Source organism: Apis mellifera, linkage group LG9 (genome assembly GCF_003254395.2).
Source record: "Apis mellifera strain DH4 linkage group LG9, Amel_HAv3.1, whole genome shotgun sequence".
NCBI lineage: Eukaryota > Metazoa > Arthropoda > Insecta > Hymenoptera > Apidae > Apis > Apis mellifera.
Genome location: NC_037646.1, coordinates 9,700,449 through 9,988,806, shown reverse-complemented (window position 1 = coordinate 9,988,806; position 288,358 = coordinate 9,700,449). Strand labels below are relative to the sequence as shown.

At 40.4% G+C, this 288,358-nt stretch overlaps 12 protein-coding genes and 1 long non-coding RNA gene across 22 annotated transcripts; 8 read left to right on the top strand and 5 right to left on the bottom strand.

Moving 5' to 3' along the window:
- Window positions 1-26,312: 26,312 nt before the first annotated feature.
- On the top strand, window positions 26,313-29,414 carry LOC100579047 (cuticular protein 10). The gene is made up of 3 exons (XM_003249902.3): window positions 26,313-26,408; window positions 27,978-28,326; window positions 28,976-29,414. The coding sequence occupies exons 1-3, from the start codon at window positions 26,343-26,345 to the stop codon at window positions 29,212-29,214; spliced, it is 654 nt and encodes a 217-aa protein (XP_003249950.2). The 5' UTR covers window positions 26,313-26,342; the 3' UTR covers window positions 29,215-29,414.
- A 38,889-nt stretch (window positions 29,415-68,303) lies between these two features.
- On the top strand, window positions 68,304-120,130 carry LOC409000 (cell adhesion molecule 2). Of its 2 annotated transcripts, XM_006561865.3 has the most exons (6): window positions 68,304-68,820; window positions 69,103-69,255; window positions 106,311-106,516; window positions 111,828-112,056; window positions 112,535-112,834; window positions 115,439-120,130. In XM_006561865.3, exons 3-6 carry the CDS (start codon window positions 106,337-106,339, stop codon window positions 115,540-115,542), a joined length of 813 nt encoding a protein of 270 aa, XP_006561928.1. In that variant the 5' UTR covers window positions 68,304-68,820; window positions 69,103-69,255; window positions 106,311-106,336; the 3' UTR covers window positions 115,543-120,130. The 2 variants fall into 2 exon arrangements, with proteins under 2 accessions (XP_006561928.1, XP_392530.3); XM_392530.7 differs by lacking the exons at window positions 68,304-68,820; window positions 69,103-69,255 and adding an exon at window positions 92,828-94,353.
- LOC113218974 lies at window positions 101,278-167,941 on the bottom strand. 2 transcript variants are annotated; one of them, XR_003305279.1, is made up of 2 exons: window positions 162,344-167,941; window positions 101,278-101,837 (listed from the first exon to the last, which is right to left on the bottom strand). It is a non-coding gene; the product is annotated as an uncharacterized LOC113218974 (long non-coding RNA). The 2 variants fall into 2 exon arrangements; XR_003305278.1 differs by lacking the exon at window positions 162,344-167,941 and adding an exon at window positions 107,642-110,962.
- On the top strand, window positions 120,494-198,047 carry LOC725557 (cuticle protein 7). Of its 3 annotated transcripts, XM_016914076.2 has the most exons (4): window positions 120,494-121,734; window positions 122,312-122,563; window positions 195,366-195,606; window positions 197,257-198,047. In XM_016914076.2, exons 2-4 carry the CDS (start codon window positions 122,474-122,476, stop codon window positions 197,397-197,399), a joined length of 474 nt encoding a protein of 157 aa, XP_016769565.2. In that variant the 5' UTR covers window positions 120,494-121,734; window positions 122,312-122,473; the 3' UTR covers window positions 197,400-198,047. The 3 variants fall into 3 exon arrangements, with proteins under 3 accessions (XP_016769565.2, XP_016769566.1, XP_006561931.1); XM_016914077.2 differs by lacking the exons at window positions 120,494-121,734; window positions 122,312-122,563 and adding an exon at window positions 130,730-134,564; XM_006561868.3 differs by lacking the exons at window positions 120,494-121,734; window positions 122,312-122,563 and adding an exon at window positions 187,161-195,050.
- Window positions 198,048-226,501: 28,454 nt separating this feature from the next.
- LOC113218543 lies at window positions 226,502-229,430 on the top strand. 5 transcript variants are annotated; one of them, XM_026442804.1, is made up of 5 exons: window positions 227,764-228,008; window positions 228,220-228,447; window positions 228,554-228,655; window positions 228,818-228,976; window positions 229,066-229,430. In XM_026442804.1, the coding sequence occupies exons 2-5, from the start codon at window positions 228,340-228,342 to the stop codon at window positions 229,120-229,122; spliced, it is 426 nt and encodes a 141-aa protein (XP_026298589.1). In that variant the 5' UTR covers window positions 227,764-228,008; window positions 228,220-228,339; the 3' UTR covers window positions 229,123-229,430. The 5 variants fall into 5 exon arrangements, 3 of the variants coding, with proteins under 3 accessions (XP_026298587.1, XP_026298589.1, XP_026298588.1); XM_026442803.1 differs by having other exon boundaries at window positions 227,917-228,008; window positions 228,273-228,447; window positions 229,066-229,152; XR_003305340.1 differs by lacking the exons at window positions 228,220-228,447; window positions 228,554-228,655 and adding an exon at window positions 226,502-227,528 and having other exon boundaries at window positions 227,602-228,008; window positions 229,066-229,170.
- Window positions 229,431-229,919: 489 nt separating this feature from the next.
- On the top strand, window positions 229,920-232,919 carry LOC100578842. Its single transcript, XM_026442801.1, has 6 exons — window positions 229,920-230,729; window positions 230,827-231,233; window positions 231,700-231,799; window positions 232,093-232,194; window positions 232,365-232,523; window positions 232,623-232,919. Exons 1-6 carry the CDS (start codon window positions 230,433-230,435, stop codon window positions 232,677-232,679), a joined length of 1,122 nt encoding a protein of 373 aa, XP_026298586.1. The 5' UTR covers window positions 229,920-230,432; the 3' UTR covers window positions 232,680-232,919.
- A 523-nt stretch (window positions 232,920-233,442) lies between these two features.
- On the top strand, window positions 233,443-238,943 carry LOC102656567. The gene is made up of 11 exons (XM_026442965.1): window positions 233,443-234,320; window positions 234,410-234,819; window positions 235,283-235,382; window positions 235,682-235,783; window positions 235,955-236,148; window positions 237,076-237,403; window positions 237,488-237,894; window positions 237,971-238,070; window positions 238,382-238,483; window positions 238,558-238,713; window positions 238,790-238,943. The coding sequence occupies exons 1-11, from the start codon at window positions 234,024-234,026 to the stop codon at window positions 238,853-238,855; spliced, it is 2,262 nt and encodes a 753-aa protein (XP_026298750.1). The 5' UTR covers window positions 233,443-234,023; the 3' UTR covers window positions 238,856-238,943.
- A 414-nt stretch (window positions 238,944-239,357) lies between these two features.
- On the top strand, window positions 239,358-241,564 carry LOC107965011. The gene is made up of 6 exons (XM_026442751.1): window positions 239,358-240,158; window positions 240,230-240,636; window positions 240,919-241,018; window positions 241,092-241,193; window positions 241,268-241,423; window positions 241,486-241,564. The coding sequence occupies exons 1-6, from the start codon at window positions 239,865-239,867 to the stop codon at window positions 241,549-241,551; spliced, it is 1,125 nt and encodes a 374-aa protein (XP_026298536.1). The 5' UTR covers window positions 239,358-239,864; the 3' UTR covers window positions 241,552-241,564.
- Window positions 241,565-241,687: 123 nt separating this feature from the next.
- Window positions 241,688-244,707, bottom strand: LOC725335 (probable cytochrome P450 12a5, mitochondrial). Of its 2 annotated transcripts, XM_006561859.3 has the most exons (11): window positions 244,569-244,707; window positions 244,206-244,484; window positions 243,740-243,851; window positions 243,535-243,657; window positions 243,309-243,450; window positions 242,975-243,225; window positions 242,728-242,908; window positions 242,494-242,663; window positions 242,332-242,410; window positions 242,062-242,262; window positions 241,688-241,997 (listed from the first exon to the last, which is right to left on the bottom strand). In XM_006561859.3, exons 1-11 carry the CDS (start codon window positions 244,690-244,692, stop codon window positions 241,887-241,889), a joined length of 1,773 nt encoding a protein of 590 aa, XP_006561922.1. In that variant the 5' UTR covers window positions 244,693-244,707; the 3' UTR covers window positions 241,688-241,886. The 2 variants fall into 2 exon arrangements, with proteins under 2 accessions (XP_006561922.1, XP_001121195.3); XM_001121195.5 differs by having other exon boundaries at window positions 244,206-244,707.
- A 249-nt stretch (window positions 244,708-244,956) lies between these two features.
- LOC725302 (H2.0-like homeobox protein) lies at window positions 244,957-247,537 on the bottom strand. The gene is made up of 4 exons (XM_006561860.3): window positions 246,787-247,537; window positions 246,426-246,632; window positions 245,238-245,431; window positions 244,957-245,161 (listed from the first exon to the last, which is right to left on the bottom strand). The coding sequence occupies exons 1-4, from the start codon at window positions 246,890-246,892 to the stop codon at window positions 244,979-244,981; spliced, it is 690 nt and encodes a 229-aa protein (XP_006561923.1). The 5' UTR covers window positions 246,893-247,537; the 3' UTR covers window positions 244,957-244,978.
- A 152-nt stretch (window positions 247,538-247,689) lies between these two features.
- LOC107964994 lies at window positions 247,690-249,240 on the bottom strand. The gene is made up of 3 exons (XM_016914084.2): window positions 249,047-249,240; window positions 248,668-248,945; window positions 247,690-248,567 (listed from the first exon to the last, which is right to left on the bottom strand). Exons 1-3 carry the CDS (start codon window positions 249,201-249,203, stop codon window positions 248,424-248,426), a joined length of 579 nt encoding a protein of 192 aa, XP_016769573.1. The 5' UTR covers window positions 249,204-249,240; the 3' UTR covers window positions 247,690-248,423.
- A 290-nt stretch (window positions 249,241-249,530) lies between these two features.
- LOC113219014 lies at window positions 249,531-250,835 on the top strand. Its single transcript, XM_026442964.1, has 3 exons — window positions 249,531-249,570; window positions 249,666-249,919; window positions 250,000-250,835. Exons 1-3 carry the CDS (start codon window positions 249,531-249,533, stop codon window positions 250,126-250,128), a joined length of 423 nt encoding a protein of 140 aa, XP_026298749.1. The 3' UTR covers window positions 250,129-250,835.
- Window positions 250,836-253,385: 2,550 nt separating this feature from the next.
- Window positions 253,386-266,265, bottom strand: LOC100578774 (centrosomal protein of 164 kDa). Its single transcript, XM_003249899.4, is given in 12 exon segments — window positions 253,386-253,548; window positions 253,550-253,766; window positions 253,867-254,061; window positions 254,261-254,492; window positions 254,577-254,749; window positions 255,222-255,655; window positions 256,283-256,608; window positions 257,334-257,753; window positions 257,851-258,728; window positions 258,797-259,561; window positions 263,200-263,466; window positions 265,966-266,265. Coding segments are annotated over 12 exon segments (4,011 nt in total). The 5' UTR covers window positions 266,045-266,265; the 3' UTR covers window positions 253,386-253,523.
- Window positions 266,266-288,358: the final 22,093 nt, after the last annotated feature.

Genomic DNA, 288,358 nt, shown 5'->3' with positions numbered 1-288,358 from the left:
AGGAGGATAAATCCGGTCCATTCAACCGCTATCGCAGAGAGGAGGAGGAGGAGGGTCGTAAAACACGGTGGAACGGAGCGAATTGAAGGGAGAGAAGGCACTCGCGAGGAAAAGCGCAAAAATCGAGACAAAGTAGCTGGGAACCCTCCATAATTGCACCCTAAAAACTATACTTACGTTTGTACAGGGTAAAAAAGAAGAAAAGGGGAAAAGATTTTCTCGATGCTCGAGAGATCACTGGGTAAAGTGAAAAAAATAAAAAAAATAAAAAAAATGCGCAATTTTAAGCGTAACACGGGTACACGGTAAATTAGCAGAAGCTCGTCCAAAAGGGGCAAGGGGAGTCGAAGATGTTTCTCTCCGCAAGAAAGGGGAGAAGGATGAGGGATTACGTGTCCGCTTTGCAGGGAAGAGGAGGGGAAGAGGGAGAAAGGGTGATAAAAAGGGGCGAGTAAAAGTTGGACCCGCGGTGGCTGGAATCTCTCTCGTCTCGTCGTCGTTATCCTCGAGTTGCGAGTGGATAACGAAAAGTTTCTTTTAAAAAAGTAGCCAAGTTCAACGCCCCCGTAGTTCCTCGATATCATCCCGCGTGATGCTGTTGTCAGCCGTTCTTAATGACACCCATTCACGATCCCTATTAGCCGACTAGTCTTTTTTTTTTTCCCTCTTCTTCTTCTTCTTCTTGTTCTTCTTCCTCTTCTTCCTCTTCTCCTTCTACTCTTCTTTACATCGCGATGATATAACTTTCGCGCACAGGAGACTCGGTTGATAAATACTGTAAAAGCTTTTCGAGGATGGCCTCGAGGGACTGGGTGGCTACTGGTAAGATGTTAAGCCATGGTTAAGCTGTTTGGACTATTTGCGTTCAAAGTGGAAAATGGAGGAAATCTGGCTGGCTTCCGCGTTTTTAAAATAAATGTTAATAACAAGGTATGTTTCTGTGCGTGGATATTGCGTGGAACGTATGAAAAATTTTAAATGTTATTTAAAATTGTTCGTGATATATCACGCGTGTAAACGTGAAAGCGTAATTATTGCACGCGAAATTTAAATATTGGACGATCATATGGAGCGCAGTTGTTCTGATTAAAAAAAAAGTTTATATTAAGTACCTGTAATCCTATAACGGTGCTTTCACGCAGGCAACCATAATTAATCACTATCACGAGATTCGGGATAGATGGATTACATATTTCGGTAATGATGGACTGCTCGAACTTCACGGACAAACCCTAAACGCTGATACCGTGTCAAATTCGAAAGTTAATGTCCCTTCTAGAATGACTTGTGGAAAAGAATAATAAACAAATAATTAATAATAATTGGTAAACTTCGACGTCATAAGAATACACGTAATGAACAATTACAGATTTCTATCTTTTAAAATTTTTCTTTATTTTTGTATAATATTAAAACAGATTTCAATCAAAGATTTTATTTCTTTACTTTCACAAATTATTTTACAAATACTATATTTCGATTTTGTTATGATAAGAATATACGTAAATACTTACAGATTTCTATCTTTTAAAATTTTTCTTTATTTCTGTATAATATTAAAACAGATTTTAGATCAAAGATTCTATTTCCTTTCACAAATTATTTTACAAATACTATATTTCGATTTTGTTATGATAAATCTACGAGTTGACAAGAACAGAATTCAATATCTAAATTTCAAATATTCAATTTCGAGTTGTCCATTTTGGAATTATCTTTCGCGATTTCTTTTATCTTTTTTTTTTTTTTTTTTTCACAATTTTTCCCTGAACAACTAGAATTCCATATTGGCGAAACGAATATGGACATATTGGTATCGATGGCAGCAGAAGAGTATGCATTGTTCTGAATGTTCGAGATGAAAGAGCTCCGAAATATATATAACAATTGAAACTCAAAACATATCGCGTGTGCAACTGTGCTGACCATATGTCCTATTTTGCAGAGAGGGAAAATCGCGGAGGAGGAGTTTCTTGAATGAGACTCCATCGACTGTGAAATAATTAGGGGGATCAATACACGATGAGAAATCGTCCGGTTCCAAATTGGATTTCGACGAAAGGAGAGAGAGAGAGAGAGAGAGAGAGAGAGAGAGAGAGAGAGAGAGAGAGAGAGAGAGAGAGAGACAGGTATTTTACGTACGCGGTTGATCAAGATATTTACGTTGATCGAACCGTCACAAGGATGGATTAATATGCAAGTGACTGCACAGGTGTGTTGTGCAAGAGTAAATTCGTGCTACGTCGTAAATCGATCGATAAATCAATTAATCGGGATCGATTAATCGGAGAATTCGATGCGTGCTTGTTAAACATCCGAGTTTCTCGTTATCGGTATCGTTAACTCGATAAGATCCTGTAATATGGAAAATTTTCTCGGTTAATTTCATCGATTGGATTTGATTCGAAAAAATTTGTTCGAAGTTTGAAATTGTGTAACAGAAAAAAAAACAGTTTGAAAACAGGTTTGAAAAATTTATAAGTCTTCGGTCAGGAAAGCGAATATACAACTCGGAATTTCGACCAAGTATTCACCATGTGCAAACTTGTTGACAAAATCTGTGGACCGTTATTATTAACTCGATTCCGACTGAAAAAAGTATCGGATTAAAAATGAAACGCCAACGTCGAAATCGCAAAACCGCCTTCTTCTCGAAGCCAATTTCATATAAGTACACCTTCTTCTTCTTCTTTGCTTCGAGATATTTCATTTAAATCGATCACCTTTGAAACTACGTTGAAATTATTCCAAACGTTCGATCGAATGGTTCAACTCGACTAAGGTTTCCTCTCTGACGTAGAGGGTGATCTCGAAACTGTTGCAAAATCGAGTTTCCGGAAACGAGAGATTTTACCTTAAAAAAAAAAAAAGAAAAATTGTTAGAGTTTCGCGAAAATGTAAAAATCAGCGATCTAATTTCGACCTAAAATTTTTATCATCGATAATTTGCTGCCTCGCGGAGCGGATCTCGCTCATAGGGGACGATCCCGGCATAATTTCGCGGGCAAATATCGAAGAGGACTGTCGTCGTCGCCGCTGCGATCGTGAAAAAATATTATTCCTCGTAATATCACTTTTCTAACGAGGGAACAACGAGAAAGGAATACGTAATCGGGAATATTGCAGAGTCGTTAAGCGTAAGTAAAACACGTATCCCCGGCGAAAACGTGGCGAGGAAGAGGGGGGTGGTAATCCCATAAGCGACGCACCAAAATGGAAATGACAAGCACGGCTGTACAAATAGAGGAGTGGAACCGATGGATGCCGGCGTATCCTCGACCCGTGCGTGTGTGTGTGTATGTTCACTTCACATGCATTCGCACGCGTGAACACCGCCAAGTGTGCGGAGAGAGTGAAAGAGAGAGGGAGGGAGGGGCTTTTAGAGTCCCTGTCCGTGTCCCAGGAACACGGTCCAGAGCGGGAGACAAGGCTTTCGGTCTGTATCGTACATTTATAGAAGTACTTGGAAGGCAGCTAGTATCACGGCAGACCACCGTGTTTCCACAGTTGTCGCTACAACGAATCGTTCGACCATCCATGTTCGTTACAAACATGATTCAACCCATTGGACGGAAGAGGTTTCCTTTACTTTATACTGTTCGACTCACGCGCTTTAGTTTCGGAGGATGTTTCCTTTTCCTTCGAACGATATATTTTGAAGAGGATCGAGTTAGTTACGTATATTCACGTATATATATATATATATATATATATATATATATATATATATATATAACACGAGTTATACACGTATATTCGTACATTGGTGGAGAAATTAGGGGATATTTTTTATTGAAAATTTGGTTTCGATGGACTTTGATTTTATGGATTATATATTTCTTATCGATAATTCAAACTTCTCAATTTTATATTTGTTTGGATATAAGAAAGAATCTATCTCACGAATTTATTCTTTATAAATTATTCACATTTGTCAACGAACAACAATGACGACATTTATTAAGAAGCTATATATTGAAAAAGGTGTCGATAGACGACCCTTTTTATCGGGGGCAATAATAATACGTTGATTGTCTTTTGTTCTTCTTTTCCACACAATTCGACGATAACAATGCGCGTCAATTTCTCGTATTACTTTCCAGCAAAACTTCCTTCTACACTTTCCATTTAACAAATAACGATATTTGCCAGACCCTTGTAGAAGAATTGCAAAAATTGTGAAATTGTGAATGAACAAGTAAATGATAAATCGTGCAACGTGCGAAAGAAAGAATATTATAACGAGAAATACGTTCTTTATCGATCCGCTTTTCAAAATGAAGTTAACGAATCAACGAGCCTATCAAGAATAATAATCAAGGATCGAGGAGGAACGAAAATAAAGAATTCTTCGTTTCGTTGATCAATAACAAATATATAGAGAAGATTATCGACTTCTCATTTCCGGGGTTTAAACATTCTAGGACAAAAAAAAAGATCACTTAAAAAAAGGTCACGAATCACGGTGCACGAGTCTAGTCTAGAGGGTTCTTAAGAATTCCGTCAAGGTACGAATCAAAGGGAACGGGAGGGAAAGAGGATGATGAGAGGAGGACGGAGAGAGGAAGGAGGGAGGAAAAAGATTTCACGAAATTGCGTGGGTCATCCTTTTCCCCTTCCCCTATTCTCCGCGCCGTGGAGAATTGTAACGAGGCGGAGACACCTACCCTACCCCTCCCCCTCGTCTTTCTCGCCTAAACGCGAGGAGGGGAGTGGTTAAATTAACCATACAACATCCGCCGTTAATATTCACCGTGACTCGTCCACGCTCGACTCCTTCGATTCTCATTTTCTGTGTTATGCAATTTTTTTTTTTCTTCTTCTTCTTTTCTTCTTTTTAAGAGACCCGGCTTCTTACTCCATCTTAAATTTCTTCCACGTTAAATAAGAGAAACGTGCGAAGAAAACGCGCGGACGGGAGGAATCCAAAGGTTTCTTTGTACCGTTACAGGGACGTGGAAAAACTTGGAGCGAGTTTAAGAATGTGTCTTGTGGAAAAGTCCAGGCAGGGAGGAATAAAGAGATCGTGAAGATTCACGAAAATTGTGTCCAACGTACTTGTACTGTATCGTCCGTAAGTATTTAAATATTTAGTGATGTTATAAACATTTTCTTTTTTCTACAACTTTAAAATTTTAAATGGAACTTTTGAAACATTCGGTAATTTTAATTCTTTGCGCTCGATCAAATCAACAACTCGAGACGATTCTGGTGAATTTCTTACAGCTAGCTCAAAATGATTTCACGCACAAATTATAATAAAACTTTTATATTTTAGTATTTTGTGTATATCTTTACTTATAAAGAAAGAGAATTTGTTGAATAGTTGACTCTCTATTGTTGTTTTTTGTTGTAGTATTTGAGAGCAAACCTATAATTATAGAATATATAAATATATTCTTTCTTAACCCTCGTTAACATAACAATGCTCTCACATTCACCGTCTATTATTCTTATTTTTTGCCTTATATTTACACCTCTTATTTCATCTCTATCTTAATCACTGCTTTCCTTCTCTCTATCATCAATTTCTTTATGAATAGAAATAATTTCGTCAAATTCGATAACATCAAACTCATCTTCACTCGAACTCGAAATCATTCTACAAAAACTCAAAAATTTTGAAAATAATATTCCTATTACACTATCGAACTTGGATTAATCTAATTGGATCTAATTTCAAATAAGAAAATCTATTTTACACTTCATAAAATTATATATAATGAACTTAGGAATCTATTCACGATATTCTTCTAGAAAAACCAATAATAAATAAATATTGTCGCCATTTCGAAACGAAGTGGTGCCTGAGAATCATCGTTCGAATTGAAAGGATTAATATATTCCTTGATCAAATTTTCAGTCGAAAACTGCGAAATTTTTTCTCAGAAATATCAAAGATCCAAAAAATTACACCAAATAGTTACGGATTTCAATGTATCCTAGATAAAAGCGAAGTATATGGCTGTCCAAGAAGCCCGCACAGCGGTCAACTTTACGATTTCCGTCGGTTAACGTATTCGTTACTTCGTGTTATCAACAATATAAGATAACAGGATTAATCTCCTCCCTCAGGGTGAGAATATCCTCCTTTCGTATCGAATTAAAGCCCGGTTTTATCGCGTAGCGATAAGGTGTCATTGTTTCGTGTATTCTTCGAAACTCGATGGAGAATACACTATGTAATTACAAGAAGGAAGAGGATGTCGATAAAAAAGGAATAAATAAATAAATAAAAAAGGAAGGAACGAAGGTGAACGCGAAAGCGGACACGGTCGAGAGAAAATTTCTTCGATAGATCGTTTTACATAGAAGCGAGGAATTTCCATGCAACAAAGACGGTACGAGGAGTGGAAGAATCGATTGGATGGAATTCTCTTCTCTGCTACGAGGCTGGACCCTACCTACCTACCTATCTACCTGTTTCGAACGGTGAATCGATTCAAACTCGCTACTCGAGTTCCTTTAGAACCAATCTTCCGTTCCCCGTTGTCCTCCTTTCGCGCTTTAATCCGGCAAATTCAGATAAACGAAGAGAAGGAACACCGACGCTTGCGAAACCTAATCGATTCGACGTCGCATAGATGGTACGAGCGAGCCAATCGAGAAAATTTCCGTTCCGAGAACACCAATTGGATACTTGCGAGGAAATGAGCGTGAAGAGAGAGAGAGAGAGAGAAAGGAAAGTAAAAAACCTTATGCCTATCACGAAAAGAGGGAAGAGGAGGAGAGAGATTATTAAAATTAATCGATTAGGAAGATTCTTACTAGTTGTTCAACACGTTCATTGCCGCGTCATCCATATTTATTGACAGTAAAATTTATTGACAACGGGCCCGTATTCGGATGACGATTTATTCGATCACTTACGAAGGATCTTCGTAGATATTTGTTTATAGATATTGTCGTAAAAGCGATACAAAAATTTATTTATTAAAAAAATTATTCGAAATGTAGTAAAACTTTAAAGCATTCTGTACAAAGATTGGTCAGGACAATTTGGACGAAAAATTGTTATATTGATTGCTATTCACAACTCTTTCATTTTTCTTTTCGACATTGGAACGAATTAGGACAGAAATTGTACCACTGTTGTTCGACAAACCTTCGAACTGTTCATGTAGAGACAAACGAGAGGAGCTCACCAATGTAACAATGGAAACAAATGATCATTCTTATTAAAATATCGATAGGAATATCTTTCGAAGCGGCGTCAAGCAGAAAGAAGAGGCGAGAGAAAAATTATGGTTTCTTTCTCGAATCCGTGTTTAATCGGCCGTGATTATTAACAAGGGGCGATCCGTGTAACTTAATCAAAGCTATTTTCCCATTATCCCGGGTTAATACCGGGCAAACATTTTGGCATCGGTTGTGAATCGACCGAGAGTTAGCGGTCGCGGTTGTTTAGCATGATGCGCTCTTCTGATGCGATGCGTCATTAGCACGGTTGTACGCGTATCCAAGCGACGACTGCTTTGCGGTCGCATCCGCATCCATTAAGTCGGTGACTTTTGACGCTGAGGTAAACTTCGTTAGATATTTCGGCAAACGCTCCAATTTGTGAACGTTTGCACCGGTTACCAGGAGGGAATACTATAAAGTGCGATGTATCGTTTCGAAGCTCACTTCTTGGAAATCTAGAATTGCGAAATTGCTTCCCTCCGCCTCTTTCTGCGGGTGAAAACAAGTTGGCCACCTCTTTCGAAGCCACGCTTTTTCAAGTTTTCACGCGAGCCAGATTAAAATAGGAGAGCTACGTCGCTTATACGTACAATTTCCACATACGACAATTTTCATCCTCTTTTAATTTTTCCTTTCGATCGATATGTCGACAATTTTTCGAGGAATTCATTTCGGCGAAACCCGAATGAACGTCGCTCGTCCGCCAAGAAGAGTGAGTAACGGAGACAGGAATCCTTGATATCCCGCCTCGTATTTCGTCGGGACGTCGTCGAACGTTGGCGTGACGATCCCTTTTGCCCCGGGGTAATCGATTGGCCGTGCATTCGGCAAGGCTACCTGGAGGGACGCATCGCGCCACCCGGTTTATTGTTCGTAGCGGTGTCCGCATGAATATTTCAATAGGGTTCGCGCACGCCGGATAAATGGACAGTTAGCCAGCTTTATTTTCGTTCGGGCCGCGGTTGAACAAGGGACGCGATAATTTAACAGGAATGGAACAAAGAGGCACGCGAGGAAAAAGGGAAAATGAAGGAAAAAAAAAAATTAGGTTTCCATCCATTGAAATTTCCAGATACGATGCGTCGCCTTTTTTTCGCTTTTCCACCTCCTTTCCTTCCACTTCTCGGATCCCAGCGTCGTGGAAATAAGTCGTGGAAACTCGGCTGATCGATATCGAATATATATATATACATATCCTATAATAACCGATCGGCGCGATAAAAACGGCGGAATAATGAATAATGAAAGAGAGAGAGGGGGTTGACGCATATTCAAAAGGGCGACGTAACGATACACGCTCGTGACAAATACAGGGGGCGAAGTGTAATATGACAACGTAGCTGGCTCGTGGCACGCAAACCCTTCACGTCCCGTGAGCCCGGCAACACGTTGCGAAGAGACATTTGCGGGCGACCACCACTGCGTTTCCGTTCGAGAATACACGAGTCGTTCTTCGCTCGTTTAATTCGATACAATTTTTTTTATATTGAATATTCTGCAGAAAAAGTGTGAAAATATCTTCTGAAAATATTTATGAAAATATAGGTACTTTATATATCGTTTAATTTTTATATTGAATTTAAAAAAAAAAAGAAAAAAAGGAAAAAAGAAAATATTTGAAATATATTAATTTCGGTAGATGTTTCTTTTGCGAAGGATTCGGTGAAAATTTTTATTAGAGGGGAATGTTCGTGCCACGTTGGTGGTGCGAAAACGAAGCAATTTCTCGACCCTCGCTATGAATTTCTTTCGTCCCTCGATGCGAAACTTGATCCAGCACACACCTTAAAATGAACCGTAAAGAAGATATACGATATTGTTATTTTGTTCCGTCGTTGTATAACAACAATTAAATCAATCCAAATTATCATCCTAATTGGAATGTATCATTAATGGAACAATATTTTCAGAAACTCTTCGTCTGATAGAGATTAATCTGAAGAGTGTTAATATTATTGGTCATCGCGGATCAAACGTACGTAGAATCGAAATAAATTGATGGAAAAAAAAAAAGTATAATTGCAAAGGAATATTCTTGGAAAAATTGTGCAGGAATATTCTTTCATTGTCCAGTTATCGCAGTCATCTTTCCAGATATAATTTTCCCTGGAAAATTTATGGAACGAAGTAAAAAGCAAAGAATCACAAAAAACGATGATAACCTCGAATGAAATTTCGAAACAAGAAAGGAACATCAGCGCGGAATATTTAATACAAATAATTCGCGTTATATTCCGCTACGAATGAAATACGTTAAATTTAACGTTAAATATTTGCAGATCTATATGAAAATTAATTAAAAAAAAAAAAAAAAGAAAAATGATCAAAGATATCGAATACGAATTAATAATAATTATACGAATTTAATAAAATTGAAAAATCATCATTTTGTTTGAAACTTGTGGATAATTACGATATATATCTTTTCTACAACCAAGAAGAGAATTATACCGTAACAAAGGTATAAAAATCGCGTAATATTCGTCTGTTAAAGTTACTTTTATATTTTTACGACCACGATTTTACGATTTTGTCTCCGGGATCGTAACGTGGCCGCCAATTTCGTGCACGGTTTCCGGGAACTTTCATCGATCGGTCGAGGAACTCATTAAGATCGAATCTAATTATCGCCTCTGCGATTTACGTGGTTAATGCATGTCTGGTAAGCCTCGTCTGAGTCGACGTTTCCTAGACCGCGAGGATTATTAAAGGATTACTAGCGAGAAACTAGGAGCGAAGAAAAGAGAGACGACGACTTAATAGTTGGTTTGAACGGAGGTGCGAAAGGAGTCGATTATCGATCTTCGAAATCCTATTACAACAAACCAAGAAAACGAGTCATTTATTTTTAACGACCTTTTGATTTGTTCCTGGCTGCAAATGCCAATCAAAAATAAAGAAATCGATTCCAAGTTTCGAGAGATATTTTATTTAAAGTATCGAAATAACTTGTTGGTGTCGTTTTTTTTTATTAATACTAAAATCAATTCTGAAGTTTAAAATTTGGAAAATTGCGAAAAAACTTTCGATATTGCGAAAGAAGAAAAAAAAATGGTGAGAAATAAAGTATAACATAAAATTTTGAAGTGAAATTTTTATGGATATAAAATCCAGATTTTATAGGTGTAATTATAGGATTGAGGATTTGCGTGCTAGATTACTGGATGCAGGATTATCAGTGTTTTACTGGCTTTAAATTAAGCATATTTTAATTGGTTAAGTTGATAAAGAGTAATTATCGGATAAGTAATGGCATGTTTGGCAAACGTGTCACGAAATGGTACGACGATTTTTTTTCGAAGCAAAAAGGTATTATCATCGATTCTTATTATCCTTTAATAAGATCATTGAAGCTCGAGAAGCTCGGTCATTTTTGTAATTGAAAATTAAAATCCACAATCGATCAAATGAAAAAGCTCCAACAATGGGAATCGAGTCGATCCGATTCCTCCTCTCGCCTCGATTCGATTAAAATTCTTCGGAAAGATTTACAAAATTTCACCCATTTTCAATCGACGAAGCGGAAAATGTATAAATTTAGGGTTAGGGGAATTCCATTTGTAGAATCGTTTAATAACACGGTGAAGCCTCACCTCACAGGCACAGGTACGGGGAGGAGGGGATCCTACTAGAGGTTGCGTTTCGCAGTAATGACAATGCAGTAACGTCAGGGACTAGACTATTGTTTCCAACTGTGAAAACGTAACACGAAATTAAGCTGAATACAATTACGGTATAATGAATGGTCGTAATAGCCCAATTGTGTCACATTCTCAGAAATGTACAAGAGTGTGTGGATTGCGCGGTAAGCCAAGAATTGCTCGCACGCTGTTGTAATTCATGAGGCGACAACTTCTAATTACGCCATCACAATACATCATCGTGACAAATTAGTAATCCTGACCGAGTGGATCCACCATCTCGATTCGATTCTACGAGTCTCTGTGTTTCCATTAAACCCGCACCAATAATTGTCCGGAGGATCGATTGAAATCGATATATATATATAAAAAAAAAAAAAAGAAAAAACGGCAATGGTTCGATCGAGTCGAAAGTGGAAAGTGGAACGTCGGGTATTTTCGTTCGACTTTACGCAAACTGCGCGAGACATTGTCGTCGGTGTTTAAATAAATCTTCCTGACCTTTTTTTCCCGGAGAGAAAGAGAAAAAAGAGAGAGAGAGAGAGAGAGGTTTCTCCTCTTCTTCCGAAATAGAAGAAATTTCGGAGACGTTCATTGTCCAACGATATAACGTATCTTCTTCGGTCATCCGAAAGTTTTCCGGATCTTCCTATTCAAGAAACAGGAACAGGGGGAGAGACGAATACCGCTGTAATTTCACGGAATCTTGAAAGGTTATCCGGAAGGAAAAGAGCGACCAACTTGGAGATAACTTCTCGTTTCCATGGTTAAAAATTCTATCGTTTCCTTAACCACACATGCGATTTCCACGCAAAATTTCCTCCAGCGATTCGGGATATTTGCGGTGAAGAGTTGGTTGAAATCGTTGTTGACGAGCGAAATTATTTATTCCGCCACTCGACGGTATACATGTATAATTCATGCGTTTTAATATATATTCGAGAGAATATTTTGAATATTTCAACGAAACGATAAATTAGAGATAATTGTCACGTTTAATCGATACAATTTATATATTTCGTTACTCAATTTTCCACGCAAGGTGGCAGCACAAGACACGTATTAAAATAATCTCTTTTATCGAATATACACATTTTTTTTATCGTATATTCACCGAGTAAAAAAAAAAAATTCAACGATTTGTGCTTTCACTTCAAACTTTCTCGAAAATATCGAGGATATCGTTCGACATCTTAGGCAAAGTTAAGAAACTTCGATACGTTTCCTTTGGTTGATCAAGCGCCAAACCTGAAAAATTTGTTTGTAGTTTGTGGCGCCACAAGTTGAAATAATCTCTTTTATCCTTTATATTTGATATACTCGTACGATTTCGCTTCAAACTTTTTCGAAAATAACAAATAGTCCTCTATCTTATCACGGAATAACCGAGAGATATCCAAGATCAAGAAACGTCGAAATTCGATACGTCAGGCTTGGAAATTTGTTCGTGGCGCCACAAGATCGACGATACCTGTTAAAACAATCTCTTTTATGATATTCGATACACTCGTGGAATAAAAAATTCAACGATTTGTACGGACAATTTTTAAAACGTAACAACTTGCAAACTTTTTCGAAAATAACAAATGATCCGCTATCTTATCACGGAATAACGGGATGTCCAACATGGGGAAAATTAAAAAACTTCGATACGTTTCCTTTTGGTTAATCAAGGCTCCAAGGCTTTGGAAACTTGTTGTTTGTCATTCCCCGGCAAAACATCGCGATCCTCTTCGATGAAAGTTTTTGCGCGGAAGTGGTAGAATAATTAAGGGAAAGGAGAGCGACGTGATGGAACACAGGCGAAGTTTTATTATATTGTGGGAAGGAAGTCGGACGGTGGAGAGCGCGCTCGAAGCGAACAAGCCAGCCAGAAAAATGTAACGAACTCGTAAATTTTTCCTTCCGATGGGGACCGAATAGGAAAGTAATAAACGTAGACCTCGTTGCAGGCTATCCCCCTCGATTTATGATAATGTTTCGTGCCCGTGTGTGGCCAGTGTGTACACTCGATATAAATTTTAAAATGACGGGTACAACGGCGCGGAAACTTTCCCCTCCTCCCCCTCCCCCGTGCTCGCTTACGGTAATTACTTTCTAACTGCAGCTAGTACCAGATCCGAGATCTGGTTGTAATTCTTCGGTGAAGGGGGTTCCTTTTCTTTTGGTTCCATCAATCGTCCGTTTCGAGGGTTTCAATTGCAGCCAAGCGATTGAATGCCGATTATCGATGCCACGATTCGAAGCTTATTGTTGCTGAAGTAAAATATGCTCGAGTATCGACATCTAGTCCAACAGTAAATGTATGATGAGCTCGGACAATAAATCCTAAGAATCCAATTTTCCTAGTATTGCATAAATTATATCTAAATTACCAAAAATTCCTTTTTTACTTTCATTTATAACAATATGAGAAATTAATCCAAATCCAGGTAAAATTGAAATATAAACTTCTGGATGACCAAAAAATCAAAATAAGTGTTGATATAAAATAGAGTCCTATTGGATCAAAAAATGATTAAAATTATGATCAAATAATAATATAGTAATTGCTCCAGCTAGAACTGTAACGATATAATTAATAAAACTTTTTTCTTTATGCGTCTTATGATTTGGCAAAGAATTGGGACCCAATCATTCGATTCTTTCTTTTCTTTTTTTCTTTTCTTTTTAACATAACGACGTATTTCCTCTTTCAAAATATGGAAAAAAGTAAGATGTGATTTTTATCTGGTGAATAAAATATCGGTATAAAATATTGGTTAAGTAATGTATTAGTTATCAGAAGATATTTTTCATATATCTCTGGATGTGAAAAATATCAGAAAAAAAAAAAGATGTTCGAGAGTATATCACAGAAAAATATATACATAATACAGTTGGAAATGTTTTTATATATTCTACATTTTAAAATTTAATATCATATCGATATCCACTCTGCATTTGCATTTGCGTTTGATTTGAAACTAAACTAAATTTATCCGTAGAGATAAAATAACAGAAAGCAGGAAAAATAAAAAAAAACGGCGGTAATGAAAATTATAAATTTGGCAAAGGATATTCGTGTTGATAAATTTTAGAAAAAAAAAAAGTGAAAATAACGAATAGAAAATGTAAGAATTGTAATATTACACGCGAAATGATATAATTAATTGATAAAATTATAATGATTTTACATAAGCCGTGCGTCATAACAATAATCAACTTATGAATACACACACACAAGTATGGGCGAACAATAGGCGAAATGTGTGATGAGAAGGCAGATGGGCACAATGGATATAAAGATAATAACGAATACAATAATAACAAGCACAGACTGTACACGCTATAATGAAAGTGATGATCGCGTATTATCGTTATTATAGATATACTCGAAGCCGATGGTATAATTATGGTAAAGATTATTCTAGTTCCGCAAGTGACCGCCATTACTATCATCATAAAGTAGATCATGATTACGTCCGGCCGGCATCGCGGGTTAGTTTGGCAATAAATAATAATAGAAAATAATAGAATAGCCGCTATACTATATATCCCAATTACATAGAGTTTCAAAATCTCTCGAGACTAGTAATTAATTAAAGCAAGTTTATAAATATGAAACTGAAGCGGAGTGTGCTTTTAGAATTAACGTGTATTTGATTTATAAAAGTGTATCTGTGCACACTGCGTAACGTAACAACCGAAAACTTTTTCACTCATAATTCTATAAAAAACTCTCATTAAACAGAGAGCTGCATACGTTACGTAAAATAGAGAAAAGGAAATTGTGTCGTTCGTTACACGGATATGGCGCGAGCATCGTATTTTCATCGTTTTTCTTCCCTTTTTTTTTATTTGTAATATTCTAATTACACGTATGAAACATTTCAGTATCGGAAAGATACGAATAAAATGATAAAAAATCAAGATAGGGACATATCGGACGTACACGTAGACGGATTACATTTTTTTTTTAAAAATCTTTGATTAATCAGGAAGGAAGATATATCGAATGAATTATAGAAAATCCATGCTTCGAATCTATTTGTAATCCAGATAACAATTTCACGTGAGATCGAGACTTTCCTCGGTTTGCTATCGATCAAGAATAACGAAAAGGTGTATGTTCATCCGCGTAGATATATCCATCTATTCCTTTGAATTTCTCGTCTCGACATAATTTCTGACGACTAACTTTTAACTTGACACGCGTATTTCCGCGTAAATACGGAATCGAAGAGAATCGACGAGAAGCAAGATTGAAGAAGGGATGGATAATCAAAAATTGATGCTATCATCCGCCGCGGTTCGTCCAATATCAGTCAGACAGGATTGATTGATCGGAGCATACGAACCTTTCATAGATAAACCGTCTAAAAATTCGCAAGGTTATGACGTTACGTGGGTGCGGGTGCAAAAAAAAAAAAAAAAAGAGAGAGAATTGGACCATAAAACGCTCTTTTTCTTTCCATCTCTCCTCTCTCTCTAGTTTCACCCGCCTGTTTCTTCCCATTTTTCAAAACGAAAGTTTTTAAAACGATATTTGTCGAAACAAATCGATACGCTCGCTTATTACCTCCCCTCGATAAGAACAGTTATAGAACGTGAAACGAAACCGAAACGCGGGCTGCGTCGCGTCGGTGCATTAAACCAAACGCGTTGATTAATTAAAACGTCGGCTTGGAATAATCGATTTCGCGGGGGAAAAGTGGCAAACATATTCCGCGATAATTAAAATCGAACCGATATCGAGAACGTTATTAACGCTCTTTCTTTCTCTCTCTCTTCCTTTTTCTTTCTTTCTCTCGTTACGATTCCGCGCGATTTTGCATTATTCCAACGCGGTATTTATTTAACGATAAGTCGAAAACAATATTTGAGCCAATTTCAACCGAATCGAGAATTTGCGCGAAAATTCTTTCTTTCTTTCTTTCTTTCTCTTTTTCTCTCTCCTTCTCTCTCTCTCTTTTTTCCCAAGGCAAACTTTTGACACCGAGGGCGCGTTTATATTCCGTAATAAATTAACGATCTCTAACGATGGGCGTGCTCGGCATCTCCATTATATCGTGTCGAGCTGACCGAACCTATCCGAAATTTAATTAGACTCGGAATTTCTGCTCGTATCCGGGACACGGTCGGGTTCCTACGCGGTCCACCTGCTTGCTCGTTCGCAAATTGATTACCTTTTTACCCCGAGTATCGTAATAACGGTCAACAACAATCGTTAATTGGAGGTTTAACGCGATGATCTATGAATCGGTGGCAATTTCGATTGTTCCAAGATTCCCGGTTCCGATTCGCGGGGGAAGATAACGTTGCGCCCCGTCTCGATTATACACCGAATTTTTCGAATATTGCGAATTCGAATTGCACCGTTGGGATCTCGCGCTTTTCTATATATAGATATCGACTATAGAAGGAAACAATTTTCATTTTCGTTCTAATATTCTCTGTCTTTTAAATTCTGAAAATTTTGAACCTTTAGTTATCTTCGTTATATAAAAAAATATTTATACAAATATTTATATATATAAAATTGAGAAAATTAAAAGAGGAGGAAAAAAAAGAAAGAAAACAAAATTGAGAATTCTTATTAAATACAATTTTGATAAACATTATGATCCGATATTCTCTCTTCTCGACGGGGGAAGGGATAGAAATATTTTCGAAATGAACAGAAATGAAAGAGAGGGGGGAAAAAAAAGAAACGATAGAAAAAACTCTCAAGAGATTTAATCAAACATCTCGGCTCGCGGAGAAATATTTTTTCTCTGTGGGAGAATCTTTCCGCTATTGCTGATTATTCCCGGTTCGGCTATTAGATACGTTGGGCTCGGTGGATCGTCACCAATCAGAAGTTTAATTAAATGGGGAACTCGGCGGGTGGCCTTTGGGCGATACATCACGTATAAGAGGGTTGATATCACGAGGAACTAATATTACAACTTGCTTGTAATACTACGTGTACTTTCACGTACGCTCGAGTTGGTCATAATTCCAACCGGTTCGCGTGTACGTCACTGTTCATTTATAACCGTGTCCTTTGCCGTTTAATTCGAGCTACGAGATACATATTATAATGCATATCCGAGAGGGAATGGGAATAATCGCTCCAAGCAACTACTCTTTGATCAATGCTCCTTCCTTTGCGATATTAAACTCCCGGGATATCAACGGGGAAGGACGGTGTTATTTCGAAGATCTTTCGACAAGAATCGAATTGGACACCTACACCAATGAATCGCGGATCTTAAGTAGGACGAGAGTCGTCGAGATCAATATGGATACCGTGGAATATACGGAATTATTTGAATTATCCTTCTCGAATAAATTATAAGAGAAAAAAAGAAATTTCTTCGCTGTTGTTCACGAGAATAAGTTTCTTTTCATCCAAACGAAAAATACGATGATCGTCGAGGAGGCGGAGGCGGCTCGAGTGACGATCGACCCTTCGGTGAAAAATATTTTCAATTATTTAGGATCGTCGATTGAAGAGCTCTAACAAAAAAAAAAAAAAAGAATGCGGAAGAGCAATGCTCGAGAGCAATGGATAGTCCTCGAAAACGCTTTATATTAAAGCGTTATTTATTTCACGAGCACAGGATATACGATAGTAATATCAATTAAAAGGATCGACGAAAGAGAAAATCTTCCTTTTTTTTCCCCCAGTTCAGCCGGATCTGATTGGATGAAATTAGGATCGATTCGATCGAAACCGTTCCGTTTTCGCGGCAACAATTTCACGGGGAGATTTTCAATAGTCGAAATTCATGGGTGTGTAACACGCATCCACTCGCGACCAGATTCGAAGTACTTTCACGATGCGACCTATAGAATTACAAAGGCTTTGATCCCTGACTTCGACAGAGTGCTTACCGTTGCTAGTAGGATTACCGCAACCCCGATGGCCGAGCCGCCGATAGGTAATGCGAGCCACTCGAGTGCATTAAGTCTCGCCGAGATATGCCTCGTGTTTACTCGAAATTTGAACATCCACGATACATCTTTGTCTTCCGACACTAGATGGGTCGGAAAGCCTGGCCAATTTTCCTCGTGAACACACGTTAAATTTAATCCGATCTATACGTTTAATCAACTGGAGAAGAAATTTTGTATCGGACCAGACTTACAAATCAACGATCGATTTTCAACATTTTCCATTTAATTGAACGTGATATCGAAATATCCTTCGCTCGTTATTGATCGGTATAAAAATTCTAATTCATTCATAGATGAATTTCTTTTCTTTTTTTTTTTCTTGCAGCAGTAAAATAAATTCTCACAAGTACTTAATAATCACGTAATTAATTAATTTCATTTTTATCCATTATTTACAATCCATCGATCTTACAAAATTTAAGAACGCATCAAGCGTCCTCTTAATTGCAAATCAACGATCGATTTTCAACATTTTCCATTTAATTGAACGCGACATCGAAAATCTCTTTCGCTCGTTATTGATCGGTATGATCAGTATAAAAATTCTAATTCACTCGTAGATGAATTTCTTTTCTTTCTTTTTTTCTTGTAGCAGCAAAATAAATTCTCACAAATAATATTTAATAATCACGTAATTAATTAACTTCATTATTTACAATCCATCGATCTTACAAAATTTAAGAACGCATCAAGCGTCCTCTTAATTGCAAATCAACGATCGATTTTCAACATTTTTCATTTAATTGAACGCAATGTCGAAAATCTCCTTCGCTCGTTATTGATCGGTATGATCGATATAAAAATTCTAATTCACTCGTAGATGAATTTCTTTTCTTTCTTTTTTTCTTGTAGCAGCAAAATAAATTCTCACAAATAATATTTAATAATCACGTAATTAATTAACTTCATTATTTACAATCCATCGATCTTACAAAATTTAAGAACGCATCAAGCGTCCTTTTAATTGCAAATCAACGATCGATTTTCAATTTTTTCCATTTAATTGAAAAATCTTCTTCGCTCGTTGTTAATCGGTATGATCGGTATAAAAATTCACTCACTAGATGAATTTCTTTTCTTTCTTTTTTTCTTGTAGCAGTAAAATAAATTCTCACAAGTAATATTTAATAATCACATAATTAATTAACTTTATTTTTACCCATTATTTACAATCCATCGATCTTATAAAATTTAAGAACACATCAAGCGTCCTTTTAATTGCAAATCAACGATCGATTTTCAACGTTTTCCATTTAATTGAACGCGATATCGAAAATCTCTTTCGCTCGTTATTGATCGATATGATTGGTATAAAAATTCTAATTCACTCGTAGATGAATTTCTTTTTTTTCTTTTTTTCTTGTAGCAGTAGAATAAATTCTCACAAATAATATTTAATAATCACGTAATTAATTAACTTCATTATTTACAATCCATCGATGTTACAAAATTTAAGAATCAGCATCATTTTATTATTGTCGAAAGGAAAGCTTCTCGTCTCGTTAAGGAAAGAAGAATGAGAGAAACGAGAAGAACGCACGGTTAAAAAGGTTTCACGGTACGAAGAATGGGAAAGAAACGGTTGGACGTTTCGGTTCGTTAACGGCACGTCCGTCCTGAAAACTTGTTCCCCCTTGACGAACGCATAATGGCCAATCCACGTCACACGTGTTATCCAACTGGTAGCACGGGTTCAAGGATTAGTTAAGCGGCAGCAAATTGACATACGTGTGTCCGGGCGCGTGTGCGCCTGGCCACGGAACGCGTGCACGACATTGTCCGGTGACGAGGGGGCGGCCGATTGTGCTCAATCAACAGGTCTTAAGATCGAGAACCGTGGCGAAAGTGTCGCGCTTGGCCAAGCAACCGTGACCAAGTGGGATCTAAATTGGTATCTTGAACTTTGATTCACGGATGCAGGCATCCGTGCACGCGTGCATCTTCCCCCTCCCTCCGTTTGCCATTTGGCAAACGCGTTAATCTTCCATCGTGACGATTCAATATTTGCAAAACCTTGTCCTCTCGTTCTTCGACGCGTCTGAAATCGTGAATTATCGTCCACGGTATATCGGGAATGGAAAAGTTGCTAGGTGGACGGGTTTCACGGATCAACGGAGATTTCTCTTCCGAGTATTCTTCGACGATTGTCCGAAGAAAACCGATTTGCCCCATGTTCCGACTCCATTTACTTGGAAAAATGATTTATGCAACAATACTCGTTCTATCTGCCAACAATTTTTCACCACGTCCCGTTTTATTATTTTATTTATCTCGCCCGGGGAAAACAAGGTTTTCGAGGATGTCGAACGATTTTCTTCCTCGGAAAACTTTCGAACGTTTGAGTTAAGAATAAACGTTGAATCGAGGAAGCGCAACTCGAAACGAAAATATGCCATATATGGGGAAAAGAAAGAAAAAAGCGAGGGAACTTTTTATCTCGGAAGGAGAGATCAAGGATTAAGACAATCGAGAGTTGGAAGGGGGAAATAATCAACGGATACGTCCGGTAACCCCGCGGAAGGAAGGTTTTCGAGGAAGGAAAGATTATCGGAGAAGTGGATGGAGAACGGGGCAATATGAAGCGGGGCATCCATGCCGTAATTGGCATCGACCCGCGACCACGCTCGAATGGAATAGGAAATGATGGTTGGCAGACACCGGCCACTTCCGTATTTTAATAATAGAAATACGTGGAGGGTGGATGCAAATGGATTCCGTATCCGCGCCGCATTGGCCCTTAATAGCCGAGCATTTTTAACGTTTCATTGGCCGGAGAAGTCACGGCACGGCCGACACAACCGCAATAACGCGAGAAGAATGGTCGGAATTGCGTTTCCTTATCGTTTCTACCCGGTTTCTAACCTTTTCTTGGCTAACTGTTTCCCCGGGGGAAAAAATTGCTCGGCGAAATTCCGTTTGTCGCGCGGCCTCGCGGATGGCCGCCAGCCAGTGTTTCGGGGTAAATGAGAAATTTCACTGAGAATTTTAATTGAGCCACCCGACAACCCGAGGGCAATGAGCGTTCAACGTTATTTCGCCCCTCGTCTCACCTTTCTTCCCTCTTATTGTCCTCATTTTTATTTAAGAGGTAAAACCGCGCGCGATCGTCTGAATTTGAAATTGGGTTTATAAATAAATTTATAGAGATATTTCATATTGGATTATCAAATTTTTCTTTTTCTTTCCCTCTCTTTTTTTGAAAATCGTAAGAAGCGAACGAGGGAAGAAAATTTTAATTTTGCTAAATAAAAAATGAAGATGTAGCAGAGGAGTAAGAGTAAAAAAACTTTTCAAAATCGTACATTCGTCCATTATAATATACATTTCCATCTAATTTTTGTAATCCGTTCGTGAAAAATTCAATGTCAATCTTTTCCTCGAGATCGGATATTTTAAACAAACTTGGTATTATTTAACAATCTTCGTTTATTCTCGAAATTAGAAAAACTAGAATATCTCTCTCCGCGACGAAACGAGATTTAACGAAGAAATAACATTTCACGTTATTTTCACGAATCGAGATTGAATCAAAAATGAATTGGCGACGTTGGTAAAAATATATTTTAATGGACATTTAACTTTAAAAATAAATCTTTCTACGATTCGAATGAGTATAATTTTTAATCAAATACATCACAAACCTGATACATTTTTCATCTCTCGAAAGACAAAGTATCGTTACAACCGTGTCGCTTGTTATAAATATATCGTTTCTCTATATCTCTGCAAAATGAAGTTGCAGATTACGCGCATTCTTGTTTCTTTGCGGCTCGTGTATCAACGGGAAACGAAAACGTTTGTAATATCAAACACGGGAAAGAAGCTCGAGGCAATGGAATGGATACACGCTGTCACCGGACCACCACCACCACCACCTTGTCTCCCCCTTCCTCCAACTTGGCGCATTCGTTTAATCGCGGAAAAAAAGTCGACCAGTACCAGTTACCAGTCGGTTTGACCCAGATCACCTGTCCGCCGCACTCGATGCGCGCTTTACCCGAAGCTTGGTACCCGAGCCATTCAAACCGGAAGAAAGTGGCATCGAAGGAATCCGCCCAGTCATCTTTTCCCTCTCCTACTCCCTGCACGACTATGTCAATTACTATGTCCCACGAGAAGGGTCTCTTCGCTCTGGAATCTCGTCCTCTCGTTTCTAAATTCGTCCAACGAAAGAGGAAATATTTTGTTTCGAGGGAAATTGGAAAACGTTTTCTCGTTCGAGAAAATGATAATTGGATAATTTATTACCCGGTTCTATTCCCGCGAGTATAATTTCGAAATTCCGAGATTCCCTAAGAATTATTTAAATCGTCTTTAATTGTACGAAATTCAATACAACCGTTTTGTTTCTCTCGAATTTTACAATGGCATTATTTAATTATACGAGATAAAATTGATTCACACGGAGTATCAATAATTATAATGTTATACGCGCTAATACTACAATCCGTTAAATTATATCGTCGTTATTAATTACGTTCGGATTACTTATCGCATTCATATTACATCACGCTTCCCGCACGTTTCTCGATTTGGGATGGTCTATCCTTTAAGAATATTTAATAAAGAGCGGGCATTTGCCACCAAGGGATCTGTTCCCTATCCCCCTGGTATTACCCTAGCGAAAATCCTGGCGAAACTCGTTCTCCGTGATTAAAGAATTAAATTTCAGCGTGTAGCCGAGAAATCGGGGGGAGTAAAGGATTGAAACAATCAAATCGGTGTTGTACTTATCGCGTTATAAAAAGCGAGATAACGAGCCGCCGTGAAATTTTTAACGACGGGGGAAAATAACTTGGGGGAAATATCGACGAGCCACTTTTCCATTTCCAGGAAATTTATATGTATTCTAAATTTTACGCGATCCGTTATATCTTCATCCTCGTTATATCATTATCCTCTGTTAAAGGATCAGGATAAAAAAGGATACGCGCTTTTAACGATACGGTATTTCAGGACAAAAAACGTGACCGTGGTTTATATCAGTCCATTTTATTTTTTTTTTCTTTTTGCGAGCAGTAAAAGAAACGCTTGATATTCGTTTGCTCGAGAGATAATACAATGTTTCAGATTGTCTGTAACTGTGGAGCATCAATTATTGAAACATCGGTTATCTAAAGATCAAGTTTATTTTAAATTTTAAATGCATAAGAAAGGAGGAGGGGAAGAAAAGAACGAAGAGAAGAGAATTCGATTTTCCCTCAACGAATTTCGTTCTTCCAGATCAATTATTCGAAAAAGTTGGCGGAACAAGTTCATTTCGTTGTTAGTTGGCAAAGTCAACATCTCGCTGTATCTTTCATTCGCGAAAGCTTATGCAAACTTCTCTTTCATCTTCGAATAAAATTTTCAATCGTACTTCCTTTCTCTTTCCCGGCCAATCCTCTTAAAAAAAAAAAGAAAGAAAAGAGAGAGAGAGAAAGAGAGAGGAAATACGTGGATATACGTGTCAAGGATGCGATGCCATACACGTTTGCACGAACGATCGTTGCATTGTTTATCATCGTCGCAGCACGTTCGTGCGGCAATTTCGCGTCAAAGATCCTCCCCGAAACGACTCGAGCGTTAATCCGTCAAAGAGAATTCTTTCTTTGACAAAGAAGGGAAAAAGTTTGGCCGTGTTTTCGTGCATTCTGAATCACTTGATTACCACTTCAATTAGCGCTTTCGATATTTGCCCATCGAACCGCAAGGATATAATTGTCTCGGGAAAAGGTTCAATACCAAGGAAAGACAGGTGTTGTAATTGGTCTCCCAAGAAGATGGAGTCTCTCCATCGCGGTGGATCGCGAGGAATAATTTACGGTGGATGGAGGAAATGCAAATAGTCTTGAGTATACAAACGATCGTTTGATGCGAGTCCTCTCCTGCGATACACGTTCTGGTCTAATTGACTGCGTTAAATCGTCCAGAAAAATCGTTTCGATTCTCCCATATCGTCTGTACGAGATGATCCGTACAAGAGCAAACTTGTATTTTTTTTTTAATATAGTAACTCTTACGTATTTCCTTTGGCTCGATTTTAATTTATTTCGTTAAATTTGAGATCGGTGAGATCGAATTTAAACATTTCTTTTGAGAAGGGATCGAGAAATATCGAGGATCATTCTCAATTAATGCTTTGACTTCGTTATCATTTTCCACGAGTTTCTCAATCAAACTTCTCTCGAGCAATTTGACAAGATAAAATATCTTCCCTTTATCTTCCATTTATCGTTCCAATAATAATTAATTTCCACTTTATCATTTCGAAAATCATTAAACGTCAGGATAAACAATAATCGTTTCGAATCCGAACGTTGCTCTTTGCAAAGTGAATCAATTAACGATAACGAGTAAAAGAGGGAATTTGTACCTTTGTACCTTTGAGAAGTATCGATCCTTTCTTTGTGTTGTTAATTTGCAAAAAAAATTTGGTTATTTAAATTAACGAGATAAAGGAAGAGCAACATCCTTTACCCTTTACCCTGAATCGATGACCATTGCCATATGCAAAAACCGATTCACCGATTTCCAACGAAAAATAATACCATGGAGAGAGTGGAAAGATTTCCATCGAATGGTAGCCAACTTCCGGTTGGCTTCGTTTCTGTGAAAACGGAATCTTTTATGTACTTTACCTGGACTTTATCTCGAACGTTGTGTTCTCCATCGAACACTTGGCGCCGCATCGATCGGCCGTGCGCGCTTTGTCAGTGCAGAATAATTGAAATCAAAGTCAGGGCTTTCGTTAAATGCCACCACCTTATTCTACAAATTAATCTCCAACGACAAGACAATGGAAGGGGAATTCTCTTCCTCGACTTTCCTTCCCACCTTGCCGACGCCCGAGGAACTCTCGAACGCTCCACCAACCTCTCTTCTTCTTCTTCTCGATTTCGATCGAAATTGCAATTCGATTGCTTACCGTCGGCCGCCTTACTCGTCGAGGAAACGCGCACAATGGGAGAGAATGAAAGCGCGGTGGTCAAATTTAAATCGAGATCGTAAATTGCAACGAGACAATGACAAAACCTTGATCGACGATAAATCGTATCGGTAAATATATTTTATCACGATGCAACGGAGGAGAATTTGAATTCGTGAATTGGAGACAAAAACGAGACGTAAAAAAGAGAGAAGAGAATTGAATGCCGATAACGAGTATTTCGGTATTTGTCATCCCTTCAATGTCGCTTGTGTAAATATACAATTCTCTAAATCTGTCGCATTTAGTATCCTCGTTCTACCCTTAAATATTGCTGTTCTACGAAATCAAAGCTTTTGACGTTTCGAAAACAGGTCGCGAAAGGAAAAAGCTCGGCCGAATTATATACCTCCGTAAAATAAAGTTTCAAAAGATTTTCGTTCGGGGCTGGAATAATCGGGATGGCCCTGATTAAGAGGCGCAATCTCGTAGATCGAGGAGAAGCAGAGGAGGATTCGGGAGATTAGCGCAATGGCAGTTTAAAAGACGCGAGCTGGTCGCTCGAGCACGACAAGGTATTCGAAACTGGAACAAACAGCCCAATAAAGGAATTAAACTGCGCTATTAAATGAACGAGAGGCAGAGGGGATTCTCAAGAGGGGAGAGAGAGGCGAGAAAAGAAGAAGAAGAAGAAGAAGAAGAAAAAAAAATTGTCGGAGATCGAGGCATTTAAAGTGGATCCGACACGATTCAATCCAAACGCCCAAGGGTCTCCGGACGGGGTTAAGAATCCAAATAAATCCTGGCACGAACGGAGTAAGCGGATTATTCGACCCTGGTGGTGTCGTCCAGCGACGGCCAGGCTTCTTCGTTTCGAAAGGATGGAAGCCGGTCGATGTCGCCTTCTCTGAAAAGTAAGGAAGCCACCAAGATTGGTCGATGATAACTCGAGGGTACGATCTGCTAATAACTGCTTACGCGCCATTGGAATCGCTCGCGTTAACGGAACGAAGTTGAGATTCAGGAGGATAGAACCTGGCGAAACTTGGATCCCTCTTTGCGCTGTAAGAGTGGAAAAAAATGCGGAAAAAAACCGATGGCGTAACATTCCAATTGCGTACGAATTGTCGCTATCGAATTTTATTGCAAACGGGGTCGACACGCGGTAAATGCTACGGGGTTCACCGAGCTGTCGACACGGATAATTTTTTCGTTTCAATATTTATCTCTTAATGGATCTTGATCAATTTTTAACTAGAGACGAATTTGATCGGCTTTGAAAAATGACGATAATTATTCCCGTTACAAATTTCACGAATTTCAATAATTATATTACTATCTCCAAAGAAATATCTTCTGATATAAGATAGCTTCGAATTTTGTGTTCTAATTCAAATAGGAAAGAAACAATGTCGATACGAGTGAAATCATGAGAAGTTGGCAACGACAATCGGTTCCGTTGTAGCGGTTCCGAACGTGAAAGGTCATTGCATGGAGGTGAAGAGGAGAGGAGAGGAGAGGAGAGGAGAGGAGAGGAGAGGAAAGAGGAGACGAGAGGAGAGGCCCAAGACCGGCCAAGCGAAATTCACCAACTTGCACGCACGCGATGGCCAACTGGCAGATTCACGTGTGTTTACGAGCGGCGTGTTTACAGAGTGCGTCGCGACGGTATAAAAGGCTAGGGACACATGCTGGAAAGTTGCAGTTCTCACTTGGTCGGCTTAAATACCGTGATGGGAAACACGAGGATCAAGGTAGAGTATCGAGGAAGAGATATTATTGGGAGGGGACAAATTTAAGAGAATCGCGAGTCGGAGAAAGGGGGGCGGGAAGAGATGAGGAGAGAAGAAGAGAGGAGCGAGAGAAAGTGGCTGTCGGAATTAATCGCGGTTTATTTTCGAAAGCGTGTTTCGCAAGGAAAAATTGGAGAGAACTGTACGAGAGATGGGAGCCAGCTTCTCCGTAATATCGTTGTAATTCTTGGTAATTTATAAGAATATCCAAACGTATGAGCACGATAAAAAGAAGCGTCATACGATAAAGGGAGTTCGAGATCGATAATCGCAAATTGCTGTTCAATTAAATAATTGGTATAATTATTCTTTCTTTTTTTTTTTTCTTTTACAAGAATACAGAGAAATATAAATTTTACAGTGGATCAAATTGGCCCAATTAGTCTCGTTTAATTCCGATCGATTTATCCCTTTAGGCAAGAGTAATGTACCAATTTGATAAAACGAATTAATCATAAACATGTTGTACACGATGTTACGCGGAACCGTTTCCTTAATGGGATAGAAAAAAAAAAGAAAAATCGTCGTAGAATTTCCACCGATCGAATAAATAACTGTGAAGGGAATCAAAGATGGCGGAGAACACGGTGCAACGATTTCGGAGGAACGTATAACGATGGTCGTGTCGCGTATGGAAACACACCGGAGTGCTTGTTATTCTGGACTTGTGTCGCGTAATTAAAACCAACTGCCATTCTTTTTTTTTAACGTGATTTCTCCGGCTCGTGTTTGACACGTTTCAACAGTTGTTACATCGTTACAAATGAGACGGTAATTGAAACCTGCGAATTACCACGGTTAAATCATGGGCAAAAATTACACGAGATTCGCGCGACCCATTTGTACTCCTCCTCCGTACTCCTTTCATTTTTTTATCTACATTTGTACGGTACTTTGGCTCGATATATTTTACGGCGAAGCCGTATTCAATAATTGCGTTTGCCACGGTAAACGGGCAAACAAAGCGGAACGCGTACAAAAGAAACGATGAGAATCGAATTTCAATCCATGATGAAACGCGAAACTTTTATTGCCTTGTATAATCGACCGGCTAGAGTCTCTGTTTTCGATACGATACGGTAAACGCTTGTGTACGACGCTTGCGACAATTGAAAATGGAACATCTCAGATCGATGTTGTTTTCGTCCCTTCTATCCATCCGCGTCTCAGCTTCGATTTATCGAATATAAGTGCACTTTCCATTGATCGTTATGCAACACATACGCGATTTCACATATCGCGGATTATCACACGTCTATATTTAATTTAATTTTTTGTTCGATAATCCTTTAAAAACACGCGGTGTTAATAAATTATTCGAAAAAAATAGTAGAAACGTCAGAGAAATCACGGACGGGAAACTCGATCCATTTTAAACGTCGCCTTTTTCCACCGGTCGATCGCCACCGGTAAATCTTTGGACGATTGATCTTCCAGATCTGGGCGGAGAAAAACGTCAGGTTACGAGCTAGTTTGAAAGGTGACCTTTTTTTTTTTCTTTTTCCTTCTTTTTTTGCGTACGTGAAACAGGTCGGTATCGCCTTGACCATCGCGCTGGCTCTCGGCCATCGATCACGGGGCGGCGTGATATCCCTGGACGGAGAGGATTTCCACCAACAACAGGATCCTGAGCAACATGATTCACTGGCAACCTCGTACCTCCAGTTTCACGGGCCTGTCGAGGGGCCCGTGTACGAGGTGAAAGTGCCGTATTCGGTGAATCACGGGGACAACTCGAACGATTTGCACGGCCACGAACAACAGGGGGAGGAACACGGCTACTCGTTCGACTACGTGGCGCATCCCAAGTACGAGTTCTCGTACGGCGTGGAGGATCATCAGACGGGCGATTTTCACGGGCAGAAGGAGAGGCGGGACGGTGAGCCGAGATTAAATCTTTTTCTCTCTCTCTAGTTTTATCCTCCACAGAAACGTCCTCCATTTCGCGCTGTAAGGACCTTTCAGCTTCTCCTTTGAGAGCGCTTCGTTTCGTCTCGAATTTTGTCTCTGGTATGGAATTACCGTGGCCAGGAAACGGAGGCAACTCGACCGCAAAGTGTAATTCACGTGGTCGCGTATACGTGGCCGGGGGATAAGCACGGGTGATAAATAATTAAGGATCGTGGATCTTTGATCCACCATTCGCGCGAGTTATATATTCATCGATTGCTCGACGCCGAAACGGAACTTGCCTCGAGAGTCTTATTAATCAAATTTCGTTCGAGCAATTATAAATATTGATCGTTATATACAAATCCATACAGTTCAACTGGCTAAGCGTTTCGAATAAGCAGTGTCCTCGAGCATCCAGATGGCTACTCTTTTACTCGAAATTAAAACTTGATTCGCGCAAAAATCTTCCATGATCAGGATTCTTTTTCATTTTCGAAATTAAATAAGACGAGAAACGCGGAGAATAACACATCTACGACTTTGTCATTCGATTATGATATTATTGAATTGAATATTAAAATTGATGAAGGAATATTCTCATCGTTTCTCCCCATTCTCTTTTGTTTCCCGCGCAGGGAGCAACGTGTCCGGCCAATACAGCGTGAAGGAACCGAACGGCAGCGTTCGGGTGGTCAGTTATCGGGCGGACAAGGATGGATTTCACGCCGTGGTGCACACTTCCGGGAAAAACGAGCACACGGCCGGCATCTCCGGCCCCAGTCAAGGCCAGCCGAGAGTTCACGATCACCAAGATGGGGCGCAACAGGAACAACAAGATTACGTCTCCTTTTACTCGGCCGAGGACGGATATTGATCGTCGTTCACCCGTCGATCGATCGCACATCGTTCCGCTACCCGGTTATAAACACCTTATCGTTTCCCCGTTTCCTCCTCCCCCCCGTACCAAAGGCTTCCGTTATCGCTTATTACCACCACCGGAAATTGCGGTCAAGAACGTTTTATATTGTAAATATAGAATATGTTTTTTCAATAAACTGCAACGGACGAGGCAAATATTTTGATACACATTTTCCTTCCTCCTTTTGGCCTCTCTCTATTTTCTTACCACGTATATCTCTTATCCTATCTCGTAAGATGTCTTTCGCTTAAATATCACGATCTTTCCTACTATTCTCTTTCTCTAGTTTTCATAATACTTACTTTTTATAATTAAATCAATCGGAATTGGAAATCAACGGAAGAGGAAATTCTTACGAGTTCGAAAGGCGGATGATTTCTTCATTCGCAAAACGAGAATAAACAAGTAGGATAATTCTCGCGCGAAATCTTTCCGGTAAGTGAAACTGCAGGGTAGTTGGACGGAGATAAAGCGCCACGTCATAATTACTCGCGATCGAAGCGAGGGAGGAGGGAGGAGATTGGACACGAAAGGAGGTCGATCGTGAATGAAGCGAAGCTTGGCTACACCCCGGGCACAGTCATACGCGGCACGTCGTTAAAGCGCGTCTCGTCTGATCAATTTGATACCAACGGAACGTCGTTATCACGAGTGGATAAAGACAAAAGGAGAAAAGGAGAGGAGAGAGAGATGCCGGGGGAACGGAGCGAATAACAGCGGGGAAGATAAAAGGAAGGCTCGCCCGCGCGCTAACAATGCCTCGAATGCATGCCTCGATAGAAGAAGAGGAAAGTGGAAACAAAAAGAACAACGAGCAGGCCGGCAGAGCAGATAAGGACCGGTATAAGAGGACCCCCCCCTCCCTGTTGTGTCCCTTCCCCTAGCGGCCACGTTACGTCGTTAAATCGTTAACGATCGAATTGAGACTCGAGGTCTTCGAGATGAAATATTCGAAGAGAAAATCGAACGAGTTCGAACAGAATGCCTTGTCTATTCTCATGCGTTATTACACGCGGAGAATTTCACCACGTCGTATCGGTGAGGTGTGCTTGGAGGATTTGTTCGAGAGGGCGAAACGAATATGTATATATATATATTCAGAAGGAAGAGCTGTTTATTAAAGGGATACGTGCTCGTTGTTGAAGAGAGATGTGTTTATTCCACGGAATATTCTATCAGGATCTGACGAAACGTTCGGGATTCGAACGTGTTAATTTGAGAGATTTGAGTTGGAGAAATTGCGACTCCGTTTCCTGCTTATCAACATTTTATGATGAATTATGGATTATGATGAAGACGAAGAAGATCAGATTAGAAGAAAGGAAAGAAGAAACGCTGTATCGAATTATTGCGTGGCTGTGATTGTCCGCTGTTCGAGTTAAACTATTACTCGAGAAACACTTGTAATAACACTTTAACCGAGGCGAAACTTGAATGTAAATATTTTTGTGTTCGTTTTCGCCCGTACGCCTTGCAAAGGTGTATACAGCGTATTGACACGTCGCGTATCGCGCATAATTGTATGCACGTCGTTAAAGTCGCGTTAACTACTGTGCATGCACATCAAGATCCGATGATATTCCGGAAAACGATGTAATTTCCCTAGGAACTAGGCAGGCTACTAATTACCCGCGATATCGCAGCGCAATTACTCGATGATTCGGTGCGCGGGTGATCAAACGTCGTTTCACGATTTCATCTGGCGGCAGCAAAACACCAGCTTTCCTTTGCCTTCTCGTGTTGACAACGCGCTCGCGTGTTGTTTCCCATCGATGGCGGTTAATGAAGTGTCGATGAAGGGGGGCGATCCTTTGACTCGATCCCCGTGTCTCGGCCGAGACAAAGCGCGTCGATTCATAGCCGCGTCGAGCCTCGTCATCTCGTTAAACAACGATGACGATTTTTGTCCTGGAAAGTCGAGGAAATTTCTCGGCATCGAAGCGCGCATAGCTCGAACAAAAGGTTACATCGGCTGATTAACGGTTCAACAATCGATTTCAGTAAAAAGTAAAAGTTTCGAGAAAAGTTTATTTACGAGATTCTCTTGAAATTTTACAACAATCCCTTTTTCGAATATTTTTTTCAACAGCCAATTGTAATTCGATATTCATACTGAACCGGTATCGATATCGAATCGTTTACGTATCGATTAATTATAGAAGTCGACACGCGTTGCACAAAGTTCATTATTCCGTGTCATTGTTCGGGACAAAATTGGCGAGCTGGCAGATCGATAATCGCGCGCGTCGATCGTCCTCCGCTCGCCGCGTATTTGTACAAAGCCTCGATTAACGCTGGGCCTCGTTTCTTTTTCTGAATCTCATCAAAATTTACATTCGACGAACGAGATCGCGTCATAAGGGCGAATTCATCGTGGAAACAGGGCCGACGACGAACTGTGTCGATATCGTTGCGCGCAAATATTCGTCGAAATGCGAAATATCGGTCGCCCCATGTTTCTGTGCGAGAGAGAGAGAGAGAGAAATTTGACAACCGCGTGTTTAATCAAAGAGAGAGATGTGGGTCACCGCGCGCGTTAAAATTGCTCGACGGCATGTGCGACACGTGGAAAAATCGCGCCGCGTAAACACGTTATTCGTAACTATTCATTAACACGGATCGATTTATTAAATTAATAATGGGTGGAGGGAAAAAAAAAAAAAAGGAGAAATCGACGAATCACGCGTTACGTTATCCACACCGGGTATAAACCCCTTTCAGGTATCAGGGAATAATTAGTTGAACGATATTCGATTGCAAATAACGATGATCCTGTAATGATATTCATCACGCATGATCCGATACGCGCGTGCCTCCGCGTCGCGACTCGTTACAATTGCGCGCGATTTGCGATAAATATTTTAACCGGTCAGCACAATAGGCTTTGTGCTTCAGTCCAGTCCCTCGCGATCAACGCGCCAAGATTGAAATTACATTTGGATGGATTCGATCGATTCGGGACTTTGTTGAACTTTGAATCAATCATAGATTTATCGCCGTTTTTAATAATCCATACGGTTAAACAACGATAACTGGGATTGTAAACCGCGCCAAATATTTGCTCGTTTATTTATTTACTTATTCGTAGAAATCGAACGATTAATAATTGGTCAAAACTGGAAGCACCCCTTTTAAAACACCCCTACCGAAATCGACAAATATTTCGGCGATCGGAACCAAATTGGAGAACCAAAAAAAGAAAAAAAAAGAAAGAAAGAGGATTGGATGGAAAGAAAATGACGCGAAACGGGACGATAATAGTTGTAAACCGGTGGCGTTGCTCGAACGAAGCGGAACGTTGCGCGGCGTGAACAACCGGCCGCCCATTTCGTCGCTGCAATTATAATGAATCAGCTAGCAAATGGACAGCGCGGTAGGAACGCGAGCGGATAATCAATAGGTTTGCTATTGGAAGCGTGGAAACGGTCGTACGGGTGAGTGGCGTATTTCAATCGAGCGGAAACGTTAGGAAGCCATGGGCTGCGGCAATTTTGCGTTTTCTCTCCCCCGCTCCCCGCCCACCCGACACTGTTAATTTGTTAACCGTTAATTCGACCCGTTCATCCCCCCAATCGTATTTCGCCCGCGAAAACTTTTTTCCCCCCGCTTCTCTAACACCGCCGTCCCTTTTCTCCTTTTTTCTCTCTCTGTCTCTCTCTTTTTTTCCCCGTTATTTCGGCCGCAATAACGCCAATTATTTTTACACGGCCTCTCGTTTCCCGGACCCCCGCCCCTTCCCCGCTCACGGATGAATTTACCGTTTTTCGGCCGCTCGATCGCCCCCTATTCCCGCTTGCCAGGCAAATAACGCGTTAATTCCTCTGTTATCGCGCGTGCCGCGCTGGCTCGCGTTTAACTTTTCATGCAGTTCGATTCGGACGCCGGTATACCGATTTATTTTATTAAATCTGGAAATATTAAACGGAACGGTGGAAGATCGAGATTATTTTCGAGAAAATTTGATTGTTCGTTTTTTCGCATATTCGTAATAAACAAGATTTGAAAGGAGAGAGGGCGCGAGAAAGAAAGTTCAGTTTGGCGACTCGTTCCAATCCCCGGCCCATGAATGCAAATCGCTATCAGCTTTCAACTTCGTTCGAAAGTTTAAAGTTTTCGGAAGAACACGAGGATCGGGGGGAAATGTAAATTTATAATATTTGGCGAGATACGAAGGGATTAATTCCTCCTGTTCCCATGGGATGCAAATCGCGATGTACTACTCGATTCAGTCATCTCATGACATTCTCAGACAGAAGAACGCAAGGAAGATGAACAAGATGAACAAATTTTACTTCGTTACCGTTTATTTATTTATTTTTTTTTCTTCGATACACGCATATACGAATTTTTGAAGCGAGATGAATGGGAAGAAACAGGGAACCTTGTTTCTTTCCTCGCTTCTTTCGTTCGTTTTGAAATATCGAGAACAGTTTTGGAACAGTTATAATTAAAGGAAAAAACAAGGAGCGGAATGGAGAAGGGGTGGCACGGTGGCGAGCAGATGAAGAGGGAGGAAAACGTCAAAAGAGAATAACGCGAAAAGGAAGAAGTAACGATGAATATTGCCCGGAGTCACGTTCAAAAGAGAATCGCACTTGTGAGACTAATCGCAACTTTCTCCTTCGCGACAAAAGGGACATCGAAAGAGGATGAATTCGGAATGTCAGACGCTGAAAGCATCCCTCCTTTTCCCCTATTACCCGGAGGGCAATACCTTCGTCGATCTTTCTTTACCTTTGTCTACTAAACTCGTTATTGCTACGTGATATATTTTTCTTTTTTTTTAGATCGAGATCAACGTCTCGAGTCACGATATTTAAGAAACATTGGACGGAGAAGGGAGGAAATTGAATCATGTATAAGCGAAGAAAAAAATCAACGTACAACGCGTGATCGATGAGGGAGGAAAGAATGCGTGTACAGGATATATATATATATATATTCTGTTTGTTGGTCCTGAGGGTCGATCCAGTCGTAAAAAAATATGGCTACCAAAAACCGGGCGACTCGGAGCCGTTCCGGTTTATTGCTGTGTGCTGCTAGAAAGCTCTCTCGACAATTTGCTAAAACTCGCGGTGAAATACGTAATTCCAGGGCGTATACAAGCAATCCGATAGGATAGGATCGGGTTTGGAGCATCCGTGGAATTTATTTATGAAAAATGCATATGTGCGGACAACGAGTGTGCGCCGCGACCGAGTGTCGATGCAATAATATACCGTATACCTTCCACTCGTGGAACGGTGAGCGGGGGGAGGAAAGACGATGAGAGGGCGAGCAGAGAGAGAGAGAGAGAGAGAGAAAGGGGATCGTGGTATGACCTATATTTGGCCTACGGGTCGCAGGGTAGAGCTATTGATTCAGTTCGCTCTTAAACACAGCCTCCGTTTCATTTCATTCCCCGACTACTTCCACCATTTCGCGATTACCTTTCTTCTCCCTCCCTCTCGCCACTCTTCCATCCACCCCCTTCGTTTTCGTCGAGTTTATTTATCGAGGAGCCTTGTTTCGACAATGTTGCGCCTCGCCGTTGTCTCTCCCTCCTCCCCCGTGAAACCCTCATCCGCGAAAACTACTCGAGAAAGGTCGATGGTATTAAATAATCCGAAGAAGACGGAGCGTTATTGAAGACAAATTCTCGATGCACGATGCCGCGGAAGAAATTAATTCCCTTAGTTTCGAGTAACTCGCGCCACTTGTTGTAAACAGTTGTGTTGTAAACAATTTGCGTTATCTCGACCAATTAGGATTTAACCGCTGCGAATTCAAGTGAATTAGAAACATGCAACGTAATTCGTGAGAGGAAAAAAAGAGTAAAGGATGAAAAGAAATGTCGATTTCTTCGGAATTTTTTCAAAATTTCTAATTAACGCGATTTATCACGCGATGTGTTGGTTATAAATTTTGTTCGCGCGCGAGCGAATTTTCCTCGCCTTTTTGCACGAGATAAATCACGCTTCCCCCTTTTCTTTATACCCGTATGATTAAGAGCCGTACGAGTCTCAACAGATTAGTCGAAACTTCGCAAACTGGCTTAGCCGCGAGAAATGATAAACAAAATGAATTGCACCTACACTTTACACTTCCTGACGTTACGTTACTCCCCCCCCCCCCCATCTCGCCTCCGGATTGTATCATTTGTATCACTCGGCTAAATTTCGTTCCGTTAAACTTGAGAAACTTCTCCACGCGAGATGTTCTCCCTTCTAATTATCGTTGAAGAGTGTTACGTTTTTTTAACTTGGAGAAGAAATCAAAGTCGCGGTATTAGGTGTAATATCTCTCCACGAGTCAAGTCGTTGAATCGAGAAAGGAAGGGCGATAAATAAAATCCCGGAGACGCGGTCTAACGTGTTCCTGTCTCCCCGTGGTGGAACCGATTCGACGATTTGATAATATAGTCGGCACGTGACTACGCATATTCATCGACAATCCACCCTTCGCTTTTCCACTCCTTTTTCGCCTCTTTCCTCCCCGCCTCATTACCATTTCCTACGTTTCTCCATCGAGAATTTATCTACATAATCTTTGGATACGCGTCGAATCTTACCCTTGTGGACCTTGTTATTTTACGATCGACCGTTTTTCCGTTTGCAGCTCGAAGAAAACTGGAGAAACTTTACGTGTATGTGTGTGTATGTATATATGTATAGTCACCTTTCGAATCGAATAAGACTCGATTCTAAACTTAAACGTAAATCAAAACTCGATACGAACCCAAACCTAATTTGAACTCACCCTAACCCACTGTATCCAAACCACCCTAGCTCAAACCTAATCGAACTGCTTAAATTCAAACAGAAGGTTAAACCCAGACTCTTAACCCGATTTCCGAATCCAATGCGCAAACTTCGATCCAAGTTTAAAACTAAGTTTTCGATTCGGGTTACGTTTTAAAATTCTGGATTTCTGATTTATGTTTACGTTTGCTTCAAATTCGGATCCGTACAAATTTTGTTCGCTCGTTTCTTATTAGATTAAATCTAGCAACAAGACTCGTCTCGACGAGTCATCATCATCATCGTAGGGACGGATAAATTTCCTCCCAATTCTATTAATCGGTAATTAATGTCACGGAACACGCGATAAAATTTATTGAAATTTATATTTACTCCCCAGTTGTTTTTTTTTTTTTTCAATTTTATATATTTTTTATATAAATCGACAGTGGATGATATCGAATTTCAGAGTATACGAGCCCCATCGATTCGGATCAATCTCGTTTATTTACCAACGTCGAGTAAATTAATACCTCACCTTTTCAATCGATAAAATGTACATATATATATATAGGAAAAAAAAAAAGGAGGGGGTGGAGAAAGAAACACGCGCGCTTTATCGTAACGATGCAACGATGCAAAATGCTAATAATACGGATTGAAGCGATTATCATAATAATAATAATAATAATAATAAATCATCGAGGAGAACTGTTTACGCGGGAAACGAAAACAAACGAAGTACGAGGCACGAAATTCGTTGGGAAAATTAATAATAACGAGCCGCAGTTAGCGATCGTCTCGGTTTTCGCGAAATTGGTTGGGGGGGGGGAAAAAAATGAAGAAAAAGAAAAAAAAAAGTCGTGAGAAGAGAAGCAAAATCCTCGTAGCATCCTCCTCCTCTTCGACTTGGAAATCGTCCAACCTCTGCCCGCTCCAGATAGGTGAAACGCCGTTAGGTATTCTCCCTTTTTTTTCCAGAAGCAATTGAATTTTTATATCTGTCGAGTGAGAAGCGGCTTGTAAAAAATGTCGAATGATTCCAGGAGTGGATTGGAGAGGAGAACGGAATAAGACGTAGCCGGTGTCATGCGTCGTGCACGCTTGACGTTTACGATAAAAATTCCTCCCCTTCTCCTCCTCCTTGCCTTGCTCATACTCCGTCCGCGGTCCATCCTCCGCTGGTCTCTGCGCGAAAATGCAGAGGAAAAAAGAAAAGGAGAGAAAAAAAAGGAGGAAGGAAAGAAAGAAAGGAAAAAAAGGAAGGGAACGTAATAAAATCGGGAAGCGTAAAGTAGAAAGAATCGCAGTAGCCGCGAAGAGGTCGGTTTCTCTTGTCCGCGTTTGCTTAATTAATCTCGTCTCCCCCGAGTATTTTTCATCGTAACATAAACAATTCAACAGGGCAGAAGACTATTTACCAAATGGAAAAATGGGTCTTCCGGCGAGGAACTTGAAATATTCAATTGTAACGCGGACGGATAATGAATTTTAAAATGGGAAACGGACACAAAAGCGACATTGTTGGATTACAATTATTAATGGGATGTAAAAGTAACACCTGTCTCATAAACTTGGTCATTTGAAAAAAAAGAAAGGAGAAAGGAGAGAGGGAGAGAGAAAAAAAGGAATTTCGCACACCTTACCCACGTTCCTTTCTCCGCTCCACCTTGTTTACCTTCCTCGTATAGTCGTATATTTTCCGCGAGAAACGAGCGAACAATTATTGCGAAAGGCCATTTATCAAAGCGGACTTGAGGATATTACGGGAAAATTTTCGCTGTTTTAACGATGCGTTACAACCTCATCGTCACCTTTCACCATCGTCCTTTCCTTAATTCCTTTTTTTATTTATTTTCGTCGAAGCCGACACTTCGATAACGCGTCGAATCATAATTGGATTCACGACACGTTCGTCGATTGAGCTGTTTACAGAACAACGATCTAACGAAGGAAAAAGGAAAAGAGAAAATGATAAAAATTTTTCGGGCTAGCTACCGGATTCGAGGTTGCTTCTTTAAAGTAAATATTATTCCCATCTGGGCGAACAAGTTCCGCAAAGGAATTAAATCTCTTTTCCTTCTTTCTTAAACTCGAAGATCAAATTCGAATCCAACGAAACACGATGGATCGAGGCGGCGAATCTTTCCCCGTTACGAATTATTAAGAAAGTACGTTCATCACGGTGTTTACAAAACCGGTTTAATATTTTATATCCTTGAATCAAGTTAATATATGTACATATACATTAAATTATAGAATGTTATTTATATTATTAGTTTCAAGTATTTATCCAATTTCATTTGTTGAATTTCAAATTGTAATTACGCAATTACAAGTTCAATACGATTTAGTATCGTAATTATAATTCCATTTGAAATTAATTTTTAATATTATTAATTGAAGGATTTATTCTCTTTTTTCAAAAATTCAATAAAATATCAAAATAATATACATATCGAGTTTAAGTAATTTTAGTTTATTCATACTTTATACTTAATTCGATAGATAATCATTCAAACACCGATTCGATCGAAAGTGAATCAGAATTAGTTTCTGGATGTTTAACGTCAAGAAAGAATATCTTTATCCTTTACGTGCCGTAAAGCGGCGAATCTTCAACCCCGGCCGAACTCCGCCCTTCGAGTAAATAAATTAGAAACTCGCGGCCAACAGATGCTTAACTCGTTCAGTGTTTAAATAGGCGGTGGGGCGGTTGATGATAGCTCTAAACCCGATCTTATCCCGCTCGCAAATGAATTGTATGCCTGTACCTCGCGAGTACCTCGATCGATCGCCACGGTTGATAGCCGATCGTCGAGTTACGGTCATCGTTCTTCGTCGAGGCGGTGTGCACGATTAATCGACGGAAACAACGAACCAGATTTCGTGCCGCGATATTGTTTATTGCTCGAAATGGAAATATGGGTTTGTTGATCGACCTATGTATTATACCGTTGTTATAAATTGGATCCCGTCCGTGATCCAAACTCGAATCGCCGATTCTCTTCTTCTTCTTCTCGATATAACTTTCTCTCTCTCGAAGATTCGAAGAGGGTAACGATTTTAACGATAAACTCGTTACGAAACTCGATCTCGCGGTAAACATTGGATAAGTTTCTAAGAAATCGTTCGACGCTCAATCCGGGGAGGGGAGAATTTCTCCCGACATTGACCTTCGCCCCTCTTCCTTTCTTTCATTTCTCCGTATCCGACGGAAAACACCCTCGACGCGAACACTTGGAAACTATTTTGAAACGATTCGCATCGAGATTAAATTTCCAATTCGATTCCATAAATACGCGGCTCGAATCCCGATTTTGGAAATATCCGATGGAAATTTACATTCTACAGCTTCTACGCGCAAAGGCTCGCGAGCACAAAGATCGTTTACAATCGCGCCACGTCTCGAAACATTGTATCGCGATACAATTTCGACAACCGAGAATTCGAATCATTATCGTATTCGCATGGCAGAACAGCGTCTACGCGATTCTACCGCATCACGTTTCCCGAGTTACAGAGAGGGGAGAGGGGGTTCTCGGGAAGCGAGCCCGTCCCACGGAGATCCAGACCCGCGGAGGAAGGTCGAATAAAGGCGAGGAAGATGAAAAAGACGATATCTCGAATACAGACGCGAGACGAAGAAGACAACGCACGTATTCGAGGAGAGATTCGAGGAATTCCTAATCCAGTAACGAGTTGGACGGATATGGTTGACGATAGTCTCACCGATCCAAGCGGATTCAATCATTAGGAGACGAATACACGCCACCGTACACCAGGGCCAGGTTGAAGGGAGGGAGAGAAAATCAACGCAGACAGGCGCAAATTTGCCGGTCCCGTATTGGGAATTGAAACGTAGCCGGTGTGTAACGAGGCTAATTTCGTCGCCTTTCCTAGCCGAGGAGGGACGAGTAAAAGGGACGAAGTGGAAGGGCCTAGCTCGCATAATTTATATTCTCAGGCGTAGGAGAAAGAGGAGGAGGAGGATGAAAGAGATGGACGACGCGTTGTTTCCGTCGGAATCAACGTCTATCTAGATAGAGGGAAATCGAGGAAAAAATTTAAGCGTTCAATTTCAAGCGAGTGAAAAAATGATCATCCTTTCGTTGTTTCATCGTTAATGGGATTTTTATTCCGAATAATTTTGACGAAACGAAGAAATCCTCTTTTTTCTTTCCTTTTTCGAAAATTGCGCGCGACTCATTGGTAAAATTTCCCACGGGAGATATCGCTTACCGGAACGATTATTTTACGACTTTCTATCCCTATCTCTAATTTGACCGGCCGCGATTAATTATCCCCGCGGCTGTATCTATCTCGCGATCTGCCCGTGCAAAGTGCTCGCTATCTTCGTTCCCCTGCTTCGAATTCTGTTTCGCGTGGCCGAGGCCGGGATATATAACCTCCGTGTCGGTCAGTGAAGCCAAGTTAAATATTTCTTTCCCAGCGCCGGGCTTTTGCATCTCGTTGCGGGTTATATTATGAGATAGCGATCGGGCGCCGTTCATTACGCGGCCGTTTATACGGTGGCGTTGCAAAATATCAGATCACGTGAAATATGGCACGCAATTGTTGTCCTTCCCGATAAGCAGGAATTAATTTGTAACGAAATGCACACTCTCGACGTAAGTACGAGAAGAATTTGTCGAATCGATAAATCGCGCTCGTGTGTTGATTCTCGCTCCATTTGTTCCTCACATTGTCCATATTTTTCTCCTCGTCTTATTCTCATTATCGTTCAATCTTTCGATGTTACGTTACGTACTAGCGTAACTAATATTATATATATTGGGTTGGCAATTAAGTAATTGCGGATTTCAGTTGAAGTTGATGACGACCTAATCAAAGCAATAATCGATTCGGATCGTCACAGTACAACTCGTGAGATTGCAGAGAAGCTTCATGTATCACATACATGCATTGAAAACCACTTAAAATAACTTGGCTATGTTCAAAAACTCGATACATGGGTTCCTCACGAACTGAAAGAAAAGCATTTAACGCAACGCATTAACAGCTGCGATTTGCTAAAGAAACGTAATGAAAATGATCCATTTTTAAAACCGATAACTGGCGATGAAAAATGGGTTGTTTATAACAATATCAAGCGGAAAAGATGGTGGAGCAGGCCATGTGAACCAGCTCAAACAACATCAAAAACTGATATTCATCAAAAGAAGGTTTTGTTATCAGTTTGGTGGGATTACAAAGGAATTGTCTATTTTGAACTCTTACCACCCAACCGAACGATCAATTCTGTTGTCTACATTGAACAACTAACGAAATTAAACAATGCAGTTGAAGAAAAGCGGCCCGAATTGACAAATCGAAAAGGTGTTGTATTCCATCATAACGATGCAAGGCCACACACATCTTTGGCAAAAATTATTGGATCTTGGTTGGGATGTTTTGCCACATCCACCATATAGTCTTGATCTTGCACCATCCGATTACTTTTTGTTTCGATCTTTACAAAACTCCTTGAATGGTAAAAATTTCAATAATGATGATGATATCAAATCGTACCTGATTCAGTTTTTTGCTAATAAAAACCACAAGTTTTATGAACGTGGGATTATGATGCTGCCTGAAAGATGGCAAAAGGTCATTGATCAAAATGGGCAACACATTACAGAATAAAGTTATTTAGTTCCGTGAAAAAATTGTCTTTGATTTTCTAAAAAAAATCCGCAATTACTTACTAGTTGCCAACCCAATATATACGTTTCGATTTTCTTTCGAACAATCTTATTTATTTTTAGAAAAAAATTGACATTTTCTTCTCGATTGACGAAAGCTGTGCATCACCGTGATTGACACTTGAATTTTGTAAACAACGAATTTCCCTCTAAACTAAAAAATGCGCGCGATAAGCCAGGATCGAGATAAATTTGAAATTCGAAGGACCTCGAATGCCAGAATGTGCGAAAATGCTTCAAGTTTCTCGGCGTTCGATGGAGGAGGCGCCCGCCCAAGGTTTTTCCAAGGTGAAATTGCAGCGATTCGAAAATTTACGTAACCCCTTTTGTACTCGGTTGGAGAGGGAGAACGAGGTTACAGAAAGCAACCCGATCGGGGGCACAATGTAAAGCACACTGGACGATAATAATTTGGCGCGGTACCAAAGTTTCGGGATTCTGTTAGCGGGCCGCCACTGTCATCGTGGAAAAAATACGGTCGCCAAACATACGAGGAAATCCGAACGTCGCGCCGCCCGCTATTCACTGCAACATTCCACCCCCTTCTCTCGTGTTTTCGTACAGGAGGCTGGATTTTTCTCCCTCACTCTTCCCTTTCTTCCAAGTTTTTCGGCGTGTCCCGAATAGAGAGGAAGCTTCGAGTGAGAACGAGTTCTTTTTGGATCGATCCTTAAATCTTCTCTCTTAAGTCGTATATTTAGAATTTGTCGATTGTTGGCGATGATCCGTTCGTAACGCGACAACACGATCGAAACATCTTCTTTTCCTGTTTCTCGACAAACGTTACCTTTGACATCAACCAAGTCCAAGTCGATCTTGTTGTCGTCGGATGTTCACAAATTCACGTAACATCAAAGGAATTTAGCCGAGTTATTTACTACTACCTTAGTTTACATCAAAGAAGAGAGAGAGTGTATACGAGGAGAGACACGTGCACACAAAAGGAGAAACGGAATACCGTCTACTAAATCTATCCAATAAAGTGTATCTGCACGCGTATACGTGCCACGAATCGGGATAAAAACGGAATATTTTTAAAGTCAGCGAGATATCTGATAACATCTAGTAACCTCCTCGATTCTTCGTCGAATATGAAAAATATTTAACGTATCGACGTGTAGAAAGTCGAAATGGAGATGGATAGTGAGCTTTACCGGTGGAGAGCACAAATCCGTGTAATCCCCCCGTAAGGATTGAAATGTAGTATGCATAGCTATCCCCCTTAGGGGATGGCTGGAGGGGGGAGGAAGAGGACATTGGTTTACGGAAACGGATTTTCGTTATCGGCATAACGGGTTCGACCCTGTAGGGTTATCTTATCCCCCGTGGTCGCCCAAACTTCCCACCGACTCTTGCGTTTTCCATATCGCGAACGAATTGCTCGAATCACGAAATCACGGTTAAGGCGCGATCATGAAAATTGGTGATGGAGAAATTAACGATTGTCGGCGAAATATGTATATATGGAATTTGTACCAAACCGGATATGGTACTAATAATATTTTCTTCGCAACTGTCATTTCGTAAATGTAACCCTCTCCCTCCCTCTCTCCCTCGATATTTTGGAAAAACGTTCGATGTATATTTAAAAAAATAATCGGTCTCCATCCGATTTGCCAGCCAGAAAAATTCGTTGGAAAATTCATGGGAATGTTTCATCTTTATACGATATTATTGCCTGCGCTGGAGAGGGGGGAAAAAAACGCGCGTCGATCGCGTGTTATAACGTAAACAAACGTTGGAAAACATTGCCGATCAATGAAGTATTAATCACGAACGATGTAAAATGATGGTTCGAGGGAGGGGTTATTTTTTTTTATTTCTCTCCCTCTTTATTTTAACACACGATCAATTTCTATACGAGTCGCGTCGTTCGATTTGTCGCGTTATGTTTCCCCCCGCAAGGGGTTCTCTAATTCTTTTTTTCCTTTTTTTTTACCCCCCTCGCGCGTAGAATACCAGATGCACACACGGGAAGGAAGAGAGGGGAGGGAGTTTAAACTGTTATAAAAAGCCGCGCTTGTCATGGCAGCGCGCATGCATATCTCGTGGCCGCGAATGGGAACATGCGAACATGCAAATACGGTTCACAAATATCACAGAGAGAGAGAGAGAGAGAGACACCGTGGCCGGGTACGGTAACCGAGACCGAGTATTTAAATCTCGACCCGACAATATTCGATATACGAGTTTGCCTAACATTTTGTATCGGGTTACAATATACGCATTTGAAATTACCTGGGTGTCTATCGGTGCTAACGTTCGGGCTTAGTAGCCGTAAAAGTTTGCGAATAAAACGCGAATGTACGCGTATACGTGCGCGACTAACAAAGAAGAGAATATCGGAAGGAAAATTATGATCGCTCTGGCCAACCTCCGTGAAACGCGTGCACCAGCCTTTACCCGAGCCTGTGCGACACGCTTATTCATGACGATGCATAAACCGGTAATACGTCCCTCTCTCGTAAAGAATGCGTCTACCTCTGCCGTAATATACGAACCCCCTGTAGCGGGCCAACTTTTCTACCCGCCGGAAATGAAATCATACCCCATTATGCGCGCGGATAAAATATACGCTCTCCCCCATTTGAAACTATTTCCTCCGCTTTCGATTATTCCTCGTCTTTGCCATTCGAAAACGACGTAGAGCATAAATTGCGCCATCATGTGTATAAATATATATCCACGGTTATCCTTATATTAGTGTTTATTAATAAAAAAAAAAGAAAAGGAAAAGAAGGAAAAAGAAGAGGGGGTTGTTGAAAGACACAGTTCATCTCTGGATGGCGCGAAATTGGGAGGTGGAAGAAGGAAGTGGAAACGGTAAGTTGATCTAATGTAGAGTATAAATTGCATCATCATGTGTATAAATATATATCCTACTGGTTATCCTACTGATGTTTATTAATAAAAAAAAAAAGAAAAGAAAAAGAAGGAAGAAGAAGAGTCGGGGGTTATTGAAAGACACAGTTCGTCTCTGGATGGCGCGAAATTGGGAGATGGAAGAAGAAGGTGGAAGTTCGAAACGGTTGGTTAATCTAATGTAGAATATAAATTGCACCATCATGTGTATAAATATACATTCATGATTATCCTACTGTGTTTATTAATAAAAGAAAAAAAGAAATAGAAAAAAAAGAAAGAAGAAGAGTCGGGGGTTGTTGAAAGACAGTTCGTTTCTGGATGGCGCGAAATTAGGAGGTGGAAGAAGGAGATGGAAACGGTAGATTGATTTAAAGTAGAATATAAATCGCATCATCATGTGTATAAATATACATCCACGGTTATTCTACTGATGTTTATTAATAAAAAAAAAAAGAAAAGGAAAAGAAAAAGAAGGAAGAAGAAGAGTCAGGAGTTGTTGAAAGACACAGTTCGTCTCTGGATGGCGCGAAATTGAGAGATGGAAGAAAGGAAGTTGAAAATGGGTTGATCTAAAGTAGAGTATAAATTGCACTATCATGTGTATAAATATACATCCACGGTTATTCTACTGGTGTTTATTAATAAAAAAAAAAGGAAAAGGAAAAGAAAAAGAAGGAAGAAGAAGAGTCAGGAGTTGTTGAAAGACACAGTTCGTCTCTGGATGGCGCGAAATTGGGAGGTGGAAGAAGGAAGTGGAAACGGTAGGTTGATCTAAAGTGAGGGATAATATCGGTCGGAGGTTGAAGGTGGAATTGGAGTTGCCGAGTATGCCGGAGCGGATTCCAACGAACCGTCGCGGCATGACGGCACGCCCGCAATGTCTAATCAGTGCCAACTCAATTTCCAGCCGCGTCTATTGTCACTTGATTCCACGCGCGTCTCATTGCCCTTTGTGTGAGTGCGTGTGTGTCGCCCATCCCCCATTGTCAACGATGGACCCAAAACGCCTCGAATCGTTCGTCGCATTACTCGTCGAAAATCCATCGAATTCGAACTTTCCAAACTTCGGTTTTTCGAAGTCGAGCCGACGTAAAGTAAAGCATCGCGATTCTTTCGATTTTCTTAAAAGATCTCTGAAACGAGATTTAGAGAAATTTCACCAACCCTCGTAACGCAAGTTTGTCGAAATTTAAGCGTTTAAGTATGCTCGAATCGGTATAATACGCGTTCAAACTTGGGGGGGAATCGAAGTAGATCTAGTGTTTATTAATACCGCGCGTCTGTCTGCGTTACTACTACTTCCAACCAAGTTTTCCGAGCCATCCAGGTCTTCCAGGGTCCCGGAGATTGCGGCAACTTCGAAAGCAAATGCATTCGAAGTTGCGTCAAGTACCGTATTCATTTATACCGTTAAGCTGATGGATTCACGGATGGTCGAGATTCTTGAACACGCGTGCTTCGTAACGTATTCGTCCTACGTATTACTCGACGAGTTCGAGCTACGTATCGAAAGATTATTCATCCGTGCCGATTCGGTTGGAAATCGATTTATGATTGTTGATACGACGAGTGAATTTTTATGGAGAAAATTCGCGCGTTTGTCACCATGTATTTTCTCCTTATTATCCGTTTCATTTTCAATTCGTTAACAGAAGCTTTATAGATTAATTAAAATACGAAGGTAAAACGAACCGTTTTCTTTTCAAACTTTATACGAATTACGATTATAATCTTCTCGTAATTAGATCGAAGATGTTTGTGCATTTATGAAAGATTTAAATGTAAAGGGGAAAAAATGTTTAATTCGTGATTCGTAAGTTGTTTTCTACATCGACTCTTCTCATCTCGTTCCATTTTTAAAGATCATTAAACATCGCTCATACGTATATAGGTAAAAGAAATCGTGTAAAATTCGATACTGCGAAATAACTAATTGGACAGTGAAAATTGGGGGAACGTTTCACGTTCAGTTCGTCGTCCCTCTTTATAACTGTAACGTTTCATTACTTGTGATTCAATTTCACGCCAAGACGCGCATAACCTTTAATCAGTTCAGACTCAATTTCACCGGTATGCGTCTATTGGCCGATTTTCCACGCGGAAGTTTCCACATCGTGCGTGTGGAGGAGTTTGCGCCTCCACGCCTGGAGCGAAAGGATATCGAAGGACTATCCGGGGTAACTCGGTCGTTTCTAGCCAGCTACGCTCTTGAATCGTGTAACGACGCCATCTAATATCTTTGAAAAGCTATCTGGGAAAAGGTTCACTGGATTACGCGTGCCATCAGTTATTTACGATTCCAAGAGGAATGCTCGTGGTTTGTCCCTTCCGCTCTCTTTCTCTCTCTCTCTCTCTTCACAAGATTTCCAGAACTCGTTTTTGGTTGGTCCCTCCTTTACGACGAGTTATATGAAATTTCAAATCTCCTGCGAGCCACCTAATCTCGGGGATGACAATAAAAGTCCCATTTCTTTCACTAAATCATGGAATAAAATTCGAGATTTTTCCGAACTCAAGAGAAAAGATCTCCGCACGGTTCTTGGTAACATTGAAATTCTCGAATTGAAATTTCTCCCGATCATCTCGAAGATTCCACGTAACGTAGGAAATTTCCCCTGATAAAAATTTCCATCTCTTTGATAATTCTCCCGATCCTCCCAAACATTCCAGAAGAAATCGAAATTCTTTACGATTTTCCCCTTTAACCATCTTGTTGCCGTCGTTCGAAAAATTATATCCAAACTTTTATTCCATAGCTCGGGGAAATAATGATGCGTTATTCGAAGACGTTAAACGTTACACGAGAGGGACGAATTTCCGGCTTCTCGAAGCGCCGGCTTCTCTCGTTGCACGTCATCTTCTCTCTTCGTTCTCCATCGCGTGGGAACGGATTGATAAAAAATACGCAAACATGGTAATTTTAAACGAAGAGGGAGGATTAAGGTCAAGGGTCGGCGGTGGAAAGCCGATACGAGAGGGAGAGAAACGAGATTGCCGAGATTACTTTTGCGCTCGTTTGACCACTCGTCCTCGCATTCTATCAAAGCTACATCAACCTCTGTAATATCGCATCGAATATAATGCGCCCGATATCCGCGCATTATAAACAGAGTGGAGTGTACTTTTTCGCGAGCGAGGAATTACGTACTAGTTTTATCGATAATGCTCTTGTTCCTTTTTTTTTTTTTTTTTTTTTTTTTTTTTTTTTTATCGATAATATAGAAAAATTTCTTCTCGTTTACGACGCGAAAAGGAAAGTTAATAACCGCGACAGCTTACGTCGCTCCACACGAGCATGCTCGACAAACTTAATCGGGTGTGCGTCCCCCATACGGCGTCGACCATAAATTCCAACGGCAGTAGCTCGTAGCGCGTCGTGGCGGCTGATCCACATCGTTAAATCGATACGCGACTACCATGCTCGTGATGCGGAACTCGCGTATCCTCGTATCGTCGTCGACAGCGACACACGAGCAGGCTAGTCACCTGCCTCGAGACCTGCCCCCGTATAAAAGTTCGACGAGGCGCTTACAATTTTCGTTATCTCGCATCTACGCCGGATGGATTATTGATCGGGTAGGTCGTTACGCGATGTACCACCGTTACGCACTCGACTCGTGAACAACGTCGTCGAGCAGAGAAGATGTAATGCGAATGTTTTCTTTTTTCTTTTTTTTTTTTTTCCTTCGAGAAATGATTAGCCCTTTGCACTCCAAGCCTTTTTCGCTCGTTCGAACCAACAAGTCTGGACGATTCGAACGCGTTCGGTGAAATTTTTTACAGCTGATTTACGATTCCGCACAAATTGACGCATAAAAGTTTTATATTTTAATATTTTATCTTTACGTATAAAGAAGAAAGATTTATTGAATATTAAAGTCTGTATTGTTGTTTCGTGAGATATTTTATGAAGCAATTACCGAGATGCATCCTAGGTTTGTCAGAGCGAATAGTATTTTTCGTTCTATTTCATTAATAAGTTTATTAGTGAAAGATAGTTTAAAAAAAATGTAATGATTCATTTATATTCGAAGATATTGTGGTTGTGCTGGGTACAAATTGTATTCTTTGCTGTATTTTCCAATTTTTATCCATTTTGGAATTTTCTGTGTCTTCTGTTATTGCTTTCACATTCGCTATCTATTATTTTTCTTATGCCTCTTATTTCATCTCCATGTTTATCATTGCTTTCTCGATCGTTAATTTCTTTACGAATAGAAGTAATTTCGTCATTCAATAACGAAAAATCAAACTCACCTTCTTCTCACTTGAACTAATTTCATTATCGTATTCCATGCTTACAAAACGCAAAAGCTTTGAAAATAATATTTCTATTCCTACGATTGTCAAACTCGGACTAACGCTGAAGATGTCCAACTGGCGATCAGATCACAATCTAATTTGAGATAAAAATCTAGCTATTTAACAATATATTATTCCATATCTCATAAGATTACATATATAAAGAGCTTAGGAACCCATTTATGAAGCGATGATTCTAAAAAAATCAAACATAAATAAAAGTTGCAGCATCAATTCAACTGGTGCCATTACTTTCCACGTATGCATTTACATAACAATTATCTCATCTTTCCTTTAAATTCTCTTTACTCTTCTGAGAGAATCTTTCTTGCGATTCCACGGATCAGTAACTTCATTTCCAGAAGAACAAAAAGAGATCAACGAAAAAATTCATTCCAGGTATAATATATCCATAAAAAAAAACAACTTCCGAGGAGGAAGAAGAATGGAAAATTGCTCGTAAAAAAAAATACGAGAAAGGTAATCGTACCGAGTTGGTTCGAGAATAACGAAATAACATGGCCGTTGTTGAAGACGTCAGAAAACGGGAGGAAAAATAGATGATGACAAACAAATGCGTCCTGCGTTTCGACGAAGGAGGCGCAGGAAATTACGGCAAATTACCCAATATTACCGAGGAACACGCCACACAACCACCCACCCTCCTCGCATACCACCTGCCAGGCGTGTGCCTAACACCCAAGTGTTTTCCTACGCGCGTGGTCGGAAGCGCGCGGTCTTAAATCAGCGCGATTATCTCGTGTATGGCCGATATCTCGTGTGGTAGGCGTTATACGTACTCGTTACTCGTCCTTAAAGAAAGATCACGGTGGAAGCCGGTCATTATCGTTATCGGTTCGCGGGGAGGAAGAAGTTGGCTCGATTCTTTTTCTCGCCGTCAGATTGTTGCCCGATATCGGGCGATCGGGCTTCGTTATCGATTATTACACCGGTCATTCGTTACACTCGCTATCCCTCATCCCTTGGATCTCTATCCATCCCAACTTCTCGCTTGGAAACGTGGGACACGGTTTGAATGGAAGTTAATCGGTAGCATCGGTCTTTTCTTTCCAATTGTCACGATCGCTTTTCTCGCGTTGGGTTGGAAATATCACTTGTCCGTCGAGCGGTAATATATCAAAGAAGCAGCGGGAGGGGGAGGAGGTTGGAAGGGAGACGGTAATCGCTACGATTGATGAAATATGTCCCGCAGCGGATAATTGTTCCGCGGCGGAGATTCGATTGTCGGGGTTTAATTGAGATTCCGCTTTCTTCCGTTTCCGTCGATTAAGATCTTCTTCGGGGGGAAACGATGAAATCCCTTTGGACAAGATTCGTGGTCCTAGATTGGAAAAATGTCGGGAGGGAGAGGGAGGGGATGGATTTTTGTTAACAACAAACTCGATCTCGATTCTTTCTCGCGTGTATCCAGTTGTGTTCGATATCGATATTTTCGAGTGAAAAGGGAAGGGAGACGGTACGGTTGTCCGTCGAGGCGAGTAAACTTCCGTTTTCTCTGACGAGCATTGCTCGAACGAAACGTGTTTGGTTTGTCCTTCGGTTGAAGAACTTGTCAAGATTGTCGCAAGGATACAAATCTTGTAGGACAACACGATATCAATTCTCGTTTATTTACAGATCGTTGCGTTACGATTGTTTGGAAACTGGGAACTGGAAAATAAAGCGGAAGGTGTTGCCTTTGTTACAATCGGACGACGATTTGCCAATTTCGTAACGAAGATGGTTTCTATGGTTTTTGCGAGGAGGAGTGCAAAAAAGTGATAGTTTAAACTTTTATCCAAACGTACGTGGTCATCTTAAGATCGTCGAATATATTGTTGTTGAAACGTACGAGATTTTATAAAAAAAAAAAAAAAAGAAAATTTAGCCAAATCGGTTCACTTGTCGATGAATAACGCAAACTCGAAACGCATCCGATGAATACGATGAGGTTTGTCTTTTATTAACACCGGTTCAATTATTCATCATTCAGATGTTCATGCATTTATGGAGAATTCGAGTGCGCAAAAATATACAGGATGCAAATGGTATGCAAATATAGCAGAAAATATCCAAAAGTAAAGTACACGCTCGTTATGAAATTTAGGAGGATAAAAACAAATTCTCTCTCATTTTAGACTCTTTTCTCCTCCTCGCCTGTATTTATATTTATAAAAAATACAAAATTCCATAGCAGCGCTACTCCAACGGTCATAAATTATACATTCCTCTTGACAACAAGTATTCTTACCGTTCCAAATTTAGCACAATTAGCATTTCAAACAATCTTAGAAACATAATATTATTCACAAGCGTAACGAGTTAATAACAAGTCTCAACAGTCTGAAGGCATACGTAACACGTAATCCTTCGAGTAACAGTAATTAGATGCAATTCAAACTTGTATAGCCCGTAGATTAGTTGCCAGCCTGAAGTTTAAATGAATCCTTCCTCTAATGTTTAATTTATTTCTGCCCTCGCGCTATCACGCTTCCCGGACGAAATTCTTCTCTCCCCGCGATACTTAACAACGTATAAAATACGTTAAATACCTTTATAAAATCTTGATAATTTATATATCCCAAACGGTTTTTAAACGATAATTATTAAATCCTTACTTTGGAAACGACGACACACTGATGAAGAAACGCTACAATTCTGGAAAAATCCTAATTTACGCTCGGTGCTACGGTGTCGAGATAAAAATTGAAAAAAAACTCGAAAAAAAATAAAAAAGAGAAAAAAGAAAAAAGGATTTCGATATATACGGCAGTGTTTCACTCCGGGTGTATTTAAATCCCGGTGTCGAAACTCTGGAACATGTTGCACTCGTTGTAAAAATATTTAACGGCTTTCTTTTATCTCCCGATAAAGCTTTTTCTTGCAATCCAGCCAGAACTTTTGGGACAACCGGAATATATACGTGTATGCACGGGCTAATTTCAGGATTCGCGGACACTTTTCAACAGGGAGGAAGCATCCCTGTGTGTAGTTAACGGTTGCAGCTTGGACTGCTCGTTGAATCGCGGTTCTCGTCCAACGCGGAGTTCGAAAAACACGAAATTCTCGAGCTTCCCGCAGGAGCTCGTTTTACGTATCAGCCAGGTGTGTATCAACAGACATTCGAAATTCTTTCGACAGCCACGAGACGGCTATGGCGGCGGGAATCGAGCGCATCCATGTTTCATTTTCATCCACGCTCGGGGAAAATCTGAAATTTCAACCTGCTGCAAAAATTAAATTTTTCGACAGTCTTTTTTGCACGCGATTGCCGCGAAAGAACACAGCTTCCCGAATTAAAAACTTCTCGCGAATATAACTTTTTTTTATAAAGTTGTGTGTGCAAATTGAATTACAACTATTTAAGATCGTCGTTCTTTTGATTTACAATATTCTTCTTTGATTTCAAATTTCCATCGATAGGATGAAATCTCTTTCTTTCATTCTCCTTTTCCTCTTTTTCTTTTTTACATTATGGATGTAAAAGCTAATTAATATTTTCGTTCCAATCGTTTTATCCAATTTAGCCATATTTAGCATAATTTCATAGCGTAAAGGGCGAAATTACGCAAGGGTATGAAATTCTTACCTCTACCCAATATATAACAACAAACCTTCACGGTATTCGAAGTCATAACCTCTGACCGGAAGCCAAAATTCTTCGGCCCCCCTTCTCCGCCAACGACCACTCCTTTCTCCTCCTTTTTATCACGGTAGAACGAAAGCTCCAACACCGCATCTCGCTATTTCATTTTACGAACGAGAGATAAACGTCGATGAACGAGGAGGGGAAATCAATTAAACTTCACCCCTTCGTTCTTGCTTCGTTCGCAACAGCTAACGTTCACGGTAAGAAAGGTTACAAGATTCTCGACGATCAGACGCCTTCTTCTTTCCACCTCATCCCCGTTGATCGTTTCGCACCTCCTCGAGCGGTGTTTAAACAACGTTAATGCGGCGAATTTGATGCAACACAACGGGTGGCGCTTTTGTTAATCGTAGTTGCCGAACTGACGTCTAGTGGCTAGGCATACGGCAGATGTTGTGTTGCTACGTCGTTGCGAAACGTCCACGCTGATTAATCGCGAACGACGAGGGCCCTTCGCGTCCGTAACTGTCGGCTGCAATCGGTTCTACATGCTCGTTGCCACGGACGCGGTGGCGCCGATAAATTGAACGATGATCGCACTTTGCTTCGTCTTTCGAATCTTCGACTCTTTCCAAGTTTTTAACACATCGTGAATCGATAAACGCGAACGCGTAACACTTTTTCGTAACGATTTCAGTATTCTTGGAATTTTTAAGAAATTTTTTTCTTCCTTCTTCTCCTCTTCTTTTTTTCCTTGGAATTTTAAAATTGATATTAACGAGCTCGCGATATCAGATTAGCGAGAAATTAATGAAACTCGTGAACGATAATCGGAGAGTAATTCGAGTCGATTTAATATTTCAAAAACTGTATACCTTCCGCAAACAAGCCCGTAAACCCGATGAATTTTAATTTACATGAAAAAGGATAGCGAGAACCTGGAGGTTCTTCTCTCTTTATGCTAATGCCGATGAATGCACAAAAGAATTATTCATACCAAGAGCAAGTGTTATCGTCTATCGAGATGTACCGACTAAGTCAGTTTCGTATAGTTTATTAACTTTGGAGGGAAAGAGAGAGATGCAAATAAGGATAAAGAGATACACGTGGATAGCAAATTCAGAGAACAACGCTACAATCTCACCTATTCCATTCTCCGAGTATTTATCCATTGTTTGCTCGTCGATATATTTCATCCCGAACTACTCTCGAAAGATATAAACGCCATAGAGAAATTGTTTCAAATTGCCATCGCTGTATTTCTCTTAATCAATTTTTACAATTTCACAACAATCTTGAACGCATCTCGAACGTTTCTCGATTTCTACACCATTTCCATCGTCCAATATTTCTTTCTATTTTTTTTTATTCCTTATTCCCTTTCTATATTTTTTTATTCTATTATTTTATTATATTTTGATTTGTCAGAAGAGTCAAATAGACGGATAGAATTCGTAAACGCGTTTTCGAGAAAAGATAACGCTTCTGGTGAATACGTTTCGCCAAAGGAAACTTGAATTCGCTCGATCCTCCCTTCGTTTTCAACGTTAAACGAATAAACGAAGCGTATAAATCATTGACTTTAATCGTTCCCCTCCCCGAAACGAAAATACTTGAGAAAAAGAACCGAGGCGTGTAACTGCGGATGTACCGGGGGGAGGAGGGAAGGAACGGATGGATGGGAGCCGGTATCGCAAGACGGTAAAGTTGATATACTGGCCGAGGTCCGACCGTGGCTCGCGTTACAAAGGATAACACGAAGCCGGACAAAAGTTTGGAAAAATGCTCGGGGAGAAAAATTATAGCTCTGTTTGTTCTCCAGACGCGTGCTGCCGCTTTCCTCGCGAGATGATAATTCAAGCGGAAGGAAACAAGAAAAAAAGGAGAAAGGGGGGGAAGGGAAAAAAATTCTCCCTTAAAAAACTTTGCCCGACACAAATGAGCGGAATGAAGTTGCTATCGCGGCGAACACTTTCCTGTTGTAACGCGCAAAAGTACATCGTGCAACGGCTACCGGTTCGTTCAAAAATGGCCGCGAATACGTCCATAGGCGGATGATTTATACTAACGACCGCTCTCCCGAGACGATTATTCTCTCGAGATCCCGGCTGTGGATGGTAAAAGGGTGGAAGGGGAGGAGGGTGTTCTCGGTTTAAAACGCCACGTAAACACGGCCCAATCAAAGGTTATGGGCCATTAGGCAAGAGAGAAAATTGCGCTGCGTGTGCAAGCGCGTGCGTCCGTTTGCTAATCGGTCGCGCGAGCCCGCTCGCTCGCCCGACCGTGTAATCTTTTCGCGTCATTGGTCGCTGAACGCGTATAAATCACCGGTGTTGGCCGTCGACAGCGCTTTCCACTAAGTTACCTGGGAATTACACGGATCGTTTCCACGGTGTATCGCGACGGCGATGGCGCCGTAGCCCCGTAGTCGGAAAAAATGCCAAGCACCCTGGAAAATGTAGCGGATAGGCGGAAGAAGAACGAAAGGGTTCCACTCGTCCCTGTATATATCACCTCGAGAAGGATACTTTCCTCGATGCTTCCCTTTTTCCTTCTTTTCAAAACGTTCCCCAAGAATTTTGTTACGTTGCCGTCGACGAAAGTATTTTGCCAACTAGCATTATGACGTTTCTGGCATATGGAAAACTTGTTGCTAGGAACTGGATCTAGAAATTGTAGCTATTATATTGTATAGAATATGTTGCTTCTACGAAATAGTTTTTACGGTTCGTGAGAAGGTGGACGAGCGAAGCTTAGAGAGAAGTTTTCGTGCCAACGATGATACTTTTAGAAAATAGAATAGAGATTCGGTGTTAGAAAGAGATAGAGTTATCCAGGCCGTTCAAAACGCCTATTCGAATCTATAATAATTCTCCCTATTCGTTACCATCGGACAAACTTTCAAATTGTGTCACGGCTGTTTAACAACGCTCTCATTAACTAACATGGAAAAAGTTTCCTTTTCTCACGAAGCTACACTACTCGCCTCCAACCAATTCTCCTTCCATTCTCTTGTGTAACGATATACCCGAAGCGAAGGAGATTGGTAGCCGGTAATAATAAAGATAAAAAAAAAAGAAGAAAGGAAGGAAGGAAAAAAAGAGAGAAGAAAGAGAAAAGAGGAAAAAATTGCAAAGAAATCCTCTCCTCCGGACAATCTCCATGAGGAAGGAAGGCTGGCGAAAAAATAGACTCGGAATCAGAGAAACTTTGTTACCTCCTAGTTCGCTTCCTTTTCTTTCTTCTCCCTCCTCCCCCTTCCCACTCCTCCTCTCCGGTTAAACAACGGCCCGCCATCTCCTCCGTTCCATCTTCCCGTTCGTCTCCCCCCCTCCCCCGTTAACGGCGACCCCCGTCCCCGTCGCCATCGCGGGAACTTGTTAGCCGTGCATTCTCCTGCTCGGAACTTTGCACTTGGTGGCAACGTGCACGACCTATATGCACCCGCGAAAACTTTTCGCGATGAATCGATAAACAACGGACAATGGGGAAGTTTCCGCCGAGTTGAAGATCAACTTTCAATTATCGCAGCCTGCTGGAAAATTTCGGAAACACGGGTTGGCGAATCGGCAAAAATTCTACTCGAGCAAACTCGTGAAAGTTGAAGTGACTCTTGGAGGAATACTTCGCGAAGAAGGTGGGGGAAGGGGAAGAGAGAAGTTTCGAGGGATGAAAGGCCTACGTCGTCAAATTTCTCTCCCGAAGTTTTATCGCGACAAAACGGATTTCGAGGTTTCACGAATCGTCTCGAACGGACGCGAATTATCCACGAAACGTTCCAACGTTCTAAATAACAATATGCTTGCAGAAACGGAAACGCTAAACGGATACGCTAAAAGCAAGGACGAAGCAAGACAAAGGGAAGGGTTTGCGCGGTTGGTAACGAGGAAATTGTCACGGCCATTATCTCGGACCTCGACAGATGATCGAAAAGCGGGATCCGATTAAACCGTGAGTCCAATTAAGGATCGGGTGGACGAGCGTCGTGGACGGGCAAGATAAATAAACGGGGGGATCGAAGGCGGGGGAAGAGGGTCGAGGAGAGGGTTGGAAGGACGAGGATCGTGTATTTACAGGATTTCATACGGCCATTAAATTCCCATTATAACCATCGATCGCGGTACTTTCTGCCGCGGGGCCATAATTTGCGCGCTCCAACCTTGCACCTCCGCCCAACCCAATATATCCGTGTCGACAACGGCGCCGACAATCCTTCGAATCGCGTTAATTGAATTATCACCGGCAAGATTGCATTTCTCGAGACTATCTCCCACTATTACCCGCATCATCAGAAAGGATTTCCGTTATCTCTCTCTCTCGCTCTATTACCCGCCGACGAATGTCCTCGAAAATTGACGAGGATCAATCAGAAAGGGAATTTTTCCCCGCGAAAACTCGTGGCCGTTAACGCTTTTCAAACAGCTGGATCGTATTATAACTTGATAAAAGATAAGTGCTGGCCCTTTACGCTCGCATTTCGTGCCAACCGACTTAACCGAGTTGACTGCTAAGTTTTAAGTTCCTATAAGTGGCGCAGCTAGGACAAAGCTCGAACTCGTTCACGAGAAGATGGCAAGCAGAAAGATCGTATCATTGCTGCTCCATCTCCTGCTCTCCATCCTACGTACGTGTTTTTACGTAATTGATCGTATTTATAATCGAATCAACAATTGCTTCGTGTTCAACTCGTAACCAGAGTGTTAATTATTTAATGTATCCTCGTAGTTTACAAGGAATTCTTGTGCGTATGCATGTCGTGCTAATAACACGCCACCTCGTTTCGAACAAGATATATATATATACTTTTTACTCTAATTACGTAGATTAGAAATAAAACGACACGATTCCGCGATATTCTCACGTTTTTTAATCTGTTCTGTCGTGGCAGAAAATACAGTAATGATACTTACGTTTCAACGATGGCCCCCGATCGTCGATATACGCGTAATTATTGCAACGTCAAGATCGTTGATAAACGTGACGCGTTATTTTCATGATCGACGACCCTTGCCGCGGTAATAGCGAGAAATAATCAAATTTCATTTATAGCAGATCGCCGCGAAATCGTCCATCATAACGGTACCGGTTGCGCCCCGCTATTAAATCGAAATTCTCTGCGCCCGGGTTATAATCGTAAATACTTGCCGCGTACAGGTCACGGATGTGAAATCGTGTTTACCAGCCGGATTGGAATTTCCTTCGGCCGATGTTATTCGAGGGGGGGCAAAGAGCGCGGCGAGCGGAATTTTCCTTCGTTTGTTTACCTATGAATTTCTACGCGCGTGTTAATCGAGCCGAATAAAGCGATCCGCCCGATAAACATAGAACTGTCCTCGTTTCGAACGCGTATTCAAATCTTCTTCGTTCAAATTTTATCGATAATTGGTCGCACGAATTGTAGACAATAATGGCGGACATATTAAAATGATATTAGAGAGAGAAACGAAAAATGAATAAAATTTAAAACGAAACGATAATTATTTCAAATTAATTCGAATAATATTTATTTATGCTATATATACGCTTCATGAATAATTATATTTTCAAAATTATATACCGAATCTGAATAATATCGTACGAGCGATGATACCGCAGCAATCATTCGATCCGGGTGGGAGAAGGAAACGAGAAGAAGGGAGGAGGGGAAAAAAAAAGAGATAATTCATTTCGTGCAAACAACGTTCGTGCCGTGCAAACAGAAATTCAAACCAATTCGAATTGTCCAATCAATTTCCAACTACGAATGAAATACGCGGATGATAGTTGGGCTGGAGGTGTATTGGTACGATTAGATGGCCGGCGTGTGTACGGCGAAAAGGGTCGAAACGGTTGGAAAACACGAGCGATAGTGGTGGATACGGAGTGGGTGGGCATCGTGTAAAATATGGTCGGAGGGGTTTGTAAGTGGAGGGGGAGGAAGGTTTGGGGGTGGGGCGGAGGGTCAGGCTCGCGGAGTTACGCCGTTTTGACAGCTGCCACTCCGCAGTTAATCGAGTTTTCATGTTAATGGTTGGGTTGGCGAACGGTAACGAAACGAGGCCGATTTTCAACGGTGAAAATACCGATACAATGGGAAGCAAAAGGCTATGTAAGCAGATAGATATGCATCGTAGCGGGGCAAAAACCGTTCACCCGGATGGAATATCAAGTATTTTATATATATATAGATTTTGTGAATGAATAATGACGGATTTGCAAATGCGATCTTACCCATTCAGGCCTCGCGTCAGCGCTCGAAACGACGACTTCAATTAAGGACTGGATGGATTCGAGAATCTTTATACAAGGACGTCGGAACCAACCCCTCGAGCACGTAGGAGGAGGGTCATCCCCGGTATTAGGATGCGCGTAATCCTTGTGTGTCGGGCCAAGAGTTGCGAGATTCTACTATCGCGTTCCGATTCGGTGGATCGATCGTTCGTTTCGATATCCTTGGCGGGAGGATACGATAACGCGACAACGCACAATGGATATTACGCGCGACGACGTAATCACCGTCTATCGCTAATGAATTAATCGGATTATCGGCGAGGTGGAGACGCCTGGTGGGAGACAACCGGCGCGCTGAGATGTCGTCTACGTCGGACGGACGTAGAGCCTCATCCCTGATTACAATCACGGCGCGGGATCGACTCCGATCGCCAAATGGCTCGTGTTCCCGGAATAATTTCTCTCTACGACATATTAGTCGCGAATGGGATTTTGCTTATCGCAATGCGTCATTCCTGCTTCGTCGTCGTCCAGGAATATCGGTAATGACGAAGAGGGTGGGACGGATTCGAGAAGTATCACGATCAATCACGAGCAGGGTGGTTTAATAATCGTTATTAACTCGACTCTCGACGAACCGTGCATCTCGAATTAAAAAAAAATTGCGGAATCTCGCGAGGAGATCTCGCGCGAATTATATTTTTCACGCGGTTGTTCGAAACGGCACGGCCCGCGCGACCTTTACCACGGTTTCTATTCATCATAATTATTAGCAGCGGGGTAAAACGGAGTTATGTCTGTAATTAGGGGTAAAAAAAAAAATATCGCCGACGCGATACCGCGCGGTTACAAAAGCAAGCGCGGACGTGCATACTTGTTTCGCGCTATCGATTCGCGCCTAGGCCGGAGCGCAATTTATAAATATCCTCGCAAAGCCCGTGTGCACGTGGCGCGCGTTAGCATGCGACCAACCCCGCGTAACCCCTTGTTTCCACGCTGCACGGGAATCTGCAATGTAAAAATAACCTCTCTCCACCTTCCGCCTTTCGTCGTTCTTTGCTTCCCGCCTCGGCCACTTTAACAGTGCTAACGTTTCGGAATATGCAAACGAACACGTTGCGATCGGACTTTGTCGTATAATTTCCTCGCGTTTCGAAATAAGCAAGGAAATATATAAGTCGATAGTCTTAAACTGTCCGCGTTAATGTTTCCATGTATATAATATTCGAAAGAAAACGAGATTGTTGGAAACTTGATAGCTTTTTATTAATTACTTCACTTTTATTTTCCGTTCTTTATTAATCGCGTATTATTGTTCTCCAGGAATTGCACAAATACGAAACGGAGATACTATTATGCTCAGCAAGCGATTTTTCCTTTAAACTTCTTTAAAAATTAAAAAAAAAAAGGATTTAGAAATCCGTTTCCGCGAGGAATCTCTGAAAAATTCTGCAAGGAGAAGAGAAATTAAGAAAATTAACTCACTTGTCGAACTCTCCAATTCTAACTCACTTTTCTAAAAATCGGAACGAAAGAAAGAACGAGCTTGCTCGAAATAAAATTTCGAATTCTCGAAACTGTGACGAGAAACGATGTACGTGTTTCACCGTCAAAGAGACGGAGAGAGAGAGAGAGAGAGAGAGAGCTCATACGTGACTGATCGTCACAGTCTCCCCTGATACGCGCACCTGCACATGTCAGACCAGCTTCGAACAGGAGTGTATCAATTCGATGCAGTGACCAGATGCCACTTAGCGTTTACGCGGTCAGTCGCCTATGCGCCGCCACACCAAGTTACCGTTTCCCATGTTCGATGCAGTGCGGCGCGAGCGAACCCGGCCCGAAATTAGCTGGCTAAACGCGATAATTGCCCGCGTATCTATTAATTATGTCGCGGTCTTTAAATGACCCGTTCCCGACCGACCGTGCACGGTCAGAAACTTATCTCGGCGAGTTCCCTTCCCCACACACGAGGACCGCCATATTGCCACGGCGTTGCTCGTTGTCCGACGAAACGGAGATTGGTCATCGACCTCGTTTTCGTTACAACTTTTATCATTTTTCATCGTAGCGTTTTATGGAGACGCGTTAAAAGGGTAGAAATAGAGATGGAGCGAAGGGAGCTCGAATCGATTTTTCGCGAATTTTTTTTCTTCTTTTTGCATGCAACATTCCTCGACGAGCGTATGTGATTTCTCTTCTTTTTTCCCCAAGTAAAGTAAAAAAAAGAAAAAGATTTACTTGGAATTCGTGTACTCATTCACGTTGTTTCTTCGCTGTTAAATTCTCGCTCGAATGTCTGGCACACGTCAGGGCTTATCGCGACCGAGTCAGAAGCAGAGCGATGGAAAATCCACAGATGTACCTCTTTTTATTTTTTTTTTTTATTATTTTCTTTCTTCCTTTTTTTTTTTTTGCCCCGGTTGTGAGAGCAATAGCCTGCAAGGCTGCGATTAGGGCTTTTAATTTACACGCTTTGTTCTTGCTGACAAATGGCTAGTAAACAAAGTACGTTGCTCGCCCCGTGTATTGATAAAAGTTCAGCGCGCCGCGCTGGATCCGGAACTTCGTTCTTCATGGTTCGCGTATTTAATCTGCAGCGAATTCGCGCGGCGAATCGTCGCTTCGAAATCAAATACAAATCTGTACTTCGCAAGATTGACCAGAGTGTCGAATTAATATCGTGAAATTAACGTTAAATCTGTGTTTCCGTTTCTGTGATCGCCTAATATATCGATGAAAATTTAATCCAAAAAAAAAAAAAAGAAAAAAATTATAACGCCAACGTTAATAGTTTGAATATTCGATTTATTTAGAGAGAAAAAATTTGATTTCTATTTTTAAAAGAATCAAAAATGAATTAAATCTTCGTTTTGTTTTACAAAAAAAAAAAAAAAAGAAAATCTTTCGATTAAATTCTACTTGTATAAATACTTTTAATGCCAATATAATAATTACGAGGTGGAGAAGAAAATTTCCATGGCAAGAGTGTAATTCATTGGACGCATCGCCGGTTCGATAGCGGTATGGATGTCGTGCGTCTGGCTGATCCGAGCCAAATTCACCGAGGCGAATTCGTCTCGAAGCGTGATCCCGGCCGATTCGTCTCGCCGATCGTGACTATTATCTATTCCGCGGCTGTGTTCCGTGCAAACGACGGAATCGCTCGAATTCACCCATCCACGTGAAGCGCGCGAGCATGCTACGCGGAAGCCAGCTATTACTTTCGAACGAAACCGTATAAATAGACGGCGGCCGGACGCATAAATAGTTTCGCCTCTTCGCCCACTCCTCTCTCTCTCTCTCTCTCTGTGTATGGTGTTGGCGAAATTGCGCGAATCACGATTCGAATCGGGACGTAATCTCGATTTCGTTTCCTTCCTTCCCCAATACGTATGTCGCGTCGCATCTGATATTCGCATAATTCATCGCTGGAGAACAATAACAATCCGTCGAGGACCAAGGGAGGAAGTGGCTCTTAAATAATCCGACAAATTTGCCCTTCCAATCCTCCGAGATTGGACCTCTCTTGAGGGGGATGGACGCGGTAAAGATACGACACGGTATATACGATGTTACGTGTGTGTGTTAACTGTTGAAAAGAAGTCTCGCGGGACGGCAGAGGGATAAAAGGGATCGTTCGCTGGGACCGTCTATCTTCATTTTCGACAAGCTTTGTTGACAAGGTTGACACCACAGAGGTATAATTTGAATATTCAAAAATCGTAAGAATTGTTTTTATTTGCGAAGTTATGGTAGGATTAATAGGTTCAAGGAACTATTAATTGTTTTGATACGATATTAGTATATCTATAGTATGTTATATTCGTATATATAAATATATACAATTATTGTCTTGACTATTCGAATTAGAAAATTATATGTATAAATTAAACTATCTTTACCAATATATAAACAAATATTTATATTATCATTGATACATTTAGAATTCTCTGGATTCTATTCCTACGTTAATCCATTCAGGTTTAGATACAAATCGTTTTGGATTGGTATATGTGACAAGTATCGTGGTGGAAACAAAAAAAAAACGCGTGTGAAAATAGGCGTTTTCGAATCAGAACCACATTTTTTCCGCGAGATTTATCCGTGCAGCTCTTCTCTTTAATATTTATGAATATATCTTAAATTTAAATGAACCTTTTTTTCTTTTTTTTTTTTTTTCGAGAATCAATACAAATTTATTTCGGTTAAAAAAAAGTTTAAAAGGAAACGATTCTTTGAATCCATATTTATCGTAAAAGGATAAGGGAAAAACTAAGAATCATCAAAATCCATTCAAAGAAATAGAGGAAACTCTAATGCCATTTGAAAATGCTTTTTCATTCATCCCGATATCTCAACCGGGATTCAAAGTTTGTATAATGCTAAGACGGTGAGAAGATTATGAATGGGATCGTGACACAGTGGCCTACATTACCTTTTTTCCCCTGAAATCCCGTCTGCCACTTGTCTGGGATAGGTCAGTGAGACGAGAAGGGAAAAGCTCGAATAAACGACGAAGATAGTAAACGAAAATTACCCCCTCCCTTTTTTCCCTAGAATTTACGCGACGATATCTGTGGAAGCGAAAGTCGTATTAAATCGTGAAGCATTTTAAAGAGTAAGATTTCGCCGTTCCAATGAATTCGTTATCGAAGTTGTAGCGAATTAAAAATTTTTTCTAATTTTTAATATTCGACGAGTTCGATGGGATTTTTACATTAAATTAAATTACGTTCATTTCTCGAAAAATATCGTTTGTATTAATCTTATTAACGTTAAAGGTTTTAAGTCGATTTAAAAAATCTCTTGGTTGAAGTAAATCGGATCTTTTGATCGATCAATTGATTCGATAAGAGAATTTTCCCAGAATTTTTCCCGGCGAACCCCCTTTCCTTCCTCAGAATTTGTAAGCTTAACCCTCACGGCAAAGATCGCGAGTTGGAGAAGAGGAGGAGGAGGGAAGAAAGAAAGAGAGAGAGAAAAAAGAAGAACTTTCGCCAGAGGCGAGTGTACGATATCGTGCCGTTTATTGAAACTTGGTAAAAAAAAGGAGGGGGAAAAAAAAAAGAAAATACCAAAGTTTGTTCCCTTCCCTCGAAGCGGAAGTTACGTAAATGGATTCGCATTTATTTCAACGACGTCAAGTTGATAATTACCCCAGATAATCGTTACCGTTTCCAGATCGTATCGAACCGTTATCGCGACCGCTAGTAAAATCGATTTTACACGCATGCGAACCCATACCTATTTTTGAGACTAGCAACGATCCTGTCCCCAAAAAGTTAAAAGTTTGCTAGCTAGTTTTTCGTAAATGATAAATTCACCCGAATATTTAATTTCCTCGCTAATTATTAATTATTAATTAGTTTTTAGCGACACAACATTGATTTATATTCCCGCATAAATTTCCATATCGAAGCGACGCCAACGTTTCGAATTATATGGATATTTCGTGACACCCTTCCATAAATATCGTAGGGTTAATATTCATATAGGATCTCTAGGAGATAATAATTTATGAAAGAATTCATTCGATGAACGTTCCCTTTATTCATGCACGCTCTGATCGATATACTGTCCTTATTTTATTTCTCCTTCTACTATTGGCTCCCTTTCTATTCTCCCTTCCTCTCTCTCTCTCTCTCTCTCTCTCTCTATTCAACGATTCAACGATTGTCTGGCGCATAATTCACCGATACGAATCGTTAATAAAACATATAGACGATCGAAAATGATGGTCGCAATGATCCCATACGAAATCGAATGAATATCGCGCGTTTAATGGAAACGATTAATACGCGAGCATCTCGATTCGCAGAAATGTTATCAATGGTCCGTGGCATAAAGTCCCTAGCTAAAATTCAATGTTTGATACCGGCCGAGGCTCGACACGGCCAGCACCGACACGCTGGGTGTAATTTGGTTTTTATGCAAATTCACTTGACGTGTACAAGTTAATGGGATATGGAACATTATTGGTCGCCGGGACGGTAAAAATACGCGACAACCGCGGGATCTCTAATAATGCGAAGAGCCATTTTCATGGTCATGCGAGGGGAGCTATATTAACGCCCCGTTTTCATCGTATTATTCAACCGAATATAATAATAATAATATTGAGATAATCTCGCCGCTATTCAACAGAGATTATTTTAAAACGTAATATCGGTAAAAAAAAAAGAGCAATTTTTTTAATATTAAAATCCTTTATCATTTTCGAATCCTATAGGAATCTATTAAAGAATTTCTCTTTTCATTTTCATTCCATTCCATTTTTTTTTTTCCGCTCTTTAACTCTTCTCATATTTATTCAGACTTTTAATATCCCATTTCTTTTTTTCACTTCCAATTAGGAAAACTTAATATTAATTTAATTCGTATTATTATTAATTTAAATATTAATTTCCCCCAAAATTTTTTACTCTAAAATTCATCGTTACCTCTAATTCGTTTAACAAAATTTTTTTTAAATTTAATTCGTATTCCTTCATTCCCTTCATTTCTCTCCTTTCTCGATCTTAATATCGCTACGAGATGTTTGATCAAAACGTCGAGGAAGAAGTTTATTTTACAACTTGAAGATGCGCGAGTGTAACTTGAAAGTTACGAGTACAATCAATGATAATAACCCAGATTCCTTTTAAACCCATCTATATTGACGCATTCAAAGCATTCGTCAAATTTAAAATTCTTGTTCTCTTATCGAATTAAATTATCCAAGTATCCTTTCCGAATCCTTTATAAGATCCACCGTCGATACTGATCTCCAACAAACAAAATACATATATATCATTTTAATTTTCATATTTTATATATATATATCAATCATTTTAATTGGCACGTAGATAGGAATGTTTAATCAACGATCCCCAAACTTTCTATATCGAAGATCAATATTATTTTTAATAATGCTTCGAAGAATGTTTTAATTTCGCCTGTTCATCGAATGGAATTTGATTAATTCGAATGATAATCGATAAATTCGATTTTATCCCTCTTCACCCCTCCCCCTATTAAATCCATAAATAAATTCCACCGATTCGGAAAAAGAAAAGAGAGACAAAAAGAAAAACATCCTCGTCTCGATTCGAAGTTTCTAATCTCCCTTCCATTCGCAGTGTATAACGAACGATTGGCAAACAACAGAGAAGCAAGGAATCTTATCCCCGGAACAGGTTGAAAGCTCGGCAGCCGACGTCCGTGGAAACGAATTCGAACGTGGGACGAGGCACGAATTCAAGGAAATTTGCCTAATACGCGGAAAAGAAGGAAAAGTGGTTGTAGGAGGGAGCGATGTGGCAGAGATAGAGACGAGTAGGGAGGCAGACGGACAGGCAGACGTAGCTGAGGGCGAGGAGGAGGAGGAAGGGAGAGAGGGAAAAGCGGGAAAAGCCGCGGTGGCTGTGCCATTCCTCCTCCCTCCTCCCCAGTGGAGATTTGCAATGCTAACCAGGGACTGCATTAAACGGGAATTAATTTCTTGCTAACCGTCTGGAGTAGCTGCAGGCCGCTCCCTCCTCCTCTTCCCTTTTCTCCTTTCTTCTCGTCCGAACAGCTCATCGCGACCACTGCCGTCCTCGCGTTTACCGAACTCCCTCGGGTTGACCATCGTTGGATAACCGAGCAACGGATTCGTGCGGCTACTTCCGCCCGCCAGAATCATCCGGATATCCCTAGGGAGATACGACACATTCGCGCGCGATTTTATTCTACTTCTTCCCTTCGAGAACTCTCCCTCGTAAATTTATACCGTATATATGGCTATTACTCGTCTTGGCGTATTCTCGTGGTGTGGAGGGAGAAGAAGAAACGATAAATCTTAGATTTAGAGATTAATCGAGAACGTGGCTTTCTCGAGAAATTGGTATGCAACCGTTGCCTTTCAAGATACGTGTTAGTTGTTTTTATATTTTAAAGAGTTTCGAGCGTTTCTCAAAGTTTGTTGCGTTCGAAGCGTGAATTCACGAATCATGCGAATTAAATCGAAGTTTGCAAGTTGATTAACTTGGTTAACTTGATTTAACATGGTTCGTTTCTTATACGAATTATTTATGGATATCCAATCGATGCCGGGGAAAAAGGAAATATCAGTTGGAGATGAAAATCAATGTCGAATTAACGGACGGAAAGGATTGGAAAGGAGTTAAGCGTTCGTTCCGCGGATGGACGAGAATTCTACAACGATCGTCTGGCGGACGCGCAATTACAGCAGCGATGGAGACAAATTGAAGACTGATTAACGCTCGACTGCCGCTGACAATCGTTTCGCGTGCGAGGGTTGGCTCGCAGCGACGAGCTAGCTGCAATTCATTCACGTATCGAACTTCGATACTTCGCGTCAAGGAGTTGATTCACCGAAGAAAGAGAGACTTTTGTTACGCTTACGTTACGTCCAATAACTTTTGCACGCTCGTTTATCTCTCTGTCTGTTTCATCGTGTCTCTGAAATTCACGCGCGAGGAAGGAAGGAAATATTACTCGTTATTACTTTCCATGATTGGTCCTCTTCTCATCTTAAATATCATCCTTTCAGGTGCGAAATTTCGTAATGCGCGATGATGCTGACGAATAAAACCGGATGCGCAACAAGTAAATAGGGTTAGTCGAAAAGTTTTCTTTAAAAAGTCGTTTAAAATCGACTTTTGTATCAGAGATATCATATCGGATCGAGGATTTTTCAAAGATCGAAAAAGTAATAAAATTAGATGGGAGGAAGTGTACTTTGATTTTACAGAGCTCTCAAAGCGGAAGATTACGTTAATGCGTAAAATATTTTAATCGGTCTCGTTACCTCGTGATGAAAAGCGTTCATTAATTCCGGGGAATTCGTTTAATTAACGCAAATTAGTCGAGGCACCGCGATACGAAAGCCAATCGATGAAACAATCAATTGATTCGATCGAATTGCCAATTAAACGGCTGTTTAACATGAATTAATTAAAAGTATCGCGCGCGAAATTAACAAGGATGCGTGGGCCAGCGCCAACACCGATTACTATATAACGCGTTGTTAAATCACGATCTTAAACCGGTACAGAAATTACATAATAATCCCGCTTTATCTCCAGTTCTATTTCCCTCTCGAAAATCTACCTAGGTCAGGGAACGTTTTATTTCGAGATCTGGCAGAAAGTTTGCGCTTCGAGATTTATGCTACGTTTGCCCCTATGCTACATCCGTAAGGTAAAGCTTGACAGTAACGGATCTCAGAGAATCGTAGCGTGCAAGACTTCATCGTGGCGAGATACCGAGACTGTAAAATTTGTTTAAACCGACTCCCCCTCGCCTATCCCCTCTATCCTTCCACGTATCCTCGAAACAAAAGTATTCGGCAAAAGAAGCTTTTATGCCGGGGATATCGTACAGATTTGTACCGTGAAATTGTCGGACAGTTTTATTTAGAAATAATTTTCAAACTTTTCGCTGGTTAAAATTAATCGATATTATTATTCGTTCATAATATCATTTCACGCGAACAATATACGACGTACACCAGTGTTATTGTACGTAACCAAACACCAGTGTTATGGATATATTGCTATGGAACAACAACGAAAGGAGAGGAAAAAATTATTGACAAAGGCACAGAGGAAGCAAGGGGGACGGGCGTTCGTTCGGGGCTACGCGTAGACGGATGCGTAGTATCGTCGCGGCGGTGTCGGGAGAAGTACGATGTAAACACGCGGTGAACGAGCAAGGAATATCGGTGTGGAGAATCGGGCGAGGGGTGGGGCGAGGGGTGTGCAGTGCGTCTTGTGCAGAAATCCACCCTCGTTGGGTGGTGGGTGAAGCCCCTGGTGGTCGATACGTGGGTCAGCAACATGCTTCACTGACAGTGCCAATGAGCCAGTTTGCGAAATCCTCCAACGGTACAATCCGACTACGAAGTATCAGTGGTATCAAGACCTGGAAACCGATCGTAATTAACAACGGTTATCAATTTTCGTGGAGAAGATGATCGAGTGGCCGGTCGTCGACATTCCTCGAATTATATTAACCGATATGAAATTGGGAAGCGACGTCGAACGATCTCGAAGAAAGGACCTTGATGGACGCCTTTTTCTTGCGTTTTTCTTCGAGGAAGGAAGGAAGGAGAGGTCGATGATGAAAATTACGATTTATACGAGTTTGCGATATACGGAGGGGGAAAGGAGAAAGAAATATCAAGGTGATTTTTCTTGATGTAATTCGGTTCTATACTTACGGTGTGAAAATTTCCGTTATTTATACACATTCGTTCGAATCAAATGTTGAATAACCCGTTGTATATCCCGCTCCCGGTGAAAAATGTGCGAGTGATTTTTTTTTTTTTTTTTTTTAACTGGAAGAATTTCCCCGAATAAACAACGCGACATTTATTATCGAGAAAAAAATTGAACCGTGGAAATATTTCCAAATATAACAAGATTGCGATTAATTAATCCGCGAAATCAATCGGCTTGTGTTACAGATTTATAACGACGACGTAAATGCTTTTGCCCGAAACGGTACCATTCCACGCTGCTTGCCTCCGTAATCCACAATCGGATCTTAGGATTCATCCGACTTTACCGTTCGACAACATCGATCCATCGAAGCCATCCCCGGGATGAAACGTGATACGGTTTGTCATTATTAATAACCGCTACGTCGCTTCCCTATTATTCAAGGCATGATCGTAATTCACCCAAGTGTTTGCCTGTCCGTTTTAATAGCCGCTGTACCAATCTCGACGTTTCGGGATCTCTGTTCGAAACAATGGCGGCCACGGTAAATCTTCTTAAAATGGAATCTCGATTTCAGAAGGGAGGTCGGAAAGGAAGGGTATGGTATATATACTTTCGAAAAATTGCGGTTCTAGGCAATTTCGAAATCCCGTTGGAAAATTCTTCTCGATTCCTTCGTCTTCTTCCCTTCGTATTCTTTAACCCGGAACTCATCTCTCTCGTCCATTTTCTTCCGGTTTGAAAACCAGACACAGCTACCATTCCTCTTCTTATCGTTTGTTCGATTAGCCAACAGGGATCCCGATCTATTCATCGGGAAGTGTATTACATCAATTTCGAGGTTAAATAGAAGCTTGCTTTGAAAACAGACATTTTTTTCCCTCCATTCTCTCTCCCTTTCTCTCTCTCTCTCTCTCTCGTACGCGATATTTGCACGAACGAGTGTACGATCGAGCCATCGAATCCATTAGACAGATTGCAGTTCTGCATTTTTAAAAAATCTCGCGCTGCTTGTTCCAATCTATTCCTCGCGCCCCTTTCGTTTCGTTGTTTCACGTATCTATCTGTTTTGAAACTCGACGCGTATCGTTTATTTGCGTTTCATTCTGTAACTATTTTTCTTTCCACTTATTTCCCTTTCCTTTTTTTTCTTTGTTTTTTTTTATTTTACTTTTTTTTTTATAATTGAACGGTGTGCGTGTCTGTATATCTGTAATCTGTTAGAGAAAGTTCAAAAAAAAAAAGATATTTAGACTTAAGACTTTCGCCTCATCGATTGATTAACTTTTCCCTCGAATACAGTGAAATATTTCGAACGAGAAAATGTTGATGTTAACTTTAAATAAATAAAATTATCGATAATTCGACACGATTTTGATTTTATTCGGGGGAAAGAAAAAATTCGTACGAACGAATAAGCGGCGTCAATCAGAAAGATTCGAATCCAAGATTTTTTTTATCGCCGAATGTAAATATTTGCGTTAATTGGTTGCTTTAAAGCTATATTTTTTTTTCTTTTTTTTTTCTTTTTGCGACACGGAAAAGTCAGCCGCTTCCCCGCTACTTTAACCGTTTCGTTTTGTTTGCAATACACTCGGACGCGGAATTGGCCTCTGTTAAAACTGTAGCCAATCTCGGTTAATTCGAAAGATACTCGAAACGGTATTCCCATCGAATATGTTTGACCGATCTCGACGATAATAAATCGACGATCCCTTCGTTTCTTTATCTTCGTGACTTTGAAAACAGAAGTGAAGAATTTCGAGGTGACAACTCTGTTTTCGCGCTGCGATAATTGTTAAGAAAGTTAGCCGTTAGTCCATTAGAAAGATTGAAACTCGCGTCACCAAGCAGGCAGAGCAAAGGCAGTTCCACGGAGATCCACTTTTGTCGAATTCTTTAAGCGCGATGTTACTTTCCCCATTTTTCACTTTGCCACTTCGTCAAAGCTTCTTATCTTCTTTCTACGTTTCTTTTTCTTTTTCTTTCCACCTCCTCCATCCACGCTCCCCTTCCGTCTTATCTTTCCTTCGCCTCGAATCTACGCGCCCCGCTCCTCCTCCTCCTCATCGAATCGAAGCTGAGGAATGATGAAAAGAATCCCAACCACGGAATCGACTTTCCCGATACATAAAATTGCAATGGATACCTATCCTATACAGTTTATCGATGTCCTCGGGAAAAATATACAATCTTTGTATCTTTGAGATATCCACCCTATTGCGATGATAGGTCTCTGCAGTTCGAAATATTTCGAGCCCGATTCTTCCGAAATACAAAGGGTATATTACGAGATATATCGATTCATTCGCATCTTTATCGAGATGCGAGATTTCGAATCTCGTATGTCTACGATCTTCATTCAAAAATGATCTTTCGTGATTTGAAAACGAGTTCGGTTCCCATGCTGATTCGTTAATCGATAAAGTAAACAGTACGTATTTTTCCCCCTATATTTTCCCGTTTCGCGACGAAGGAGAGAGTTGAAAATTGTGGAAAATTGTGATTCATAGCGTTTGGGATCTTCCCAACGTCATGTCCCGTTTATTTAGTTACTCGAATAATTCTGTAAAAAGGAGAAAATACGGCGAGGATCTGTTGGATTTATTACCACCTATAGAGAAAGGAATAGAGAGAGAGAGAGAGAGAGAGAGAGAGAGAGAGAGAGAGAGAGAGAGAGAGAGAGAGAGAGAGAGAGAGAGAGAGAGAGACTCGTTAATCTTAATTAATTCTACTTTTCGAGAATTAAATTCACTTGGCGCATGTCATCTAACAACACGGAGATTGATGCGCTCCAACCACTTTTACCGTTCTTCCATTCGAAAGCAAACGCGATTCTCCACCTCCGCTCACGAAACTTTCCCCACCTTTATACTCTTCCCCCCATATCCCCAGTTCCCCTTTCATTCAGGCGGGCTCGTTCCGCCTCGATGAATTTACATTTTGCCCGTATTTCCGAAAAACTTTTATCGTCGCGATTCGAGCCGTCCGGAATTAGGAACAATGGAGCGGGAGAGGGGAGGGAGAGAGAGAGAAGGGCTATCGCGTTTCACGATGCCACGCCATCGTGTATACAAAATTCTCAAATTTTCGGTTGGAAAACACGAGCATATGCTCGTCTCGGATAGCCGAGGATCTTGGAATATTTAAGAGAGAAGAGGGAAGGAAGCCCGAGGCCGGCCCGTCCATTTTCCCGCTTTTCGACTCGGCAAATCCTCTCCTCTTCCTCCTCCTCCTCCTCGTCCTCCTCCTCTTCCTTATCCTCGTTGCTTGCTGTCCCATCTTATCTGGTTCGTGCCGAGTCAACAGCGGGGATTCTGGCCGCGGGCGATCGGAAATCGATTCTCGACGCGAAAGTAATTCGTAAGGAGACACCCAGTTCCGATTCCGGGCGAATAAACGTCCCTTTGTCTCGTTACAAACGGTCTCGTTGAAAGCCCACTTCCACTTTTCCCTCACTTATTCTGAAATGGAAACTGTTGCCGCACTCCTGGGACCGACCGGATGTGTGTTCCAATGCGCCCGAATAAAGATCGGTTTTCCGCTGAAAGCTCCCGCTTATTTTCCAGTTTCGCATTCGCTTCTTGAGAAAGGAGGGAGGGGGAAAAAGAGAAAAAACAGAGAGAGAGAGAGAGAGAGAGAGAGAAAAGGTTTAGAAAAGGTAGCAACGTTTTCCACGTTACTCCGAACGATTTCGAGGATTAGCAATTCGGCCGAGCGAAGGAAGGATTTTTTTCCCCCTCCCTCCCTCTCCCGCCTTCCCGTCTATTTCGGTATTTAATTTTACTCGATCTCAAAGTAGAGTTTATTTCGCGGGGTTAAACCCCGGCGCGTTTAAAAAGGAAAATTCAGAGGAATCTTTACCGAGATAAGGAATTTCACGAGTGAAAATCTTTATTTTCTCCCTGTTCCTCCTCGCCCTTCTCTCCTCCCCCCACTCTCTCTACTCCGTTTCCGAAAGAGTCTTCATCTAGCTCGATGTAATTTCATAAGAAGGGTTGTCGTTTCGCTGGAAAGCTAATGCCAGATTGCGGGGTTGGTTGTGCAGTCTGCTCCGACTATTCGCCGTCTTACTCGATTCCCTTGTATAAATTATTTTTATGCCTCGCCGGTTTTTTCGTTGGAAAAAACCCGTGAAACGAAACTCGTTCCTCGTTTTCTTTCTTTCTTTCTTTCTTTTTTTCCTTCCAATTCTCTTGGAAGAGACGAAGACTGATCTTTCGAAGAAGGTTGCACATCTCACGAAAGAGAGAAAGGGAGATGGTTAATCAGAGAAGTTAGCATCGATAATACGTTTGATCGATCGCGAATCTTGTTTCCCTTCCGCGCGCCATTCTCCCCACGCACGATACAGTTCATTGTGGCTGTAAGCGTTGGGACTACTGCGCTAGTTTCAACATCGGTCGCAACCTAACCCGCGCTCAGGGGTTGGAGCGGATAGACCGGTGCCTAGAAACCATTGTACGTGTTTCTGATACAGCTGCGAATACAATGGGGTTTCACGGCGAATGAACGTCGCTGCCCTTCGTACACGGAAGATGTACACGGTAAATAAAGATAGATCCGCGCGCGGTGTGGCTTTCACTATGGGAAACGAACGGAACGGCGATGCTTTTTTTTTTTTTTTTTTTTTTCGTATTTTGAAAATACGACGATAAGTGTAGTTCAGTCACGAGAAATTGAACACGGTGGTTGCGTAAATAGAAAGGTATTTTTTTGGAAATTTTATAGTATACGGTCGCGGGAACAAGAACCGAGGCAGCCTATTTATGTTGCATTATAAAAATAAATTGCTTTTCTTTATTTAAGGTCTTTTAACAAAATATTTTCTTTTTTTTGTTTGTTTGACTTTTGAAAGATAAATTTTCAAAAGTTTCCATTCGCTTTCGTAAATCCTCATTCCTATAAATCCTTAAAAAAAGAAAAGGAAAGAAGAAAAAAAAATACTGTAACCTTTATTCAAATGGTGGAAAATTTAAATAGAAGAGACGATTCTAAAGATCCTTCTTTTTTTACGCATATCTTTTTTCGAGTTACGGGTTCGAAGGTTGAGAATAATTAAGAGAAATTAAGGTTAATTCGAAAGCATGGAATTTTGTTTCCCTTTTCATACGAAATGGCTCGGAGCGTGGATATATTATTTCACTGTTCGCGTGTCTGATTACACACGCGCCCATTCCACTTTCGAGCGCGCCATTATTCCTACCCTCTAAACGTTACGATTCTCCACGTTTCACCGACATCTCCAAATGGTTGAACAACAGTTCCCTCTTAAAAATTGATCCTTTTTTTTTTTCGATTAAACGTCAAATGTTTCTCGCGCTCGAAAAAATTCTCTTGAAATACTACCGTTTAATATTAAATCTTATTCCCTTCTTCTCCACTCTTTCCATCTTCTTGCACGTGCACCACCATCTTGAAACGCCATTGTACATAATACGATGGACCTTAATGCAAGTTTCTAATCTAAATTCGATTAAAGCTGGATAATAGCTGTTGATTACCGCTCACTTAAACGAAGTACAAATAGAATTAATTCTCGCTTAAGCGACGCGCGAAATCTCGCGAGCGACGAATCTGTTCTCGGTTAAAAAAAAAAAAAGAAAGAGAGAAAAAAAAAGAAAAAACAATTTCGTGAGAAAATAATTAAAACTGTCTCTGTGGGTCGTGGACGAAGCCATCCGTTCCCCGATGTTAGAATTTTTCGTTACAATAAACGTTTACAAGATTCATTAAAATCCGTTTATCGCGTTAATAACAGGCGGATAATTTGGAAGCGAGCAGTTTTATACGATTTTAGAGAGAGAGAGAGAGAGAGAGTAACCGCTGCCGCTTCTTTTCAACCCACCTTCTTTTAAACTTTTTCTCTTAAACCTCTGTTTACTTTGAGTCCCGCTGTTAATAGCAACTTTGAAAAACAACCCGAGGGCAACGCGCGCGCAACCTTGTTCCATGAATAAATTTATGTACACGTTAACGTTTCATAATTATTAAAAGGAAGGAATGTGAAAAATGAATTCGGAATTATCATTTAAATTATTATGCATATTTTATCGTAATTATTAAAGCGTTTTTTTAAAGCGAATTGCAATTAAAGAATTCGCAATTAAAAAGTAAAGAAAACTCGAGTAGCATCGAATAAAATCTTTGAGCATAAATAACGTGATATTAGAATTAATAGAATTATATTTAATAATTTTTATCACGGGTAAAATTAATAGATTCTTTACGATCCTAAATTTCTAATAATTATACCTTTGTAATCTTTTACGTTACAATTTTTTTTTTCACAAATATTCCAATATCCATAAACGTATCTACGCGCTCTCATCTTCATCTTCTCCCTCGCATTATGCACTTCCGTTTCACGATTCCCAAGTTAAAAAACTTTCCTTCGTCGCAAAGTGTACTTTCTCTCTCTCTCTCTCTCCCCTATTCGTCCACAAACGTTCGCACGCATCCATTTTCGATTCTTCGGCTAATTCGAACGAAATTAGGGCGTCGTCTATTAACCGCGTTGCTAAATCGTGTCAAGATGCAGCCTGGTGGAACGGTACACGGTATCTCGGTCCCATGGAACGCGGCGTGTCACCAGTGCGCACAATGCCATTGTAAAACACGAGATTCGTCAACCTAAATATCAAAATGCATCGTTGTCAACCGTGCATTAATTTCGAGCAACCCGTATTATTAAAATTGCTTATATAATGTTATCGAATGAGAAACCAAGAGAGTTTAACTGATGGTAGATGCATGGAGTCCTCCTTCCCCTATTTTTTTTTCTTTTTTTTTTTTCGCAGATCGCGAGATTCGACGAAAAGTATGGACTGTGTTTTCGTCGAATTCTCGCGTTCGGCCCGCGCCTAAATCCCCTTTTACAGCCGCGGCTATAAATTTTATTAGCATTCAATTAGCGACGGTTAATAGACTAGAGCGTGCAAATTGCGTGTGTATATATATATATAAATCTATATGCATATATACAAGGGGAGAGGAGACCTTGACTGCGCGGTTTATCGATAATTAGCGATAAATTTATCCGTAACAGAGGATGGCCAATATGTTTCAATTCGGTTATCAACCATTGGACGACGCTCGTTCCCTATCTACGCCATTCATCGCCTAACGGGTGATTCGCCTCGGTCATAATTCCGTCCCAAATACAAATTATAAAAGTGAAATAGAATTGTCTCCGTTTCAGCGGAAAGAAATGATATCCCTATTGAAGTTGGCACCGTAACGATACCGATCAACCGAGGGGGAGGAAGGTGGTGGAGGAGAGCAGAGAGACGAGGAGACTGATGAAAATTTCAACGTCGACCGTGCCGAAAGGGTGGTACTCGCACCGAATATGGGGCAAACATCGAAACGCGATCAAAGACTAATGGCTCGTTTCGAGGCGACATCCTTCGGGCTGAATTTTTATTCGGAGTAACGACGCGGAATATTCAGCCGCGATGATCCGTATATCAGCCGGTGTGGTATATATCCGGAGCCGGGGAGAGCCCCTAAAGGGATTAAACCGTGATAAAGATTTTACGATCGACGATCCACGATCGCCGTGGATGATGTCGGTTGACGTGGAATTTTTTACCTCGAGGAGGAGAATTGCCAGGTAAGGAATGGAGCTCGCGAGGAAAGTAGTCGAGGAAATAACCGGATGGGACAAAGATGTCTCGATAACCGAAATATGCCTTTTGGAATATTGCCTTCCGAATATTCTTTCCTCGAGTTACAAGAAAAGAACACGGGGCAAATTTTCCCAATTTTCTTCAAGATTCTGAGATCCATCTCTCCACAACTCATCACCCTTCCGCGAGAATTTTTGAAATTATCGAGCGTGGAAAGTGGCCGCGAAACGTATTTCCCAAGACACCGCAGTTAAACGAGAATTATAAAGCGGTGATCGAGTTAGGCAAGTTTCAGTCGGACGCGAGGCAAAGGGATTCGGTCCATTATAAGTTGCGGTAAATTGAGATTCGAAGAGGGAGCGGGGCGAGGTATGCGGGCAGCTAGAATTAATCCACTCTCCCGGTAATCTCGCAATCAGCATTGCCGTGTTTCGAATCCTCCTCCTCCCCTTTCTCTTCATAGGAGCCCTTGGTCCTCGAAGATTCTCGAAAATTTACGGACACGCAAGGAGGATCGATGACAAATTAGACTGGGAAATAAAGATAAAAATTCCACTCGAATCCGACTCCAGATTCGTTAATTCTTCTTAAGGAGGAAGAAGCTCGAGAGATCGAAACGGAAACGTCTTCCGTGTTGCGGAGAACAATAAGGTTTCGCGCACCTTGGAACGAGTTAGCACCGGTTTACAAGCGAGGGCATAGCTTTAACTTTCGGCTGTAAAACCGTTTATGGGAGTATATATGTATATGTATATATATATATATAAATAGTTGGGTGTATCGCGATCCTTGTTCCTTCCCGGAAGGGAAGGAAATATGAATACGCGTTTTATATAGGATCCTTAAACGATCCGCTCGAATAATGCCTATAGAAGATCGGCGGCCGCGATATCCGTCTTCGTCTTTTACAACCCTGATTCCACGCAATGGCATCTCTATATTACGCTTTTATTTCGCCGGCGCAGCGCCGATCGAGAATCGACCGATAATCGACGCTCCAGGAATTTTCTATCCGGCTATCCGTGGGAACCGGATCTATCCAACCCTGTGAGGAAAATATTCTTGCCGCAATCTTTCCTCCCTCTTCTTTCTTCCTTCTCGAATTATTTCGCGACGCGTTTAATATTTCGCGGCCGAGATAAGCGTTAACCGGCGATATTGAATTAGCGATCTTACGATCGCGTTTGACGGCTACGATAAACGGTTTCGCCTTCTTCGCGATCGTTTCTTAAATCGTTTATAAATTGTTCTGCAAGATAAATACATGGTGGGGATTGACAAAGCTCGTTATAGAGGTCGATGTAGGATTAGGGGGTAGATATGCTCGAGAAAGGAGGGGAACGAAGAAGAGGGGAGCGTTCTTTTTTTCTTTTTTTTTTTCCGGCTATAAAGTTATAATCGTTTCTTAATCCTCGTATAGTCGGTACGCTCGAGATCTTTTAATTTGTAAATTGGAAAATATTCGAAAATAACGAGGAGCTTGAAAATTTTTTATCGGGAGGACGATAAAAAAGTTTCAAGCTTTAAGGATACCACCCATCCTAGTGGTGTTATATCGACGCTGAGGATTATAATCGAGCCTCGAAACTCGCGATATCTTAAAGTTAAACCAAATTATCGCGAATATTTTCCAGCCGAGATGGTAGTTAAAAAATTAGCCCTCGACGAGAGAGAAACGATTCTTTCAAACGCCTCCAAATTTATTCATTCCTTTTGCCCCCTCGCGGCGTTTTTTAAAACAGAATAGTCCAACCGTATGTTATAGCGCGGACTCATCCCCTCTGGGAAATCTCAATTTAGGTCAGTCTCCTCCCCCCCCCTTCCCCTCTCCGGAACAAGCACCGGTGTCGATTCAACCAACGCCGAAACAACTTGATCTCGTAATCGTATTCCGCTTCTTTGACGTATACGATTATTCGATTATTCCCCTCTCCTCCCCTCTCCTCGCTCGATATCTTCGCGTTCGCCATTTTTAGACTTGGTCTAAAAATGGTCAGATATCCGCGTGGACACGGATTACGCGAGACAAAAGAGAAGGCAATAATAGGGGGAAGAAGAATTATTGATGAAATTCGCGAGGTTTAAGGCCGCGAGACACGTCGAAGAGCCGATCGTTTCGTCCGATCTCGATTCGAAACTCGATTCTGTCTGGATAAATAGGAATGGTACGAAGAGAACGGAGAGATAAAACGCGGGCAAGGAAGAGGAAAAGCGGAACGAGTGTTAACTTTCAACTGCAGCTAACCCATCCCTCTCTTTCTCTCCCTCTCTTTGTTCCTCTCATTCTCTCGGTCAACGAGATTTATATGTTTACGCGCTACCATGGCAACTTTCTATTTTCTCCGAGTCGCAACTACCCTCGTTTTATTCTATCCACCCCCACACCACCGCTTCCGTCCGCGCGCGTCTTCCGCGATCCGGGGATCGTTCGCCGTTTTCGGCCTGGTTTGCACGCGGCGCGAGAGAGGTTCTTCGATTGGCGGATGGCCAACGCCGGTCGAAACTGTTTTCGACAGAACCACCTAAACGATATTTTCCCGTTTCTAACGTTACTATACCGCGCGTTATCGTTCCTCCACACGTTCTCGTTTTCGAGTGCGTGTCTCCGTTCCAATATTTTTTTCTTCTCTTTCTTTCTTCCCTCCTCATCGCTCGTTCCAGAAATTTTCAATCGAGTTCACGACTCCTGAAATACGGGCGAATTAGTAGCAGTTCGGAGTCGAGCTCGAGAATTTTGCAAAGGCAATGAAAAAGTTACATGGAATAATCTATACTTACTTTCCAAGTATTGGATCTCGAACTAATTTTCAGATCATCAAATAATTCTATTTTTTCCACAAACAGGCAATGCTGTCGATTATCGATGCACGCAAGAAAGAAAATCGAAAAGTTTTGAACAGAGAAAACGATACGTGGTAACATTATGCTCTGAATATGCTCGCGGAACGAGGGAAAGGGGAACGAAGGAGGGTAGGGAAAGAAGGATGGAAAAAAAGAAATCAACGTGTGTAAACTAAACCGCGCTGACTGCACAACTCATTCAAGTCCCTCCTCTCTTCGAAGTTGAAGCACCCACTGAGACTCCTCGTTTCTCCCGCGAGCGAGCGAGCGAGCGAGAACCTATCCCCTTTCTCCGCCATCCTCGAAAGCGTCTTAAACCGTCTCGAAGAGGTCTGAATCTGCCGTTATATCCCCCCCTTCTCTCCCTTCTAATCGAAACGCAATAAATTCCAGGCCGACCTGCGCCCTACAATCCACGGGAGAAGAACCGTTTAGACGCGCCATTTAGACCGATCTCCCCGCGACGACGACGACGATGAGCCAGCCGGCATTGCACCCTCGAGCGGTATTTAGCGCGAACCCGGTTCCCATTTTCCACTCGTTCGGCCGAGTTAACGTGCCAGCTTAATAATCGTCCCGCGATTTCGCTGACATCCGAGAACACGAAGGGCGGCGAGCCACGATTTAATACCGGATTCGATGGGGTAACCTCCGCCCGATCCTCTCCTCCGAGTTGGAAGAGCGAACGTTAGGGGGGAAGTTTAGGGGGTTTCGTGGTGGACGAGCGTTAATTCGCGCGTCGATAACAGCGCTCGAGATCGAAAGCTCGCGCGGATTGCGGGCGAAAATCGATCGTCCACCGTTCTTAAGTTAAGTTAGGTTAGGTTAGGTTAGTTTCTCGATTTACATTTATAGGATATATATACTTATGGATGATTCTCTCCATAATGTCATTTTGAATTTCGATGGATGACTCTTCGTGGACAGTTTACTTATTTTTTTAAGTAATCGGTTAAGCGTAAAAGAGTTGATTCTTCGAAGAAGAAGAATTCGAGATTCGAGATTGGGGAGAGGATGCGATAGGGAAGGGTGGTCGTAAATCTCGAAAAGCGAAAAATAAAGGAAGGGAGAAAACTCGACTTATGAAGGTTACTAACCAAGTTCTCGTCCGATACTTTCCAACAGTTCGCATTAGGAAACGATGTAACAAGTGTAACGTTACATCGGTGTTTCCAACTACCAACCCTCGCAGGTAGTTGGCGAGTGCCATTGATAAATCGTATTGCCGCGATGAAACCAATCGTTCGAAAGGGGGGAAGCTTCATCGATTCCCTTTTGATACTTGAACGAAGGGGAAAAAAGGAATCGATCGACGAATCCCCGACGAGCCTATATATATACGTTCCATTATATTTTTACAAAGAATCTGCGTTCGAATCCCGCTTTTTTTTATATATTCCGAACTGCCCCCCCTTCTCCGTTCTTCTATTATATTTTCCAAAACACTAGAGAGGAGACGAGCTCGCGTTCCATTTGATTTGATAGAATTTGATCGAGATAGAAAAACCGCGCGTATAATCCTATCTACGAGGATCGAGGACGCATAACCTGCGGTTTTCTGTCGCGTCTCATGCGCGTGTACGCGCCTCGCACGCCTGTGCGTGCGGGGAACACGTGCATTGAAATTTCGGTCGCGCGATTCTCCCTTTGAACGCGAACTGGGTGGGAATTCGTCGCGTTTCAAAGCGTACTTGCGCACGCAAATTTTCGAGACTGTTTTGTTCGCAGGACTGTGGCGGGGCAACGGCACCCGTGTCGAGAGGGGAGAAAAAAAAAGAAAGGAACGGTTGAAAGGAGAGAGAAAGAGAGAGGGAAGGAGGAGGAGGAGGAGGAAAGAAGGACCGGTCTCTGTTTTGTTCCGTGTAATTGCGACACGTACGGAAGCGTCAAAGGGTTTTGTACTCCGGTTCCACAGTTGGGTAGCGTTACGTGGATTGCTCTCCTCTGCTCTTTTCTGCGCGAGCTTTTTCTTAATTGATGGCCGCGTGAATCGATCCTGCTCGCCTCGAAAACGCGTGTCGCCTCCAGTTTCCGCTCCTCCGCTTCCGCCGTGGCGCGACACGCGGCCAATTTAACGTTACCGGCGTTAACATCGATGAGAAGCGTCGTTTTTCTGTCCTCCTTCTTTTTCTCTTCTTTTCTTTCTTTCTTTCCTCCCCTCTCTTTAGACCCTCTCTACTCTGTCATCTCCAGTGACTCGTGGATGTTGTAAGGGGGAGAAGAGGGCATTTAGCAAGCGAGGAATATTCCCATCGCGGTGGAGCCGCGTGTAACCCGTGTATCGTCGCTTCTTGTCGAGTTATGCTAAACATCGCGGGCCACTGTTCCGTGGAATTTCCCGTGGTACTTCTCGTTGCTTAGAGCCCCACGCGTCGTATTTTTGCGCCAGCTTGCATACAATTCCGCGTAATTTTGCCCCTCTGTATATGTATTTCGTTCGACGCGGGGAAAACGTTGATGCGCGCCTCTCTTTTTCGCGGAATAATTGAGAAGGGAAGAGGAAAAAGTTAATTGCATAAATTGCGCGGGAAATTTTAATTCCCCTCCCCTTCCCGAACGTTATTATAACGAAATAAAGGAAAATTCGCACGAATCGCGACAGCGAGGATTCGCGTAAGCGAAACTCTCGTCGCCTCAGGCGATGGCGAAATTTTCCGAGATAATAAAAGCGAATAAACAAGAAACGAGGGGATAAAATTTTCGAGCGAGATGGATTCACGATTTTCATCGCGTCAATCCTTCACGGATGATTTGTAGCGGAAATCGTTCAGCTTTGGATTTAATAATTTTTAGTTGGAAATTGTCGAAACACCTCGCCCATTTCCCGCAACGATACAATTGGGCGCGATATTAAACATCGGCCCAACGAGCGACCCAGTTGTTCGATCATTAGTTCGATTCGTCGCTGGTTAAACGATGTTTGGTTTATTCCTTATTAATTATCAACTCCTACGCGTCGATCGAGGAATTTTTTTAATTGTTTGCACGATGCTTGCGCCTACCTCGCTCGTTGGTCAATCGATTTATCGCGACAGAGCAAACAACGTCAACGTTTCGTTACTTTACACCGCAATTGTGGTGTTTGCGGAAAATTTCATCCCTTCCCCTCTTCTGAACGAGGGAGAGAGCGATTAAGGGAATTAAGCAACTTCATCCTATATACACTGTCCTCGATATAAAATATATAATTTACCCTTCGTCGAATCTAACGATTAAAGGAACGAGGAACGGAGGAAGAGATTGAAGGGTGTGGTTGGTCGCGGATACGTTATACGGGAAGAGAAAAGCGGAGGGGAGGAGCGAAACAATCCGTGGAACGGAGCGGAATTGCAATATTCCGCGATGGAGCGTGGAGAGACGAGCGAGATAAAGTCGGTGGGGAAGAGGGGAGGAGGAAGAAAAGTGGGGAGCACATGGAGTGTAAACGCACATATCATGGAGAGAGTGGAACTCTTTCGAACACGTTGCGCAGATTCTTTTATGTCGGTGCATTTCGCGTCCCTCTCCGTTGCCGAATAATAACGGAATTACGGTTGTAAAAATCTCTACCCAAGAAAGGTATAGCCGTGGAAATTTCACGATGACGAAACGAGAATTTAGGAAAATACCCTCCCCTCGTCTCGGTGGCGAATCAATTCTCTGCTGTACAAGATTTGGCAAATGTTTCGAAATTATTAAATATCCGTATCGCGAATCGATTGCCGCGCTCGTTGACAATCGGTGTTTATCGGCGGTTAATCGATCCTCGAAACGAACTTGGGGTGAAATTGCATCCTCGGTTACTTTGGAGTATCGTGTTCTAATTACTCGCTTCCCCGTAATTGCATTTTCGGTATTTCCAGGATCAAGCGAATGCATCACTGATTACATCTCGTGTATCGTGAGGGAACAATTAGCGATTAGGCTTGTTTCGGGTAAACTTTATCGAATATCCTTCTATTACCAGACACCAGAATTCCAATTTCGACGCTCAAGGCTCAAAGGCTTGCTTCGAATCCCCGTCCTGTTGCCTCGTCTTCATTAATCGCGCCGGAATATATGCGTTTTGATTGCCTTTCGTCCTCGTTTCTACAAAACCACGACGCGATAATCATCATTTTTCGCCGAAGTATCCCGAAAGTATCCTGAAAGAAAGTTTTTTATCATTAAAAATTATATCGTTCCTTTAAAAGAGAAGAAAACCTTTCAAAAATTTTCCTCCACTGGTTGACATTACGTGTCCTTGTAACTTAACAAAACGGATAGACGCAAGACACGAAACGGTGTCGCATATTATAATCCCTTAGCGGCGTTACAAATCTCGAGATTAAACCTCGACGAGTGCAAAGAGACGAACGAGACCGGATTCAAGTCTCCACCACCACCCTTCTCGTTATGCGATCCGCATTCGTTCACAATCCCCGCTTCTCCCCGTTTCTTTCTTTCTTTCTTTTCTCTCCAACGTATCGCGCCACTTCCGGAAATTCCAGCGGCGAGGATCGACAAAACCAACAACGAGAGAAGGCTGGAAAGGTGATTTTAAGCAATGGAAAATCGGATTATTCAACCAGGGGGCGAAGGAGTCGAAGCGCGAGGACAAGGATTTGTTTCCCCTCCCCTTCCCTGTTTGCGACGCGTTCCCCTCCCCTTTTGTTTCCCTCGTTGTTACTTCCCTCTCGTTTCCGGCATCGCGCGTAATTCTGTCATTAAGCGTCGAGGGCCGCTGAGTGCCGTCCCTTGGACCAGACGGCATATTAATTCAATTTTGCTTACGTAAGGCAGCCCGGCCTTCCTTCCTTCCTTCCCTTCCCTCGGCCAAGACACTAATTGCGATTTTTAATTAAGGCACTGATTCAATTACCGTCCCTTTATCCGCTCTAATTATTAATACCGGCACATGGTAAGCGAGCCTATCCCCTCCCACCACCTCCTCTCTCCCTCCCCTCGGATGACGACTGATGAATGGGCCACAGTTTTCAGACGTCGAAGGGGTGGTCGCCCTTCGTGTAATCTCGTTCACGCGAGATTAATTGATCTTTCTTTAGAATGAAATTTTGTTATCGTCTATTTATCGACTATTTTATTTTAAGCGAGTTTCTCCCCTTCGTATTTCGATAGAAAATAAACGAGTATTCCTCAGAGTGATTCGATGCAACGGATTTAAATGAAAGAAATTCTCCAATTTTTCCCTTTTTTCTTTTTTCTTACAAATTAATGATTAGATGTTTTAATCGAACGGGAATAATTCTTCCTAATTTTCTTTCGCGTGAAGTACGGGTAATGAAATAAATTCTCGTTGGGGGTGGAAAGTTTAATTGGAAAATAATTCGGAAGGGAAACGTGTCTTTCTTGTCTTCTCGGGATCTAAGAGGTTAAGGGGAAGGTAAGATGGATTGGAGAGGGAGGGAAGAGAAGGAAGAAACTTCCCGTGGAAATATCGAGGCGGAAGCTATGGAGGGCGAGAAACTATCGCGACCTAAATAGTGTTCGTCGGAGGGACAAGAGCGAAACGAGAAGAGACGGATAAAGGGACGAATAAATTTGTCTTTCGTCGAAATCGTCTTGAAAGGTAATCACCGAGAATTTGACTCGATTCATGCTTTTCTTACGCGCAAGTGTAATTTATTTTTCGAAAGAGAAAGAAAAAAAGGAATCTTTGCCCCAATCAATGGTTAAATCAAAGTTGAAGGATATGGTTGTCCGAGTTTTATATATCAATCGAATGAAAAATCATCACAGAGGATAATCCTCTCTCAGAGGAAAGGGAAGATGAGATTAAAAGGAGGGGGGACGGGGAGTAAATTCGTAAAATGATAAATTCACGAGAAGGGGTGAAAGAAGAGGAGGAGGAAGAAAAATGCGGCCGCGGTCGAGGGAGTGGAGGGTGACGGATATATTTGTCGTGTTCCAGTGGATCCAGATGCCTGTAGAAAATTAATCAAAGGTTGCGCGACTTTAGGCAAAGGAAGAAAGGAATGTTGTACATCTCTGACTGGAGATTTTTCAACGAGGTCGCGAGAAGATAAGGAAACGTTTCCATTTACGAGAAAAATTGCACAAACGTTCCTTAGAGAAACGAATGCAGTACCTGCTTGCTGATCATTGTACCGTTTAAAGAGATTCTTTCGTTCCGCCGATGCCTCTTAAAGCGTATTGTTTCAAGTATGGACCGTTTCGCGAATCAAAAGAGGGAGGGAAAAAAAAGAAAAGAAAAGAGAAGAGGAGATTTTTAACAACGTACCCGCAACTAACGATTCTTCCGCGTTGATTTCATATTAATAAAACACTTGTCTCGATTCGAGGGGAAAAATTGGTGCAACGATGGAAATTTCTGAGTGTATAACATAGGGAATGGATAACATAGGAAATGAAGCACTTGAGCACTTGAGCTGCAATAAACACAAAGAGAAAGAGATCGAGACGAGGGAATGATCGAAGAAGAAAGAGGGATTTCGTTTATATAATTTATTCTATGCTGCGAACTTGGAGCACTCGTGGTTAATTCTAAACGGTTTTCATTCGTTGGGAACAAGAGCGCCGTTCCTGGAATACCTCGTATTAGCTCGAATCGCGTGTAGAAATTGCGACGAATTAATATAGACGCGAGTTCATTAGCACCGTGGATTATATTGACATTCGAAACAATATACACGGTCGTCCTGTGACAACTTTATGATTAATAGTTTACACGAACACGGTGTTTCGGTGGCGAATGTCGATACGCCGCATTGTACGAGTGTATGGAATACTTTGCACCACGTCCAATGAGAATCGATCAACATGTAGCCCGCGTTACATGTTTGTGGATTCCCGTAAATTTGCACGGCGTCATCGCGTTACGCGATCGAATAAACGACCCGGGATTCGTGGGACGAACGATCCAAAAAAGAAGAAAAAAAAAAAAAAAGAAAAACCGTTTCAAAATAATTACTCGTTGTAATGATTTTACGATATTAGAACGAAAAAGAAAAAATAACAGAACGTAATTTAAATTTCGCCGATACTTATCCAATGTAGCAACATTTTTTACATCGACGAGAAAAGAAAAGTGTTCTCACGAATGCAGAGATGCACGCGTCTCGATACGGCACGAGCACATTCGGTACATATCCGAAGGTCCGTTTCGAAATATCTGTCGTTCGCGAGATTCGCGACACGAAGGGAAAGTCTTTTTCCGGGTTGGCGAAGACGATTTATGCGGGTATTCGAGAAATATCGGCTCGCGATTCGTCAGAGTTTCGAAAGCTCGTTACGTTTCCCGAACGAAACGATAAGCTCGTTCGCTCGCTCGCTCGCCCGCCCCGTCATAGCTCGGGATGAGCTATTCGCCGTGAACTTCGGGCAAACTTTATCTTCGCGAGGCGGTTATCACGAATCCGGTGGAAATTGTTCGAGAACTTGAAACCTGAAACAATTTCACTGCGTTTAAACCGGGTTCAACTTTGCGCTGTGCGGAGCCAACAGGTGTGATGATAATTCGTTAATTCTCGAAAACTCCCATTCAACCGGGAGAGGAAATTATTTCTCGTTTATTCATCCCTCTTTGTCGCGTCAAACTTTAAGTAAAGCCGTGTCTCTCTCTCTCTCTCTCTTTCTCCCTTTCTCACCCTTTGTCCCATCGCCTTCGATTATTCTCGCGAGAATTCTCGTGTAAAGCGTAACCGTCGAAGATACTGCACTTCGTTTTTCGTGATTTCGATCTCGAAGAGAACTCTCCGTGGAGAGAAGAGAAAGAGAGAGAGAACGGTTGAACGCCGGCAAGAGTGAAAAGGGATTGAATTTCATGAAAGAAATATCGCAGGACTGCAGAAATCGAGATAGAATGTTATCCGGGCAATTGGAATGGGCCGACCAACGCCACCGCTCCAAATCTATGCGTAACGATCCTTCTCCCTTCCCCTCCTTACGTAAATTAAAGATTTGCTACGTTAATTTTCAATTAGCAGCCGCCTCGAGTGCTCGACGAGCATCACCGCCTCATCCAACAGCCAAGTACCATCCATGTCGGAATGCAACAGCACAGGGTTGTTAAAAACTTGAATCTCAAACTTTAACCCAAGTGCATTACCTTTTTAGAGGAGCGCGAACATAATAAATGATAACTTTTTCTTACCGCGACTACACCCTTTGGAATCTTTTTTCTCTCTCCTTCTTTTTTTTTGCGGATAATTTACCAGCATCCTCCACTTCGGTCGGGACGTGATATCGGCGAGCCCTATCCAAACGCTTATCCAAACTCTCGATGTATTATTAACTCCGTGGAAACTAGAGTGCGATTGGATCGGGAAAGAGAGCCGAGGGGGTGCCGAGTTTGCCGAGAAGTTTCGTATCGAAACGTTTTCCGTTTGCACTTCCTGTCAGTGCGGCCGGATGAAAATCTTTCTTCGGGAGGGAGAAGCCCCGCTCTTCGAAACCTATCGGGGCAACTTTGGATACTTAAAAGTTGGCCGACTCTTGGTTAATAGAATTCCCGTGTTTAATGCAAACGACGGAACGGGCCACGTTACAACCAAGTAACGGGGCAGATAAACTTTTCGATTTCGGGGGAGACGTCGGATTAATTCGATATGGCGGCGACCGAATCCTTTTGGACAATGTCCAAAAACTTGTGGGAAGGGAAACCTTCGATGCGTGTAACCCGAAAATTTCCATCTATGTTTTGCAAACGTGGAATCTACATTTTGAGCAAGATGCATCTTCTTGTGCAAAGATTCATAGAAAAGTGAATAATAGAACAGGGGGAGTAATGGAAGGGTGAAGAAACTGATCCCGAGAAAAAACACGGAAGCCGAATTCCAATTTCTCGATGAAATTTTTAAAAAATAGCAGATTTCTTCGTACACATGTACAAAACTGTATTCTTTTTCCTCTTCTCGTCCCGAAGACAAATTCGACGTTTACGGGCTTTATTTTCACGCGTGGATAATAATTCGATTGAACATGGCATTAAGGAATATTACTTTTGCCGGGAATAAATTTAAAACTTAAAGGGGTTGAAAAACACACAAGTTCATTTACAAGTCACGCGAGATCATGAATTTTGTATGAGAATATTTGTTGCGACTTACTTAAGATAAATATACAATTTCCCCGACAGCTTTTTAAGCTCGAGAATTAATAAAAAAAAATAAATAAATAAATAAATAAAATCTACCACCGACGAATTCGTATCGAGCTCCATAAAACACACGGAAAAAGAATAATTCGGAAACGCGGATGAAATCGCGCGGAGGGGAAGAGCGGGAGGAGGAGGAGGAGGAGGGTCAATGATCCGGATAGAACGAATTTAGGTTGACTGTTTGCAAAGTTCTCCGCTCGGTTAACAAACTGAATACCGCAGGCAGCCTTTTCGAATCTGGGATCCGATCCCAGTCGAGGGAGAGAAAAATCGGGAGGAAAGGGACGAAACGACTAGTAGCCCGCCACTTGCACCGCCGATATCGGCCGATCCTTACAACCTGCGTGCTTCACCACGGATATATCACCGGACGTTATCTATCGGAATGCAAGTTTCCCATCAATCGAGGCTCGCTGCGAGCAGCCGGTTTCATTTCGAGTCGCCCGGTTGATTAACAAGAACTCGGCTCGGACGCGACCGACCCCGTTTCCCCGCGAGATACGCTCCGTTTAGCGGCAGGATTAGAGAGAAACTGCAGAGTTTCGGGCGGGACGCGAGTCGCAAGACGCTTGTAGACGAAAAGTTGCGATTGCTTTCGTCCACTGCAAGTGATGAAGTTTTGCGGAATATAACGGATATCGATGAAAATTATAAGGTGAGTCTTGCAGAAGGAATAAAAATATTTATAATAATTATTGGAAGTTTCAGAGAACTGTTTAAATAGAAAGTATCGTTTCGATGCGACAATGTGACGATGATACTTTGACTACAAATTTTCAAATGTATTCTCGCGATAAAATACTCTGGTTATTTTCTTCATTATTATCCACGAGTTAAGGAGATGAAGTAAGTAGAGCTTTAGAGTTGCAAGAAGTAACGATGAATCGAATTTATAGTTAATGTAACTGTTTAACTGACTGTAAATTTATCTTCCACGATAGATTATTACAAGAATTATATTCCATTGGTCAAAGAAAGACAGGAGCACAAGTTTACTCTCGTTCCCTTCTATCGTTTTCAATTTCCTGAAGTCTCGAAGGACCGTCTCAACTCTCTCAACTAGCTCGAGAAATCGGCTTGACCGCGCCCTTAAAATCATTTAAAAGCAGCTCGAGACGTATTCCCGAATGAATTTCAATTCGGAGACTTGGAAAAAGTTCGATGCGAGGGTGAATGTGAACCATCGTTGCGAATTCACGCGGGTGACGGGAATCCAGCTGCGCCAGCCAGTCCGGTGTTTTTCAATTTCGTGCGGAAATGTTCGTGCGTCGCGCCGATAAAATAATACAAGAGAACTCTCGTGAGGAGAGAGAGAGAGAGAGAGCTCGTTATCAATTTCGAAATATCGAAAATCTTGGCGTGTCGCGTCGAAAAAAAGAAGGTCGAAGACTTTTTTTACCGCGGAGACAAACGTTTGCCTCGACAGGCCGCTAATCCGCCTTCTCCTCCGGATTTCGTGTGCACACACGAAAGGCACACACACACACACATACACGTATTATTATCGCTCGGTTTATCGAGGCTCGTTCTCGAGAAAACTTATGCACGGACTCCGCAAGTTTTACTCTAACTTAATCGTCGGTCGCAACGGCGCACGCGCATTCGAGATTCGAGAAATTAGAGCTGGTGTCTTCCCGCGAAGAAAGCGATTACGATACACGAGGATAATTTCTCTTTGAGATCGTCGTCTACTTTCACGAATAAACGTAATTCTTTCTCTCTTTCTCTCTCAGCTGAATTTTATCGGCGGCGAATTTTATCGTATCGTTAATTTGCGCGGCTCGGTCCGGTGACCGACCGCTCGCTGCGAAATGTCCCCCGGAATGGGATTGGGTGGAAACGGGTCGAGGTTTACACCCATGTTTATGGACGTTGGACCGATTCGTGGAAAATGCGATAAAGTGGCGGGAAGATATATGGGGAAATTTGCGAAAATCTTTGACGAAGAAGAAATAGAGGACGATTAAATCGATCGGGTCGTTCGTGATTCGCGATGTTTAATCACGAGAGGATAGAGATAGAAATGAAGTTACACGCGGTGTTTGTCGATGAACGTCGAGGAAAAAATTGGAGGGAGATTGGATGGAGAGAAAGGAGAAAGAGAGAGAGAAGGGTGGGTTTTTTTGTACGACAATTAAGAACGTAAAAGGGATCGATCGACCAAGCTTCGTTTCGTTTTGTTTACTTTCCATTTATTTCCCGTAACTGGCAACTGGTAGGCCTCTCCCGAAACTGTTGGCCGATGGAACGGATCGAATCGACGAGATTCGGCGATGAGGCGACTGATTCGCGGTTACGTTCGTCAGGCATCCCCTTTCATCGACCGATCGAGTCTGCCGGTAGGGCGTCGTTATCGGCGAGAGTTCACGTGCGAGGCGTTGCTGATGAATGGTCCCGCGTCTGCAAAGGCACGCTCGTCACGCAAAACGTTATTTATAACTTTGGCTTGGAAGCTTGTACGTCGCTAAGATTTCCTTCCCCCTTTTTTTTTTTTATTTTTTGAATGAACGTGATACGAATTTTATTAATCTCAAATTATATTACGTAGATTTGAAACGAGGAAATTTATATATGCGTCCGAGATGATATCCTTTCTTTTTTCTTTTTTTTTCAATATTTAACGATCTGTTCCAAAAATCTTGCCTCGACCGATTTACTTCGCTCGAAAAATTGAATTTAAATTCGATCGAAAGGAACGAGCCTTCGCCATTATGTAGAAACGTCGATGAAATTTCAATCAACATTTTTCGAATCGCCGAGATTTACGAATTTGTCCGAATGGATTAAATCGACATCGGCCCACAATTTTCCTCCTTTAACTCGCGCAAACGAACGCGAGTATTGAACGCGCGTATTCATCGTGTGGAAAGCAAAAGTTATTACGTCCCATTTTGCGTATGCGCAAAATTTCCGTGGAAATATTATTCACAAAGCGGCGGATTGCGGAGTAGATTCCATCAAACTTTGCCATATGGTTGTTAAGCTCGAGATAATGTCATTTGTTTCCCTTTCCATACCGATCTCTGTCACACTCGCCAAGATGTAATAAATACAATATTTACACCTTTCAGCGTTCCTACAATGTCGAATAAACCGCGACTCAATCGATATCCGATCGCGCGTCGATCGAATTAAAAAATGGCGAACAGATTTCTTTTCTTTTTTTTTTCACCTATCACGAATGACAACCTTTCCCGTTTTATTCAACGCGATACCGAGAATACTATTTCCTATTGTTACCTCGTTGAAAAATCGGCCAAGTAAAAGAGAAGCTCGAAATCCCCGCTCATAGATGAGATTTTGCGACATCTAACCGACACATCGCGATACTCATCGATCTTGCGACGATCGATTACGACGAGCGCAAATTGGATTCGACAATAAAGCGTACACCGTCCGCTTTATCTATCCGTGAAATTATTTTTTTACGACAAATAGATAGTCGAGTGCGGCTAATCACCGGTATCGCGTGTAATTCCTATCGTTATCCACTCGCGTGTTCCGAGTTCGTATACCCCGCCCTAATGACATGCATTAATAACATGCTCGATGATCGCCACGGAAGATTTATGCGATCGAAAAACGGGAAAACACCCCGTGCCACCGTTGAAAAATATCGCCGTCCCTGGTTCCTTCCTTCCTTCCTCGGCTTCCCGCTGTTTCAACCGTTTTTTTTTTTCCCCCTCCTTCATGTTCCGTCCTTGAAGTAATCAATCTCGATGTCGAGGATGGAAAACTTGGAACGAGTTCGTTAAAAACGCTTCGAGCAGGGCAAGTCTCTCTAAACGAGAGAGCATTTACGGGATTTTCGGTGTTCTCGGCCGCGGCGGAGGTCACTATTCTCGGGCAGGAACGAAAATAAAAGAGCGAAACACCCGGAAGGAAACTGCACGCGTATCCAGATAAAAAAAGAGAGGGCCAACGATCAAACTTATTATCCCTAGCATCATCGTATATTATAAAGCGTATTAAGCAAATCGCGGTAACGATGGTACACGAGAAGAGGAGGGGGTGACTGTCGTTATATCCGCGAGCAATCAAGGAGGTGATCGAGAGAAGAACGCGGGGAAGAATATCTCGTTCCTTTCCTACCCCAAGTATCGTAGATTTCGTAGCTCGATTTTCGTACTCGTTGCACGCCCTGCCACACTTTCTGTCCGTGACACACAGTGCCGTACGTCGCGACGCGTCGTGACCGACGCGAGCTACTACCCTTAACACTACACCCACGTTGACCCAGCCTCGTGTCGGTGAGGCTGGTCCGCGTTCTCTGTGCATGTGCCTCTCCGTGTGTGCCGGAGTGGGTTATACGTGTGCGCGAGGGACCCCTGTCCGTGGACCCTCTGCGCGTTTCCACCATCACAGGAGGTGGATCGGAAGCGCGCATGCTCCCACGGCCAAGAATCACCCCAGTCAGGGTGAATCTGCCACCGAATCAAGACGTGGTGCGTGTCGTGTCGTGTCGTCCTATATAACATGTCGCGCACATAGACGCCAAGGTGTCTCTCTTTTTTTTCCTCTCTCTTTCTCTCCCCTCTTCCTGTCCCCCCGCGAGGAAAATTCGTACTCGAGAAGGAATTTCGAAGGTGCGAAATGAGGCGAAGCGACGAGAGGAGGATCGCGCGAGGAACGTTCCCTCAGACTTGTGAACAGTGAGACTCGCCGTGTCGTGTGTACGCCGGAGGAGGATCGAGGGGAGGAAAAGGGGATCGAAGGATTGTGAACAATCGTGGAGCACGTGTGCGACGATGTCGAGATTGTTGTGTAGGAAAGTGCGCGACGGTCGATTCGTCAGGCCCTGAACGGGGCCAGTTCCGGGGCGAGAAGAATCTTCGCCTCTTTGACCGAGATTTGCCGAGGTGGCAAGTTGCGTTGAACTTTTTTTAACATGCCACGATATCGAGGCGAGGGAGCGCTCGAACCACGGTTAACGACGTTCTTCCTATCCGCATTATCGGTGCGATAAATGGCGCTCTCGTTTAACCGTAACACCTTCGAAAGGAAATACGAGCTCGAAGCTCCAGCGGGAAGCTAAGACTCGCTCCCCAGACATGGAGTGAAAAAACGTTAACGTTCCTTCGCACGACACATCGCGTAAATTTCGCCTGCCTTCGAAAGTGGAGGAAGGAACGATTTTCCAAGGATCGATACGACTCCCGTATTGGAGAAGAGGTTGACCGACGTCCAGTTGCCAGGCGGTAGATCGACGGATCGAAGGATCGTGGGATCGAAGGATCGTGGGATCGAAGGATCGTGGGATCGAAGGATCGTGGGATCGAAGGATCGTGGGATCGAAGGATCGTGGGATCGAAGGATCGTGGGATCGAAGGATCGTGAGATCGAAGGATCGTGGGATCGAAGGATCGTGGGATCGAAGGATCGTGGTGTTGTTTCCGCGAAACCCGCCTTTTCTTTTCACCCGAAAAACTTGGTTCATCGACCGTCGATCCGTCGTCGTGTGCCTCTCCTCCTCCGCTTCTCCTCCGTCTTCGTCTCGATCGCTCCAGTTTCACTGATCTACGGCCGAGCCGAGACCACGACGTTTCCCGTCGGCCAGCCAATTTTATGGGAAACGTAAACGAGGGGCGTTCGACCCGAGTCGGGGCGCGGAAGATCGAAGCGCGGCGCGTGGTGGCGATCGGAACGGAACTCCAATAATCTGCCGGTGCCCGCCTCGGAATCTCGCTCGTGTTCATCGAGCGTGGAGAGTGTCGTGGACCTTTGCGACTTGGACGCGATGTCGACGCGGCCGCGATAAGGATTACCCGTCAAGTGGATGGAGACGTGACGTCGGGTGTCGGCTAACGAAGAGGATGTGAATCGCACACGGTATCGAAGTGAACGCGCTTATCAAACGATCGCGGACATGGCTTTGAGGTGGCAGGCGAGGCTGTCCATTGCTGCCATACTCTTCATGTGCACGGAAGGTAATTATCAATCCAGGGATTCGCGGTGATCGAATGGAAAATGGGAGAGCCAAGGTGGACGAGCAACGCTCTCGTGATCGTCGAGATTGGGCCGAGAGATTAAACCGGCCGATCTAACGGCCGGCTAGAAGTTATTCGATCGAGAGAACGTAACATCAATCGGGCGGCAAAATGGCACGCCTAATGGAATTACCGGCGTGCACGGGTGCGTGCGACTCGAATTCATCGTATGCATTATTCATAAGTCAGCTGTCTGTGTTGGCCCTAGCTTGGAACAGTGGACAGGGAGGGAGGAAGGGGAGGGAGAGAGAGGGAGGTATAAGTTTTGCTTTTCGACGGAAAACGAGACACGGTGGTGGAGGGTCGCATGGTGGTCGGGTCCCCCTCGGTTAATATCGATCACGTAAACTAATTACGCGAAGTGGCGCGACGTGGTGCGCCTCAGATACGTATATGGAAGCCGGCCGCGATCCTCCTCCTCCTCCTCCTCTCCGGAATGAAGCGCGACCGCTATTCCTCTCTCGACGCCCCAACTTGACTTCCCACCAACGCGATTTCTACTCCACGTTTCGCACCCCGTTTACGCTATTGTCGACGCTACACGCGTTCATGGATATTGTTTGTTGAAGTTTGATCTTGGAGGATTCGTGAACTGTGCGGTGTCGTGTTTTCGCGCGTATTTCGAATTTGAAGAAATATTACATTTGAAAAGTATAGATTTCCGTTATATTCACGATTCTCGTGGGACGAAAAGTTGTATTCTTTCTTTCTTTTCTTTCTTTTTTTATTTCGTCGTCGAACGCTTCCGAAATTGTGGACGTCGCGAGAATTCCTGTCTATATACATACAATTTGAAATCGCGGAAAAATCATTAAGGTTTACAACTACTTTCGTAATCATTGAATTGGGATTTGTTCGAAGCTGTTACGTTGTAACCAGCGGAACGAAACGAGCAACGAGTTACTCGGAAATACGCAACTTTCTACCGGCGGCGTTAATCCGCTGGGTATTAATACGTTGAAAATGGTTGAAATTAAGCCGCGCGCATTCCCGGTTATGAAACGGCCCCGTGGAGAGTAACAAGTTTTCTCGATTAGTCCTTTCGTTCGGTTTGTCTTGCCTTGCCTCGAGAACGGGCCCACCTCGTTCCTACCACGCTAATTTCCACCAAATGGAAATTGTTCCTCGACGTGCATCGTTTCGATACGCGCAACGAATATATATATATTTGCGAAAGATCGTTAACGCGGAATAAATATTACAGCGCGAATCTTCTTTATTTAAACGATCAATGGACGAGATCTCGACGAGATCTCGTTGTCATTTTTATCGTAAAAACTCGTTAAACTAATCCCCCCTCGTTTCCGTTAATTCGATTACTTTGCGGGTTCATTGACACGTTCATGATCGCGATTTGATTAAATTCACAGTCGAGTTCGTTTTACACGGCTCGCTTTAATTACAATTAAAGCGAAATATTATAGCGGCAAACTTGCTTGTTAATTACGCCTGGTTATCTAATTTACGTATTTTACCGATTGACCGGGATCAACTATCGGAAAGTTGGCGAAAGCCTTCGCTGAAAGATCGTGTTACGAGACGAGGGGGCGATAGAGTTTAAAGCTAATTAAATCCATACGCTCGGATTCGACTGCGTTTCAACCCCGTCCGGTTATTTTTTACGCGTCGATTTCAAACAATTCGGGCGAAATCCATCCGTAACCCGGATAATGGTATTATATATACGTGGCGCGAAGAAAAAAAAATTTTTTCCATCGAATGTAATGAGACCTGGAGGTGGGGGGAAATGAAAAAAAGGAAAAAGAAGAAAGGAAAAAAAATCCTATTTGCAAAATTATATTTCCGGGCACGAGATAGTGGAAGGAGAAACGCGATTTCGAAAATAGGAGAGAGAAAGAAAGAGAAAAAGGGAACGGATAATAACATTTTTCGCCAGGAGAATCAGTTTGATGTTTTTTCCGGTAAAAACTAAAAGCTGCAAAGTACTAGAGTTTCGCACAATAATTGGAAGCAACACGAGAGCAAATTGAAAACTGAAGTTCGATAAGCAGATTTCCTGGATAATTTTGCGTGGAAAATCATCAGTTTGTATTTGTTGGAGAAGCTTGGCGTTTCGTTCAAATAAAACGATTGGTATTCCGCGCTCCCCTTTGAAAAGTAACGAAAGAGTAAAAGAGGGGAATAAACATACATGTATAGGATCGCGTATACGTTTATATATATATCTCAACAAAAAAATTTTTAATTCACTTTTCTAAAAGGTTTCGCTGTCAACGTTTGTATTTACTCGCCAACTCTCATCTCCATTCGACTCTGTCCATTTCCTTTCATACGGATATCTCGGCCAAAACGTATATAACTTTTGGAAATCTTATCTTATTGTCTCGCTTCGTCGCCGCCCGAGTTTTCCAGGTTTCGAAGCAGCACACACTATCGAACTTGGGTCGACGAACAGGGACCCATTGTGATTTCTTTATCTGGATGATAAATTGGCCTATCCCTCCGCTCTTTGCCCGAGTTTAAGGACACCGATCGTTGCAACCGTTTCGCCAATTTCTCGATTCGATTTTTTCGAGGGAAAATTCGAATCGTCTCGCGCGTTCGCTCGACAAAATTCGACGAAGAGAATCCAGAAGATTCTCATTCGAAAATCTTTCTTGGAAATGTTAAGAAGAGAAATCAACGCAACGTATCGTGTATTAAACACTCGACGAAACTTTCCCTCCCGACTTTCTACGTAGAGAAACGTAGAGAGTCTGTTTCTTCTTCCCTACCTTTCCTCGCTCGATGGAATAAACATTTTTTCAACGAGTAAAAAGTAGGGAAACTGAGAAACGGAACGTCGAGAGGGAATTACACGAAACGCTCGACACTGTGGACTCGTGACACGTGAAATTATATACGCGGTTCGCTTTTCCACCGACAAAATTATAAATTCGTTAGCGGAAAAGTTGGACGTGTCGAACATCGAGAGAGAGAGAGAACGAAAAATGGTCGCTACAGGAACTTTCCTCTTTCGACGTTCATTCTCGACGCGTGTGCTCCGGCTACTTCTCATTATCGGCATAATTTCACTATCCAACGATGGCTAAACTTTTCAACCGAGGCCACTCGGTATTATTATTTTAAAATAACCTCTCCTCACCAGTTTCTATCCAACAGGCTTGTCTATTCCACTACCCGAATCTCGGCGGTAAAGGGAAACTTCGTTTCCTTGGGATCCTTCCTCCCTTTCTTTTCTTTCCCCCTTTTTTTTTTTTTTTATCTCGCCACTGCTACGAAACCCGGAAACTACGACGAACCTTGAAATAACTTTTCGCAATAATAAAACGCCGCTTCCTCGAACGGGAGTTTGGGGAGCCTCGAGATTCTCTCCTAGCTCGGGGCGGTGCTCGTTACTCTTACCGGATCTACTTCCATCCCTTCCCAAAGGAACGTGACCGACCAATAAGGGAATAAAGTAGCTGGTAATTATTTTCACGCCTCGAGAGAGTTTTCGTTTGACCCTCGTAATTCCGGAACCCCGCCATCACCATTTCTCTTCCTTCGAATCGTTTCCCTCTTTCCTCTCCTTGTACGCGGCGTATATAAGAAGATAAACGTCCCGTATTTAGTTGAGAGCTGCGAAATTTGTCAAAATTTGAAGGAACTCCCCCTCGACAGGGGAGGGGGTTATGGCTATAGGCGCGCGCGCGCGGCACCTTCGAGCGGGGGGGCTTGTTAATTCAAAGCCCTCGTAGAGTAGGAAACATTAAGTTCCGGCGTGTTTTAATTACGAGCCTAAGCGCGAGCACCCTCGACCCGTTTAAGCGTGGGATTCTGGGTACCCGGGTGCTGCATTTCCGCGTCACGTGACGAGCGACGATAAACTCACAAAATCATGGCCGTTCCATTATTCCGCGACGTGGCCCACTTGTCCCATAATGGATACGTCGCGTCGTGTCGTCGCGTCGCGTCGGCTTCGTTTTCGACGGAAGAGGATGGACCTAGAATCGACCTTTAAGCACCTTTCGATTTATTACCTGGTTGGAAGGAGAGAAAAGGAAGGAAGGGAAAGGAGAAACGAATGAATAGAGTGAAGGCCTCTCTCTTTCGAAAGGAGGGTGGATGCGAAGGGAAAAAAGGCAGAAGAGGGGGGACGTTTCGAGTCTTAATTAATTGCCTTTATCATCGGCTACTCAGTTCGAACCTTCTTTCTTTTATTTTCTATCCCTTCTTCATCCTCCTCTTGTATTTTATTCTACGCTTGCCCCCCCTTTTTTTGTCTTGGAGCGAGAAGTATGGGAGTATAGGCGTGGAAGAGCAAGGGGTCGCAACTCGTTCCGACGGAATGAAGTAATGAAATCTGATCCGACATCGTTAACAGGTCTAATAGGGCTGATATGGCGAAGCTTATACGTCGATAAATTGCGAGGGTGTGTGCATCGGGACGCTCACCAACTTTTGCCCTGGCTGTATTTGCACCGACGGTGCAATTTATCGTTCCGAGTACTCTTTAAAAAAGAGATTCTTCTCATTGTTTCCTCGTGCCGCGTATTACGCTTTCCGCCAAGAAGAATTTCACTCTTCCTATCCTTCCTATCTGTAACCTTATCGACGAGAATTCGAGATAAGCAAATTTAAACATTAGGATCGTGAATCCATTTTGGGAATAATAATTAAAAAAAAAAAAAGAAAAAGTAAAATTCAAACCAAAACGCGATACATCGTTGCTTCGTGAAATGGGGTATATTTTTTTATATATTTCTCCGATATTTTTTTTTTTTTAAATTAGCCATGCAACAGCATCGTTGTAACGGTGAATTTGTTTATTTGTTGGAATTATAATTGCCCGGCCAACGGAAGTTTAAAAATGTCAACGAAACAAATACCGCGGTTAGAAATTGCGTAGTGATGGTCCACCCATATGAATTAAAAAAAAAAAAAAAAAAAGAAAAAAAAAGTATCGCGTCATTGTTATTTAAATTTTCCAGTTGATTTTTCCTTTCCATTCGCGAAACGGATGGATATTTTTGTATATTGTATATAATTTTTATTACCGCGTAAATATATAAATACGCGATCATCCTTAGAATTGTAAAATTCATTTTCCCTGTTGACAATTTCATATTGTTTTTAATAAAATAAAAATCTTCGTCAACTTTATCAAAGATACATCTCGATCAACGAGTTCGAATGCGTTAAGAATATCAGAATATAGCTTTTCGTTCACCCGAGGCAATTAATTATATAAAGCAAATATACCTATTTTCCATCGAACGTATAATCATTTTAACAATGTAAACCGCACAACTATGATGAACTTCGAGCAACGTTATCCATATATATATATATATATATATATATATATATATATATATATATATATATATATATTTATAATCGACGAAAATGTATTTAAATCATATTCCTTAGCGATTTAAATTTTATTAAATAATAATAATAACAATCTTAACGAGAATTCGCGTTAGACTCATAGGCACGAATCCATTGCCATTTCAAACGAACAAAATTCCCATTCTCTAGATGCCGAAAATATCAAAGTTTACGTATCGAGTTCATGCAATATGCATTTCTAATTTTCTTTTCTTCCTTCCTTCTAGAGATATCTCGATATTCCGTGATAAATATAAAATTTCCAAGGAATTTCGCGCGACGATCTGACATTTCCTTCGACGCGATATATTATTTCTTCTTTACATCTTTCTCTTTACTTTACACTTTCTCTCCTCTATACACGGAGGACATAAAACGTCACGGGCACAATGGAAGGAAGAAACGACGACGACGACGACGACGACGACGACGACGAGCCTGTTAAGAAAGGCCGGGATTGGCATTCAAACGCAATCATTACCCGCAAGATGGCGCTATCGCGAGAGGGAGGGGAAATTACAATCCGTGCCAAAAATCTCGACAACGCGATCAACGTTTAACAACGTTAACAAATCAGCCGGTTGGTAAACGAGTCTCGTTCGAGCTGCCGGCCAAGCGGCTGCAACTTATCGCGTCGCATATATCAATATTCCGCTCGTTTTGCCCGCGTCTTGCTTCCCACCCACAAATCATCCCTGCGACGGTGCACGAAAGTTATGCCGGCGAACCACGTACGGGTACACCGGGCTATTTATTTCTCGCAATCTGTGGCGACCAGAAAAAAAAAGAAGAGGGGGAGGGAGAGAAAGAGGGAGAGGGAGAGAGGGAGAAAATAAAATAAAACACCGCTCGACCGCATACCATCGTTCTTACGGTCGGTCGTAGAGACAAATCCGTGACATGGTCACGCGACCTCTCCCCCTCCTTTCCCCCCCGCCTGATTAAATTACATTGCCTATTTAAAAGATAAGGAGAACTCCGTTATCGAACTTATTTATCGGATCCTGGCCAGGTTTACGACCAGTTTAGTTGGAGCGAGACCGATGTGCCTTGGTTACACCCAACCCCATTTAATTCCCTGATTTACACTAAATACGCACGTAAGCCGCGGGGATAATTAACTGCGCTCTGAAAAGAACAAGTTTGTATTCATTTTTCGCGCGAGAGCGTATCCCGCTCTCCGGTTGATCACGCGGTCGGTTTTTTTTCTTTTCTTCTTTTCTCTTTTTCTTTTTTCTTTTTTTTCTTTTTTTTTCTTTTTTTTTTACCCCTCCCATTGTATAGATTAATTAAATCCGGACAGAGAGAAAACTGTTTCCCCCGTGGAGAATGGAAGAGAGGGATGGAATTCGAAGCGAAATTGCATCGAATTTTTTCCTGGAGATTTTTTTCATGGAAATCAAAGGAAGACTGGATGCGTACAATATATTTCGACAGAGGTCCCTTTGCTTTCGGAGAATGCCACTTTCATAGCCACGGAGGACATTTCTTTTTTTTTTGTTTTTTTTTTTTTTTTTTTTTTTTTTTGTATCCTTTGATAATCAATCGACAAATTTTTGACTAGATTTAAACGGTGTTCGTTGATCTTTGTCGTAAATACTACTTCTACTTGTTTTCGCGAGAAACTTGAAAGAAACTCGTAACCGAAGTTGAAGGAATAGAAAAGCACACCAAAGGCCGTCCAAAGTTTTATGCAATCTCACGGTACAAGATATATACGCCGTTCATTTAATTCCTCGAGGAGCTAGTCGACAACGTATATTCAGAAAGTACAAGTTGCAAGAGGCCGAAATATGATCATAACTCTTCTAGGGAAACGATCTCTCCCTCGAGAGGACAGACCTAAATATTCGGATCGCCGCTCCGACGACGAAACCTGGAAATCCTCTCTTTCCGCTTGGAAATTGCGGCAAAATGCGAACGGTATCGAGCACACCCGGACTCCCTTAAATGCCTTAATCTCGCCAATCCTTTAGAATCGAATCCTTTTGGTGCCAACGACAACGGTTTGCTCGGGAACGAATTTCAACAACGAATCAATCGCATCATACCTTCTTCCAAGTCCGACTGAGTGAAATTTCTTCTTTCTGAAAAAAAAAGAAAAGAAAAGAAATAAACGATAAGTTTCAAAGTTAAATTACCGAAAACTCGGATATCCTACTCGAGAATAGGTTTGCATTTCAATTACGCGTGATTGAAGATCTCGCTCCGGGGAACCAGTTCTAGAGTTCCATACTCCTCACTGTGCATGCACAATGATATTAACATTTTAACCGGCAAACAGGCCACGTTTGAAGTTCACGCCAGGCTATAATAGGTCTTGCAAAGTTAATTCCGTCAAGTTGTGCATGAACTTAATCGAGTCGCGGCGAGGCATACCTTTAAACTCCCCTCACGACAGGTAACGGTACAGCCGTTACGTATTTTTCCAACGACTTTCCGCATTAAGTTATCGCGAATGGTGTATCGAAGATGGATAATAGAAGGAACGATAAAGCCTATTCCTATCCCCGATCGCTTTCAATATCCAGGCGAATACCATTTATACTAGCTCTCTCTCTATCTATCTACATTTTACGATACTGCAATAATCGCAGTATGCAATATCCATCCACATTTTTTCTCATCACCGACCATTTCCAACCGCCCGTTTCCTTTTTCCCTCGAAAACGTAGGAGGAGGAGGAGGATCGTTTCTCTTTGTGACGGATAGCTGAACACTTTTCTTTCTCGACGACGTCTGCGCCGCGCGACTTACTCGACTAATTAGAACGCTCGAATTCCTAGGCATCTTGGCGACGACCGTCGTAATGGCCGTTTTTCGTTTCGCAAGCGTTTCAACTTAGCTTCTCCTTCTCCCTGTGATTGTGACTACGTTGGTCATCCAACGTTGGGCTTCCATTGTGCGACTAAAAAGTGGTTGGTTAAGTGAACAACCTGTTCAGACAATTCCTCCGCTTTCTAGCACGGTGGCACAAATCCTTTCGAGCACACGCACAAAAGAAATGGATCCAGTTCGGCTTGGATCAAAATCGTACGGGCCAGAAAATATCTTACTGTGCTCTTGTCGCCCGATTCCATGAACTACTACGATAGATTACCATGCTGCAATTCGTCCCGTTCAGTGTATCGATTCACGAAGCCGATTGACGATTAAAGGGCGGAAACTTTATCCATCTCCGCGATCCATCGACACACAATTTTCGCGCACAATTATTTTTCATTCTTTGTTATTAACTTTGTCACACGATCGGTGCGACATGCCGGGATAACAGCGTTCGTCATAACGAGAGCCAGCCACATGACCACATGAAACGGCGCGGCGGTTTGTGACGCCGAGCTCCAATTACCAGAAGTTAGGGAAGTGAAAGAGAGAGAGGGGGGGGAGGGTGGGGTCGGGAACAAGCGCGACCGATCGAATCCGGTTTTTTTCTCACCTGGGCGAAAATGAATGGGCCGCAATTTGTCGCACTCGTCCATAAGTCATTGAAAATTGTCATTGCAATTTATCACGAATCCGCCGGGTGTAATTTTATTTTCAACGGATGGAACTTCGCAACGAGATCCGCCGTTATTTTCCATTAGGCGCGATTTACCGGTGATAAGGAATGCTAACCGCGTTCAATCATTCTGGCAATTACGGCCATCCTCCCCTCCCCTCCCCTCGACTCGCCGCGAACTTTCTTTGTCGAATCGAAGGAGAGAAAGAGAGAAAATAACTGATGAACTTTACTCGTCCCTGTGAAATATATCTTTACAAGATATAAATTCCTCTATTATTCGTACGTCGGATATACCGAGTCGCGTGAATCACGAGTACGACAAATCGATTTGAAACAAAGGTGTGCATGTCTGTATTCGTGTCGGTGATTTTTTTCTTCCTTTCTTTTTTTCTTTGATGAATCTTATTTGCCGCGATTTCTCGGCAGATTCGGTTACCAATCGTATTAATTCAAAGGAGAGAAATTTTCTTTCTTTTTCTTTTCTTTTTTGTCCGCTTTCGCGCGAGAAATTTCTATCGTCCATATTGAAATCGATTGCTATCCGATATTATTACGATACTATCCCCATAAAACGTACGGATATTTGTTTGCGTTATGGTCTGAATTTTATAAACAGTTGGATGGAGATAGATAGGGAGAGAGAGAGAAGGGTCATAACATTATATGGCTGTCATACGTCGATAAATATTCATGAGGTTGTGAAATAAAGTCCGGCCATCACGTGTTCATCAAGATAAATGGAAGTATCGGCAGTAAATTGTACGTGTCGTGAAGAAAGTCCGCGGTCCTTTGTCCGCGACCTGAAAACTCTCGAAAACGAGATTCGTGTTATTCCATGAATACTGATCGTTCCATCCGAGAAGCTTGATCGGGTCGACGAAATTTTCATCGTTCTTAATTTATTTTGCTCATCCCTTCCCCCTCCTCCCCGAGAGGGCTTTAACGACGACGGGGAGGGAAACGAAGGGAGGAGGGCGATGGTTAGCCGTGATACGTATTAACGCCACATTGCCAGAAAATTCGATGCGCGAAACGATGGATTCTGGTTCCAAGGTAAAGTGAGAGGCGGAAGAATGATCGTGGAAAGAGAAGAAAAGCCAGAGGGAGAGGGAGAGGGAGAGAGATTGCGCGGGAAAGCTCGTTATAAGCTCTCTATGCAGCTTGCTACAGAATTAATTAAAGCGGAAGCGTGGAAGCAAAGCGCATATAAAATATCAAGAAATGTCGACGGTTATTACCGGGGAAGGATTTTATTATTTTTGTTATTCCATTGATCACGCTCGATGCGCTTAAATTCCCTACCTTGTTTGCCGATAATCCGCTATTTCTCTTGCGTAAAGAGAGTCGTAATTGAAGCTAGCAAAATTGAAAATTAATTATTTGCTTTCTGAGAGAGCGTAACACGTGAAACACGTAACGCTCTCTTTGACGTTAAAATCGGAAATTTTCATAAAGCGACGTTGATCAACTTTGCTTTTGAGCGGCCCAATTAAAGGTTAGATCAACATGCAAATTGCGATAGTTGCTTTGATACGGAGGAGGGAAGGAGCAAGAGTCGCGTTACGTAAGGAACGAGGCAAAAGGGACCCGGGGTGGTCTCCTTCGTATTATTGCTCGATTGAAAAAGTTACCTGCCAAGGGGAATGCACGTCGAGGAATTAGCATAGTTGGAACGATGTGGGTGGACTCCCGTTTTATTCATGTATATTAATAAGCAAGCTTATCGCGTACGCGTTTCAAGCGTCGGACGTCTGTATCGGACGACTTTTCTTTTTCCACCTTTGATGGATTGATGCGAGAAAAACAACGAAACAACCCCTCCTTGCGGGGAAGGGGAGGCAACTTCCATCTCCTCTCGTTCCCCTTCATCTAATTCACTCTTAAGCCGAAACGTAATGAGCTCTCCGATCTAATCTAATTCCATCTAATCTCTTCCCGGCTTCTATATACTTGCAGGCTGGCCTACCTCAGGCTATTATGTTTCTCCGACCTATAGAAAATCTTCTATACCTTTTTCCCATTGAACGTGCACCTAACGTTCCTAAAGCTACCCTTCTCTCTCTCTCTCTCTCTCTCTCTCTCTCTCTCTCTCTCTCTCGGACAATTTATTTTTAACGACTCGAATAAAAGTTATTCCCTGTTATCTCTTTCCAAATATTTCTCGAGGGTAATAACTAGATAAATGCGGATAACAACAATGAATCATATTAATGATAATTATGTATTGAGAATAGGGGAAAAATGGAAATTCTGTCTTTTTTTTTTTTTTCAAGAAAATTAGATTGAATCGAAGGTTGAATCGATCGAAGTTGATTCGCATTCTTCATATCCAATTCCGATCGATTTTCTTCAACTTCGACGAGATCGCACGACTATTTCGAGCTATTCATCACTCGTGAATAATTTTCAATCCATCTTTATTGGTCGAACTTTTAAGGATGCACGCGCGCGCCAGTTTGATACGAGGGTAACGATTACCATGCGAATGAAATAAAGGAGCATTAATATTCGAGGTATGTGAATGATAAAAGAGTTATCATAGGTGATTTTGAATTTTCGGGGAGGGAAAATTTAGGACGCGTTTTCGTATAAACATCCTCGGCCAACGGTATTGAAAGAACAAGCAAATTTAATACGCGAGTCGAATACGAAATCTGATTTCCGACGACCGCGCAATAGCGTGACAATTTAACTCCCGTCACTCCCCCCGTAAAAACAGAAATACACGCGCGTATCCCGAATGTCCGAATGTTTAAAATCAATTAATCGTCGAAACTCGAATTTTCACGCACGCCAAGGGCAAAAATTATTTATTTTCCGTTCCATTTGTTTCACGGCCCCTATTAAAAGAACGTCCATTCGTTCGATTTCGTATGGAATGAAAGAAAAAGGAAAAAGAAAGAAAGAAAAAGGAAAAGGAAAGAAAATTGTATATACTTTTATTATATGAAAAATTATTTTTCTCTTCGATCATCCCCTCGCTCTCGCGGAGGGCGAAAGAAGTAACATTTCTCTGACTAACCAATTTTTCTCTCCCCTTCCCCTCTCGTTGTTGCAGATACGCTGAGCTTAGGAGATCGCACGATGGACAACATGGATCGACACGGTGGTCAGGGTAGACCGCGGAACCAGATGCTCGATCCGCCCAACATGAAACTGAAGGTGGAGCCTACGTTCGACTACTCGCAGAACACGAACGTGACAGCGCTGATAGGGAAGACCGCTTATCTCACGTGTAGGGTTCGCAACTTGGGCGACAAAAGCGTAAGATTCCTTCATTTCCATCGTCCATTTTTCCGCGTACGAATTTTCTCTGCCGAGTTCCCTTTCCCCAACATTTATTTCTTATTCCTGTTTCCGAGTTGGAATACGGGATATTGCTCCGGGGAAATTGTTCAAGACAGGTTAATGTTCCAGAAAAATGGTTACCTCTATATATATTACACATTTCTCTCCATCCCAACGTGGGGTTTCGACAAATTTGTGGCAGGAAGGTAATCACGACAAAGGCCTGGTACATCGTTGAGCGAACAAGAGAGGGGAAGCCGATCTTCGCAAAGACGTTAGGAAAGCGATTTGCAGGAAATAATCGAGTTGCTCGAGCTCGATTGGACGTTAATCGACCTTCGAGGCAACTGGAAACTCAATTTTATAGCAGCTCGCGGTCCCGATGTTAGGTTACAGGTATTGGTCGATCCGAAGTAGTTGGTTGGGTAGTTACTCGGGAGGTATCCGTCGAGTAATGTGGCGAGTCATGCTTCCGCCATATCTTGACACGACCTGTTTTTCCTACTCTCTTGCGAACAATTTTCTCTCGGCTCGCAGCCGACGTTGGAGGATGTGGTAATGTTAAGAGGATTCAAGGGGGTGGCACGTAGGCAGTCCGTTAGCATCTTAGCTTCTTACCGTCTTCGAGAGATGGTATTTTTGGTAGAGCATACGTTGCTAAGCGTCCCGATATTTCTCGAGATGATATCAGAGATGGAATATTAAATATAGCCAAATAATTTAAATATCTTCAACTTTAGAATCCGGAGAAAGATTAGATCGAAAGATCGAGATTTCAAACGGGTCGAAGAAAATCCAGGTAATAGGTGAATCTATTTTTCGACCAGATTGTTTTTCCCTTTGAAATAAAATTAGCACTTTATCGTTAAATCTAAAGTTTCGTGTCGGCGAATATCTTTTTAGAAACACAAAAACACGGGCTTGTTCGATTAATATCTTCGTAGAAATAAAATTGGAGGCGAATGAAGAAGGGGCGAAAGAAAGATCGCGCAAACGAGATTGTTGATCCAGATACGGGAAACAAGGCCGTTCAATTTCAGTATCTCCTAGTGTGTAAACCGTATTAAGTAAATTCATTATTACGGTGGAGGGCCGACGTACCTTAATTTCATTCGTTGTTCCGCGTCAGCCGTGAAATTCCATTTGCGCCACGTCCGAATTGCTAGGTCATACGGATTTCCTCGATACGTGATTCTCGCCCCTTTCCACTCCATCCGGACGGACTTCGTTCGTTCCTCTCGTAATATTCATCAGCCAGCGAAACCTTGTCTCTCTTTCATCAATTTTATAGAAAATCAAAAGATCGATCAATTACCGCGCATCGCAAGAGCGCAAAATACGCTTCGAAGAGTAACTCTTTTCAGAAACTTGCTAGAAAAAAATTACTTTTCGCCTACAATTCGAAGAGAAAAGAAAAGAAAAAGAAATTAAAAAATCGATCAATCGAATCAAAGATCAAAATCAAAAGATCGATCAACTATCGCGCATCGCAACAATGCAAAATACAGAGAGTAACTCTTTTCAGAAACTTGCTTCCCTAAAAAAATTACTTTTCGCGTGCAATTCGAAGAGAAAAGAAAAGAAAGACAAATTAAAAATCGATCATTGATCAATCGAATCAAAGATCAAAATCAAAAGATCGATCAACTATCGCGCATCGCAAGAGTGCAAAATACGTTTTGGAACTCTTTTTAGAAACTTGCTTCTCTAGAAAAAAATTACTTTTCGTCTACAATTCGAAGAGAAAAGAAAAGAAAAGAAAAAGAAATTAAAAATCGATTATCGATCAATCGAATCAAAGATCAAAATCAAAAGATCGATCAACCGCGCATCGCAAGAGTGCAAAATACGTTTTGGAACTCTTTTCAGAAACTTGCTTCTTTAAAAAAAAATTACTTTTTGCGTGCAATTCGAAGAGAAAAGAAAAGAAAAAGAAATTAAAAAATCGATCATCGATCAATCGAATCAAAGATCAAAATCCAAAGATCGATCAATTATCGCGCATCGCAACAATGCAAAATACGGAGAGTAACTCTTTTCAGAAACTTGCTTCTCTAAAAAAATTACTTTTCGCGTGTAATTCGAAGAGAAAAGAAAAGAAAAAGAAATTAAAAATCGATTATCGATCAATCGAATCAAAGATCAAAATCCAAAGATCGATCAACTATCGCACATCGCAACAGTGCAAAATACGGAGAGTAACTCTTTTCAGAAACTTGCTTCCCTAAAAAAATTACTTTTCGCATATAATTCAAAAAGAAAAGAAAAGAAAAACAAATTAAAAATCGATCATTGATCAATCGAATCAAAGATCAAAATCAAAACATCGATCAACTATCGCACATCGCAATAGTGCAAAATACGGAGAGTAACTCTTTTCAGAAACTTGCTTCTTTAAAAAAAAATTACTTTTCGCGTGCAATTCGAAGAGAAAAGAAAAGAAAAAGAAATTAAAAAATCGATCAATAGATATCGATCTTGCGATCGAGAGCGATTGACCAAATTTTCAACGCGATGTATACTTTTCGAATTTTATCCTGAAAGGTATTCGCACGTTTCCAAGACAAGCAAACAACGACTCATTTGCAGTTACGTCCTCGCAAACGTTGCTCAAACGTTCGACATTCGAAGCTCGGCCGACTCCCTCGGCGAGCACCGTCGCCTCGTTTCGATTGCCAAGTTCCTCTTATTCCCTAGAACGAGCTCGTCGCACAGGGCGGAGACGTAAACTTGTTCGAGTAAATACGCTAAGTAGCGCCAACACTCGAGGAGCCGAGTCCCCCCCGGCTTCGCGCGGATTCAAAGTTGGAGGAAACAGCTGCCTTTTCCGGTTTACATCGGGAGATGAATCGCGGAGGAAGATATATATATATATCGGCGGAGAGAAGATTCACAAGCTTTTGGCGAGCTTTCTCGCGCAAATGACCCACCCCCTTTGTGCACCAACTTCCAAACCACCGATTATTAATGTCTCGTCGTTGTTACGACAGCTATTGTACACCCGTTTTGTCGGGAGTCAAGTGCACGGGCGGGTCGACGAACCAATAAAACTCATTGTTTATGCCCCCGCGTGATACCGCTGCTTTTACGACTCCAATTTTATCGCGGACATATACTTTTCAGAAAAACTACAAGCGTCGCGATAAGGCCACTTATTTTTTTGTTCTCTCTCTCCTCTTTTCTTTTTTTTTTTTTTTTTTTTTTTTTGCGTAAAGTTAACCCTTTGCGAGCTCGATTGGCCGAGAAATATATTATATGCGAGTTACCAACACTCTCGCGTAGCTGTGAAAAAAGAAGCAAGTCCGATAACGTTAACGCGATCAGCTACGACTTACAAACTCTTACACATTTTTTCCCTTCTCGTCACGATACAACGTATATTACGTCTAGTACTTTTCACTTATTAAATCTTTCTAAATGATATCAATTTATCTTATTAAAATTTTCCAGATATTTAATATTTATATTTTTAAGAAGAAATCAACCGTCGTTCGATTTAAAAGAATCTAAAAGCGGAGAAAGAAATTTTTATTATTGTTCGATTGGACATTCGAAAATGGAAGCAACGCGACGGCCCGTCACACATTTTTTCCCTTCTCGTCACGATATAATGTATATTACGTCTAGTACTTTTCACTTATTAAATCTTTCAATGATATTAATTTATCTTATTAAAATTTTCCAGATATTTAATATTTATATTTTTAAGAAGAAACCAACCGTTGTTCGATTTAAAAGAATCTAAAAGCAGAGAAATGAATTTTTATTAATGTTCGATTGGACATTCGAAAATGGAAGCAACGCGACGGCCCGTCGCGTTTCGGCCGTTTCAGATTGGCCGAGTCCAGAGCCGGATCAGAGCCTCCGGTCATCCGATTACCCTTCCCCCCTCCTTCGCGGCCCTAATAGCCCTCTCGGCGGGAAACTTCATTTTTCGCGCCAATAGGCTACAAAATAATTTCTCCCTTCGTCCCATCCATCGTCCCGGCTACGATTTATCTAAACGAGGTATCTCTCTGGGCCGGCCCGGTTCAAGATTACCCGGAATTATCCTCGCGAGAAAGACACAATCTCTCGATCTCTCGAAAATGGTACGAGAGAAAAAGGGCGCATGCCTCTTTTCCTCGAATCGTTCCCTCAGTAGCATTACTAGGAGAACGAATCAAATCCCGAGTGGAAAGGAGTCGACCGCTAGTGGATTGAATCGTTCCATTTTCGAAAAAGGGTTCGTACACTTTTGGCGTGCACCTTTTTTGAAAATTGCACTCGCCTTTTTTTTTCCACGGTTCTCTGCCCTCCTGGAAGAGAATGCAAGGGATAAAATTCGGTCGCTTATCGGCGAGACTCGATATCTGGCGATGCGTCTATAAATGGACGAACGAGACGGTTTCGGTTTTTCCGTTTCGAGGATTTCAGCGGAGGAAGTTTGCTCGGGGCAAAGAGATGGACTTTGCTTCGGAGTTTGCTCGGATTACTTTCCCCGCAAGAGGCCGGCACCGTAGAGCACATGTACCCGGCCTGATGAAATTACCGTCGTCCCCGAAGAACGCGAAACTTCACCTCGACTCCCACCCCTCCCGAAAACTTTAAATGTCCCCATCGAATTATGTATTATGCCGTGGCACGTTTACGGATAGCGCGGAAACGCGCTATCTGTTTCTTCCCGAGGCTCTGCTCCTCTTCTTCTTCTTCTTCTTCTTCGCACCTTGAAATATTTATTATATATATTTCGCGCCACGACGAAACGAATCTGAAATATCGATCGGACGTTCATCGTTCCTCTGCGTGATTTTTCGGGAATTTCTTCCATTTGGACAATTTTTAAAAAGTTTTTTGCCAAATATTCATTACACGTGTATCTAGTTTAATTCCTCGGTAGTTTGTCCGACATTTTTAAATTTATAAAGTAAACATCTTGGCGTTTACTCGAGTTTAAGAGTTTCCTCCAGCTTTCATATTTTATATTTCTTCTTCCTTTTTCCTTTTCTCTCTTTTTAGATTATCGAGGAAAAATTGTAGCCGAGATAAAATTGATAAAAATCTTGAGGCACAATGATCACTTTAAATGGATCATCCGTTAAAACTTTCAAACAGAAGCCGATCCCCTTGCCCACTTACCGAATCTGCATAAAAGTCTGGTGGATAAATGGTTTAAAGTTAGGTGGGAATCGTACGTCAACGAAATTCAGTCAATGATCGCGTCTATTCAAACACCCCCTTTCCCCTTCTATTCGATCTCTCTCTCGATTACCATCATTGACCCCACTTTGAAATTCCGTTTGCAAAGGTATCCTGGGTGAGGCACAGGGATATTCACATTTTAACGGCGGGGGCGTATACCTACACGAGCGATCAGCGATTCCAAGCGCTTCACAGACAAAATACAGGCCAAAATAGCGAGTGGTCTGAATGGACTCTTTGCATAAAATGGGCGCAGGAGAGAGACCAGGGACTCTACGAATGTCAGATCTCCACCATCCCCGTCAAGTCGCATCAATTCCGCTTGAACGTTGTCAGTAAGTCTCCACCATCATTTATACACCACAATTTTTAATAAAATTAGCAAAATTAAACTCGAACATATAATAATAAATCCTTCTTGTCGATCAATTCGAAACCGTTTCGTAAATTAACGAATCTGTTAAACCTCGGATCGTTCGATCGATCGCGTTCGTCGGAAGAAAGAGAAAGAGAAAGAGGGAGAGAGAGAGATTCGTGAACCTAATTTTGGAGAGCGCGATACGAAGCTGGGTCTCGTTATTTCAATTGCTATGACCTTGGCTCTCGAATGAAAAGTTTTCGTCTCGTTAGTTGGCGCGAGATCGGTAAAGCGCTCTCTCGTTCTCCTCTCGAGAGTCCCTCTCTTCTCGAACAAAATTTCTCCTTCCCTTCTCTTTACGCGCGCACACGTAGGTGGAAAAAAAAAAACGATACTTTCGGGATGGGAAAGAGAGAGGGAAAGGGAATGAGAGTGGTGTTCCTTTTTCATCGCAGTACCGACAGCGACGATACTCGGTGGGCCGGATCTGTACGTTGGCGCGGGAAGCACGATAAATTTGACGTGCGCCATACACTTCAGCTCGGAGCCACCAGCTTACATCTTTTGGTACTACAACGAGCATGTTTTGAGCTACGACAGTCCCAGGGGCGGTGTCTCGGTGATAACCGAGAAGGGTGGCGACGTCACCACGTCTTGGCTCCTTATCCAGACGGCGCAACCCTCCGACTCCGGGGAGTACAGCTGCAAACCGAGCAACGCCAATACGGCGTCCATCAAAGTTCATGTCCTAAATGGTAAGTGTTTGCAACGGCGCGATATCGCGCCGTGATCTCACATACGATCGTCCATCGTCCTCGACGCAGAACGTAGATGGTGTAAAGAAAAAAAAAAAAAGAATAAAGAGAGAGAGGAAAAAATGGAAATAAACACGCGTAATAAGTGGGGCAAAATATGAAAGCGTATAACATTCGCATCCGCAATAACGAATTTTTCCCTCGATCGAATATTTATACCGATTCTCCGCAAAAAAAAAAAAAAAAAAAAAAAAAAACAGCAACATTTTTCAAACAAACGGGTGGTTCGACTTTTATAACACGCGGGGTTATTTATGGCCTCGCACATAGGTTCGAGCTGTACGAAATTGCGCGCGATTTTTGCAAGCGAGTCACTAAAAAAAAAAAAAAAAAAAAAAAGAAAAAAGTGAAACCAAATAATTTCGCCGTTGAAATCATCGTCGACGTTAAGCAAAATTTGTCGTTGAACGAGTTTTACGATATCGGTTCCAAAAAAAAAAAAAAAAAAAAAAATAGAAAAAAGAAGAAAAAACGCATCGCGTCCGAGTTAAGTTTCGATGACGGTATCCGAAATCCCCCCCGCGAAACGGGGGGAGGGAGGACCGTTTCGTTTTTGCATAAACCGTATGCATCCGCTTTACCTCTTAATTTTCTCGTGGAACCGAATATACTATATTAATTCGCGCGTTTGTTTCGGTTCGGCTGGCAGCTGGGAAATTTGACCTCGTATCTCGCGCACCTGTCTTCTCCCAGATTCGACCCGGCATCTGGCTCCTCTCAGGCAATCAGCCTATCAGAACTTGGCAATTACGCGGCCGCCAAGTTTTGCATGTTTATTCACCGATCCTGCCACGAGGAGGCAAACGAGTTTCAACCGTGTTGGCGAGAATGTTTGCCCTCTCGTGTTCTCTCCCCTCCCCCCACCCTTTCCGATAGGACGCGCGCGGCCACGAGAAAATACTTCGTTCGCCTCGACGACGAACAAGTTGGAAACGAAATTTTTTCGGAATTTTCATCGCAATCCCTAACTATTTTTTTTAACGAAAACTCGGCTTCGATCCGTCCCGAGTTTTTCTTCCTTTCCTTTACCGTTTCGCTCGAAATATTTTATTCCCGCGCGTGTTTAGCTTGGAACGAGATTATTATCGATATTAAAAATTCTTCGTGGGATGGATGTAAGTCGATGTCGATCCTTGCGAACGTGTGCGAGAGGAACGGAAGATAACGAAGGATGTATATCGGGGCGCGTATGCAAATGACGAGAATTTCCAACGTCCGTCCGTCGATCGTTGGAAGAAATTCCGCGGAACGAAATCGAGCGGAAATTGGATTTCGGATTCGAAAGTACGCGACTATATCTTTCCATTAAGTATCGCGCGAAGGTAGCAAGCGAGGAAATTTTTGTTCGGTCTTTCGCGTTGTTGGCGGCAAAGTATCGTTCGCGAAATAGAAATCGCGCAAAAAGAAAAAGAAAAAAGGAAAAAACGAAGCGAAAAGATATTTTTCACGACCTTTAACTTTTGAAACTCGCCCTTACCTTTATTTTCATCTCTGCTCTCCGAACACTTCTCCGAACCACTTTGATTCGAAAACGACGCGATACAATTCTATCGGGTGGAATGAATAATCCGGATTATTCTTTGCCACCTTTCGAATACCTTCCTCTCCACGAGGAACGCAAACAATCTCGCCAAGTTTTATTTCCGAAAGTGACGCCGTACATCGTGAAAATCTTTTTTCCTTCCTTGAAAGCTTCTTTAAAGTCGGCCGACCGAGGCGTATTGAAAATTTCCGTGAATAGAAATTATATCGAGGAGGGAAAAAAAGGAGAAACGATATGATTTATTTATTAGATCGGCGCATGTGAAATGTCAATGTTTTCTCGAACGGTACTTTACTTTAACCGCGTGATACAACTTTGAAATTCCTTTGAAATTCCGTGCAATGATAAGAATAACTTTCTCCTCTCTTAACGAGTTTTATTATACGAAAATAAAGGATCGAGAGGAATAAAATTAAATCTAAATTAAAAAAAAATATATTTTAACCGATTTTGTGTAGTAAATTTGTTTCCTACCGACTTAAAATTTATATTAGAGAATATATTTTATGATAACTCAGGCCGATTGATGCAATATTTCGTTGCAACAAATATCCCGATTATTCGCGACAATTCACCGCCAGGTTAAATCAATAATTCTAAACGAAACACGGGCGCAAATTAGGCGAACGAAATTTCGCGTGCATCGATCTAATATCCAAAGTGATTTAATTTAACGTTACTATAAATGCGAATACCGCGTGATTCTCGGATACGAACCGACTCCTAATCAAAGAACGTTTAACCCTTGATCCCGATTCGCCGCAAGCTGACTCCCAGGAATTCCAGAACTTCCAATATTAATTTAATACAAGGGCGTCGCGCGAGACGATCGAGACAAAGCATTCTACGCGTGACTGCCGTGTTTCAATACACATACATACACACAGATATATATATATATACGTAGCTGAAATAATAATAAGAAGGTAGGGTAGGGGTTTGTGAAAAGAGCGTGGCGAATACGTGGAGCGGATGAGAACGAGATGGCTTGTTTGTTGCAGGCGAGCGACCAGAAGCGATGCAGACCGGAACGGCGGGACCTATTTTATCCTCGAGCTGTCTTTTGGTGTCTCTGATCATTTTGTACATATCCTCCTCGGTGTAAACGTCGAACACGTAACGAGTCGCACGAATCGTCGTCGCGACGCCTTATTTTCTTAGTGACGGGCCACCGACCAAGTCCGTCGAATTTAAGATCGCGCGAACCGAGACGAGAGGAGAGAAAGGAAAAAAAAAAAAAAAAAAAAAACCTCTCACGAGTCGCGACCGATGCGATGTCGAGATCGCATCGAATTACGAATTATATACGCGCAAAACTGCCCAAAAAAATAAAAAAAAAAAAATAAAATAAAACAAAACAGAACAAAAAACTCAGCGGTATTCGTTACTTTCGAGAGAAAGAAGAAACGCGTTCGCGTGTTCGATCGAAATCGAATTATATACATATATTCGTACCTGCCGGTGAGCTCCGATATTCGCGGATCGATCTTGGGTGATTCGAGTACAACCGAAGATGGAACTACGTTGTTTCGTTTCGTGGGAACGAAATGAAAGAGATTCGACGAGATTGGGTGTCAAAAAAATGGAATATATGGTGCGCGCGTTTCGCCTCGTCTTGGATGCCATCGATAGCGAACGATCGAGGAGAAACGAGTCGTAGAGACGAGTCGCTCGATTCGAATCCCAAGAATCGAGATCGATGTGTGTGCGTGTCCCGAGAAGAAGATACCGGAAGGTATCGTACGTGTCTCGGTCGAGAAAAAGGAGAGAGAGAGAGAGAGAAAGAGAGCGAGTGAGCGAGTGAGAGTGAGACTGAGAGTGAATGAATGAGTGAGAGAGAGAGAGAAAGGAAACGTTTAAATTAAGAGAACGTCGACGCTAATACCAAAGATGGAGCCGGGAAGAGAAATTTCTGGTTCTGTTTGTTGGAAGGGAAAAAGGTAGAGGTTCGATAATCCGCAGTGAGAGGAACCGATTTACGAGAGGCGTAAAAGCGAGAAACAACCGTCTCGCGGTACGTTTTACGATCGGTCGAATCTTCGAAACGCGAGGGGGATGCGCGAGACAACATTGGCCGGGAAATAAAACGTGACTCGACTACTCGTGAGATCCCCGAGCTTTCTTCCGGGATCGCAGAGGATACGCAGCCCGTTGGTTAACCCGTGACGAGAAAAGTATCGCGCGAGAGGAAACGAACGAAAGAGAAGAGATCCGGGAAGAGATCTGTTCGATTCTTGTCGATTGATTCGGGGAGGGGGGGAGAAAAATCCTTTCTCTCTCCGGTGAATTTCATCCAGTGATTCGAGAGCCGGTGATTTTCGCGAAAACATTGAAGCGGTTTGACACGGTTTTACGCGACGCGATACCCCGAATGTTAAATATTACGTTGAGGGCGTTGAGCGCATTACGGCGACCACGGGCGGGCATGCATCATTGTCGCCACGGTGGACGAAAAACGGTCGCAGCAAATCCTTTCCACCCGATTAACACTCAGAAATGCAAACGTTTCGCGATTGAAAACGATTACGGGAAATTATTGTTGCCGAGCCGCTCGAAAATAATCGGTCGCCCTTCGGCCGGCCGGAATTTCGCGTTCTCGCGCTCTAATTTTCCGAATGTTTACGATCGTTCCGTTTATCAAGCTTATCGATTCCCGGCGTCCAACCGAGGGGAGAGAGGGAGGAGAGGCAAATATTCGACGAATTCCGTGATTTTTAGCTCGCGGGATTGGTTTCGTGATTGGCTTTTATACAAATTCGTTCGTGATATCGCGATCGACCAATTTATCCGCGGTAAAAGTCGAATTAGTCTAAACGTTGCGAAAATTCGTAAGGGGGTAAGGTGGAAAAAACTGGAGCACGATACCGCGACACAATATTTGATAACAAATTTTAGTTTTTCTTTCGTATCGTTTTACTTTACTCGTTCCACTCCCGTTCTAGCGTGCAGCGTTTCTACTATAATTCATTGTATAAAATCGTACACACACCGAACGCGAAAACGCTTCTTGTAAAGACAATGCACAACGTTCTCCACAACCGCGCGACTATTCGAAAGAGATCGAAAGACAACGACGAGGGAAGAGTAATCGAAGAAAAAAGAGATTTAACGAGGGAAGGAAAAGGACGATTTCGTGATCGAAAGCTAGCACGAATCGGGCGATGAACCGGGGCGAGAAGGGCGATGTTGCGCGCCACAGATCTGTCCGTTTGCCGTCGGTTGAGCGGGTATTAGCGTCGACGGCCAAATACGGCAACCTGTACATAGCGTCTGTATTATAAATTGTGGCCGGGTGATGATAGTTACACGCCGCTTAAATGCGCGGCGCTCCAACTCTCTCTCTCTCTCTCTCTCTCCCTCCCTTCCTCCCTCTCTCTCTGTCTCTCTCACCTGAACACCGATGTGCGCTGGATCTAGTAATCGCGTTTGCCGCGTGGAAATCGAGTTTCGCGGACGGAGTAGCTTCCCTGCCCAACGACCTCCACATCCCAACCACGATCCTTCGATACGGATCGATAATCGAACGCCGGATCATCGCTGATTTCCCTCGTAAACGGATGGAGGCGCACGAATTACTCTCTCCGCGGCTCGTGGAAGGCGATGATCCCGCTTCGAGCAACCCTCGTACAAACTTTATCCTCCCGTTCGATGATCCGCGAACCGTGTACCGCCAAACTTTTGAAATACCGCCCCCTTCCCTTCTTTTTCGAAACGAACCTTTTTACTACCGTGTACATTGCTCCTTGCTTCTCGAATCTCCTCTTCCCGCGATTCTGCGCACCTCGACGCGCGTCATTTCTTTTTTTCTTCTTTTTTTTCAAGCGAGTATATATATATATATAGAGTTCGTCGATCATCGGCCGAGATCCACTACCCCGTCCGCGGATACGAAATTGAAAACGTCGACGAAAGTTTTCACTTTCTATTTGTGTGTGTTTCGATGTGTGATCATCCTCGCATCCGATCCTAACACCCTCCTCCCCTCCCTCCATCCCTCGTCACAACACACTTTCGCGTTCCTATGCCCTACCGATGCCGGTTCTTTCTTCCAACCATTTGGATTACGCGGGCGCGAACAACGATCGAAAGGGATCCAGAGAGTGGTAAGAGTTGCGAGGAAAAGAAAAAGGAGGAGGAGGAGGAGAGAAAAGTATAACCTCGAAACTCGATCCGGGAGCCGGTCAACGTTGGGCGAGTTTTGGTCGAAGGGATTTGGAGTCGATACGCGTGCGCTCGATGAAACGGAACGACGCGAAGGCAACGATTCGCGCCACTCTCGAGAGAGGAGGGGAATAATCGCGCGCGGAGCTGGATCGAGGAATGGAACGGGGAAAAGTTACGGGGATTTTTCCTCGGGTTTCGAAAAGTACGCGAAACTAACGGACAGGTCGTGGTCCATTAACCGGTAACAGATTCGATCCCTCGCCTCGCGAGTCCCGTTTATTGCGCTCGCGTCGATACGATCATTCTTTTTCACCCTACTTTCCTTTTTTTATGCGTCACTGATCGAGTGCTGCCGCCCCTTCGATAAATCTTCTCTACTCGTTTCCAAGAATCCATTGATCCATTGGTGATTCTATTTCATTAGATTTGAGACGAGATCGGTTTGAGAGAAAAAAAAAGAATACATTCCACTGCCGAAACGGAAGTTTAAGATAAGTAAAATGAAATAAATATATATACATAAGACAAAGTTCTCCGCGTGAATAAGATAGAAATCGATCGAGGATTTTTACCGTTTTTCGTACAAATAATTTACGATTAAGTATTATTCAATTTCGTCGATAAATCGTTTTCGAGTATCGTGGCGTTGAAACGAAGATAGAGAGTCGCTTTAAAAGAAAAAAAAAAGGAACGATCAAAGGAATCGGTTTCCCTAGAATCGCGAGCATCGATGAAACGCGGAGGGAAACGGAAAGGAAAAGAGACGCGTCGAGCAAAACTATGGATTTGGTTCGTTCCGGGCGGACACAACAACCTCGTCGCGAATTGAATTCCGAGGCTGCGAATAGAATTCGATTCGGGTCTTGTCACAGTCCGGTGGTCGGCTTCGATGTTGCCTCCACCCCCTCCCTCCCTTCGACTGTGCGCACGAATCGCTTTGCCTTTCGAATCGCGTCCCCGCCAACTTTGTTCCGACGGTCTTTTCTGGTCCTCCCTGAAAGAGAAAGTGACGAGATATATCGATACTGGCGCGAATCCGGTGGGAAAGAAAGGCAAGTAAATAAGAAAAGAAAGAAAGAAAGAAAGAAAGAAAGGAAAAGGCATCGATTCATTTTTCTCCTGGCTCTCTTTCGACGTTAGTTTCGCTCGGTTTCGCGAACGACCAACGACGCCGTGTTTCTCCTGCCGCGTCGTCGACACACAACAGAGCGTAGCTAAATAAACGGAAAGTTGGAATGTGACGGTATAGCGGAAACGGAAACATTGAGCGGTGCGAGCGATTACGAAGAGAACAATGCGCGAAGAAGAGTAGAAAGAGATTAAATACGAAAATGGCTCGTCGTGTACACACATCACATACGCATACACACGCGCGTACATAATACACACACACACATATACACGCACACTCGGCAGCCTGTAAAACCTTCTTTCCAATCGACGAAGGCCGAAGCGAAAAAATGCATTCACGACGCAATCGAACGAATTGACGAGAGGGAGAAGAATAAAAAAAAAAAGGAAAAAAAAAAGAAACGAAAACCATGGAAGAATCTGTAATCGCAGTGATATCGTTAGATTAGATAGGTATATTATTGTACATACTATAATATATTACGATGTTTAATAAATAAAAAAACGTTGAAAGGAAGGGTAGAATGGAGAGTGTGTGTTCCGAGGCTTTTTAACGAAGCTACCAACGCTACCAACCAGCTCTGCCCTCGTGTTCCCTCTCGCTTTCAGACGTATAGATTCTTCGAGGCTCTCCTTCTCTCTCTTTCTCTCACTCTTTCTCTTTCTTTCTCTCTCTCTCTCTTTCTGTGTGTTCCTTTGCCGCAATTTCTATCTTTCAGGTCGTTCCGTGAAAACGAGCGGATCCCGGAAGACAGACGGTAGCTTTTTCAACGCGTTTCCTTCCCGGCCCCTGCCCTTTATTCGTACTTACCTCGAGCCGAGTCTATGATGATCCTTTATCGCGGCCACCCACCCTTTGCCCGATGGATAAGTAACTAACGAGCGTCAAAGGACCTCGTTGCCATCGTTGACACCCTTCCACCCGTTGCCGCCACATTACTGCCACCTCGATGCACTCCCACCCCTCCTCTTCGCCTCCCTTGTCGACGGTGACGGGTCGACAAATATCGAAACGAATCTAACACACACCTCTTCCCTCGAAATTAACGCGTTTCGTCCCAATTATGCCATTATCCCTCCGTTTTTTTTTCTCTCTCTGTCTCTCTCCGCACTCTTTCTTCCGTCTTTCACCCGACGTGTTTGCAACACACGGCCGTGGATCCATCCGATCAAGGGCCAAGTAAATTTTATCGATCGCCTCCCTCGTTAATGGAAAGTTTTTAAAACGGTTGGAAAAACTTGGGACTTTCATTAGCCCGTTGAACGCTAGTTACGTGACTAACTCGTACCTCGCCAATTAACGACTCGAGCGTTTCAAACGCGAAGGAACGCGCGTAACGTTTATAATTACCCCGATTAACCGGTCGACACGATCACGCCACTTTTTTCTTTTCTTTTCTTTTTTTTTTCCTTCTCCCTTTTTTTTTTTCAACGCGGTCTCGCGTTCTTCTTATCGCGAACCGCGAAACGTATCTCTCGAAAACGATATTGACTTTAAACAAAGTTGTACGAATCGAATCGGAATGGAAAATATTTGAAATTTAAATTTCATGTATCCCCTTCCCGTTACGTCATACGAGAAACATTGGTACGAAGATTAAACGAAATATATATTTAGAAGGATATGCGCGTGGTTTTCTTTCGTGCTTTTTAAAATTTTTATTGAATTCGACAAACACTCGACGAAGGAATATTTTAAATCTCATTTATATATATATTTTTTGGTACGTTGGAGACTTCACGTTGTCTCGCAGGAGCACGGAAAGAATTGAAACTTTAAACGGTCGCTGTATGGTCCGTCGATTCTTAATAACCGTGAACTGGCCGCGCTCCAAATTAAGGTTAACTGGCCACGGACATCTTTTCCCCCAAGTTTTACCACCGAGTTCAAATTCACTGCTCGCGGCGTCCCGCTCTCAACGGGGATAGAGAATCGTGAAAAACTCCACTGTGGGAAACTGTGTTTTCGGGCCAAGGAGGAGAGATCGTGACGAAAGGAACGGTAAGTATTATCAACCGAGCTACTCGCGTTAACGCGCATCGTTTCAATTGAATCGAAGGAGGGAAGGGAAAAAAGGGGAAAAAAAAATTTCGCGACGCGTTTCGATTCGAGTTTCAAACTTTTGTTCCGTTTTTTTTTACCAACGATTTCCTCGACCACGTGTCAAAAACGCTCGTTCACGTCGTATACATTCGAGCTTCCAATTCTAAACTTTGACTCCCCTGTTAGGGGTTTTTGTTTCACGTGTATAAATCGCATCGCTCGATCCCCGAAACTTTCAGTACACCGATGTTCGAGCGCTCACGAGTGTCTATTACGCTCTCGTGTACACGTGTTATTTTCACGAATATATTTCCCATCTCATCGATCACCTCCGTCAATTTTCCAACCAAGGATCGATTAAAAAAATTTCATTCATGCGTATTCGTTCGAATGCATGCAAACGAGAAGAAAGGGATAGATATAAATAAATAATTCGAGAAGAATTTGAAGTAAATTTCGGGAAAATTAATTGCCGGCCACTCCATTTCCAATCTCGAGTATTGCATTTGTAATGCGCATCTTTTTTTCTCTTAAGAAGAGAGGCGAACGAAACGAACGAACGGGAGAGACGAGGGAGAAGGAAAGCTGCGTGTGTACGATCCGTGCTCGTATTGACCAGGTTTGCGAGAAGCCGACATGCAAACGGGTCGCGCGTACCCGTATAGCTTCTAAGGTAGGTTTAACATCGCCATCAACGATGGACACACGACCGCCATCCTGTCTAACTGTAAACCAACGAATCAATCGGAGTTGCTATTCGCTGTCCGCTATAGAGAACGTAACCGAGGTAAGTGATACGATGTCTCGACTCGTCTATTATCTTCAGAAACAATAACGAAATTTCATCCATCCAATCCTCTCCCCACGACGCCACTCTTCTATTTCTCGTTCGAAGCAATTCTTTCCGATTGGATTGAAAAGTTAGATCGATTTCCAATCGAAATTTTCTTTTATTCTTTTTTTTTTTCTTTACACTAGATTATTCTAGATTATTACGATCCGATATTCGTGTTAATCATTCAAATTTGCGAGTTCCAACTTATGTCGTTTGACGTATACAAATAACAACGATGCATTCGAGGCAAGGGAGGGAGAACGAAGGGACGTGAAAATAACGCGACGCGTCTCTAGAAAATTCTCGAAATATGAAAAATATTTTCGCTCCAGGCGAAAAACATTTTATATATATATATATTCCCCCGTATATTTTTTTACTCCTCTCTTTTTCTTCTCGTAGGTAACACGACTGGAAACGTCACTTCTATTTTCCCCGGGGGAAAAAAAATCTACCGGTTCTTTAAATTCCATTTCGAAAACGAGACCCCGCGCCGAACATCGATGATCGTTAACTGGTACGCGGAGGTCGCTCGAAAGAGAGAAAGAAAAAAAGCAAAAGTAACACGTATTAAATTTCGGAAGAATTTCAGACGAACGTTCCCCGATTACGCGCAACGATTCATCTCCATCCCGCGTTCCTGCGTGGGAAAATTACCTTATCGGTTCAATTATCGTATCATTCTGATCGACGTAGAATGGTGGACGAGGTTGGAACGACACGCGTATTTCAGTCCTCCTCCGGTTAAATGGAATTTCCGACCCGATGACAACATCTCGTGACCAACAAGCGTTCTCTCCGAACGTATCTCCCGTTTGCACTTCGGACTTTACGGTTGCACACGAGGCGACGAAGGGTGAAAACCGCCAAAGTGGTGGAAAGGAAAGGAGGGACACGGTGGAGAGAGAAAAAAAAAAGAAAAAAGACACAGGACCGTAGCTCTCTCGTTATTGTGAAACGAGACGCACAGGTGGATGCAGGTTAAAAAGGAGAATAGAGAGAGGAGAGAGACAAGACAAAGAGGGAGGGCGAGGATGAAGCGTTTTATAGTCTCCCAAGCTAGATGGCCCGGAACGTGGTAGGGAAATAAAAAAAGAACTGGCGGAAGAAAAGCTTAGCGTGGAAGAAGAGAGAAGGGTTGGACAGGGTTACGGATACCCTTTTTCCATTATACCTTTCCTGACACCCACGAATTTACCGTTCTTCGAAAGAGTGACGTGTTCCAAATCGACATTTCCAAATCGAACAAATATTATATTAATACATTTTTCAAGTGGAAGAGGAAAACTCGTGGCGCCTCCATCGGTGGCGGTGGAGAGACGGATTCCCTTTTCGTTTGATCAGAGAATCGCTGTTGTGAACGGAAGGAAAGGAAGTTTCAGGTTGGGTCGTTAACGCGAAGGGAACAGGTCGTTACGTCGCAGACGCGCCCCTTCTCTTCCTCTAAGTCACGCGATTTATATGGACAAGAGGCAAGGCAATCGAGGAATCCGATAAATAACGCGTGGGAGGGATTAACACGCGAGTCCAGATCTTAATCGATGATTAAGAAACCGAGTCTCGAAAGATCCCAATCTACGACGAATCGGTTGTCGTTGAACCATTGTTTAACGCATACACGAATCATCCTCTTGAGCCGTTTTTCGAAAATCGTGCACTTTAATTATTAGAATAATTTCGAAGAATTTTACGACGACGCCTCAGGTGTTTCGGTCCTTTCGTCACCTCGTCTGAATCTCCCTCCAGCTTTTCCTCGAGTAACGAGTTCGAGGAAAGCGAGAGATCGTTAAGATCTAATAATTCTCTCTCCCTCTCTGTTGAAAGTTCTAACGAGGCATCGCGATGCACACGTGCGCTATCGCGCCAACAGATATCCAATTTTCTCGTTTCGCCCGATATTCGCGACGAATCGGCGTTTCGCCCCAATTTATTAGTATCCGGGCGACGAAATTCGTCGAGCCATTATTCACACGGATTGAACGTCGATAAACCGGTTAAAACCCTTCACCGATCATCAAGAAGATTTAATTTAAGGGATGCGACGGATCTCGCCGTTTCTTTCTTTTTAACACCACGAATAATTTATTATATAATTGCGCCGCCGAATCCAAAGTCGCCGGAGTTAAAGTACGGATTACAGAGCGGCGGTATCGTCCCCTCCCCCCATCTAGCGGATTAGAAATGTAAACAGTTATCGTTCCCCGACCAAAATTCAATTTCCACCCGGTGGATGATGCTCTCGTAACTCCCGCCGAGGGTACACTATGGCTATCCGTTTTATCGGACCACTTACAAAATTTACATACTTATCCTTTAAAAGTAACGCTGATGACGTTTACACGTTGACGTTCGTGCACGCGTACGTCGCGGCCGCTCACTCAACGAGATTGCCTATTTTTCCCTATAATAGAAAAGGTCGAGAACAAGGGAGGAAAAGGAAGATCCGGTGGTCTGTCTAATAATAAACCCGCGTTCCATTTAACTCGCGATATACGAGAAGAGGCACGAGTGGATGGGGAGGAATTACAACCGCGTCTCGGTCGGTTTCGCGCGTTGGAATCGTCGGGGCTAATCGACGGGGCCATTTCCACACTATGGAGGAGGTGACGACGATTATGCGAACGGTAATTAACCGTGGATAATAGAGGAAAGGTAGGAGGATGGTTTCGCGATTAAGTTGTACATACGTGTTGTACAGATCGTTGGAACACAGGGAAGGGGGATCTATTCTACGATGACGACGACGCGCTGTAACGACGATAAGCGGTTCCAATTAACCATTCGAATCAACCGTGAGAAATTGGCTTGAAATTCGCTCCATTCCAAGCATCCGATCGCGCACGATCTCCCTGGAATCGATCTTTTTGGAAGAAAGGGGATTAGAGGATGGAAAGAGAGAGAGAGAGAGAGGAAAGAAAACGCTTCGTTGGAGAAATTTGTCTCAAGTTTGCTTACGGCTAAGGGGTAAGGTTGGGCCGGCACACCGAATGGGAATCGATACATCGGCCGGTCCGTGACCGGGGAACTTAAATTACGGATTAAGTTGGAATGCAGGCTTAACGTTGGCGCGCACGCCTCGAAAATTTATTCGTTTGGAAGTTCGCCATTGGCCACGCGGCTCTCCACGATCCTCCAAGATTATTCGCCTCCAATGGAGAATCACTTCGTCGCCTGCCTTCCAAAGGGATCCCCTTTGTTTGCCAATATTTGCATTTTAAACAATCGATCCGACACCAACCCTGTATATGCGTGTATATATATATACACATACATATAGAGTATACTCGAATCTTACAATGCCCGGACTACGCTGTTAAGGGTAATGAGAATGGCCGTTTTAATGCGCCGTGTTAGGCGGATCGTCGTCGGCGAAAATTCATTTCGTTCTCTATTATCAGATTACGGGGGCTCGGAATATAGCTCGAGATGTATTCGCCCAACTTTGCCAATATAGATTAAACGTTTCTCCGGTCTAAGTTCGACTGGATCCCCCGTTACTTAAATCAGAGGTCGGGAAAATTGATGTCGGGGAAACGAGAGTCGTTAAAATCCTTAGGTAATCGTCGCTGGTAATACAATCGAATTATCCTTCCTCTCGTTACATTATTCTACACGATGACGGTGTATCAACGGTTTCAATGTATATATGTATATATTATTATCGAGAGAAACGAAGTTCATCGAAAACGGTGAAATTTTATCGATCGATCCTCCCATCGGTACACGATAAAATTACTTATCGTTTATACCAAGCGGAAAGTGAATTCCCCAAGGAACTAGAATAATATTAACAGGGAATAAGGTAGGTAACTATATAATAATGTTTGTTTCGTCTCGACTCGATATCGAAGCGACGTAAAAATTTTCGATCGATCGGTCGATCAAAAATTCGATATTTCAAATATTCCGATTCGGAACGGGCGCGCGTATGAAACAATTACGGAATCTCTGTTAAACCCGCGGATTGAAATTTTCAGAAAGAAAACGTGTGAAATATTTTATCACGTTCCGACAGCGATTAAGTTTGTTAGCTTTCCTATTCGCTTCGAACAATCATTTTCGTGTTGTCACGAAAAATCCTTCAATTTTGGCAATTTATCGAGCAAACTAATCGTATATATATATATATCGCACGCGTGTTTGTCGCCGCGCGTACAGAATATCCCCGACTTTGGCCGGGAACAGAAGAAGGAAAACAAAAGTTCAAAATAAATGGAATTAAAAAGTGCTCGGCTAAAACGAATTTTAACGAAAGTTTAAAAAAAGAAGATTTTTCGTATTACTAGAATTCGCTCCGGATATATTCTATCTTTTGCTTCGAAGTTTTTCTTTTTTTATTATCTTGCGCGCTAAAATTTTCATCTTCGTTGTTGTTCTAAAAAAGTTTCAACGTTCGAATTAAAAAAAGGAAAAAATAGTAACAATAATTACAGGATGTCGTAGAGACATTGACAAGAAGTATCTCTAGAATTTTCTCACGCGTTCGAAACGGTGGAAAAATTAAGCCGGGTATAAACGACCCAGTTTATCTACGCCGCGAAAATATACGTTTACGTCGGAGAGAGGTAACGCGTGCAACACACTCGACAACGTAATAGCACGAACACGTTCATTCTATATGATAATGCGTTAAATATATATATATCAATGAATAAAGAGACGCGTTTCGTCCAAGTTTTATATCAAAATTATCGGTTGCGTTCCGGATCGAATTGAATGAAATTTCATATACATATACATATATACATATGCATACATTTATACAAATAACTGTATAACTGCAAATATTTGAATAATATTCCACAGATTTCATCAGCGTGAAATCCATTTCGAGATACAGAATCGCAAAATACATATAATAAATAATAGAAGATATATGAAATAATCGAGGAAGAATGATTTATTACTGGATTATAGATTAGCTGCAAATAGTACAGGCTAAACCCTGTCCGCCGACATCCGATCCTTCACGAGATACATGGATAAAAAAAAAAAAAAATACCTGTTTGATAAACAGTGGGACGTAGTAACAAGCAATAAAACGATATATAACGCGGGGTATAATCCATCAAGAGGAGCGATTTGTCGCCGCATTAGGTTAGCGTCGCAAGTAGTACAGATAAACGGTACGAGCGACGACGTCACTTTTCTCCTTACGGTGTCTATGAAAATATGGGACATCTTCAGAGAATCAATCGTTGGAACGAATGAAACGAAATTAGGACAAATTTCTTATTCCTTACAAGCGATTATAATTTGATCCAACGTTAAAAATTACGTTGATAATAATAATAATAATAATAAAAAGAGATTCGATACGAAAGATGGAATTCTTTTTCAGAGAAATATTACTTCGCGCAATTTCGTAAATGTTTTTTTCATCATCCACCATTTTACCACTCCGTTTCGAACGAATTTCCAACGGAGCGAGCAGAGGGGAGGGGAAATTAGGATAGCTGGCACGGGGACGAGACTAATAATTCGACGAATAGAAAGTTGGATAACGCGACGCGAGGCTAGACAAGTACGAATTATTGGGTCGAAATCGCGAGACAGTTAGCGAGTCGAGAGATTGGTCGGTCGGTCGAAGGCGAAACGAGGCGAGGCGAGGCTAGCACGCCAGCCACTGTGGTCTCTTAAATGGGCCGTGCATAACGGGCTGAGAAATAGCATTGTTTTGACAGCCGAGTCGAGAATATAGTCGAATCGAAACTAGCCGCTCGATTGCCAAACCCGTTGATCCCGCATCTTCCGTTCTCTTCGCTTCGAGACACGACGCGTAATTGCCGCGTCGCATTATCGTCTGTTCGCGTTGAACGCGATCGTACCACGTCGGGGATCGTGGCACGCATTTCCGAGCGATGCAGCGCAGGGTTAATTAATTGCAACGCGTGAAAGGTGGTCGGGAGATTAGAGGAGCGGAAAGTAGAACGTGGAAGAGGAGTATTGGCGTGCATCGAAGTTGGATAGGGAAAATAGGGTTGCGTGGCAATAGGAACGACTTTGGTGGAAAAGTTTGTTGTTCGCCAAGTAGTGGCCATTAAGTGGCATTCTATCCCGTGGTGTACACACGTGTGTAAATGCACAGTTCACCAAGCACTCGGTTCAATTACGATCCCTGCCGTGTCAGCGCGTTTCATCGTACGTGTTTCAGATTTACACGGGTGCGAGCTCGTTCCATGTATTTCTCGATCTATCGCTGGAATTAACACCATCCACTTCTCCGCCATTTTTCTCCTCCTCGAAATCCAAGTTTCCAGGAAAGAGAATGGAAGAGAGGAGGATGGAGCGAGCGACACGAGCCAATCCTTATCCGAGAATGCGCTCGTCCACCAAATTTCCCGAAACTTTCACGAAGGAATGGTTTCCTCGTCGAACGAGAAAATTATATCGGCCGCCCTTCTATGATTTACCGCCGTCACTTTTAAACAGATATCCAATTTTAAATCGAGATTGAAATTTAAGTAAACACACCGATAAATCGAGCGTGCAGATTTATCGCGAGCACAAAAGCCTGTAATCAGAGCGCGGCACAGGGGACGTGCGCGTATAGTCGTGCTGCATATTTTCCGCTTTGCTGCGATCGCTTTCATGCAACGGAATACACGTGATTTTTTTTTCCCTTTTTCATCCTTTTTCCTTTTTTTTTTTTTATACCCTGGCTCATCGATATCGTAGCGGTAAGCGTAGCGTGTGCGGGAAGGGACGAAGTAGGCGCGTGTGCGGCACGCGCGCGCCCCGTCACGAAATTTTCGACACACGCGTTTCCGTGCATCGAATTCCATTGTCGGTGCTCGCCCTCGCGAGAGTAATTTCGTTTTCGGCCTGTTAATCGCGTAATTGGACGCTCATGACTTTCGGCCGATGATCGAATCGGTTTCGGGGCATAATTTATGAGGGCCATTCCACGATGCGCGAGCGCGCATCTTCCGTGAAATCAGACCTCGGAATAAACGGAATCATGGAACACCGATGTATCCGCTTAACTTATTTTTTCTCTCTCTCACACGCGCACACTTTCTCCCTTTCCTTGTTTATCGATATATTCCATTAATTCTCACCGATTGGCTACGCGACAATGCTTTTACGCGTTAAATCATCGCGGTCACGCGCCTCAAACCCCGAATAATCCTTGCTGTTTTTCGTTGTCGCTATTATGCCGGTCACGTTATTTCTGTTCATTTGCTCGCCCGTTTTTCATCTCCGCCATCGTGTCAATTGTTTTATTAATGCATTGTTTATTTGTTCATCGATGAAACCGTTTACACACCGTGCCCTTTGTTGACGCATTCCGTGCCGCGGATAATTTTGGAAGTACACCGGGAAATTTCGCGGGAACAATCGAAAACCGATAAACAAAACGCGGGAATAATGAAAATTGCGAATGAAACTGCGTTAAACGCTTTAAATAAAATACGATCTAAAAATGTTTTTCCATCGACCCGACCATTAATTTCATAAACCTCTCGTTATTATCCGATCCGTTTCCCTCTCCTCTCCTCTCCTCCTCTGTAACCAGTCAACAGAGCTGTTTGTTTGTCACCCGCGATAATTCTTGGTATCCTGCCAATAAAAGGGGGAACAAGGTTCGTGGAAAGAAGTATTTCTTGGAGGTAGGGACAAGCAGAGGGGGGAGGGGAGGGAAGAATATCGCCCATAACATTGATACCCGTATTTATTCGCCGCACGAACCCTTCGCTTCCTTCGTTCGAACCTTGTACATTAAGGATGCTATTGCTGTATCGAGCGTGGGATAGGATAAGGTGTGTACGCGTATTGGTACTTCCTTCGGCCACAAAATTCTTTCCGCTCTCTTTTCTTCCCCGAAACTACACCCAGCTCCTCCCGTTGGCCAGCGTAAACTTTTGACCAGCGGCAATGGCATCTTTTAAGTTGGCAACAACTCCCCGGAATTTTAAGAAAGCTTGTTGTCGGGGCCACAAGTTATCGCGAACAATGGAAAACGGGAAATGGTAATTGCGCTGGCAGCCGGCGATATCCGGTGAACCTGTTTTCAACGAGTAACGTTGGAAACGGTGTAAAGGAAAGATCGAGAAATTTACGCGAAATAAATGGAGTCCCGGTGATCGCTCCATCTTTTTCTTGAAAGAGTTTACGTAGAATTGGTTTTTGGAGTAGAATGAATAGGATAACAATCGAGATTATTCGAAAATTTCGAGGGAAGAATTAAGATCGAAATATAATTTTTGTTCGTTACCTTTGGAAATAGAATTGTCGAGAATCTATCTATTAATGTCGTAAACATTAAGCTAAAGGATGGTATTTGCATATTAACGGAACTTTGACTCTTTTAAATAAAATTGCCACGCTTTGCATAAAATTACGCGGCGTTTTCACGTCGCTTTTAAAACTCGATATTCCCCATTATAAGAGATTAACGGGGCGAATATTTTGATAGCAATTAAACTAGTCATCAGGAACGCGCATAAAATGATATATCGCTTTATATATGCTTCAACATTAATTTAAAACGCAAGTATTGCGTTTCAAACGTCGCCACGCTTGAATCCGAATTAAATAATCGTTTTAATAACACATGTTTGTCGAGTACTCGTGATTATTCTATTCAGAAAAGGAACCAAAAGAAAAAAAAAATACCAACCAATGATAGCTTCCACTCTCTTCGAAAGGTCGAATTTTCAGAATAAACCGACGACTATTCAGCATCGTCGTTATCCTATCCCGACCAAAGTTTCGATGAAAAGACCAAGCTTGATCGTTCCTCCATCTGTATGGAAATCAAGATTAATGGGTGGATTTTTATCCGTTTTATTTCCCCGCCGATCTTTATTCCACGACTCTTCACCTCACCAGCCAAGAATTCGATATTCTATCGCAATTTTACCCCTCTTTTTTACCCAACGATTCTTCTTATACTCCCTCCGCCTACCACCAGTAGCGAAATCACGAGAATACACGTTCGTTGGGAGTCGCGCGTCGAGCTCGACCATCCATGACCCACGACATTATTGGCTCAACCCTGCCATCCTCGGTCTTCAACGGCCCCCGTGCGAAATTCAATTTCTTCGGGTGCAATCGATCGAACCTATCCGACACTTCGTATTATTTCTCTACAAAACTGTACACGGGGGCTTTTTTTTCTCTCTCTCTCTTTCTCTCTTTCCCCCTCGTTCCAATTGTCGGGATCCGGATCCGGGAAAGAAATTACTAAAATTCCGATTTTTATCCGATCTTTCACCTCGAAAATTCAATCGTATCTTGTTTCGCTTCGAACGGTTCACGTGCGATACGAGCGTTCAGATTTGTGATAGGGCTGCGGGTTGATTCTTCCGGTGAACGATTTCCACGATATCGCACTTATCTTTTTTCTATTCCGTTATTTGGAATAGTTGGAATGGTTCGTTGCTTTTGAATAAAAATTTAGTATAGTGGCAATTTTTTGTTCTCTCGTCGTTATGATTCTCCTTGGAGGGGAAGCTCCGTATTAATATCCACGCAAATAGAAAGTTATAATAAATTAAATTCAACAATAATGATTTACGTATTTTCGAAAACCTGCGATATCGAATTATTGGCGTATACCTTGATATCGTTACACGTTGGAGAGAATCGTTTCGAAGGATACAGCATCGATGCGGGATTAAACGATCGAATTTAGAGAGAATCGACGATCTCACTGGACCTCTGTATGCATGTGTGTGTGTGCACTGTATCTGAGAGGATGGCACACGTTTTATCCGTTCCGAATCCATAAATTACTTTTTAGGGAAGCTGATATACACGTACACATGGAAGGGAGGGAAGAGGAGATATGGAAGCAGTAATAATTCCTCTTGAAATCACGGGAAGAAAAATACCCTTCGCTCGGAGAAGCTTGTCGCGGCACGACGCTTCTAAACGGCTGCTCGAAACTTTCAGCTCGGGAGAAAGTGGGTCGTGGGAGAAGAAACTTTCGAAAATTCTATTTTATTCTATATCATGGCCAACTGTTCGACCTTCTTTCTTTTTTTCTCCCTTCCTTTTTCTTCTTTTTCGCTTACCACCTCTTAAATTGTCGCGGAGAAAAGTCGCGTTTACGTAACGAGCCCTCACGACGATTTCGCGAACCATTTTTATCGTACGTTTTTGATTTACGAAATGTCGTCGAAATGTCAATTATCGAGTCGAATATTAAACGAGACGAAAGAAAAGGGAGCCAATTTCGTTCATCTCTAATTATAGAGAAATAGGTTTTATTTTTATCTACTTCGAATTGGGTGAAAAAGTATTTATTACAGAGCGACGAAAGAAAGCTATCTTTTGAAAAATATCTGGCTATCGATGATACATAAACCGAGACAATCGAGCAACATGAACGGAATAACGCACGAAAAGTTATGGCACGCTATCTATATACCCTTTATCTTCTTACTTTTTCTTTCTTCGCCTTTAATTCCTCTATAGCCTTGTTATCGCCTTTATTTATCCATCCTTTTCATATTTTTCGATTTAATTTCGATTTATTTGCCGATTCAACAATGTCATCTTTCGATCAATCGTACACATACCAGTAACATTCTGTTGTTTAACATTCTGCGAATATATATATATATATATTTACCGATATTTTACCGGCATCTACCTCGTATTTCATTTAACTTTAATACAATATAAAAGATAACGCAATATTGGTTGAATAAAATTTACAATGTTATCTCCATTGTAAAAAAAAAAAAAAATTGAACAATCGATACGACGTTTATTCCATCGATAAAAATCAGAACGAAAAAGCTTCTCTCTCTCTCTCTCTCTCTATCTCTCTCTCTCTATCTCTCATCATATTTGTTCTCGAAACCTTCGAATTTCCCTGTTTCCTTTCGTCTCGAACAATCTGCACGTTTTTTACGATACATAGAAAAAAATTCCCAACTTATGTACACACGGTGGTTGCACGTGTGCAAAACCATTCTTTCCGCCAGTAGTATTGAACCCGGCCACGATCCCCAATAATACGCAAACGTTTGGAAAGGACACTTGAGAAACATTATTGCGAGCTTTTCCTCGTTTCTGATTTCTACTTTTTTCCCCCACAACCGTTTAGTCAACACGTTATTCCAACAACATTCGCGCAAAACCAAGTGGACATCGAAACAAGGGAAGACAACTTACGCCTTCTTTATGTTTCCGTTCTCCCGAATCGGTCACGTTTGTTGCAGAGATCTCGTTTCTCCTTATTCCGTTCATATTTCCTCGACACCTTACACCCTTATACCTTTCGAATAAATCCTGCTATATTTGAAAATTCCAAGATCTTCAAACGATACATTTCTGATATATTCATTTCCAGTTTTTCTTTATTGGGAAAGAAAGAAGAAAACACATCTCTTCTGTTCAAATAGAAGCTTCGAGTTGTTCCTTTCCAATCTCTTTTAAAAATTACGTTCATGGATGCAATCGGGAGAAACGAGAAGAATATTCTTTTTCTTGAAAAGATCAGGTTAAAAAAAAAGAGAAGAGAATTTCAACAAACAATCGTGCAAAAGATTGATCCGCTACTTTGATACGTGGTGGCCGGTAACCCCATTCGAACGCTTAAGATTCAATTCGATAGCCCGCTAATGTCCCTCCAGGTCAAACGAACGATCCGAAACGGTGGGATATCCGGCGCATTCCGGGGAGAAAAGTTTCCGGTCGTTGAAATTCGGGCGGATAGTTTATAGGTGGGAAAGGTGTTTCAAACAATGGCACCCAGGAGGATGGTTTAACGGGAGAGTGTTCCACTTGTTACCAAGGTTGGGGGAAAGATGCGAGCGCACCCCGGAGATTCGGCCAAGTTCCGTGCATCCAAGTCAGCACGTCACGGAAGATTAAGCTCGTGGAAGGCTTGCAATGCCTACAGAAGCGGAACGGATGACGAAAGCTTGGCTCCTCTGCCTCCGATCTGCTCACGGAAATCCCATCCATGGTCAATTTCGCCGTTTCATCTTCGAAGGTAAACGAGAAAAATTTAAGTTGAACCGCGCTAGGATACACACACACACACATACTGGGATAGCGTTGAATTGTAGTATAGGGGGGAAAAAATTTCACCTATTTTTAATATAGATGAGAAATTATCGATCGGTTACTTAAATTTCACCAACACGACGATGTGTGTACGTAAAGGAAAAAGTGTATTGACTTTGAATAATTTAACTTTGAGAAGCGAGAAATAATCCCCCTTTGACCTCGATAAATTCCCTCTTCGATCTTGGTCGCGAGCAATCAATTACAGAGGGGATGACAGAGATTATTGACGCGTCAACGTTTTAACATTAAATTGATTCGCTGTTCTCGATTTTCGTTGAAAAATTTAAAAAGAAAAGGGAAAAAAGAGAAGGTTGTATTCCCCCGCTCTCCACGATCTCGTATTTATTCCACGAATCTGTAATTATAATCGGGGTCCCTCCTCGAACGCGAGATCCCTGTGTCGGTTACCGGATACTCGAGAAGAGAAAGAGGATTTCGTGTCTGGGAAAGATTGGTCCAAGGGAGGCGGAAAAATTGCAAAAGGGAAAATTCGAGAGGTAAAAGGCAACGGGGAGGGAGAGGGGGGAGGGCGGCCACAATAGTCGAGCAGGGACAGGAAATCCAATTTCACCCTTAACTCCGGTAGGAGGCGGCGTTTGCATCGGCCTTAATGGAACCGAGTCGAAGACAGAGAAATCACGTTGCACCTTTTGTCCGGCCCCCTTTTTCTTCTCAACCTCGAGGATCGTCGTCGAGTTGAAAACGAGTCGAGGATTCTCGTTTGAGGAGGACTCGTTGTCCATGCGCGCGGCCAATTCGCGTTTTAACTGCATCGAATTAACATTAACGATCGGTCAAAGGTGTTGGAATCTCTAACGGCCACCAATCTTCAAGCGGAGATCTTCAAGCGCAAAAGAGTACCCCGTATAAACGATGAATATTTTCGATACCACGGATGGAATCTCGTCCATCATCGAGGATTTAATAGGGGCACGTTTCCAATCCACGCGAGTTTGAAAGGAGACGCTTATCTATCGGGACGGGAAGAAGCGCAATTTACATGGAATCTTTTGTCGTTGCTCCCCTCCTCCCTCGAGCGAAACAATGACGATCACGGAGTCTCGACGGATGTCTCGAGGGAGCGTTAATGCGGCTCGAGGCAAGCGTAATTATTCATTCTTAATGCCTCCCCCGAGCAAACTGCCGCGAGCGCAAAGTATCCGCTCTATGGAGCACTTATCGAAAATTACGGAAACGCTGTAAGTCGTTGTCTAACGGCCAACAATCCCATTTAAACGCGCCTCCTCCCTTCCCTTCCCTTCCAACCCCGCTCTCCGCTTCCGCGAAATTGGTTTCAATTAAGTTCGAAACTTGCTTATCGGGAATAATGCCACCGCCCGGAGACGTTGTATCGTGAACGTCATAAGAGCGCGAATCGGCCAGCTCGCGAGCAGAAGTTTCCTCGGACAGGGAAGATGATTCGCCTCTAAATTGGCCGGACGAAAATTAATGGAGAAATCGAAGAGTGGGAGGGAAAGGATTGGAAGGGAAAAGCCGTGCGTTGGTTAAACTCGTTTTCATCGAGAGGGGGATGGAGACCGATGCGGAATTTTGGCTTGGCTTAATAGATGTTGGTGGACCGCAAAGCAACGGTTCGCCGTTTGCACGGATGCTCGAAACTATTGACATAAACTCGGAGGACTCGGAGGTGAAACTTTTGAATTGATCGGTCGAGTTGGAAGCAAGAGCGGTATTAGATCGAGAAGAGAGACGTCAGTTACACGTATATCTTTTGCGAAAATTTCCAGTCGTGATACCTTTCCACCTCTTGTTCCGCGTATATCCGAACACAGTTTGTACGAATAATCGATCTGGCGACGATCGTGAACGAATCGAAAATTTTATTCGAATTTTTCGACTTCCAATGTTATTACAAACTCGCTAGATTCAAGAAAACAAGTGTCGCGAAGTTGCGGTAAATGTCAGCTCTCGCAGGCCGTTCGCGCCACATTTTCAGCGCAACTTAATAGAATCAAGCGCAGGAGCGGGTTTCATTGTGTGTACGAACGTGTCACGCCGAGAGGAGGTGGAGGCGTTGACGCAAACTGAAATTCGTATGCGGTCGCTATAAACGTTTCTCGGTTGACATTGAGATACATATATATGTATATATATATACACACATGCATAAGTATAAGCTTCGAAGCATCAAATTTTCCGGTGGTCCGGCGAAAAAGCGGATCCCATTTCGGGGACGAGCAATCGCCCTTCGTTCTCTCTCCGTCCAAGAACTTTGCCCCGGTTTCCTGCAACCGTCGTAGAATATATCCTGACAAGCCAAGTGAAAAAACTGCCGCCATACCTTGCCAGTTTATGGAAATAATATTTTGCCCGATTGCCGTCAGTGAACCGGGCCGGCTTTTTACGGGAAACATTTCCAAGTTTGTTGAATATTTTCCCTTCTCCATTGAAAAAAATACGATTGAATAAATAAACGCGGCTCTCTTCGGCTGCTCGACCAACGCTGACCAACGGGTTTAAATTCTTTTTCTCCCGAAAGTTCGAAAAAAAAGAAAGGAAGAAAGAAAAAGAAGCGTAAACTCGGATGAAAATTTTTATTCCCGAACAATTAAACGTCGAAGAAAATTTCCACCTTTTAAAATTTCAATCGCGAAACTTTCCAAATTTCCTGGATTATTTTCTCTTTGTCTGTTCATCTTGTCTCGAAACAATGAATAAGTATTTCATTAGTCGGGGATCGTTTAAGATAACACGGCCAACTTTCTGACCGTTCTACTACTGGATCCACTGGCTCGCGAATAATTAATCAAAAAATGGTTCGGGTGGAAAGCCGCGCGCAAAAGCTCGCGGATGGTGGATTCAACGAGGACCAATCAGAACGGGTTACAAACCCGATTTAATTTAATTCCACCTATTGGTCTATCTCTCTCTCTCTCTCTCATCGCGACCCGATTAACTCGGATATTTTAATTTTGTTCGCGGTGATGTAATTTTTCTAGTTAAATGCGCTTAGACGGTTCTTTCGGGTCGATGGTATATATCTTGAATATAATTTAAAGATTTTCAAGATACGTGTTCAAGATGCGTGAAATTGCCGCGTAAAATTTTAAACAATGGTTAATATTAATATCGTTCAAAGATACAATTCCACGCAAATTGAGGTCACCGAAAAGATAGAATCGTTGAATATTAAAATTAATTATACACGAACGTTAAATCGTCGTAATAAGAATTAAAATCTTTCTATTGTGCTTCATATTGTCTTCTTTCTTTCTTTCTTTCTTTCTTTTCTTTTCTTCTTCTTCTTCTTTTTTTCGCGAAATTGGAGGATGTGAATTTAGGTCGATGGAAAATGAAGGAAGGAGACCTCGTTCGATCTTTCAGAAAAAAAAACTTCGTTAACCTTGGTTGGAAAGATCCGAAAGAGGATCGTTACTTTATCGCGATGGAGAAGATATATATTTCTGAGCGAAAAAGTTCGATATGTCTCCCAAATAAACTTCGTTCCTCGCTGTTCTATATTTACGCCGGGAATAATAATAAAAGAAGAAGAAAAAAAGTATGTATCGTATCGTTTTGCCACCGATATTCCTCGATAACTTCTCCAACCAACTTTTCTTGACTACTTTCGATAGTATCTTAAATTCTTGCTGTGGGCCGAGTTCGAACCTAATATCTGCAAGAATCGCTCAAGAATCTTATCCCCTTTTCTTCGAGAGATTTAAGATTGATTATCGATCAAACTCATCCAACTTCTCGACTCGTTAAACCACTTTAATCGCGATCCAAAAATGACAAAGTTTTAGACAGGGAATCTCGAGCCAGTCGCAGTCGAGCAAACTTTCGAGCAAACGTGGAACAGCTGAAAGAATGACTTTTTTCCCCATCCAATCCTCTTCACGATATTCCACGATATTCCGTAATTTCGTCGTCCAAAATTTCTTCGTCTCCGATTCCTTCTTTTTCTTTTCTTTTTTTTCCACAAATTATGATAAAAGCTCCAGCGACTACTTCCTTCCGTCCCGGAATTATTTACGCCCCGTTCGTACGTTATTCGCAATCGTACGTATCTCGAGTGGATTCAGGTCAAACGACCCAGAAGAAACGAACGATCGGCGTTTCCTTTCCCAGTTCTTCCTTCTTTCGTTTCTAAATAATCCCGCCGCATAACCGGCGACCGCACGTTCGATACAGGCTCGGCTCGGATACGGGAGGCGTTAGCCGGTGGAAAAAGGTGGAATTTCCATATCGCCCGTTCACCTTTTTCTCCGCGGATCTCCGGCCGCCGTCCAACAACGCTCGACACGTGTCGGCGAGCAAAAAAACATTATACAGCTTGAATAGAGGGCAAACATCGCATTTCAATTGCGACGTATCGATTGCTCGATGCAAAACGAGCGTGCTGCGCCGAGAATACTTGCGACCGACCAAGATCGAAGCAGCAAACAAGTGCCGTATCCCTCTGCGTTACGTTTCTCCATTTATCCATTTTTATCCACCCGTATCTCCTCTCTTTGTTCTCTCTTTTGTAATATTATAAAATACGCGCCATTTTTCTTCTGCGCCCGTCCCCTTGAAAATGTAAACACGTTCTTTCTTCACGGGAAAAAAGGGGATCGTTCCTCGAGGAATCGGGTTTCGAGATGACTGACACGCTTTCGTATCACCGAGATACGAAGAAGTTTCGTTTCGTTTCTGGATCTGAGAGATAATTTGCCCTTTCGACGCGAGGAAAAGTTTGCTGGTAGAAATGTTTGTCAGGTAGAGGGCATTTATCGTTAACCGTGCAACTTTCCGGAGGGCGAGTTAACCACGTGGTTATCGAATTGTATCGTTCCGCGGTTTATTCGGTCAACCAATCTTGTCGCCCGTGACTAACGTTATTTATTACCTGGTGTGGTGTTATATTTTTCTTACTCCGCAAGGAATAATAGGATCAATTGTAGGAATATATCGATCCATGGTCGGAGGGATAAAACATCATCGTCCTTTGTAATATTCGCGATATCGAGCGTTTTTGTTTTTATTTTTGTTTTTTTTTAGCCAGCTTAACTCGTCGAAAAATCGAACTGAACGTGATCCAACGCGAGGACTCGAGTCATCAAGTCACGAGAGAGTGCAGTAATAGTTTCGCGATGATGAAATTTAATCTCTGTTAAAAGCGATTTCGCGTTCGAAACAGTGGACATTCGCGGATTATCCGTGGCGATAACATCGACGGATAATTATACTTCCCCTTTATTTTTGACCAATCGTGTCACCGCCGAATAACGTCCCGTTATTTTGACAAACGATTCGTTGAGAGAGACTTTACAATTTTAGAAGCTGTTGATACACGATTCACCGGTTTCCCTATTATTTAATAGCATCGTTTTCACGGGGAGGGGGGAGGGAAACGAGGCACAACGGGGGTGGAACGGAACGAAACATACACTCTTTCTCCTCGCCGGCGATGGGATCGCATCGAATCGCTATTTTCCTCGTTTCGGAATCAAGAGTGTAACCGAAGAGACCCTTTTGTCTCGCGAGAGACCCTTTGTTCCTCGATCGTTTCCTTTGCGGCCCTTCGTCCGTACCACAATTCGTTCTTCAGCAACCCTTTTTTCTCATTCTGTGATCTCACCTCTTCATCACTGGCCGACTCGACTCGACTCGACTCGACTCGACTCGACTCGACTCTGCCCGACCCTTCTTCTTCTCTCCCCGGGGTGAATACACTTTTGCCCGAACAAAAAAACTCTTAATTGCTGTGCAGCAGCGTATTACGAGAAGTCGTTAGGAGCGAATAGCGGAATCTGCCGTGAGAAGCTGCTGCCCAGGGGATTGTTCGCGTGATAATGGAGGAGCGATGCCCTTTGTATATTTTGTATTGTTTTGTATACTTTCGCTCGGATATTACGACGTTTTCGAAAGGCGAATTATTCGCGGGAGAATTGATCCCGGGGCCCAATTCCCCTCCGGAATTTCTCCGTTTGAAAAATAGCGGGGAGAAGAGCCGAGGGTAATTGAATTTTATCGAAAAATTGTAGAAGCAGGGATTGAAAACAGAGGGATTCCTTTGTTTGAACAGAGCGCGCGGAATATTCGATTGACAAGGGGAGAGGAGAATTTTTCAGAACCGTACCAATTTAACGCGATGAAAATAATCCCGTGGTGATAATGGAATAAATTGAAAATTTCCAACCTTTGCGCGATATTTTCTTTTATGAATTTCTTCTTCGCCCTCGTAATTTGAAAACCGAAAAAGAGAGAGAGAGAGAGAGAAACAATTAGCAACGAGCTCGTCCATGCAAATGATACGATAGATATTGTTTCGCGATCATTGGATAAATGGATAAATCGTAATGGCTCTATATTTATGAATATCGACCGGGGCATCACCTAGCCTGATCGAGTTTAATCGGATTATAATCCGATGTATATTACCGGCTAATTACCATAACAATTTTCACGGGAAAATTCGAGTTCTCGTTCGATTCGGCCGAGAATAAAAAGAGAAAGGAAGAAGAGAAGGAAAGAACGCATAAATCTCGAGCCCTCGTTAGAGGGTATTCGACAGCCAATTACGTTATCGTTGTCGAGGGTTTTTGCGGACATACACTTTAATCGTGGAAGCGTTCCAAAACCGATTCTCGAAGAAAATTTACGGGTCACCTAGTATAACACATTCAAAGGAAGATCATTCGTCGTTGATGACGCTGCCTTCCCGAACGTCGATACATATTGATACTCGATAGAGATCGATAGTTGCCCCATTATTATCCTCTTTCTCCCTCTATTTTCGTTATCTTCGTCCTGGCTTCGATATTTTTCACGAATGTAGCGCAAATTATGATTTATTCTCCGCTCCAACCGAATGGAAAAGAATTCGGATTATTCAGCTCTCAGATTTTGCGATCAAGTTAGAATTTGATGGAGGAGCGTGTTCGTTGGAAAAAACAGTTTTCTTACAGACTTTTGTTTAAATTACTCGCGGCACGAATCGATTTCCAAGAGTCTTGATTTCAAAGTCAATATACGAAGTAACGAGTCAAATGGAGATGGAACAAATGGAAAAGATGAAAATTCGAGAGAAATCGAGCGATGAACTAACTCTCTTTCTTTCTCTTCGTTGACGAGTTTCACGTCTTTTCTAATTTATTCGTTTTCTTTGCCAGCGAAACAATGACCGTCGTTCTAAAGGCGAGAAAACGGAGAACGAGTTACAAGTTGGCTCTACTCGTAAATTTCACGCCGCTACTTAAATCGTTCGCCCGGTTAATTAATTAAATTCACCACCTTTGCGCCAACTTGCTAAATACGTTGGCAGTCGAGCTTTATACCCTTTGCCCCTTTATCCCTAAATATCGAAGCTGTTTCCATTAAAATTTTCGAGTGTATCGAGTTTTTTTTCGAACACAATTTATAGCAACCGCTGAAATTAAAACTATCGATTCCAGCTTCAAATTCTCCCAAATATATTCCAAATAATTTCTTTTTTTTTTTTTTTTTCAAGAATTAACTCCGCTTTTTACAATTTGCAATATTTCACAATTTTTTTGATCACGATTCTGGAACTGTAAATCCTGTGATTACCTTCAAAATAAGAAGAGTAGAAAAATTATGAGGGGGAAAGGGGGAGGTGGAGAAGGCATTGAAAAAAGAAAAGTTGAACGAGATAACGCGATAATCGAGATATTTGTTTAAGAGAGAAACGAAGAAGTTACGGGGGAGAGGAGATAAGAATGAGGGTACGGCGAGGAGGAGCGGCGGTGAAGAGGCTGCTGAAGTGGCGGAATTATGTCCGAAAAAAGAAACATCCCTTTACACCATTATACCGGGAATCATAGCCAGAGCTTGCTCCAGAGCTTAATATTTCTTAATGTTTCCTCAGTCGACATAATTAATTTATGCCTCGAGTCTTGGAACTTCCTAATTAAACTTCGCTCACATTTCACTTCGTCGAATGAAACATGGAATTTCCAACGATCGCCACCCTCTCCATTCAATTAATTGTATTTCAGATTAAGTGATTTTCCGTTACATTAATTACAAACTCCGGAGCCCGACTTTTGTTTCGAGCTTATCTTTCACCGTCACACCGTGAACGCCCCCGCGTTATACATTTTACGTCGATACGTAATTAAAAAAACGTATCAACAGTCGTTCAAACGGGTTCGTTTCACGCGGCAAAATCGTACTATAGCTATAAAATTTAACTCGAGTATCGTTTGTTTTAACTCGTTCGTTCTCGTATTGTAATTGCTACGTGATTTCTGAAAAAAAAAAAAAAAAAAAAAAAAAAAAGAAAGAAAAACGAAACAAGGAGAATAAAGAGAATAGAAATTTTCGGTTAATTAGAAGTAAAATTATTAATCCTGTGAAATGTACGAAACTTTTGAAACGAACGTCAAATCATACGTTTGTTGAAACGGGAAGCATTGAGTTAATATGTTTGTAAATTCATACGGAATTTTTTATCCACGAAAAAAATAGTATCTCATTTTTTTTTTTGGAAAAGAAAATTGAAATTCTTCCGATAGTATCGTCCCTGTCGAAGGACATGGACGAGAATAATTCTTTCTATTCGATTAGTAACGAATTTAATTGTAGAGGATCGGCGCGGCCGAGCGTTTTACGCGATATCGGTATCGCTAATAGACTTATTAACACATTAACTAGACTGCGAGCGGGTAATTAATTTTCGTGGATCCGACTACGTATTTTCGCTATGGCCATTTATTACAATACTTTTGCACGGGAGGGCTGGGCCAAAACACAATTAACTTGTGCGAATGTTATAGCTCGATGCCTGTAGATAATTAAATCGCTGAAATGAAGGGCGCATCCGCGCGATGCATTTATATCTTATTATTAAATTTTCAAAGTTGTCGATTACGTTAGAGCCTGATGCTATGAGGCGTGCAATTAATGAGGTGAATATCGTATTAAAACATTTTCAAACAAATAGATATTTTGTATGCGTGTCGTACGATTAATTGGTGAATTCGTTCAAGTTACAACGTGACGCGTGCTATTGATCGTATGATTGACAAATAATACACGGAAAGTATCGATAGAAATTTGAGAAGAAGAATTATTATAAATCCTTCAAAATGTGATTTACAAATGAGATGATCTTTAAACATAATCCTCAAATTAGTTTAAAATGATTTTCATGACTTTGAAATGATCGTCGAATGATCTAGAGATGACGTTTAAATTATATATCTTATTCAATAAATCTCTTTTTTCTTCAAAAATTAAGTAACTTATTCCATCCACTTTTTTTATTTATATCGTATAGATACTCAAATACTTGGAGAAATTCAAAAGGTTTTTAATTTCTAACGAAATATTATTTAATAATATTTGTAAATTGATTCAACTAAGAATTATTCAAAGTTATTTCCAATCAAAATTAGTATATTTCGATAATCGATATTTCCTTATTTAAATAGAATCGAATCTTGCGAGAATCTTTCACGAAAATACTTTCGTCCTATCGATATTTTTCAGAATATCCTTCGCTATTCTCGTCTCAGTTTCCACGCTTGTACGTGGAAATTATGGTATACACGACGAAACGAGCGATCGATAATCAGCTATAAGCGAATACTTGGCCCGATCGATCGATTAACCTATGAATACGCGGCACGAGTTTTATACCTCATGCGTTGTTTACGCAAGATATATTATATGGGGATACATTATATGAAAATAGGGGTTGCTATTCGAGACGCGGTTTTAATTGCTACACCGTAAAAAAAGGAAAAAAAAATAACAAGGATGAAAACAAAGAAAAATTGTATCGTTTCGTCGCAGAGAGACAAATATCATTACCACCGTTTCAACTTCCACCACTTCTCCCTTACGATCAAATTCATCGCGGAAATTACTTGCTACTCCGCATTATTATTATTTATCGAGGCGAGACTTCATCATTCACGGTTCACCCGTCACATTTTACCCGAACGCGAGTCGAAACGTCGAATACGACTATACTCGCGCGCGCGCGCATGTATATATATGAATGTATCTCGAGGAAAAATACAACGAGTACCAGGATTCGTACATAGAATACGATATATATAAAAAAAAAACCACGAATATATTCGAGATGGATAGGATACGAAGACTTGGGAGAAATACGAGCATTATGCTGGGAACAATGGTGTGATGGTACGAGCAACGCGGCTAGGAAACGCAAATGATCCGCTGAAAACAGAGATAGCGAAACGTGTCGCTATCGGCACCGAAAGTATCCCCCCGTCAATGATTGATTGACAGACAATGGCCGCCGCTTATTCCCACGGCGGAATATGACCATTCATCCAGCGTCCGATAATCGCGATCGGCTTTTTTCTCTCTCCCTCCCTTCCTCTCCCCCCTCCTCCTCTGCCTCGACATCGATAATCGATGCCGATTGGCCCGGCTGTACCGAGCTATATACCGACTCGAGGGGTGGACGTAGGTGTCGATCTCCTAGGATCCAGAGATCGCGTACGTTTGGCAAAGGCGGGCGAAAAAACTGGAGCAGCTGGGAATTTAAATTACGGGAGTAGAGGCGATTAGCGATCGAAGGGGGGATCGAAATCGTGGATCGCCGTCTCGATTGGTAAGTGCTATGTGGTAAATGGTGGCGCCGGTGGCGGATTGGCTTTGGGAAGCGGAGAAAAGTTTTGTTGTTTGATGTTTTCGATAGCCCCGCGCATCCAATTGGTCCCCGGCCTTCCGTGCCAGCAACCCGTATACACACGTATACCTGCAGCTTTCGCTGCATCGGGTAATTTCGTTTCGAGTGGATTCGTGTGACGAGGTTGGCTCGTGGAGGGAAGCGGGCAAGGAGGAAAGAAAAGAGAGAGAGAGAGAGAGAGAGAGGGGAGGAGGGTGGATAGAGGAGCAGTAAAATTTCATCGAGCAGATAGAGAAATGGAATCCATATTGATCCATATTACTTAGTCGAATCTAAATGGAGGTATATATGAAATTTTCTACGGTACGGAGAGTGATAGAAGGGAGAATGGATGACACCGCGGCTGTATCGTGGGGGAAGAAACGCAAAAGCATCGATATCCATATCGTGGAGAAATTCGAGAAATGATACGTAGAGGTTTCACGAGGTTTATTTTTCTCGGTAATATCTGTACGTGTATTTGAAATAATTTGTTCCTCCTCCTAGATACGCAGATGACGGAATAATCTGGTCATCTTTGATCTCGCTCTGCGTATTCGTTACTGTACCGTGAATTTTGTTCGACGAACGTTTTTTTTAATTCGTACACCGGGAGTGGAAAAACCAGGGAATTACGAACGCGTGAAATTGACTTGGCGACGACGAACCTCGACACAATGCTCGTTTTATTGTTTCATTCGAGGAAGGTTATTAATATTATTAAGTTTGCTTAATATTTCCCGAATATTTTCAGTAAAATCAATTACACGTCGCAATTGGATATTACTATTCGTTGCTGTTCGATCAATTAACCGAAACTAATATAATTCTCATATTATAGTCGATTCGTTTATAAAATCTATTATCTTCTAATATAATTAAAAAAAAGGAAATTAAAAATTAAATTAATCTCATATATATATAACAAGACTTTAAAATACGATCGATACGAAAATTCCAAAAATATCACGAAATCCTGCATTAACCAGGAACAAAAACATATACACCGTTGATGCCGGGAGAAAGTCATAAAAATAAATGTGGTGCGCGTAAAATCGCGAAAAATGGTACTGCGATAGACGTCGACATTTCGTTTCACCGAAATTATTGGACTGATAAACTAATACTCAAATTTTGACACGAAGCTAAACACGACGCGATAAACGCGCTCGAACGAACAATCACGTTTCGAGTTTGTAAATTGCTAGAACGTGTCCGGTCCATTTAACTTTTTCCTTTCTCATTTCTATTTATATATTCCAATTTTCTTTCTTGGATTCTTTTTCTTAAAAATATCTACGAGACATTAACCCGAAAAAAATTAAGCTTTGTTATCCGTTGAAAGTAATTTTCTATTATTCTTCTATTATCATTATCTATCACGTTGATCTTTCGACGTATGACTTTTACGTTCATCACGTGCAGATCGAACGAATCGCATATTTTCAATGGAATAGATCGCAAAATGGATCGAGAAATCGGTGTAAAAAGAAGGAAATCGGGAACGAAGCGATGCACTGGCGGATATTCCAGTGTTTAATGGGGATCGTAAAAACCTTTAATCGGTTTCCCCTATCTGAATCCATCTCGTTGCAAAGTGATCGCGTAATTCACGAATACAAAACGATTTAATTAGGGGGATCGATCGTTGGCGAGATTACTTTGCTGGCTGATTACGAGTGAATCGATACGCTTTCGCTTTTAAGCAATTACAACGAGACACGGCGAAACAAAACACGGAGGAACCGTTTCGTCACCGTCGATTGAACCCTTTCAAATCTCTCCACTCGTGATATTTCGTCCCCCCGTTTATCCATTCTCATCGCTGAACAGTCACTGACGTAACCAAGCCGTGCAGCTAAAAAGTCTTCTTTATCAAAAGCTTCATATCACACGGAATCTCTCCGTTTCATTTTTTCTTTTTTCTTTTTTTTTTTTTTTTATTAAACAATAACGAACGTTTGGTCGAACGTTCTTTCATATTTTAATAATAATAATCGTTCCAAGCGAATGTTTTTCTTTTTTTTTTCTTCAAAATTTCACGATTCAAAAACTTGAACCACGAAATATCAATGGGAAGTGGGTAATTAGGAAGATAATTGAAGAGAATCGAGGATGAAAATATTTCTTGTTTGCATAATTTGAATCGAGTTCCAATTTTTCTTGCCAGAGATTTCTATACGTGGATTTTTCAATATAACATATACCCGAGTCGAGTAACAGAGTTTTTCGAGGAGAAAATTCAAAGCATCTGTCGATTCGAAAGAAATTTTCATTAATCCTTAATACGGCGATTTATCACATTTCTATATCGAAAATTTCTATATCGATAGAGAGGGAAAATCGAGGATCAAGATCGAGATTTGCGTTTGTACCGCGCTTGTTTAAGCGGATTAACAAATCATTTGGATGGAGAGACGGGAAGGTTGTTAACAAGCCCCACAGGCATCGTTTCGACATAACATAGCAATAAGTGCTTTCGATTGCGATTACAAGGAAAATAGGTGAATCCGGATAATAAGTTGAAAATTTCCCAACTTACGCTCGCATCGAGTTGAAAACAGCTCGAATTGGAATAATCGTAATAATCGAATCATCGTTCGTGTTTCGTTTCAGGGAAAGAGATCCATTATATCGTGAGAATTATGGGGCACGTAAACGGACGACGTGCATGCGCAACTTCTGGAAGAACGATCGTATTTGACGACGTATAATTTTTCCAAGTTTCCACGTTTATTTCGTTCCATCGCATTAGCCCGCCCGTCATAATTCTCCTTCTCGTTTCGTTATAATATTCGGCCAATTTGAGCGTTGATCGAGCTTTGCCCCGAGTGTTTCGAGTCCGACAAAATGCTGCGACAAGCGAAACCGAACGAAGCCGAGCGAGCAGACACGGGGGAAAGTGTATGCAAAATCGATGCTGTCATTCCCGAAATGGATTTCAAAGACGTTTCAAACTTGCACGAGGATCCTTCACTATCCATCTCCTCTTCTTCTCTTCCCTCCCCCCTCTTTTTTTTTCTCAATCTAGCGGAGCCATCAGAGAAAGTTACAGAAGTAAAATATTGTAATGCACGGTAGGCCTTTCAAAGCGAAAAGAAAATGAAAAGGTAGGGTAGTTAAATGTGAGTACATTTCAAGTGGCAGAAGAGAAACGGGGAAAAAGAGAATAAAAAGAGCTCGTCTCGTGTCACTGTCGATTCTGGGATTACAGTCTCTCGCTTGACGACCCTTTTCACCTTTTCAAAGTTCAAAAGAGGGGTCAACCCCTAAAGCTTTCTAGGGGTCATCGAATTCGCCTCCACGGTCGCGAGTTAAAGCTGCGGTTTCAACGGCAAATCTTGAGAGTTTTCTTAACGAAAGGTCGATTCGTTTCTCCAACGTGGTTCTCAATATAGTTTTTTCTTCTTTTTTTCCTTTTTTAAAAATAACGTTTCGATCGAGACACGTCAGTTTACAGCGCGGTATTAAACTTGGAATAAAAGACAGAAATACTACGCTTGCTGTTTTGAAATGTAATAAAATAAACGTTTGTAATAAGGCAGGCAACCGGACAGAGGACAATTCCGCGGGCAGAAAATTTGATATATAATTTCTTCGCTTGGGGCCTCATTTCCGAGAAAATTGAGTTTGAAAATTCGAAAAGTACACGTGCACTCGCGTAACAGCCAAAATTCGATTAATGTACTACTTCAAATCTGATTTTCCTCGAAAGTCCGAGGCCTCGGCCGAAAAAATTTTATTTCATTTTACGTTTTCAATTTATTTATACATATACAAAGAAAAACTTGCGAAAATATTTTATACATATATATACACTTTTGATTCTCAAATCTGATTTTCCTCGAAAGCGAGGCTTCGAACGAAAAAATTTTATAATTTATTTCCATCCTCTTCTCATCTGATTATATCGCATGCCATCTTAAATTCACAATAGCCCTTCTATATTTATACATTTATTCCATTTTATTACTCGATCAATCGTATCGGTACGCGTGATCTCGAGTAAGATTTATGACAATTGAAAATCGGCGACAAGTTTTCACGAAGCACGAGTCGACGTTTCTTCTCCCATATCCACTTTCTAGGCGCTGTCTCGCGAGATTCTCTTGGAAAATTAATTTCGTGTCAGCGGGCGTCGCAACTCGCGACTAGGATAACGAAGACAAGAGCAGGAAGCAGCGGTACACACGCAACACTCGGAGGAGCAGCTCGTGAATTCTGGCAAGAATATTTCAATTTATCTTAAAACTCGTATCAACTCGTCTAAACTTTTCTTTCACCTTCCGCTTTTACTTCTTCCTTCCCATTTCTCAAATTCCTCTTCTCGCAAGCATCTCGTTCGCACGAACCGGCGTGACACGTAGCTTAATCGAATTACTTGGCGAAACGAAGGAATCCTTCGAAATCGCTTTGTAGTCAAAACAGCGGAAACAGCGTGTGTGGCGCGAACAGCGTGTCAAGATCAATAGCAAGTTCCGGGAACACCCGTTCAGAATTAGGGAACGAGCAACAGGAAACGATCCCAGCGAGAAGGCTGGCAAACGCGCAACGTCGAAACTTCGTTGACGTCCAGGTGGCGGTTTAGCGGCCGTTCACCTAACCTAACCCCTGCCTAATTCCTCGGATTCCCGTCGTGCTCGGACACCCAAAGTCCCCGAAGATCACCGAGCGTTTCCGCTCCGCAGGAACGTCGCTCGCCCATCACCACATCGAAAGGAGGCGACGAACATCTCGGCCTTTCTTCCTCCTTTCGCTTCACGGCTCGCGTCCACGCCAAAGTTAATAGAATTAATTCGAGTCCTTGTGATTTGTGCTCCGCGTGTATGGAACAGGCGGAGAGAATGGAGGGTAGAGTGGAGCGGTTAGAGTGGCGGAAAGCGAGAAAGAGAGAGAGAAGGAGAGAGAGAGAGGGAGAGAGCGTGGTTAGAGGGATGAGAGGCGGTTGGAGAGACGTAACAGGGCGTGTGCTGGCGTGGAACTGGGCGCGAAATCACAAGTTGCCAAGAGGCATGTAATGTCGTCGGATTTGCAATTCCATTACCGGGTGGTGGCGTATAGGTAAAGGGTGAAAAGGGTCGATGACGATGTCGGGTCTCTCGTCCCGGCTCTCCCACTCCTCCGTCCCGGCTCTCCCACTCCTCCGTTCCGGATCGTTTCTCTTCCACTTTCCAATGGTCGTGCGCGACCTCTCTCTCGCCCCTTTTTTTCGTTTACCTTTACGTCTCAACCTCTTACGCTTCTTTTTTCGTTCCTCTTCGCGCTCCGCCACGAGAGCCTCCCCATCGAGCATCGTCGATACGATTATTGCCTATCCCTCCCGTCTTTTTAATCTCTTTTCTCTCACCGATTTTCACATGGACGATACCATGCACCAGCCTATTGTATCGATCAGCCTATAAAATCGCAGTAGCTTTTCTTTCGAGGGAACGATTACGAGGATCGAGTCTAGACAAGATGGGCGGATACGAATGGCTTGCTCTGGAACAACTTTATTGCATTACTCCGAGTTTATGATAGCTATCTAACCCTAATGTAAAGATTGTCTCTGCGCGTCGAATTGACGATCGATTCCGTGAATGACCACGCTAATAATCCTAATGATTCATCCATCCGATTCGAATTCGATCTGAACGATAATTTTTGCCAATTTGCTAAAAGAATAGAGCGAATATTCGGTGCGCTGAAAGTTTCACCGATGGAAATACAATTCCTGCGCGAGAAGCGAAGAATCTTTCGTTTACAAGGTGAGCAAACCATCTTGATTTTCGTGTTCTGCGAACAGGCTGTTCATTATCCGCGTTATTAAACCACTCGCGACGCGATAATAAACTCGATTTACATTTCTAACGATCGTCGAATCCGTTCGACTGGAACCTTCTTTGCAATCCAATTCCCTCGATCGATGGAGAGCTGATATAGCGTTTAACTCGCGCGTCACGTAATGGAGGCGATATCGATCTTCCTTAATCATCGGAAATTCGTTGCTCGAAACGCATTCGTTTTCGACTCGGGAATTTCGTAGCCGTTCGGTTGGTTAATTATAACTCGCACGCGAAACGGACGGATCGATGAACGAAACGTTTCACCGCCAATCGTATCCGAAATTGCGCGATTAATCGCGATTCAACAGAGGATGAAGCGCGGATGTGAACAACGGCCGCTCGGTTTGTACACGAAAATCCACGTGCGGATCAGTTTTCAGTGATTTTGAACTCGACAACAGGGGTTGGATGCGTGATCCCGAATGCGAGTAATTCGAGCAGGCGTGCAGCCAGAGGTGGTTTCGATGGTGGAGGAGGAGGAGGAGGAGGGCGAACGTAACTCCGCCAGGCTGGGGAGAGGGTTAATTTAACCCTGTGAGGATCGTGGGAAGGTGTGGGAAGTCAGGGGGTGAGACACCGGTGTCACGGATGTATGCTAATGGAGACCTCGGGAGATGTCTAACATCCACCATGCTGAATTGCTTATACGCAACTGACTGCGCTTCCGTGTGCGCGCGTGTGCGGCGACACGCGGCCGATCCGTAATGGAATTTAGTCGCGTCTCAAATCGCCAATTCCGAATTTATCGCGTCCATTTCCCAACGTTCCAACGTTCCGCTCGCGCCAGTTTCATCAACCGTCGGCCGATTTCGGTGGCCGAGGCGTTTCATCGCTTTCCGGAGATTGTTCGCCAAATTTCGAGAGTGGCGATAGAAGGATAAACTCTCGGGGATGGAAACGTTGAATAATAATAATAATAATAAGTGAAATTAAACAAGGTAAATTTTTTAAAACTTTTTCTTCGTTTACTTTTCACTCTTCTCGACTTGACTTTTTTAACTCCAACAATTTTAAGCTAACCGAGTCGAAATCTTTTTCTTCGTTTGATTTGTACAGTCTCGTTATTTTTGAAAAAAATTCTAACTTCTTCTTCATCTAATAAGGATAATAATCTCAAGATCTGTTCGGATTCAAATATTTTTCTGTCTATATATTCCTCGCTCCTTAATAAAATTCTAACTTCCATATTATCGCACTGTTATCTCTCTTTTCGAGGAAGTTTTAGTGGAAAATTATTTAAGAAACAAAACTCGTCGTCGACGGGGGAAAAAACGTGTTCTTTCAAAAAAAAAAAAAAATAAAAAAAAGAAAATAACTCAATAGGCGGAAGCCACGCGAATTTCAGGAGAATAGGTAGCTTGGGACGAGCATAATGGAGGAATCCTTTGAAAGAGGAATCTAAAAAGACCATCGTTAATAATGAAATTACGCCTCACGTAAAGGGAATATGCAAAAAGCGTAGGACACGGGGCAAGACACGAAATATTACAAAATAAAACTCGAGCAATGAATAAACTATCATAATGAAATTACCTTCTCTATCCCAAAGAATTTTAGTTTTGGCTAGCCGATCATGCGTGGAATGTACATCATGGAACGTACGAATCCAACTTTCGAATATTCTATCGTTATGTTCCTTTACTATTTAAACAATGCATGAATATATTTATGCAAATAAATCCGCTATTTCTTCGTCGAAATCAATCGATTCGTTTTCTTAATAAACTTTGCTCAAGAAGAATATATATATGTAAGAAAGAAATAAGAAAAGAGAAGAAGAGTATAACAAGCTTTATACCAAGCGAAATGGTTTAAAACTGCGTCTTTAGATTATTTTACTAAAATTGGATATAAATTTGATAAATTATCTTTATACATTTTATACATTTCAACGAAAACACTCACGAAACGAACTTTAAGTAAACGAGACAATGAAATGATACCGGACTTCATTCTAACAATTTCCACGTTAAATATTTGAGATAATGCGATTGAATTTTTAAGCAACTTCTAGAAACCGTGCTCTGTTTCGAAATCGTGAATCACCGTGCGATAAGACGACGTTATGAAAGGATAATGCGATTTTTAAAAATCGCTGATCCACGTAATCCAACGCTACGTGTCTAAAATATCGGCGGATCGAAAAAAGGATAGTTGAGAAAACTGGTGAAATTTTCGGCCGCTTTGAACGCCGCCTTGAAAGTCGCTCAATGTCCGAGCAAATTCGATTGTTCGACCAACCTTCGAAAATAAGAAAACCAGAAAAGAATTGTACGTTAACGGGCCGGTATTCGATTCGATTCGCAGTAAATGGAAAAGTATAAGTCAATCCTCGAGTGGAAAGAAAAAAAGAAAATCTACCTTATATATCCCGCTCGATGTTTATTAATTTTAAACTTCAAAGACTTTCCGCTATTGTCGCGTGTATCGCTTTTACTCGAACTCGAAATAGTTTGTGTAATTTAAAAAGAAAAAAAAAAAAATGTACATAAAACGCTTTCGTTTCCGTATTTACAATCTGCCTCATTAAAACTTTATATCAAATGATCTGGAAGTTTCTTCACAAACGTGTATACTCCTCTCGTTTTCTCGATTCGTCCCACGGAAGATCCATTGATACTTTTCGCCGATATTTCTCTCTCATTGTCGCGATACACTTGTCTCCTCCTCAAACAAATTCTCGCGAGTTCTCCTCCTCGACTGAAAAATTATACCGAGAGAAAGGTAAAGAGAAAGGGAGAAAGAGGGGGTGGGGAAAAAGGACGGCGATCGTATCGATTGAAATAGGATGAAGCTTTTAATAAGTATTTCCGCTATTTTTAAATGTTTCTCGAAATTACCATATCGCACGGAATTTGCATTGCATTTACATTTTATGCGGCCAGGAAAGGTATATCGAGATTATACAGTAACTTACGAAGTTATTACTGAATTTTGAAAACGCAAAAACGCAAAAGGAAACGCAACATTCGTTCGATCGTATTCACGGCTCGAAACCCTATATACTAATAGATATATCGGAATAATATTGAAATATTTTTCTACGCGCGAAAAATACACGTTTTCGTAATCAAATTATTGGCAATATATTATTAAAAACATATTTTTAAAGAAAGAAAAAAAAAAAAACTGTATCTGTCAAATAAAATTTCGCATCGTTTGTTATCTAATATTAACTTCAACTTGGAGTTTTTATTTGATATTTCGTGTATATATATATATTTTCCGGGTAAAATAAATTTTACCTTTATATTCATTAATTTTTTAACTCAACGGCTCTGCATACAAAGTATTATCATTAAACGTTCCCTCCCGTTTTATTTAAAACACAAAAGAGCAGTTTTTTTTTCTTTCTTTCTTTTTTTCTTCTTTTTTTTTTTTGTAATTTAACGCGAGGCGATATTAGCCATAGGTGAAAAGTCAACACCAACAATGGCACACCCCTCCCGTTTATCATTAATATCTTGATACAGGGAGGGAGGAAAAAATGCGGGGGAGGAAAAAACGGGGACAGGTCACAAAAGTGTCAATGTCCCGCGATCAGTGATTTTAATGGAATCGAGGTCGCTCTATTGAATTTGAAATTTGTGCATGTTCTCGGGCTGCTTTTGAATGGCTGCGTAGATATAGACACCAAAGGGCGATGATTGGAATTATGCGAAAAGGGGCTTTTCGTTCGGGCTAACGTAAAGAGAAGTAGCATAAATTGGAATAATACACGTGCAACCTACGTATCAGTTTTAAAAGAGAGGGGGAACTCGTTGCCCAAAATATTATTCCTCGATATTCATTAATCATCCGCAAAATAATCACAATGAATAATATCATTCGTATATAAATATCTCGCATGGATGGAAATCGATCTTAATTAGCGTTCTGGAAAATTGTTAATGTAAATAATTGTATAAAAGAATTATTCGGAAAGTAAAATAACGTTTGAATGGAATTAAATGAAATTGAAAATACCGAAACGTTTCGATATCGACGAGACTCGCCCTCCTAAGTGGCGTCGAAAAGTGATTATTTCGTTTCACGAGATATAATTCGCTGAAGTTTCAACGTTGTTCGAAAAGGAGGAGAAGTGACAATGTTACTCAAGATCAAGAGGATTCATGGAAAAATTAGAAGAAATATAGGACTAATAATCATTTCAACGTTGTTTGAAAAGGAGGAGAAGTGATAATATTAATCAAGATCAAGAGGATTAATGGAAAAATTGGAAGAAATATAGGACTAATAATAATAATAATCGTTAATAATAGAAGTAGAAATCGCTTGGTTAAGCGCGGAGATATGCGCGATAAAATTGAATTCGCATTTTTGTGTAATCCTTTGAAAGAACGTTTCATACGTGATATACTCGAGAGATTTCGAAATAAATTTAACGAAAGGGTAAGAAATTTGCTGGCGAATCAATTCAAGCAAGAACAGAGAGGGGGGGGTTGTGTGTAATTTCGCGAAAATTCTCGAGACGAGATCGTATTCTACGGGACGTGACGTCATTTCGAATGCAACCCCGAAAAAGAAAACCGAGCACAGTGGTTTTCGGCTAACTTTCACGCGAGGGAACAACATAGGATTTCACAAGTGGAATCCTACTTTGCTCACCTTTGCCTTTTACGCGAGAACGAAGGTCAATCTGATGAGCTCTCGTGCAGCCAAAAAAAAGAAAAAAAAAATATGAGCCGCTCGCGAATATATTTCACGCTCTTACGCTCGTAAAATAACCCCTTTACCGCTCCAAAGACGAACCACAATCGCGAAACACGGTACATACGACGTTTTTGAAACGTGACCCGACGTTCAAAGCGAGTTCCAGACAAAAACAAAGTTTAACTAACGATTCCAAGTGGTTTGAGGATCAAACGAAGAAAGAGAGAAAGAGAAAGGGGAAGGAGAGAGGGAGTAAGACTTTCTTGTTTTTCTCATTTAGAAGGGGGATTATTCCGGTCCAGACTTCTCAAAGAATCGACTTTCCTCCTTTCTGTTACATTTTCTGAAATTACAAGCTATCTAAGCTACATCCACCTTCTTTCAAAGAAGGAAGAATCCCGAAGAATAGACTCCAGATAGATACTAAAAATAACCACTTTAAGGCTCCACCAATTCAACGCTATTTCTCTTCCAAGATAATTTCACGTCCGTTCGTTGGATTAACCGAATACCGAACCGTTGATTAAAAAGATAATTAAGGTGGAAAATTAAAAGAAGTATACACGTATTGAAAGATGATCTTCCAAGCTCGTTTCGTTTCTCGATCGATGGGTCTGGTGGACGCATACGTGGAAGCATCGCAATCGCGAGATTAGAGAGGAGAGAGGAGGGGAGGCAAAGGGACAGGAGCGAAGGTTCGCCGAAAGGGACACAGAGACGAGAGCGGTCGGACGGACGGAATGGTCGGCCTCGAGAGCCGATGGAGGAGCCAGATGGGTATACCAACTTTATGATGTTTTTTGATGCGACAGCACGAGGCCAGTACGAGGTGGAACGGAAATGAACTCGAGAGTGCAGCTTCCTATCTGCTTTTCAACCTCGCAATGGAATGGACACAGAAGCACTTTCGTACTCTGTAAAGCTCGGAAATACGCGCATACCATTTTCACAGGAACCGACTACATTATGAATCGACCGCCTTCATCTCGTTTCCCTGATCATCATCCAGTGGCCGCGCACCCATATACTTTTGCACCTTCAAACATCCGACTATCTATCTATCCGCCGTCTGCCACGTCTCTCCTCCCTTTTGCTTCTTAGCCAATTATTTCGAGGAAGTCTCTGCCTTTGAGCCAAACCATATTTTCATAAATATCCCGATGGGATAATTGCTTCCAGGTCCCAAGTGAGATGATGCGTTTCTCTCGCGTGTTGTTTCGAATAAAAAAAAAAAAAGAAAAAAAAGAACGTATATTTAACGCGGTTTTAAAAATTTCGAACGAGCCCTTCCCTGTTCGAAGGAAATTTGTTTTCCAATTTGTTTACGTTGTACGGTAAGTCGGTATCGTAGCAGGTCTTCTCTCTCGAGGGGATGAAGTTATCGTTACGTAACACGACACGATGCGAATTATTTACCAATATTGACTCGTAGTAAATATTTCGCGATATGCGAATTTATTTGTATAAAAAAATATACGAATTTAATAACGCGATATTAAATTGTAAGAATTTCCCTCGCAAAAATTGACATTTTTTTTTTCTCGCGAAACGAGATGTTATCATTTATTCAAAATGAAAAATATTTTTCCCCTTGTTTTGAATTTTGAACAACGAAATATTTTATTATTTTGAAACAAAATGAGGGAAGGAAGGGAAGGGGAAGGGGGAGGGGGAAGAGAAAAATTGATTAATTAAATGATTAATTTCCTCGAAAAATACACGTGTAGCTGCGTGCGTCCGATACCGTATATATTCTTTCACAGGCGAGGTTCGTGATTATAAAATATTCCCACCTAATTTATATTCCGTGGAAAAAATTTAAAATTTCCCCAACCCGGCGGAATATCAACAATCCTAGCTGACAACTTCGCAGGAAATAAAAAAGTCGATGAGAAAGAGCGAGCCACCTTTCGACGCAAAGAATTTTTCCATCGGTGATGGCAGATTGCAAATTATGCAGTCGCGAAATATTAATAGGAAATGCCAACACAACGTGGGAATGTATCAAAATTTCATGCGTTCGTGAGAAAAAAAAAGAAAAAAAAAAGAAAGAAGTATGTTCTCCCGGAATTTTTCAACGATGAGAAATTACAAGTTTCCAAGATTTCTCCGAGTATTTTTCCGGCACGGGGTTGAATTATTTTATAAAGCGAGGATACTTTTTCCCTTACCTTTGACGAAATGATAAAAATCGGGTAAGTTTTAAAACCTGTGGAAAAAGTTCTGAAAGGAGCCCTATACGAGCTCATTAAATTACATTTACGTATTCATGCCGGGTGGGGAGGGGGAGGGGGGATCGCGCAACGTTTTAAGGGAAGGAAAATTTTTCGAAAACACTCTTCGAGGCAAAAACTTTTCCATCCATTTGTGTTAAAAATTTTAAATAGAATTTGTTCGCTTGTTTCCCTTTTTTTTTTTTTTTTCGAATCTCGATCGACATTTTCGTCGATGACGTTTTTCTATAAAAATATGCGTTTATCGCGTTTTAATCATCGTCTTTTGCTCAATTATTCGCGCGACTCTTTTCTGCCCGCTCGTGAAAGAACGCACGCAGAATAATTCGGAATAGACGAATTAAAAATTCAGACACGGTCGGCCTTTTCCCAGTTTCTGAGCACCGACTCGACCGAACTCTTTGAGTGCTCGCATCTAGCAAATCCGAAAATCCGATTTAGCGTGGCAGGTAGTCCAGAACAAGGGCGACCGAAAATGCAATTTTGCGAGCTTTTATCTAATATTACGACCGCGTACCCGTGCCTAGCGTATTTCCAGAAAATATGGAAAGAGGAGTTTCCATATCCTCTCTGTATAACTTCACGCCGCCAAATATAACTAACAGTGTCTAACGGACACAATAAAATATGCTTATCGTAAGGAAACGTTGGACACGTGTGTTCAAATCGTGGACAATAATATAACTGATATATAACGAATGAATGAAATATTAATTTGCGAGCAAGTGGCACGACGAAGTAATTTAATTTACAAATCACATCAGGTGAATAGGAAGTCGAAGTTTCGAGTAATTTGTAAACTCCTATTTCGTACTCGGGATCGGGCCAAGGGCGAGGGTGAAAGATGCGAGATTCGGGGGAGATTTCGCGAGGCGAGGAATTTTTCGATTCGTTTTTTTTTTTTCACGACATCTTAACAAAACTGCGTTCTTGACAAAAGTAGAAGCGAGGATGTAATATCGGAAAGTGGCGTTAGATACAAGAGGGTGCAAGGGTGAAAGAACGTGAATGAGATCGCGTGCCTCGCGACGGAGGGGAGGGGGGCAATCTACATGAAAAATTTTCAATTTCATCGCATCGGATGAATTGGGAGCAAGGTGGAAGAAACCGATATCCAGAAATCAAGGATTGATTTTTTTTTTTTTTTTTTTTTTGATAATTCAAGTAAGATATCTATGAAAATTTTCTGTACTGATTTTCTCGTTCACCCAATCGATACGACGTGAATGCGTTAGTTGATAATTGATCGATACGCGCGTAGATTAAAGTATTGTTTTATACGTTTTCTACGAAATAACGATTTAACGAAAATAATGGATGGAATTCACGAGTCGTTCAATCATCGTGTAGATATCGATATAGGTAGAAAGATAGAGTAAATGGATGCATCGTTTATTAAATTCCTGAGAGATAGTCGTTCCGATAGTCCTCCGGTAATATAAAATAGAGGGAAGAGGAGGGAAAGGGAACAAAAATCTTTGAATATTTTCGTAGAATCTCGATAATGCGAGAAATATAATAATTTTAATATAATGGAATAATAATAAATGGATTTAATTTAATTCATATTATAAATACATCTTGATATCGATGATATCGATGTAAGTATATCGAGTATATCGATAAATAGCAACGACATGTCAACAACCAATTATTATTATTTCAATGATACTTTATCGAGAATAATAATATCAACATTCATCTATCATCTTTCCTGTGTCGTGTTATTAAACAGACGACGATCTCTGCTATATTTCTACAATTAAGATTTTCTTCATTCGTCTCGTCTCGTTTCTCCAACAGGTTGTATTTTTAACTATTCCTCGTTAAATTACAAACACCATGCAACAGAAAGAAAGTTTATGGGTCATGGTACTTCCGACGTTGCACGATGGTACATTGCCTTTTTCGAACGAGAAGAGCAGGCAAGAAAGAAAGAAAGAAAGAAAGAAAGATACCCAGCCCCCATCTAGTTGCTAGTTTCTCATTCAAGAGGGCGCAACAAAATTAAGTTGAAGCTATTTACGAATGAAGTTTATCTCTCACCCTACTCCAAACCGGCTCTTTGTACCACTTGTTTATCCGCGTGCTTCTGACGGCTGGCGTTTTCTTTCCGTCTCCCTTTTCATTGTCCATGCAAACGCTATCAACCGTCTTTGAATCGTAGCCCCGTTTTCGCGATCAGACACCGCGCGACTTTCTTTCAACCGTCATTGAAATTTAATGCTCTGCGACGAGAAGAGAAGAAGCAAAGGACGATAATGATCTCGTGGATCGAAAATGTGTAGAGTGGAGCTCGCCTCGATATGTCTCTTGATATGTCGTGATATAAATTCATACAATTCATATAATTTTAAGACTAATTTTCACGCGTCGTATCGTAATTTTTTCGTACTCTTTCTGAAAGTTTGAGAATTTTTTTAAACTTCTGTCTTTTTACGATTGTCTTGTTTTCGTAATAAGATTAAGTTTGATATTTTCTTTCTTTCCGACAATTTCCTTTGAAATTCAAAATAATAGGATTATTTCCAGGAAAATAATAGTTTTTTATACGTTAGCCACGAAGCTGTATCGATTGTGAAATAAATAAACCGTTGGATGCAATATTTTTATAAAAAGTGTTTGGACACGATGTAAAAATTTCCATTGAAAAAAACCTCGTTCTGACAATTGTTAAACGTTGATTAAATATTGCGAATGCATATTTTTTAATATCGTTTACCATGCTGGGACAAAATGTCCAAGACAAATTCTTTGATTTCACGGTTCACAATCGAAGTAACTTCCGTTTGAAAATTCTCACAGCGATATTTGGCCAAATGCAAAATAAATATCGTAAATGTCAGATGCAAAATATACGGTGGAGCGAATTATTCACTCGCGGAATTAATTTAAAATTCTTATTGACAAACGATAAAAATCTCTTGCGTTAAAAAAATTTGTATTGTAGAATGTTGGAAAAAAAAAGAAAAAAGAGAGAAAGAAAGAAAGAGAAAAAAAATTACAATTCCCTTTACAAATTTCACATTTTTCGACCGAACGAACACGAATCATTAGCTTCCGTTACATTTTATTGGCTTCGACGTGTTTAAATATAAATATAGTTCAAGTATCATTTATCGTATCGTAAAGCCGGATCCAAATGGAAACAATACCCCGAAATTCCGTGCATTGCGTAATTCGCGCGATAAATTTTATAAAATATCCCGATTCTTTCTTCCTTTTTTTTTTTTTTTCATTTATTTTTTCATTTTTAGCGATAATCATCGATAGAAAACTCGTCACTGTTTTCAAACCAAGCAAAATGGAATAACGAGTAGCACGGGGCTTGGTGCAAGGTGATTGCGCAAACGCATTAATCAATAAAGCTATCCGTCTATCGATAGATACATTCCGACTTTTTTCATTTGCGTGTTCTTCACGGTTTCGTAATCGAATCGTCCCCGATGGATCTTGTAACGACCCATGGCTCGTAAAAAAAAGAAAAAAAAAGAAAGAATTGGCACCAACAGAGTGGATAGGGTGGATGATATCGCGAAAACGGAGCAATATTTGTTTGAACAAACTATATGACTCGTCTAATAAATAGACGTATATACGGTATATACAGTCTCCTTCAAACGGTCGGTGGATATAAAGCCGGGCAATAACTTGGCCAAACCTGGCTATTAATTACCTTAACGACCATGCTTATACGCTTATCCAATTCTCCTTCCTCTTGGCCCTTACCCGAGCCTCTCTCTGCATTAACCAATGTACGCTCGATACGATTTCCCTTCTGTCCATGCTTCTTCAACATCATATTTATACACGTAATTGTCAATGAAAAATCAGGTTGATAGATAAAACGAATAGAAATGATTATTCGTATGAAAAAATGTGGAATATTATAAAATAAAATTTTACTACTCGAGGCTTCGTTTTCGAAAAGATTCAATTCGAATAATGGAATGTTGTGTATTAATGTACACGTATTCATTTCTCAAAATGGATTCGCTGAAAAATGAGACGATAAACAAAGAGAAATTCTATTCTCTTTTTAAAATTATTTTCTGTATATAGGTATAATCTTTTATCGATTATTCATTCCGAATTACATCTATTTTGACTATATTCGATACACGAATTTATCTTCTTGCGCATCGTGTGTATCTCGAAACGATCGATTTTATTTCCGTAGGTAATTCTTTAACCCCGTAGTGCGCGCGTTGCGATGTTGATTTCGCAAACAAAGCTCTCGAGGCTTTTAATGAACATTGCTTAAGGGATCGCGATAAATAACTCGAGTATTTAGAAGATTTATGCACTCTCCTGTGCATTCGAGCATCTGCATCGCCCTACGTACGTAATCTTTGTCCGTTACGTCTGGAATTACCTGTATTCCACGAGGGTGGAGAGTAGACACGTCCCCGTGTCGTTTTCGAAAGTGTTGCCATCCAATCCAATACGTTACCTCGCGCCCTTTGTCTTAGCCTTGGCGTAACAAGCGAATAGTTGGGTCCGCGTCAAGTGAAATAGGAAACCGACTTCGACAGGCCAGACCAATATCACTCGGAGAGAATGGCCGATCCTTTCTCGCGTCCTCGTTAATTTCATCGAAACAGGAACGCGCGCATTTTTCCTCTCTCAAGCTTTTCTCTTCTGAAACATGGAAAAAGAGAGATGAGAAAGAAAGGGGAGAAAAAAGTTAACGGAGAAAACGTTAACAATCGAGGTTAACGGTGGAAGGCATGCTACACACACACACACGTATATTCAACTTGCAGTGGTAAACAGAAGGGGAACTGTCGGGGATGCGCGTTTATGTGCACGTGAAACCGAAGGAAAAGTCAGTCGGATAGAACGTGATCGGTAGATGAGCCTTCGGCTATGTGGAACGAGCACCAAATACCACAATACGAGATATTTGAATTTCAGGGAACAACCGCTTTTATCAACAGCCCCTGGCTTCCTGATCTTACCTCCTTATGGATAAACTCCCCCTCTCCCCAACGATTGATGGAAGAAGTGCTTGATCGAAATGTATTTTTAGTATCGAATGTATTCCCATGTATCGGCGATAAACATTCATCCATCAATGATACGGAAATTTTTGAAAAAATTTTTGAAGATCAACGAAAGATCCTCCTGGAAATGTTTCTCGCGTGTTTATTAAATCGCAGAAAGAGGGTCGTAGAAAAAGATATGAATTGGAAATTCATTATTTTCTATCAAATTTGATACCTGATCTTCAACGAGACCGTTTCACTTCGACGATAAGCGCAGCTGTCGATCGACGAAATTCCTTTTTATAGAATCGATCAATTGGAAAGCTATGGAGTCGCCAAAACATTCTCGTTGCAAGTAGTTTCATCACTTGCTTCGTTTACCGAGGAGGACAGTTTTCAAAGTTGGCAAAGTTGCAAGTTTCAAGGTTGGTTGAACCAACGTTCTCCTAATCCTAATTGCAACCGGACTTCCATTCCCGTTCATCCACCCCATCGATGCGTATCGTTTGCCTCTGCATCAGGGACATCATAACGCGTTATTCAGAGGCGAATATGAAACTTCACCGTCATCAACTTTATCTCCCAGCGCGATTCTCTAACGGGGCTTAATCCGTTTGAACCCGTTTGCATCGAACTTCTTGTTCTCGACCACGATCTGTCACGGCTGCAGATAATCTTCACCCTTGGTCTCGTAGTTCCTACTACGATTAAAGAGGTTTCATAGCTATTTCATAGATATTCGGTGGTAATTGAACGATTGAATGAATCTCCTGCCCTCTCTCTTCTTCCTTCCCATCGCGAATCATGTTTTCCATTTATGAAACGCAAACAGGAGTCATCGTTACGAAATTCTTTCTCTCTCGAGAGAGAAGACCTCGTTCATCGCGACGAAAGAGAATTTTTTACAACGGGCAAAACAGTCGTCCAATTTACGGCGATTTTATCTTTCTCCTTTTTTTATTTCGAAGCACGCACGCACTCGTTTCGACCAGTTTCGCGGGAAGGTAGGGAGGGTAATAAGATTTTTCGAGAAGATCGAACGAGGATGATCCGATTTGGAAAGACAGGGGGGAAGAAAAGTTTTTCATCTTCACGAAGAAACAGAATGTTTTTTTTCTCGTCTCCCCTTTTTCGAGGAGCGACAACTGTACACACAATCTTTGTTAACAGACGGGCGGCGCATTAATCGGAACCCCGGGGAGGGGAGGGACAAAGGGGAGAGGCAAATAGATTGCGATAGCGAGGCACGAGGCCGCCAATAGGAGCCGTCGAGTGCTGTGTCAGCAAAGCGCGAGGACGGTGAACAGCGCGGTGCAACGACGATTCCTAGGTGACCCTATCGATGCGGTTTAGGCGTGGAGCGCGCGGGTGAAGCGATATCGATTGACACTTGCTTCTTTTTCGCTCCATCCCTGTCCCTGTCCCTCCATCTCGCCTCCATTTCGTCGCGACGACAGCTGCCAACTCTTCGAATATCGATGCCAGGACACATTTCGGTATACGCTCGAAGGCGAGCCGAGGAGGATACGTCACCACCCATCTCGCATCTTCCCTTCTTCTCGTTATTCCATTTTGATATTGTTACGACAGAGTGGAGAGGAGAGAAAGAGAGAGGGAGAGAGAAAGCAAAGAGGAGACGAGTGGCTCGTTTCTTAGATGACAGGAGGAGCGGAGTCTCTGAAGTTAACTGAAATAAAAGGTTCTCGCGCTTGTATGTGTATGATTCTCCGACTTTCAGTGGAAAAAGTTTCAGGGAGAAGACGTTTATTTTCCTCCGTGGAAAGATAAACAACATTGTTACCGTGCCGGCGAACCAGATTCCTTGGTTGCAATCTCGTTAAGTGGCGGCCCGCTATTAAGACGTAATGATCTCTAAATGGATTTTTCGAAAAGTGGAACAGAGTTGGAATATTGACGACGTTTCGGTGATTGATGCGCGGGAAATGGAACAAAAAAAAAAAAAAAAATAAAAAAAGAAAAAACAAAAAAAAGAGTCGCCTGTTGTTTTTCTTTTCTCTTTTATCCCCGCGCGTTTATGAAACTGGATATACGATTCGTTTCAAGTTTGAATAATCGATGAAACTATCGGGAAGGCCGTCCATCGGCAGTTTTAAAACTATGCCAACCACGATGTAATTATTACGGTAGTTGTTGTTGTACGCCGAATTACGAGGGGTCGTGATTACGGCTCCCCGATATATCCGAAATTTTTTCGCCAATTAATATTCGAGAGAGCTGCGAATGTATTAAGGAGCGTGTATTTAGAAATTTATTTTAGAGACGATCGTTCGAGGAAGAATAAAATTCCAAGCCAATTTTATCGAATGAACGTTAATTGCGCGAATCATCTCGAAGCATCGACGAAACGAAAGAAATATAGATTGGCAGGAAAATTGATGGAAGTATGCCGTTTATCGGCAAAATGGATAAAGCTTAGGCCGCAACGAAAAGGGGATCACGATCGTCTTAGAAAAGCTTAAAAACGTACGTACACTCTTTCCATTTCCCCACAGCACGGCGGCTTGCCGATCCATGATAATGTTATCCCATCCGAGAATACGTACTCTCCTCATCTATCTCACTTCATCCGTCTATCAACAATCTTGGCCCGCTGCTTGTTCTCTCGCGTGCCTACCAAATGAATTCTACGCTCCACGCGAGGTGAAATTCACGGTGGCGAGATTACCGCCCTTTCTAACGCTATTCCTTTTTCATTTATAGCTTCCGAGATGCTAACCTCTCCCTTCCGTTCCAACGTTTTATCAATTATCCCTATTTGTACAATTCTTAAAGTAGTGATGTAAAAAGGATAAAGTTGCCATCTTTTTCATAAGATTACGTAAGATCGTGTAACAAGCTCGAAAGCTTACATGGATGGATGGACAATTGGAAAGAAAAAAAAATTGGATGTCGCGAGGATAATGCAAGGACATTTCTTTTGTACGCGTACGTGTGAAATTGAAAACGGCGAAAACATAAATATACAGGTTATTCGGTATTATGTGGGGCACCTTTTATAAGTGACAAAAGAAGCGAGAATAAATTCATACGTTGTCGAGGAAGCTCGATAACGGTCGATAGAGAGGGAGAGATATCGGGAATATCGAGTGCAATGAATTTCCTGTCGCGGAAGAGGAATCGCGTTGGACGTGTGTAGTACACAACAGCGTGCGATGTTTCGAGTTTGGTTTAATAAGAACGACGAGGCGACAACGACTCTCCTCCTCAGACGGCGAAATACCGTTCGTTTTAAAAAGGGAATGGAATTTGTTTAAACGATGGAAATAAACCGCGTCGCTACGTTTTACGTTTTATATCTGGAATTTACAACGGTGCAGAGGCTCGAATCGTAATTCAAAAAATAGATAAAAATTGTGTCAAATGAAACGAAACGAAGAAGAAATAACGTTGGATATATTTTGAATATCGTTCCATGAACGTTTCTTATTTCGAACCGCCGTTATTTTCTACATATGTATGCACATGTATGTATGTATATATATATACGTACGTACATGTCTCGCGTGCAAAACCTTTTTATTTTAAGCCCGACAAAGAACTCGCAGTCAATGAGATGCAAATCGAAATAAAGCAGGAGAAAATCTAGCGATGTAATTGGAAATGCGGTGTATAACGGCGTTATGAATATATGAATACCCAATACGGTTGACAGAATATTAATTAGAACAATATTTGGTGTCCTTTATTTGTATATGATTAATGACTTGGACGAAGGTTTCCGCCTGTATCAATATACAGATATTTAAAATACTTTCATCGGCTGTGAATTCGGATGAATTAATATCGTATCGGCAAATTAAATATGTTTATTTTATTAACAAAATATTGAAATTGATTTGTCACTGTCGTGCATCATTGCATCGTAAAAGGGTATCTCTATATCATATTTTATATCACTAAAGTTATAATTGATAGATATTCTCTCTTTTTCTCTCTCTCTCTCTCTATACGATTCGACAAGTACCTTTATCGAGATTAAAATATTTGAGAAACGTGCCGGGTGAGAAGAATCATATCGCTATAAAACTGCTCGATGTATTTTTCATCCTTTCTATCGATTTCCACCTTCGTTCCTCCATCTTTCCGCGAGATAAAACAATGTTCCATCCATAGTGTATATATGTATATATATATATATATATATATATATAAATATATATGTAGTCTGCATCGTACCAGCTTTATCTTTGATCAAACAGGATTCTTCGAGTTGACTTTACACTCGAGATGCGTTTAAACATCGCCGCCGGAAAATTTAATTAACTCTCGTATCATCAAGATTCACTCGTGGACGATCGCTTTGAATATCCATACAGTCGTGCTTGTTATATCGAGGAACAGACAGTTGGAAGTGGGAAACGTCTTTCGTGCGATATTCAAACATTGTAATTTATCGTATCCACAGTATTATTATCATCCATGCTAAATTATTCGTAAAAGGAAAATCAACAAGGATTTTCTTCTTGCCTTGTTAAATCGATCCACGCTTTTTACACGTATTTGTACGTGTTAAATACAAAAGGAATAAATAATCTGCTTTGAGAAATTTACAATTACTTTGATTCTAAAATAATCAAATCCCCAGATGATAACCGAGTTATTGAATATTACCAAATTACTTTATTTCTCAAAATCTGGTAAAATCTAACTGATCATCGGTATAATTAAAGCCGCTTCTTCTCTCGTTAATAACGCGGCGAAGGAAGAGAAGAAAACTTTTCAAATCCATCTTAGGTGAAACCTAAGCAAAGTGGAAAATCTTAGTTCGTCAATTTTCCGAGATATCCAGTTTCTTCGTTTCGGTAGATTTACCGAAGATGATCGATTTTTAAAAAGGCAGCGAGGCTCCATTAAACGATAAACCAGTTTCTGAAATATCGACGATGATGGAATCGAGCGTAAATGGTGGAATCGAAAAAGATGCAATGATCGAGCTTGGCTTTTTGTCCAGATTTCCTAGGAATTCGGGAATTAATAAGCAATTAACGAGATGTTCCCTGGAAATTTCTACCCCATTTAGTTCGATATTTTTCACGGTAGATTTTGCCTGTCAGACAGTGAACGATAATGACCGGCGAGAAACAATGCTGCTACAACCCGTATTCCATTGTTCCGGTTTTCGCGACGTTGGCTTTTAACCCGAGAACAATTTCCCGCTTTGAAAGACGTTCTCCTTTAACGTAACGCACTTCCAATTTGACGAACGTCGTTAACCCATGCTATGACGCTAATAACGTTTCCTTCCCTCTTCTTCTTTCGTAAATTATCACGTTGACCGTATTCATCTCGACACAGAGCGACACGCGGGAAGATTACGAATCTCTCTCGATTAATATTAACAATTATCTCGTTTTCGATCGTGTCAAATTTTTTTATTTTATCCGTGTCGGTGCGTTTATCAAACACCTTCTTTCCTCGACGAGAATTACGTTTCATCATTCCACGACTCGGAGAACGAAAGAATCCAGCAACAGCTCGAGAGACACCAAGTGGCGGCATCTTGGCATCTGAAAATATACGAGCGGAACACTCAGGTGACAGGCGAGCGAGTCAACAGGCTTCGTCACAATTTTTCCCCGCTTCTCCCCTCGTCCCACTCGACGAAACATCTGAAATATCCGCCGACCTCATTATCCGCGCGTGCGGTTAATTAATTTTCCACTTTGGTCGTCCGCGGGGCTCAACACGTAAACCCGAAATATATATGTATATATCGCCGCCCGTTGCAATAATAATTATCGTAACCGTATTTAGGCGCGTGGCACACGTGAAACGTCGCATGGGAAATCTGAAACAGGCCCTCCCCCCCAGGTTCAAACCACCCTCCCCTATTATAAATTTATTTACAGGCAGATACGAATTTCCAGCGATTCGAGTCAATTAAATCTAAAGTTGCGTGTCTAAACCGCGTTTCGCGTTTCATGGAATAAATAAAGGAGGGGAAAGAGAAACCGAAGGGACGGATCGAAAACGCCTTCTGCTACCAACAGATAATAACTTCGGTGTACCTCTCCCCTCCCCTCCCTCCGACTGTCACACAGCATTCGACCATCTTTCGCGAAAGTTTCGCGGAACTTTGTCCCTGGATCCTTCTCCACGACCAAACCCGGTATGTATATATATATATATATATATATATACGCGGAAGTTGGGCGAGGGCATGAATCCCCCAGTGAAAGAACGAATTGGGGAACGTCTTGGAGAGACCTACTTTAGCCTCCTTTGTTGCCGGCAGTCATCCAGGATTTTCTTACTTGTCCGGCTTTTCATTAGTAGCCTTACGCTTCGAAAAGCCAACCGCGTTATCTGAAACGAACGGCATCCCTACCGCGAGTCTAATTTATCGGCCGTCGTTCCTTTTTTTCATCCCTTCCAACAAGATTCGCGTTAGCATTGTTCCTAAACTAAAAAGTAACGATAATTAATTGCAAAAGTTCCCCCTTTTAGCGACCGACTATTATTATGGAATAAATTATTTCTTAATTATTTCTTCTACCCCTATACCCCTCGCTTCCTCGTGTTTTTCGATTCAATTCAAATCACCCTCGCGAAAAACTAATTATATACTTTTTTTTTTCCAAATGCATCTCGAAGAAAATGTTCCAGTCTCTCTCGTTCATTATTATCGATGTTTATTCATCACTTGTGAGATTTACATTCGGAGAGAAAGAAATTATTTTACAAATAGAAATTACATCGGAATAAATTTTGACGACTCGTCGATTTATCAGGGATCGGGCAACAATAGTTCCTTAAAATCCAGCGAAGTGCTAAATCGCGTCCCGGGGAATAGATCTCCCGTAAAGTGGAACCTTCTATTCGTGGTCGACCATCGAACGATGTAACAAGGACGTGAACCAACGCCGGAGGAGTGAAAGATTTATCTTTCTACTCCAAGTTTAACGATTAAAGTAAACTTGTTTTATCCGTCTCCACCTGGCACATTTTTCTTTCGCGGACCTAGTTTGTTCCCTCTTTGTCCGCGTTCAGCTTAGATCTGTCCTCCCAACGTCGACGCCAATCTCCTTCAACGCCAGTGAGGAATGATCAGCCGTCTCTTCGTTCCAGGGGACGCCAACAGAATTACTACGAGCCGTATATATATACGTGTTCTCGGCTACCGAGATTCAATGGAGCTAGGATAAACGCCAAAAGCAGCATTTTCCAGATTACACAATCTCGATCTTTCCTATTCTCTTATACGCGTACCCTTCGTCTATATATTAATCCAAGACCAAGTCTATCACTCCCCGACTTGGATTACGGGGATAGAATCGTCCTTAATGCGTTTCCTTCGTGACGCGAAAAAAAGAAGTTTCTCCCCTCCTCTCACCCCCATCTGCCGTTACGTAACCGAAGATAAACACGAACGCTTTCGCAGGATGCGACGTTCGAGCAATTTAACGAGATACGAGGACGAAAGGAAGGAATTCTCCTCCCTCCTCGTATTTACTCTTCCTTCTAAACTCTGTAACTCTCTGCGCATTTTCACCGGCTTTACGCATCGCGATCTCAGAAAGAATCGGGGAGAGTATTCGTGGAAAATGGAAGAAGGGAAGAGTGGAAGTCGCGGATCGTCTTCGTGTTCGACAGTCCCTTCTGGGGAATGACTTTATTCGATGGAACTTTTTGCAAGAGTTGGCGGTCGGCCAATTTTCACGCTACGAGAAATTAACGCCAGATTTACGAGGTGTTACTCGAGCAGGATTTACGTATTTGTTGGCCAACTCTTTCGATCGACGAGATTATTTCCACCCGCCATTTCGTTCCACCCCAGAAATTTGGAGAGGTATCCATCTTGGATGGAAAATAACAATCGATTGGACGGTAAGAGGAACGAATCCAGTGAATTTCAATCGATAGACAAACGTTGTTAAAGGATAAAATCTTCTCTCGTAATTTAGACTGAAGAGAGAAAGAGAGAGGGGATAATTAAGGGAATAAGAATGACGCGTGTATTTAAAATTTAACGAGAGAAGTCGAACGAGAACGTTTCGCTTCGCTCCAAGTAGGAGAAGTTTTAATAATTGAACGATATTTGCAACGGTGCAAACGGTTTGCTCGATAGTAGCGGAATTTTAAGAATTTTAAGCCGAGTCCACGGTAAATCCTCGTTAAGCGACATCTCTACGTGGATTTATCGTACGAGTTTACCATTGTCAGTTCATTTATCTTCCATTTACCCACGATATTGCCAGCCTCGAGGGCGATCGAGGCGATAATTTCTCTTACTTACTTACTTAATCGCGTTAAACGGAATTAAATATATTGCCCCTTCGAGCTATATGTTAATATCCCGATATATTATCCGTTATTTAAGAGAAATTAATATCGATGAGGTATATTTATAAACGGAAATAATCTTTCTCCGTTTAATCCCGGGAAAACTCGGGCAAGAATCGATCGCTGAACGTACCATCTCCGTTCGTGTTTTGATTTTAGTAATCGTGGAGAAAGAGCTCAACGATTACAAAGTTAAAATACTCGTTGTATCGTTGTGAAGGGAAATAATGAGAATAATTTTTTAAGTAAAACATGGAAAAACGTGCTTTTCAGGCTATGTAAAATCCTATTCAACGTTTTATTTTTCGTTTTAATGGTATTCGCGTTACGTTTGATTTTGATATCGGATAAAGGATTCGAATTGTCTTTTATGATTGAGATCCAACAGCTAATCGAAATCTATATTCCATGATCTAATTATCACAACAATCTACGATTCTATCCTACAAAATCTACGTTCTATATATTCTGCATTATGTATAAATCTAATATTCAAAATGCAACGGAAATCGCGTTACGCTTTGACGCTTCGTTCCACGACGAATCATTCCCCCTGCGTCAGCGCGTCTAGATACGCCGTTACTCATAGATTCCGTAATCTACTTACGAACATCGCATCGTTTACCGAATCAGAGCCGGATCCAATGATTTAGCATTCCCTCCCTCGTCGAGAACCCGGAGAGAGACACAACCCCCTGGAAAGAAGAACGTTGACCCTTAGTAGTCCGTTTCAAGAGCCCGCTCTCGAAGAGGAATGGCATCCATTTGTCTCCGTTACTTTTTGCACGTTGCTGATTCCTCTCCCGTTTATCCGCGGATCCTGTTTTTCCCCCGGTATACACCGGATCTCCGTTCATTTATTCGAAGACGAAGTCGATGATTGCGCTCCATTCGAAGCGTAAATACCTTATATATATATACGTATCGAGTTGCGAATCAAATTTCATCGCAATTCTATCAAATTTCGCACAGAGATTCTATTTGAAGTGAAAAAATAAATAAGAAGGGGAGGAGGAAGCGTCACGCCCGAGAAAACTCGCGCCCCGCCAATTTTTCCGTCGATCGAGCCTCGATGAAAGGAAGGCTTTCATTTTGCCTCTCGTTATCCGCGCAGAAACGAGAGAAAGAGAGAAAGATAGACAGACAGAGGGGGTGGGAGAGAGAGAGTAATGGCGAGAGCCGGCCGACAAACCGGACGGTGGTGGTGGGTACGAGTCGAACGTGAAATTCAGGTCGTTCTCGACGAGCTGGAACCCCGAATCGAAATGCCTGATATTCCCTTCGCCCTTCGAGGCGGTTCCGTATCCGGTAAATCTCCGTGAGCGTAGAATCGGGCGTAATGAATTCCTGAATAGGCGGAATATATACGCGGAAGTAAGCCGATTCACCGGCGCGCACACACATACTCTATCTCTGTCGGATATTAGATCCCCCTTTTCCTCCTCCAGTACCTGGCCTGTTGACAGTCTGAATAAACAGCGTCTCGACGATCAACAACGTCGCACCGAAACTGATTCATGGTGAACCCTAACAAATACAAGGACAATAAATAATCGGCGGGGGGGTTCGGGAGTCGCGCCCGATTCGCGCTCCGCTCCATCACGTTCCAATATTCCCCATGGTTTATGGATCCCTGATGATAGACGATTAATTTCTGCTACGACGCTTTTACGAACAACAACAACAACAGCCTTCGAAGTGCCAATCGAATTGGAACGGTTTCTGTCTAGGATGATATCGTTGCGCGATCATATATCGATACGTTCGTGCGTGGCTCGATTCCGCTTCGTAAATGAGGCCTCGCGAAAACCTATCACGCGTAACAACTCGTTCGATAAACTTGGGATACGCGTCGTGGATACGCCAACTATTATCATATCAGGTTTAATAAGTGAGCGCCGTCATAATATGAGCGCGCGTGTCGTAATTGAATGTCGGCATGATTAAATTCCCAAAGGAGACAGGAACACAGAATGCCGCCTCGTTGGGACAATTGGTATTCGGACGCTGTTCGAATTGAATTTGAAATCGATGTACTATATATATATATAGTCCAAGAAAATATTTAATCTCTCTTTTGTTTTTTTTTAATCTACGAATTAAATTTCGAAGTAAAATCTTGCAAGGAAACGAGTTAAATTTATCTCCGTTGGAAAAAACGCGTTGAAAAAACACACGGGACGATTCCTTGGAGGCGTGTAAGAGCGGAGACAGGGAAAGAGAGACAGGAGACGATTCTCGAAACGGTTGTAGAGATTCTCAGCAGGCGGTGTATGCATGTTTCTGAACCCCGGTAAATTACATGAAAACGTTGCAACGAGTATAATAGAGTGTTGCGCGTAACGCGGATACATCTCGACATATGCGGCCGAGTAGTAGTAATAATCGTTAAATGAAATTGTCACCAGATTTTCCCCGCGTTGAAATCGTTTGAATTAACAGTCGACTTCTTGCTCCCTTTCTTCCTTTTATTCTTTCTTTCATCTTCCTTTCCATCTCTTTCTTCTCTCTTCCTTGCACGGATATCGAGATATAAAATTTATCGTTTCGTAAAATTTAATCGATCTTTTTCGTCTCGTTTTTTCTTCGTTTTCTCATCGCAGAAAATTCGTTGAAAAAAGGTTATGAACGAGGCGCGTGCACTTTGCGTGAATCATGTAACATCGTTCACGGGCATGGAGCGTGTTAAAGCTAGATGATCCCCTGTGTACGACTAATTAATAATTGTTATTCTATAATTACTTCATGCCTTGCACGGTTCCGGGCTCAATTGACATAATATGTTTCGCGTGCACGCGTTGCCGCCCATTTATACTCATTAAACATGGTGGATAGCATTTACTAATGCTTCGTTTAGCCGGATAAATCGGCTAATGCGTTGCTTGCGAGCAATTAAGGGATTCCAGGGACGCATTGCCGTTGTTCGAGGCCATCGCGAGAATCATCGTTCGATTCTTTCATTATAACAAGATCTTCGATCCAGGTTTCGATCCGACGACGCTCGTTTTCGTACTAACGAAAATTGTATCAAGATGAAACCGATGATTAAGATTGCAATTAAGTATAATAAAACGAAAATCAATTTTAACGTGGAAGCGTCGTAAACAGGAAGGAAATTTGCATACAAGCGGCGTACGATTAACCTCGCGATAGAATCTATAATCTACTACTTTTATATATTCGCGGTTGTTTGAACGTTAAAGACGCCTACATACGCAAAATTCTCGATGGTGTCGTAAAGATCCTCTCGAGACGATAAGTCCTTCGACCTTTGACAAAGAAGAGGGAAGAATGAACCGTTATGAATAGCCTTGAGATACGAGAGATTGAAAAATTAAAGTACGTAACATTATTATTATTATTATTAAAGTTTTTAAGATATTCTTTTTTTTTCCTAGAAAAAATAATTCAAAATTATTAACTATACCCTCTTCGTATCCTTTATAGTGGTTTTATTAAGTATAATAATACCGGAATATCTTAGATTATAAAATTATTATAATATTTGAATATTCTCGTTTGCAAAGTATAGCATCATTGAAACGAGATAGTTTGGAAGAAAATATCCGAAGAAAAATTCATTCTGGAGAAACTGGAGAGAGTATTTCAAAAGTGGGAGCTCGAGAAAGGGGCTCGAGAAAGAATGCAAAACAATGAAATCGTTTAAGGGAGATATTCCTTTTCAAAGGCTGATAAATCTCGCCACCCATAAATTTCGTCTCTGCCGGGCCGAGAACAAATATCGAATTCCCTTCGATATAAGTGGTAATAACCGAGACCTGGTGTTCGATAAAAGGTGGCGAATAGATACAAGAGAGATATTTCGAAAGGTAAGAAGAGCTCTCTCTCTCTCTCTCTCTCGTAGCTTTTTTCGAAACAAAAGAGTAACGCGCAAATGAGATTAACAAGGAGGAAAACCAATAGCGTTCCAACAAAAGCGAAAAATCTTGGACGCGAGTGGTTTCCAGTCACACTTTTTGTCTTTGTTTAACGATCTCGATGGATGCGGCTCATCGAGGTTCCCTCGCGGTTCATTGCGTTGCAAGAAGTACTACTACTTCTGTTGCGCCGCGCTTCTCTCCATCCACTATTATCGTTTCGTTCGGACCAGTACTCGCTGCTACTTTTCAAGTGCTATCCTGCTGATCTTGGATACCAGTTATAACGAAATTTAGGTCACGAAGATTCCGTTTGGTCAATCGAGAAAAGGAACGGAGCCACTTCGTATCCAAGCTATCCTCGCTGTAATCCTCGTTGACCAGAACTTTCGAGTTATTTTCCGGAAATGGAGAAAAAGAAAAAGAAAAAAAAATTAGAAGCACCACGATGGAAAAAAATATTCGATAGATGGACGAAGAAGGGAAATCTCGGTGTCATTGATTCCGTAAAGATTTCTCCTTGAATCGCGGAAATCGCTCGTGACGTCGACTTTGGGGAGAACGGATCGAAGCAGAGAGCGGGTTGGAAATAGTTTCTCGCGATCTCGTCGCGAGAACGATTTACGCGAGTTACTGTGTCGCTTGCTATGGATTGTCGTCGAACAGCATTGTCGGAGAAAAGCAGCGATTTCGCGTATTTCGAGATATTTCTCCATTCTCTCCAGAGTAGAGCCAAAGTAGCTTTTTAACGGCTTATCCGCAGAAATTTTGTTTATATTATACTCTTATAAATTGCACGCTCGGTTGGTAACGCTGTTTGTAACTTTTCGTTTATCCCCGCGACATAAATGTGCATTACGCGCCGGCTATTACCGGCAACTTTTCATCGTTTTTTTTCGCCAGAACTACGAATTTTCCTTGACGAAGAGAATTTTCTCGGGTCCGCTTTATTATCGCGGACATTTGAATCGCGGACCGTGTGCATCCGCGCGTATACGAGCCGCTCTTGGAGCCATAAAGGTAAAGCTCGATAATTAAGCTAGGAAGGCACACGGAGAGACGAGAGACTTTCCCTTCGAACGATCAATCGTAATCTCAAACAGCAATTGCGATCTCTATCTCGGTTTACGAGCAGCTAAACATTCTCGTTACGGATGTAATTAGTCGGCATGATCTTTCGCCCCTAAGAAGAAACAAATATCCGTGGAGCGGATTGTAAAGCGAGGAGAGATTATTCGTGACTCCTGGGCCCTCCTCTCCGTCTCTCGTCGAGAAACGACACTCCGGGACGTCGTTAAGATAAAGGATAAAAAAAAAAAAAAAAAAAAAGGAGAAAAAATCCCTCGACGTTTGATCGAAGATACGTCAAACTACCGTTTCTCTATTTTTCACATCTGTTCGACGCGTCTGTCAGTCGGGCGGGTGTACGAGCGCCATTAAATTTTTCTCGAATAGACACTCCTTCACGAGCGCTCGGCGCGACGAACGGTGGCAGCTGCCAAAATGTTTAATCGTTTCGATCGAATTTAGGCCGCGTGAAATATCGCGGCCGATTACAGCGACGCGAAATCGGTCGTTGGGCCACTGTGAGAGTCAACGAGTCGAAATGAAATTTCTGTCCCTCGGAACAGTTAACGGGGAAACGGGGCCACAGAAACTTTCTCATTTTACGCCAATCCGGTTACTTTTACATTAAATATTGCATCATCGCCGAGAAGCTACATTAAATTTAATTAAACCACCCTCCCCCCCTCCTCTCATCTCCTCCTCTCCCCCTCTCTCCCTGTATAGAACCATTTCGAACGATTCGTCTAATTAGATGGCAGAGAAGAAGTCGTTGGAACGACTTTGGCAACTTCAACTTCTGTATAACTTTCCTTGCCGACGAGTAAACTGACTCGATAACTCGTTTGTCGTAGTTGAAATAGAGTAGGAGGAATATTATTTCAACCGGCCGTGCTTCCCGCCCGGTTGGAAGAAAAATATTTTTGCAACAGCGCCCCCTCCCCCGTTACGTCAATCGGACGAGTTGTAAAAAAAAAAAAAAATTTCGATACACAGAGACCTCCCCCCTGAGAGTATATAAATCCAGTCGACCAACTCGAAGATCGAGAATTGACGTTTGACTCGAATACAGTTTTCGCGGATCGACCGTGTAACTTTTCCACCATTGCCTTACTTTCGCCCGGCCGCTTACTAACAAAACTCTGCGAACCCTGTTTGCGTTATTCCGTAAAAAACTTCTTCCAACGGCCGCCAACTTCCCGTTTACTTATCCACACGCGTATTTACCGAGCACAAATATCAACGGATACATTTCACGTCTCATTTAGCCTGCTCGTGAAACCGAAACGAGGGATTCTACTCCTCGCGTATCTACATATATATATATTCGAAATAGGATGTTTAACGGATGCGGGGGGATAATTACCGATTATCCACGTCACGGGGGTTAATATTAGTAAACTATGGGGAAAACAGGCGATGGAAAATTATTCTTAGTTCCGGCTTGGACGATGATATCGGTCCAAAGAGGGAGAGAGGGAGGGAAAGGGAGGATGGGTGGTCGCATCCGGTCGCCGAACGTTTCCGTTCTCCGATGGAAATCATAACGATCCGCCCATTTCGGGGGCTCCTGTCGGTCGGTGCGCCCGACACCGACGCCCGTTCCATTTCATTAGTAGTTCGTTAATTGTTAACGGATTATAATGCAGCATCGAGGCGTCATCTCGAACGCGGCCTGCGTTTATTATTAATTGTCTCACATTGTGACCGCGCGAAAGAGATTTTCTTGCGATCCGTTTCCTGCCCTTTGTCAGCGAAACCCTCGTCGAATCTTTGACAAACGACGCGATTTCCTCTCACCTTAATCTTCTCCGTTCCGCTCTTTTTCCGCCGATTGTAAAATCCGAGAGAAAATAATTTTTTTCCTCCGAAACAATAATTCGCATCGATAGTATTGTATTCGATAATGTAACTTCGAATCGATAAACTCGAAATCATCGTTCGAAGACTAATTTCGATTTACTGCGACGCGATCAATGTCTATTCTTCGTCTATCTTTCTGGTTCCGTGTTTCAGACGAGGAGAAGAGGGAGAAATAAAACGGGTGGTGAATTTCCTGGCCGCAAGCTGGCAGGTGAGGTAGGCATATTGGATTTCAATTACCCGATGCGAGATAGGTCGCTCCCCGATCGTACATGAGGAATGTGTCGAATAATATAATGCTTTGGACCCGGAGAAAAAGCCGAGAAACGGGAGCGAATGACAAAAAAAGGGTGAGGAAAAGTAGAATATCCGCTTTATTACACCCATTTTTTCCCATCCTCGCTCGATATCAATATTACCATAACTTTACATTCATAATTGGTTGGCATCTTGCCAGCGTGCGACTTAACCGATCGTCTCCCTTCGTTTTTTTCCTTTCTTTCCTTCTTTCTTCCATCGAAATCGTTCATCTTCTTTTTTTTTTTTTTTTTATTACGATTTCTCTTCAATTCACGCTTCGTACTTTAATTGCAACAATGATCGTCGAATAATATTCGACACTTTGTATCAGCTGACACGTAATTAATAAAATAATATTAAAACGTTTTATCGAGAAAATGGCAAAATATTTGTAGTGGATGTATACACGAGCATATTTTATATGTTAAAATTGAAAAAAATCAAATAACGCGTTGTCATATTTCAGATGCGAAATTATACCAGGGCTACGGATTTTCATATAAATACGTATTTTTTTTTTTTTTTACGTATTATACATGCTTTGCATATTTTATATATAAATGACATAAATAAATTACGTGTCTAAAAATTACGCAACCCATAAAATCCGTTTGATTAATCAACATTGATCAAAAGATTTTTTTAAATCTTTATAACATACGTGATTTCCAATATTATCATCAACGTTAAGATTAATGTAAGCAATACTTTTCTAAAAAAAAAAAAGATAAACGTATTTATCGTAAAATTGATTAAACTCTATAAAAAGTGTTACAACATCCGGATAATGATCATCAAAAGTATTGATGAACCCTCTTCTTTCTTGATTCATCTCGATTCGATTCCAATTCCAAAGATATCGTTGTGCAAGGAGAAGAATAATTCTTAAACGTTTATTATCTCTGCCCTGATCTCCTATTCGAATCTCTCGCTCGTTATTATCACCTTATTAATCTTATTAATCTTCTATCAACTTTCAGACGAGGTGACAGACGTAATTCGTGAAAGAATATAAGAATATTTCCAAGAAAAAAAAATGTAAATCACGACGCTATTCGTAATCATTTCGAATCCCAGCAATCAATTGAAACGACACGAAAAGCAATTTCATAATTTTCTTCTATTTAACCGAGTGGATTTTGATGAAAAAACTTTTTTAATCTCTTCTCTTTTCTCTTTTTTTTACTTGAATGTAATGCCATTGTGATTCAAATTGCGGCATTTTAATTTACTTTGCGTAACTATCCCTTTAATTTTTCCATCGATCGTTACATAAATATCCCTCACAGTAGATAGTTACCTTTATCGTAGAGCCTCACAGATAAATGGGACAAGAAGTTGAGGGATCGATGCGCCTATTCAAAAAAAAATCAAATTCTCTCCATTTCCGTGCTCCTCTCCGTTTTTCTTCACTCTTGCAACTTCGCCCTTCACCTGAACCCGTTTCCCCTAGCACGAGCAAACCCGCTCATTTTTCGTCTTTGTCCGCGAATAAAGGTATTGTTCGGCGAACAATCGTCGCGTCCGGCTCCGGTGTCCAATGACTATCGGTGACTGGCAAGATACGTGAGACAAATGCCTAAGTACTTGGCCACTTGGATCGCGTGGAACGCACGCGGGAAGCGTTTCGTTCGAGGGGCGCTAAAAGGAACATCCCTCTACCAACCCTCTCTCCCCTCCGATCGAGAATCATCCTTCGAGAGCTCTCACGTATCTGCCAAGAATAACCATCTTTTTCTTTCTCGCGAGCTACCCTTACAGGGTGGAAAGTGGTTCGTGACGAGCACCTCTACTCCACAACCTAAATGGTAGACGGCCAATAAATGCCTGTACGTCGGGGCCATGGGTCGCGCGATGTATTCGACGGGAAATTCATCCCCTTTTCGAATCGATCATGTGTAACGCGTGAAATTAAAAAGGGAGGAGGAGGGAAAATAACAAAGAGCAATTATCGTGAATAATAATTAGGCTTGGTGCATGTACGACCCGATTTCGACTATTGATGGTAAACTGGGAGGAAGGAGGAGGAGGTTAATTTAAACGGTACAGCGGCGCGTTGAAATCAAGGCAAATACGAAAGTTAAATATAGGCACTGCAAACTTTTGGCGTAGGTGTTGACGTTAATTTAGCAATTTCTAACCGTTCCGATGTTTTTTACGACGCCTGAAATTATTTCCTTTAAATATCCGTTTTATCGGCGGGGCGAATAAAATGGTGGAAAATTATATGCTTAATCTGTTTGCAGGGAAGCAAGTTTCGAGGTTTAAAAGTTAGAAAAGGATTTTCTATTAACCAGGGAGAGCCTCCTGGTTCCCTGTTGGATAATTGGATACCTTTACTTCTCTGTAGAACGAGAAATAAAGCGTCCCCGTGTAATTAAGCGTCTTCTTGTTAAATAATTGATCGACGAGACGAGGCAAGCTCGAAAGGATTGAAAATTGATGATCGATTGAATTTTCAAGGGAAAAAAAAAAAAGGAAAAAAATGAACCGAGGGATTCGAAGGATTCAATTCCCTTTAGTGCTGAATCTTTTAGAAGGTCTTTCATCGTTTCAATGGGAAACACGATTTAATGGAAAGAATTTCAAATTGGAAAGTTTACGAGAAACACAGGCAAGCGTCGAGAGAGTTCGGGCTATTTACAGTTCCCTAATACAAATTGTGGAAATCAATTTTTTGATCGAGAAGAGAGTTTACACAAATATTGACCGTGAATTTGCACCTGCCCCTTTGACAACGAAATTTACACGGTATTAATTCATCGTGCACAGTTACGGGTTTAACATTTGTACTTATTTAACGACAAATTGGCGATTGAATTTTCCCATCGATTTCGACAAATATTTGCTCGTAAAAATTTTAAATTAAGTCGAAATATAAAAATTTTCCCCCGACTCGCGTATCGATACACGTGAAAAATTTTATCGCAACGAATCGTAAAATAAACAGCATTTATTTACGATTAAATAATATCGTCGATGAAAAAATAAACCGAGTATTTTGACGAAATAATTCGAAACAGGGGAACGATCATCGCACGTGCGATCGATTGTTACGTTCGTACAGAAAGAATGAAAGAATCAACGATAACTTTGAAATACGACGATTCGAATAACATCGTCTTTGTGCGTTCCTTTTTTCGTTTTATGCAAAACAGGGAGATGATAGCGGGGAGAGAATCAGCCCCGATATGACTGGTCGGTGTTGGAAATAGAATCCAATCTATAACCGCATAAACCGATATGATGTTTTGATGTGGTCGTTCGCTAGGATCGACTGAAAGTTGATCCATCCTAGTTCCCATCGGGAGGGAAATTCCACGACGCATCTCTTTGATTAAAAATCGGATGCACTTTAATACATATCGGATATAAGTTGCGAATATTTATGTCATTCAAGAATATCTTTTGCGGACAGATATGCTTTAGATTCTTCCACAACTACTTTTACTTTTTGCTTCAACTTTGAAGGATTACCGATTCTATCGCTCGCGATATTAAAGGAGAGAGATTGTCAAAATTATTTTATAAACTTTGCGCCTTTTACGTAATTCTGATAATGATACATTTCGCCTATCGTTTAATAGATATTCAAATATATTTTTGAATAGTGAAAAGGAAATAGTTTGTGTAATAAAAAAATTATAATCATGGTTAAGGAGGTTCAGTCTACGGACATTTACGCACACGCGAAGCTACTTAATCGAAATAATTCCAGATTGGACGTTTATATCCGAGGAAATATAAAGTAATGTAAATCAAGATAATTGAAATACACGTTTCACATTCCATTTAAAACCGAGGGTCTCGTTTTATCTAACATACCCATGATGAGATTAACATGGCGTGAGTTCTCCATCCACTTCCCGTTCGCTAATAAATTTAAAATCCTTTCGATGTATCTCGCGTTAAACCAGGCACGATTCCATTCCGTTGTCATCTATTTTTCAAACAAGATTAAACGCGTAAACCGGCTGCCCTGTTCCCCGTTTACCAACAAATTTCCAATCCTTCCAACATATTTCGCCATATCCGTTTCGCGCGCACACCGTTTGTTCGATAAATACGATTAAGCTTCTTAGTTTTCAATTCCAACAATGTCGCGAATATTAAAATTCTCTCTCTCTCTCTCATTCTTCGTTTCAATCAACGTCGACGACGATGCATAATTTTCTTTAATTTCAATTTTTAAAGTTCGACGATTATATTGCGCATCATTCCACATCGTTCCAACGTTTCACCATTATTTCTCTTTATATTACAGCTTAAATTTCTGCAAAGTATTCTTAAAAAGAAATACATATCCTGTCGTATATATTCCTGTCATAGTTTAGACGCGGCGAGCATCCACGGATTTCCTCTCCGTGGATCCGATACACAACCTGATAGGAATTTCCACTCTGCCGGTTATATACTTGGGCAAAGTGAGTTTCCTCCGGCGGATAAAGACTGGAGGGGGGCCAGTTTCCTCAGGTGGACGCAAATTCGGCGGAGGGGTAGGTATTTCGAGGCCGAATTTTCGTCGAACGGATATCTTCTCGACCTGGGCGTTTGCCGGCGTTTGACGAGAGTGGAAAATTCGAGTGGCCCTCCTCCCTCTTCGCCCTCCCCGTCTACTTTCACCTTTATCTACGCCCCTGAGCATTGTCGAGACGGTATTCAAAGGAAGCCAGCAGTAGTCTCGTTCCGAGCGGATCAGCCAAATCTTCGCTGTACCATCTGGCGCACGATGGAGAAGCTTACCGGAATCATCGTAGAAGACATTGAGTCGATCGAAAGCATAAACTCGAAAACAGATTTGTATCGAATAAATATTTCCTTTCTTTCCTTTTTCGTTGGAAACTAATCTTGGCGCGCCAGAACCTTTCTCGAGAAATGTTCCCAAATTTAATTTGCTTCTCAATTTCTTAATCACCGAATTTTTGGATTTCTTCCTGCATTCTGTTTCCATTTACAAATTTTACGCTTTCTTCTTGATTCGATCGCGATTCGAGGAATCAATATTTGAGAAGAAAAGATAAAACGATCGAAAGTTACGATCGATCAATGACTCTTTATTTATCGTCAATATTTATCGATACACGATATTTAAAATACGTCACGGTCATGAAATTTATCACACGTCAGAGATATCGTTACAGTCATCGAAAATGTCAATATAAGCGAACGCAGGAAAATGGAGACAGAGCTGCTCATCAACTCGACTCGATATTCAAACGCGTTGCCCTTCGATGCAAATTATTGTCACATTGTTGGAACTGGCGTTGGTTACAAGATACAACGAAGGATCTTGGCGGGAGGGGAGGGGAGCTATGAACGCGTTTCGATGGGATAGCGTGGCGGAGGATGCCCCGTGCAACGAGATAAGGTGGTCGTCGCAAATTCGCCGGTTACAAACGATCATTAGCGACCGATTATCCATATCTCACGGACTAACTTCGCCTTCCCTGTTACGCGCCGTATAAATCGCGGCCAATCGACGCGGCGGAAACATCGATGAGCGAATGCATCGCAACGCCACGTATCGACAGCACCGCCATTTCCATCCGAGCGGCGTGATCCACGACACAAGTTGGAATATTGTGAGAGGGAGACTGGATTTTTTCCTTTTTTTTTTGAACGTTTCAATGGGAATCGCGGCGGAACTGGGAATCGAAACAAAGTTTTGAATAAGTGGTGGGATATTCGCGGTGATCCCCGATTACTTGATATTCTTCCCTCGGAAGAATTGCGAGATATTACGAGTATAGAGAGAGGCGAGATGAGAAGTCTCGGGAATGAGATTTAAATGCGGGTAAAATACGTCCAAGCGGAGCGAGCGTACCTCCTCGGCTCTTGAATTCGTAAACGTCTCGACCATAGATAAGACCACTCGAGAATAAAACGAAAGGAGCCTCGACAATCGAGGATAGCCCGGGAAATTATTCAAAAATCAGGAAACAGAGGAATTAAACTCGAACGATTTTTCATTCGATGGCGTAGATGGCGTGGATAGATAGCGTTAAATATATAAAAATTTTAATCCTTTTAAGGAGACGAATGGATGAGATTAAAAAAAAACGGTTAATCTATTATGAATGGAATATCGAATGATCCGGTTCGTTGCTGGGAACACTTTGAATTTCGAAGGTTTTTCCGTTATTCAAACTTTATCGTGGCTGTGCATTTACTTGTTCCCGTCCCTTCCTCACGCAAGACAGGTCGTGTATGGTCGAGGTAAAACTAGCACTTCCCTGGTAAATATTTGATCTTCCATTCACCGCGATTCCTTTTGTTCCTTCTATATTTAAATAAACCAGGGTAAACTAAGAATAAGGCAGACGGCGAATTCCGTACCGTTCATCGAGATTCACCTGTTTATCCCTTTCCAAATAAATACCGTGAACCTGCCGGATGGAACTTGAAGGATTACCAGCTACGTAACGATATGGAAATATAATACGGAAACTACCAATGATATTCAAACAAGTTTTCATCCCGAGAACAATATTCCTAACAAACGAACAGGAATTTCATTTTGCACACAGTCTATCCCAACAAGCGCGAAAATTTGATTATTCTACGTTTTATTCTACGCTATCAATTTGTTTTCACCTTTCAACAACTTTCCTCGTTGCGTGTACATTCGACGAGAGAGAGAGTGTTAATATTTTTACAGAGGATGGGAATAATGATCCGAAAGATATTTACGACTTAAAAATTCGATCCATTTCCCGTGTTTGTCCATTGTTCGAGGCATTACTCAACAACCATGGAAATATATATTAAACCGGCGGCAGAAACTTTTCAAGGATAAATCCAAGAAGGAATAAAACTATTTGCCCGTTAAACGGGGCACACATATATCTCTCGGCGCTTCTTCGCGGCGAGCAAATTTTTAGAACAAGAACGGACGCTTGTTTTCCCCCGGGAATCGTCAACTTGCACCGCCAACTTCTTCTCAAAAACGTAATTCTCCTCCGTCCGAATGATAAACGAAGATGATTCCTCGATGAACGAGAAACTTAATCACGAAGACTGTTGTCTTCGTCCCGAAAGATCGGCTCTCCACCCACCATTTTCCCATCCAGTCACCGATTAAGTGGAGTGCACGGAACGGCAAAAGTTTCCAATTCCTGAAAACTTTCTTCCCCCTCAAGCCCCCCCAGTTCGTTACACGGTCGAATCGTAGCGGATCACATCGATCGTCGGGGGGTTAACTGGGGGCCCAAACCGTCCGACCGAAGCCGAAGTTTAACGTTTACAACGTTGCGCGATTCCTTGATTACGTTGCTTGGAAAATTGGCCGCCACGCTTGCTCGAACTCGCGTTCGATTGAGGTGGATTATTACGCAACGCGACACGTGATGGAAAATATCGAGGGGAAAAATCGACGATCGTGGCACGCAATAACGAGAACGCGACTTCGAATAATATAAATTCATCGAGTGGTTGTGAAAAGAAAGAGCGACTTGGATTATTCCTTATCACGAAGGAAGGAAAGAAAGAAAAGGGGAAAACCGATCGAAAAGCGAATCGGGCAAAATGGAAGAAGGCGAGCAAGGGTAGCGACAATAAAGCACAAATCATCGTTTTATGAATATTCAAGAGGCACCGTGAAAATAACGTCGTTGGGGGAGATCGATCGGCATTTCCTTCCTTCCTTCGCCGTCCTTATGCCGCCGTTTCAAGCTCGCCTTATGCAAATGCACAATACCACATCCTCGCCCCTCCCCCTTTAACCTTTCAGCTCATTCCTTCTCCTTCTCGGGGAAATCCTGTCCGACGTTTCGAACACGCATGCACGCGCGCGATACTTCACCATCGTCATCCACCCACGCTACTAAATGGATTCAGACAGGTTGTCGGGTAAAGCATGCCCGACAACAATCCCCAAGTTTATTCCTCTCCGGGTATAACTTAATTTCGACGAGCCACCACAGTTATTATATATCGAGCGTGCGTGGAGGACGGCCGCGTTGTACACATCGTAGTGAAGAAATGTTTTGCTTTCTGGCAAATAGACGCGAGCGTCGTCGACGTACGCGTCGAAATTTATTTCGGACCGATTCGATGCTCGATGCTCGATCTGTGTTATCGAATGTTGATAAAAAAGAGAGAAAGGAAGGGGAGAGAGAAAAGAAACGAGGAAAGAAAAGTGGCAAATAACGATCTCTTGCGGATCCGGACGAATCGGAGAAAGATGAACCTATGTGATTCCGTTGCGGGTGAATAAGGAGGAGAGACGATTGTTGGCTCTCCTCGATTTATCCGCCGGCTATAGGGAATGAAATTACGAGACTTGGCGTGAAACTTTATAAGGGTAAAAATAGATTTCACATCCACGGTCCAAGTATCTTCGCGCTTTCATTTTTTTCCCCTCGATCGATAGGATATGTGTGTGTGTGTGTATATGGGATCGATTGACGAAAAGTTATTTCAAACGATTATTAGAGAGATTTATGGTGGAAAATATCGAAGAAGATTTAAAAGCGACGAGTATTTCTTCGAAAGTAATTCTCAACGACCAAGTTTGGCGGAAGAATTATCGCGGGGCAATGGTTCTGAAAATTCTCTCTTCTATAACACGTAACCCTTGGTCGAAAGTAGAAATTAAACGTTCGGTCACATAGCGGTATCGCAGAGAAAGAGACTTTTTACGGTTCGAAGAGTTTTAAAGGTGTTAGCCGTTCGGGAGCCTGCGGGACTCATAACTTGCTTGCGAAAGTTCATAGATTTTTCAATTCTCGACGAAATTTAAAACTGTTCCCCGTGTAATGGCCGTGTAAACGATTCGTTCGTTAAGATCGATTCCGGAGGAGGACAAAGCACAGTTGGATCGAGTTGGAAAAACCTATAATTCTCGAATAATTTTTCGTCCAACGCTTTCGACACACGCTTCCACGCCATTCCCGATTAATAATAATTCTTTAACGTCGTCTTCGCACGATTTCAAATTATCGGTTCGTACAGAGTTATTACAATTCAATTCTTTAAAGAAGGAATTTCTATTTACGAATCACCGCCGCGGAGAAACTTAGACGAATGTTTAAAGATTTAAAGATATAAAAATTTCATAATTTGAAACTATTTATACTTGATATGAATACAGTACAGAAGGAGATCGATCCAAAAATATCGAAATCAATTCACGCGTGATATTTCCTTGGAAATCGTGGAATTCCTCGGCGAATTCACGGATCGATAGTTGGAATTTTTCGAGCGAAAATCCTACGAAGCAATGGATATTTGTCACAGGTTTACAGTCTCTTTGATCGCGGGAGAAATCTCGGTACGTATATAAGATCCGAAGGATCCCTTCGAGTATCCCCCGAGGCATCGAGCAAACTTACGATATCCACCACGCGTCCGCGGGAGTTCACAGGTTAGGTAAATAATGCTCCTTATTTTGGACGTCGGCAGATAACGTTACAGGCTGCGCGATTTCGTTCCAGTGTCAGCGGATTTTCGTGCCCCACAACCTAAAACTGGCTCGAGTTTCGGATATGAAATATCGGTGGCCGAGTTTAACATGGAACTTTCACGCCGGCTCGGATATCGGATATCGTGCAACGAATGTCAGACCTTCGTATTCCATCGGCGAGATCCTTCGAAACCATTTCACCCGATCCACGGCTCGAAAGATAAGACGAATTGTCCCACGATTTTTTCGGAAGTGGAAATAATGCGACGAAGCGTTATTGTCCGGGAAAATTCTGCGTCGATTAGGACGGAAAGGGGGAATCGCGGAGGCGATATTCAAATATTTGTTTAACCTTTCCGCGCGATTCCGAGCATTTGGCTCGACCTTGAGCTTTCAAGGATAAACATTTGTTCAACACTGTGACGAAGACGGAAAGCTTCCGGTTTAACCTTGAGCTTTTAAAGCTTAAATATTTATTCAGCCTTCTCAACATTTAAACTTTCGATTCGACCTTTCTCGGTTATCGGTACCGCGTACCCTCTTTTGCTAATTTTCCCGAGAACTTCTCCATTTTTGTCGTGACTATGTAAGTCTTTCGTTGCTTCTCGTTCAACGCAACTTCGTATTCTCCGTTTCTATCGTATTTCTTTTTCTATAGTAGTTTGTAAAAAAAAAAAAGAAAGAAAGAAAGAAAGGAAAAAAAAAAGGAAGAAACAGCGGAAACTTTTTCGATCAAACTTGCGTTATATATGATGCGGTGGTGTATTACAAGGCAAACAAGTGATAACGCGGTAACCGTACGTTTTACGAGATATTATATCCACCAACTTTCTGCTTTTCGCTTCTTTTGTTTATACCTTGGCTAGTTTCTTCTGGTTGTTGAATATTTTTCTTTTTTTTTTTTTTTTTTTTTTTTTTTTGCGTTTAATACGATATTTTTATATTTCTTCATCGAGATAAAAAACGTATCTCCGATTTTCCCCCTTGTATTGTTAAACGAACTTGAAAACTGTTAGGTATTATATAAGAAACCAGATAATTTAACGCGGACAAGAAAGGAGGAAAAGCTTTATTACCCCGTTATATTATATTTCGTGTCGTGATGAAGTTAATAAATTGCCTTCTACTTTCATATACACCATTTCATACCGTTCATCAATTTTCGCGTATATATCTTGTAATACCGTCGGCAAACTTTCTATGGTATTCTATATTAAAATTTGTATCTATTAACAACGTTTTGAAACGAGAAAACACGAGAATTTAACGAAAAGGATAAACATATATATATATATATAAAGAGAGGATAAAAAAAGAGCTTGTAAATAAATTAAACGTTATTAAATTCGGACAACGTAAATTAATAAACAACTCTCGTTAATTTGAACACATTCGATGTGCTAGGAGAAAAAAATCAACTCGTTTTATTTTCGAAATATAATAAATATCTTCAACCGCTCATTCGTGTATATAAACAAATTACAAGAAGGAAATAACAAATAAAATTAAATCATACTTCTTTCTCTCGTAAACTTAATCTCCTCCCTCTCTCTTTTTGAAACGTATAAACGGGATGACGAAAACTTCCTAAAAGAAATTCATCGACGAGAGGATCGAATAACAGATAATAATCGAATCGAAGGGAGAAAAAATTTAAACGCGAAATTTATGGTGGCCACTCAACGTCAATTCTGATGGCGATCGATCGACCACGAAGCGTCGTCGCTCTCGAGTTCATACCCGGAGGACTTGGCGGAAACTCGTTCAAAGAGAAAAGCTGAAACACCATTAAACGGTGCAAGAGAGCAACAATGATGGTATCTTCTCGAGACGACCAAAGTGATCATACGCGACGTTCTTTCGCCTCCTTCCTTCCTTCCTTCCTTCCTTTCTTCCTTTTCTCAATTCCAAGCGAAAGCTAAAAGGATACAGAAAGGATGAAGAGGCAAGATCGGTGGATCCAACGTGCGATCGCGACGTATCAATTACATGAGCGCCACCCGTTTTCCGGAAATTCGTAGTAAGTTAAGGACACGGTGAAACTCGTGTGGATAACGAACAATGCACGCAGGTTGACCGTTTTTGCATTTGCATATGAATTGGCGGAGTTGCTCCCGGCGACCGTTCGCGCCAACCGCAGGACCACGACGACCTTTCGACCGTTCTTCGCCGAGTTATCCTGTCGACGTGGATGTGTTACACCACCACCGAGTGGTTTAACGCCGGATACTTGGAAATTACCTCGATGTCGGAGAGCATCGGAGAGTATTTTCTCAACTTCCACTCCATACCTCGCTCGTTCGCTTCTTCTCTGCGTTCGATCGTTGGATCTTTTTTTCTTTTTCTTTTTTTTAAATTACGCCTCGTTTAATTTGAAAGGATCGAAAACTCGACGGCGGCTTCCTTCCTCCACTCCACCTCGCATAGAAAGGGCGAAGAAACGAAACCGTCTTTCGATCTCATCGAGAGAGCTACCACGAAACTCAATTAGAGGGAGCGCGAAGAGTAACGAGTTGGAGGAGATGGAAGGACGGGTAGATTTATTACCCGGACGCGCGAGTACGTATGCTCCTACGTGGAAATGTCAACGCCGAAATGTCCTTCGAAATGTGTATTGAATACGATTGGGGCGAAAGTGGAGTGGAAATTAGAGGATACAATTATATAGTTCCCTACCAGAAGCAAATTCTTAGTTTCGCGTTGCTGGAATAAATTACGCTAAATCGCTTTTTGCGTATTATTTATGAGAATATGTTGGAACGAGTCGTTTCAGTTTTCTAGGCGAGAGAAAAACTTTTAAAACTGTTCGGGGGGAGGGGAGAAAGAGTTTTGGAAAAATTGCGGCCGGTTTCGGTGCTTTACTCGAAAAATTCACGAAAGGGGATTAAAAAAAAAACAAATTTATCCGGGAACTCGTCAATCCTGCACGAGGAAAATTAGAAGATACAACGTTTAACGTTTATCGAGAAAGAATTTGATTTTATTCGACGAGGTATCCGAATTATTTTTCATCGCATCAGAATTCCATGTAAAATAAACAAATAATATTCCATCGTAATTTCGAAAAGCTAACTTGTCGACCACCAATTCTTTCTTTTTTTTTTAATACTAGCATCGTTATCGGAAAATGCAAAGTTTGCCGCAAAAAAAGAAGAAGAAGAAAAAAAAGAAAAATCGGGAATCGTTGTTACCCAAAAGTTTAATAGCCTTTAAAGCCTTTTATACGTTATCATCCACAACTCTTACAGGTTCATCGATTATCGAACGCGTTGTTGTAATTTTATTCCGATAACGAGTCTGCCGTAACTATAATACCCGCGACCAGTAAGGCCCGGGTAAGCTTGTTCATGCATATGTACCTTTCGCCGGATCGTTGAATCGCGGCGATGCACTTTAAAGACGATAAACGCACGCCTCGAGAGACGGAACATCCACGGAATATGCAGAGAAGAGTTTACCATTCATTATTCGAGCATGGTTCCGTAATATCCGTGGAATCCTGACAGTGATTACAACAGCGACTAACTTCCGTTGTACCGTGTCCCGGATGCGCAAGTTTATCGTGCTTTCGGATCAGCCAAGGCATGAACATGCATCAACAACGGTAGACGTATTCGCAATACTCGGACGGGGAAAAAAATTATTTTCCTTTAAAACCGCTCGTCGTTGCTCGTCGCGATAAATATTCCCGTTCGATCTTCTCAATCTAGCGATCATCAAATTTCATGATTAATATTTTTTTTTTTTTTTTACAGAACTTACCACGCGAATCGAAGATTGGTCGACGTTGGAAAATTTCCAGGATTATACTTTATAATCGTCGTTACAAACAGTTTCGCGAGATTAATCTCTCCGAAATTCTGCTATTTTTCGCTCGTTTCCTTTCCGCGAGACAGTTAAGTAGCACGGGAAGGGTAACCGGCGCGAAGGGGGCGCGAAATCGAGGCTTTTGACCCTTTCCGCGGGTGGCAAGGGCGGGGAGGGCGGTGTTTACAGGCCACGGTAATCCAACTCGGGGTATCCGTAACTTCAGCGCCGGCATGAAAACCAATTAACCCGGCGACATCAGCGTGACCGGAGCGCCGGCTATCAGCCTGTAATCGGAACACTTGGAAAATTAGCAAGGCCCCTGGAAAATGCTTCGGCTCGTTAGCGAAACCGTAATAGATGGGGATGCTAAAATATCCGAATCATATCCGCGATGCGGGATGAGAGACACCAAAAGGATGCGATCCAATTTGTTACGAAACGTCGGGATTTGGAATACTTCTTTTTTTCTTCTTTTTCTTCTTCTTTTTTTCGTGCGGCCAATTTTATCCCGTTCCATTCTTGAATCACGTATCTCGATCGAGGAGAAAAGAGATTCGATATATACGTTTCAATTTTCCAGCAGGAAAAGAAGAACGGCGAAAGAGTAATTTTAGGTAATTTTTCGAAATAATGGATCGTTGGATCGGATCGCTTAAGGGACTAGATTGAAACTATAATCATAGGAGGTCACGTTCGTCGCGCCGTTCCACCGCGGGAAAGAGTTTCTTCCAAACGAGTGGACGATTAGTTTGTCTTCGTTGTTTTGGAATTCCAGACCGCAAATGGAGGTCAAGGAGGAATTCTGGATAGCACGTCCGTCCCAAAGGCACGGGATAGATCGTGACCTATAAACGAGCAGAGGTTCTCGACGCCCTGGCAAGCTGGATGGCGGCGAAGGATACGACGGCCACCGGAAACCAAAAAGAAAGGGAGCGAGGGGAGGAGAGGGGGCGAAGAAGAGGTTGGGTACACCTTGAAATTCGCAAGGCAAACAGAACTATTCGTCTTTCTCTCCACCCAGAACTATCTCCTTGGAATTTGTCTCGGGGATACTCGGGGAAAACGTAGTCATCATCCTGTGGAACGTCTCTTCGTCTGGATGGACTCTCGTGTGTGTGTAGTCTCTAAGATATAAAAGAGAATAACCACCGCGTTACGTAGGCAACAACCACGGCTATGTTAATCCCGAGATTTAGATTTTTCTCTTGGCCTTCGCTATCTTTCCATTCCATTTCGTATGCTGATGTTACCATGGAATTATTGATATAAAAAAAAAAAAACAAATTCCTCTTCTCTTTTCTCCTCTTCGTTTCTCCCAAACACAGGAATATTTCAAATTAATAAATAGTTGAGAACTTGTACTTTTTCTCTCCAACATTGTTAACAGTGTGACTCGACGATCGATACGGGGGTGGATCGGGCAGAAGAAAGTTGTTGAACCGTTTCGATCGATCGATTCCGAATATTAATTAATATTGACTTTCCCCGTGGAAGGCGGAGATCAAGAATCATCGACGGGTTCACGCTCGAGAAGGAAATTGAGCTTTCAGATAGAGTTCGTTTAATTAAAATAGTTGGACCATGTACGAAGTTTCGAGCGAAGGGAAAGTCGTCGTATCTTTCGCGTATAAATTTTCTTAATCGAATGTCTCCTTTAATTGAATGTGTGAAAAAAAAAAAAGAATGTTACCATCTCGACGATAGGATAAATAAAGAAGTAAGAAATATTTGGAAATCCATCGTGCATGGCACGATTTAACGCGTAAGAGTAGCAATTTCTCGTTCGTCGAGCACACAGCCGAGGAGTCGTATTCCAAGATTTCGTCGTCTCGAGGGAACGAAATACGAATACGATTCCCAACAACGCGTGTTTACGCATATCATAGGAATTTCAAAGATACAACGTGAGCACCTACTATAGTAGTAGAAAACGTGAACCGACGAAATTGACTGCGAGCCGATAAGTATCTCTCGATAAGAAATATTCCAATACACGTCGCGATACGATGCAAATTAATTTCTTCGCGATATTATGCCTATTTCTTCCATATAGCATGTAATTGAAAAATTAAAAAAAATCATCGACGGTGGATTAAAATCGAAATAAATAAATGTTCGGCGAAAAAATGAAGGTTTAAAGAACGATTTCGTTCGAACCGAAAATTAGAGATCGATCACAGAACGATATCGAGACAAAGTATAAACCTTTCCTACCTCTCTCGAGCTGGACCGTTCCTTTTATTTCGCTAGAATGTCGTCGGCAAATCTTATTTAAGGCAGATTTATCGCCGGCCCAACCCCGAGATCGAGCTATGATATTACGCCGGACTCGGATGCGCCATTCACATCGCGACTCCTCGACTCAAAAAGTGTCATAACTCAAAAGCCGAGCGCCTCTTCGAGCACTTCCGCCGCTCCACCAGCACATCGTGTGCCAGAATCCGTCCTTCTCCCATACTCTGCTCCCTCCCCGCACAACCATTTCACTCCGCGACAGAGCAGATAGAATCCTGCACTTTTTGTTAATAACGCAAGGATCGCTTTCGCCCGGATAAAAAAATTCCCGCCTGATATTATTTCCAACCGCGTTTCCCAAGACGCGTTTCCCCGCCCATTTTTCATCCAACGATATAATCCATCGAATGCGAGGATCATTCTCTCGATCCAGAAAAACGACTCAATCTCGTGAAGCTTCGAAAATTGGCTATGAAGAAAATCTTCCTAACAATCTTCCCAAGAATCTAACATCTCGGTGTATTTCAATGAATCTCGTGTTTTGAGATTTTGAAATAATATCGACGCGTACACGTGCGAATCTCGTGTTACATGCATGGATGAATAACTCGTTATTTTATCTCGAAAGTTATTCTCGTTGGGGAGATGCGTAACGCGGAAGCGCGGGTAACGAAAGTGGAGACAGTTTCCGAGTTACGATAATCGGGTTTCTAAACAATTGCAACGTAAGACGGGAATCTGGGACGAAATGGAGCATGCGATCAGCCGAGGCGGCGTTCGAGAAGAAAGTGGAAACTTGTAACGCAATTTTCGGGATCCACGATGCATAACGATCGATCGATCGATCGATCGATCGATCGATACGCGTGTGTCACCTAGGACGAAGAAACAAATGCCTTTCCTGCGTTCCATTTTTTCGCCCTCTTTCCCAACCAACTCCATTAGCGAGCCAGGATTGGCTAATGTGCGCTCGACCGAGCATCGCGCCACGCTTTTTGCGGCCCCGGCCCGCTTGAATAATTGTGTTTTGCAACGTCTGCACCGGCAAAGTTCCGGGCATGGGTCCAAAGAAGAATTAAGCCGAGGGAAACTTTTTAAAGTGGACCTATAAAAGGGAGAATATCGGCCGGGCCGGGCTATTCGGTTTTCGGCCGATCGCGCGCGAATTCTGGATACCGATCGTCGTCCGTTTGCGCGGCAACAGTGAATCCGGCATCCGTCGATATGGCTTTCAAAGTGAGTGTGTACGCGTCCCTCATTTTTCTCGGATCGTGATGGGCGAGATTGACGAGTGGCGCGGCCGATCGATCGTTTCGTGCCATTTAATTATAGCTTGGGACGCGCCAACACCGATCCGAGAGTTTTGTCCCCGATCGAGTTTCCTCCCCGCGTTAATCGCTTCGTAAATTAGAAATTCTTCCCTAAACGTCTTAAAAAACGTCTTTTCCCCCCTCAAAATTTCTGAAAACTCGTCCAAACAAATTTCGCGTAATCTTCTTTCCCCGTTTAATCCGACCACCGATGGAGAATTAACACTTTTCCCTCCGATAGTTCGTAGCGCTTGTTTTGGCTTGGTCGGCCATGTTCGACGGGAAAACGGAGGCCGGCGGTCACGCGCACTCTTTCCACCATTTCCACGGACCCGTGATAGGGGAAGCTCAAGAAGTGAGTTGGAAGGACAAGCACGGCCACCGTGATCACGATTACGTGGCGCATCCGCATTACGAGTTCTCGTACGGAGTGGAGGACCATCATACAGGCGACTATCACGGGCAAAAGGAGCACAGAGACGGTACGTCGGCACATAACACGAACTAATCCTTTCCCATCGAAGGAGAAAAAGATTGATTTAGAATGAACAGGGTAGGGGTGTATGTAACTCGGTTACGTGTTGGAAAAATTGCGACGCAATCGAGAAGAAGTCGACAAATGTACGCGTGGAGGAGGAGAAGGATGGCCTGATTGCACGAATAAAAGTGGCAACGTGATCTTTGTACGAGGGGAAAGTTTAGAACGTCGTGATGCGAATATCGAGGGAAGACACGCGTGCCCTCCTCTCGAGAGCTGAACCTCGTCCTTCGCCGATCCCATCCTTGGAAAATTTCTACAATCCTTGGTCCTCTTCTTTTAATTTAAGTTTAAGTTTACCGTGACGTCGAAAGACGTCCCCCTCCTGAGCGCATAGAAAACGCTTTCGAAAGTCGTCTTCGTTTGCGCACTCTTTCGAACTCGAGGGTTTCGCGTCGGCGAGTCTCCTAACATCCAACCACCACCACCACCTTCTTCCACCTTCGTTTCTACGTAATCGGCCTAATTAAAATCAGCCGGTGGCCTACATTAATGACTCTTGAAAAGGAACTCGTTTCCGCCAGGATAGTTTAAATGGGCATCGTAGAGATAATTTTCAGCGGGTTCGAGTGATTTTTAAATTCGATTAAATATTAAATTTCGATTAAAAAAACAAAAAAAAATTGTTCGCGATAAATATATTGCCTCGAGAGATGGCGAGAATATTTTCCAATATTTTTTATGTTTGGAAAAATAATAATAAGTTTGCCTTTTCGGTATTTTTCTCATTACGCGACTCTTTTTTATGAAAAAAAAAATCTCTGTTTTCTATCATTTAAAGTACGACTCTCGAATACGCTTAACGAGATCGTAAATATCACGCAGAAGATGTAATTGATCTTGACTTTCGAGACGCAAGGTCTCAACTTGCTTGTACATCGAGATAAGTAAGCAAATTTAAAAAAAAAAGAAAAATTGGAAACGCGAGTGTGAAAGAATAAAAGGAATATTATTAAATTTTTACCTTCTCGAGGCTCGAGAAGGCTCCTCCAATTTTCTCGAAATGAGATGTGCGCGTAGTTTCGATAATTAACCGAGAAAGCGTATTTACTTTGAAAATATACATGTATGACGTTGCCACTGATGAACCTATATTCCCAACTATATTCGCTAACTAGCTACGCCTTACCTACGAATGCTATTTGTGCATGAGTTTGACATCTCTTCTCTGTACTTTAGACACATGTCTTCAAGTTTCACAAACAATTTTGAGGATGGTATAATCAACTGGATGTATCAAAACGAATACACGTATATATATATACACATTTCAGGAAAATTATTCGATGACTGATTTGTACGGAATCACAGAAATGGATATCAATTTTTCTAAAGTAATTAAAATATCTGTCTTTTCGAAAGCTAATCGTAATATTCTTTCCCTTTTTTTTTCTTTTAATTAGATTCAAACAAATTAACTTTTGAAAGATCTTCGTTTAAAAAAAAAGAGAGAAAAAGCATAAAATAATTCCCGATTAAATCCCTTTGCGATAAAAACGAGAGGAAAGAAAATTATTTGTTGCCTCTAATCACACATTTCGAGTATTCGAGTTTCACATTCGATACAATTCTATTTTTTTTTGTTCTTTTGCAGGCAAAGACGTTGTCGGTGAATACACGATAAAGGAGCCCGGTGGTAACATTAGGACGGTGAAATATCGGGCAGGGAAGAATGGATTTTTCGCTCACGTTTTCAACAGCAATGGCAACGACCACGATGGAGGCCATCACCATTAAGCTCGGCGTCATCATCCGTTACCAAAGATTTTCTCGTTACGTTGCGATTGTTGTTCTTGTTGTTATGCAACGTTGATTGTTTCGTTTTTGTTGCACTGATTAAAATAAAGGGAAAAAAGAACAAAAAAACAAAAAATGACAGAGAGAGAGAGATCGATCGAAACATTTGCCAGTTTAATTCGTTCCAAATCACTTGCCCAATTAGCAGCGGAAAGGCATCCGATCGCAGAAATTCGTAGACCGAATCGAAAACCGATGTACGCCGGGAACCAATGAACGGCATCGTGATTCCACGGCGAGCCATGTTTTTAACGGAAGTGACGTTTACTGATTGACAATCCGATCGTCACGGACATATGGATCTCCCCTGTGATTACGTATCCAGGTTTACCTGGAAACAACAACCGGATGGGATGCGTGTAAATCGATCGCAAGCTTTTCGAAATTAATGAATCTCTTGACTTTAAACAGCCTTATCTTTGCGATTTGTGTAATCGTTCGAGACGACGAAATAAAACAGAAGTGTAAGAAAAAATCCTTTTTACTCGTCGAGATGCAAATGATCGATCAAATCGGTCAATTGTGATTTCTCTTAGACTCCTGTTATACATGTCTGATAATATAAATAAGAATATATGTTTTTTCTATTTAATTGACACATCAGTTGACATATAATATATGTATAGTATAATAAATATATAATATTAACGAAGGTTCGAACATCAAGCACCTCCAAATTTATACTTCAATATAAACACCGCGCACTCGAAATATTTATGGCGCAATTTGAATGGAGTAATTAAGCGACATAGGAAGGAATACCGCGTAAATGGGATCTAATCGCGGCTAAACTCGAAGAACAGGCGGACACGGTTGAAATACCACTCATTAACGGCACGCGAACCTAAATGTGGCAAATCGATTCGCGAACAGGTAAATGAGACGCACTTAATTGCGTTTAGGCACAATACCTTTCAACCGCAACGTGTCACGGGTATACACGCGCGCGTATCGTCGGCATTTACATCGTCACAAGCGCGCTAATTTCGTTTCGCGGGGAGAGGACGCATTGTTCCATTGATCCAGGTCGAGGTGGGGCGCGCGACAAAAGAATCGGGCAGGAAACTCTTGCCATCGAGCGAGCTCCCTCGACCTTTGCATCCGATTCATCCACCTCTACGTATCCTCGTAAAACGAACGGTTATGACGAGGACCACGACACGACTATAGAACGACGACGACGACGGCGAGACGAGTTTTTCACGGTTTTTTTTTTTCCCCAAAAGGCTCGGTGTCGCGTGCGTTTCCGTACTTAACATTTTCCCGTGCAGCATGAAACTAGATTACGCCTGTGTGCAACACCGTCAGATGGAACAACAATAATCCGGAATAGAGCGATAAAAATGTTGCCGTGTAAACTAGCGTAGAGAAACGGGAATGACAATCCAGCGTGGTAACTACCCGTGTAATCTTCCCGAACGGATATATGAAAAGGAAAAATCGATAAAACATGTGTTGTTATTCGATACAATAAAAATATTATTTGACGTATACCATGGCAAAGCTACCCTGCTTTTATTTACAACGGATGTTACCGATACCGGGTTCCGCCAATTTTAATGAAATTTAGTTGGGTGGTGAGAGAGCCTACATGCGCAATGAATATAATCGGAATTTTAGCCGCAGATATATCCATTCACTCGGTCGGAAAGTTATGAAAAAAAAAAAAAAACGAATTTCGGTTGAACAAATGGAAATTGAAAGTATCGTGTTTGCCTCTGTATCGCGCGGTTTCCAATAAAAAAAAAAAAAAGAAAGAAAAAAACGTTAATAGGTCTATCTAGAGCAGATATGCTTTTATAATTATAAAAAAAAAAAGAGAGAGAGAGAGAGAAAACGTGAAATATAAATAGAACGTCATCCACATCGTATCTCGGAAGCGATAAAATAGCAAACAACAGCAGCGCCACTTCGTTCCTCTCTCGACGTTTTAATTTCTTCTATCCATCATTTCAAAGTCGAGAATATCTTCACCTTAATTTGCAATTGCAGTAATAACGTAATTTCAAAATTCTCCTTTTTCACGAGTCTCTCGTAATAACGAATATATATATATTCGTTAATCCAACCTTTCAGCAATTTTTTTTTCATTCTTTTTTCTTTTCTTTTTCTTGTCTTTTCTTTTTTTTTTTTACGTAATTAACAGAAAACTCACCGTTGCAATTAGTAGAAACGTTGGCCAAACGTTTTAAGAACACCCTGTACTGCAAACATACGTATTTCGTTGAAATAGCTTCCATTCTCTCCCGGTAAGCAAAGATATTACCGCGAACCGGTGGTTGCGCTGTATAGAAAGCGAGCAGAGGTGTGTGGCGGGATAATCTTATACCGGCGCGGAAGAACTCGGGGAATTAACGCGGGCTGAAAAATTTACGGCACGGGGTATTCAGCGAATTGAGAAACAGGGGATATAATAATCGTGAGTGAAACGACTCGAGCTCATAAACGAATAATATTAATTTAATACACGGCCAAAGTAAGTAAGTACTTATACAATAATGAGATACTGGCGGTGTAACGAGTTTGAATCGAAACGGTGATTTACAAAATTAATTACTCGATACTCGCGCCGACTCCTGTAAATGTTAACCCGACCGCGCGTTCCGCCCATTGTATAAAGCGAAACGTTTCGATTTCTTGTTATGCACGATACTCTTGCATAATGTACCTACCTATTGTTGAAATTTTACGAGTTTATAAATTATGGAATCCCGACAAATTCTATCGCGTAACAATTACAACGACAAATTTCACGACGTGGAACGAACGATTAGGGTTTAAAATGGTCGATTCGATGATAAAATTTCTTAATTTCAAAAGAGATATCTCTCTCGTTTAAAATTTAAGATAAAATTTGTCGACTCGTCCGTATTAGATTAATCGGTGGATTTGATGCTGCGCGGAATATATACGCCAACGAGTTTAAAATAAACGATAAAACGATACGATAGGAGGATCCGATAAATCGATTAAGCGGGCAGAAAATATTTTTGCGGTAATTTCAAATTGAAATTTCTCTATTCGTTGGCCGGAATCGAGTCGTGATATTCCTATGATTTCAATAAACGCCCGTCGAGATTAATGGACGATTGTTATAGGTAATTAATAGTGTTCATCCGTATTTGACGGCCCATTCAAATTAGTTATCATTGTTCCACCCTGTCCTTTTGTTTTATCGCTCCTTCGTGCGCGGAATTTTCTTTGTCACGGTTATTCCGAAGTTGTTGAATAATCTTCACCGGGCTTTTCCGTTTCGAAACAGCACAGCCCGATGGGGCGAAAAGCGGGAGAAAACGAGTAGAATAAGGTGTTTCCTTTGTCTCGGTCTTCGGAGTTGTTGAAATAAAATATCACGGAAATTAATTTCTTCTTCCACGGAAGAAATCGTTGATTATAAGTGTCGGCGTTTGTTTTTAATCCCGTTCGGCCATTGGCTACCAAATGCTTTCGGGACGGGAAAATATTAAGACGCGAGAATTGAAAATAATCTTTACCGCCCTCCTTTTATTTCGAAACTCGGTTACAACCGGCTATGTATACCGAGAGAAATTCAACGGGCTTTCGAGATTAAAGGGGGAAAAAGCACCAGTTTTTCAACTATCTCAAAGTTCACGGGGAAAAAAAGAATATTCGATATGAAAAAGTGATGCGATTAAAATCAAAAAATTGTTGTATCAACGTGTCTTGATACGATTGTAGTAGAAGAAGAGAAAAAAGTAGAATTAAAAAGTATCTCGAATACGAATTACCACGTGTATGTCGCGTGTATTCATCGCGTTGCCAACTTACATATATTTTACACCGAAGCGATTCGAGGCTTCGTTAAAACCCTACCCGTTGATGATGTAAGCGCTTTTACCCCGTTGTTCCGTCGAACAAAGGCGAAAATTAAAATCAAAATATTCCAGCCGGGGAAAGTTTATTCAGAAACACACCGTTTCCTCATTTAAATCACGAGATAATTCGTAGTGGGGTATTGTACTTTCCTCCTTTCATACGTCGTTGCGAAAAATTCCGAACTTCATTCCGAGTTATTGTGCCGTGCTTTCTTGCAACTTTAAACCTCTCTTGATTTACAGATTCTTCACTTTTTTCCAGCTCAGACGGCCGAAGAATACCGGGATCAAGATTTGTTTATAAAGGAATGAAACGCTTTATTGTTCTCGTTTCACGCGATATCGTTTCCCCGGATTATGAAACCGACGGGAGCGCAACTCTCTTCATCATTGCCTTTAATTCCATTTCATCGCGCCCGAACCTCTCCACCGTCTCTAAATTCTTCTCCTGCCATTTTTTTCACGTACGCGTCGACCAACGAAAAGAGAAAAAAAAGCGAAAGAGAGGAGAGAAAGAAAAGAAGAAAATATATCGGAATGTCGTACAATAACTCGAAACAGCTACCCGTAAACTTTAGACACGCGTCTCGCTCGTCAAATGCAACCCCACAGCCTCGAACGATTCGAGAAAGTACGACTTCCGCTTTATGAAGTTTTCCAGATTCTCTCTTTACCTTTCGCCACCAACAACGAAAGTTTGACCTGAAATTTCCGAACGGTTTTATATTGCGAACGATAGCGTACACGAAAGGCAAGCTTAAACTTTCGAAATAAAAATAATAACGGGGGGGGGGGGCAACGTATATAGGAAGACGAATGATGGATTCGTGAAAAGGAATCGAAGAATTTGAGGAAGATTTCGAGGCTGTTTCGTTTTCCTCCCCTTTCCTTTTTGTACCAGATTTATCGAACTAATTAGACGATAATCACGGGCGGAAATTGCGAAGCGAAACAAACAAAGGGGGTATTTAATCGTGCTCGTTGATATGAAATTGTTTAATTTTATCATTTAATTAGAAATCTCTATTTGTGCATCGTGGAAAATTAAAACGGCGGAACGAAAGCTTTATCGAATGTTAATATCGTCCTTTTGAAACTATACAGCTCTTTCCCTCTCTCTTTCTCTCTCTCTCTCTCTCTTTCTCTGCAAAACAAATTTCAACATTTTAATAATAATCTGAAACGACGCGTTTACGTCAAATATACGAAAGTGGTTACTTCCATTATTGAGAATTCCATTTTATGATTTAATTTTTCTTTTACGTTTTTATACGTTTCGCGAATATTCTTTCAACGTTTGGACAGTACATCCGGTAGTTAAAACAAGGAGAGAGAGAGAGAGAGAGAGAGAGAAAAAAAAAACTCTGATGCCCCCACATGATCCTACAACCTTGCCCGAGGAATTACATGACATGCGAAACGCGAATAACGTAACAAAATATTTCGTGCCACTCGAACGATCGCGCACTTTGTTCCCATATTTTATCCATTCTTCCCATTTGCGCGATTCTCGTTAATTATACATTTCTCTGTGTGTAGAAAAAACATGGGTGATATTTCAAAATATCGGAGAGCAATGGGAACGAATGGCACGATTATTAGATTTTCGTTACCTCGAAACGAGATTATCGAAACGAAATTTATGATTATTCGAAATAATAAAATTATCACCGTGCTAATCAAATTAGATTAATTATTTTGATGCATTCGTCGTATAGATATACAGAGGAGAGGGGAGTGTATACACGCGAATATCGAATAATTTCGTCGCTCGCCTTTTTTTCATCGGAAATTTTCATCGCGTATATAAATAATAGAATTCGTTAAAATAAACGACATATCCGTTATAAAGAGAAAACGGAATTGACCTAGAAAAAACAAAAGTCACTTACTTATCTAATCGAAATGGAAATCATATTCACTTAGCACGAGCAAACGTCGAAACAACTTTGGATAAATATAATCATATCCAAAGGCCCTGAACGGGACACTCTCTCGTGCAGATGGCGGAAAAGCTTAATGAGCGTGGCCACAAATGAAATCGATCGAATCGGCGCGGCGATGCGATAGGACAAGGTCCGCCCGATAATGAGCGGATCAACGAAGATATCGGGTCAGATCGAATTTCACAAGAACCTCTCTCTCTCTCTCTATCTATATCTATCTATCTATCTATCTACATCAAGATCCGACGCGCCAACCTCGTAATATCGTTCCCGCTAATTGTCGGTCTTTGGGTATACACGAACGGATCAACTGTATAAATAAATTATTCTTAACGGACGGAAAATCGATCGCGAATGGAATGAAAAGCGTCGTGTCCTAAAGCGTCGTAACTCGTCGCCTACCGATTGATGTCTGCCTTGCCAGAAGCGTTTCGCCAACTACGAGAAACGAAAGCGTGGCAAAACAGGAGGAGAAGGAGAAAGAGAAAGAGAGAGAGAGAGAGAGAGAGGAAGGGGGCGGGGTGGAATTGGATTCCGGTGTCGTGATTGCAAATGCGACTACACCCTCCATCCACCACTGATTTCTCGTCGTGCACTTGTCCGCGCTCGCAGGGCGCCTCGGTTTTCAACTTATCGATCCGAACCCGGTGGCGGGTTTAATTTTCTCCGAGCGTCACGCTTGTTCCGCCGTCTTGGCGTGCGCCGACGTCCGAGCGCATCCCATAAATACGTTACGGCCACGATGAAACACATTTTTCTCCCGTTGACAACTCACGTCCATTGATATTTTTTCGACCGGACTCTGGCCACCGTTTTCCGTTTTTCAACCGTTTATTCGGGCCGCGACGTACTCGGTTCGTACGTCTATTAAAGGATCGATTAAAAGTGGGACGAGGGAATAACGTTCCTCGATCGATACGTTATTTTCTTTCTCTTAGGAAGGAAAGAAGGACTTACGCGGGAGAATGAAAAGGACAATTTTCATCGCGAGAAATGAAGTAGATTCCTCTCCTTTTCTTTTTTTTCTTCAAATTAATATCCGATTCGATTCGTAAAGCGATTCTCTCCTATTTCAAAACGATTACAAATCTTCGAAACGTTTAAGCGTCCCGCAGTTATTCAACCGAATCGTCGTCGAATATCGAGAGTACGTGTACAAGCTTTGAAAGAATAATCCAATATTCCGGGTTAAAGCAGGAAACGAGGTCAACAGAGATACACGTGTTACTTTTGAAATTACGCTTTCAAGTAATTTTCATCCGGGTCAAGTTGAAACTGGGTATACGGTGGAAAAGCCGTAGAGGTACGTGCGTGGCTGTTTACCCAAGATTTTCGGCCCCGTCGGTTCGTCCGAAACTTTGCCCGCGTTGCAATATTTCTGGTAACGTTTGCACCAGAGCCAGCCGCCAAGAAACCAAGAACCAGTAGTCCACTTTGCGAAATTACTCGTACATCATAAGGATCGTTCGACCGTGAAACGCCTTTCAGCCCAACCCGTTCTTCTTTCTTCTCGACAATTATCAATTCGAAAAAAGAAAAAAAAAAAAGATCATACTTTTATCGTAACCGTGACAAATTTTGATTTGTCGAAAGATCTGGAAAATTTTCTCCGAATAAATATATATTTGTAACAATTTGCCATTTTCCAATTTAACGTTCCTTAAATTTGTCAAGCATTTCGAAAATAGTAGACTATATAATTTATTAAACGTAAAATTACAACTGCTCTAATCTGTTACGTAACTATTGATTCAAGGGCCAGAAGAGCAGCTGACTCGCCAGTTTCAAGTAACACGAAATCAAAGTTTTACAATTTTCCAAACTCTCTTTCGATCTGATGCTAGGAAATTGATGGTTGATTTTTTTCCTCTCGTCGTAATAGAATCAGAAACCCGACGCAAGAGATTTATTTCGACGGATAACGGTGAAAATTAATCTCAAAATTTGTGTGGATGATAAAAGAAGAGAGAGAAATATAGGTTTCTACAAAGAAACGAAGTGATTCGATGGGGAAAAATTAAACGAGCATCGAAAGGAGGCCGAAAATAGGGCGAGGGTGCGAGTCTGGAGTCGCAAAGTGAAACAAATTGCCGCAAACGAGCCTCGATTTGCCGACACAGTCGTTGATTCTTCTCCTAATTCCGCCATAGAGAAAAATCCGCCAACTTTTTAAAGTCCAGATCCTGCTCCCCTTTCTTTCGACTTTCGAATAATCTTCTTTCATTCTTTCTTTCAGCTCGAATTGTCGAGTTTCGTTCCCGGGGAACCGCAATTTTCTACTCCATGTGCCACGTCCGGAGAAGAATGTTTGGGGCGCGTGATTTGAAACCCCGAAACCCCGGCCACGCCCCGCGACGACGACGACGACGACAACGACGATGAGCCTCGCTTTCAAAAATCTTGATCACGGGAACGGTTTAATTCTCTAGGTTTTTTTAACCTCGCTCCCAGGCAAAAATTGCCGAGAAGGCAATTAAAAGTTGCAAGCTGTTTACCGGCGGACGAGCAAAAGCCGTGAACGGGTAAACAGAGAATTAAAGTTTTCCCGAAACGAAACGAATTTTGCCGTTTACCTATTAACGCAGGACGGTATCTTTTTAAAAAGGAGAAAACGTGCTCCATAATTATGAAAACTTACGTTACGAACTCGAAACCAAATTTCTATCGCGTCTATCTTTTCATCTTTTCCGTTATTATTAATTTAATTTTATACGTATTATATACCTCGGGAAATTTATGAATAAGCGAGACTTGAAATTTACGAGCATCGTATTACAAGAACGGAAAATACTTTGAACTAATTTCCCTCCTCTCCCCCCTTTTTTTCTTTCTCGCCAGATAAATTAAAATATATTCTCGATCAGGATCAACTTCGCCCCCAGTTTACAAATTTCAAAATAATTCCCTTCCATCGTTCGGTGTACGCTTGGAACGAACGAGCTTCGAATTTCGAATAACACAGTTTTACAGGGGAAAACTTTATTCCGTCACGTTCGACTCGTTCCTTTCCGGCGTGGAAAGGAATTTCACGGAATCAGAATTACAACGATTTAATTGCTCCTACGCTGGCCTCCTCGTTTTCGTTCCCCGATTAAAACATGGAGAGGATGGATCGATGGATCGTTTGCGGCAATCGGCGGCCAACTTATTCGCAGCAAGACTTTTTGCCGCGCGTGGGAGGCAGTCGGTGTCCAACCCCGATAACGATCGGATAATGCGCCATCCGTGGCTTGGAATCGAATCTAGAGTCAGAAGTTGGAGATCTTAATCTACTTTTAATATCCTGCGTCTGAGAGGTCTCCACCGGCTCGATGATCGCGGATCAACGCCAAGGAATGGAAAAGTTTGCTCGTTCGACCGGCGAACCGAGAGATACCGGTCGTTCATTTTCTCACGGAGATTGCGATGGAAAAGAAAGGGAAGTGCTCACCAACCACGACCGGAAATCGAAGTTAACTGCCGGGATCGTGGCTATCCAGGGGGGCCAACGAGAAAAGTCTCCAAGGTGAATCGCGTCCAAAACTCTTCGGCCATCGCCTCATCCTGAATTCGATCGAGACTTCATCATCGATCTTTGCATGGAAGCTGGACCATCATTTTTCATCCAATTCTTGATTCGATGAAGGATGGCGAGGTTCGATCGATCACGTTTCGATCAATTCTCTCGGAAATCTTATCGATCGTTGAAATATCGAGGGCCACGAACACGCAATTAATACGGGCTCGTACGTATTGACGATTCAGTGATTAGAAGTAGCTGGAATTAATTACACGCCCGTTGTTCCAATTCTCTGATCGATGATTAATTATTCCGGCCGATGAATTTCGCGATAAATAAATACAGTTAATGCAGTGAAAAGTCTACCCTTGTGCTCTCATACGGATATACAGTTGTACCGATATCGGTTCCAGTCAAACACGGCCTCCCTCGATCGATATTCTCTTCTCCCGAATCCAACGAATTCGAAGATCGAACACGTTTTCACGGAAAGGCACGCGCTGATTCCGTTAATTCCGTTCCGAGGATGAACTCGATTGCTTTTATCAAAAGCCTCGTTCATTCGTCGCGTACGTTTTTGTTACGCGACGCGTCGTCGTTTCGAAAGCGCGATGCGGGTCGAACGAACGCGATTTTTCTCCTCACCAGGAAGGGGGGAAGGGGGGTTGAAAAAGCACGGTACCCGTGTTAAAATACACAGTAGTGGCGTACATAAATCGTAAATCAAACATCGCGTCTAAACCGCGTGCATTTTAAAGAGTTGTTAAACGTTATTTTTTCTTTTTTTTTTTTTTTACAGCGCCAGAAATTTAATACATCTTTGTTCTAATTACTTTCCCGTTAGTAAGTGCTACTTATCCGCTCTTATGCGTATCGTCGCAACAAACATTTTCCCTCTGTATATTTCTAGTTTTTCCCTCCTACGCGTTTCTCCCGTTGAAACTTGGTCGCAGGCAAGGTGAAATAAGTAAAATAATAATATGATAATTCACAACACGGAATAGTTTTATTCTCGGAACGAATAGAATTTATTAAAAGAAAATGATAAATTAGAATAGTTAATTCAGAAGAAGAAGAGGGCCACAAAATGCGAGACGAATTAAAAATTAAAACAATTGTATGGGAAAAAATGAAATCGTCGATCGATTTAGGGGCGAGACGCGAGATTGGCGAGAGAAATTGTACCATCAATTACCGTACGGGATCGTATTACAAATTGTTTAATAGCACACACGATATTGAATCGCGACAGAATGCTCTGCGCTGCTTCGATTACATTCGAGAGTAAGCAAATACCTCGTCTGCTTACCGCCCACACTGTATCTGCTTACCGGGGATCATCCATCAGTTAAATTCTGGCAGTGTTTGACTCGAAATGTGAGCAACCGATCCCTATTTACGAGTTTATACCTTCGTCCAAAATAGTAACACGAACGAGATGAAGTGATTCGCATTTGAAATTGAAAATACCATGCCGTATCGCATCATGTTGCGAAACAAAATTTTTAAGAGAAATTATATCGACGATCTTTCCAAAATTATTTATATATATTTATAAATGAAGCACAGCTTTGAATCTTATCATACAACTTATAAGAATCTAAAATTTTAATTCGATAAAATCGAATATTATTGATCAGTAATGTTATAATTAGAAATGATCGCAAGCTAAGCGATTTTAAAAAAACAAATTCTCATCCGAAATACTTGAAAGATACGGATGCAAAATCTATTTTTAAATATTTTTCAAAACTCAACACTCGAATTAATCAATAAACAACACGCACGAATTTGAAGATAAGAGAAAGATATCAATGAACAATCGCAACGATAATCGCAACAATTATTCTCCTCGATAATATATTGGTATCGAGACTCGTGGCAAACTTTCGAGGCACGAATCTAACTAAAGCGTTAACTGAATTAAGGATAGAACAAGGGAACTCGATGCATTCGATAGATAGGTCTCGAAAGCTGTCCCCGTCTCGGGAGTGGTAGTAACGGCAAGCGTGTCATCGATATCGAGCCCGGTATCGAGCTCTAACTCGTGCCATCTTCGATTTCGCGATAACGGGAAATTCCCTCGGGTACCCCTCCCCTCCCTCCCTCCCTCCGTACACCGACGTCTTACTTTATCAAATTTTATGGAATGAAAAGCCCGAGTATTTTCTCCGTCCGTTGGGCAAGCGGCTCCTCGAGGGGATCGGCAAAACAATTTGTAATATATCGAGAGTAACAAACGGCAAGGAAACGTTGGATTAAATGAAATTGATAAGTGTCTCTCCTTCCCTCCCTTTCTCTCCTTTCCTCGCGAACGGCCCCTCTTCTCCCTATCTCCTCCACATCCTCTTGTCAGAGGAGGCAAGCCAACCGTATTTGCCCCCGTGATCATGCCGGTCCTCGAAGAAACCGCTGCATCTCCAGAGACGTCGCAGGAAATCTTCATTACCGTTATATAATATATATAGTACGTATATATATATAGATGGAAAGAAGAGAAAATCCGATGAAACGGTCGAACGACGAGCGAGGTCGGGGCAGGTGTGGAAGTTTCGAATCCAGCGGGAGAAAGATTGCGTACACGGGTCTTGCATCAGAGCATAATAAAGGCGATGAGCGTTCTTTCATCAAGGGAAAAAAGTTTTGTCCCGCTTTTTGCCGCGGGAGCTTCCGCGGCGCCAAGGAAAATCCAGTTTCGTGCCCGGGATGAATATGCATGGAACAGAGAGATTCAGCAGGAATGGGGGAGGAAATATAGATATCGTTTTTTAATGGGACGGGCCAAGACGGGCGTACGTATCTCGGACAAGTGAAAATGGAAGGAAAGGTAGCCGTTCTTGTTTTCTCTATGCGCCATTTCGAAATGAGAAACGCTATTGTAGCGGCGGGGAGAAGAAAAGATAATTTGGAGGGGAAGATTTTTAATAAAATATTTCGGATGCGGAATAGTACGATCGAAGTATGAAAGAGAAGATTGAAAGAAGGAGCCTCTTTTCCAAAGATAGGATAATATCTTTCGAATCGGTCAAGAAAGGGTGAGAAATAAGAGAGAAATTGGAAACGGTTTTCCACGCATGGATTCGTTCATGCTAAGTATTTTCATTTAATCTCCACTTTCGCGAAAGTGGCCCGTCCGCATAATTCATATGGGAAATACTATAGTTGCCGTTTCCCTTCCCCGCCTCTCGTTCCTTTTTCGCGCGAGTGTGGCGTGCTCCCTTTATCGGTATTCTTCTAGTTTTATTATACGCGCACGTAAATGCAAACGTACATCTACGTAACTACAATCAGAGTTTTTTAAAGCCGGAAACGTGGAAATATTGTGTTCCTGGCATTTCCACCAGCGGAACGTACCGGCTTTTTCAACCTCCCCGCCGACCTTCTCCCCCAACATATTCTGTCTTTGAGTTGGCGCGCCAGCCGGAATATGAGCACACTAACACGCTCGCGTTTTGCCTAACTTTTACATATCGTTTTTCTGCCCCCCCTCCCGCGAGGGAACAACTTCAACACACGTACAATTTTATCATTACTCTTTCATTAATTCAATCCCGATTCGATCGAATTCTTTTCATTCGTTCCATTGAACCTTCCCTCCATCTTTTTTTGAATTTTTAAAGCGCAATTTTCAAACGTTCAGAGTCTGAGCGTATACATATACATCTTGTAACGAAGGTTTCGTTTGTTTCCCCTTCTGTCTTCCAAGTATAAAGTCACGTTGTACCTCGTCGAATCGGAAACTCGCAGTACACGCTTCGACAGAAGTGGTTAAGGAGAGAGAGAGAGAAAAAATAAAAATAAAAGAAAAAAAAGGAAGAAAGAAAAAAAAAAAAGAGTCCAATTCACCGATTCGTCGGTTATTCCATTAGCTTTGGTCAGTGAGCAGTAACGAAGCGAGGCTCGATAGAGAGGGCGATGTAAATTGGCGGTAAAATAAAAAGAGAGAAAATTGAGCGGGATATGGTAGCGGTAGTCGGCGCGCGTATGGAATTTCCGGTGATGTCCTTTGAGCCTTCAGCGGTGGCATGAGAAGCAAAAAATGCCGGAAACAGATGTATCCGTACAGTTTTCGTTTTTTCCTGCCCTCTCTTTCTCTCTTTCTCCGCCACCACCCCCGATCGATCCTCCATTTTTCCTTGTTTTCTTCCTTTTTTTCCCTCCCCCCTCCCCTCCCTCTTTCTCCTCGTTTCGAAATTTCCTATCGACGGTGTCGAGAGGATGCGCTCGATCGCTAGAATGCATACGCGCCATACGGTTTACTTTCTATCGTGACAATAACGTTCACTTTTGAACTTAAATTACTTATAGAGAGAAAAAAAAAAAAAAAAAAGAAGAACCTATTTTAAAGTATAAAAGTTTATCTCCATAAAAGAATCTTAACGCTTTTTCGTTACGGAAAAAGGAAAAATTATATCGATCGATCAAAATTTTTATCCATTTTTTTTTCTTTCTTTCTTTCTTTTTTACGAAGATCTGATCTCGACGAAATATCCTTTTTCCTATTCCGATTTCAGAGTATTCGCAATGTGTTAAATTGTTTCAAAGAGTCGGTAAAGGTTGGAGGGGAGGGGGGATACGGAAAAAAAGGATTGCTTTTCCAATTATACAATATAATCGGCGATGATGGATCAAACGATCCATCGTTCTCGATAAAAAGTCGGAGCGGAAGCGCCAGTTGCGAGAGTATTCTCTTTGTTTGATTTCAATTTCTCGAGAAATATAACTGGAGAGAGATATTTACCCGGCAATCCAGGTAGGGGCAAGCTTGGTACGGGGGGAATCTAATAAATGTAATTGCACAAGAACGAGCCCAATAATGCCCATTTCTCGAGAACGTGATAAAACGAAAAAACACGTATCCGTGATACGATGATAGTTTGACGTTTAAACGACGAACGCGAGAAGAATATTTTCTATTTCATAACCGCGAGAATATATTCGCGAGCGAAATCGCATCCGTGTATCACACGACGGCCGTGTGTAGATGCGTGCCTCGCATAGTTATTTGCACCAGAAGATAAGATAATCTTTCCACGTCGACAGAGTTGGGAATAAAATCACGCGTAGAAATGGCCGATTCGTCAATCGGTCGGTTTTTATCACCTTTGCTGCCAACTTTTCCACGGACGTAACGGACGTAACGCGCAGGTAGAAACTTTCTGCTGCAACTGTTCTTTGCTTGTCGGGCAAAATGTTTTCGCGGGCCTTACTTCTCTTGCTCTCGTACGTCGCTCTCTGTCTGGCGGAAAAAACCACGGTACGTATTTGCACATCTCTAACGCGTCCAATTAAGGAACGTGACAGTGCAAATATTAATTACATACTTTCACTAGTTTGCCGTTTATACTTCGTCTTCTCCTCGTAATTCGATCGATATGTCACGTTGATATTATAGGTGAATAAGAATTAATGAAGAAATTAATCTTTTCTACGATTATTTCGATAATTATCAAGTTATTGTTGTGATGCGTATATCATCGTGTTATGGATCATATCGTAATTCAAATAAACGAACAAATTGTTGCGCAATATAGGATTCCATGTAGCATATTAAAAATTGAGTAAATCGAGAAATTGATCTACTTTAAAAGTATACGCATTTTTAAAGATACGCGTTTATGCTTGTCCAGAAAAATATCAAATAAGTCGCCGATCGATCAGGCGAAGATTCTATATTTAGATCCACGAATAATTGCGCTAAATATCACCATTCATCCGTATCCAAAGTGTTAATAGACGTGCACAAACTTCGGTCACGCAAAGTGGAGCGAATTTTCAAACATGCTTGCATTAAGTACGCGCAGTGGTTTGAAACGAACGAGGCAAATTCGCGACGTCGCGAAATATTAGTCGACATGTGAATACACGCCGACAAGGAAAACGCAGACGTATCGCCGAGTGAAACGTTCCTCAGACACCCGTCTCCTCGAGATACTCGCGTTAAATTCGCAAAGGGAAATTCGTGAGTAGGCGTATAGAACGCTCGCTCTCCCCGGGGGGAGGGGAGAAGGTCTCCAAAGTTGATCCAGTTCACGTTCAATTTTCGTCACGTTTTACGCGATTATTGGCGCGCGAATCTCGTAAAATTTTCAAAAAGTGTCGCGTGATTAAGCTGTTCATGCGGCCGGGTATTGCGTTTCCGGGTCGCACGATTCAAACGAGGCAAGTTAAACAATATAAGAACTGCCTCTGCCCGGCCAACTTTTAACGAGAACACCGGGACAAACGGCCAATGAAATCAACTCGATTTCGCGAAGAAATCTCGAGGTCGTGCCTTATCTTCGAACCGTTGAGATCCTCGCTCTTCGTCTACGTGTAGAAATTACGCGCAGAATGAAGGAAAATGTTCTCGAGGAATTAGGTTTGGAACGGAAGGAAAAGATTTGTTTTCAGATATTGAAATTTAATTGGATGGGAGTATCGTCGCAAGGTGAAATAAGTTATCGAGCAAATTGATAGAATTATTGGATTTTTCTCGTCGAAGAAATAGCCCGAATATCTTTTAAACATAGGTCTATGAAAACGTGACGTGCCGTGGCCTAAGCCGGCAGATTTCAATTTCGATACTCGTTTATCGAGCTTCTCTCTCGAAGGAAAAAAAAAAAAAAAAAAAAAAGAAAGAAAGGAAGAAAGGCAAATATTGTTGGAGAAAGTTATTTCGTTATTTCAATGCTTTGGGGAGAATTCTCGCGAGGAATTTTCTTCGGGAAACTTCGTGTTTACATTCTAATGAATCGATGTCCGACTTTTATACGAGAGAAATATAAATCAAGGAAACTCGGCATAGGGTTAACGTGATTTTAGGGAGGAGAATTCTTTCCTCGAGTTTCGAACGTTGGGGAGGGGGGAGGGGAATAAGAAAGTTTTCCCCTGTTTCGGTTAATTACCGACCAATTCTTCGGGAAGAATGGGCCAATGTTGAAATTTTGTTTGTCTCGTTAGTTCTCGCATTCGGTTCGACGGAATAAAGGCTCGAAAGTTTGGAGTGTGGGTTCGAAAGTGGGATCGAAGGAAACGAAGGGACGAAGAAGAATATCCTCCGGAGAATATTTGCATCCTGGATTACAAAGTTTCGTTATCGCTACTTAACGGATTAATGTTTTCTTATCCGACGCATGTCGAGAATATTAACGTCGAATTAATACTCTAGTTAACACTTTGAAACTCGATCGAGGTCGCGAGAAAAAGAAAAAATTCCGCTTAACTCGAATTATTTAGATTAGAATTTTTTTACACGTGTTGCAGCAAGCCCCTACAGCGATAAAGACCGCCATGTCCGTCCCGGCAATTCTTATGACAGTGATGTTTTGCGTTTCTGCACCGGTGTTAATTGTACTTATACCCACGCTTCTCTATTAGTAAGTATTTTGTAAGAAAAAAAAAAAAACGAAACGCTTCAGCTATATATATATCCATTAATTATACGTTGAACAATAGAACGTGACGTTTTGCGTTAATGAAAGAACGTGTTCTCTGAAAATGACTGATAATCGTATCATATCGCTTATTAAAATCTCTTTCGTTTCTCATTTTATCGATTTAATTTTTATCATACGCGATCTATTAATCCGACGATATAATCTCATTTCGAGTTAGATAATTCCTATTTATTTTGTTCTCGCTTTAATGTTATTGTTAAATTTAAATGTCGTTTCATTATTATATATTCTTTTTCTCTTTCTTTTGCTACAGTAAATTCTGCGAAAAGAGCCTGAAAGACGAGATCGTCTAGAGAGGACTACCACTCATCGAAACTGTCGGACATCGCGTGGACAACGTTATTGCGAAATCGTTATTTATTTATTTAAATTCATTTGAATAATTTCATAATTGTACGTACATCCGTACACATAAAAACAAAAAAAAAACAACAACAATTAATTGGAATGTTCGGACAAAATTCCATATTGTTAAATTCAACGAATCGAGCAATCGAACTCGGTCCAATTGTAAATATTTATTTAATTGGAAATCTCGTGCAATGAGAGAAAAAAGTACAATGATTAGCCGGCGGCCTCGTTGCACAAATTTTTATACTCTGATCACAAGGTAAAGGCGACACTTTTTTGTACTTATACGTATAATCATCTGGAATAAATATACGCATACGATCGTTGGTGTCCGTATCTATGACTGACGAAATGATCGTTCGTGCTATTTTGATTAAAATTTTATTTCGATTAAAAAGCTAAGGAATAATATCTTTTCAACGTCATCGTGGTAGCCGAGGTAACGATAATTCGATACCATATACGCGTGTTGGTGTGGTGCAGACCGTATCCACATTGTGTCTCGCCGATAATTTTACGAAAATGGAGAATGTCGGTTTGGATAATTACTAGAGAGTATCGGCATGTGTTTGTTAACGTTAGCCATTGAATAATAATTTTACCTGGCTAGCCACGGAATCGAATCGAAGGGTTCGAATAAAAATGCCGTTCCATGGTTACCGATCACGACACTCGCGTTTATTTACAGTGCAACGTGTCACCGTTCCGTTTAATAGAATATCCATACATATGGGTCGACAAATTGATCGCAAAATTTATCATATTATTACGGAACGATGGAAAACGCGACGTTTTCCAATTCGTTTGGTTACGACATCATGGGCAAAATGAAATTGTTGATAATATGTTTCATTCGATTCGATCGATTCGATACATGCGCATTGCCCGTTCGAAAATTTCTATTGAATTTTATTTTTCCGCGAAATTATTCGATATCGTTAGTTCTTTGATCAATAGTCGTTTTCTTCTCGAATTCCATTTCTATTCGCGGAAACAATTATGCTTGGCGAAAATAAATTAGTTTCAATATTAGATTGAAGGATTCAAATTTGACTTACGTTTTATCGTTGCTACTCACGTCTCAATTTTCCCCAACATCGTGATTGATTCATCGTTGCATTTATACAGATGTAGCTCAAATTTTGTCACCATAAACGTACATCATTCTCGCATTCTGCAATTTAATTTATAATGTAAAAATATACTTTACATTAGTATTTGTAATTACACAGAATTGTTAACAAGAATATTCTTATATTTATTTGTGAAACATGATATCAAATATTCATCAAAATTCAAAATTTAATATACAACGAATTGGATATAATAGTTTTTCAAATAATAATAATTCGAATAAAATTTTTAATCTAAAAAACAATAAATGAAAACAATCAAGTAAATCAGATATTAAAATCATTTATGGGACTATTAAAATTTCTCATAAATCTTGCAAAGTATAGACAAAGAAAGTGGGCAGAGAACAGAAAAAACAATAGATATAATATAAAAATTGTAAAATTAAGGCTACCTTCATAGTGCGACAAATAAAACACAGAAAAAAGATAGAAAATAGCAGGAGCAAGATAGAAAATTCATCAACAATCAGCGCCATCTATTGAATGTCAAAAATATTTCTTTAAAAGAATAAGATAAAAGAATTGAATATCAGTGCTTATCTCTTGAGTAAAAATATTTTTTTAAAAATATTTCTAAAAATAATCAAGAGATGGCGCTAAATGCTAAGTCTAACGTTTTCAATGCACTTTAACCTGTACCAAAAACGAATATGTATAAAAAAAAAATAAATAAATAAATAAATAAATAAAAATAAATTAATAACATATCTGTGTAATCAACAAATAAACATTGATTTTACTTTTGTATTTTAATTAATTTTAAAATAATTATATTCTAAAAAATATTAAATATACTATTTAATAGTATAAATGCAAAACAAAAATTAATTATACTATTAAATAATTATACTATTAAATATACTATTTAATAGTATAAATACAAAGCAAATTCTAATACTATTATATTGTACAATACAAACACAAATTTTTCTGAAATTAAATTAATTTTGAATGATATAAAGTAAAAGAAATTTTTAATTAGTTTAACTTTTTTTAACTAGTTATAAATTAAATAAAAATGTTGTACTAAATATTTATGAATATCTAAGACAATTTAAAATTTGCTTTCTAGTAACAAACTATTAAAATTACATATGAATTTTTAATTTTTTTTCAATTTTTTTTAATCAAAACGTAATTTTATTATGAATTACTCAATTATAATCATTAATGATTAAATAAAACAAAATAAAACGAAATTTCAAACTTTACACAAGAATATAACTTACACAAGAGCATATATTGGAATTTTTCTCAGCTTGCAGAATTACATGATGTTGTAGATTAAACCTACACAAAAGAAAATCAAAATTCCTAATTAATAAGTAAATAAAATCTATAAAATTAAAATAATATTAAATATATAATATTATATAATATATAATATTAATATTATCGTAGCAATCAAGTTAAATAAAAACTCATAGTATAAATTATCTGTACCTCGACAATCGAATTATAGGTAAATTAAGAAATCAAAATAATTTAATTGTCAAATAATAATTAATTTTAATAATATTGAATAAAATATTGAATAAAAATATATTAATTAAATAAAAGTACACAATAAAGAAACAGTTATAAAAATACATAGATATTTTACGCATTAAATTAAGACTACATGTTTCGAGAAAATTTTAAATTCTAACCTTTAAAAGCTGTTGTGAAATAATATCTCTCAACTCAATTTATCGAATTGAAGAAGTACACTTAGCAGTTCGACAACAAATCAGAACGTCTTTGAACATGAACTTGCAATTTCTTGCAAATACAATATCATACTTTCAGCCTTACGCTAATAAATTATAAACGAAAGAGGAAGATAAAAATATATAAATAATATACAACATATATTTTTAGAAAAGAAATATGCATCATTTAAATAATTCGATTTCATAAAATAAAATAATAATAAATTTTTTTTATTTTAATACTAATAAAAAGCCAATATAAACGCATATTTTTGTTAATATAATTAAAAAAACTACTTATTTATTTTACAGAAAAATTATTCGACTATTCGACTTGTATATCGAATTTATTAATCGTGCATCTCTAATCGTTATAAATCATTATGCTGACAAAATCATTCTCATAATTAAACAATAATTTATAAAAATAAATGTATAACGTTAAAATTACAATGAAGCAATATCTGATTTCAAATTCTGTTTCGAAATATTTCAAAACTATAAAGAATATAAAGAAACTATTAATGACGCAATAGATAAATGAACAATCGAAGAGCAAAGAAATTTAAGAAATTAATTACTTTCGTTCACTATATTCGTACAATATATAATGCATTATTAAATTTGGTAATGAAATTAACAATAATTGATAAATTTGGTAAGAATAAAAATAAAATAACTTACTTTTAGAACGAAGAAGGCACGTGTCTCGAGCTGGTAATGCGTCACTTTGTCACAAATTCCAACAGAAAAATGGCAGAATTCATCTAGAAGCGTTCTGATTGGCTAAAACAAAATGCTTGCTTATTCGTTCAAAATCGCGCCGAAAATTGAAATATATAATACATATTAATTACTAACATGATACATAGTAGTAATTAGTAATTAATATTAATTACTAATATGTATTATATGTATTAATTACTAATATATATATATCAAAGTTCTATAAATCTATAAAAATATCAAAAATATAATAAAATTATTAAATTTAATTTAATAAAATAATAAAATTATGTAAGAAAAATAATAATAATTTGTTGTATAATTTAATATGAAGATTAATTAAATCTAAATAATAAATCTAAAATAAAACAAAAAAGAAAATTAATAAGAAAATTAAAGAAAACATATATTTATAAAAAAAGAAAACATAAAAAAATTTAAATATATTTAAAAAAGTTGGAAAATAAAAATAATTAAATTTGATAAAATCAAAATTTAACATTTCAATTCTAATTATTAAATAAATTATAGAAATCTAAAACATAAGAAAATAATATAATATAAAAATCAATTATAATTAATATATGTATGTATGTACATATATGTATATATTAACTATATATTAACTTCTCTCTTAGTCAATATTTTTTTTCTTTTGTAATCAATTTTCTTTGACATCTCCTTCTGACTTCTTATTCTCATCTTTTATTTATCATTATTCTTCTTCTTTGCCATTCTCGTTCCCCTTTTTTGTTCATTTTCTTTGTTCTTTTTCTTTATTATCCTTATTTCTCTTTCTTTATCATCTATCTTCTTCTTGTTTTGTCATCTATATTTATTTTATTTTGTGTGTTTTGTTTTATTTCTTTTTGTTACTCTCTTTGGTCATCTTTTTCTTTTTTGTTATATCCTCCATTTCCATTCTCCTTTGACATACTTCTTCTTACCAAGAAAAGGAAAAGAAGGAATTAATATAAAAAAATAAAAAAAGAATAAATATAGGAAATAAAAAGAATTTGTAAAGATAGAGAAGAAGAATTGATAAAGCTAAAAAATTGATAAAGTTTGAAAAGACAAATTAATAAAAAAAATAGAGAAATAGGAATTAATAAAAAATGATAGAAAGAGAAATCTATAAAAACAAATTAATATATAATAAAAGAAAAGGGAAGAAGAATTAATAAAGAACAGAAGAAAGAGAAATTGATAAAAACAGAAAAGGATAATAAAGAACATAGAAAAAATGGATGACAAAAGAAAAAAAGACAAAGGAAGAGAAAGAATGATAAAGATAATAATTAAAGAAGAATGATGATAAAAAAGATGGAAAATGATAAAGAAGAGTAGAGAATAATAAAAGAGAAAAAAGAATAAAAGAGAAAAATAGATAAGAATGAAAAAGAAAAAGCAACAAGTTGAAGTATATAAAAAAAATATAGCATAAAAATTAATTAAATCAAAAAACATAAGAAAGAATTTGAATAAAACTAAATAAAACATAAAAAGGAATTAATATAGAAGTTAAATAATTCCAAACAATTTAAAACATGCAAAGAATAATTAAATGTATATATTAATTATATTGAAAAAACAATTGTTAAAAAAATGTAACATAACAATTAATTAATTTAAGAAAATAAATTACAATGTATAAAAGAAAAATTTAGCATTATAATAAATAAATAATAAATAAATATAAAAGTATAAAAAAGAAAAATCAATTATTTTAAGTTAGAGAAAATTGAAGCATAAAAAAAGAATTTAACTTAAAAGTTAAGAATTTAACATATTAACATGTTAAATCAAAAGAAGTCAGAACATAAAAAAAGAATTTAAAACAAATATTAATTGAATTATATAAAAAATATAAAGAAAAAATAAATATAATATAAAAATTAATTAAATTTAATAAAACTGCTACATATAAGAAAAGAATTTAACTAAAAATCTAGCAATTTAAATTTATAATGAATAAATATAAAAATATAAATAAGAAATGTAATACATAATTAAATTAGAGACAAGTGGAGCATAGAAGAAGAACTTAACCTAAAAGAAATCAAAAGAAGTTAGAATATAAAAAAAGAAATTTATGCAATTAAATGTTATATAATATAGTTAAAATAAATATTAACTATATTATAAAAAATATACATGAAAGAAAAACTTAACATAAAATTTGCAATGAAAGAAAAATTTAATATAAAATTTGAAAATTGTAAATCAAAAATTAAAAATTGAACAATATTAAGTTAACAAACTAAATGTTATATTATATTTTTAAAATAATTGTTAAATATCTTATAAAAAAAGGATTAATAATTTATTAATTGTTATAAGGGAAATTAAAGTTGTAAAGAGAAAAGTATATTTTTAAATATATTGTAATTTAATTTAATTATTATGATTCATATTTATATGTTATAAATATTCAAGAATTTTTTTCTTTATTTCAATTTATTTTATAAAAAAATTATATAATTTCAATTTCAATATTATATGATAAAAAGATAATCTTTTTGCCATGGCTTTCTGATTTATTTTTCTATTTAATATCTATGTTTAATTATTTTATTATATTTCAATCTCTATTATTAAAACATCTTTAAAGGAAAATTTTCAAATAAAAATTTCAAATCAAATATTCAACTATAAAATAATTAATAATTAATAAACTTTATGCCATGTTATATGAAAATTTTAAAAATGTGAAATTTTGAAATATTAAAAGTGTGAATTAAAGATTATGTAAGAATTATATATTGTATTTTTAAGATAATATTTGATTTGATATTAATCTAATATTTATATTTGATTATTTTTTATTATAATTTAATCAAATAATACTATATATTTTAGATATTGATTTGAAATTTGATTTCTATATAAATTATTAGTTGATTATTGATATTTCGAAAACAGAAAAAGTTTCAATATCAAACATTTCAATATCACAAAAAAACAATAAAGTTTTTTACAATTAAAACATAATTAAGATATATTATATAATATTTATTTTAATTTTCGCGCGAATTTGAAATAAGGAACCGCGCAATTCTAGCCAATCAGAAAACTATTAAGAATTAACCATAAAATGAATTAGTGCGCATTGTAGTGCGCATAGCATCAGTCTACAGTTGAAAATTGTGGTGACAGGTTGTGTTTCATCAGTTAAGGTACGTAATTACGTAAAATTTTCATCGATAGGATATTATATTATTATTATTAAGTTTAATTATGGATTATTAAATCTTATTTAATCAATATGTGTTTATCTATTGTGCCATAATTGAACAGTATTATGATAAACTTTCCTTTCGATTGTTCATTTATTTATTACGTCACTAATAGCTTTTAATATCGAAATATTTCGAGAAAAAACTTGAAACCAGATATTATTTCATTTTAATGTAATTTTAATATATATTCGTTAGACATTAATGTTCATTTTTATCTTTTTAATTTTCTTTTGTTGAAATAAAGGAAGTTAATTATGATCAATTTCATTTTGTGAGAATTATTTAAGTGACGCATATTTTTTTTCTAAATATATATATCTCTGTGTACAACGGTTTCGCGTATTGTTAACTTTTTCTTCTTCTCTTATCTATATTTTGCTCGAGGTTGAAAACATTTCTTATGTTTCAAGAACGTGGCGTCCCTTCTCCTTTGTAATTCGAATAGAGTCGTGAAATACCATTATTTGTCTACAAGTCGTGATGATTAGACGTTTGAAATTTCCTCGTGAATTTTTAGTTCGTAATATTTATTTTCTTATTGTTTAATAATTAATATTTTTTGATATTTTATTCAATATTATTAGAATTGATAAATTTTTACAAATTAGAAATTATTTTAATGTTATTTTCTTTGTTTTGATTTAATTTTATACAGATTTAATTGATATCGTCATGTCTTTCGAAGGCGGGAAAAATTCCAATATGGACGTCTATTCTTGGAGATGCAGTAAAATTTGTTATTTTGTATGTATACACTTTTATTTTGTTTTATTAGATCATTTGTTGTTAAGTAATTCATAATGAACTTATATTTTGATTAAAAGAAATAGAAAAAATTAAAAATTCATGAGAAATTTTAATAGTTTATTACTAGAAAGCGAATTTTAAATTTTGATAATGAACATTTCATTTTTAAATATTTATAAAAAATGTTCAATATTTTTTACTTATAATTCATTGATCAATTAAATTTAAAATAAAAAAATCAGTATTTTTAGAATAAATACTTAATATTGGAAAGAAGAAAATATATTACTTTTTTTTTCTATCTCTCTTCTATTTATTAATTTAATATTAATTTCAGAAAGTATTATGACCGCGTGCAATGCGGTGAATAGAATCAGTGTTAAAATTAGTATCTTTATATATTATAAAATTATTTATAGTTAGTGTATTTATCATATTTAATGTCTTTTAGTGCAAATTTAATTAAAATTTAATCAAGATACTCAAATGCAAAAGTAGAGTCAGTGTTTGTTCGTCAATTATATAGCATTATTAGTTTCTTTTTTTTCTTTTTTTTATAAATATTCATTTTCGATAAAGTAAAATCAGTGCATGAAGAATATAAATTCATCCATCACGCGAAAAGGTAACTATCTTTTATTCTTTCTAAATTTTTAAATGTTAAATTTTTATATTAGACTTTTAATTTTTATTTTTATTAGAATTTCAATATTATATCATAATTATATATTGTAAATTTAGTAGTTTAATATTTCATTATTTCAATTCTTTCAAATAATTAGAATATTTTTTAAAATAAATTATTCTTCTTTTGTTACAGATTTTTGTTAACTTTTCTTCTATCTGATAACAACTTTCTTCTCAATAACTTCTGTGCTACAGCAATGTTCATCGCATCATACGGTGAGTCGCATGCATTTTGATTTCTCTGGTCACTCAATCATGTCGTAGGATGAAAGAATCCGAATCGACACGGGTGATTGGTTGTATTGTAGAATTTTGCACGAGCACAGTGACCGCTGGTATTTATTTATAATACCAGTGAGTAATAACATTTATTTCTTGTGTTTTATTTATTAGTTCAGGACAGGGTTTTCTTGCGCTTCATTTTTTTAAATAATGTTATTAGCAATTTTCTAATAGTAATATATATATTAATGTGTTAATAAAATACAATGATTAATTTGAATTATTATAATTTAAAATAAAATTATATATGAATAATAAATGATATTTAATATAAATGAATACTTAATGCTAACTTGAATTTAGTAATGGAAAAGTTGGATATTCACTAACTTTATTACAATATATGTATGTATACAGTTTATTATCGTTAATGCGATAATAAATTATTTTCATTTTTGCTTAATAATATTTATATTCAAATTATTTGATCATGTAATGAGCTTATATAATATAACATATCCATAAGTAATAAAGTTCAATTTTTTTATATAAATATAAATTAAATTTTATGCGCAAGAAAACATTTCGCGACAGGTAGATTTCAGAATCAGAGCAGTAAATTTTAAATATTATTCTTCAAAAATGTACTCTGATGAAGGAATCGCCTGAGAATATTTTCATTAATACTTATTATTGTAATAAATTTTAAATAAATAATTCTTTTTCAATTTAATATGCTTAATTTTAACGATTTATTAAATCAATAAAGTAAAATAGAATTAGAAATCATTTTTTCATTCATATATTAATATTATAATTTATCAAATATTAATAGAATAAAATATTTATACTACATATAAAATTTAGTCACAAATTTAGTCTTATATTTGAAATATAAGAATATAATGCAAAATTAAAGAATATTAACCCGTTAGATAAAAATAAATATATTAATATCTTTTTAGCTTAGGATTTTCAGATTTAATCCTTCCATGTTCATTGCCAGGAACTCACTCACGTGCCCAGGTGCTACTTGAGTGAGAGAAAGGCATTGGGCATGATGATCTTAATTCATAAGCTAATAAATATTTTTCAGCGACTGACAATGCATTAGTGTATCGTGCACGACGTACTTTCCACATTGTGTGTGTGATTAGGTTGTGGAATTGCGTCGTTTCAATTATTATTATCCTTTATTATTAATAATTCAATTACAATTCACAATCAAGATATTATATATTCGCAATTAAATGTTGCGAATATAATAGTATTTCTAATCTATAATCTTCCAATCTTTAAAATTATAATGATGATTTAAATTCAGTATCATTTAGTCTACACGCATTTTCATAGCGTTTCACGCAATGATCACTAGTCATTGTCAGTCGATTTCAGGAAAACGGTACGTAAACTTAGAGTATGAAAGATGCATGCCAAGCTCGGGTGTCGGAGGCGTCCCGGGACGCTTTCCCTAGTGTAGGCATTTGCGCCCGAGTATTATGAGTGAGAATCGTGGAACGAGTATGTTGGTGTGCCTGTTTTGCCATTTTTTTAAATATAGAGTTAGGTAGGATAGGTAGTATACTTCTGGTGTGGCTGTTAATTATAAGTAGGTAGGGCCGGGCAGATTGTCACAGTCTCCGATCGGGTAGGCGCGTTTTCGCGTGACAATCTGTTTCAGGAAATCAAATTTGAAAAATCGAGGGCGAAGCTGAAACGAATGGATGACAGTGCCATTCGTCTCTGGCTTTGCTCGTCGATTTTTCGAATTTCGCGGTCGCGGTCGTGATTTGCTTTCGAAACGAACGTTGCGCTCGAGATTCTGTGCATGTACGAAGAACGATCATTGCGATCGTTGGTCGTCCATGTACTTAGCTTTCGCGAATTAGTCTTTTTTTTTATTTCTTTTTTTTTTTTATCAGCGATTAGGGAATCTCGAGCCTAGATTTAAGTTTCAGCGGGCATTGCGCCCGAAGGAGGAAGACCGAAGAGGCCTCGACAAACTGTCACGAAGAGGGGCTGCAACGAATGGCTTCTCATTTTTTGGATTTTCATTTCAGTTCAAAGAATGGGAAGTCATTGTTATTACTTTGTCACTGTGCTCGTTTTAGTAATATGTAGTAATCATTTGTTGTACCATATGGCCATTTTGCATGCTGGCCCACCGGATTCAGGACATTATCAATGGACAATTCGGTTTTGCATTAGTGTTGCGCTTACAAATAAAGTACGGGTTGAATTAGTGTTGCGTTTACAAATCTCGCGTTTTGAATTAGTTGCGATAAAATGATGATCGCGTTTCTTTGTTGCTTTTTTTAATCAGTTTGATTATGAATTAGTCTATTTTTTATTATTTTTTTTTTATTTAATTTTGAATTTATATATTTTAATATCTTATAGTATTATTTATAATGTCGAGATATTTGAAATAATTTTTCATTTATATAATAGAATAATAGTAAATTTTATTAATTAATATAATAATATTAAATTCACTTTAAGAATTAGTGTTGCGTTGATAAATGATCGCGTTTTTTACAGTAGTGTTGCGTTAATAAATGATCGCGTTTTTTATAGTAGTGTTGCGTTCACAAATATTGTCCATATTTCTTCCACTTGGATTGTGGAAGTACTTGGTTCATCTAATTGCAACTAATAAGTTGCACAAAGGTGATCATATGACGGTAGCCTTTAATATAGCTACAATATTCCGCAATTAGTGTTGCGTTTAGTAAAATATGAGTGCATAGAGTAATTTATTAGAATTTTGTAAATAAGTATTATATTAAGAATATGTTTTCATGAATTTTTTATTTTTTTTTTTTTTTACTTTTTTATTAAGTAAGAATTGCATTGTAAATATAACAAAGCACTCTTCGGGTTTCTTTGAAAAATTTAGTATATTAGTGTTGCGAAATAAAAACAAAATTTCACGGTTTGTTCGGGTTATAATTGGATTATTATGGTAGCTCTTCTAGCTACCTCTTTTTCTTTTCAGCATCCCTTTATTAAAAGGATTTGTTATTGAAAATACTGTTAAAGATTGTTAAGTATTAAATCCTAAAAGGTAAAATATTTTTTTTTTTACAAATGAATGTCTTTTATTTAAAATTATAAATTACTTAACTAATATTTTAATAATTTGATTTTTCTTCAATAATTAATATTTTTTTTAAATATAAATTATTTGTAATTACTAATAGAATAATTGAATTTGTTACAGATATGAATTTGAAGAAATAAATAAAAAAAAAAGAAAGATAATTACGAAATATTTGATCTTTATTTAAAACCTACTTTTATTGAATTTCACTAATTCTGTTACATATTCTGTTTTAGGAATTTCTTCAATGGAATAAAGAGAATAAAAAGAATATCGTCTGAAAATTTTTTCATTTTTTATATTAGATAAGATCAAATATTTAGTTTTTTAAAATTTAAATTAATGTATTTAATATTTTTCTTTTCCTTTTATTGAGAAACACTCATCACTTTCCTTATTCTGATTCAAAATTTTATGGAATAATTTTTATGGTTTGCATTCTTAAACTTTTTTATTCGAAATCAAATTCTTAATACTTGATAGCTAGTGACTTTGTTTATTAGTCATCATTAGTGATATATCTTCATTTGCATTTTCTCTGGGCATTTTGTAATTTGCATTTTGTAATAAAAAAAATAGATTTTTAATTAATGGATAATTAGATTATAAATAAGATTACCTGATATCAGCAGATGATTAAATGTTTGTATATAATAAATTTTGATTGCTCAGAAAAATTGCACTAAATATTTAAATGTATAGTCTGGAAGATCTTAGACTTTAGAATCAACAAAAATATCATCCAGTATAGTAATATAGAATATTTTGATACTGACAAACTTAAATCTTACGGTATAAGAATAACAATATAATGTTACAATCACTACACATGAAAGGAACTGAAAGCATATCGAATATAAAATATATTAGATGCTATTATTTGCTTTCTTCGCTATAATTTTTATATTCGATAATTATATCACACAGAATCATATTCTAGAATCACGTAAATGTTACAATGTGTAAAAGAACCCTTCATCCGAAGAATAATAGTCTTGTTTCACACGATATATTGCGTGCAACATATAATGGAACTATCGTAAATATTTAATGAATCGACTTTCATTGGTATCTATTTCATAAACTTCCATAAGACAGACTGTTATTTTCATTTAGTATATTCTAACTTGGAAGAACATTCGATGAAATAAGTATCTTTAACAACATGAACATTCGTCAAATACTTTACATTCTAGAATTGATAGGAACATTCACGTGTACTTGGCCAATTAATCCGAATATTAGTAAAAGGCGAATTATTTTTCGTAACATTTTCTGGATATTCTCGATTTTGAACGTGATTTTATTAATGACATCGTTGATGCTCGCTGTTGTTTATTTTCGAAATGACATACTTATGTCACTGAAAACTGCTTCCGAAATGGCCGCTTTGCTCGAAGTCGTTTTGGATTTGATTCTTTGCAAATGGAACAACAGTGAATTTCAGGTTGATCGAATTTAAAACTAAAAAAGATATTCGATATAAATGTGTCGTTAATAACTTTTTGATCAATCTCTAGGTTTTGATAGAAGAGGTCAAATCGTTCGTGGAGATGGCCAACGAATACGAAATTAAAATACTGCAGGGATATGTAAATCGTTACAAAAAATTCTTCTCAACAGTTTCGATGGGATACATCTCAACTGCGATTTCGTTCAGTTTGATGCCTTTGTTCTCAGCCCAAAAATTACCCGCAGATGGATGGCTTCCATTCTCCACCGAACCATTCGGAATATATTGCATAATCTATTTCAATCACGTTTATTGCATTTTACAAACGGCATTTTGCATTTTTGTAGATTTCACAATTGTCATCCTCTTTAGTTTCCCCGCTGCCAAATTAGACGTATTACGGTCAAAATTGCGGCATGTGAATAATTATGACACGTTGGTGAGCTGTATCAAGGAGCATCAAAAAATAATAGGGTAAGATATATGCATCTGTTAAATTTCTAATTAAATATTTCTGAAAATTTGTATAATTTTAATTTGATTTTTGAAACAATAGAAAATATATTAATAAAAATTTTTATGCTTTTGTAAACTTTTTAAAATTCGTAAGTTACTTAAAGAAAAGATAAAATGCATTGTAAAAAAACATTAATAAAAAAATATATCTATTTTTCTCTTTATGTAGTCGATGTTATTTCATTGCGTTGAATGAAGACAGTGCATTTTACTGCATTTAAGGATATAGGATAAGCTACTTCAATCGAGAGTTGATTCTTTACCGAATTAAATAAATTAAGACCGTGTCATGGTTAGATTTGTGGAGGATACTAAAGCTACTGTTGAGACTTTATTATTCAAAACGAACGTCACGATGGGAAGCACTGTGATGTGCGGAGCTTTCCCATTGCTTAACGTGAGTTTGGAAACAAAAATTTTCTCTTTAGACAATTTGTAATGTAGCGAAATACGCGTGCAAAGAATTGATCGTTTCTATTATACGTTTCTATAATAATATTCAGAATCAATCGTTGGCCGCGATCAGTCAGTTTCTTCCTCTGGTGTTATCAGGCATCTTGCATTTGTATGTCATCGCCTGGCCGGCAGATGATTTAAGAGAAAGTGTAAGCTAAATAAATAGTAAAAGTTCGATAGAATGTTCATCTCATCTTCTGCACTGCTTCTTTATATGTATATTTTTTTTCAAATTAAATAAAATTCCATCGTCCACTTTCATCCCACTTCCAGATTTTAATTCGATAAAACATGAAAATTTTTATTTTCAGAGTGTACAATTTTCAAATTCGATTAGCGATATTCAGTGGTTGGGTCAATCAAATAAAATGAAGAGTTGCGTGATTTTCATGATGATGAGAAGTCAAAAAGCATTTCTCATTCGTATGAGTAATTTGCTACCACCTCTTTCTTTGGAATATTGTTCAAATGTAAGCTTCATTTAAAAATTATTTATATGAGATAATTCAATTTTAATTTTTTAAAAATCTATATAAATATTGTGTACAATAATTTATAGTTTATAACTACAGTATCATCCTACTTCATGGCAATGAGAACTATGATTGAATCATAATTATCCAGGTCTATATTATTTAAATATGTATAATATTGAAACGTGCAATAAATTTATCGTTTGAATAGAAAATTGTGCGTGCGTTATATTTTTCTAAAATGAAATATATAAAAATTGTAATATCAGCGCCATCTCTGAAGTATCATAAATGAGATTATGGTACAAGATAGCAAATAATAGCTTAGAAATAGAATGAGAATTGACTATCTTCGCCATCTTTCGAGTACCAAAAACATCATTCTAAAAAGGAGCACTGAGAATTAATTCTTATTCTATTATATTCTCCTTCTATTATTTTTTATTTTTATTAGCGCATTATTCATATATGATATAGGATATCAATATAGTAGTAATAATAAAAAAAAGACTATATATAAAACCAGTATTCTGTTTAATTAATTAATTGGTTTTAATGAATCTATAATAATTTCTGAAACAAATAAAATCATAAAAAAAATTAAAAAATTTATAAAAAGATTATTCATTAATTATCTAAGAATTGATATTAAATATCAATTTTTTAATATTTTTCTTTGATATTATATATTTTTGACATTATATTGAGATGTTAAAAAATTATATGATTAAATAGCACAAAACAAATTTGTTATACAATATGATCAAAGAAAAAATATATAAACTACAGAATAAAATAATAATATCAAAAGTAACAAAATTATATTGGACACTTCATTTTTTTAAGAAATTAAATTTATATACGTGAACTTGATTAATAATATGAATAGAAACATTGCGTTTTGTAATACAAATATAATTTTTAAATAATAAATAATTAAGCTTGTAAAAGGAATTACCTCATATCAATAAATGATTAAATCCTTGCATTTTGATGCTCAAAACATGGCAAAGATGATCTGGAAGATGTCTTAGACCTCAAAGATTAAAAATATTATCCAGTGATAGAAGAATATTTCAATCTCTAAATCTCATGTTATGATACATGTTATGAGAATGACTACAACAATTATTGCACATGAAAACAGAAGGCACATCAAATATAAAATATATTAGATGCTATTATTTGCTACCTTCATATAACTTTTCTCTATAATTTTGCTGTTATCCGTTAATTAAATCACACAATAATTTCTATTGAATCGTATAAATGGGAATCCTTTATCCAAGAAAACTTAATACATTGCGTGCAATATACATATAATGGAATTGTGCTTAAATGCTTAATGAGGGAATCGATTTTCACTGTGGCCCCTATTCCACAAACACTTCCATAAGACAGATTATTACTTTCACTTATCGTATCTTCTAACTTAGAAGAAACATTCGATAAAATGGGCATGCTCAATATGGATATTCGTCAAGTACTTCATATTCTGGAACTGACAGGGACGTTTACGTGCACTTGGCCAATTAATCCGAAAGACAGTAAAAAATACATCATTATTCGTAACATCTTGTGGACATTCACGATATTGAACGTGATTTTTTTAACAATATCCTTGATGCTTGCTATTTTTCACTTTCGAAGCAATATACCTAAATCGATGAAAACTGCCTCAGAGATGGCTGCTTTGCTCGAAGTCGTTTTGGATTTGGTTCTCTGCAAATGGAACAACAGCGAATTACAGGTTAATTCAAGTTAAAAACAAAACAGATAAGATATTTAATTTATGACGTCAAAATTTTAATAACTATAATTATAACAATATTTCTATCAATCTCTAGGTTTTGATAGAAGAAGTCAAGTCGTTCTTGGAGATGGCCAGCGAATACGAAATTAAAATATTACAAGGATATATAAATCGTTACAAAAAATTCTTCTCAACAGTTTCGATGGGATACATCTTACCTGCAAGCTCGTTCATTTTGATGCCTTTGTTCTCTGCCCAAGAATTACCCGCAGAAGGATGGCTTCCATTCTCCATCGAACCACTCGGAATATACTGCGTAGTCTATGTCAATCACATTTATTGTATTTTACAAACGTCATTTTGCATTTTTGTAGATTTCACGATTGTCATCCTCTTTAGTTTCCCCGCTGCCAAATTAGATGTATTACGATCAAAATTGCGGCATGTGAATAATTACGACATGTTGGTCAGCTGTATCAAGGAATATCAAAAAATATTAGGGTATGATATATATATTTTCTATTTAATTATTTGTGAAATCTCTTGTATTTTTTATTTCATTTTTATGCAGTGGAAACGTTATTTATATTATTTGTATGTTCCTGTAAATTTTAAAAATTCGTGAATTAAAAATAGGAAAGATAAAACGTATTGTAAGATAGTAGATTATTGATAATGAAGTAAACTAGCTCTAAGAAAATTGATTCTCATGTCCTCTATTTGTATAATTTTTATACTGTTTTATATCATTTCAATCGTAGAATTCATCTATGAAAACAACCGAACACAAGTCAAATGTATTATCTTTTATTTTCTCTAATTTTTCTGTACGTGATCAATGTTATTTTGATACGTTGAATGAAGACAATGCATTTTAGTGCATTACATCGTTCAATATAGAATTAAGCTACTTCAAGAGAGTTGATTCTTTACCGAGTTGAATAAATTAAGACCGTGTCATGGTTAGATTTGTGGAGGATACTAATGCTACTGTTGAGACTTTATTATTCAAAACGAACGTCACGATGGGAAGCACTGTGATATGCGGAGCTTTCCCCCTGCTTAACGTGAGTTTGGTCGAAAATTTACCTCTCTAGCACCACACACGTAGTATAACGTAAGGAATCCTTAATCCTTCAACCACTTGATTCGTTATAAATGAATGATATTTGAAAAATGGCAAAGAACTCAATAAAAACGTAATGTTATTTATCTTTTTGTAATGACTATGCTAAAAATTAGAAATTAAGTTCTAGAAATTAGTTAAAACTTGTGGAATATTCATGGAAATCGTGGTATGGAGGATTAAAGTTCATTGGATGATTTTCTATGAAATAAACATTTCTGTGATAATATTCAGAATCAATCGTTGGACGTGGTCACTCAGTTCCTTCCTCTGGTATTGTCAGGCATGTTGCACTTGTTCGTCATCTCCTGGCCGGCAGACGATTTGAGAGAAAGTGTAAGCCAGCCAATAATAGAAATTCGATAGAATGTCATCTCATCTGGTGTGCACCATTTCTCTATACTTTTTTTTTTTTTTTAATTTTAGATAGATTATCATTGTTCATTTTCATTCCATATTCGAATGTGAAGATTTTAATTCGAGTATATAAAAAACTTTATTTCCAGAGTATACAATTCGCAGAATCGATCAATGATATTCAATGGTTGGGTCAATCAAAAAAAATGAAAAGTTGCGTGATTTTCATGATGATAAGAAGTCAGAAATTATTTCTCATTCGAATGAGTAGTTTATTACCACCTCTTTCTTTGGAATATTGTTCAAATGTAAGCATTTTCAATCACTTGTTTCGTGTAAGATATCATTTTAATTTTTAAAAATTTATATATAGACTTACATGTGTGTTTGTATATAATTATTTATAGTTTGTAACTACAGTATCATCCTACTTCATGGCAATGAGGACTATGATTGAATCATAATTATCCAGGTTTATATTATTTAAATATATATAATATTGAAAGGTGTAATAAACTTTTCGTTTGAATAGATTGAATAGAATTGTGCATGCGTTATATTTTTCTAGAATGAAATATATAAAAATTATAATATTAGCACCATCTCTGAAGTATTATAAATGAGGTTGTGGTACAAAACAGCAAATAATAGGGATAATTAGAGATGAGAATTGATTATCTTCGCCATTTTTCGAGTATTAAAAACATCATTCTAAAAAGGAGAGACATCATTAATTCTTATTCTATCCTTCTATTATTTTTTATCCTTATTAGTGCATTATTCATATATAATATAGGATATCAATATATTAGTAATAATAAAAAAAAATATATAAATATATAAATAAATAAAAAAAAAGACTGTATATAAAACCAGTATTCTATTTAATTAATTAATTGATTCCAATGAGTCTATAATAGTTTCTGAAACAAATAAAATCATAAAAAAATTAAAAAATTTATAAAAGATTATTCATCAATAATTTATCAATTGATGTTGAATATCAATTTTTTAATATTTTTCTTTGACATTATATTTGAGATGTTAAAAAATTATATGATTAAATAGTACAAAACAAATTTGTTATACAAATATATATATAATCAAAGAAAGAATATATAAATTACAGAATAAAATAATAATATCAAAAATTACAAAATTATATTGGAGACCTCATTTTTTTAAAAAATTAAATTTATATAATGAACTTGATTAATAATACGAATAGAGAAATTGCGTTTTGGAATATAAATATAATTTTTAAATAATGAGTAATTAAGCTTATAGATGAAATTACCTCATACCAATAAATCCTTGATAAATGATTAAATGCTTGCATTTTGATGCTCAAAACATGGCAAAGATGATCTGGAAAATGTCTTAAACTTCAAAGATTAAAAATATTATCCAGTGATAGAAGAATATTTCAATTTCTAAATCTCATGATACATGTTATGAGAATGACTACAGCAATTATTGCACATGAAAGCAACAGAAGGTATATCAAATATAAAATGTATTACATGCTAGTATTTGCTAGCTTCATATAACTTTTCTCTATAATTTTGCTGTTATGTTCCGCTAATTAAGTCACACAATAATTTCTATTGAATCGTATAAATGGGCTAGAGAATCCTTTCTTCAAGAAAACTTAATACATTGCGTGCAATATACATATAATGGAATTCTGTTTAAATGCTTAATGAGAGAATCGATTTTCACTGTGGCCTATTCCACAAACACTTCCGTAAGACAGATTATTATTTTCACTTATCGTATCTTCTAACTTCGAAGAAACATTCCATGAAATGGGCATGCTCAATATGAATATTCGTCAAGTATTTTATATTCTGGAACTGACAGGAACGTTTACGTGCGCTTGGCCAATTAATCCGAATGACAGTAAAACATATATCATTATTCGTAACATCTTGTGGATATTCACGATATTGAACGTGATTTTTTTAGCAATATCCATGATATTTGCTATTTTTCACTTTCGAAGCGATATACCTAAATCGATGAAAACTGCCTCTGAGATGGCTGCTTTGCTCGAAGTCGCTTTGGATTTGGCTCTTTTTAAATGGAACAACAGCGAATTGCAGGTTAATTCAATTTAAAAACTAAACAGATATTTAATTGATGTTAAAATTATAATAACTATAATTATAAAAAAATTTCTATCAATTTCTAGATTTTGATAGAAGAAGTCAAGTCGTTCTTGGAGATAGCCGACGAATACGAAATTAAAATATTACAAGGATATATAAATCGTTACAAAAAATTCTTCTCAACAGTTTCGATGGGATACATCTTACCTGCGAGCTCGTTCATTTTGACGCCTTTGCTCTCTGATAAAGAATTACCCACAGAGGGATGGCTTCCATTTTCCATCGAACCACTCGGAATATACTGCGCAGTCTATGTCAATCACGTTTATTGCATTTTACAAACATTGTCATTTTGCATTTTTGTAGATTTCACGATTGTCATCCTCTTTAGTTTCCCCGCTGCCAAATTAGACGTATTGGGGTCGAAATTACAAAATGTAAATAATTACGACATGTTGGTCAGCTGTATCAAGGAACATCAAAAAATATTAGGGTATGATATATATTTTTTCTATTTAATTATTTGTGAAATCTTTTGTACTTTTTATTTCATTTTTATACAGTGGAAACAATTTTATATTATTTGTATGTTTGTATGTAAATTTTAAAAATTCGTGAATTAAAAATAAGAAAGATAAAACGTATTGTAAGAAAATAGATTATTGATACTGAAGTAAACTAGCTCTAAGAAAATTGATTCTCATGTCCTCTATTTGTATAATTTTTATATTGTTTTATATCATTTCAACCGTAGAATTCATCTGAAAATGAAAACAACCGAATACAAGTCAAATATATTATCTTTTATTTTTTCTAATTTTTCTTTATGTGTTTTTTGGTACGTTGAATGAAAATAATGCATTTTAGTGCATTACATCATTCAATATAGAATTAAACTACTTCAAGAGAGTTGATTCTTTACCGAGTTGAATAAATTAAGACTGTATCATGGTTAGATTTGTGGAGAATAGTAACGCTACTGTTGAGACTTTAATATTCAAAACGAACATCACGATGGGAAGTATTGTGATATGCGGAGCTTTCCCCCTGCTTAACGTGAGTTTGGTCGAAAACTTACCTCTCTAGCATCACACACGTAGTATAATGTAATAGCAAGGAATGCTTAATCCTTCAGCCACTCGATTCGTTATAGACAAATGGTATTTGAAAAATGACAATGAACTCAATGTAAAAATGTAGTTATTTTTTTTTTTGATGACTTCCTATGTTAAAAATTAGAGATTGAGTTTTAGAAATTAAACAAAACTCGGAATTTTCATGGAAATCGTGGTATGGAGGATTAAAATTCATTGGATGATTTTCTATGAAATAAACATTTCTGTGATAATATTCAGAATCAATCGTTGGACGTGGTCACTCAGTTCCTTCCTCTGATATTGACAGGCATGTTGCACTTGTTCGTCATCGCTTGGCCGGCAGATGATTTGAGAGAAAGTGTAAGCCAGCTAATAATAAAAATTCGATAGAACGTCATCTCATCTGGTGTGCACCATTTCTCTATATTTTTTTTTTTTTTCAAAATTTCGAACAGATCATTGTTCATTTTCACTCCATATTCTAGTGGTGAAGATTTTAATTGGATAGTGTATAAAAAACTTTATTTCCAGAGTATACAATTCGCAGAATCGATCAATGATATTCAATGGTTGGGTCAATTAAAAAAAATGAAAAGTTGCGTTATTTTCATGATGATAAGGAGTCAAAAATTATTTCTCATTCGAATGAGTAGTTTATTACCACCTCTTTCTTTGGAATATTGTTCAAACGTAAGCAATTTCAGTTACTTGTCTCGTGTAAAATAGCATTTTAATTTTTAAAGACTTATATATATATATATATATATGTATTTGTGTATATACAATTATTTATAGTTTGTAACAACAATATCGTCCTACTTCATGGCAATGAGAACTATGATAGAATCGTAATATATCCTGGCTTATATTATTTGAATATAATTATTGTAATAAATTTATTGCTTGAGTAGAAAGTTATGCAATCATTGTGCTATTTTTAAAATAAAATATATGAATGAAAAATCTTACTCTTGATACAATGCAGTTTTTTCAATAGTAATTTTATGGATGGCAACATAGGAAGATCATTTTCAATCTCTACATAAGCTGCATCCATATCATGGTAAATAAGATATTTATGTATTCCATGTTGGAAAATTCTTCTTATAGTAACAATCTCTGCGAAGATTGAACTCTGAAGATTTTTAAAATATCTTCATCTCTTTATTCTACTACATATTTTGAAAAAATATTTTTTAATATAATAATTATAATTTATATAACAGAGGAAAAAAATACAATGTTTAATACAATTAAATACAATTACTCAACGTAATGATTTAATTTATGATATTTATATCGTACTAAATATACATACTCGATGTTCTTTCACTGTCAAGAATACTATTGCATGATAGCCATTCTTTGCATACCTGTCTTGCCTGTAATCATCGCCGATCTATAATGCAAGCAATAATTACTATAAACATGAAGAAGAGAGCAAAAAAACTTTTCCAGAAAATCGGTATCCTATAAAAATTGTTTTTAAGAATAATATTGAACGTTGATTTATTGAACGTTGCTTGCACGTGTAAAACCATAGCAGCAGTGTGTGTGAACATTCAGTTGTTTTCTAATACGATGTAATTATATGCTACTTTCTACCAATCTCTATTTATCGTTCTTTCCTCCCCCGATTAAATTTCATTTTATTCGATTCACGAGGGCGAACAATTTCTTGCAATAATGTCGAAACGAATGACACCGGAAACAGTGATTCGAATTATTTGGCTCAGCGTAGTAATAACAGTCTGTTGGCCGCTTCCTATGTGTAGCGACAAGGGTCGAATATTTGCCTTTAAAATTTTACAGATCGTTAGCATTATCAGCATGTTCATGGTACTCTTTCCCATGTTATATTCCATCTATTTGCATTTCGACGATGTGATCGTTTTATCCCAGTGCATTTGTCAGATGATAATCTTGACTCAGCTTATTGTGCAAACTTTTATATGCTTCGTCAATCACGATTCATTGCAGGTAAGTCGTTACTCTCTTCGATACAGTTTGATGTAACTAAAAGTAAGAATGATTACATTTATTTCAATCGTACCCAAATTGTAGCGTGTAATCGAGGAGATGATGATTTGTATCAAGGAAGCGAATCAATACGAAACAGAAATTTTTTGCAAGTATATCGAGAAATGCGGTAAATTTTGTGGAGTTTCCATAGCGTGCATGTACATGACCGCGGTGTGTTTTTCGTTAGGACCGGTATTCCTACCGATTGTCTTTCCATTGGAAACGGAATATCCATTTCGCGTTAATTACGCACCCGTGAACGTTCTCGTGTATATGCATCAAGCTTTCCTCACTTTTCAAGGTGTTGCGCATATATGTTTGAGCATGATGGGTGCGCTTCTGCTATGGTTCGCAGCCGCGAGATTCGAATGTTTGGCCGTGGAATTGCAGAATTGCGTGAACATCCCCACGTTGATCTTTTGCGTTAAGAAACAACTACGATTAAGAAGGTAAATATAAATTTTTTTGAGATCGATCTGAAATTTTCAAATTTTGATAATAAATTTTTATCGTTTTCTCCTTTAGATACGCGGAACAAGTGATCGCTAGTTTTCGATTTATCGTACTTTACGCTATAATAGTAAGTATGTTAGCTCTGACTCTATGCGGGATTATATTGACTATAGTAAGTAAAACTTATATTTTTCATATTTTCATGTGAAAAGTGGGATAAAACCGAATTTTTGTTACATTTACATTATTCTAATAAAATATTATTAAGTGTAAAATAATCTCTTGGAAATTTTAAATGGATCGTACAATTATAAATTAAACATTTTTCTTTTCGTGGTATTACAAAAAGATATATCTTAAAAGTGATTCAAAAATTGTAATTTTTGTGTTTTAAAGCATTTTCTTATCGTGGACACTCGGTTTTATCTAATTTTTTGCTAAAGGAATCGCATTAAAATTGATAATAATAAAATTTATACATAGAATATACCGATGCTTGAGAAAATGAAGTTCATAATCTTATGTTTTATCGTGCTCGCGGAAATTTATCTTTACACGTGGCCAGCTGATTACATAAACGATATGGTAAGTGAAATTCCATTATATGCGGATTAATGAGTTGCATCGTTTTTAAATTCAATCTTTTATCTAATCCTTAGAGCATGAACATTTCACAAAGTGCATATGATTCTGTGTGGTACGAACAAACGATAGAATTGCAAAGAAATCTATTAAGCGTGATAACGTATCAAAAACCACTGATTCTTTCCTTCAAATGTATATTATCGGAACTTTCTTTGCGTTATTATTGTTCGGTAAGTAAATTCTCGAATGTCAATTGAAATGAATTAATCGAAAATATATATAATCAAGAAATTTATACCATTTCAGTACTTGTCTAATATTTTCTCCATCTTCACCGCTTTACGTGTCGTCGTAAATAAGAATTTATCATAAAATGAATATTAAATATCATTTTAAGATATTTTTCTATATTTGTACTTTTGGATTGTATTACTGAAATCATATTAAAACAATTATTGGATTTTTCTTTATATCTTTTTAAAAATTTAATTGTTAAATAAACAATTTTTAAGATTTCTTATAAAAAAAATATAAATAAATTTTTCAAAGTTATAACATTGTACTTAAAAATACTTATAATAATTTAAAATATAAAAAATATAATATTTTTCTTTGATTTTGATTTTCTTTTTAAAAAATCATTCTTCTATTTATGTGTAAAAAATTCTTTTTATGAATTGTTTTAATGAAAAATAAAAGAAGAGTCAATTTTAATACAAAGAAATCTTATTTTAAAATTTTAACAAATACTGATATCACTCAATGTTATATATTTTTTATGTTATCAATGTTAAAAATGTTATCAAGATTAAAAAATTTCAGTAATATATACATATGTGAATGTCCAATACAATATTATATTATAATATTACTTGTAATTATTCGTATTATTACAACTTTCATATCCTATCCTATAGATATTAACACATAAACTTCTGGAAACTTTTTAGCACTATCTTTATTACTTGAGGTATAATGTAAGAACTATCTGTACTATCTAAAGTTTAACAGATTTGATCATAAGAATCACTTGTAATATTCAATACATATTGCATTTATGTTTAATAAGAAATAGATTCCAAGCAAAAGGATTCACTAATTCACGTTCCACATGCAACCCTTCCCACAGCAGCGAGAAACCGCACGTAAGAAAATAATTGCGCGCGTAAACGGAAAGAGGAACTCGAAGTCTATTATTAGCGCTACAACAAACGCAATATTTTATTTCTTTGGGGTCGAGACGATCGTCGAAGAGCGTCGTCATTATTTCGGCATACGAGATCGAATCATACTTGCACAAATTATTACAAATTTTCATCAATCGAATCGAAGCAAACAACTTGTGAAGAAGAGGATCGATCGATTCTGACTTTACGTTACCATGTTTCGAAATGCAACGCCAGAAAAAGCGATCGCGTTTACCCAATTTATCGTGAGTTTATCCTGTTGTTGGCCACTTCCATCGACAGCCACCAAACTCCAAACACGTTGTTTCAAAATCATAAGATCATTGTTGTTTCTCAATTCACTTCTACTTTTCTTCCCTTTGTTGTACTTCGTATACGTGAATCGAAACGACAATACGACGTTCTGTAAAGCAATGTCTTTGTCACTTGCCGTTGTACAAGTGCCTTTACTTTCGTCCTTTTGTATCACTCAGTACGATCGATTTCAGGTAAGACCTTATCCTCGTCTATCACCATCACTAAATCTCATCTCATCTCTGATTGTAGTAACGTGTTGCAGCGATTGATCAAAGAGATGAAGTTTTGCTGCGAGAACGCAAACTCGTATGAGAGGCAAGTTTTTCAAGGATACGCGAAGAGCTACGCCACTTTCTACGGTGTTTCCGCAATTTGGTTTTACTGGTGCGCTCTTATCGTTGTTGTGGGGACACTTTTCATATCCGATCCGTTCCCAACTAACGCGGAATATCCATTTCCCGTTCACTTCGAGCCCGTGAGAAGCATAGTTTTTGTGCAACAGGCGCTCGTTGGTTTTCAATGCTCCGCGCATTTGTGCGTCAATATATTTTGCGCGTTGCTGTTACTGTTCGCTGCTGCCCGCTTTGAAATTTTGATGAACGAACTCCGCGCTGTTGAAAATATCGAATCGCTGATAAAATGCATAGAAAAATATTACGCCATCAGAAGGTATGATATTTTGTGTTGATGAGAGAGAGAGAGAGAGAGAGAAAAAAGGGAATCAAGTTGAGGTAAATCCGAAATAGATGGAACGTGAAATTTGAATTGTCATCAATCGTTTCGACGAATATCGAACCAGTTTCACTTTCGTTGAAATAACATTATTCGTGAAAATTTACTATCAATATTTTTTTTTTTTTTAAAAAGCGTTCCATCTTTTTCAAAATTATATTATTATTATTATTTTATATATGTACCTGAAATTATACGATTATTATTTTGTTGCGTTAGATACGCGGAAGAAGTGGTAAACTCGGCTCGATACACAACTCTAATTACGTTATGCATCTGTGGCGTCGAAAGTGTGTTTGGTGGTATCATTTTTATCGGGGTGAGTATTTTACAATCTTACTATCCACTTCTGCACGGAATAAATTAAGAAATTGCGATAAATATTGTTATAGCGGCAACCGTTTACCGTGAAACTTCAATTTCTTACCCTGTCTGCAACTACTCTATTAGCAGTATTTATGTGCGCGTGGCCAGCCGATTATCTAATGGATGTAGTAAGTTTTAATCAACTTTTGTGTCGACTGTTACAAAAAAAAAAAAAGAAATTAAACATATCTCTATCCCCCAGAGTGAAAATACGATGCGAGCGGTTTACGAATCGGAATGGTATAAACGATCTTTGAAATTACAAAAATTCGTATTGTTTGCGACGATTCCACAAACTCCGGTGATCTTAAAAGTCAGGTGCATCATTCCAGCTTTCTCGCTCAATTATTATTGCTCGGTACGTGGATAATCGTTAAACAAAGTTATATAATAATATATTTCATTTGATTGATATTTCAGTTCATCACGAACGTGCTTTCTATGTTTACCGCGCTACGAGTCCTGATGTACAAAGATGAAAATTAAATACATAAATTGACGAATTCTTTACAATTATATTAAGTCTATAATAATACGATATGTTGATAAGATAGCATTCGTTTCAAATTTAAATTTAAAAATAATTTGGAGGAGAGAAGAAATAATTTTTAATGGACAGATAACGATATTTTATTATTCTTTCTCCATGTAATCAATATTGAATAAAAGTGAGTGACAAATTACAACTATTGTTACTTACTCTAAATTATGTATCGCTGTATCTGAGGTGCTTAACTTAATCAACAAGAAATGAAACATATGTTTCTACCTACACCGCTCGTTACAATAATCGGTGCTTATAACTAACTATCGCATGTGCTCTAATTCCTATTCACGAAACGGAAACGAAGAGGTTTATTGGGTACATTCACCATCATAAATCTGCTTTTGATATCGGCGTAATCGTATTCAATTCTGAATTGTCGTACGAGCTGCAAAACGAGATTTAGGAATTATATCACGATCGAACGATAATGATGGATTAAATTTGTATACCTTCGCGGTCAACAGCATCATTTTTGCTTCAGCCATATTTTTCCCTAAGCACGACCTTATACCGTGGCCAAAAGGTAAGTAGCTAAAGTGTACGTCCTCCTTGGAAGAATTGGACAACCATCTTTCCGGCCAGAACTTGAACGGATCTTCAAAGTTCTCCTCGCGTTGCGAGGTAATTTGATTCGCCATTATGACAAACGTCTGCAAGAATTTTATTTTTTAATAAGGTGGTAATAATTTTTAATTCTATTTATTTTATCATATACTTACCCCTTTAGGTATTGTGTATCCATGAAGGGATATAGTTTTTGGTAAGAGTCTTGTGATGTACGGAATCGCGGGGTGCAATCTTTGAATCGAACGATTCGTTTTATATTAATTATACAATTCTTACGTAAATTAAATTCATTGCAACCAAAACTATAATAATACCTTAAAGTTTCCTGAATGCAAGCTTTCAAATACGGCATATTTTTCAATGACTTCTCTGTGAAAGAAGAGTTGTCGTTCGACAGAACGGATATGATTTCATCGTAAACTTTTCTTTGAGTCCGAGGATTCTTTGCCAAGTGATATAACAAAAATGCCTCTGAATTTACCGTCTGAAAATCACACGAACGTAAAATTTGATCGAGATATTCACGGGTAATGTTATCGATCTCTCACCGCTTGTATACCCAAAATGATCATATCCATCAGCATCGTGCATATATCATCCGGATGGATACCCTCGTTCAAGAGTAATTTTTCCAAAACGGGCGAACGTTCGGTCATTGAACTCTCTTCGCTGTGAGATTTTCGAATTCGAAGTTTACACTGGGCTTGGCGAACATATTTTCCTATGACACTGAAGAAGAAGAATTAAAAGAAGTTTGTTTGGAAAATAAAAAGAAATTTCCTGGATCTCGCTTACTTATCGAGCACGTCACAAGCCTCGAAAAGCTTTCTGGCGAATGGTGTCAAGAAGAATCGCCAAACTTGAAATCCAGTTTCACAGCGGCTCATATACTTGTGGGCAGTGGTCAACGCGTTTATAAGTTTCGATGCTTCGGACGATGAATTGTAACCTATCGGCTCGAGGAAGCCTAGACGTTTGTTGAACGTTAGATCGCAGAAACACTCCATGGCCCAACGGATCAAATCCTCGTAAAAGCTAACAGGCACCTGTATCCGCGTATAATTAATTCGTTGAAACAGACGAGACGATGATTGATATCGATTCGAATTAAATAACGTTTAATGCGAACCTCGTTTTGTCTGTTGCGTATTTTGCATATCCTGGTGATAAGCTCGTTGCAACACGTGTCGATTTTAGTAAAAAACGTGGAGGAAATTTGATTGAACGTGTCTTCAACTTTGTCTCTGATCTCCAACCATTCTGTACCCTGCCTGAATATAATTCAATATAAATTAGATAATGGATTCAAGTTTCGACTTCATATTTATATAATTTTCCAGGTTCCATTTACTAACATTGAGAACGGCCCTGCGAGACGATATTTACGATAATTCAACCGATAATGTTGCAAAATATCGATTCCACTTCGTACGGGTGTATCGCCTTCCTGTTTAAAGACTTCCGCTATGTGCTCGGGTCTACAGCAAGGAACAAGGGTAAATAGGCAAAGATGTAATTATAGGCGAGATTATCGAAAATTATTACCTGGGAAAAGGTTACCTGTGAATCATGACAATATCTCCTGAAAGAGGCCCGTTAATCCTCACGATGCAACCGTATTCGTTGAACAAGTATTTTAAAGGTGTGATATTGCGATTCCACGTTAACCGTCCTGAAAATGGCTCAATTGAAATTTAATAATTTATCTTCACAAAAAAAACAAAACTATCTCAAACTAAACAAACGAGTTTCACGTGATTCTTTTTTTTTCTCTCTTTTTCTTTTTCTTTTCCGATTGTTTCAAAAAATGGAAAATCGCGTAATTCGAAATCCGAAGAGCAAATGAGAAATTTTCTTCTTAACTTTTCTTTACACGATAGATTCATCGATCATTCTTCAGATGATTTTCTTTTTCCTTTCTTTCTTTCTTTCAAACTTTTTCATCGATACTTTTTTTTTTTATTATTATTAGAAAAAAGATCGGGCTCTTCGCATTTCTACCTATCGATACTTCAACAGATCGTACCCTGGGTGAATCTGTTGATTAGCAGACTGGAAAGCAGTTGCGTACCGAGGAGCGGCACGTATTTCCAATATTTCTCCCAGATCTTAAGAATCGCCGGTCCAGGGATCTCGTCGAAGGGCAACGGCGCTTTGTCAAAGATCTGCGTGTCGACCTTCATCGTGGATACCTCGAACGTGGTCGGTGACACCTCGGTAGTCGCTGTATGGTCCAACAGGGGAATCGTGTCCGTTCGTAATGATTCGTCGACGGAAGCTGTTTGAGATTCCGTCATCGATGCGGCTAAAATTCGGGCGGGGGAGGAAGAGAAGGGAGAGAGAAAGTTGAATAACCTTAATAACAGTGGGCCCTGTGGTAAATACTTACAAAGAATATCGGAACTTTGAAGGTTCAAGCATTTCTGTCCCTCGTTCGATCCCAGAGACTTGGACAACTTCATCACTGAGTATTGTCGAGAAATCGACATTAAACTTGGCAACAATCGTTGCATTTTAATCGGAGTTTATTAGCCACAACGTTGCGCTTTGTACAAGAAATAACAGTCTAGTTGCCCCTGGTAACTGGTGGAAAAAAATTAAATATCGCGTTTGCAAATGGCGACGGGATGCGCGATCACGCGAGACACGCGTGCCGATTCCGAGTAGAGTACAGAAGAAGTGAAGTTGTTCACGTATATATAAATTTTATTCAACGTACGAGTATATCGTTACAAATTAGAGAACTATAGAACCGCGTCAAAACAATCGTATCGTCAAAATGTACACATTTTTCAAGGTTCACACGTCAACCTCGATCTCGATGTCCTCCTCGTCCTCCGAAGCAGTCTTTTCACTCTTTCCGTTATCCTTTCCTAATTTCCTAGACGAATCCTTCTGGGAATCAAGATTCGACAAAGCGGCGCTTTCGCTCTCTTTCGTGTGCCGCCATTTCATTCGACGATTTTGAAACCATACTTTTACCTGTAGACGACACAACATCGTTCCAATTTCTTTCCCAATTTTTTTTTCTTTTGTATTTTGTAATTTAAAATTATACTTGTGCATCCGTAAGGCCAAGGGTGGCGGCAAGTTGCCTTCTATCCGGTTTCGTGATGTATTTTTGCAAGGAAAATCTCCTCTCCAATCCTTTTCGTTGCAAGGAACTGAACACAGCCCTCGACCACGATCTCTTTCTTCTGGTATTGGATTCTGATTGATTGGCGGGTGTCGAGGTGGTGGACGATATCGGAACTGTAAATGTTTAACGATTAAAAAAAAAATAAATAAATAAATAAAAAAGAAATAAAGAACGAAAACACTGCAAGAAATTAGTGAGTAAACAGCGTAAGGTAGATTTCATTGGGTGAAGCACAAGTTAGAGAATTTGGACGCGAGTGGAAGATTACAAATTAGAGGGAGACGTGACACGATGTAAACGGTAGTTCTTAGCTGGATGGGTGTCTGTTTCAACAGATCCTATCCCGAACAAGAGGCCTCCAAGATTGGGTACTTCTGGCTGATTTACAACCCTACAGAAGTATACAACATGTGTACGAGTTTAAACAGTGCGGTTCTCTCTCCGGTTGGTACGGTCCTACGGCATGAATTGGACAGTCAGTAAGGTCATACTTATTTCTGGAACTTTATAATACCGTTTGAAATTGCAACATTATCTATTGATAAATTCCACCGAATTCTTTAATCGCGTTAATTGTATACGATTTGAATTAATTTTGACATTTTCTTTCCTCTTTTAATTTTCTCGCGCGTCATTTTCGATGACTTTTTTTCATATCGTTATTTTTATTATATGGTATAAACGGTTCAAAGGGGGAAGGAGACTTTTTTTTTTTTTTAAGTAACCAAGAAGGGGGTAACGACGAAACCGCTGTTTACATCGTCTATAAACGAATAGTGGCACTTAAGATGTCGTTTAAACACGAACAGGAAACACGAGAATACACTGGCGCGTAAATATTTTGCCCTACTTGCCGTCCCGAGTATTCGGGAGACAAGACAGTGGTCCATATGGTCGCATTTGTTAATGACGCAACCTTCATGAGTCGGGGTTTTTAGACGATTTCCGTTAAAAGGGTCAAAACGATCACAAATATGGAACTCTTTTCGAGTTAATTATCGATTAACCAACGCTATATATTTTTATTAGTTTCGTAATCATGCTCGAACATATATATACTGGGCAGAATTTGATATACTATTTTATTTATTTTTTTCTAATTCTCACCTCTGGGGACAGGTCGAAGCGGAGCCGGCCGATAAATATTTGTATAATTTTCGATGTTTCCGTGGTTGGTGGTTCCGTAACTTCCGGAAATGGAAGTTTGAACGTAAGGAAACGAGGGACAAATTCGAAGAGCTTCGCATCTGACGCAACTTCCGGGACAAGGGCACCTCACCATCGAAAATTGTACCGGAAGTGGCCTGAGTATGTCTTTTGAAACACACATATATTTTAATCAGAATTGTTGATTTTGTTTTTACTTTTGTTTTTTTTTTTTCTTTTGGAATCAAATTGATCGACGAAAATAGAAAAAAAATGATCCGAAGATCGCGTTAAATAGACGTTTCCGATATATAATTCTTACCTGCTTTCTTCGTGGAAATTTCATCCGACAATATCCGCTCCACTCCAAACTTCAATTGTTTCGAACAATTCGTACCATCCACAACACGAGTTTTCACTTCGTTCATTTTTCGTCTTTCAGTTTAGAGAAAAAGAGAGAAAGAGAGAGAGAAAAATAATCGCTCGACGCAATATTTTAATTATCCTAAAATTTTCCGTAGAACACACATTTAACACGTTTACAACATTTTCCAACAATGGCTCCACTATTAAAAATCGTACCTAAAATAAATTACGCGCAACGCGCACACTTCACTGAACACCGCGGTTTGTGTCATGATTAAAAGTAGACGCACCAGTGTCTTTTTTCGACAATAGTTCGATTCTTCTCCGCGGATAGATGGTGGAATCGATGTTGGATACGATTACGACGATAATAGTTAAAAGGTTAAACAATGACTTTCACGGAAGTGCATCGGAATGAATGAGTGAAGCAAGTCGGTTCCTGCCATGTTCAGGACGGAATTTGGTTTAAAAAAAATCACCGGAGCTCGGTGCAATTTCGTACGTGGGATTGGTCTGCACGAGAGTCGTAGGCGTGGCTCTAAGAAGATTGGTTCTTGAAGGACGATGAATCTGATGTCAGGCTCGATGGAGCATTGGTCGGAAGAATTCCCGTTCCGGTGCGTTTTTCCCGAATAAATATTTGCGAAACAACGTTCGACAAGCGTTGTACAACAATCGAATCGTATTAGAAATTGGACGGAACGCGTTAATTATCGCGGAAAATTAATAATAAAAAGGAGATCGTTGGGAAAGCATTGGGACGCACAACGAGTTGACGAGTTTTAGTTTAATTTTATTTGGATATATTTTTCTTTTTTTTTTCCTTTATACAGATTACATTTCTTCCTTTTCATAATCATTTTTTTTTCTTTTTTTTCCATAGAAATTATATACTTTCTATATTTATCGCTATAATTAACTTACTACTAAATCGTTAAAATAAATACGCTTACGATCGCAGGGAATCGTAGGAACGAAAACGTGATCAGTCATACGTTAACATTGGAGAAATAGTGGGGGGAGGAGGGGGGAGGGAGGAGGAATAAAAGTCGGAAAAAAACAAAAATAGATGCTATTCGGGGTTATACGTATCTGTGGAATAATAGCATAGAGACGTATGGCTGATGATATCTCTGGAAGCCATATGGTTATCTTTGCATGCAGACTTTCGGAGTATACAGTCACTTAGGTGTTTATTTGAAGAGCCATGTTTGAAGCAGCCTCTACCCACATGCTAAGAATATTCTTCGGGATATGTACACACCGTGATCCTCTATTCGATTTTATTAGGTTTTAGGATTTTCAAGAGTCCAGCGAATCACACGATAGGCGAACCCCTAATTGAGTCCGATCACGACCGACTTTTATCGCCGAACTCTCTCATATCCTCTCTCGTGATCGACGCTCCACCGATACGTCGATTTTCGTCATGCGAAACGTATACGATTTTTCATCGTCTAAAATTTATCTTGAGAAAAAATTCTGCCAAAGATCTAAACATTTAAGGATAAGAGGGGAGGGGGGGAAGGGAACGTAAATCTTCCGTTTCGATACACATTTTCCGGGATCCGTTTTAGGAAACAGCATTTTTTTTTATACATTTTTATACATCGCATAATATTTCGACAGCAGAATCATCCCTCGATATAACTTTTCAATTTCTAAATCGTTCTCTAATGATTCGAAGGCAGGCACGTCTCTTTTAGGACGATTATACGCTTGCAAACCCTGCAAGTTCTGAAAAATTCCAGGATTATCACAAACGAACGTTTCGATTTCAATCAATTTTGTTATTGTTACCCGTCGATGAAATGGAAAATTGAAAATATTCACTCACCGAGAGCACTATGACATTTCCATTGCCCGTATTTCCTTGACGAATTCCTGTTATTATGAGACAGAGAAGGTAGCCACCGAAAGCAAGGAACGAAAGCGCCGTCACCGACAATTGAAATATCTTCGAAATTTTCGTATCCTTCCCTTTCTCCTCGTAATGATCCTCGTACCTTCTCATCGGTTTTCGGTTTATTCTTTTCAGGGGTTGCGCGACAGGCAACGACGACAACGAAAACGTTCTACTCGATATTTCTTCCGGTTGCTCGTCTTCCTCGACATCTGTACGCGATTCGATTCGATTCATTTTTTTTTTAAAGAAAAATTCTCTCTCTCTCTCTCTATTTAAAACGTATATTTTTCTAAAGCGTTAAAAAGTTTACCTTCTTCGTCCCCGAGAGTGGACTTTATTTGGATCAACTCGCTCATCGGCAGTTCGCTCAAACAAAGTACTTCCTGCGTGTAAAAAGACGTTCGATTTGCCAATGTGATTTTCGAGCCAAGAAACACGAATAAAAGCGATACGGTTACGATATTCATTTTAAGTCGTATTTTAACCCAAATTGTTACCGTTTCAAGCGAGTTTCGACCTTTCAACGACGTAGCCCGATTTATACTAGAAATATATCAATCCTAAGAGATTTGTCCCGAGATTTCTATTCTCGCGCTTGGTTGACAAAGCGAGAAGAATCTCGATCTTAGTCCACGGGGGACCAACGAGGAACAGGAACGTCGCGATTCAACAATGTGGAAACAAGTAATTAACATCCGTTATAACCGGATGTTCGAGTATAATTCCTCTAGTGTTCGAAAAACTTTGCTCGCGTAACGATGAATTTTCTGTGCGCGTTCTTTTGCATCTCGACCATGGCGATCTTTGTGTTCGGTTCACCTCAACAGGAGGATGGTCGGTAAAAATGAACATTTAACGATCAATTTTAATTTTACTCAACGATCGATCGAACAACAATTTTCTAACATTTGTAAAAATCTTTTTTTCAGGTGTACTCGACAAGATAAAAACGGGTTTCGAGTACGCGTCGAATTATCTGGAAACTGCAAAGGACATTGCCGACTTGGTGGCGAGTAGCTTGGGAAGCAAGCAAAAGGAGAAACGAGGCGAGGACGAAGATGCGAAGAATAAGGCAAGTTTTGGCCCTTCCACCCTCATGTCTGCCTTCTTTCGTCTCTTTGGACTGGATTCGCAGAAAGTTACAGCGATTGCCGTGAACAGTGTCATATTCCTCGCACAAATGGTACTTGATTATTGTATATTTCATACTATACTCGTCTTAATCTTAATATGGAATAACCGAGAATACAATATGAGATGCAGATAAGCTCGTTGTTCAATTTGAAGCCGAAAGAGAATTCTGGTCGAAGTTTGGAAGATGAGAGCGACGCTTCGTCTTGGGATCCAGCGAGATTAATTACGGAGAGCAAGAACGAGAGAGTGAGTCGTTAGCCGTGAAGGAGAGATCGAAAATTGTGGGAGATGTCGGAAGGAATTTTCTTTTTCAGATTCAGAATTTGCTGGAACAAGCTCGAGACGAGAATCTAGCTAGTCGATTGATCGACAGATTGGATGGCGACGATTCATCGTGCATCAGATTGCTCGTGTGCAAAATTTCACCTGTTATCAAGGCGGCGCAATATTCTTTAAAAAACAAAAGTCAAGATAAATGGCATCGAATGACTTCTTGGCTACCGAATAAAGACGAGTTCGAAGAAAACAGCGACGAATGCGAAAACACGCATACAGATTGCAGTTTATTTTTCTAGCGGTACCTATTGAATCGGCCTGTAGTAGTTTATTTAACTTTATTTGCTACGAACTTGGTTCGGGAAGAAATGAGGATTGGCTCGAAGAAATTTTTCGAATACTTTGCAACTGAAACTGAACGCTTGGAATTTCATATATATGTATGTATATATATGTATATATATAAAAATCGATATGGAAGATATTATTTATAATTCAAAGTCTATGCGTGAGTAACCGTGTATAATGGAATTGCTAGGAATCAAAGAATTGGTTTGCACAGCATATATATTTGCGTCCATACAAATATATACTATATTACAGAGAATGTACAAGGTATACCAAAATTAATTTACCGAACACTGCATTTTTGCTGCATTTTGCCAATCGACGAATGAAAGAGAAAAAAAGCAGTGAACCACCATTTTCCTTTCTGGAATATGCACTATTTATTTTAAATAAACTCCTCGTGAATTAAATTTGGCAATATATACCCTTTTCTCGTATCTCCAGCCATCTCCAGGATGGCCGCGCTCGCGCTCCATTACACCAAATAAAATTACTATTGCTTCAAATCGTTCGATCTTTACATTTGCCTCTTGTACGTTGCACAAGGAAATGCTTTCGATAATATCATTTTGTGAAACAGAAGCGTTTCCTTTAAAATCGCATTTTTAATACGATTTAAACGTTGCCTCGTTGATATTTAGCGAGGATTTTAATAACAAAAAAAAAAAAGAAACGATCGACACCTTTATAAAACGCATTGTGCGAAAAAATGTAACAATATCCAGTAACAAAAGTGCGCGATCGAGTTATAAAACGAATTATCTCCACAATTGCAAAGTTTAAACAATTGCACTGTGAAGCACCAAAAAACAATCGCAGAATCATTGGACGTAACTCGTTAACGATTTACCAACATCCGAAGCAACAAACGTCGATACGTATTTCCCATATGGAGGAAGAGGAAGGTTTACTTATGCGATTCTTTAAGGACGGTGCTAAATGCTGAAAAATCTCTACGTTTCGAAAACCTTCGATTAAGTCGAACGATTTTAAAATGACTCCTACAATTTCGAATATCGACTCGAATCTTCTATCTTCGATCATCATTAACTTTAATGGATATAAAATCAACTATACGTATAGATATATGTATATATGTATAGTCCGTGTTTCGATCCGTGTTCTCACGGATATACGAACGTCGATTAATATCATAGGATTGATCGCTAAGTTGAACAAAAAGTCGAATGAAAATGTCGATGAAACGTACAAAGAGATCGTATAATAGGAAAGGAGGAACCATTCTCGAGTAGGAGCTACGTTGAAACAAGGTTTCACGCGAAATTACCGGGACAATATTCTACGTTGCGGAGACACGTCAGACTTTTTACGGTTTTTACTCTGTCACGTTCCTCAACGTGGAGATTATATTAAACGCTCTCTACGCTATACATCTAATGAGATCAGAATTATTGCGAGTTATACGATATCCGGAATGTCAAACGTCGATCGAAACGTTTTCCCTAAAATGAATAATAATAAATATCGATGGGGGGGTAAGTAATTAATTAGCCATTTCTGGATCGATCGATCCGGAAACATTTTCTACTTTTCCTTTACGGTAGATATATACGTGTATCGGTGATGATTCGATGTTTTCTAGAAAGTATCTCGATAATTACGAAAGTTTGGCATTCGAGAGACAACACACACCGTTACGTTAAACGCAACGCGGAGAGGCGCGCGCGCGCGCGCGTATACAAATTCGAGGCATTCGAAGAAGTGGCCGAGAAAGAGAAAACTAGCTCGAGTTGTCTATGAATTGCCTTATTTGTTGCTGCCGTTACGCTATTATAACGCGACTTACAACAAAACGTATACAATTAACTCGATACAAAAGTCTAAGTCTTTCCGTTGACAATTTTGATTTCAGTTGTATCACATTTTACGATCGTGATAAAAAGTAAAATTTGAATTTCGTACACTTCTCTCGTACGTCGAAGATCCAAGATTTTATCACACATCCGATTTCAAACGCGATTTCCAATCTAATTCGCGCGAAACAATCCCAAATATTACATGTATATTTACTAGTAAATAGATGTATATGATTTATATATATATATATATAGGTGGTACGCATATTATACATTGTTACATTCACGGAAAAATCGATCTCGAAAATATATATAAAGGTTCAACAGGCTGTCGGGGAGAAAGGAACCAGATTGGATTTGTATCGAGCGATACGGCTATCGAGAAAAATTCTTATTTACAATAGAGAACTTGGCCTGTTTTTTCCTCTCTCTCTCTTTCTCTCTCTCTCTCTCGCTCTCTCTCTCTCATACACACACACACACACGTTCGATTCGTTTCCTCAACGACTCGCGAGTAATTTGCACGATGAGATCCGTTCGTATTCCCATTATGAAAGTGTTTTTTTTTTTATACATGATCATCCGCTATAACGTTGCAATTACCGTTAAAAAGAGCAGCGGGCCAGCGTGAAAACTCCTGGCACGAAATAATAATTGTCCAGTTGGCTGCCACCCCGGATAAAATCGTAAAGAAAACGCCGACGAGCGTTTTTTGAAAATTGTGGACGCGTGGCCAGAAAATCGCAAAAAAGTTGCGATCTCGAAGCTCTCGAAGCGTCCGTTTCGATCGGGGCTCCAAGACCACGATCCCCTTCCTTCATCGTGACTAAATCTGCGTCCAATTGCGGAGCGTTTGTCGCAGATTCGGCGATAAAAAAACGAATTTGAGCTCGATAGGAACAAGCTAAGGGGAGGTTGTTAAAACGAGCAAACGTTGCACATTCGGCCCAAGCTACGTATCGCGAATCTCTACGATCGAAACTCTCACTTCCAAACGACTGTTCCGCTCTCGATCTGTCGATCGATCGTATCAAGAGATCGGGATGGAGCAAGTGTATATAAGTAGTAAATATAACTAACGAAAACACGTCTTCTTGAATTGGTTTAGAAACACGTGTAGATACATGGAGTCTACGTCGACGAAACGGGTACTTGAATCTCCCAACGATTGTCGTTTGGAACCAAATTTTTCGATGGATTGCGGGCTGCTTTTTATAGAGTCGTTCGACCTGGACTGATCCGTGCCCTCGACGCAAGCTTGTCTCAGCCAATCCCTTAGATTCCACGTTCTCTCCATCAGATTCGAGGAATGCTTCTCAACTGTGCACACGCTTGTGGTGAAACCGCTATTGGGACCGTATTGGGCGATAATGTTTTGCGTGGTGGGTGTCGGTGGTTGAGTCACCGTCAACTGAGACAGGATGTTCGACTGAATGTTTGGAGTACCGAATGTTCCTGAAAAGTAGGCCGAGTTAGAGACGGAGTATTCTTTTTCTTTTTATTCATTTATTATTGATTGGATAACGATAAGATTACTCGGATTTCCTTTGTTCACCTTGTATATTATTCGATTCGGCGGCAAGATGATGGAAACGCAGCCATCGCAAATACGAATACATCAAAGTTGGGGGCGGTGGTATGTTGGTGTCCTGACGTTTATTCAGCACGCCCCATATCTCACGTATTTCCGAGTTTAGGTTTTCCAGACTTGCGATGATTTCCGTCGACTCCTGGTAGTGATCCGGTTTGTCTGAGTACGAAGGATCAAGACCACGAGATGGAAAATAAATTCTTGAGTGGAAATAAATCAACGAAAGGCGGGATTTCGAAGTCTCGAAGAAATGAACTTGAAAGAAAATGAAGCAACAAAACAGAGAGAGGATACATAATAATCGAGAAATAATTGACAGCAGAATAGAAAGAGAGTGGTTTACTTGGAGGGGGCTCACCTACGAAAGTGTCGGTCCCCAGATCGGTTGAACTGATACCGCTGCTCACGCTCGACATATCGCTCAACGTCAATTCCTCGTTTTTCGTCGCGTTCGCGTCGTTCTCGTTTGTCTTCGCGTTAACCACCCTCTCCAAAGATTGCTCCAAATGCCTAAGATGGATCACTTTCTCGCCCAGAAGGCTCTTGGTTCGATGCAAATTCACCTCCATGTCGGAAAGTTCGCGTTCTTCCTAAAAATTTAAGGAACGGAAAAGATTCGCAACGAATTCGTAAAAAAAAAAAAAAGAGAGATTAGATAGAAAGAGAAATCGTACCTGTAGCAATTGTTCGAGGGTCGCTTTGACGCTACGCTGCTTCCAAGCCCTCTGCCTCCCTTGGAACACGTTCTCCTGATGTCGAAGCGCCTCCCGTGCCCTCTTCACTGAATCCCTTTCGACGTGAATTCGGTGCCGGAAGAACTCCAGCTCCGAAGAGGCGTTCGCCGGTGCTAGAAAATCGAGCAGAATCCTTTCCGGTGTCACCCGATGAGCTCGGACACGAGAGCTAATGAAAGCGAGCGTGCGAGAAAAGGGATAATCAAAAAGAAGGAGAGAAAAGAAGAAGAAGAAGAAGAAAATTAAAACAACAACTACGCGGGAGGATGAAGGTAAATAAAAAATATGATGGTGCACTTACGAGTAGGTGAGTGGGGAGTGCAAGCCGCTAGTTAAAGTAGAGTGTATAGATGCCTGGGGAAAGAAATAAATAACGAGGACAAATAAAAAACGACGAAATATAAAGAAGCTTTGAAGCTCTTTAGAATTAAAGCGATTATAAGCTGTAATCGATATAATTTCGTAACGTGAAACAATCTGTTCGAACTACTAAAAATCGCTCTTTTTTTTTTTTACTGCTTCTGGAACACGGATTTTTCGATTAAACTTGGACAACTAAGAAGTATCATCTGTAGAGAAAGTTACCTTTGTCTTGGAAAGGATATCGCAATGTGTAGGCCGTTTCGTTGCTTGGCAATTGATCACCGAGATCCTCGAGCTTCTCCAACTGTTTTCTTATATTTTCGACTGGATTTTCAAGATTGTTGTTATTGTTGTTAATATTATTGCCAGTGGTTGGACTCGGTTTGGGTTGGATTGTCGGTTTCTTGGCGAGGTTCTTCTTGCCGGTTGTTACGTTCGCGTTCGTCTCGCTGGCGATGCTCGTTTCGTCGGAATGGAATCTCACGTTTTTCGCGTTGGACGTAGCTGCGCTCTTCTGAAACCCCGAGTTCGCCTTCTGAACGTTCTGTTCGTTCGGTTCGTGCAATTCTTCCGACTGCTCGTTCGTCGTCGTCTGAGTCTCGGGCGGTTTAGTGTTCGTCGTCGCCGAGCTCGAGTGCGTGTTTCGTAATGGGATACTGCGAGCACGATTTAAGGCCTATAGCCAGACATTAGGACGAATCGCATGAACATGAGGGAGTACCTTCACAGTTTACACCAAGCGAATCAAGATTCGTAGACGAATGTATATCGATCGACATCGGATAATGGTCATTTGTTATTAACGAGTAACATAGATATTTCTCTTCGATCGACAAATCGAACGTGTATATAAAAATTATTGCGTATGTATTGCGATAAGATAAGAAGAAACAAGCGTCGCGTTTAACCATGAAGGTACTGGAATTGGTGACGAGGAGGATGGATGTGCAATAACTTAATCAAACTAGTACAGTGAACACTCGATCCAAATACAAATATCGCAACACGTGGATAAAAACCGTGCTTCCGACTGATTTTTGTTAAAGTCATGGCACGTACAAGTGGTTCAGAGCGCGATCCAACATGTCAACCCTTTGCGATTCAATTCGTTTCTCTGATTTCACGCGCCCTCCTCTTGTATGACGCCGCTACAATGGCGCGACATCCTAAAATATTGCAATGAAATGCCGAATGTTTGCTGCAACTATTATTGGAAAAGCAAACGGTTGACCGGAAATGAAAAAACTAGCGAAATGGCACGTTCAACACTCGTTAACACTCACTTTTGATCCGACGACTCGGTCCTGTCCGTCCTCGTCCTCGTCGACGTCGACCTCTCCGTCTCCGAGGCGGTCGTGTATCCCTCCTTTCTCCTACTCCTCCTCTCGATGGCCGAGCGTACCTCCTTCTTCAATTTCATGTACTTCTCCTTCAACGCCATGTACTTATCTTGGAGCAATCGCTTCTCGCACCTCATCTTCTCGAACTCGATGCTCTCCTGGTGAATAGCGCGACCTGTCTGTTTCTTAGCCTCTTTCTCCGCGTCGCGCGAGAAATCCGCGCGAATCTCTTCCAAACACTGCTTGTACATCTTGCGCGTGCGATCCTCCTGAAACATCATCTTATTTTTATTCCCGTGCTATTTCACTCCCGCGGAAACGTGCAAATATGCGTCGTATCTTCCCTCCTAAAGTCTTCATCTTCCTCATTCTGCTGAAATTTCGTTTCGTTTCGTCTCGTTTTTTTTTTTTTTCATCGAAACGTTAACGTTGTTAAAATAAATAAGCAGCATGCGATGCGTGTGTCTAGGTCAAAGTATATATAAGAGTGCTTATTTGCGATAGCGTACACTGCCACTTTATTTCTTCGAGTATAATCTTCTGAATACAATCAAACTTAAAATGAATAATCCTTCGAATACAATAATCGTGGTAAGGATCTGTCTTAATAATATCCTAGAAGGCGCTTCAGATTGGACGGTGTCGTACAATATCGGGCCGAACGCGTCGAATTATATCGCACATCTATTCACATCTAATTGTAAGAGAAACCGATAAACGGAATAGCTTTATTGTGTTCGTAGAAAAAAGAAAATAAACGTATTAACGAGTTAACTAATCGTTGCATAACGCCAATAGCTCGCATCGCACGGACATAACACAATATAATTTCTAAGAAATGGTATAAAATTAAATTGGTGACTGTTATTCGGACGAGGAAACTAGAGAAGATCTTCGAAAAAAAAAAATAGAAAGATTACTCTATTATGCATCGATGATACATAACACACAACTAGCCAACTACTTATAATAGCAGACACCGTCAGGTACTTACATTCACTCTAAAATCGCGAAGTATTTCGACAAGACGACTCTCGTGTTCCTCCGTAATTTTCGTGATATTTTCCCTCTGCTGTGCCCGCAATTGTTTGCGCAACTCGTCAAACTCTTTATCCAATTCCTTCTTCATTGTTTTGATCCTCGCCTGGTGTTGCTTGCTCAATTTGATCTCGCTAAGTTTGGCGAGCTTCTCCTCGTCCAAGTCGCGTTCGTGCTCGTTCTCCAATTTCCCCATCTCCTGATTCCGTAGCTCCAACAATTCTCCCTTCCTCTCGTCGAGTTCGGTCTTCAAATTCGCCAAGATCTCCTGCCTCTCCTTCTCGTAGCAAACCTCCAATTCGGCCTTTACCTTTCTCAGATTCTCCAGCTTGGCCTCGTCCATTTCGGCGATTAATTTTTGAATTTCTCGTTCCTCCTTAACGAATGATAAAAATCGATAAAAACGTGTAAAAAGCATACATCATATATAATTTTAAGAGATTGAAATCGTAATAAGAAAAGTGGAAAAGTACCTTCTCGACCATCTTTCGCCTCATATCCTCCAGCTTGTCGCTCAGATTCTTCTCTATTTGCTTCTTCTGCTCCGCAAAATTCTCCTCCAATTCTTTCTTCATTTGTTCCAACTTGTCCTTGTACTCTTTCCTCAACGCCTCGATGTCGTTCTCGTGCTCTTGGCTCAATTTCGCTTTCGCCTCCTCCAGCTTCTTGCACTGATCTTGTCTCGTCGCTTCCTCGTTGGCTTCCTTCCGCGAGATATTCTGAGTCTCTTGATTAACCTTGGAGAAATCGGAAGTCTCGTCGTCGTCGGTCTGCTCGTTGCGCGGCAACTCCACTTTCAATTTACCCTTCCGCCGTGGTTCAGAGTCGCTGTAATCGGTCTCGCTCTTCGAAACCAGATCGATGTTTTTGATTTTGTTGAATTTATTGGTGAACGTGTAGTCCAAACTGCTCTCCCTCGACAAACTCTCTCCTGACAAACTGTCTCTGGTCATTTGCACACGGTGCTCCTTCTCACAAGCGTTCTGAGGAGCCAACTTTTTGCGAAGCTCGTTCTCGGGCACGTTTCTGACTACGAACCTCTTGCCCACGATCTTCCCATTTTGCGCCCTCGACGCTTCGTCCTTCTTCTCCGACGATAAACTCTTCCTGACGCATCCATCGATCCTGTCCTCGGGATCCTCCTTGCTCTCCTCCGCTTGGAATCTTTGGCTGGTTTTCTGCGCCGAGGGGCTCCACTCGGTGTCTCGATTCGAGAGCATGGCCAGCACCTCTTGCTCGTCTGATTCGGATTCCGACTCGTACTCAGACCTGGAGTAAGTGTACTTGATGTCCACCTCCTTCTCTATGTCGAAACGTACGCTTTTCCTTTCCTCGTCCACCGGTCTGTCGTCTGATCGGAGAACCAATCGTTAAAATTCGAAAACGTGACGCGAAAAATACAAGGAAAATTCGACTTACCGTCTTCGGATTGTTTTTCCCTTAGAATCGACTTCAACTTGTCCCCGCTGTCCTTGTTGGTCTCGTCCGGGATCGACAAGGCGCGGAACTCGTCGAGTTTGCCGGTCTCGTGGATGGGGGTGGTGTCTCTGCTCCTGTTGCTCTTCAGGAATATAGTCCCCCCACCGCTCAGTGTCAATTCCTTCTGTTGGCCGAATTGGCTCGGATGCTTCTCCTTGTCGAACTTGTCCGACTTCTCCGACCTGGCCAACGTGTTGATGCTTAGTTTGTCGATGTCTATGATATTCTCCTCGGAGCTGAACCTGCTCGACAATTGCTCCCAATCTTTCTCGTGCCTCGGGCTCAGGGATTCCGATCTCTTGAGCACCTCTTTCAGGTCTATCTCCTGCTTCGGGCTGCTGGACGTGGTCGTGTTGGTGGTCGTGGTGGTCGATGCGATCGTCTCCAGCAGCTTGGGACACTCGTAGAATCTCGGATCTTGGAATTTGAGATTCGTGTAATCCCTGCCTGCCCTGTTAGTCGCCAACGGATTGTCCTCCCGTTTCGTTTGTTGCTTCTCCTGGCTCCCCCCATCCTTCTTCCTCGTACCGTCGATCTTGTCCAATTTCTTCAACGGCGCCAGCTTCGTCGGGATTCTGGTAGGCGGCGGATTGCTCTTGGCGGATTGCTTGCCGGATTCCTTGGCCAACGACGAAGACGTTTCCTTGGGCAGAGTTGCTTCCTCGTTGGACTCGAGCTCCTTGGCCGTTGTCTTCGAGTCCTCTTCTGTCGATCGGAGGGAAAGCAAAGTTTACGTAACTTGGTGAAGTTGTTTCGTTGCGAGAGAGAGAGAGAGAGAGAGAGAGAGGAAGAGAGAGGAGAAGCTTGGAAGAGGCAGAACGAGTCGATAGTCGTCGGTGTTCCGTCGTAAGGATCAGAGAAACGCGCGCAAACATTTCCCCGCTCACGATGACCCTCTCGAGTGAAAAGAGGCGACAGTGTCAACGTTCCCTCGCGAGCGAGTCAACGACTGTTTTCCACTCTTTTCCCTCCTCTTTTTTTACACTCGGCACAGGGATAAGAGGAACAGCGATGAAATGGATAAGAAAATATGCCTAAAAGCCGAGAAGAGTGCAGAGGCGATTATTATGTAACAGCGAGGAGTAGAGTTGTCGCGTATAAAATGTCATGCATTTTTTTTTCGAGCTCCCTTTCACTTATCAAAAAAAGAAAAAAAGAAAGAGAAAAGGAAAAAAAGGAAAAAAGAGAGAATGAAAACGAGAGAAGAAAATAAGTCTTTTGCGAGGATTTTACGTATCGATTTAGTAAGATTTCGTAGACTAAATATGTTATTTCAGTCAGTTTTCGTTGAATGAGGTTTGCATTGAAAAACAAGAAGACAAAATAGATAGCGAACAAATTCATGCATATTCATGATAGTATTTATCACTACAAGTCCGAGAGAAACGGACCAAACAAATATTTTTACAACTATTCAAAATCTTTTTAACGTAGTTGTCGTTCTAAAAAAAAAAAGAAAAAAGAAATTTTCAAAATCGCATTTATAAAATAATCCATCGCGAGTTTCGTTTCCATTTACAGAGCGAGAGGGAGGATGTTGTTTCATTCACCACCGCTTCAGAGAAATCTACGATGGGGTGGAAATTTAAAAAAAAAGAAGAAAAAAAAAGAAAAAAAAACCCAACCTTCGGAGCGCGCCTTTAATCTTCCTCTTTATCCGGTGCAAAAACGAGAGAATATATATTAAAAAGAGGGAACTATCAACAAATATTGACTTTTCACGCGTCCACAGTTCTCAGGTCTAGGCCGCAAAAACCACAGCATGTTGACACGGCTTTAAACACTGCTTTCAATCTCTGATTAATGATAATCGATACTCTACACAATATTTAAAATAAAGGAGGGGAAAAAGAATAAGAAGAAAAGGATACACGTATTATTTCGGTTTACCATGCGCATCGTGGAATCGTGGTCCGAAGCTCATATCGAGTCGTCGTCGTTGCCTCGTTGTCAAAAGGACGACAAGTGTATCGAAATTCGAGCTCGAGTAAACGAGAAAGCCAATAAATTCACGTGAACGGCGGTTGATCGCGTACCCCTTTGAGATGTGTGTCACCAGCTTTGGATGGCGAGGAACACCGACACGACACAATCACGATCCGCGTTCGATGGGCGAGGAGGACGCGATAATTGGACGGATCTACGTTCTCTAAGCAACTATTACGTACTTTCACGATCGAGTGCACCGACACGTGAGTACCGCCTTAACGAATGTATCTGCGAGGAAAGAGTTCGACGAAGGGTTCTCTCTTGTCTCGCAGAGGCAGAGGAGCGCGGCCATCACCGTCAACCCGAAGAAATCGTGCGACAAATCCGCGCGATACAAGTTTATTGTCCTCCCGATTGCAGTTTGAACTTGCCGGCCTTTCAGCTCGCCCGATTCACTCACTGGATCCGTTTCACTTTCTACGAAAACAATCGTTTCGTTTTTTAACCGAAAGCCCGCTTATAACCTTAATAAGATACCCTTTTCGCGATGAACTCTGACGGACGGAGGAGCAATTTAATTTACCGTATTTTCTTCGAAAAAAAAAGAAGAAGAAACCGAAAACGAAAAAGAAAAAGGAAAAGAAAAAGAAACGATTATCGATGTTTGTTACATAAAAGCGAGGACGACGCGAGGGAGAGCCGCGATAAGATTAACAACGTTACCGCAATCGATACACGTGTTCGTAAATAATTAACAAACGAAACGAATTCGGTACGGTGTGTACCGATTGTATCGCGCTACAACGCGAATCGCGAAAGGTTACATAAAACTCGCGAGACTGGCTCCGAGTGTGGCTATGAACTATACGCTGCGTTACGTAAAAATACCGAGCCAATAAGTGGAGGCTATTTCGTTGCCGGCGATCTGCGGTCATTGGAAAAGAAAACGAAGCGGTTTGTAATTGTACGAAGTCAAGCTTCAAGGTCAAACGCGAGAGAATATTCCCACTTTACGTAATTGGTATGAATCCGTCTGAATACGTCGTGCGACCAGATACGATGAATGACTGCTCGAGATTTGAAAAAAAAAAAGAAAGAAAGAAAAAGGAAGAGAAAGAAAAGGGAAAGAATGAAGCGAAAAAAATTGAAAGATCATATAGACAAAGTTTCGTTGAAAGAAATTTGACGAAAAGCCAAAATTCCTTTGAAATCCCGAAAGCCGAACATATAAACATATATATATGTATGCGTGTATGTATATATGCTATTTAATTTTGACGCGAATCAGTTAAATTTTGGCAATGGAACAACGGAGAACAGACGAAAAGCGCGCCATCTAGCGAGGCTCGCGGGCACTCGTCCAATTTTCATCACAGTAAAAATTAGGAAGTAATCTTTTTGATTTTTAAACAGATACCGCTGATATCTTATCTTGTTTACTACTGGAATTCGATAAACTCGGTCGAATTAGAAAAGAGATAGATGAATTGTTACCGAAAACATTGTTATCGAACGAAAAATCAGATTCTTTGAAAAGAGAATGCTCGGCGAAGCGTGGGATCGTCAATTTCGGTGTCGAGAAACGAACGTGGTCGAATGAATGTCGAGCAAAGCGATGAGAGAACGGTTTAACGGTAAATAATCTTTTCTTTTCGGGTGCGAGGTTTAACCCTTTGCACGACAACCTTTTAATGGCACGAGAAATAAAAAAAAAAAATAAAGGATCATGCGATTACGATTCCATGATACGAATATAATGCTTTATTTATACACCATGATCTACATACATGTACAAAACGCGAATATACGTTGTTCGATAGTAACCTACTTTCGTCAGAGTAGGAAACATTCGGTCGGTTGATAAAAAAATATTACACATCGTATTTTATTCGTAATCAGTCTTCTCGATTCAATTCTACGCGTTCTACGAGTCGACAAGTAACGTCGATCGTGGAACGGATCGCAAGTACAGATGAAAAGCTCGTAAATCAATAGAGATGGTCCTTATTAATCCCTTTCTCTCTCTTTTTCCTTTCTTTTTTTATAATAGTAAAAAATATTCGAGCATCTGTCGTAAGCGTTCGTAACGTAATATTCGCGGCACCATTACAGCAGCATAACAATTTTTGTATCTGAATTACTTTGGCGAACCTCGTAATTGAAATTGAAGAAGAATCATTTTATTTACTTACGGGCCTTTCAAATGTGCGATTGTACCATAATATACGCGTTCTACCTTCAATCTAAACTAACAACGGTGCAGCGATAAAAAAAAAAAAAAGGAATGGATGATGCATCGGTTAATCAGTCTTTGTCTCTATTAAGCGCAAAGTGCAGCCAATATGATATCAGTCCAAGTGCAAAGGGTTAATCCTATATTTTCCATTCAGCCGTAATGACGAGGCAATCCGTACCGACGCTGATCTGCCTGGCGTTAACAGGCTTGGCGTTGCTCGCAGCTCTGGCCTGCTCGACCATCTCCTTGTACACGGCGTCCAGGGGATGTTGCCATGTGGTTGTTCCGGTGGAAGCTTGATAATAGTACCAAGCGCCGCTCGTTTCGTGGAAGCATGGTAGCCAGCCCTTGGGGAGGGCCGCCATCAGGCCCTCCCGAGCCAAACTCAGGAGGTGTGGTTCTGTATCCGGGTCGATTCCCAACCGCCTCGCATATTCGAGTACCTCTGAAAAAGCACACGTGCTCCATTAGCTGATTACAAGCAGGCCGGTGAGCTTTCGTTTCGGCATGTATAGGCATTAATTTGGCTGGAAACAACGAGCGTTCGAATGCGTGCATATCGAGGGTTTTTCTTTTTCTTTTTCTTTTTTTTTTTTTTTGAAACGAGAAACAAGGTCAAGGATTCGATCGGAAGAGAGAAAGAGAGGGAGAGAGAAAGAGAGGGAGAGAGAACAAAGAAATTGTTCGTACTTCTTTGGATTGTTTAATTTCTTTTCCCCTCAATTATCGTTCGCAAGATAAAAATCGATGAAGTTTTTTTTTATATTTATATATCTTCTCGAAGATTAGAATTTATAATCTATAAAGATAAGTTATAAATATACTCGTCGATAAGTAATAAAGAAAGTATTAATAATCAAGTGAAACAAGTAATTTCAAGGTTCCCCGAGCCATTGTATATAAAAAGATAACGCAACGCAAGGTTCATCGATTGTAGACCAGGTGCAAGTACACGTGGCGATACGCGGAATTGTTTCTGTAGACAAAGAGGGACGTCGAAAAATATTCGTCTATATCGTAAATTCTATTAGTGATCTTATCCAGGTTTAAAGAAATTAATTTTCTGAAATCATTAACGAACGAAAGTTAATGTTCAAGTTCAATTCGCATATCAAATCTCAACTCAATTAGCGATAATGTTTCTCACAGAGAGTTTCACATTCGTTACATTTATCTAAATAAATGTTTTTTTTTTTTTTGATTGATGCTAATTAGAATTACATCTAAATTAATAAATTAATTTCATATTTACAGATAAATTAAGATAAAATAAAGATTTGCAATGAAATATCTACGATACTGTGCATATCGCTGTAGAATCAGAAAAATACGTTTAAAGATGAAAAAAAGAACGAATCCATTACAAAGTTAATTTCACCGTTTAATTAAATATCTCATTTGTTGCATCCCATCGAATTTCTCTTATAAATAATTCATACTCGTATTGAATTAAAAAACAACAACAAAACTTTCCGACGAAAATTCATTTCATTTATGACGAATAAACTCGTTTTCTTTTTCCAAGCAATTTCTCCGTTTTTCATTATCATCGAGTATCTTACGCGACTTTTTTATATCTTCTTCTTTTTTTTTTTTGAAATTAATTCTGGTAAAAGAGCGACCGAAATAATGCATCGACCATAAGAAACACCGATATCTAAGATCAAACATACGATTAACGGCAAAGTCGGCGAATAAAGAAAGTCGTCGTTTGTGCCTTCAATCAAGGAAAGGTTGAAAGGTTTGCACTTTCTTAGGAAACTGAAATCGCGACGACAGCGCTGTGCAAAGAGGGCCGATTTAAAATTCCATCATGGAAGTCTTTGACAGGTGGCTCCGGGCACGGGGGAAACCGCCACATCTGTCTTCCTTGCGGTGGCTAAAATTTCGTAACCATCACGGTGGTTACGCGCAAGAATTTGACCACGTTTCGTGGACGAACGCGCGAAACGAAGCGGCAGGACGGATTCTGCCCTCGTTTTTGGCCCACTCGATGCATTTTCACCCATGGAAACTGGCCAATGGCACGGATACCAAGGTGGGAGGTCCTCGAGGCTTATGACAAAACTTTCGCCGCACTGCGGATTCTATTGATTTTCCTCGCCACGCTAGGGTACGGGCTCAGTGTTCCCGTCCGAGCAGGGTGTAAATAAACAAGAAAAACTCACCTCCGAAATTATTCAACTCTTTCCCATTTTATCCACGACTTTTTATTAATCCCTTGTTCCTTTATTTATTTAACAATTTTTATCCGACTTTTCCTGCCTTCAAATGAATATACCAAGTTGACCAATATAATTCGAATTTTTTTGAAATATTTTAATTTTTGTTCTCTTTTAATCAGTCTTTCTAAACAGGTAAAAAGTAATTAATCGTCGTTTCGAAACTCGTGCAAGGAGATATGTTTATTTATATAATCGTGCCTTTTCAAATGTACAAAAGTGGTCCTGATCGGTAAAAGTTATATTAAAAAAATCCAACAAAACAATACTACTGGGACAAAGAACCCATATCTCGTTCCTCTGAATTACAAGCAATATTACCATATATATTCATGCTTTCTTTTTTACGTAACGTATCGTTGAATATTATAATCGAATATTACGAACGTAGATTATTTAACCTTTGGTCAGGCTAATTAATTGTTTCGCAGCGTGATTCATTGATACTTCAGAGGAAGCGGAGAAAGGGTGAAGAAACGCGGCAGGACGATAGAAATCGCGTACCCGATTGCCAAATCAATCACCCTCCTTTCGAGGAAGGAATTAAGAGGGAGGGAGAAAGAAAAAGAGAAAGAGAGAGAGAGAGAGAGGGAGCCGGAAGTGTGGATGACAGTCGCGAAGAAAACCACCCCGTGCTAGATCGATCGTGACACCAAAGATGGAAGGATGGGTTGGAGGAGGCTGGCATACGGTGATTTTAAATTCGTGGTTTTTCCACGTACCTTCGTCTGACGGATGCGAGACTCCGTCGAAGATCTCCTTGCACACGATCGTGGCTGCGCTTTCCTGAGAAATACTCATGCTACTAGCACGAACAGCCGTTTTCCAGGTGCAGGAGGTTCACATAACACGTCAAACGTGGACGTGCCTGGGCCACGGACGATCAACGGAATAGCCGCGTGGACCGATAAACGTCATTTTACTCGCAACGACGAGACGCGTGCACGCGAAACTTTCGCTCCGCCGACGAGGCCTGTCCGACGACAGTCAATGTTCAATCCGACTTGAACGTAGGCGGTGGAAGGAGGAACGAGCACGAAGCGTGCAGCGCCCTCGGTAGCCTGACCTCGAACTAGGCCAATGATAAGGAAACGAGTTACAGCCAGCGGCAACTGTCTTATCGATTAACCGAAAAACACCGATGCCGTTCTTGTTGGCATCGCCGCGCGGGAAATATATATCCTCGATCCAGAATGCGCGAGTTCTGATCTTTCTTCTTTTTTTTCTTCTTCTCTTTTCTTTTCTTTTTTTTTCACCCCTCTTTTTTTTCCCCAATATATATTCTAGGTTGATTCGCGTCAAAGAGAATTGGAGTGGAACGCATCGCTTCTATGTCATGGTCTAGGGAATGGAACGATGATGATGAAGATGACTCGCTTGCGAGTGCCACTTTGACTTATTTTTGTCGTTTTTGTTTGCTTTCATTTTTTTTTTTAACTTAAATGAAATTTAAGTTGTTTTTTTTCTATGATCAATGGATTGAACATTATTGCATTATGATATTTTAGAATCGTAGAAATGAATCCTACGTGTGAAAAGTAAGTCTCATATTTGGACTTGAATGGTTTCTTCGTGTTAAATAAAAGAGTGTTTTTTTTTAGCGTTTTGACGTGATAGATGTCATTAAAAATCAAAGATTGAATGTATTATACATAAATGAATGAATAATATATCATTGCATCATAAATCACTAACGTTATAAATGCAATCAATTGCTATTGAGAAATGGATGGAACTTATTTTTAGAAATGAATAGAATTATGGGTTAAAATCTATATTAATTTTTAAATATTCGATTTATATTTTATCAATTATCGTCTAAAAATTTAGTAAGAACGATCGTGGCGCCAATATAACCAATACTAAACTTCTAGAGAATAACAGGTTTCTTCTTTGTCGGCGGTTTGTAATGAGGAAGTTTCCCCTAGACAATAGGTATATTTTCAAATAAAATAAAAAAGAACATTGTAAGTATAGAAATATGTTTTTTTTCCTATCAATAGTGCATTAATATTTATATTACTTGTTATATAAATTGTACGTAATATAAATTGTACAAATCGTTATATTTGAGTATTCACAGTAGAGATGGCGCCAACGTATGCTTAAATATCTCGAAAATCATCTCTTTTACCGTATATTACTAACGACGGTCTAGTAAATTATTTCATTATCAAATGCATAAATTTTATAAATTATATTAAACTTTAATCACGTTCATTCAATGAATATTCAATTTTTACATATTTAAGACGTTTAACTATTTATTTATGCAATATGCGATATTATATTTTGACTTCGTTATGAGAAATATTTAAATTATTTTTTAATATTATTATGCAAATGCATACAAACTTTCAAACGTAAAATAATTAGGAAAGCAGAAAATGTGGAAAGAATAGACGCATATTAATATCGCGAAATTCAATATTATAAATTATATTTATTAAATTAAGTTATATATTCAATAGGAATTATATATTCATATTTTAATTTATGAATTAAATTTATAACGAGAGTTTTTTTTTTAAATTTTAAACAATATAGATTTAAAACATAAAATATACATTAAAATTTTATCCTACAAGGGCAAAATTCTGAACAATAAAATTCATAAAAATTAACAATAGAAAATATCACTAATAATAAATAATAATTTCGCCGTAATAAATAATAATTTCATAATTGAGATATCAGTAATAACAAATAAAAATCATATAATTTGAAATAAGAATCAGTCATTAATAAAACAAAAAATTTTTTCGTTGAAACACAATTCATTTAAATCACTAAAGACAAAAGAAAACGTTACAAAAGATAATCTATTTAAAAATCTGAATAAAAATTTCTGTTTTAAGAAATATTTTTCCAGATATTGATATTTCACGATACTTTTATTATTCAGACTCATTGTTGATTCCATTTGACTTTAGTTAACTTTAGTCTCAAACGATAAATCATTACAAAGTTGAATCAATTGTAACTATTCTTATACAATACAATACAAAGAAGAATCGTAAGGATGATTTTTCTCGAAACATAGTTCGCTTCAAATAAAATTGACTCGAGAAGACGTATCAGACATGCATTGATTCGATGGAAGACCGGTATATTTTCAATATCTTTCCCCATTTTCTCCGCGGTACCAGTCTCCGCGAGAGACGTTGTCGCGTTTCCAGCAACAACGAAAATAATGATCGGGCATCGATTGGGACATTTAAATTTCACGCTCTATAGAAAACAACGAAGACCACCGAATCACGGTGTTAACGTTAACGACGCCAGGATTCGGAAGCCGTTTCGTCGAACGCGAAAATTAAATGATAATGATATCCTACACCGACGCTGCGCGGAAATACTTATTCGACTCGAGAACATTTTATTTTTTCTTCTCTCTTTGCCCTTTTTCGTCATCCACCTCTTCCTCTCTTCCTTTCAACTGAGAAACTTCGCGTCCTTTTTCCTTCCTCCTCCTCCTCCTCCCCTTTCCCCACCTCCCCCCCTTTTTTCCATATTTTCGTCTCAGTTCTGCGTTCGTTTGGTCGGTGCGTTTTTTGTTCTGTAAAAATCCTCGTTAACTCTAATCACGACTCTCGCGTATTATATAGAGGTACCGGTACCGACTTTTCACTTTTTCCCGGGCTAAATAAATCGTTAGAGGTGGGTTGTGGTGGTGGCCGAGCGCGGGCTAATGGCGGGCTCCTTTTATTATTCTTTCTCGGTGTTCCCCGATGAATCGTACTATTAATCAACGTTCGAGGATGTAGGTGGAACAATCAACGGATGACACTATAAAACGAATGTTTAATTGACAACCACCCCGTGATACCGTCGTTCAAACGAGGCGTTCGTCTTCCCTCGATTTTGCTGGGGCAAACGAACAAAATGGCTGATGAAACGCGTCGATATCATAACCGAAAAATATTTGTTCCATGCGATATTTTCTTCTCGCTACTTGGATAATAACGACGTCTCGAAATTAAATTATTCTTGAATGTAATATCTCATTGTGTCGTAATATCACGTGACGAGCAAGGAACAACGATATGGTGGAAAAAAAATCGTACGATTTAAATCCTTTTTCTAACCGAAATTTTTTTTTTCAGACTTCTTCCCGAGAGAGAGATTGAAACATTGCGACAAAAGCATCATTACGATTTCTTCTAAATCGTAGCTCGATACTTGAACAAAAAAAGAGAGAGAGAGAGAGAGAGAGAGAGAGAGAGAGAGAGAGAGAGAGAGAAGGCACACAATGGAACTGGAATCGGGCTGGAAGGTAGAGAAAATCGATCCCGTAGCCATCATGGGAAAACGTAACAACCGAAAAATCACGTACATTAAATTCGTAACAATAAATTCTATTGGTCGTTAAACCCTCGAACTCGCGCCGGGGGATCCCCTAATCTGACCTAACACCGTAATGTCGTTACCTTGTTAAATAAATGTCGCAGCAGGAGGGTTGCTCGGGGCTGGCCGGCCGGTTTACAAAAGACCAACCCCTAAAAATTGGGCCAACGTCCGCCAACCGTTCAAAATGGTGGACCTATGCGCCGATTGAGAGAAAGGCAGAAAGGCACAAAAGGAGAGTGACGTCCCGGCCGACTGCAATCTTTCTCGGCAATGGCCGATTGCAACCTAACCCCCCGACGACGGCGACGACTCGTTCCTCGTTTGAAAGACGAGATAATCGGGTGTTGATGAAGTGGAAGCGGCCGCGATTCACGATTTCCAACGATTCCGATTTTACGCCTCGTTTGGAGAACGTCGGCCCCTTTTCGCAAATTTTCATTTTGCCGCAAACAACGCTTTTTTTTAAGGTACGTGAAGCTCTTTTCAATTCGGCTTTCGATTTGCTTGCATGCGTTACAGTTGCGTGACGATTGTTCTAAACGGTTGATGTCGTTTTTACAGTTCTCACGACGAAGAGACTTTTAGATGTAGATTTATGAGAAGCTTTATAAATCGTTGATCAACGAATTACAGTATTTTGATGATTATATAGAATTGTTTCTGTGGAATTGATTAGAGGATTGGAAAATGGATTAAGGTTAGGTTAATTAGAAGAAAAATTTATTCATGCTTTAAATGTAGAATTGTGGAAATATTATTGATAATAATATTGTTGTAGAAGTTAACGGATATGTTCAGTATATTATTCGTTATTATACGATGAAGTACAATTGGAATGACATGCATCTGTATCAATGAAAGTATTAAAAATGATATTCGTAAGTGTATAATGAAAGGTTTTAAAAGTGGAGAAGAAATGCGCCATTGCGACGGCAAGCAACTTCCGTGACTGTTATCTCCCGAATTTTATTTCACTTCTTGATGCCTCTATTTAAAGTGGTATTGTATAAATTTATTTAATAGTCTAATAGTAATTGTATTACATAAATTTATATATCATAATCATTGTGCATAATCGAACTGGATTAAAAGTAATTCGATCAAAATTTGTTACTTGATTTTTTGGAAAATGGTCATGATATTTTTGACATCAAAAATTTTTTGGGAAATAAAGTAATAAATATTATACAAATTTATATCTAATAGCAATCATATTGCATAAATTTATATCTAGTCGATTTAGAAATCAAAACAATACTTTATTCCCTAATACTAATACTTTATTTCCCAAAAAAAGTATTGGTGCCAAAAGTATCTGATCTCTTTCCAAAAAATTTTTTCAAATAATAAATTTTGATCGAGTTACTTTTCAATGCAGTTCGATCGTGTTAATTATTAATTTTAAAACAGAGAAACGTTCAAATGCTTTTCATAAAATATTCGTCATCGTACATTTCCCAAGTAAAAAAGTAAAGTTTGCATTTTAACGCGTGGAAAATACTGTTTAGCAAACTCATTCCTCACGTTTCAACAACGGCGTGAATCGATGATTATCGGCGATGACAGTTTTCACAGTTCCGATATAATAACGCAATTCTTCGTCATCCGGTTGAGATGTTTATCCGAAATCCACGTGCACCTGGTAACAGATGTTCGTTTCTCACGTGAGTGACAATCGAGATTTCTATCTACGCCCTTTTGTTTGACGAACAACGTTTGATTTTCATCCGATAATCACGAGATGGACGTTTGAACGTGTCGTGTGCACGACTTTATTTGGAAAACTTAACGATTGACATGGATCGTCGATCGAACGATGAGAAATAACGCGCAATTAACAAGAAGATAGAATCGTGAAACATCAGACGTTCGGAATTCGTTCCTCGCGAAGAAATAAATTTAACGTTGAGAGACGGGTTTAACCGCCGTGGTCAGAAAATCGAAGCTCGCTCCATTGAAAGCGATCGCCTATTCCAAGATTCCCCGCTCGCGAATACCCTCGGCCTCGGTCCACCTCCTCTCTGAAAAAAGACTCCGAGTCTCCATCGTCGATAATCATTTCCATAGAGGCCATTTGAGCCGGGCCTCGCTGCTAAATAGACGAGAAACCGTGGCGGCAATTACGATAGTCGGACGCGAAACGGCGACGACAATGAGGAAGACGATGGAGAAAGAAGAGCTCGCGGGCGTCAGGATTCTTCTCGGACCCGTCAGGACGAGATCGAGACCACAGGAAGGCCATTAGCACCGTATCGTCGGCTCGCGGGGAGCCTCGATTCCAGCCTTTAAGCGCCATTTTGCTTTTCAATTTTCAGGCCGCAATGCCACCCCCGCGCCACCCCCTCGACCGAGAGAATCGGCCGTCCGCCACTGTCACTAATTCCTCAATGTTCTTTTCTGCGGGGTCTAATGCCAGCTGGAGGCTACGCGGCTGCCAAAGCTGCCAGGATATAATGCGCGGAGGAGGAGGAGGAGGAGGAGGAGGACGGGAGGGTAGGTGGTTACAGAGGGTGGAAAACGAAGGCCGTGTAGGGCACACGCGTGTGCCGCGGCGTGTGGACGTCAGATACGACGCTCTCTCTCGCGCATACCGACATAGGAGCAACCCGCGCACACAGAGAGAAGGAGAGAGAGAGAGAGAGAGAGAGAAATCGCCGGTCGAGAAGAAATTTTACAGCGCGACAATCCACAAGGTACGAGAAAATAATTACAAGTTCCGTGAGCGACGTGAGCGCGAGGGAGGTTCTCGGGACCGGAGGGGAGTGGAAAGGAAGAGAGAAAGAGAGAGGGGAGGAGAGGGAGAGATGGAGAGTTTGGAGCGGAGTTTTCTTGCCGCAGGAAGAAGCAGCCGAAGGGGTGGAGGAGGAGGAGGAGGCGCGGAACCGAGCGGCGTAGCGCAGCGCGAGGCGCGTTCAGAGGTTCCTGCTGCGTGCGTGGAACAGAGACGGAGAGATCCAATTAAAAATATTACACATTACCCGCTACATCGCTAAAATGTATTTACTGTTTAAAAGCGGCAGAGACAGAGGGGGCCTGGCTCTCGCCCACACTCGAGATTCGCGCACATAATTCTTGGCGCGCTCGCGCCTTCTTCTACTCGCGGCTGAACGCGTCCGCGCGCTCCTCCGCACACACGTGTGTCGATGCGGACGCATTATGTGTGCAGCCGCCTGTTACCGCCTCCGGTGATGCACGCTCGCGCGTGTGCGTGTCTCTCTCTGTGCACGAGGGTTTTTTTCGCGACAAGGACCATCGTGAGGGCGGATCGAAAATATTAATTCGCTCTGACTCGCGAATTTCTTCCACCAACGATTTATATATCTATATATATATATGTCGAGTCGAATTATTACGATTTCTTCTTCTCTCCTTCCTCGTCATTTCAATCTGTACAAATTGGTTATTTTTTTAATAGTTCTATGACAAAATGAATAAACGTTGCGCGGATGGTATCTACGATTTAAGTTGGGGAAGAAGTTTCGTCGCCTCGTAGAAAGATGATATTCACGCGTTCACGGGCGAATGTTTCAAGTGTAAGTGTAGATTGAGAGTAATGAAAATCCGAGTCATGTACTCAGTCATCATTAATTCAACACGAGGCAAAGTGAATTGGGAATGCGAGCTTCCTTGGAGACACGTTTGTCGCTTTGGATGGTTTTCTTTTTTTTGTTTCGCGACATTGTATTGTAATACGTGGAAGTAGATACGCGCTTCAAATGACGAATCTGATGGCTTTTTACATTTTTCGTCGTATAATCACGTTTACTCGTACGTCATTTTGGAGATTTCTCTCGCGATGAACGATCGCTTGCACGTCGAATTGATCAGCTCGATCTTTTGTAAATTTTATAAATTTTAACGTATAAAGATTTAGAGATTACTTTTTTTTTATGCACCTCTACGAAAATATCTCGATATATCGGAAAAAAGATAAAAAATGTAAGAGTTCCAAAATATGATCATTTTAATCGTAAGTTTATTTAACAAGTTTTCCCCTTCGTACAGTCGTAAAATTTTTAGAAATTAAATGATCCATCTTTTCTGCATGATTCGCATAATCTCTAGAAGATAAAATTTCTTATTCGAGTAAAAACGACCTTATTAGACTCGTACATAGATAGATACGTGCACGCGTTAATTTTCGAACACTTTGCAACGAATTTATATGATCGATTATCAAATAAATTAATTCCCACTGTTCACACCACGCATGAATTTGCGTATATTATATATAATTTGCATCGTTCAATTAATCGCGTCCAGTTAATCGAAGTGGAAATTGATCAGGTCGCAATTGATAGTAAATTATATCGCTTACATATCAGAAATCGAAACAATAGGGACGAAAAGTCGAAAGACGATAATCCAATTCTGCTAAAAGCGAACGATGAAACGTCAAAAATCGGCGCGACGAAAATTAAATTTTTAAACGAGAATCGTTTCTCGTTTAATCTTTCGATTTAACACGATGAAACGGATGAAAAATATTCTCGAAGCCATCTACGAAACACGATCGAAAATCTGAGATCGGCACATCGAAGGGAATCAGAAATCCACACCGGAAGACAGGACGACAACAGGAAGATCGGATCATCGTGAAAAAAAAAAAAAGAACATGGAATTCGATCGTAAATCTAGAAGAGCCAATAAAATCGATCTCACCCCTTTCCCGCCTGATCAATTTACCTGATGATTAAACGTTGAAAACCGGAAATACAAACAACGACGGGAATTGCTTCGAATAACGGAGATTGAATTCGACAAGAAGACAACGATCTCACATCCCGTGGTATTCGTTTTCGACATCGAAGGAAGAAACGGAGGAGAAAGATCGCGTGGAAAGAGGATCTCCGATCCGAGGCACGAAACACACCCGGTCTCTGTTCCACGTCCAGCGGCCACTATCGGATCGATGGCCAATGCCGATATTAAAGGTGACATGTTTTGAAACACACCCCTTTCATCGGTGCTCATGTCTCGGTTTCTATGAGCGTATTTAGGAGACGTATTTCTTCCCACGTGCTTGCCAAGAAGGGATATACGTGTCGTGTTACCACGGTGTACTGTTTGCCGCGCAAACCGTGCCCACCGGAAGAAATTTTGACCGGTGGAAACCCGAAACTTCGATGAATTCTTTTTTTTTTTTTCCCATTTTCGATCCCGATACGTGCCATTTTTTGATTCGGTTCCGAGGCTTCGATCGACCCCCCCCTCCCGTCTACTTTTTACACCAATATTTTTTAACAATCTGCGAAAATAACAATAGTTAATTTACTAGGAGGAGTTATAAATCGACAAATGCGATTCCAATTGTATACGAAGAAGAGATTGAAATTTTGAAATTAAATCGAAACTCGATCGTGCCTCGTGTCGACGTTCGAGCTATATATAATCAGCTCCGAGGTGTGGATCCAACTATGGAGCCAATGGAAGGTGTCGATGATATTTCGTACCGGTTCCAATAGTTTCGAAGTTTGGGGATGGTCGTGTGACCTGCCATGTATCCGAAGAGGTCTTTTTAGACGTCTCTCTCTGAACGTCCGCGCTCGGTGACATTACATATCCGGCGCGATATCGTTTGAATAAGTTAATTAAAACAGGTACGGCTTTCAGTTTTAGCCGAAAACAAAGGAGCTCACTGTCAAACCGAACCAAAATAAGAACCATTCACCGGCGTGTCCGTGACACCCACACTTCGTTTCGGTACGGAGCGAAAACCTCTCTTTGTCAATGCGTGTCCACATTTATTATTTTCCTTCGAATACCGCCTCCATTGCGATCATCGAACCTGACACGCGCAAGGACGTTTTTTCCATCATTCTCGGGGAAGGTAGCCCTACGTTTCAAGCTACCATATTTTACACTTAGGACAGTAAGGATTCGATCGTGCGAGAAATTTAATCCGATTCGAATTGAAAGGAAGAAAAACAGATTTTTGATATTATCGCAAAGGTGTATCTTAAACAAATTATCAATCAAACAATTCTACGAATTTATAATAAGCGTTACATCAGATTAAAATCGATATTTCCTGCGAAAAGTTGCGAAAAGATAAAGGAATGATTATTACAATTATTAAAAATCGTTGTCAGGTTTCTTGAATTTTTAATAGATATTATCGAACGATAAATTGTACGATCCGTAGAGAGATGAATAATAACATTCGAGGTGAAAGGTCGTGAAACATCAATTGGCCGAAAAAGTGTGTAATTTTCGTATTGCCTTCGTCTTGTCCGCGATCATAGGAAGGCAACAAGGCGCGGTTTGAATAGGAAACATGTCTCTTCTGGCACACGCACGCCATTTTTGAAAGCGAGGTGAAGTGTTCCATGGGGTGTCGGCCTAAGACACTCCTTTTTGCATTAATTGAAAAAGCCGATGCCACGAGACGCGGCCCTACATCAAAGAGAATGTTTTCGTACGGAGCCATCGTGGCAAACGAAATAACAAACAACATCTCGCTCCCGTTTCTAATGGGATGGCTGTTTGTCGCCACGACGATACATATGTGTACATACATACATACATATATATACGTCGTCAGGTCGTATTGCGATATCAAACCGAGAAACTTATTCGCTCATATCTCTGTCTCCAGTTATCTAGTAATTGAGCGAGATTTCGTTGTCGCTCGAAATCTTCAACGAAAGACAATTATAGAGAAAGAAAGTAGAACGAGTCGATCGTACTCTATTTTTCTCGCCGAGCGAATCACGCCCTAAATGCATTTCCTTAGTAACCTTCCCCTTGCCCGTTTCACCTGGAAACCGGAAGAGTATCGAGGGAATCGGATACCTCCCAATCGTTCCGGTCTTCTCTCCTCCCTGCGATCTTCACCGTCGAATTTTCGCCTGCCTACCGTTCTTTCTCGCGCTGCAACGCGACAATGGACGATAAGAGGAGGGCGACAGGAAGGAAAAAGGCGAGGAAGAGAAGGAAGAAAGGCGGGAGGTCGTGTCCGTCGGCGGAGAAAATTCGCAGGAACTGTGTTGGGACGAGACTGCTGCTGCATCGAGAGCGTTGCATCGGCTCGTATCTCGGAGCGTAACGCGAAGAAGACAAGAGCGCGCGGGGTGTAAGGTGCGATCGAGATTCCTGGGTGTTTGGCGTCGACGTTCCTGCCACGCTCACCGATGCGTGCACGTACACGTGCACGGTTCGGCACACGGACGCACGGGGATATATCCGCGCGTTTCAACGTGTCTTTGCATACATTATCTTCCGTGGGGGATGACGGCTTGGCAACCCCCTCGGCAGTGATCCGCAGCGAGCGAGCGAGCGAGCCACCCCGCGCACTCTGCCGCGAGCCCCTTTCCGCGGGGCGAGCAGAGAAAAATGCGCGATATAAAAGGAAAAATTTTTCTTTGCCCTCTGATTGGCGGTTGCCGTGGCAACACCCGGGCCACCTCGGCCTCTAATTATTTCCAGACACTGAGAATCGAACGAGCTCTCCCACGAGCTGCCGGAATAGCCCGGCACACACATTTTTCCACCGTATCCACCGTCAGCATCGCGTGCTCCGCGCGGGGTGGAGGAGGAGAAAACCGTTCTCCTCTCCTCCTCCTCCTCCTCCACTACCTCCTCGCCCTCCTCCTCCTCCTCGTCCTCTCTCTCTTCGCCTCGCGCTCTCTCTCTCTCCCTCCCCCGTCTCTCACCCCTTTCTTCTTCTTCTTCGCTCCCTCTCGCCAGCGCCACCGCGTTGCTCTCGAGGGTGTTGATTGTTGATAGTCGTGCCACTACGCCACGGGAGCGAAAGACGTGGGATGGGAAGAGAGGGATGGAATGGGGTGGGGGGCTGGTTGTGCGGGCCTGTCATCGGATAGACGGATGATGGATGATAGATGCGCGAGGCTAGGTGGTATTTAACGCGGTTTAACCGAAAGATAATCGGTAAGAGCATCGAATTGCAGATGAAACCGGCCGAGATGTCCCGATCTGATTGGAGAGCGGATTGGTTGAATGGTAAATACGGCTCGGTCGAATGGGATTACGAGTGGAAAATGCATGGTCGTGCGCGATTCCTCGCTGCAGATTCGGGATCTGAAAAAGTTTCGAGAGAGGAGGAAAATGGAAACGAATGATCGAGTCGAAATCGGCGGGAATATCGATATGGAATCTCGTACGTTTGGACGACGAGTGAGTGGTGAGCGAGGGTTACGCAGTAGAGTTGGGATATCGTGGTGGTGGTGGTTTCTCTAATCAAACGCAATTTTCCGCAGGTTCGCGTCAAAGCGACGCGGTTGAAAGTCTGGGAGCGCGCGCGTAGACGGCGCGATTCGTAAACGACAGAACTTTTCACGTTGCATTTCCAGCTGGCACATCAAAGCTGTTTTGTCGTTCCTCGTCTCGTCGCCGGTCAAGTTAAAGCTCGGATGCAACGCTCTCTCTGCGGGGAAAGATCAAGGAAACCTATATTCTTGTGACAAAAGGACGCGCCGAGTCGAGAGTTTTAATGGACGGAACGGTCGATTTAATGAAAAATTTCTTCTCCAAACGAGGAAATTGTCCGATGAAACGTTACCGTGCCGTGTCATCCAAACTTCTCCGTATTTCCGAAACGTAGTTGCGAAAGAGGATATTTTTCAAAGGGGAGTATCTCGGTCGCGGGAACGAGGCTCGAGGATCGAGGTATCGTCTCCTCATCTTCCGACTCATAATGCGCCTTCCTTCCGTGTTTGCCAAACCTACCCTTCGCGAACAGCAAAGTACAGGAGCAGGAGTACAGCAAAGTAAACCAAGTGCAACAACGGCGTCGTTGTTTTCATCGTGACGTGCTCGAACCGCCCTGCTGCTCACGGGGGAGACGAGTACACCAAGGATTTGCGATGCGTAGGAGCGACGAGAGAGAGAGAGAGAACGAAGAAAGAGAATGGAAACGCGGTAGAAACGCGAGCAACAGGAGGAGGAAAGAGTGGACAATGTTATTTTGTAGACTTAACCGTGCAAACAGCCCGAGCATTGTCGGGAGCGGTCTCTATGCAAATGGAATGGATGGCGAGACGCGACGAGTCGTCAAGTTCGCATCTAGGTAATTTTCTAAACGCGACCATCCTGGCCGCATTGTGCCCGACGAGAATGTCGAAATGCGGGAACACGAGTTTCTTTTCCCCCCGTTGCGCGAGAATCGCGGGAAAAGATTCCCTCCCCGTCCCGACTTTTCAAACACGGCGCCACTGTTTTCGATAGGCGATGCTAGTTAGGGAAGGGTTCCGCCTTTCTTCTCGGTACCCGTGAAAAACCCGAGCCTCCCTATTCACGCGCCTCCCTCTCGCGACACGAATGTAACCGTGCCATTGTTTAGCAAGACGTTGTTTAGGCGAAAGGAGTATCGTTTTTTTTTGCGCGGAGAATACGGAAGCGGCGAAGTGGACGCGAAAAGGCGCGATATTCATCGGTCGGGCAGGTAAAATTGTCCATCATAAACGGCGACAAAAGGCTCTGTTTTCGTTCTCCTGGTCGTTTTGTGTCCGTCGTCTTCGACAAAATCGGTGGACAAAAGGGGACGATATAAACGTTCGATAAACTCGTATAAATCCATCCGAAACGGCGAGAAGATCTTTGTGCTCGTCGTGTTTTCGGGGGCGAAGGGCAACGATTCTCGAGAAAGGGGCGGCCGAATGAAAAAACATGCGACTCGACACCGAAGACAATTTCGAATTTCAAAATATCCCGCAAACACGATGGGTCAAGCGTGGTGGATCACAATGGAGAGGGGCGTGGGGATAGAGAATGGAATGGTGTTGTAGGAATTGAAGAAAGCATGAAAAGACTGGCTGACAAGTCTCGAGGCGCGGCTCCATGGCTCCGTGCCCGTGTACTCTCAAATTTCAAAACTCGATTCTTCGACAAATTAGCTCGGACATTGAGGAGGTGGCAGGGCCCTGACACGTTTTCATTCGATTATTCGCGGCCGTGGGACGTTCGGCCGCGTTTTTACGCGTCGGTCCGCGACCGGCTCGAGTGGATCGGCTGAAAGCGGACGGAGAACACCTTGTTTCGCCCTTTTACCTGACAATGTATCTTTGTGCATATTCGCAAACAACCAGCCACACTTGGAATAGGAATAATAACAACTTCGAATCGAGTTCTCACGCATTTTTCTTCGATTTCTTTTTCTCTTTCCTTTTCTTTCCTTTTCTTTTCTTTTCTTTTTTTTCCGGGAACGTGAGATATCGTTGACAATTTTCTAACACGTTCGCCAATATTTAGTCGCTCGAACGTGTTTCGAAACGTAACGAGGATAGTAATTTTCTAGGTAGAGATCGTAGGAGGAAGAAATCGCGAATAGAAAGCGAAATGCGCGAATGAAGAAGACGATTTCCCCGCGACTCTCACGGATGATGAAAATTGAGAGCAATGGATGTCGCGTCGCTTCGAGGCGATGCGTCGACGAGGAAATTGAAAAATTAGATTCCTGACGCGCAACATCGGTTATTCTCCAAGGATACCGAGGCCACTTTCCAGATCCACGAGAGCGAGCTCTTCTTATCGCATTTATCCTCGCTACGAGCATGTTCCAACGTTTAATCTTGTAAAAAATCTTATAAAAAAAAAGAAGAAGAAAGAGAGAGAGAGAGAGAGAAAGGAAGAAAATCGTATATCGAAGAAAGGCGTGTATCTCGGGGAGCTTGAAATCGAAGGTTCAGAAATTGCACAAATTACGGAATATCAGAGAATCAAAGAGTCCGCTTAAAGTCTAACTCTTAGACCGTTAATTGCAGCATCAACCTCTTCTCCTAACTGGCAATCTGAGAGAATCAGAATTCAGACTGGAAGGAAGTTGAGCGTTATCGGTATCTTCCACGGCGAATACAATTAAAATCGAATATTCCCCGTAATCGTTCGCGTTGCCAAGTAAAATTGGAATAAATCCCGAGAAATTGAGACTTCTGAGTGCCCCTCGCTAATGATTCCTCAACAGGACAGGTGCTTTTTCGCTTTTAGTTACAGTCCCCGTAACGATTCGCGCCAAATTTTCGCGTGTGTCGTAATTGGGCATGGATTTTCGACGAAAATTCCAAGGAGAAAATCTCGCAAATCCGCGTTCCTCCACGAAAGATCATTGTCGTTGCTCGTCTCTCGTTATTACATTCATCTGTCAAGATAATTGCCAAGTATCGTCCGTTTTATTATTACGTTATTATAATTTTTTTTTCTTCTTATTCCTTCCTTCCTTCTTTCTTTCTTTCTTTCTTTCTTTTTTTATTTTTTTACATCTCTTGTAATTTATTCGTTTTAATTAATCTCCATCGCGATAGGACGACGCGACTACGTACAATTCGTTACTCTCACGCGCATTATACGATGCAAATAAGCATATAAATAATGAAGTCGGCGATGCGCAACAATTTAATTACAACGTTCACGCGGATTTCTTCCCCCGAACTTACGCGGTGTTCCCGCGTTGGAACCGTGTAGGTACATCAGTAATTACGACAAAGACGCACAAGTGCTGCTAATGAACTCTTCATTCAGGCCACGACTACAAATAATTTACATCCTCGGACGGAGGAGATGTAATTTCTATCACAATACAGCTTCTCGCGAAAACTGTAATTCCTTGCCCGCCCGTAAATCCCGGGGATTCCGCTGAATAAACATTCATTGCCGGACTAATTGCAAACGAAGACACGAAATATCGATGACTGGCGAATTTATTTATTTCTCTTTTTTTTTTCAACGAGCTATATGAAAATCCATCGTCTTTGTTTTCAAAAAATTTCAAGCGCTCCTTTCTCCTCCTCGAAGAGATAATTCGAAGAATTCGTTACGTCTCCAAGTGGAGAAAATTTCGTTGGATAAATTTAGATTTAAAAGAAAGATTTTTGTAATTTTAACGGCGGAGAAGAATAATCTATCTATTCGAGGACGATGGAGAATTCCTTTCTTTCTACAACTTTCTGATGACATCAAAGATATAATCGTACAATTTTTAATCAGGAAGGATTTTGCCGAATTTAACGAATGTAACGAATAAACACGATGTTGAAACGAAGAAGAAGGTGAGTTAAAATTTTGCAATTTCCGGAGTCGGACGTGGAATTCTACTTAAACTGCAGGCGAGACGAGCGCACGAGTAGTAGGCCTACGTGCCGACGGATCGCGGCATCCGTCGCGTGGCAAACCATCCTCCCGTCAAACTTCGTTTCCACTTCTCTAAATAAGATATACTCAATTTGCTCAAACTTCGTTTAAAGACCGTGCAAAGAAAAGCGAGTGGAAGCGACCGCAGGCAAGAAAATGTTCCTCGCAAAACGTGGACAAACGCGATTATTCGATTCGAACGATTTCGAGAAAAAAGGTGAAAACGCTTCTATTCTTCGAAACGTGAATCTCTTTTGAGAAACAGAAAGAGATGAAGTAATTGTAAATTACGTTTGATTTAATAATTGACGGTGTTAATGAGAAATTAGATGAATTTACGCGCCTATCCCATCGTATAAAATCATCCTTAACGATTCCCCAAGCCTGATTCGAGGGAGAATCGAATTTCACGAGTTTGCCTCGGACGACGGAACCGTTTCTCAAAGTGTTCGAAAATTTTCATATTTGCGACGTATTCCATTATAGGAGTTGGGAGAGGGGGGTGGCGACCGCATTCAAATCCCACTGGACAAAAGTTGTGTGCCGCCGTCGAACGTATCCAAACATTGTCGAGCGCAGATGTCCCGGGCTTTTTACAATAAGAATATATCTATTCGGGATACGCGCTACAACTTTTCCCGAAACGTAACGAAAAATATTTTATCCCAGGTCTGTGGACATGGACAGTTTCGACGAACTTCGCGCCTCGTTTCCAACAATTTCCAAATTGTTCCGTCCAATGTTTCGTCACGATTCTGATAATTACACGTTACGATATATCCCGCGCGTATAAAAATTTTGACGAGAAGGTGGAGAAAATTCGAACCACGACGAAATCTTCGTCAGAAAACCCGTGAGAAAACGCGTCGAATCGTGAGAGAAAATAATCGTTCTACGAGATAATATAAACGACGGAGAAGAAAGAAAGAAAGAAAGAAATAAAGAAAAAGAAAGGAAGAAAAGAGTGAAATAAAAGAATCGGAATCAAATAGAAAGAAAGAAAGAAAAAAAACAAAAAAAAAGGAAAAGAAAAAGAAAAGACATACCGATGGAAGGATCCTGGTTGTATCAAGCGTCGATCGACGTGACCCCCGTCCCCGTTTGGCCATCATCCGAGCAAAGGAAAGAGATAAAAGGGAGGAGTAAGGAGGCGATCGAGAGAAAGGAAAAAAAAAGCGAATCGGACGTGTAAACTGCGTAACCTGACGCCACGCACTGGTGGCAAAAAACTAAACGCAGAAAAGGGCAGGAGGCTGAGTGGTCCCCGTGTCGGTGGCAGCGATCGTGAACTATTTCGAAAAGCATGCCCTGTGCTCGTGCTCTCTCTCTCTCTCTCTCACCACTATGCTTCTTTATCCTATTGCTCGTTACCTCTCTCGCGCTCGAGCCCCCTATCAGTTGCCTCGCCTCGCCTCGCCTCGCCTTGCCTCGCCTCGCCTCGCCTCGCTTCGCCTCGCCACGCCGCTGTTTCTTCGTTCTCTGCGAATTGGTATTATGGTTCGGCCCTCTCGAGCGAAACGGAGATGCAAGTTCGATTCACGCGCGTATTTACGCGAGACGCACATTTGCACTCTCGATGCTCTCGCAGTCCCGTGAGTGCAACGCGCGTTATATGCGCCGCTATGCATGTACACGGGCATCGATACAGATGCGGTAATGCATCGAGAAGGAGGCGGGAGGAAGCGGCGAATTTCGACTGAAACAAGAGAGAAAGGGGATAGGGGGAAGAGGGGAGAGGTTGACGAGAGGATCGAGGGGGGATAAAGAAGGTTCGGAAGGTTGCAAAGGTATATAGGTATATACGTGTATAAATATATATATATATATATATATATATATATATATATATATATATGTATATATATATGTATATAGGGAGGAAGGAGGAGGAGGAGGAGGAGAGAAGGCGAAAGAGAGCGAAAGAGAGAGAGGATCGAAGGGCGAGGAGCGATGGAAGAGAGGGAAGGGGGATGATGGTTGAGAAAGAGAGAAGGATACGCGTCTGCAAAGGAGAAATCATTAAAAAAATCGGAAAACAAAGGAGAGGGGGCGTGCCTCGAGCCAAGATGGCCGTACTACTGGCGGCCCGGAGGCAGGAGCTTTTAATTAATGCAAAAAAAACGAGGGGTGCGCGGTGGGAAGAGGTGGGAAGGTAAGGGAGCCACCACGACGCCTCCCGATTTCTCCAAGCCTCTCCCCCTTCCACCCTCCCTTTTTTGCCGCCCACCGCGCACCGATGCGGTTTTCGAATAAAGTCGAAAATACCGATCGGCGATGCTCCGTGTCGTCGTTCCACGTTATATATACGTGGGACGCTTTCGTCGTCGGTGCGAATCGACCAAGCACGACGCCTCGTCTCGCCTCGCCTCGCCACGCCGATAATAATCTCGCTCGAAAGGGCTGCCTCTTTGCGCCGACTGTACCGTAATGGGGTAGATGTGTGCTTTGTGTGCACCAGCCCTTCGGGAGTGTTACAACGGGTGGGGATATCCAAACAGGAGGTGGGGACATTCGTAATAACTCGGGATAGAGTCCCTGCCAGGCGAGAGACGGCCGAATCGCGTTGAAAAAATCCCGTCCAATTTCCACCGTTTTCGAAAAATCGCCCTCCCCGTCGGAACCTCGATCGCCGATCGCTCGACCTTCCATCTTGGATCGAGCGCAATTCCCTGGGTTTGCCGCTCGCTCCCGAGAAACCGGTCTCTTCGTATACAGCCACCCTTCCGCCCGCGCAAAAATCAACATGGCAGGGAGAACGCAGAGATGGCGGCTGCTGCGGCCCGACTCTCGTCTCGTCTCGTTTCGTTTTCTCTCGCCCCCTCCGTGGCTGGGAAAACCCGATTATCAGATTTAAATGTGAAATCACGCGGGCCGTCACTTAGCAAGGCCCGAAAACTAAACGCGGGGACCGAGAGGAAGCGTAAATCGCCGCTAAATAACGAGCTAACGAGCCGACTTGCGGGAGAATTCTTGGTCGTCATCGGCGAACCAGTGACTCCGACAGCCGAATCTCGCCAACCGACGAATTTGCATCGAATTCCGTACCCTAATGCGATCGAGCCTGTCTTCTTCTTCTTCTTCTTCTTCTTTTTCTTCCTTCGAGGAGGCAGAATTCAAGAAGAATTATCCCCGAGCCAAGTTTTTTGTTATGCATGAGCTAAACGTTCTCCAGAACGAAAAGGGGGATGCTTGGGGTTGGAGAGGTTGGTTTGTAGGCTAAAGAGAATTGTACTTTTCTTTTGTCATCGATAATATCTCGAACGTAAACGACTCTTCTCGGGATATCCACTGCACGCCTGATATTTTTTATTGTTCGACACATCGTGGTAAATTCTCATTTTCCCTCTCATCGATCTTCTTTCTTGGCTATATTTTTAATATTAATTGATAAAATTTAAAAAAAAAAAATCTTATTGCGCGCATCCTTCTAAACTCTTACCGCTTTACGCGATTGAGATTGAATTTAATTATCTATAAAAGAGGAGAAAGAAATATAAAATTTACGCAACGTGCCGATAAAGAGAGAATATATAAATACAAATCCTTATAAACCGACCAAGAGATCCGATTCTCATATCAAGAAGAGTCATTTTAAAATTGGCGCAAACGTTTCGAGAAAAATTGGAAGCATCGGTACACGTGATCACTTTGAGATCTATTATCTAAAAATTTCTTCGATTGTTCCCGTGATGTCGGTGGAAATGCATCAAGAGGAGAAAGAGAGAGAGAGAGAGAAAGCCACGTTTCGGAGGCGTTCCGTCGTCCTCCATTTTTCTTTCCTTCCGGAGGAGAACGCGTTCGCCGCACTGCAACCCTCGGTCTGAGCATTTATCATGCGACACACACGGGGGTTGTTTTCACGTGACCATGTTCAATTACTTACCGAGCATACATCGACAAGGGAAAGAGTTCGGGAGAAAGGAGGCTGCGTCAAGGGGTTGATAGACCGGAGCCATTAGTAGAAAAATATTTTCCAAGGGGCTATTTCGAGCACCACCGGTATAAACCCTCTAGGCCTGCTACACAACGATGGGGGGATTTTAAAACGATTTATGTATCTCGATTGAACGCGTAATGACAAAATGGCGACCGCGCCGAGATACAATCGTACAGCGTAAGATTATTCTTCAACGACAGATAAATTATTTCGAAACAATTATTTCGAGGAATATTCTTTACAACGTTCGCGTTCCAAAGATATATAACGTATATATAACCTTTTTTTGTCTGAATTTTCTACACAACCAAGGATTTACATCGTTAATAAATTATATAGAATTATATAATGTATAAAGAGAAGAAGAGATCGATGTTCGAAGAAAATAAAATTTTGAACGTGTAAAAAAAAAAAAAAAAGAAGACAAGAAATAATCTGGCAAGAAATCTTTCGCTCTGTCTGTAAAAATACATACACGATGCCTCGTCGTCATCGATTCGCTCGTTTAAATCATCGACGACGATCTAAAATTAAGATAGCAATCGCGCCCTCCACCCCTCCTCGAGCCTTTAACTTGTCTTTTTTCATCCGAAGATCCGTGTTTGACGTCCCTCGAGGCATCGAAAACATAAAGAAACGCATGCATAAACGATGATCACACGCGATGAAGGCACAGCGTTCTCAAGATGGCGACCGTCGCGCCTCCCGAGTCACGGAGGACGCCTTCGACGCCCAACGGAGGAGGAGGCAAATCGAATGCAAAAAAAAAAAAAAAAAAAGAAAAGAAAAAAGAAAAAAAATAGGATGCTTCTGGGTGATGGTCGGGTCTCGATGAAAATTTCAAAAAACCGTGCCAGGTTACGGACGTAAGCGCGCAATTGTTGCAGATACCATTAAACGTTAAACCGGTCGTTCCTGACATCGTCCCTCGGAAATAATGACGGCAGAGTACTTAACATATGCGCATAAATCTATTATTAAAATTCACCGCCTTTGTGCGTGAACCGTGTCGACATTTTTATTTCTGGACCCTAGCTCGGCGTACATATGGAGCGTTCGTGGAATCTGAGAACCGCATTAAAAAAAAAAACCGCGCCATCCATATGCCGTTGCGACTCTAATCATAGCTATTATCGCGACACCCCCGCCATTCACCCCTCCTTTTTTTAAACCCGCCATCCTATTCTTCTCGCAATGCACGAACGTGTATAAACGTTAATGACTCGAGGTGCGCTACCACTGGCGAGAAAAATCATGACCGATGGCGGTTTTCAATATTATAGCTCCCTTTTTTTTTTCTTCTTTCTTTTTTTTATTTGCCTTCCTTTTTCTTGCGTTTACGCTCAATAGACGATTGGGGGTGGAAGTAGGGGTGTTGTTCGCGAGCATAGAATCTTCGTGATCGTAAAATCGGATGGGACGGTGAACGAAACGAAAGAGGATTTCTTTTTTCTTTTTTAAGGATACGTTTCCATTTCTATCACGTCGTAGATTCTTCGAGGATAAGACGCGGCTGAAATTTTATAGAGAAAATTTCATCTCGCCGTGAACAAGTTTTAACGCCATTATTCTTTATCGAAGCGATATCATCCCCGTACAATTATGTATCGCGGTTAAACGAGGAAGTCGCGCGGTCGTAGGAATCTTGCGGAAAGCACGAAAAAGGACGGGGGAGGGAGGAAGGAAGGACGTTGGTTCGCCAGATATCGAAGAGTACAACACACAATTTTCTTCGAACCACTAACTCGCTACAAAAGATGTCTTCTGGTTGTGACAAGCATTCAGTGGAGAGGTAGTCAGTGAAAGAGGGGGGCGAGGGGTGAAAAGTTCCTTGTGGAAGCGAAAGGACATCGTAAGATAGCGTGCAGGGCGACAGTGCCTTTAGGATTCTTGGACGAGGGCACTTGACAATGGCCGGAACGAAACGACTTTTCCGCGTCGGACCTTTGACAAGGCGAGCTTCTCTCCTCGTATATATCCACCTCGCCACCACCCCGCGTTTTATTCTCGCTCTTCCGCCCCATCGGCCTTTTATTCCATCGGCAGGACTCGCTCGCGAAATTGCTGATAGAAATTTGAGCAATTTTCCAAATGGTCCCTTTCTTCGTCGAGAAATTGAGCGGTCAATTAAGCGAGGAACGAGAAGGATCTCTGTACGAAAATGGAAACTGGGATGCTCCTTCGTCGGTCGACGTTCTATCTATCTACGAGTTGTCCATCTTCCGCGTCCGATCCAATTTTCATCGTCCCGAAGAAATTGTATCGTTTCGATAGACTATTCTCAACGTAAGATTCGATTGCGACATTCTACCATTTTTTCACTCGCAAAAAATACCTTCTTGGAAAAATATTTAATCTCCATTTAGGAAACGAATAAGAATAAATATCTTTCGCTATAGGAGTAATGACAAGCAAAGGACGATGAGGGAAATATTTGGGTGGCGAGTGGAAATGGATTTTCGAAAGGAAGAGGATGAAAGATTGATAAGGGGGGGGGGGGGGAAGAACGGTATAGTAATGGCTTTACTATTTGCAGCCAACGGAGCATACAGCCATTTTCTATCAAGAGTTAGCTCGTTAGCGTTTAAGCGTAATTGCATCACTCGTAACTGGTGTACCCCGAGGGGGCCGAATCGCCTTACAAAGTCGCGTGAGTCATTTTGATTGGATCCAGAAATTAAGGGTGGTAAAATGGCGGCCGCACGAAACTGCCTTTGGCAAGAAAGCGAGGGCACGACAATGCC

Coding starts and splice junctions, on each gene's coding strand:
- LOC725302 (XM_006561860.3), bottom strand. CDS start 246,892: ATGAACGAAGTGAAAACTCGTGTTGTGGATGGTACGAATTGTTCGAAA. Junction 245,432..246,425: donor GCTTCGACCTGTCCCCAGAG/GTGAGAATTAGA, acceptor AAACATTTACAG/TTCCGATATCGTCCACCACC. Junction 245,162..245,237: donor TTGGCCTTACGGATGCACAA/GTATAATTTTAA, acceptor TGTCGTCTACAG/GTAAAAGTATGGTTTCAAAA.
- LOC107964994 (XM_016914084.2), bottom strand. CDS start 249,203: ATGAATATCGTAACCGTATCGCTTTTATTCGTGTTTCTTGGCTCGAAA. Junction 248,946..249,046: donor CACTCTCGGGGACGAAGAAG/GTAAACTTTTTA, acceptor AATCGCGTACAG/ATGTCGAGGAAGACGAGCAA. Junction 248,568..248,667: donor GAAATGTCATAGTGCTCTCG/GTGAGTGAATAT, acceptor GGAATTTTTCAG/AACTTGCAGGGTTTGCAAGC.
- LOC113218543 (XM_026442802.1), top strand. CDS start 227,247: ATGAACATTCGTCAAATACTTTACATTCTAGAATTGATAGGAACATTC. Junction 227,529..227,601: donor GGAACAACAGTGAATTTCAG/GTTGATCGAATT, acceptor ATCAATCTCTAG/GTTTTGATAGAAGAGGTCAA.
- LOC102656567 (XM_026442965.1), top strand. CDS start 234,024: ATGGGCATGCTCAATATGAATATTCGTCAAGTATTTTATATTCTGGAA. Junction 234,321..234,409: donor GGAACAACAGCGAATTGCAG/GTTAATTCAATT, acceptor ATCAATTTCTAG/ATTTTGATAGAAGAAGTCAA. Junction 237,895..237,970: donor AAACAACTACGATTAAGAAG/GTAAATATAAAT, acceptor TTTCTCCTTTAG/ATACGCGGAACAAGTGATCG.
- LOC409000 (XM_392530.7), top strand. CDS start 94,293: ATGGCTTTGAGGTGGCAGGCGAGGCTGTCCATTGCTGCCATACTCTTC. Junction 112,057..112,534: donor ATTCCGCTTGAACGTTGTCA/GTAAGTCTCCAC, acceptor TTTTCATCGCAG/TACCGACAGCGACGATACTC. Junction 112,835..115,438: donor CAAAGTTCATGTCCTAAATG/GTAAGTGTTTGC, acceptor TGTTTGTTGCAG/GCGAGCGACCAGAAGCGATG.
- LOC100578842 (XM_026442801.1), top strand. CDS start 230,433: ATGGGCATGCTCAATATGGATATTCGTCAAGTACTTCATATTCTGGAA. Junction 231,234..231,699: donor GAATATCAAAAAATATTAGG/GTATGATATATA, acceptor TGTCATGGTTAG/ATTTGTGGAGGATACTAATG. Junction 232,524..232,622: donor CTTTGGAATATTGTTCAAAT/GTAAGCATTTTC, acceptor AATTATTTATAG/TTTGTAACTACAGTATCATC.
- LOC113219014 (XM_026442964.1), top strand. CDS start 249,531: ATGGCGATCTTTGTGTTCGGTTCACCTCAACAGGAGGATG. Junction 249,571..249,665: donor TTCACCTCAACAGGAGGATG/GTCGGTAAAAAT, acceptor TCTTTTTTTCAG/GTGTACTCGACAAGATAAAA. Junction 249,920..249,999: donor TCATATTCCTCGCACAAATG/GTACTTGATTAT, acceptor TATGAGATGCAG/ATAAGCTCGTTGTTCAATTT.
- LOC100579047 (XM_003249902.3), top strand. CDS start 26,343: ATGCTGGAAAGTTGCAGTTCTCACTTGGTCGGCTTAAATACCGTGATG. Junction 26,409..27,977: donor TGGGAAACACGAGGATCAAG/GTAGAGTATCGA, acceptor TACGTGAAACAG/GTCGGTATCGCCTTGACCAT. Junction 28,327..28,975: donor GCAGAAGGAGAGGCGGGACG/GTGAGCCGAGAT, acceptor TTTCCCGCGCAG/GGAGCAACGTGTCCGGCCAA.
- LOC725335 (XM_001121195.5), bottom strand. CDS start 244,692: ATGCAACGATTGTTGCCAAGTTTAATGTCGATTTCTCGACAATACTCA. Junction 243,451..243,534: donor CTCGCAGGGCCGTTCTCAAT/GTTAGTAAATGG, acceptor AATTATATTCAG/GCAGGGTACAGAATGGTTGG. Junction 242,263..242,331: donor GATACACAATACCTAAAGGG/GTAAGTATATGA, acceptor AAATTCTTGCAG/ACGTTTGTCATAATGGCGAA.
- LOC107965011 (XM_026442751.1), top strand. CDS start 239,865: ATGTTTCGAAATGCAACGCCAGAAAAAGCGATCGCGTTTACCCAATTT. Junction 240,637..240,918: donor AAATATTACGCCATCAGAAG/GTATGATATTTT, acceptor TTGTTGCGTTAG/ATACGCGGAAGAAGTGGTAA. Junction 241,194..241,267: donor CCGATTATCTAATGGATGTA/GTAAGTTTTAAT, acceptor TCTATCCCCCAG/AGTGAAAATACGATGCGAGC.
- LOC725557 (XM_016914076.2), top strand. CDS start 122,474: ATGGACACACGACCGCCATCCTGTCTAACTGTAAACCAACGAATCAAT. Junction 122,564..195,365: donor CTATAGAGAACGTAACCGAG/GTAAGTGATACG, acceptor TCCCTCCGATAG/TTCGTAGCGCTTGTTTTGGC. Junction 195,607..197,256: donor GCAAAAGGAGCACAGAGACG/GTACGTCGGCAC, acceptor GTTCTTTTGCAG/GCAAAGACGTTGTCGGTGAA.